General features: G+C 40.5%; 4 protein-coding genes across 6 annotated transcripts in view; 1 reads left to right on the top strand and 3 right to left on the bottom strand.

Moving 5' to 3' along the window:
- The window catches only part of Hdac8 (histone deacetylase 8), a 408,840-nt gene extending 304,075 nt beyond the window's left edge, over window positions 1-104,765 (bottom strand). The window contains exons 1-9 of the mRNA XM_032889857.1: window positions 104,328-104,765; window positions 103,755-103,807; window positions 99,463-99,593; window positions 97,733-97,874; window positions 38,235-38,347; window positions 34,665-34,742; window positions 34,027-34,135; window positions 10,944-11,116; window positions 7,965-8,059 (exon numbers count right to left, since the gene is read on the bottom strand). Of these exons, the coding sequence (XP_032745748.1) occupies window positions 7,965-8,059; window positions 10,944-11,116; window positions 34,027-34,135; window positions 34,665-34,742; window positions 38,235-38,347; window positions 97,733-97,874; window positions 99,463-99,593; window positions 103,755-103,807; window positions 104,328-104,438 (1,005 nt within the window). The 5' untranslated portion in view covers window positions 104,439-104,765. The remainder of the gene's footprint in view (window positions 1-7,964; window positions 8,060-10,943; window positions 11,117-34,026; window positions 34,136-34,664; window positions 34,743-38,234; window positions 38,348-97,732; window positions 97,875-99,462; window positions 99,594-103,754; window positions 103,808-104,327) is intronic.
- A 6,686-nt stretch (window positions 104,766-111,451) lies between these two features.
- On the bottom strand, window positions 111,452-236,709 carry Phka1 (phosphorylase kinase regulatory subunit alpha 1). Of its 3 annotated transcripts, none has more exons than XM_032889572.1 (33): window positions 236,481-236,709; window positions 234,892-235,050; window positions 231,604-231,651; window positions 229,339-229,507; window positions 225,427-225,509; window positions 217,054-217,134; window positions 214,084-214,182; window positions 212,559-212,705; window positions 194,838-194,891; window positions 193,649-193,771; window positions 182,950-183,045; window positions 182,170-182,277; window positions 178,539-178,617; window positions 169,802-169,936; window positions 160,433-160,542; window positions 158,985-159,129; window positions 154,960-155,038; window positions 153,372-153,541; window positions 151,051-151,227; window positions 149,491-149,582; window positions 148,875-149,014; window positions 139,239-139,395; window positions 138,647-138,726; window positions 136,511-136,589; window positions 136,251-136,380; window positions 132,682-132,783; window positions 129,191-129,306; window positions 128,733-128,771; window positions 125,994-126,044; window positions 120,101-120,271; window positions 115,107-115,160; window positions 114,379-114,579; window positions 111,452-113,825 (listed from the first exon to the last, which is right to left on the bottom strand). In XM_032889572.1, the coding sequence occupies exons 1-33, from the start codon at window positions 236,556-236,558 to the stop codon at window positions 113,652-113,654; spliced, it is 3,726 nt and encodes a 1,241-aa protein (XP_032745463.1). In that variant the 5' UTR covers window positions 236,559-236,709; the 3' UTR covers window positions 111,452-113,651. The 3 variants fall into 3 exon arrangements, with proteins under 3 accessions (XP_032745463.1, XP_032745464.1, XP_032745465.1); XM_032889573.1 differs by lacking the exon at window positions 128,733-128,771 and adding an exon at window positions 128,891-128,929; XM_032889574.1 differs by lacking the exons at window positions 125,994-126,044; window positions 128,733-128,771.
- LOC116888298 (kelch domain-containing protein 2-like) lies at window positions 175,893-177,403 on the top strand. The gene is given in 3 exon segments (XM_032889570.1): window positions 175,893-175,912; window positions 175,952-176,282; window positions 176,285-177,403. Coding segments are annotated over 2 exon segments (1,218 nt in total). The 5' UTR covers window positions 175,893-175,912; window positions 175,952-175,990; the 3' UTR covers window positions 177,211-177,403.
- Window positions 183,462-183,997, bottom strand: LOC116888299 (ubiquitin-40S ribosomal protein S27a-like). Its single transcript, XM_032889571.1, has one exon. The coding sequence runs from the start codon at window positions 183,985-183,987 to the stop codon at window positions 183,517-183,519; it is 471 nt and encodes a 156-aa protein (XP_032745462.1). The 5' UTR covers window positions 183,988-183,997; the 3' UTR covers window positions 183,462-183,516.
- Window positions 236,710-263,580: the final 26,871 nt, after the last annotated feature.

Below are 263,580 nucleotides of genomic sequence, written 5' to 3' on the forward strand. Positions count from 1 at the left end.
TGTTGTTTATATAAATCCACTATATACATGAAGAGGTTAATACATTAAAAGTGAACAGAGAGAAAAAGATTTATCACACAAGCAATAATAAAGATCTTAAATAAAAAATATGTAACAGTATTTAAATTGGACAAAGTGGAATTCAAAACAATGAAGATAAAGAGGGATATCTCATAATAATAAAGGAGTCAATTCATCAAGAAGACATAACAACCCTCAGTGTGTATGCATCTAATAAACTTTCAAAAGTATATGAAAAGCCCAGATTGATAGAACTTAAAAATAGCGAAAATCAAAATCATGATTGGAAAGTTCAGCTCTCAGCAACCGACAGAACAAGTAATAAAAAATTCATATGATATTGGAGATACAGACCACACTCGCAGTCAGTCTGACTTAATTGATAATGATGGAAACGTCATTCAAGAACAACTGGCCACATATTCTTTATAGATTACATATTAAACATTTTGTAAGATAAATCATATGTTGCCCATAAAATAGTCAATAAACATAAAAGAGCTGAAACGATGCACAGTATATTCTTTGGTAACAACAAAATTAAATAAAAATAAAAATAGGGGCGTTTAGAGCTATGGCTCAGTGGCGAACAGCACTTGTTGCTCTTGTAGAGGATGTGAGTCAGGTCAGAGCACACACATGGTGGTTCACAACACTGAAACTCCAGATTAGAAGAGCCAGACGATTAGGAGGTTTTCTGTGAGTCTTTTGTCTCCTAGTAATGTCAGAGGCTGTACCAATAAAGTCTTACCAGCATGACTTCCCAAACAGGAGCTAAGCAAGGACAAAAATAATGCTAACACTGGAATGATGGTGGAAAGCCCACAAGGCTTCAACCCTATATGAAGAAATACAGGCAACTAAGGAGTGCTAAAGGTAGGAGAATATTCTTCCCCAGGGAAGAGCACACCAATTGGTTCTCCAATACCAAATAGGCAATGCTGAAAACATATATACAAGTAGTATTATATAGACTGAGAAGATCGCATTTAGGAATATATACTTAAGTACATATACACATGTCACAACAATTATTACAACAGAGACCATGAATTTGAAAGAGGACAAGGTGGGGGTATATAGAAGGACATGGAAGAAAGGAGTAAATGATGTAGTTGTATTATAATCTCAAAAATAATAAAAATAATTTAAAAATATAAAAAGCTCTTAAATATTTGACAGTCCATTAAAAAGAAAGCCTCTACATTTTAAAATGAGCCATATGTCAAAAGAACAATTATTTTCACATGAAAATTAAAAAAAAAAAAACAACTGTATCAAAATTTGTGCGAAGCAGTTAATTTGGTGCTTACATAGAAATCTATAGCTCAAAACGCTCTTATTATAGAAAAAAGAACATTAAAAATCAATGAGCTAAGTTTCGTTTTATTTTGCGACAGGTTCTAACTATGTAGCGTGGCCTGAAACTTGCTGTGTAGATCAGCCTCAAACTCACAGAGATCTACTTGCCCTGCCTCTCAAGTGTTGGGATTAAAGGCACACACCGTCTTACCTGGCCCAGCGAGCTATGTTTCTATAGTAAGAAACTAGAACAAGAACGAAAATCAATAACAAAAGAAGCCAACAAAATCAAAAGCTACAGCTCAGAAAAAGTAAAAGCCCCAAGTCTGATGTCATGACACACACCTTTAATTCCACCATTCTGGAGGTGAGGGAGGAGGACAGCCAGGAATTGATGGTCATCCTTAACTACAAAACAAGTCCTAGGTTACCCGGGCTACGTGTAGCTTTGTCACACATACACAAAAGCAGGGGCTGGTGGACGATTTAGTTGATAAATTGCTTGCCAGGCAAGCATGAAGACCTATGTTTGATCTCCAGTAGCCATGTAAAAGTCATTATGTACTGATGATCCAGTGTTAGGGAGGCAGAGACAGTAGGATCTCTGGGGCACACAAACAAACATACACAAACACAAAAGAAAAAACCACACTTCAGGGAACTTGATAGTTCATAAGTTAAAGTAGTAGTAGTAGTAGTAGTAGTAGTAGTAGTAGTAGTAGTAGTAGTAGTAGTAGTAGTAGTAATAGAAGTCATTACAACCATAAGTGAAAGAAGGGCTATCCCTATAGATCTGTAGACATTTAAAACAATAATGAGTAAAGGAATATATTTCTTGAGAGACAAATTGCTAATATGTAATTAAGAAATGATCATTAATATTAGTAGCCAAAAGCACCTTTGACCAAGTTTCAGCAAACTAAATAAACAAGGTATCACAACATGACCACATAGGCCTCATAGGCCTTATCTGGGGACTGCAGCTACTGCACATGAAAAACGTCTTCATTCTAACTAAATGATGGACAAAGAAAAAGCATTTAACAAACTTCTACATTCACTTGTGAGAAAAATACCTACCTAATAAACAATCTGCCTTGGGACAAAACCACTAGGGCTAACATCACACTGTACAGGGAAAAATTAAGTGCTTTGCCTCTTTGACTAGGAGTGAGCAAAGATAAAGATGTCCACTTAGTTCTTTCCCACAACACTGTCCTGATGGTTTTAACCTACAGTTAAACCAGTGCAGTAAGACAAGAAAAAGAAGTAAAAGATATAACAATTACATATGAAGACTTACAATTCTAATTCATAGATGATTTGTTCATGTACATGGAACATGCTAAGTAATCACAAGAAAAGCAAGCAGCAAGGTTGCATAATTCAAGATCAATAGTCTATGTAAGATCCATACTCTGGCAACAAACTACCAGAAATTACTTAAGGTATTCCATGTCCAAAAAAATTAGCACCATGAAATGCTTAAGAATAAATTGAACAAAATTTGTGTATGGCCTGATTATTTAAATTAAAATTAGAAATTAAGACTATATAAGTAAATGGGTTGAGAGAACAGATTAGGACATTATTATTCATAAATAAAGCCATATAAATTCAGTGGATTATATCTAAAGACTTTTACATTAGTATCAATTTGTATATAAATCAATTTTATTTTAATGGCTATATGAATTTCTTAATATGAATGATGAAGTTTCCTATTTTTTAAAATCAAAAGCAGTCTGGTGAAGTGGAGTATTTGTTTTTGTTAGTAAACTCAACGATTATGTGTGTTCAGCTGGGGCTCAAAAGTTTTATCAGATTTTAGATTTTTAGATTATAAATGTTCAGCCTGTACATAAAACTGCTTTACTCAGATGATGGGATCTAAATAGTAACACTACATTATAGAATATTTTTCCATGTAATAGTGCTACTTAACAATGCACTGGCTTTTTTATGGGTTTCTGTAATGTTTGGGCTTTTTGCTCATTGTAGAGTTTCAGGGCCCAATCATACATGCATGCTCCAATTCTCTGACGCTTCCCCAGTTCTGACGTCTCTTTATTCTATGATTGTCTGTCCACCCTGACTTCCCAATGCATAGGCTGACATCAACTCCCTGATTACTGGCTTTATGTCATCACTGTTTTGTACCTCATGAGGCTGTGCACCAAGCGCCACCCCTAAATGCTTCTAGAATCTCCCTTCCCTGCACGGCAATGGAGAATTTTCCTTGGGTTACACTGATTTCTCATGGCTTGGATATATGGTGCTGCTTGCAAAGGGGAGGAAGTTGGCACTAGGGTTGGCCTGTGTTTCCAGGAGGACGGTATTTCCATTTCTCCCACCTTAAAAAGGGAATCTCTCGACGTAAATTCTGACACATACTTATATGCTTGCTTAGCTGTTTAATCAAGAACGCCAGCTAGGTGGGTGCTTAACGTTCTGCTAAAGAGAGAGCTAAAATAGACAACCAACCACAGGGGACCAGACAAATGGTACAGGTTTGAGGATCTTCAATCTGAAACCCTAAATGTTTCAAAATCTAAATATTTCAGTGTTAATCTTATACCAGAACTGGTAATGACCACGCCTTACATTGTTTTATGCCAAAAATTTAAAATAAGTCTGTAAAGTTATCTTCACACTATGTGTGTAGAAGGTATAGTTACAACAAATGAACTGTGTTTAGATCTGTGTTTTATCACCAAGAAATCTCATTATTTATATGTAATTGTTATAAAAATATCAAAAGAAGCAATGCAAACCACCAAAACAAAAACAAAAGCCAAATCTGTACTACTTCTGTTCACAAACATTTTGACTACATGTTCTAGGACTATACCTGAACCTTTTAACTTGGTTGTATAACTTTTACAAGTTTATCCCCTTAGCAATCTATTTTCTATTTTCTAACAAACAAGCTTTCTCAGTTAAAAATATTAGATTTATCTTACGTGTGTATGTGTGTTTTTGCATACACAAATGTACTGTATGTACACCACATGCATGACTGGTACCTGCAGAGGTTAGAAGAGGGAACTGGAGTTCTAAGCAGTTGTGAGCTACCATGTGGGTGCTGGGAACCAAACCTGTGTCCCCTCTAAGAATAGCACGTTTTTAAAACCACTCAAGTATTTTTCCAGCTTCAAATTAGCTTCCTCAAAACCAAGTTCATATTTTTTCAGGCTCATGAATGCAGCATTTAAGGTTCTTCATATCTGACCACAGTTCGCACTAAAGCCACTAATGTTCCTCTTTTCTTATACATTCCGTATTAAACACATAGCACATTTCTTACTGGTCCTACAGCTTCTGTCTCTTTTGTATACTGTATAGACCTTTCTCTTTATCATTTGGCAATCTCTCAATCAGTCTTTGAATATTCAGTTCAAAATTTCAGGGTTTCATTGGTTTGGTCTGGAACTTGCTGTGTAGGTAGTTTGTGCTTTCCTTGAACTTGTGATCCTCCTGCCTCAGCCTGCTGAGTGTTAGATTACAACTGTGCACCAGTATTCTCAGCTTAGGTCATTGTTCTGCTGAAAGGGTTCCCAACTTTGTTTCCTTCCTGTCCTGGATTAGCATGCACTGCTTTGTTGCCTTAATTAGAGAGCAGTATTTTTGAGGACACTGGGTATACTTGTTTGTATAACTGGATCCAGAACTGAAAATGTCCTGGCACGTAGTAGGAGCCCTATGAATAGTTGTTAGATAAATAAGGGAATCAAGGAATAGCTCCAAATTTAGGCGACAGGGTTTTGAAAAACACGGGATGGTAGCTAGACCCAGGAAGACAGCACAGGACTGGGGAAAGGGCATTTGGAGGAGGAGGAGGATGATGGTGGTGATGATGATGATGATGATGATTACTCTAGGAGATGGAAGAACAAGTCCAAGAATGAGAGCAGAGATAGTAAGTCAGCTGCGCCATAGCTGACTGTCTGCAATAGCTTGATCTTGTGCTGACTGTATTTCTCTAGTCCCCCTTTAGCTCCTGGAGGGCAGGGTATTTTGGGCCCTCCTTTGTATTCCCTTTGCAGTTGATGCACATGTCCATAGCCACCATTCCGACTATCTTCTAATTACGTGAGGAAAACTGTGGAAGGGCATATGATGATGACATGTCTGTCCTACCCCGGAGGCCAGAAAAATGTGTCCGATCTCCTGGAACTGGTGTTACAGATGCCTTTAAGCCACCACGTGGGTGTCTGGGAATTGAACCTGGGTCCTCTCCAAGAGCAGTCAGTGCTCTCAACCACTGAGCCACCTCCCCAGCTCCAATCTTTTTTTTTTTCTTCTTCTGAGACAAGGCCTGGAACTTGCTGTGCAGCCTAAGTTGGCCTCAAACTCACCATCCTCCTTTAGTAGCTAGACTGCTGAGATTACAGGAGTGTGTGTGTGTGTGTGTGTGTGTGTGTGTGTGTGTGTGTGTGTGTGTGTGTGTGTGTGAAAGAGAGAGACAGAGACAGAGACAGAGACAGAGACAGACACACAGAGAGAGAGAGAGAGAAAAAAAGAGAGACAGAGAGAGAGAGAGAGAGAGAGAGAGAGAGAGAGACAGAGAGACAGAGAGACAGAGAGAGAGACAGAGAGAGAGAATGCCTCTCACAGCATGTCTGGTCTTACAGCTTCTCTCTGCCCTTCATTGTCTGCACCAGCACAGCTCCCATGCACACTCTCAAGTCTCCAGCCACATGAGATGGGGATAAGGTCTTACTGACCTCTGCATCTTTTAAGACACTGAGAGTAGTACAGTTCCTAGTAAATAATGGAAACACAGAGAATATTGTTTTTATCTCCATTTGATGATCTGATTGCAGATCGGATATTTGTGTGCAACTGTGTATTGTGACACAAAACTTATATAGGCCTTCATACTGTGTGGCCTATTTTCGGCAATTTTCATTAAAATAATATCTCATTGTACCTGAAGACTGTCATTTCAATTTTCTTCTTTGTTCCTTCTTGGATGACTCATATCTCTTATACCCAAAGAATATGACAGAAGGGATTCACAGAGGGTTTGGACAAATATGTGAATGACAGAGTCATAAACGTCTGGGTATGAGAAGCGTGGAACACGCAAAAGGGAAGGAAGAACTTGCATTTCTGAACTGTCTATTAGGTGCCACAGACTATGTCTCAGGCACTTGACACGCGTTACATCTCATTTAATCTTGTACAACGAGTCCATATAAGGACAGACCATCTCAATCTGTAAGGCCAAACCTATATCTGTTCACATGCATCGCTTCTCCAGGTACCAGAGGCAATATTCGTGTTTATTAAAATTTTATCACTCTTTTAATACAGATGAATCATTAGATTTGCTTTTGCTTCTGAGGAACATAACACTCACTCTCAATTCAGACGACTACAGCTTACGGCTGCTTTCTGACATAACTTGATCAGCTTTTGGCGTCCCAGCGCTCTAAATTACAATGCAATCTGAGATATTCCCACAGCAATAACAGCAATTACATTTGTTCACTGCACTTACCTTTATATTTCATTAAGCTTCCAAATACTGAATAAAGGTAAGTCAAGTCAAGAAAAGAGGTTTCCATTAACCCTGACACTGGCAAATTGTCTCAAATTATAGCATGCCTTCTATTTGTATTTTAGACATATTGAGTGGTTTCTCTTGAGTTACGTATTATATACCTCACCTATGGTTTGAAGAAAATTGGAAGCAAATTAGTTTAAGTTACTTCTAATTTAAAAAAAAATAGGGACTTCAAAAAGCATAATGCTCTCAAGTATACAGCAGCACATTTGGCAGAAATCATAACGTTACAAGCAAAGCACTATCCCTCATCTTTGGGAAATAGCTGGAGAAGGTGGGGCTTCATGGACTGCTTTGTTATTTTAGGTCACACAGTCTAAGGTCTGTGGCTATATCTTCCTTGTGAGACTACTACTCCCTGCCCGGGAAGGGAGTAGGTGGGAAGAGGTGTGGTACCTTTGAATTAATGATTACCAACACACTCCCAGACAGCTTCTATTACTTGTTTTGGGAAAACTAAAACAGACATTTCTGCTTTGTTAAGGCCATCTCATATGACTAGAGGCAATGGCAACGGTTCAAATGACAAATTTCAGTTCTGATGGCCCAGCCCCGATCTCTGTACCACTAATTGCTGGAAACGCAACAGACCTGACTTTCTTAGTGATTATGGTTCCTGAACTTTACATTAACCGAAGACAATTGAAAGAATAGGATGACCACCAAGGACTGTGTGTCTCATCTCACCTATGACACCCTTAAAAACAACCCAAAACCTCACTTATGTATTTAAAAACTAGTCCCTTCCCGTTTGGGACTAGGGGCTGAAAATATGTACATATTCCAAAGAGTTCTTTGTGTGAACAGGTGACCCCTTCCCACAGTCTCTGTAATTAATTGAGAAATTAAAGTTGGTTGGCCTTTGAGAGCTTTTGTAAAAAAAAAAAAAAGGCAGAAGGTCTTGGCTATTTTGGAACAAGAGTCCACTATTCTGCCAAAACAGTGTGTTATTGTTATTGAAGTGTCTCTCAACAAAACGGTATTGAGTGGTGAGGACGTGATTTTGATTAGGTGGAATGACTCAGCTCTTCCCCTTAAAGAAGAGAGGACTTGTCAGAGCCTTACTTACCTCATGATCTGGGATCTCAGAGGATAGTGTTTTCCCTAGGATGACCCCGGTCAAGTATGTCCAGCAACGAGCCGTGTTGGCAAGGTTGTAGCCTCCTGTCTCCACCAAGAATTGTGAAGTTAAGAAAGTATAGTCACAAAACAACAGGAGAGGGAAGAGGGGCGGGTAGGAAGGAGAGAAAAGTGTTTTAATAAAAGGGCTAAAAAGACAAGTCCAACTTACACAATCTTATTTAAGGATCCCTTAATGAGATTTGTAACCACCCAATGGGTAGACTTCACAGGACCAGTCAGATCGTGCACAGAGTGGAACTTGGAATTTCAAGGGCAGCACAGATTAAAGAGGCTCTCGTCTTCCAGCAAATATTCACCAGAGGAAGGCAAGCACCTCCGTTTCAGCACGAGACATTAGCGAGACTGAGAACCCTGGAACCCAGATGTCTGGAGGTGACCCACCCAATGTGATGGTTTTTCAGATGAATTTTGCAACAGTTCTATAAAGTAACTGTTGGCTGCGATTTGTATTTTAAAGCTATTGGCAGATCTAGTCCTAAAGGCATCCAGGAAAAAGAAAAGGAAAGTGCTGACAGAAACAGACTTCCTTCTTTTAATATCAGCATTCCTTTTCACCACAAAACGCAAGCCTAGTGGCAGAGATCAAAGAGAGTGAGCCGAGGAAGGGGCTGATGATTGACACCCTGACCCATCTCGTCAGGTCCTGTCACAGTCACCCAGCAGCCATACTACACTGGTTAATAATCAGCATATTTTTGTGCTGAATGGATGTGCTTTGCCATGCAAGTATTAGAACATTGGCCTTTAGCTAAATTCCAAGAGTATAAGGGTAAAATGGAATAATTTCCTAACCTCGGAGCAGACCAAAGGAAATAAAATCAGCTCTATTTTAGGTAGGGTGACCATGTACATTGTCATCCAAAATGATACACTTTTAAGAGCAATAGATGATACTATTCACTGTTACACTGGGCTAACATATATAAACTGGGACGCACCATTACCCTTTCCTTAAGTGTTCCTTTTATTTGAAAGGTCAGGGAGGCTAGGGTTTTTGGTGTGTGTCTTTCAGGCCTCAGTGGGAAGCTTAAGAATGTAGCAATCTCTACTAATTGTCTACGTGTTAATAAGAGCAGAGGAGATCAGCTATCCACTTTGGATGTTACTTTAAACATCCCTAGCTTGGAAAATTAGTCTGTAAGACAGACTTATTTGGCATAGTTAAGCACTTTAAAAGGAATCACTATAGGTTTTTGATAAAGAAGTATGCAATCTCTTGTATACACATAATATTGTTTGCTTGAAAAAAATTATACTTATGCACAGGCATTTTCAGAAGTGCAATATTGCATAAGAAGAGTTGTACATACACATTCAAGGGCCAAGCTTGAGGTTAAAAAGCAAAGAAAGGGCTTGAGCTAATGCTAATAGGCTCTTTAAGAGAAGGCTATAGCCTCAGACAAAAGCTAACTTCTCACAGATGTCTGTCGTAGAAAGGTCTTCTCCTCTAGCCAGACCTGTATCACAGTCACATTCTTAGTGTTGGTAAGGGAAGTAATATGCCATGCGGTGGCTATCAATTTCATCTTTTTATGGAGATGAAGTTAATAAATTTCATGCCAGCTTTTCATAAGAGAGTGTCTCTTGTAAGCAGTTTTAATTTTGATCCCTCTGGGGTTTGAGGATGTCAAAGGAAGGACTAGGCTGGTGTATTTGTGCTGTATGCTCACTTGTTTACCTAAAGCCCTTCCCAGAATTTACCTGGAACTGGGTTTTACAAGAGGGTGATAAAAACAAACCATTAGCTTGTTCATCATATATGCTTTTACATTTTTTTTTACAAAAAATGTATGTATATAAGTATTCTGCCTCTGTGTATCTATGTATACCACATATATGCCAGGTGATCACAGAGTCCAGAACAGGACATTAGATCCCTGGAACTGGAGCTACAGAGGGTTATAGCTGCCAATTTGGGGCTAGGCACTGAACCTGGATCCTTTGCCATGAGAGGCAAGGGCATAACCACTGAGCCATCTCTCTAGCCTCCATATTTGCACTTTTTTTCATTTTTGAGACAGTGTCTTATGTAGCCTATGCTAGCCCTCCAGATCCTCTTGATTGTATTTCCCATGTACTGGGATTATAGGCATGTGCCACCATGCCTGGTGACATATATGTACATTTTAATCTCAACCCACTTGCCCTTATTTTAATATACCAATTTATTGATCCAGTGAAATAAAGACTGTCGCTGGTAGAGAAACAGAAGATCCTAAGCAAGGCACCTATAGCGGTGGCTGAGGTTTGGTAAGGTTCCAAACATAAATGCTTCTTTCAAACACACCTGGCATTCTGTTAGTTAAATAATGTAAATATCAGTATGAGGGAGGCAAGAATGCACAAGAGACTATGGATCTCTCAAGTTTGCTTCATTATAACGGAATCATGCTTTGGGGGAAACGAGTAACTCTTGAATTCAGCTTACCTATTCAATTAATTCATGCATTTACAATTCTTGTATGAGGAGAGATAGAATTTCATTGCTATGTTTCTCAAACATGATGGTAAGAACTGAATTAATGACTATTCTGACAGAAGAGGCCCCAGTCTTTTGGGGCTGAGATCCTCTATTATAACCTGAGATAATTTCTTCTTTTTTATTCAGTGCTCAGGTTTGAACTCAGGGTCTTGTGTATGCTAAGCAAATGCTTTACTCTGAACCATTATTCCAGAGTTGAAACAAACTTCAGGGTGCCTAGGTGTCAAAGCCATGTCAAGCCAAGTAGGGATAAGCCAGAGCACTTGTCTATGCTCAACTGGGAGGTGATCTATTTATAGACTTAGCTTCTGGGCCACATGCAGGTTGGTACTAGCCAATCCAAGAAGTTCAACTTAGTTTCTATGTCAAGAGAGTATGGAGGAGGACTGACAAGTTCTCTTGGTGACTTTGCTTTGTACTCACCTCCTCCTAAAATCAGAGTTGCCAACTGCCACTGAAGGACATACTTCAGACACTTGCCAATTCCCACTGGTGTCATGTTAAAGGAGCACATTGGATCTCCAGCAATGGTATCTGCTCCCAGCTGTAGAACCACTGCCTTCGGATTGAAGGCCTGGTACACTTCCTTTAGTACACTGTCGGAAAGAGGAAGGGCATGAATCGTCAGAAAAAGATCGGCTTTAGTTAGGGGTTTGCAGTAGGAGTAGGGTGTGTTGGAGGGATAGTTCAATCATCCAGTTAATGGGAATGTAACCTGTCTATCACATCAAACTGTCCACCTTACATGGCGGACCAGGCTGTATGTGCATTATACTTTAGTAAACCTGACTTACAATAATAACTCCCCTACTTTCACCATCACCAATGAAACAATTTCTCCCTTTTCATTTCATAACCTAGACTTCACTGAAAAATTCATATCTGTTTAACTTTCATGGCCATGGGGCATAGTATACATGTTTATTCCATTTTAGAACTAAGAATAAAACATACACACTGAATAGTTATGAAGGTTTCCTTCTGATAATTTTAGATAGCAGTCACAGTTGGAGTGGGGGCAAGAGGCGCAAGCCCCGAAAGCCAAGACGGTATCAGCTTACTTTTCATTATGCAGAGGACTTGAGGGTTCTGAAATAGAGTCCTCCCCAGTGCATATGTAAGCATGGTATTATAAGGAGAACGGTATCAAAACTGGTCAAAAATTACAATTTGAAAGTACCCAAAAGAACAAGTTGCAGTGGGTAATAGTGTAATTTTGAGTAGAATCAATGCTATCATATCAGCCAAACAGCCATTTGCAGAGTGTATGAAGCTTTACAGATGAAAAGGGAAACGTCAATGTGACAGGTAACCTTAGTCAGGCTTCCAGTATTGTCATTAATTGAACACTGACAATGTCCAGAATGCATTCCTAGGAATTATAAGGTCCTTGCTCTCAAGGGGCTTACAATCTACTTTCCAGACAAAACACATCCCAGTCCTCGAGGGCCAGAGTAACTCTTACAGAGACATATAAACAAGTGCAAATTAACAGACTTCAGAGTTGAGAAAATACAGAGTCAAAAAGTGATCAAAAATGTTGAAGTTAATGACCCTCTCATAATCAACATGTCAAATTACACCAGTGCAGAAAAACAGAAAAATCCCAGATCCTTCTGAGATGGCAAAAGGAATTCAGGGATATAAAACACTGCCCTCCCCAAGTCATATGTAACCAAGCTATGAAATGATGGTCCCAGAGACATTCTTTGACTTAAAGAACTATTTTGTTTTGATTTCTCATCACAGATGAATGCTGACTGATTGTAGAGATTATAAGAATATTACAAAATTTATGACATATGATCTTCAATGCAAGGATTCTTAGGTCTATTCTCTCTTTCATGTGCTTATCTCATGGGTGCAGAGGAAAGATAAGCCACCTGAACAGTTTAGGCGACATTTATTGAGCATCTACACAAACAGAGCACCCTATTAACTGCTGCTGGGAGACACAGACAAAGGCGTGATGTCTATTTTAAAAAGCTTTGTCGCAGGAGGGGGGGAGGGAGACTACTTCTTTCCCCTCATTTCGTTCTTTCACTTAGTACACACTTACTGAGCACCCACTATGTGCTCACAATGGAACTGGATCAGATGCTCCAGGAATCAAGAGGAATCTGGCATGGTCTGTGTTATCACGTATCAGAATAGAGGGGAATGCACAAACTCTGACAATCAATAACTAAAACGCAATGAGAAATGAAGTATCAAATATGGCACAAGGGAGAGAGAAGTGAGCTGCTCCAGGTGAGGTTAGAAGTGGCCCTATAGAGGCTATGGAGGCTCTTTGGGTCCTGAAAGATGAGAACACCATGTACGAGCCAATCCTCAAGATGGCAAGAAGCAAACAGTGATAATAATTCCTGGTGAAGATGTGGAGATGGGATCACACATATCCAGTTAGTGGGAATGTAAAATGGTATAGCCACTCTGGAAAACAATATAGCAGTTCTTGTCAAAACTAAAAATAGACTTGCCCTATGAGCTAGCAATTGCAATCTTGGGCAATTGATTCCAGAGTGTTAAGGCTTATTTTCATGTAGAAACCTGTACATGAATGTGTGTAGCATCTTTACATATAATAGCTTCAACTGGAAAAAATCCAAATGTACATTAATAGGTAAATGATTTAAAAAAACAGCAGGCAGAGCAGTGGAATACTGTTTATCAATATGAAGGAATAAACTATTATTATACACAAAGAATTTGAGTGCATTACAAGGAAACTATGCTGGGTACACGAGGCCAATCTCCAAAGAATAATACTGTGTGATTCTATTCATATAACATTGTAAAATCATAACTACAGAGGGAAGACATTAATTAGCTATTGCCAGGAGTTATAGATGGCTGTGACAGTTACAGAGGTAGCACGACACAGCCATGTGATGATAAAGTTCTGTGTTTTGATTATAGTTGTCATGTGAGGCTACAGATACGATAACATTACATAGACACACACATAAGTGAATGTGTGCACAGTTGGTGAGTCTGAATGAAGTATATAGGACTTCTCTTTGCAATTTCCTGTGAGTATGTGATTATTTTGAAATAAAAGTTTTGTTAAAGCCACTGGGATAGCACAATGGGTGAAGATATTTTCAGCCAAGCCTGATGACCCGAGCTTAATCTCCAGGACCCACACGTAGAAGGAAAGAACTAACTCTGTTATACATGTGCCCCACCCAGTAAAATAAATAAATTCAATGAAAATTTAAAGAGTTATTTTAAAGCATAGACAGTAGCAGGCATAAGACCTGAATTTGATCTCTAGAAATGTTCAAACAGAACAAAACAAAAAGCCCAGCAGAAAAAAGAGGAAGCTGGTTGAAGGTTTGTGCAGTCAGGTTAGGGGAGCTAGTCGCAGAGATGCTTATGGAAGTTGCTAAGAGCAGAGGAGGTTTGGAGAAGGAAATACATGTGACATACAGGCTAGAAACAGCAAGTGGGGTTTTATGTAAACCACTATATGCGTGCGCGTACATGTGCAATGTGTTTGCTGTTTGTGTTGGGGACACAATTAAAATTTCATCTTAAGAGATAAGTTGAACTCTAGTGTAGAATACACGACTGAAGGCTGATCAGGGCTTTTACAACCATCTACAGGCCACTGACACAAGGAAGACAGGGACTTGAGAGGAACTTCCATGACAAAATTAATAGAGCAACATGAAGGGATACCCAAGAAAAGAAGATACCTATAATGTTCATGACTGGTAATTAGGAGAGAGGAAGGAAAGGGAAGGAGGTTTTTCTGGAACAGTTGTCTTCATTAGAGCTGTAGGGAAAATGAGTCTTCAGGGAGTTCTGGTGAAACAGGCTCTGGATGGGTAGAAAAAACAGGAATCAGAAGCTTTGAAAAAGGTAAGGCATTTGTACACTGAATAAACCTCGGTTTACAGAAAGTTGGCGGCCACGGAAAAGTACTCAGGTTTGCATTTGTTTTGACAGTCAAATGGGAGCCCCTGGAGACCTGTAAGTACTGATCTTGGTAAAAAATATATGCAAGAGCTCTGATTGTTGATGTTACATGTAAGGACAAAAATCCTAACGGCTGGAAGCACAGGGGACATGGAAGCTCTCAAGGCATGAGGACAACATGGGAATGAGCCAGGGCCAGGGAAATCTGGAAAAACTTGGAGGGGTGGGCAGCTTGTTAGAGGTCGGCGACTATGAATGGTGGTACGTAGAGAAACGACCATTTCTAGGTTCATACCCCCTCTTTCTCTCCTTGTTTGTTTATTATAATTTGCTTTTTTTTTTTTTTGAGATGTGGTCTCTCTATGTAGCCCCGACTAGTCTAGAACTCATGGAGACCTCCTGCTTTAACTTCCTGAGTGCTGAAAGTATAGGCCTGTGCCACTAGGCCTGGCTTCCTATCTCCACTTTGAAGTCAACATCATTTGCTTATATTAAACAAATACTATTAAAATTCTTGTCTTTGGACCTATAAAATATCCTTCTACCTCCCTTGAGGACTTTAGCTTTAGCTTCTGTTTCAATATTTTTTCTTTTCTCTCTTTTCATTGTTATTCTCTGTGGTTCAGGGTTTTTTCACTCACTTAAACCCAGAGTCAAGTACCTATTATTACCTATATCGGGGATGATAACACATTCTTATAAAACTAATCCATAGGAAAATGCAGCAAGAGGATTGCCCAGTATTTCAGAGCAGCCTGGGTTATTAGTGAATTAGCAGATTAGCTACAACTTTGAGACCTGTCTCAAAAAGGGGTGAGGGGAGAATCCAGAGGCCAAGGCCTGATAGCTAGCGTTGATGGTTCAGTAGGGAGTAGAAGATGGGGAAGCACAAAACAGTGTAAAGTGCTATGTTTGTTCATCCATTGATCCACCTATCCACCCACCCACCAACCTACCCACCTTCAATAATGTTAATTGACTGCCTACTGTATGCAAGGTACAAGGTTGGCAATGGGTTTACAGAATTAAATGAACAAACAAACACAAACACAAACAAACACAAAACCACCTCACTTTTCTCCAAGAACCAATTCTCTGACATTACTTGTCTTTCTGGTTTCAACAACAATGTCTGCCTGCATTCCACTTTAGTTATTCCTAAGCATGGCTTGATAAACACTTGGAACTACTTCACGTCTAAGACCCGCAACTCCAAACTCCTTTGTCTGCTCCAGTTTTCTGTCTTCCCATGTCCTTGTTGTACTTGCTCTTTATTCATGTCAGAAGTGATTGCTTGATCACTTCCTGTTTTCAAACCACCAACCACCTGTTTTCTTTCTGAGAATAAGGTTAGTGATTTCAGAAACTCAAACTTGCCAACATAAGGCCTTCGATTAATCCATGCTATCCACATTTTCTGCTCTCTTCTCCTGCAGTCAGCTGATAATGTAAAAGAATCATTTTCACTACGATATATATTTACAACTCTAGACCATCAAATCCATAAACATTTATAGATTGATAAAGACCACTCAGTTTCTGGAATTTGGCAACCTTTTATTTCACTTCTGATTGAAAAACAATTGTTTTTCATCTGTTCAATAAAATCTGTTCAACTCATCTGTTCTAATAAAATCCTCAGCACTCAGGGGGCTGAGGCAGGATAGTGAGTGTGAGGGCAGCCTAGGCTACATGGCAAGAGCCTGCCTCAACAGCAAAATAAAATACTATGAAAGGGCATTTGTGACATATTTCTAAAATGGTAGTATACACTTGTAATCCTAGCACTTGGGAGGCAAAGAGTTATGCCAGTGGGAGAGCCATCCAGGGTACATGGGAGCACCAGATCAGTCAGAACCATATAGGAAGGCTCTGTCTCAAAACAAAACCACCCCCCCAATATCAAATATAAAAGTTTATTGAATGAGGGGCCCCCTTAACTCCACTTCCTCCCCATGGGTAACTAACTGCTGGTAATGAGTTTGAGAGGAATATTTTTCTTTCTTTTTTCTTTTTCTTTTCTTTTTTTTTTTTTCCGGCGCTGGTGACCGAACCCAGGGCCTTGAGCTTGCTAGGCGGGCGCTCTACCACTGAGCTAAATCCCCAACCCCGAGCGGAATATTTTAAGCTCGATCCTTGCCTCACACTTGCGGTAACTAAGTGCTTGAGGTTCTGTGTAGTAAGTACATCCCTGTATTCCTTGAGTCTACCTGGAATGTCCTCCATTGGATTCCTTCTTCATAGTGCTATCCTCTCTGGGGCTCTGATTCTCTTTCCTGTTGCTTTAAGGGCTATGGACCACTTCTGAGCTCTTTTTCTCATCTCCCATCTCTGACCCCTCAAAGGATTTACTTTCTTTGGGTGACAAATGGCCCATGCTTCTTCCTCCTTGCCAATGCTGCCAAGGTTTTATCCATGTTAGGGTCCCTTATACTTCTTGCAGGGAAGAGAGCTGAGACTGAGCCACCTATCCATGTCCTTTTCTCTGTTAGCCTTTGAAACCGCAAAGCAACTGGTAGCTGTGTCTACTCAAAGATCTCCAGTTGGTCAACAGCATGTACTGCTTCAGTTACAGGTTTTTTGGAAGTATATTTAAACCAGGGGCTAAGGAAACAGTAATCAGTGAGGTGCTTGCAGCACAAGGATGAGGACATGACTTAGATCCCCCCAGAACTAATGAAAACACAGGATGTGGGGGCATGTTCTTGTAATCCAGGGCTGGGGAGGCAGAAACAGGAGAATCCCTAGAGCTTGCTGGCCAGCTAGCCTAGCTTAATTGGAAAGCTACAGGTTCATTGAGATCCTGTTGCAAAAACACAAGGCTTATGAGATACCAGAGGGTGACCCGCAAGCCTACACGAACGCATGCATGCACGCGCACAAACACACACACACTTTTTAAAATATTATTTATTTTTATTTATATGAGTTACTGTAGCTGTCGTCAGTCACACCAGAAGAGGGCATCAGATCCCATTACAGATGGTTGTGAGCCACCATGTGGTTGCTGGGAATTGAACTCAGGACCTCTGGGACAGCAGTCAGTGCTCTTAACCACTGAGCCATCTCTCCAGCCACACACACACACACACACACACACACACACACACACACACACACACACACACATTATGTACATATAACATGCACACATACAAAGTATTTAAACAGTTGACATTTATATATCATACAAATTCCTCCATCTGAAGTGTATGATTCTGCTTTTTTTCTTAATGTAGCCACAGAATTATGTAGTCATTAACTACAAAGGATATTAGAACTTTCTCCTCATGCCCTGATGAAGCCTGTGACCACGAATAGTTACTACTCATTGGTGTCTGTATTCTTTCACTTAACATAAGTTTTCAAGGTTCATCTGTGTTATCACATAAACTAGTTTTGTATTTTTCTCTTTTGTGGAGTAATATTGACACAGGGTCTTGTGTAGCTCACGTTCGACTAAAACTTACTATGTAGCCAAGGATGGCCTCAAATACCTCCTGACCCTACCTTTACCTCCCAAATACTGAGATTGCAGGCTACATCACACCTGGCTCTTCATTCCTTTCTATCAACAAATATTTCATTGTGTGCTTGTCTATTAGTTTCTACTCTCTGGTTAATATGCATAGTGCTACTGGGGGGGCATACATGTACAAGTTTTTGTGTAAACACATTTTTAATTAAGTGTGTGTGTGTGTGTGTGTGTGTGTGTGTGTGTGTGTGTGTGTGTGTGTGTCTACTAGGCTATGTGATAACTGTATGTTTGAGGTTTTTCCATTGTGGCTGCACCACTATACATGCCCACCAGCAGTGTCTGAGTGCTCAAATATCTTTACATTCTTGTCAACACTTATTTCCTGTCTCAATTTATTTGAAATTAAATTACCCTAGTTACTCAAATTAAAGAACAAAATATTTCATTTATGTTGTTCTTATGCTTTAATTTACTATAAGAATCTCTGTCAAAATTTATATTTTTTAATGTTTTTATTACTTATTGAGATTATAATTATATCATTTTACCCTTCCCTTTTCTCCCTCTAAACCTTCCTTGGTCTCTTTCAAATTCATGGCTTCTTTTTTTCATTAATTGTTATTATATGCATATATGTATATGCATATGTATTATGAAATATATAAATTCAGCCTTAATGGGTAAGATGTGCTATCTCATGTTATCAAACTCCTGCTAAGCTTTGCCACTAGAGCTGTGTCCCTATCTTTCACTGTGGTCTCCATTTGTAATTAATTCCTTGATGACTAATGAAGCTGAAAGTTTATGTTTTTAGCCATGTGGACATCTTCAAAGCAGTGTCCATTTCAGTCCTTTGCCTACTTTTAAACTGGGTTGACTTTTTACCACTGGGTTATAAGAATTCTTAGTATATACCAGGCACCAGTCCATTATCAGATCCATGACGCCTGAGTAGTCACTCACATTCTGTGCACATTTTTAATAGTGTCACTTCAAGTACAAAATTGCCCTGAAAACATACATTGTAGTAAATTATACAGACTGAGCAGGTTATATCTAGGAATATATGTATACACATGGACATACATGTATGTAATAACAATTACAAAAAGAGGCTGTGAATTTGAAAGAGACCAAGAGGAGGTATAATAGGGGGGTTGCAGAGAAGTTTTAACTTTTGACAAAGTCTATTTTACCTATTTTTGCTGTTGTTGCTTATGTTTTTTTTTGTGGGACATCTAAGAAACAATTGCTTAATCCAATGCCATAATCTATGTTTTATTCTAAGAGTTTGATAATATTTAGCATTTACACTTCTATATTGGATTTCGCCAACTTTTTTTCCATGGCGTGATGCAAAGATCTAATGTCATTGTTTTACATGGTGCTGCCCCATTGTCTGACTCAGCGATCTTGGTCTCCACTATATAAAATCACATGACTGTAAATGTGATTTCTTCCTCATCTCTGAGCTCAGTTCCATTATCTATACATCTGTCCTCAAGCCACAATAGTACTTCTCCATTCCTAGCACTTTGTAGTTAAGTTTGAATATTACAAACTATGAGTTTCCCAAGTTTTGTCCTTTCTTTTCAAAACTGTCTAGGGTACTCCTGGTTGGATTTGCATATAAATGTTGGGACCGGCCTCTCAGTTTGTACAGAGGAGCTGTGGTTTACAGCCTCATTGGGTCATAATGAACCTGTTGTCTTATTTCTTGCAATTCCTTATCTATTAATGATGGCCACACCTTCTGTCCCTCATGTATAAACTGATGAGGCCTCTGTGAGTCCTCCTCTGTGTTCCTCTCCCGTTAGTCATCGTTAACATCTCTCTCCCTCTCAGTCTTAGGAGCCACAGTGGATCCACCAATAGCTTCTTAGTTACTTGTCCTGCCTCAGCTCTCTTTCCTGTCTAATCCTTCACTCAAACTACCAATAAGCTAATTTTCCTTAGGAAAAATTTGGATCAAGTCACTTGCCCTATCCCCAAATTCTTCAGTGTTCCTCTACTTCAGGTTATGATTCAGAGTCCCTCCTGATCTACGTCTGGCATACTTTTAAAATCTTATTACTCAATAACCCCTTGACATATGCTACCCCGCAGGCAAACTGCTTACCTCACTGTGTGTCTCCACAGAAGTAGGCCTTTTGTCACATGCCGCCTCGTGGCTAAGCACCACCTTTCCCCATGTCTATGTTATAGTCATACATAGTCATTCTTTAAATTCTATTTCCTTTGTAAGTAGAAGAAATATAGCAGCTAACATTTTGGAGGACTGTACCCAGGATCCAGTACTGTTTATGAATGTGTTATCACACTCAGCCCTCAGAACAATATAAGGCAGGCATGTCATGAAACTTATTTCTACATGAGGAAACTGCAGCACAGAGTTCAGAAGTCTACACAGTATCGCACATTTATTCAGTGGCTGAACTGCAGCCTGTCACCAGAGTGGGACCTCTAAATTATTAAATCTACCTGTTTCTGTGACTTTCTGAACTATATGGTCTGGCAGGTCAAGCACCATTGTTAACCATAAGCCGGGTCATGACAGATTATTATTTTTAAGTACTAATTTGTTCAATCAAACTCTGATTTTATTATTTCCTCATTTTTAAAACCTGTCCCTGTTTTGCCTAGTGCTGAGAGAATATGGTACAAATCTTTATAGCTAAGAGTTCGAGCTCCGCCATGCTGTAGTCCCCACCTACTTTTCCAGTCTTTGGAACTTCAGCCTCTCGCCTACTTTACAGTGCAGCCAAAGTGAACCACTGCTCTCCAAGCACAGCAGCTCCTTCCAACCCTGGTCTTCCTGCTCCCTTTCCAAACAATATCTTTCCTGGCAATTTCTGTATATTCAAACTTGACCCAGATTTTATAAATGTGCATAGACATTTGCACACTTTCTAAAGATGTAGTAATTAGGTATCCTTTAGAACCCAGATCAAATGTTACCTCCTTAATTAAGCCTTTTCCCGAAGTATTTATCTCCTCTGAATGCCCATAGCATCCTAAATTTTATGGTTCCTGCAACTTTCCATGTTTTGTTTTATTCAAATGTATGAATATAAAAATCAATCTCTATCTAACATTTTAGAAATTTCCCTAACTTCCTTGAACGTCGAATCAATACTTTACACATAGTAGACATTCAATAAATAGTCATTAAATGAGTAAGTGAATGAAATGCCACCTCACATTGCTTTAGGGAAACCTTCCCTGACGGCTTTAACACTGCTACTCCCTACCCTGTAAATCATTAATTTCAGGTTTTTATGAAAGTATAAAATCTCTTCCCCAGAAGGGAGGGGGAAGACAGGCATCTCATTACACTACATTAGTAACTTCCTTATAAACATACAAGACATTCATTTGAAATGCAGTTTTTTGATGAGAAACCTGATCCCCTCAGTCTTCAGTCTGGTTTTCAGAGGGGGCTATGCAAATGAGGAGAAGCAGGCACAGAAACTTCAGCAGGCCTTGATTTGGGGGAGGATGTTAGAGCCCAAGGAGAAGAAAAGCTAGGGGTGATGACAGGCATGATACTTTTGAGGCAAAAAAGCCGCCAAACCTCTGAGGCATTCACCTACAGCTTCTGCTCTGCACCCTTGACATTATTCACTGGCGCCATTTTCCCCCAGCACTGGGTGGGGAAATGGTGGTGGTATCAGGGGAGTGGAAAGCATGTGTTTATTATTGGTTTGTTAGGGAATTATGAGCCTAAATTTCTCACCTCCAGGTAATGGGATGCCAGGCTGACAGTGTTGCAGTCATGAGCATGGCTGCTGACAGGGCATGGGAACCCTAACTTGTCTGCCTAGCCAGGCCTGTGAGAGAGACAGAGGGCCAGCAGGTCCCATTTTCTGACTTTCACTTGTATCTCAGCTCTGCCAGGCAAGCATCTCCCATGCTTTCTAACAAGCACTAGCGGCACTCTGGAGCAGTGTTTCTCAACCTGTGGAGTCAAGGGACCCTTTCATGGGGAGGGGTGTTTGCAAATCCGATACCCTGCATATCAGACATTATAGTTCATAACAATGGCAAAACTACAGTTATAAAGCAGCAATGAAAATATTTTATTATTGGGGTCACAACATGAAGAACTGTATTAAGGGGTGACAGCTTTAGGAAGGTTGAGAACCACTGCTCTAGATACTCCGTCAGTAAAAAAATAGAAACTTAAAAGTTGACAAACCTTTTAGCCAGCCACAGAGGGAGTATTACTAATGCCTTGAGCCCCCACAGTCAGCCTGCAAAAAGTTCTTGTAGGCAGCAAAGCTTGACTCTAAGATATAAATACAAGTCACTGCATTTGATGGGCTTCAGAGGAGGGCTGTGTGAGGGACCCGAAGACTCACTCATCAGTCCCAAATGGGAGCCTGGTCAACTTTTCTCTGTGTGTTTCCTCTACTCTTTCAATCCTATCTCCACTCAGGAACGGCTGACTCATTCTGCAAAGGCTCAAGCTGTCAGGGGACTCAGTGATTTCAGAGCTATTACAAATAGTTGTGGGAGGCAGGAATTGGAGTGGGGCTCCCTGCAGTGAGGATGATGTGTCATTTCTTTGGGGGGCCATGGGTGCCTCTTGGACACATCCAGAAGGCATTTAATTTCCTATGTTGATTTTTCTCTGCTTTTAGCATCAGACAAGTTGTACTGGTTCCACAGACATCTAAAATATCCAAACCTATAAAATCAAGCCCAAATCTTAAACTCCCCCAATCCACAATCTGACATCCTCTTTTTTTCTTTTAATTTTTATAATGTAGCTTTGTGGTACTTTAAAGGGATATTTTTTCTCTCTCATTGCTGAGCTCACTACATGAAAATATAGATTCTAATTGGCATCTCTTTCTATGCTGGCCTTGTAGTATAAGTAATTCTGCTCATTAATTATATTTCACCTTGGCAACAGGAAGGGATGTACACTATTTTTAGTGTATTATTACTTATCTCTGGCTGTACCTCTTAGAAGTAAACCATTCTCATTCACTCACACAAGAGTGAGTGAGTCATACCGAATTAAAGGACCATGCCAGTGGTCCGGAGTGACTGTTAGAGCTAGAATTAGTATACAAAATCCAATGGTGTCATCACTAAGTCCCAAGGCTCTAAGGCTTTTTTCATTCTGAAAGGCCAGACCCCCCAGCAAGCAGGGTAGACATTATCTGGGCAGGTGGTGGGCTGGGCAGAGACGCAGGTCTGGAAGACGATGGAAAGGATGTGATGAATCCTAAGGCTTGCTGTGCTAATAGCCCTTTATGTGTTCTGGGATAGGCCATTTCACTGCTCTGTAACCACCAGGAGTGCCCACGGTGCAAATTACATTCGGCTTTGTGTCATATTGTTTGAGCATATGTCTCCTCGGCTCCGCTTTGCAAACTCCACAGTACCTAGTTCAGGGAGAGCACTGGCAGAGTCAGAAGAGCCTGGATCCAGTGTATGCACAGTGACCAGTGCAGATCACGTTGCTTTGGAGACTTGTTTTCCTTCTCTATAAACCAAGAACAACGTTCTCCTTCTCATAGGTTATTGTGGGGAGTAAATGATACAGCATTTGTGAACGTCCTCTCCCAGCACCAGGCACATAGTAAGCACTGCGTACTGCTGAATGAATAAATGAATGGCCTAAAGTCAGGCCCTTTGAGTGCTATGTTAATTCTTAAAGCCCGCTAGGATTCTGTGGAGTTGAGCACAGCACACCATAGCAGTGACTTCCTGAGTAATACTCTAATGGTCCCCAAAGGCAGAGAGAAATTTCATAGTGTCACTGCCTGGTTATACCTGTTCTGGGAATACAGTAATTCATTTTCCAGTGCTGCCAATCTATTACCTTTCACCAAACACAAAATTCACTTTAAGAGGGGGCAGAAACACAAGTGCCTTTCTGTTATATACAGGCTGGAAGAATATATTATTAAAATTGAAACCAACTTCTCTGATTTCTTAGGCAAAAAAATCAGATTGGAAGCCAAAGAGCTATTTGGCCTTTGCAGACCCTGGCTAGTGATGCCCTTGGGGGGAAGGGAAAAGCTGGAGCTATTCCAACCTGTAGTTGACCCATCGGTGTGTGGACCTCCGGCTCGTGCCTATGCTCTCCACACTTGCTCTACTCTCTAACTAAGCCTCAATGAATTCACAATTTACCCCAGAGCACACTTTATCCATGTAGGGTAAAATATAGGCCAATGTCTCTGCTTCTCATTTCCTAATCATATTTCTTCCTGCCCTTTAAAACCTCTTTTCAGTGCAATCGCACTGCTTTGCAAACTTACGTGGACAATAATGACTCGTTAACAACAAACATGCCCCAGCCCTTCCCTGGCCCTTTTTGACTCAGGAGGGCCTCACTAAGATTCAAAGGCGAAATCCTGCCATATAGTTAGCACCTGGTGCAGCTCATCACAATATAATAGCCTCTCCCAGATGATTGGAAATCGGTGCAATGCTGTCACACAATGAGGTGTGCAAGAAAGAGTTTGGGGATTGATTTCCATCATTAACTTGCTATTGCATGGTTTTTGTGGGACTTAAAAAGAAATGCAGTTTTATTACTTTTAAGTACTGCACATAGAATAACTCCAACTTATCATATTTTGGCAGTTATTTTTTCTGGGGCAGGATGTATTTTAAACATGTCTACGTTGGAGTGTCTGGTGGATCATTTAGGATCAGTGTCCTGTTGCTTGATGAAATCCAGATCACTTCAATGAAATCCAGATGGGGAAACTGGGTCTCTGGCAATGGCTGCCAGATCTTCTCCATATGAAATCTCTCTAGTCTGTATGCAAATTCAAACTCCATATCCTGGAAATCCCAAACCAATCAAATGGCGCTCAGCTTCTTAGTTACTGGACTAAACACAGGGAAGCGATTCATTCTTCCCTAAGGAAATAAGCATTTCTTACATACATCTATCTTGGCACAAAAAGGGCTGGCTAAGCAAATTAATAGTGTAAACAGGATTGCACTGGGGAATGTTTGTCCTACTTAGGAGAATAAACTTTTTATGCACTTTGTGCACATCCACTTACATACAAATAATTGATATGCTAATTACAAATGATTCTTAAAGCCCCTTCCCTGAGGTGCTGTTCTATGCTGTTAGTCTATTTTGAATTACTAGCATGTCCAATGCTTGAAAGTAATAAAAATGCATTTAAAATATTCCATGATTCAGACTGGCTTTCCTCTAATTAGGTTGAGTTAGTGAGGCTTGCCTATATTTAAATAGGATAGATATTTTTCTGCTTCACCCCTCATACATTTAAGATGCCCCCATCCCCTCCCCATTTCCCCAGCTCCTCGGGATTCTCCTACATGGAGCTAGTCCACACACACCCCTTTGCCTCCAGCTCCCACGCATCCACTCTCACAGCATCTCCAGGCAAACACTGTCCTTTCTCTCTGGCACTCCCCCACTCCCCACCCCATTTTACTTGCTACCTTATCTGGTTGGTTGATAGGGCTTTTTGTAAAAAAGAAAAATAAAAACCATCAGCAGCCATGACTCTTTCCTGATAGTACAACGGGCAAGAATGCACGCAGCCTAAAGTCACCGAAACTCAGCACTGGGTTTCTTCCTCAGGTGGTGGATTCTAGCTTTAAGGGAACCTCTGTGGAGTCCAGCTCAACGTAAGCCAGCTTACACATCAAAGCAGCGGCTAGGTGTAGAGCGCAGGTACATTCATTCAAAGCCGTAACATTTCTGTACAGCCTAACAGTTTTCCTAGGCTGGACTGAAGGGGCAGGGCATCAGTTAAAAGACTAAGAGGAGGAGAATTACAGTGGAGGTGGAAGGCACACAGTGGGGAGAGCAGTGGAATGGGAACGCTGTGAATTTCGATGTTAGAACATTCCACTGAACACAGACCTAGTCATCTTCAGGATCCTTTTCAGAGAAGCGCTGCGTTAAAGGTATGATTATCAAGATTTCCATTCAGGACAAGGTCTTCCTGCCTCTGGATAGTTTCAGAATATGTTCTAGCATCAGAGCTTATTAACTGTTGCCAAAGACTCTTTCTCCAGTGGCAGGAATCAGTCATCACTACGAAGAGAACAGAGAAAATGTGCCCCAGAGTGGCACAGTGACCCTCTACAGAATCCCGGAACACTGTCCTCCTTAACTTCCATGGAAAAACAAGTCACCTGTGAAGACTTCTTTGCTTCACAGGATTGGACAGGCTTCTTGGTGAAGTCTGAGGAGAGGAGACAGAGATGAAAACAGCATGGCGCTCTAACCACACTGTGCATTTCAGGCCCTAAGGACTAGGTGAGGGAAATTACCAGCTCTCATTACAGCCTCACACGAGTCCTCCAGACATGCATGGTTAGCTCATTGGCTTAGGACAACTCAGATAATGAGCACAGGATCCCTCCCTTTAAATTATCCTCCATTGTGAAGCTCTTAAAGCCTTTTGAATGTAATATTTTAAAGGACACATCAAACCAGGAAGAATAAATGAACAGCCCACTTTGGCCTCACTTCCACCTGTGGCCAACATTATCAGCGAATCTAATTAGTGTCTGACTCATCTATTTTCCAGAAACAATAGGCAATTTTACATCTGCTATACTACAGAGAGGCGGGATAGAAGTTTATCAAATCGAACAAAAGCATGTAATAAAAATACCTTAGTTACAGAGGGCCAAGTTCCAGAGGCAAGGCTTACAGAATGAATTGGCAGCTTTTGTTACCTTTATTACTGGACCAAAGTGACTAGTGATTATCCAGGCAGTGGAGCTGTGACCCAAATGAAAAGAGAGGTAGGATAATTGTGTGATGAGTTTCTGCCAGTTTTCCGATTGTAATGAAAATGGAGATGGGGACGGAAGTAAGTCTATGTAATTATTTGTACTCAAATACAAATTCTCGAAGAGTCCATCCCTTTTCATCAAACTGAAGGGGATTTGAAAAATCCATCCTGCTTAAAATATTTATGTCTGAATATCTGTGTGATGTACTGCTGTTGCCACATCATGAAACCCAAAGGAGTAAATTATAATTGCTGGGTTCTCTTTCATGGACGCTCTACCTGTTTCTAAATTTCTATGAGACGGAGGGCCAAGTGCCAGATGCAAGTCCAAGTGGAAGGTAATTTCTAGTTGACCTGTCATTCTAATGAAAGAAAAACCTATCCTCATTAAAATATCTCTCCTTTAAATATTAACATTAAAAGTCAACACTGAAAGAAAACACTTCCATTAAATCTTCCTTAGAGATATCTCTTGCTTTTCACTTTATTCAGTGGGTTACTGATTGACTAGTTTGGAGTGTGGATGGAGCATCTCTACCCTGTACGGACATATGGCCTCCTGCCAGGACCAAGAGGTACCAGAAGTTTTGTCATACAAAATGCCTAGAAGTAAACAACTTTTTATAAAACTAGTCTAAAAAATGGCACATGGAAAGGACGGACTTCCCTAGGAAGAACTCTATAAATGACAGGTGACCTCATTCACCTTCTACAGCAGGAAGGGAAAGGAGAACTCAGTTTCCATGCTGAAACCTTAATCAAGAACTCCGTATCTAGGAAGTAAATTCTGGGAACATTTATTCTTGTTTTCTGTCTATAAAATTACAAATTAAGTCTCGAAGATTAGGAGATTATTTTCTGCCCAAATCTCAGCTGTACATTCATACCCACGATAGCCTGTTTATTGGAGAGGTCATGTGATTGAGTTGGATAAAGCTAAAGGGTTTACTTTTTAGATGATTCCTGTAATATCCTACAATCAAGTTTTCCAAGAACTCTCCGGGACGGTACTTTTTCATTGTTGTGTAACAGTTAAATTTCACACTTCTACGAGATGCTTTAGAGGAAACACAGGGGAAGACACAGATTCAAAGTCTGGCGTCCGTGTTTTGTTGAGGTACCTTGGAGGCCTGATCTTTTCTGAAGTGAAGCAGAAGGAGGGGTGGATCTAGGGGAGAGAGGAAGTAGGGAGGAGACTGGGAGAAGGGGAGGAAGGGGAAACTACAGTTGGGGTGTAATATATGAGAATTTAAAAAATGAAAAGCGAAGTCTGGCCCCATCCCTTTCTGGATGTCTGAGCACTTTTATGGCATGTAGGCTGTGACAAGGATGAAATGATGTGACACACACCTTTAGGAGATGCACTGCTACTCCTGTCCCAGAAGTACACTCCAGAAACCAAGCTGCAGCTTGCAGGGTTCTGCTGTTTCCTGTCCCAGTGCAGTGTCTGCTATGTGATACATTTTTGTAGAATAAATGAACACAATAGTTTTTTTCGTATTTAAACATGCGCACATACCCAGAATAGCAATCTAGGTCAGATGTGCAGCACAGCACCTGGGCACACAGGAAGCTTTCCCCTCAAGCTCCTCCTCCTTGCTCACTAATGTTTCATAAACTCTATAAAGTGAGGAGCCACTCAGTTCTTTTGCAGGAAGGTCAGAGTGTCTTTGGAGAGGTAAATTTCGATCTTACACTCACAGGAACTAATGGTGCGTTTAAAATACCAAGGACTTCTAGTTCCAAGTCAAGTCAGACAATAGTTCTTGAGCTATAAACACGCACTTGAAAGACACTATATTAAGAGTCAGTGGTGTGATTTTTTCCTGTTCTTTGTTAGATGGGAGTGACATTGAGTACAGATGCACAACACATTCCACCGAAGAATAAAGGTTTCGGGTTAAACACAGCATTCGTTTAAGTGCCCTGCTGCTACATGTTACATGTTAGCATGAAGGAGAAGTGTGAGGGGGAGAAGCTACGCGTGTATCCAGGTGCTGTGCTAAAGAACAAGTACTCTCTAGGTTGGCTACCTGGTCTAGCCCAGTAACAAACCCCCAAATGTTCTCTAAAAGCAGGTGATAAACTCTAAAAACTTAAATGCTGGGTACCTTTAATCCCAGCACTGGGAGGCAGAGGGAGATAGATCTCTGTGAGTTCAAGGCCAGCCTGGACTACAGAGAGAAGCCTTGACTCAAAAAACCAAACCCAACCAAACCAAAAAAATAACAAAACTACTAACTAACGAACCAACCACCCAACCAAAAACCACATTAATTTCATTCCCCAGTACTGCAAAAAAAAAAAAAAAAAAAAGCCCTTTAAATTTCAATAGCAAAGTATGAATGGAGAGGTAAAAACATTAAGATGGGTGGGATTGGAAAGACTGCTCTTGCTGAGAACTGGAGCTACGTTCCCAGCACCAGCACCCATGGCAGACACAGCGCCATGACCTGTAACTCCAGCCACAGAGGCTTCAAAGTCTTCTGGCCTCCACAAGCAGCTGCAGTCAGATACGCATACCCATACACATGCGTACACACAATTAAGAGATAAAAATAAATTTTAAAAAGAGATTATGAGTTTAATAATAAGTCTCTAAGTGACTGACTTTTTCTTTATGTCAGTGGTCTTTGATTGAGACCAAAGGTTTACTTCAGTTTTGAGCTACATAATATAAGTCACAGGGCACAGGTGATAATAGCCCAAGGACCAACGACAGGTAGATTTTATTTTAATGCATAACATACAAACCATATTTCACTAGAATAAGCATTTCTCAGGGTAGGCTGACATTTCTTCTTAGCAAATCTTCATATATGAACATAGACTGTTACTGAATGCGAGCTCCAGTGTAAGAAGCTTTCCTAAGTCCTCTTAATGGAGGAGCTGTTCAGCAGCATCTCCTTTAGGTAATATATGTATGCAGTGTCTATGTTATCTCAAAGATGCGCAGTTCAATATTCTTAATAAAACACTTTTACTTTGAGACAGGATCTCATGTATTTGTGGATGGCCTCAAACTCCCTGTGTAGTGAAAGATAGCTTGAATTCCTCATTCTCCCTCCTATCCCTACCTCCCAAGTGCTAGGATTACACCTATGTGCAATGTGCGACCATGCCTGTTTTATGCAGTGCTAGGGTGAAATCCTAGGCTTCATGCATGCATGCAGGCAGGCAAACATTGACAACTGACCTTTATGCGCAATCCTAAAATTGTGATTTCCTTTTCAAAATGTTTCACCATCAACTTCAGTACACATACCCACACATATTATAAGCACCTCATATGTGGTTTTTCTATTAGACAAGCAGATACCCAGTAAAGAATAATTGATGGTTGTTAGGGGTGTAAATGATAGTTAGGATACAAACTAAGAAATGCTAGCAGGACTCTGAATTGACTGGTGCATATGTCAGAGATGTTACGGCAGTTCCCACCAGGCAAGCAGCTGGCGTATTCTGCTATTACTATTTATCAAAACCTCCCTTGAACCAACAGCCGAGAAGTACTTGTTTCTGTCCTTCTCTTGCGCAGTTCTTGACTGTGACTGCTCCCAAAATCATTATCATACATAGCATGTTAGGCAAGCGCAAAACAGTATTAAGACAGTTTTACATCATATTCACATATAGCTAGAGAGCAAGCAAGTTAAATACAGGTAAAGCAGTACCTCTCTGTATGTATAGATGTATGAACACACACACACACACACACACACACACACACACACACACACACACACACACACTCCAGAGTTTTATGTACGCTTGGTAAGTGCCCTATCAGGAAGTCCCACCTCCAGCTCTATTTATACTTCTAGATGACAATGCTTAATATTTTTTTTCCTCCAAACTTTGTAAGTGTGATATGGGCATGGTGTTCAGGGTTGGGAGTGATTTGAATGAAATTATTATCATCTTGATTTATATAAAGTCTCTATACCAGAGCCATAAGTTCTACTTGAGGGAAGTGATATGCTCATGATAGTAATGCTACTATTCCTTTCTATTGGTTGATAAATGGCCAACTCACAATGCCAACTCCACTAGCTCCCATAAAACTTACAGGAAGCTTGTATAAAATCATGGACCTCTGTCTTTTAATACCAAAATGACCCAGGGACATCTAATATGAAATTGTCATTTAAACAAAAACCTCCAGCTCTTTTGTTGGTATTAGAAAACATTCACATAACTTTTCCATATCCAGTCTATTAAAAAAAGAAAATTTAAATAAGGAGGGGGCGCTCAGTGTTATGATGAAACTTTTAAGTCCCTGCCTGACAAGCTGGAAAAATATGAAAGTTACAAGCAAGGAAAAGGCAATCTTCCTTTAAAAGAAAGGGAAGACAGAAAGAAATGAAGGGGAAAGAAAAAGAGGGAAGAAAAGAGAGCTTTGAAAGAAGGCAGGGCAATGAGTGTCAATGAATCCTGCAGAGAAAATCAGCTCAGGAACAAATCAGCAATTGAGAGATAACTCCGAAACTGAGCGGGGTCTGCTTGTGCCAGCGATAAGCTTCTTTCTATCTCTGTAGTGAGGGGTGAGCCGGAGAACCAGTGGGCTTCCAGAGCAAACAGGTGAGAAGGACACAGCGGAAGGGCTGCATGACTTTCTCAAAGATCAGCCACTCCTCGTCAAGTGTCTTTGGAGGTAGGCACTGTAACAACGGCCTCTAGTTCCAAACCATGCTAGGTAGAAGTACCCTGAGGATAATTCCTGAGACTGAGAAGCGTGTTTATTGGGACTGCTAAACTATGCAAAGCTTTTTAGATGCCACTACTTTTCTTCTTGTGCTCTACTACCTGATCACCTGAGAGCCAGGGAGCTGGCTCTCCAGCGTTTGCCAAGTCTGCTGTCATCAAATGAAATGCTATTCCTAGAGGCTTTGGGGAGGAGACATTGTGCCAAAAGCTCATCTGGGGGCTTGTTTTTTTTTTTTTTTTTTGAGTTGGGGACTGAACGGGCCTTGGCGCATTTAGGCAAGCGCTCTACCACTGAGCTAAATCCCAACCCCCCCTTTTTTAATAGAAGGATGTTCCCTTCCTGTTACAGGAATGTCAGGCTCAAGTCAACAATGGTGGGGCAGACACTTGGCATGGGAAGCCTTGGAGAGAGAGGCACCTTGACACGGTGCCGTCAACAGACGTGACTTCTGCAGCCTAACAAATGAAGCAACCACTGTGCTTCTTCTTGAGAACCTGGAGTCTGTTATTCTGGGTGAGCAGTGTCTGTCTGCACTGCCTGTGAGGATCAATAGGCAGTCTTTGGATCTATAAACTGATGACTGTCTGTTTCTTTAGTTGGCAAGCTAGAAGACCCTTCAGTGAATGCTAGCCCGACGTTGTCTACCAGGAAGCCTGTGGATGGATTGTGTGAAGGGAAAACATATGTAATCTTGGGGCATATTTACTTTAAAAATGCTTCTAATCATGTTTAATACCTAGGTTATTTTAAACATGCATTGCCATGACATTAACTTTTGAAAAATCATTTATAAGGAATTAGTGTACATAAAACAAAATCAGAAAACATAGGGGAAAACAGACATTTTCATGACTTAAGGATAAATAGTAGCCTTCCTTCAGGAGAGTAGAAGCTGGGAAATCCTCAAGTCTGCACATAATGTTCAGCTTTTGTCACAGGCAGTGAAATGCCAAGCTGATGGGGGATAAAAGAAAATCTCAGGAGGTCTTATGATTGACAGATGATTCAATAGGGACACATGTAAGGTGATCCACTTAGAGAAGGCCAGATATCCCAAACTACACTTGCAGGCTGGTAAATGGTGATCTTTCAATTAAGAATCAGGAAAGAGCTCTAAGAAACCCTGTGGACAGTCCCCTGAAAGAACAACTTAGTGTCCTGCTATGGTAAAAGGAAAAAACAAAGGCCAACAAAATGTTGGGCACTGTCAAGAAGGAGATTAAAAGACAAACAAAATAATTTTCCTTTTACAGAGAACCACAGGACATCTTCATTGGTAAGGTTACATAAGCACTTCTGATCTGCACATCTCAAGGACAGAACAAAGCCTAAGGGAAACAAAGAAGGGCAATTAAACCATCAGTGGCAGGCTCAACAATCTCTTCCAGCCGGACAATCCAGAGTTATCCCAGGGACACGATGAAGAGTATGAAAAGTCTGGTGCTGCTGACTGACTGCAGGATGACTTGCCTCCCCAAGTCTCTTAAGCTAAGAGGTACCTTTGAAGTTTTTATTTCTCATACAGTTCTACTCTGTTTACACAACTGCCTGTGATGGGGGCCAGAGCAGGCAGGCTCCTCTGGGAAGTCCCTGTTTTCTACCAGCAATTGGGAGAAATGTGAGCTGGGTTGGGGTAGGGATTAAACAGGTTTCCATCCTCACTGCTTTCCTTCGGCGAGCTTGACCGGTGGACTTGCCGTTAGGCTTACCTTGTCCATTGCCAATGTCGGCTGTAAAATTGTACCTGATTGACCTTAATTTGGACGAATATGAGCCTCCCTTCATTCTGCAGGACTCTCAACCCCAGTCGTCTACAAACCAAACCATGTCTGCCTGTACATGTGTAGCTTCATAACTGTATTCTTAACTCTAGTGTAAAAAGAAACGTGGACTGGGGAAGAATGTAGCTTAGTGTGTACAGGGCCCGGATGCTGTCTCCAGCACAGTAAACAGATTCCATCCTTTCCAAACTCCCTCCATCACTGTTTCTGCGCTTTCTGAATACACTTTTAATCAGGTGTACAGGGAGGACACGATAATGAATGATCAATCATTACCATCGACTCTAATGATCATGTCAGTGGAGGAAAACAGGTCTCCACGAGAAAGCCCAAAATAGAGCATCAGGCTAATAAAGTAACGCACATGCAAGAAAGTATGGGTGAAGGGACTCCTCAGGACAGCTTAAAAATTTTTATTCTGGGACAGTCTTTATCACATGGTATAGCAGGTTCAGTCAAATGGAAACTCTCGTCTCTGATCCAACTGTTTAGTGCTCTAACAGGGGACAGTTACCAGATCAAACAAGCATAGGAAGTAGTATCTAAAAGTGACATGAGCTGGGCATGGTGGTGCAGACCTTTAGCCCCAGCAGTTGGAAGGCAGAGGCAAGCAGATCTCTGTTAGTTTGAGGGCAGCCTGGTCTACACAGAGGGTTTCAGTACAGGTAGGGTTATATAGAAAGACCCTATTTCAAAAAAAAACAAAAAAAAAAAAAAAACGATAACATATATGTGAGCATATAATGGTTTTCATTTTCAAATTGTTCCTTGAAAACAAGAATTATGAGATTGAGAAACACAGCACCGTTCGGAGAGATCGGATTTACTTGCAACTAGTTCCGCGTCACTGCCATACCTTTCACAGATGTAATAGTACTTCTCATCCTGGACGCCATCCTGAATGGGCACATTGACACTGTAGTACCGTCCTTTCCCCAGGCCAACATCAGACAAGTCACCTGTTCCTGTAAAAGATAGAAATGCCAGGAGCAGTCACTAAGACACAAAGGACTGTCCTAGAGCAATACAGAACAGCAAAGTGGTCAATTAGGAGACTAACTCTAAATTCTTGGTTTTCTCTAAGAAAATGAAATTGAAAAATAATCTGGAGAAACAATACCCATCAATGCTGTTGGGGGAAGTGGAAAAACAATAAGGAAATTGAGAAATATTAATTGACATCTTACTGGATGAAATAAAATAATAAGAGCTCATAGGACATGTCATTTAAATTATCAGAATTACATGTGGTATGTGATAAAATTCGAAGTGGTCTTGTCTGTTGACAGGCCAAAAAAGTCACCTGGAATTAAAAAAGAGCATTCATTGTCATTCCCTTTGTCACTTTAACACAAGTGATATGTGTTAAAATTTTGCAGAGAAGAGCACAAATAAGGTGTTAACAGCATGGGGATATATAAAAACAAGATATAAAACATGTAAAAATGATAGTATCTAGACATGGACTATGTGGGGAGCATGCAGTTGACTTGCCTGGGAAAAATCCTGGAGAGAACTTGTGCAGGGACACAGTCATAACTTTAGATGTAAAACTGAAGGCATCTTCTACACCTACCGGAGAGAAATGTCAAAAGGATCACGTCGATGTGCAATTCCTGTTTTCAACAGGAATCTAACAAGTAGCAATGGAAAGAAGGTGCGAGGAGAAGGTATCTGGAAAAGATAATGAACTGAGAAATGAGAGCACACAAACTCTTGGTTTCTGACTACAGTTATTACAGATGAGAGAGAACACAGCCTCAATTCATGGCAACCAGAGCCTCTCGCTTCCAAGCAATAGGATGTCCAGGTTCTTCATTCTAAGTTCTATTCTAAAAGGTGGGAAGGAACACAAGCCCAGGACTGAGCAGAGAACAATGGCATCAGCCAGGAAGATTCATCATCTGTTTTGTCTGAGTGTTTCTAGTTAAATTCTTGGGACTTTTCCCCAAAGAACTATAATATGGTTATCCTTTAAAAATAACCAATAAAGCAGCGATTAGGCTTCATTTAGTTAAGACTTAATGATGAGGTACCTGTCTGTAATACAGAGTTGGGGATACGGACGGGTAACCCAAAGTCTCCTGAGCACTCTGTGACTTACAACTTTCTCCTGAGCAACCCGGCATGGTCCTGTCCTCAACAGCCCCTTATAGGAAGATGTTTACTCTATTTGTATTTTGGAACTGGCAAAGGAAGTGAGAGAAAATACAATTAAATTTTTGAAACCCAGGACAGTAATAAAACTTTAAAGGAGCTTGCTGTTCCCCAACCTCAAACTGGTTTGGTGTGTGCCCAAAGTAGGGGGCACCTTCAGTTGTTAATAGCAGCTTTAAAACCATTTTAAAGCCTGGAGGAAGATTGGGGGGAGCCTTTGTAGACAGATGTCTCCTTTCCCCTTAAACAGTCAGAAAATGACTAGATGCCTACGAGATAAAAGCTCCGATTTAAAGTCACCCTCCAAACTTAAGTGTTGGCCACGCTGCCCCTTCCTCTGAGGACCTCAGTCACACTCATACCCTGAAATGGAAGGACTCTTAGCAAATCTACGTACTGTGCTCCTTCATATTTCAAACAAAGATATTGTCTCTATGTTGACTTAAATGTATTTAAGTCTTTATTAGAGGCCAACAGAAACCTTAAAAAAATAGGAAGTCTATTTGTATATAACAGGTATGTTTGAATTTCCCAAGCCCTGTGTTTTGCCCTAGGGAGGTAGTTAAAACCAGTTAAAGACTCCAGGCAGAAAGCATTAAATAAACAGAAGAAAATAAATGAAAATACCATTTCAACAGAGGGAGGCGGAAGTGCTAAAGCAGGGCACACGATGGAAATACTAATGATTTATTCATCCAGAAAAGTGGCAATTTACATTTCCACCAATCCTGTATGCAAATTTCTGTTTTCTCCTGTGATGACTAACAGTGGCAGTTTTTATTTCTTTTAAATCTTAGGCAGAAAGAAGGGCTCGAAATTGAATTTCTATTAGTATTAGAGTACTGAGCACCAATTTATGTGTTCGGTGGCCATTTGTATCTTGTTGCACAAAAGAAGGGTTTTTTAAAAAAAAATACTTTCAAAGGACATAGTCAGAGGCAGGGGATGTGGAGTTGGTATGAAAGGGGAGAGAAGTTAGGTAGGGAAAGGTGAGGATGGGTAGGAATAGCCAGTGAAGCCATCACAGGATGCCGGTGGTAGAACTGTGGGAGATTTCAAATAAAGCAAATGTATGGGAGTTGGTGGGTAGGGCAGAGGTCATTGGAAGGGAGGTGCTGAAGAGGGGAAATAAAGTGAAATGAAACACACCATAAAAGTTGGCTGAAACAGGAAACTCTAAATGGTGTAGGAATAACACTGCAAATGGAGAGAAGAGCGATTTGATTCAGGTGACAGGCCTATTTCATTCTTACATGGCTCGGCAGACTTGGGCCTAGTTTTGAACCTGGTACTAATACTCTGAATTTCATAAGCCTGTGCTCACTCATAAGACAAATACTTTACTGAGCTGCTACTGTATATGCAGTACTGACAGAAAGGAGTAAACCACTTGATCCCAGCCCTGGGAGAACTTAAAAGTTTCTGTGGGAAGACAAGATATAGACGATAGTACAAAACAATACTCATAAAACAGAGTCTAGTGATAGAAAACCACACAGGCCTTTGACAGCACAAGAGTACTCTTGGGCAGCAGTGGTCAAGGGGATCCAGTGGTGCTGGGCTTGAATGAGGGAGGAAGTGGCCAAACTGAGGAAAAAGGAAGCAAAGTAAGGAGGTGGGATTAGAGAGACACGTCTGGAAGAGTAAGACATGCAAATTGAGTAGAAAGGGATCCAGAAATGGTTAGAAAGACGAGAGGCCTGTTTGAGGCCTTAAAAGGTAAGGTAAAGAAAGCATATTTTTCCATAAGGGACTCAGAATTCATGGGGTTGTCTGTGACACAACTGAGGTGCTTTTACAGTGTAGACTATATGTCTGACCTACTTAGTCTGAGTATCTGATACCTGTGGCACAGCAATCTGCACTCCCCAGGTCATTTAGCAGCACAGTCATATATGAGAACTATTTCTCTAGGCTATGGGTCATCAAAGTACGTGTGGCTAGACAGTAAACATCCTGGACGCCAAACTACTTATGGCCTCTGCACACGTATGTGTATGTCTTGAACAACATTGTTAAAAAAACAAAAATTCACTGGGTAGCGGTGGCACCAGCCTGTAATCTCAGCACTCGGGAGGCAGAAGCAGGCAGATCTTTGAGTTCGAGGCCAGCCTGGTCTACAGAGTGAGTTCCAGGGAAGCCAGGGCTACACAGAAAAACTGTCTCAAAAAAACAAAACAAAACAAAACAAAACAAAACAAAACAAAACACCAAAAATGAAAATCAATTCTTAAGCTCACTGGTCATATGAGAACAAGCCTCTGGGACATGGTGCCCCTCGTTATGGGCAAGGAAGAGGCTTTGTACCTTTTAAATTAAGGCTGTGTCCCACCCTGGAATATAGTCAGAAATTCAGTGGGCATGGTCCTCAATATGGTCTGATGTTTGTTTGAAGCTTTTCTGTTATCTTTCATGTTTGTTTGGATGTTTTTCTGTTAATTCCTTGTTTCCAGCAATGTGCTGCTATCCTAAGATAATATGTAATTGGTAGCTGGCTATTGGCGAGAACTCCAAAACGCTGGCCCTCCATCTAGTCATTCTCACTGGAGAGAAATTCTGATGAGGAGATGCCTAGAGTTTCCTTAGAATCTATTCAAAGGGCCCTAAAGTGGTTCCTGAACAGTGGAGTAAATGCTAAGCGAGCTTTTTCGGGTCTTCTCATTCTCTATTGTGAAGCTGAGCTTCAGGAGACAGAAGAGAGACAATGACAGGAGCCTGCCTGGCTTAGGCAGCAGGAAAGAACTGTAGTTAGTCAGAGAGATCTAGGCACTACCTACTTCAGAAATGACAATCAGGAACATTTAATCGCATTAGGCGTTTCTCTTTTTCTTAGTTGCCTAGAAGTAGCTTGACTGACCAAAACCTGCTGTCCTAGGAGGGAAGCATCTTTGAAACTGAAGGCCTTACCATCTCCATGGTGTAGATCCAAATCCACATAGAGAATCCGGTCAAATTTCCGTCGCAATCGTAATATTCCTAGGACAGCATCATTGAGATAACAGAAACCAGATGCTTCATCTCTGCAAGAAAACAAGTTGCTACAGCCAACAACTGAAAAGCTGTCCAAGGGAGTCTTTACAGCCAAGCATCTAAACTTCGAGATCCAGTCCCATAAAGCACCCCCTTCTTTTAAGAAGAACAAATATCACCTGTGAGGATTATATAGTAAATAGGCCAGAATGATCAGAGAATGTATTTCAATAAAGTAAATATTCAGAATGATTAGTTATGTTTTCCTACTTGCAATCCCAGAGGTTTCAAAGCATTAGATTTTTATAACTATATTGAATAAGACTTTTCTCTGACAATTTCACACACACACACACACACACACACACACGAAACAACCAAAAAACAAAAAACAAATCTTGTAGTCCTCTGGGGTCATGATAATAAACACTGATTTCCACTTATGCCTCTCTAAGGAAGCTAAGACCTAGGTGGTCCCTTAAAGATAGTTCTACGGAAAATGGATATTGGATTCATTGTAGTAACTCTATAACATAACCCAGGAGTTGGTTGTTTTTTATTTTAATATGCTTTCATACTTGTTATTCATGAAAACTGAGTATAGAACAGACAAACATATAACCTTTTGGGCACATTAATGCAGTTGCCTCTCTATGGATGTAATTTTGAAATGAGGAGTGAAGAAAACCATTGTCCCTGGTGTCACTGAGTCCTGTCACATCACTTTATCCTCTTATCAACATTTGCTTGCTCTTTTATTACACTTTTATTGAGCCTTGCTGATTAGATAGAAAGGAGTATATTAGAACTTAGAACTTATTTTAAAGCCTCATTCCAAGTGCCACAATTTCTTTTGCTCCCCTAGAGATTTCAAACATCCGGCCCACCCCAGTTTTGTTTGCCATGAGATTTTACTTGAAACAAAATTCTAGGCATGGCCATTTGCAACGGCACCATTGCTACTGTGAGAAACCTTTCTAGGGCCTACATAATGGGAAAAAATCATGAAGTCTCTCTCCCATGAGATTTCACACTCTAAACAATGCTCTGCTTCCCAGACTAAATTGATGAGACAGGTCCAGTGGTAAGCAGGAAGTTGGTGACACCATCACTGGACACTGCCACGATCACTAAGAGGAGCACAGCAACTGATCTAGCTAAGTAGCTTGCCCTTAGATATACAACAGGGAAGAAACCAAGGAAAGGAAGGATGAGCTCAACCATGAATTCTTTGAGAATTAAATGTAGTTTTAAGTGTTCGTGCATGCGCATGCTATTTTCTAATTCTGAAAGTTGACATTTTATAAAGCTGCCATCTTAGTAAATAACAAAAGCCAATGTGTTATCTTAAAGAAAATCAAACACTTTTGAAATAAAACACTAAGTGCTAGGCAAAAAGAGGAACAAGAAGATGGCCATGAAAAGTGATGGCCATAATATCAACAATTCTGGCAGTTCTTTACTTTCTGTGCGAGCATGTAACCTTTCCCGCCTTTGGATGGGATTACCAAATTAGATTATCAAAATCTCATAAAGTGGAGGTGTTGTGATATACATGTGTAATCCTAGTACTCTCAAAGCAGACACAGGATCATAAGTGGCAAGTTAGCATGTGTTACACAGCAAAATCCTGTCTCATAAAACCAAGGGCTAGGAGTAAAGCTCAGAGGAAGAGTAATGACTAGCATATGTAAAACTCTGGGTTTTATTCTCTATATTAAAATGACAGTGAAGACAGTGACAACCAAACATGACAACTGACAAACCGACAACGACAGCGAACCACGACAATGAAGATGACTACAAGCAAGTAAGTAAGTTCTGAGATTAAGGGAGTTTTATTCTCACTTGCTTATAGAAATAAATACATGTTTAGATAAGATTACTAAAAGTTTCACAAAATAAGGAAACTGAACTTTCAGGACTTCCAAAGTACTACAAAGTAATCTTTAAAAACCTTTCCAAGGGGTTGGGTATTTAGCTCAGTGGTAGGCTTGCCTAGGGAAGCGCAAGGCCCTGTTGGTCCCCAGCTCCAAAAAAGAACCAAAAAAAAACCTTTCCAAGTGCCAGGTGTGCTGATGGTTATCTTTAATCCCATCACTTGGTAGGCAGAAGCAGACAAATCTTTGTGAGTTCAAGGCTAGCCTGGTCTACATGGCAAGGCTAGCCAGGACTACATAGTGAGACTCTATCTAAAAAAAAAAGCAAATATTTTAATAGTTCAAGATCATATAATTTATGTAAATTTAATAATTAAGACTAATTTAATAGTTACCAAATTATTAAAATCAGTTATATCTTATTTATCAGTGTTAGGTATTATGTACAGGACTATTTTTAGTTTACTTAAACATGTTCTTCCTAATCATTTTACAGGTTCATTAACTGAACAAGCGAATATTACTTCTACCAAGTATGTAAGAGGATGTAAAATGTGTATTTGTTTAACCAAGTTTAGTCATTATTATGGGAAACTATTTCAAATGTAAATGTGTTTTGTATTCTATCAGCTTAAGATAATTTGTTAGATCTTAAGGTAACAGAAAACTCTGGCTGATGTCTAATTCAATTATTTCTAAGGAAATGGTGAAACATCAGCATAGAATCTTGGGTTTATATACACATATGCTTCCTGTTTGTGCACGTACATATGCGTGTATGGTGCCTGCATGCAGTTATGTGTGCTCACATGCATGTGGATGCATATGTGAAGGTCAGAGGTTGATACTGGATGTCTCCTTTAGTGTCTGCCCCTTTTATTTACGCAAGTAGGGTCTCTTGCTGAACTTGCAGCTCATAGGTACAGCGAGTCTAATTAGCCAGCTTGCCCTGCGGCTCCCTGTCACCACCTCCAAAGCATAGGGAATACAGGCAAGGCGACAAGCCTACTTGGCTTTTATATTGGTGTTGGAGATCCACACTCTGGTCCTCATGCTTAGGCAATATGCATTTTATCCACTGACCATCTCCCTAGCTCTGCTTTTATTTTCAGAAGTTACAGAAAGCTATATTTGAGTATGTTAAAGGATGTGTTCTTTTAGGCACTAAGAGAGGGATATGTGTGGATACAGAAAGTTGTAGAGGGTTTACAAAAAGAATTTTATTTGTTTAGGTCAAAGCTGGCTAAATTTTGGTGTGTGACTGGTAAAATTTCTGATAAGAACTTTACATCCAAGCATACTGATGAAAAACTAGCTTTGTTATTTCTGCGTTTGGAGTCTTAGTCTGTTCTTACTACCTGGGAATGGCTTGCTTTACGTTCGGGAAAATCTTCCTAGGTAACAAAGCTTCTGCCTCTTTCCAGAATTATCTTCCACAGTTTCCTACTTTCTACTTCCACTGGCCTCACATATGGTAAGCAAGGCCTCTCCTTTGGGGTATGTTCCTGTATTCCTTGATTCCTTAAGAAAGCAAAGTCTTCTTGCTCAGGAAGGAGCGAAGGGTCTTTTCAGTCACGTTGTTTGTCTGCTTCTATGGGAAATATCTGTTACTGGGTAGAACAAAGACGCCAAGCATTATTCTTTTAATAGCCCATCATCCCATCTTAACCAAGTTTCAGGGGACCCATGGGGGAAAAATCATAAAGGAGGCACCTATGACTGTCAGCTTTGTGTGGTGTCACTATTGCTGTGTGACAGACATAGAGCTGTCAAGTCAGAAGTGGTGATTGGCCTCTCGTAGGTTATAGCAGTAAAATGTTACCAATATAAATAGTTCAGAAACTGTATGCTGCATGAGCTTGTCCATGTCTCTACCAGCCATGATATATTTCTATTTCCCAGGGGTCAGCTTACTGCTTTGTCAAACTTTAGACAACTAGAGGACTATGTCCATTACTCATCATGAGGACTATATGCCAAGACCCCTGTGGATTCCTAAAACTCTGGAAAGTAAAAAACACTTCTTTTCTCTGTATGCATGTAAGTGTACCCACACCATATTTTTCTCTCTGTGTTTGTCTGTGTGTGTGTGTGTGTGTGTGTGTGTGTGTGTGTGTGTGTGTGTGTGTGTGTGTGTGTGAATGAGAGAGAGAGAGAGAGAGAGAGAGAGAGAGAGAGAGAGAGAGAGGGTGGAGATAGCTATGATAAAATTCAAATTACATTATGAGGCATAATAAAAGACCAGTAATGATAACAAAATGGAACAATGGGAAAATGGAACAATGATAAAGATGCACTATAATGAAAGTTATATGAATGTAGTTACATGAATGTTCTCTGTCTCTCCAGATATATTTTAAATGACATGCCTACCACAATCACCACATGTGCAGGCCAGAAGAAGGTGTCAGATCCCCTGGAACTGGAATTACAGATAGTTATGAGCTGCCATGCGGGTAATGGACTTGAACCTAGGTCCTTTGGAAGAACAGTTAACCATTTAACCACCTCTTAACCACTTAACCATCTCTCCAGCCCCTCTCCAAATATATTAATGTGCTGGGATGATGATGATTGATCATGAAGAACTGGAACTGACAAATGTTAAATCCTGGGTGGGGGTTATCGTACTTCTAGTTTCTATTGCTGTGATAAATACCACAGTCAAAGACCTCTTGGGGAGGAAAGGTTATTTCACCTTCCAGCTTGTAGTTCGTCATCTAGGAAAGTCAGGGCAAACTTTGAAGGCAGGGGTGTAAGCAGAGATTACGGAGGCGTGCTGCTTATGTTGCTTCTCCTTGCTTGCTCACCCTGTTTTCTTATGGCAGAACCCAGAACCATTTGCCCAGTGCTGGTACTACCCACCATGGGCTGAGCCCTCCAGAGAGCGATCTGGTGGGGGAAATGTTTTTAGCTGAGGCTTCCTGTAGGTTGTGTCAGGTTGACAAACACTAACCAGCACGGGGGCACACAATGTTTTCACTCAAATTTTCAGGAGTTTTGTTGTTGTTTTTAAATGTTAACTTGGTCTTACCTGTGCTCCTTCTTAATTTTGAATCTTGGATCTTCCTAGTCGGTAGTTTTTAACTGGGAAATTCATATCATTTACCTAATACAAATGTTTAAGATGCAGTCTAGATTACTGAATCCCTTTATTTTCTTTCCCTGGTACATTCTGGGTATAATCTAACTAAATGCTTGATACATTCATTTTACATTGGACCCAGATTTTTATATTCTGTTTGTGAGTCTTTTCCCTCTAAAGATGATATTCATACATTTTTTAGAAATTAGACAAAATACCCTGTCTTCTTTGAAAAGTTTAATCATTATGTTTACAGATCTTTTGTTGACAATTTTTTTTGTATTGGCTTTTATCTTGTTTTGCATGCCACACAAACAACTACATCTCCTTGTCGGCTGCGTTATTATTCTCGTAATGAACTCTCATAGATTTTTCCCTTTTGAAAATGAGCAGTAATAAGGTAACCACAGCCATTGTAAGTCTTTTGTCATCTACAGGCTGCTTTTTATGTTTTCCTTCAATGCTTCCCTGAAAGTACCTACCACTGGCTCTAAGCCAGAGGGCTTCCACCTCAAGAAAAAACCCTCTGAGAGCTCTGACAGCCTCACAGGAAAGAACTGTGGTGGGTACTTTTGTGAACAAGCTTCTGTCAGATGGCTTCCTTTCTTTTATTATGTGGCACTGAGGATTGAACCTAGGGCCTTATACATGCTAGGCAGATGCTATAACCCCAGCCTGTCTTACCCACTCCCACCCTTCTCCTTTGACAGAACCTACACCCTTTCATATTAGGACCAAGAAACACCCCTAGTCCTGACAGAACAAGTTAAAACAAGTTTGAAGCCACACTGGTGAATACTGAACTAAGCTGAGATTTTGAAAACTAGTTGAAAAGCAGGTGAGTTAATTACACTCCTAAGTCAAGCCTGAGTGGCATAACTCATAGACTCCAGACCCCTCAAGGAGCTGAGGGATGATCAGGAGTTCTGTTTGGAGTATTTGGTTTTATTTGAGACATGGTCTCACTATATAGCATAGCTGGCCTAGAACTCACTACATAGACCAGGCTGGCCTTGAATTTGTGGCAGTTCTCCTGCCTCTGTCCCGGGAGTACTGGGGTTTACAGGCATGAGCCACTACACCTTGCTTACCTTGCTTGCTCTTGTTAAATCCCAGCCACATTAGTGTACGCACAGTGGTATCTCATTAAGGATTTGATTTGTGTTTCCTTCATGACTGGTTCTTGGTGTGTGTGTGTGTGTGTGTGTGTGTGTGTGTGTGTGTGTGTGTGTGTGTGTGTGTATTGCCTAGTTAGGACCTTTGTCCAGTCTTACATTTGTGTTTTTGATATTGAATAGTAGGAATTATTCATGTTTTCTGTATAGTAAGTCCTTATCCGATGGATATTTGGCTGACAAAATGTTTCCCCATCATGTAGGTTGTCTTTGATCCACAGAACCTATATAAATATGGAAGAAGAGATCTGACTCCATAGTGATGTTCTTTGACATCCCTACGTATGCACTATGGCGCATATACCCACACACATCATATACACACACACATACCCATTTAAAAAGGCTTTATGTTTGATCAATTCAAGTTTATCTCTTTTTCTTTCACTACTTTTGTCTCCAAATATGTAGGATTACAAGTAATATACCACATCTGGTTTGCTTGTTTGACATGGAATATCATTATATGCCCACATTAGATTTATTATTATCATTATCATCATCATTTTTCTCCATCTTTATTAAATTGGGTATTTCTTATTTAAATTTCAATTGTTACTCCCTTTCCCAGTTTCCAGGCCAACATCCCCCTAATCCCTCTTCCTCCCCTTCTATATGGGTTTTCCCCTCCCCATTTGGATTTTTAAGCTCTAGCTGTCCTGGAACTCAGCTGACCTCAAGCTCTCCAAGATCTGGCTACCTCTGCTTGTGGAGTGCTGGGATTAAAAGTGTGTGTCACTGCATTGACTCCAGCTTGGATTTGAATTTATGATCTTCCTGCCTCAACCTCCAAAGTCCTGGGATTATAGCAAAACATGGTGGCACAAGCCCAGTACTAAGGAGACAGATACAAAGGCCATTTTCTGCCAGCCTGGTCTACATAATGAGCTGGAGGCCAGACAGGGCTACATAGTAAGACCCTGTCTCAAAAACCAACAAACCAAAACCAACCAACCAAAGGAAACAACCCCATTACTAGCACCACCACCAAAAGTCCTGGGATTGTAGGTTTTCATCGTATCTAGTTCTTTAGTTCATTCTATTATCTATCTTTAAAGATGCTTCAGTCACTGAACTCTGTAAACAACTGACCTCTGGTATTACTGCTTAACTTAGTTTACAGTAGTTAGAGTACTGCTGAGACTATGCCATGTGTCTGCTTTGGGACATTCAGGAGGATTATGCTTACTCAAAGTACTTAGGAATGAGTGATATCTGTCTTAAACAAGGGGGAGAGATAACTTTATTGAAGTTTATCTGAGCCCTGTTGATCCTAGAAAACAGAGATGGCTAAGAAATCCCTCACACCTTTTGTTTTCCCAAGAAAAGATTAAGCACAGGGTTCACCCTCTCTTGGCACATTATTCCAGCATAAAATACAACTCCATCCTTCCTTATGGTATCTGTAAGACTTACAGCTTACTCAGTTGTCTGCCACTATAACAGCCCAGACCCCCTTCTTTTCCTTTGAGATGGTTTTCATTTATGAGTGTCCTCCCCATTGCAATAGCTGAATAAGTAATTCCCTTAATTGCCCATTGCATTGTCTTTCACATCACCAACACACAAGTTCAGGGGAGAGACTGGGTTCAACAAACATATTTCTGAATACTTTGGGGAATGAGTCAGTCTCTCTCTCTCTCTCTCTCTCTCTCTCTCTCTCTCTCTCACACACACACACACACACACACACACCCCAAAAGGCAGAGCACCACCTTCTTTCTTAAATGCCTTGATGAGCTGTGACTCACAAATTTGATCCTTAACAAAAAAGCATAACATGCAGATAATTTTATTTGCTGTGTTTTATGCCCATTAAAGGTCAGGGGCATCCAGGTGTGGTAGCTTATGTTTTTAATCCCAGCACTGGGGAATAAGAGGCAGGTAGATCTCTGTGAGTTCAAGTCTAGCCTGGTCTACAGAGTGAGTTCTAGGACAGCCAGGGCTATATAGACTATGTCTCAAAATATAACAAAACAAAAAACCATCAAACTAAAAAGGTCAGGGACACTTGGTCATGACATGAAGACTTTGAGGTAATACAGCAGGTGGCTATCTCATTCAGGCAAAGGAACATACCAGCAATGTCATATCAATTCATTGTTACTGGTAAGAATTCCACAACAATCTTTTATAAAATTTTCAATGCTGGTATCTACTGACGGACATTTAGATTATTCCCAATATATCATGTTTACAAGTATTCTGCAACAGAGAATCTCAAATATGCCATTTTGATTATGTGCAAGTATAGTTCAAAGACATCAGATGAGTAATCCCTGAATCAAAGGATTTCACTTATAATTTAATTAAAATTGCCAAAATTGTCTTGATGCAATCTATCATCGTGAATACTGTGTTAGCAAACTTTTACATAGGTAATAATCCAGCGTTAGCACTATAGACTTCTAGCTATGTTTTCTCACTTGGACTTTTCTTAAAAGGTTATATGTCCGTTTTTTCTTTTAGTGTTAGCATACAGCTTAACATTCTTTGCTTTCATTAGAGCTATTTTGGAATTAGCTGAAAATACAGTTTGGCTCTGATGGTATACAACAAAAATATCAGCCAACATTTATTGAGTGCTAGCCTGTGCCAAGAACTGTACTAAACGCTTTCAATAGTGTTGACTCAATCAATTCTCACAACAGCTATGTGAGGTAGGTACTATTATTACTTCTGCTGCACGAATGAAGAAAGTAAAACACAGAGAAATGAAGTAGCTTGTCCAAGGTCATTAGCTAGGAAGAGACTGAACTCAAACTGGAATTGGATGATGTTTGACGTACAAAGACATGTAATGCATATGTTTCACTGCTAATTTGGTGAATTTGGAAATAAGTATACATTTGAAAAACAGCCAGAATCCATGCTGTAACCCTCTAACATTTCCTATCTTTGTCTTTGTTATTATTTATGATAAGAATACTTAAGATCTATCTTCATAGCAAACTTTCCAAGCGTACAATGGTATTGTTATCTGTAGGTGTTTTGTAGGACACTACATCTGTACGAGGATAAGTGTTTAAAGACAATGCAGTATACATATAAGAACGGTGTTATTTAGGATTTAAGCAGGAAATACTGCCATTTACAACAATGTGGTTGAACTTATAGGACATTATAGTTGGTGAAATAAACTAGAAATCAAAGAACTACCACTATACGATACCACTTATATCAGGAAAAGAAATGGGCAACATTTTAGCAGCAGAACAGAGTGATGGCTGCCAGGAGCTGGGTGAAGAGGCCATGCAGGAACTTTGCACTTCAGTTAGTCTGCATCTTTGTCCTACATGCACAGTCCTAACAATAAACAGTTTGGGTGTCTTTCTTTCTCGGCTCTCACTCCTTTCCTTGCTTGTGATTCTACTACTTTCCCCTTATATCTACTTTCCTTTTACCATTTTAGTCTTGTTAATGTAGGTCAAGTTCATCTGTTTCCTATGATTCCCCAAGATGTTGCTTGTCTTTCCCATTAATACTTTACTAGTTTTTGTGTGGTTCTCTCTGTCCCCTTGGCCATTTTCTGCTGTTTGGAATTAGAGAGTTTTGACTGCTGCAATGGGCAACATCTGATCTTTCAGCAGCAACCTAAACTTGAAGGTTTCTCCTGTTCCTCCCACCATACTTTGATCTCTTTAGCTTTTCATCAGGTTACTTGGATTTGAGATAAATGAGTTGTTGAGATTCTCCCCAAAGGCAGGTAAATGACCCAGGCCAGATTCATATAAACTCCCATGTGATCTTCGCCTCTATAAACTGAATTGAGCTCCTGATCTAGAGTCTTCACATCTAAATTTATACAGGAATATGTGTGACAAATGATTAGGTCAAGAGGGCTCTACTCATGAATACAAACAAATTCATTACATGTATGACAAAACGACTGAAAATGTGACCCAGGAAATAAAAGAAATATGACAGCAGCAGCATTCTCTGCAATTTCCCCCTTTCTATACCATTTGGCATGGCAGGCAGTCACTACTAAAGACAAATGAAGGCTTAGGAGACTAGAGAGGAGGTAATATTTGCCTGAAATATATCAAGAAAAATGTGAATCCATTATGATGAGATGTGCTCTTTTTAAAATTGGTCCATATTTCCCTTTGGGTAATTAGACCATCCAATACAAATGGATGAAAAACATGTAAACAGTCCTAGTTACTACACACAAGCTTAGATACTTCATAAAAATAATTTTAACATTTGTACCACAGAACAGTCACTGTGGTAAGTGGGCCCTTGCAAATTGCCATAAGATTAATTGGGCCAGGGAATAAATTGAGTAGATGGGTCACGATGAACTAAATTCACTGGTTGTTTCCACTGGATACAGAAGGTCTTATTTTTCTGGCTCTAAGCTTCTTTTGGACATTTTCCTCAGATGGCAAATAGAATTTTCCTGCTCTAAAACATGTTTTTATTCATTAAATGTAGACTAGCAAATCCAAAGTCTTTACTTGGCTGGTGAAATTTTCTTTTATGTATTTTGCTTTTTTTTTTTCTTAAAGAGAAAGAAGCAGGGAAGAATTCCCACAGTGTTCCAAAGACATTTCCTAAGATGCACCTCAACATATATCCAAGGTCAGAGTCAACGGTGTCCACCTGTAATGATCTTGGCCCAAAGGAGTCCAGGAGGCTAAAACGCCATATAACTAACTCTCAGTGAGAGAAGCAGGAAGATTGTCACATGATTCTCCCGTGCTTATTACTAAAGCAGAAATGTTCAGCTCCTCAATTTCGTGAGGTAAGTACTTTACTAACTGAGGCTATCTTCCCAGCTCTCAATTTTTACTTTACCTCATCATTTTATTACATGTATTTATTTGCTGTTGGGGGTGCATGTGCGTGGAGTCAGAGGACAACTTGTGGGAGTCAGCTCTCTCCTCCTACGTGGGTCTCAGAGATTGAACTCAGGTCGTCAGGCTTTACAGCAAGGGCTTTAATGCACTGACCATCTCACTAGCCATCAATTTTTATCTTAAACTCATTTAATGAACTGAGAAACTCAGTGGCTTCGCTATGAATGCTGGATGGAGGAATTAAACAACAATTTTGTTGTAATTGATGGAAATTGTGCCTGTTAACCTTTCTAGTTAGAGAAAACACAAAACGCGCTGGCGAAGCAGCAGCTGCCCCAGGCTCAATGCATATGCATTTGTATTTCTGCACCTGGTCCTGGCACACAAGATGAGTGTCTCAAGAGCCAAAGACTTTATGTGCTTGCATCCCCAACCTACGTAAGAGACCGAATTAAATTGGCTGGAGTTTCTATTAGGTGTGGATAGGAGGAAATACCATTGTGTTCCGTTAACTGATCCCAACCTCTTCCGAGTCAAGGGAGAAAGAAAAGCACTTGCTTTAAAAATGCAATGAATGCTGTGGTTGATGCAAATTGAGGGTAATCTCTGACATACAAGAAAAACATATGGAAACTCCTCAAATATCCTTTTGCTCATAGGACTATTCTCTTCCTCAAAGTTTGGTCAAGGATCACTGAAGTTGTTCAAAACTTGGTTTAAAAATATGTAGGGTCTTTTATATCTATGTTGATTACAATACTAGATCTAAATGGAACACAGATCCCTTGTCCAAAATGCTTGGAACAGAAGTGTTTCAGATTTAGGATGCTTTTCAGATTTGAGGATATTTTAAAGACTACCAGTTAAGCATTCCTAATCCTAAAAAAAAAAAATCTCAAATCCAAAAATGTTCTGAAACCTGCACCTTCCCTTTTTGTTATACTGGCTATTGACTAGGTCTTTGTGCATGCGATGTAAATACTCCGCCACTGAACATATATTTCCTAAGACCATCCTAAAACTTAGGAATGCTCTTTCTATAAGTTTTCTGAGAATAAATATGTAAATTCCAGAAGGATACTCATAATATTTGACATAAGTTCTACCTGTCATCTTTCATATACAGATAGTGGCAATTTAGTTCCATTTAATCATTAAAGAATTTCCCTGCATAGCCTCATATTAAAGAAAGGTATCATGCTAAAGACAGAAAGTCAGGGGCTTTGCCTGGTACTCAAACAAGGCTTGAAATCTTTTTGGCTACTTCTAGAGAATGAACCACTGGTCCCCAAAAGTATATCTCAGGATTTCTCAGTCTCAGGCCTAAGAGTGGACAGTGTATGCAATAAACTCGAGGTGGGTGCTGAGGACTCCTTCTATGTCCTGGGGTTGTAAACAACACATGATGGCCTGGATCTTGCCTTGAAATGTTTGCAGTTGAGCTGGATGACAGTGCTTATCTACATATATGCACATACACACATATTTAATAAGTATTCAACTATATGAAATGGTTGGCTTTCTTAGCCTCTTAGCATCCGGTCCTAACCTGGGAACTCCGTTCTAAGGGTCTCTGTGGACTTGTGGTCTCATGTATTCTCATTAGCTCCCAATTGAAGGAAGGAGGAAAGGCTATTCCTTTCTACAATTGAAAACCAAGATGATTTATGCACCTTAGCACTTAAAGAATTGGCCTAAGGCTGCAAAGCCTCAAGCCGCCCTGTACTCTTTCCCCTATGTTCCCTGCTCACACATTTTATACTGTGTGTTAGAACTTCTTACGCATGGGTCTGGCAATGTGACTGTCCTGCTTAAAAGCCCCTCGGTAGGTCCTATAGTACGAGGCCTTTCATAATTTTGCGTAGGTCTACTTCTCAAGGGGGCCTCTGCTCTCACTATTGCAAGCTTTAACCACACCCACTCTTCTCTGCATGGCTCTGAGTTTTTATACGTACATAGTCTCAGACTTGCAGAACAACTGCTATATTGTCTGAGAACCTCCAACTCATTCTTTAAGATCCGGCTATGCTGACATCCTAGAAGTTCCACATTCTTTTCTTAGGTAAAGGAAATTGATCTTCCTCCATTTTTGATACCTGGTTCAAGACCCTACTGGAGTATCTACCACAGTGCCTCTCAAACCTGATTACGAGTGTTACTTCCTGTACCCATCTCTGGTTCAGAGGAAGGACTGTGTCTACCTTCATTACCTAGAACAGTGCTTGGGCACTTGATAGATTCTGAGACAAATGGTTCTTACTTTCAAAAAATCTATCAGAATCTAAATTATTAGAATTTGAAAATGTTTTATTTTGTTTTCTTTGAATAAAGGAGAAAAAAGCCTCCAAATGTACAAATGTGATCAACCAGGAGGATGCTCAAACAGATCATTAAAAAATGGACTGGTCGGTGTCCAAATTAGGAAATTTTAAGGAGCTATGACTCACCGCTCAAATGTCCACCTCCTACAACAAATAAACAGAAACAAAGTAGGGATTTACGTAGAAGCTTGCCCTGGGTCTAAAGCCATGTCATAAGCTCTTAACAGTTGTAGAAGAATAGGACACATTTAATTCAATATGAGTTACAAATAAATTATTCGTACCTGTGCTGTTTGGTAGTCACACTTAAAATTAAAGTGACTTGAATAACCTGGGAAACATGTGGATGCTACTCTGGTGAGTTTTAATGTTGGAGCCGAAAAGGTGATTCATAAATGTTAAACAACTCAGGCGGGTGGGTGTTATGCTGGAAAGCCAGACTGGAGCGGCTTCCCTGCCCTGCAGCACAGCATGAACCTCTGGACACCATCACACAACAGCTTGTTGTGCAGTATCAAGCTAGATCTATGAACTCATCAGTTGCTTCAACTTAGCAGTGCTGCTTGAAACACACAAACAAGCTTTCAACTCAGAAGTACCACTTCCTGGTACATTAGTGCCTGCCGCGACAGGCGTACTAGGTATGTATAAGAGGCGAGTGCTGATAGTGACATCGTCTTCCTGTGTTGATGATGAAGATATAAAAAAATAAGGAGTACAAAGGCAGGTGTGCTGGAATACACCTATCCTTCCAGCACTAGGAAGCAGAAGCAGTAGGAACTAGAGTTAGAGCTCGACCACAGCTACAGTGCAAGTTCAAGGCTAGCCTAAACTACACCGTGAGGTCCGACCTCAAAGTCCATAAGCCTGCGGCTGAAGAGATGGCTCTAATTCCTAGCACCCATGTTGGGTATCTCACAACCACATGTAATTCCAACTCCAGAGATCTGACATCTCTGGCTCCACTGGGCATGTGCACTCACACCCACGCACAGACATAATACATGCACATACACAGTCAAAAATAAAAACAAATCTTTTTTTAAAAAGCAGTGAATAAAAATATACCTATTTCAGAAAAAAATGTTTGATGTGGGATTCCAGCGTGCAAAAGAGCACAGACCAAGGGCTAGGGGTATGGCTTATTGTTCAGTCAGTAAAACCTTTGCTGTAGAAGGAGGAGGGCCTAAGTTTGGATTGCCAGCACCTATGGAAAGAGCTGGTTGCAATACAGCCCGTGACTATAATTCCAGCACTGAAGAGGCAGTGCTTGATAGCTAGCAAGTCTGGCCAATCACTGAGCTCCAGCTTCGGTGAGCGACCCCTCAAGCAATAAGATCTCAGAGTACACTGTAAAAAGATACCAAGATTGACCTCCTGCCACCGCTTCCATGGTAGCATATTTGTACACATGTATGAACAGACATATACACAAAACAGGAAAGGAAACATCATCGGTGTTGTACCTAAAGTAGGAAGGCAGGCGAGAAGTCAGTGGGGGTCCAGAATCCTATTTATTTAACCATCTCTTACTTTCTACAAGTGCTTCGGAGGCACCTTCAACGAATGCTGGTAATGGATGCTGTGGGAAAGGGTTTGATCTATGGGACAGAGTAGAACAGGTGACCTGAAGCTATATTTGACTCTGAAATATGACCATCCTCAATCCTCATGACCAATCTGAAAATCAGGATTTTATTCTACCCATAGAAGGATTAGGAAATACTTTTTGTTTTTTTTTTAAATTATGTACAATTTGATGGCTTGAAACATATATACATTGTGATATAATCACCAAAATTAATTTAAATAACAGACCTATCATTTGAAGTAATTATTTTGTGTGAGAACAATTAAGATGTGCTCTAAGAAAATGTGGATACAATGAATTAATAATTGTAGTCAATGTGCTACCCATTAGATCTCGGCACTTCACCTTGGAGAAACTATAGCTTCTTGTCCCTTAACCAACAGCTCCCTGAGCCCGTAGTAAGCCACATTCTACTTTCCATTTCTGTTAGGTTGACTTGGCGTCTAAGCATCTTTTTGTGCAGTGGGCATTGAGCTCGGGGCCTCAGGAGTAGTAGGCAAGCACACTATCGGTGGGCCTCACTGTAACCTAGATTCTTGCATTTAAATTAGATCATATGGTATTTGCTTTTTGTCTTTCTGTGAATGGCTAATGTTTGTAAACTCCTCTTTGTTCATTATGGATAACAGAATTTCCTTCTTTTATGACTTGCTTGTATTTCATTGTATATATACAATTTGAAGGGTAATTTTGAGGGAAAATTGGGCTTACTTAGCAGTAGGGACTAAGGAGAAAAACAAAAGAAGTCTTCCCCTTGCTTCCTTCCTCAACACACAAATCTGTGTTCTGAGAATAATGATGAACTGGACACATTAATACCCTATTCTCAAGGATCTCATCATATAAGAGAAATGTGGAACAGATGGTAAATAGGTTAGAAAAATAACAAGAAAACAGGACATTGGTTAGAAAAATAATACAGAACCATGATGGAACAAGAGATAAGGGCTTAGGCAGTTTGGTGAGGGAAAGCTCTGTGTAGGTGGCCCCAGAACCAAGACATGAAACAAACCTAAAAACAACTAGCCACTTTCAGATGGGCAAGCCTCTCCGTCAGGGGGACTGAGGCTGCAGGAGCACTGAGGCAGAAAAAGTGAGAACCTTCCTGGGCTGTGGAGGCAGTTAAAGACCACAGCCAGTGTGGCTCAGGAAACACAGGAGAGCACAAGAGGTATGCAGGACCAAATCAATGGTGCTTGGGGGCAGCAAGACGTCTGGACTTCCTGGGGAGACAAAAAGCTCCTGGAGGGATTTGTGTAGAGGAAGGGCAGGCTCAGAAGGAAGCTGGCCTCTGTGTACACAGGGTCACTGTGTATGTTTTCCGTATAGGGTAAAATGGACTCAAGTGCACCACAAAGAACTAGGTGAGGCAGGGAATTGGGAAGACAGAACTGTTGCTGACAACGGAGGAGGAGTTTGACTAAGCAAAGCAAGCAACCAGAAGGGTTTCTTTACCTTACTTGGAGTTGTTAGCTTTGACACTTTACCCTGGTGTCTCAGTCACTGAGAGCTCGCACCAGCCCTCTTGACTAAAGGTCCTTTTTCATTCAATTAAACGCTTCTAATTGTTAACAGGAAGAGATAGCAAAAGGCAGAAAGGAGTTCTCCCATTCTACTATATTTCCTTGCAAGAGCCCACCTGTACGCTCTTGAGCTACTTTGCCTACCTACCATAGCCCATTTTCTCAAACCACAACCTTAAATGCAGCTGCCTACTGTCCCCAAGTTCCAAAGCTAAAATGACCATGTGACACTGGAAAGCAAACAATATTCAACTGTAGACATACAACCATCAAACAGTTAGGGCTCCCTCAGTGAGTACACCTTCAAGGGTGCCCAGGAATTCTCTGGCTTCTCTCAAATTGCCCTGCTCCATACAATGCCTATTATGAACTTACCAAGGTCCGAGGCCCCTGTTCAAAATTTCCATCACATCTAGAGTAAAATCCAAAACACGGCCGTGACCTAAAGTCTTTGCATGCAATGACTCCTGGCGATTTCTCTAGCCTTGTACCACTGTCCTTGCTACTCACTCCAGCCACAATGGCCTTCCTTTTGCTCTTACAAATGTCAAGGGGATGGTGGCATGCATCTGCACTTACACATGTGCCTTTGAGGACTACCACACACTTTCTGAAGTGGCTGCACCATTTTACAGTCCGGCCAGCAGGACACAATCATTCCGACTTCTCCATGTCCTCACCTACACTTGTTATTATGTCTTTGAATCGAACATCCCAGTGGGTGTGAAGAGGGACCTCACTGTGGTTTTAATTTGCATTTGCTTAATGACTAATGATGTTGAACATTTTTCAAGTGTTTATTGGCCATTTATGTCTTTTCCTTGGGAAGAAAAACATCTATTCAAATGCTTGCTCATGTTTTACTATTTTATTTCATTTTATTTTAATTGATTTTGGAGATAGAATCTTGCTCGTAATCCAGACTGCCCTTGAGTTCCTAATCCTCCTGTTTGCCTCTCAAGTGCTGGAATTGCTGGTCTTTACCATGGACTTCACTTGCCTCATACCCATATTTTAGTTGTGTATGACTGTTTTGTTTTTATGTCTTTTTATCAATGTTTTAATATTTTATTGTTAAAAATTAATTATTATAAATGTGTAGGTACATTTCTGAGCCTTTTTTTAGTACTTGGGATTGAACCTAGGGTTTCATACATATTAGGCAAATGTTCTAACTTCTGATTCTTAATTCTAAATTCTATCCACTTAATTCCATGGCCTCCTTTTGCACTTCTGTTCCTAGGCCAGTACCACCACTTCGAACTTGTTCTTTTTCAAGAGCGCTTTGTTGTCATAGGTTTCTGATACTCCATTATGAATTTTAAAATCAGTTTGTCAAGTTGTTCAAAAAGCCAAGTGGCCAGGTATGGTGGCATACACCTGTAATCCTAGCACTTGGAAGATGGTGGCAGAGGATTCCTTAAGGTCAGCTTCAGTTAGGCTGTTACATGGGGCTTGTCAAAAAAAAAAAAAAAAGCTGGAATCATGACAGGGACCATGTGGAATTGGAAAAATACTATTCAGAACCATAAAGTTTAGTAATATGAAGTCACAATGGTTTTTAATACATTTACTAAGCTGTGCAATCATCATTATGAAGTAGTTTACACCATTTTCATCTCTCCCATAAGATCCCTCATGCCTGTCAACAGCTAATCCCTGTTCCTATTCACAGACTCTTCAAAGCCCCACTCTATTTTCTTTCTCTATAGATTTGCTTTTCTGTCCGTTTCCTATAAATACAATTATAGACAATCTGGTCTTTCCTAATTGGCCTCCTTTGCTTGCCATATGTATTTTTAATTATGAGTACTTAAAAAAATAGTCTTAGACTTACAAAATAGAAGAAAAAACACACAAACAAAACCAGCCCCAAACCCCAAGAAGATAGATTGGAGATGACATAGCCACCTCTTTCCCACTGTGAGACTACAATCTTACTAACATCTTTCATTAACATGGTGCCATTTATTGAAATATTGATGCTATTATTAAGTGAAGTCCACAGTTTGCATTAGGGTTCATGCTTGGTACCAGGCTCTTGAAGTTTTCAGAAACACATGATGCCATATGCTTCCTGACACTAAGTCTATAGAATAGTTGCAGTGCTTTAGAAAGCCCTGTGTACCATCTGCTCATCCTCCTCGCCTCCATCACCTCTCCTCTGAGTCCTTGGCAACCGCTAATCTTTTTAACAGTCTTTATACTTTCACCTTTCCTAGAATGTCAAAGAGTAGGCATCATACCAAATATAGCCTTTCAGGTAGTGTTTATTTGTTTAACAGTGTGTATTTAAGGTTTTGCCATGGTTTTTTCATGGTTTAATACTTCATTTTAAGTTGCTGAATGATTTTTTCCATTGGAGATAGAATACGGTGTGTTTACCTACTCAGCTGAGCCTTAAACTCACAGTGATCAAATTGCCTCTGCCCCCTAAGTGCTAGGATTACAGGTATGTGGCATTACACCTGGCTAAGATTCACTTACTTTTAGTTTGGTTTCTTTGGTTTGTTTTTTAATTTTGTTTATTTTAATGTATGTGAGTACACCATCACTCTCTTCAGACACACCAGAAGAGGGCATCAGATCCCATTACAGATGGTTCTGAGCCACCATGTGGTTGCTGGGATTTGAACTCAGGACCTCTGGAAGAGCAGTCAGTGCCCTTAACCATTGAGCCATCTCTCCAGCCCCACTTACTTTTATTTTATGTATATGAATATTTTGTCTGCATGTTTGTATATGCACCATGGGTGTGCCTAGTACCCAAAGAAGCCAAAAGAGGTTGTGGGGTTTCCTGTAACTGGAGCGACAAATGGTTTTGTAAACTGTCATATGGGTGCTGGAACCCAAACCCAGGTCTTCTGCAAGAGCAGCCAGTGCTCTTGACCATGGAGCCATCGCTCCAGTCCCTAGATTCAGATGATTATGATTAAAGATGCAGTAATATTTGGGAGTAGGTTGTGTATAGATACAAGTTTTCAACTCATTTGTAAATACCTAAGAGTGTATCTACTTGTCTTGATGGTGTCGACATTTATCCATGTGCATCAATTTTTTAATCCCTGGGAAATAGTGCGTTGTACAGACAAAGTACCTCTTGTTTAGGTGCTAGTTAACACACACGTGACTTCAACTTTTTGACTGCAATGAAGAGAGCTGCTGAGAACATTCATGAGCAAATCTTTGTACACATGTACTCTTTGTTTCTACTGAGAGAATTTCCTGGGAGAGGAATGCTGGGACAGATGATACATTTGTAAATGCCTTCTTAAAAACACATCAAACTGTTTTCCAAAATGCCTATACCATTCTATATTCCTATGAGCGATCACTGATACCAAAAGATGTTCAGCGTCCTCACCAACTTCTAGGGGGCATTCTTTTTACTACAGCCATTCTGGAGAAGAAGAAGTGCTATGCCATGGTGGGTTTGACCTCTATTCTCCTAAATGTTAATGACAGAGCATCTTCTCATCTATTTAAAATATCTACTCAAATATTGTTGTCATTTGTAAATTAGGTTACTTTAGAACTGCAGCCTTAACAGTTCTTTTGTGTATTCTAGGCAGGAGAGCTTTACTGGTTATATGGTTTGTAGATATTTCCTCAGTCTGTGGCTTATCTTTTCATCTTCACAATGGTGCCTTTTGAAGTGTAATATTTAAATTCTGATGTAGTTCAATTCATCAGTTTTTATAGATCATACTTTTGGCTTTTTAGGCCTTAGGGAAATCTCGGGCTAACTGATGTCTCAATGGTTGCTTCCTGTGCTTTCTATTAGAAGTTTTAGTTTAGATCATACCTTTATGAGAGGAGCAGGGAGGGGCAGGCCAGTCTCTGAGTTTGTGGCCAACCTAGTTTATGTACAGAGTTCCAAACTAGCCAGGGCTACATAGGAAGGCGCTGTCTCAAAAACAAAAACAAAGTTTTAAAGGTTTAGTTCTTACATTTAGGTTTCGCTCATGTTTGTATGTAGTTTGGGGTAAAGGTCTAATTTCATCTTTTTAGCACTTCTCCTAGTACCATTTGTAAGATCCTGCCATACATTTTCCTAGATCTTAACAAGAACCATTAAAAATAGATTTATTTTAAATGATGAAATCTAGAGAAGATTTAAGAGAAAAAAAACCATAGGTTGTCATGCACATTTTCTTACATTCACTAATTAGTACTAATTCCTACCCACACCTCCTGTTTTTGCAGAATTATTAGAACCACAAATATAGTATGCCTTAGTACTTTATTATACACCTCTTAGAAAAAAGGATGATCACACCTAAGAAAATGAACGTTAATTCAACAATACTATCTTTTCTGTTTCTAAATTCCTCCAGTTATTGTAAAGTATCCTTCTTTATTAGTTGTCTCTCTCCAAGTTGACAACTGCATTTGATTAGAACTCCCCGTTTCTATAATCCAGAACACGTGAGCTGAAGAGACAGCTCAGCAGTTAACAGCACCAGTTACTCTTGCAGAGGACCTAGATTTGGTTCCTAGCACCTGCACAGCATACTACAACCACGCAGACTCCAGTTCCAATGGATCTGGCATTCTCTTTAATCTCCAAGAACACCAGTCATGCACAAAACCCTTATGCACATAAAATAAAATCCAGAACCCTTACTCAACCTTCTTTTGCTTTTCATGACGGTAGCTTTGTGTGGTGCAGGCCCAGCTGCATAGGGGATGCCCTTTCTCTACTTCTTTCTTCATAGTTAGATTCAGGGTAAACATTTGGGAAAGGAAAGTGGTGCTGTGTGCTTTTTGTTACATCACACTAGGAGGCATTATATCAGCTGGTCTGCTATTAACAATGCTTTTCCCATTGTAAATGCGCGACCCCCTCTCTAATTAGTATGGAATCTGTAGGGTAATACTTTGAGACTGAAGAACTTTTTCCTCAGTGGTTTTAGCACCCACACAATGATCTTTGGCAGAATCAATTATTATACAAGGAAAGATCTGAAAAATAGCGATTTTCTATTCTATCTTCATCACACATTTATTAGCCAGTGTTTCGCTAGAAAGATCTTTCTTTCTTTCAGAATATCACTACAGACAAAAATAAAACTACTGTAACTGATTTTCTATAAGCACAATCTATGTCTATCTGATTAATTATATGCTTCTTATATACATACATATATCTATACATGCATATACTTTCTAGGTTAGTCTATAGTAATGGCCTAAAAGTAACATGTGAAAGGAGCAGCGACCATCATTAGTGTCCAGACTGTGGTCCTGACACATCATTCTCTACTGAAGGGAACCAGGGCTCTTGAGAGAAACAGCCAGGCCGAGCTGGAGAACCGTGGCAACTTTATTCTCTTGAAGAAGCAAAGATCCAAAAGAAAAACAAAACAAAACAAAAAAAGCAAAAGCAATGAGCAGTATAGAACACAGAGGAGCTGGCTTGACGGGGCTCTCTTCTTCTTGCCTCTCCTGCTCTTCCTCCCCCAGCCCACCTCCATTTCCTCATCATTCACTTGCCCTGCAGTCTGTTCTTTGTATACTCCCAAAACTATGCCAGCAATCTTCTAACTGCCAAATCTGGTAGACCCTTCCCAGTCCTCACTGTCACTCTTCCAGTGGTAAACTTTCTCCCCTTCTCACCTGATCAAGGATGAAGCTACACATCTTGCTTCACAAAAGCCTGAGCCTCCAGTTTCAGATACATCCAAAGAGATTTATAACAATATTCATACAAAAAAGGAAAAGAAAACATCCACACTAAGAATGAATTATCTCAATGAGACTCATGGGGGCTGGCAAAATGGCTCGGCAACTAAAGGTGCTGGCTACCAAGATTGAGGACCTGGGTTCCATTCCAGAATTCACACAGTTGAAGTAGAGAACTGACTTGCATGTGTACACGCCCCCCCTCCAGTAAATGTAAATTTAAGAATAAAAAGAGAATATTCTGGTATACACATCAGGGGCACTAAAGCTTTCTCAAGTATTTTCTTGTTTCTATGTAGATTTGAAACAGTCTCATGTAGGCCAGGCTAGTGTCAGAGGTGCTATACAGCAGTGCATAGCCTGGAATTCTGGTCCTCTTGCCTCTGCCTCTCAGGTTCCTCCATCACAGGCATGGGCCACCACCACAGGCATGGGCCCCCACAACCAGCTTCTGTTGGTACTTCTCCACCCCCACCTCCTACCCCTCCATGCAAATTAAACTTCTCTTGATTCCATATCGCCCACAAGCAACTCCGCATTTCCTTCCTTCAGTTTGCTACATAATATCTTTCATTCTGCTGGCTTGTTTCTGAGGTCTCCTGCCACTGTCCTACTGCGACTCCTGTTCTCTGAGTCCCCAGTGTCAGGTGGTCTCCATCTTTACATCACTTGAGTAACATCTGACACTAGCAAATATCTAGGAGTTCTTTCTCTGGTGTGCCAGGACTGGCTAATGATGGCTGGTCCTTGAATATTAAAGAATCTCTGTATGCCCTTGGGAATATTTAAAACACCCCAATTGGCAACTGTTATATATTGGAGTTTCACCTTTTTCTGGAAGCTGCTTTGACATCATAGCACTTGTTACTGTTTCTGTAAAGTAACAACATGCACAGGAAAAAATACTCAACCGTTTGCACTTGTAACAAGAAATGCATTTCTCTGAAGTCTCACCACTCAGATAACAAATCAACAAAACATGTTTGCTAGGAAACTATTTTACAACCTTTCCACAGTATGTCCATGTCTGAGTTCAGAGCCCTGTCATCCTTTTAATGGCTGTATAGTGCTCTGTTGTAGTTATGAGCCGGAAACAATTCTATGTTGACTACTTTAGATCACTTTTGCCGTCACAGTGCTCAGGGCAATGTCATTACATGTCTCTAAAACACATCTGTATAATTGTCTATATCCTTTAGGATTAGTAATTCTCAAAAGACTGATGTCTCATAGAATCTCTTATTTTTCGTTCTAATACATATTGCTAAACTGTCCTCTGGGAAGGCCATGGAATTTACATTTGCACTGGCACCAATGGCATAACACTGTGGCATGCCAAAAATGCATGGCTTAAATTTCACATCTTTGCTCGACTGTTAGGGAAACTGCACCTCTTTCCCCATTTACAGGCCGTGCATAGGTCTTTGGATAGCTGTCTTTTCTTGGCCTGCTTCATAACTATAAAAGACCTTTGTTTTTTACCCCCTCTGTTAATCAGTTCCTTTCCTTAGATCCCCTACACTGCAACTTCCTGTCCCTCTGAAGTACTGCAGCAAAACTTCCTTCCAAAGCTTTGTCGGCTACTAACCCCTTAGCTGTCGCTTACGCCTTAGCGGTCACTACTCTCTTCTCTTCTGTGAGACTCGCTTTCCTTTGTGAGCTTGTCCACTCTTCTGATCTTAATTCAAATTAAGTCTATAACAACATTAATAATCTCAATAGTAATGGTGCTATTAACACTTCAGCAACATTTCCTGAGCATCCACTGCGGCAGGATTATGTACAGCAGGCCAGTTATTTCTTACAGTTATCCTACAAAATGCGCTATTGTGAAACTCTTTCTCATACATGAAGAAAGGGGGCCAGGAAGGTAAACATGACTTACTCAAGGTCATGAAGTTAGTGCGTAAGAACTGAAATTCCAACTGCAGATCTTGTGACTGACTGTGCCATCTCTCCTGTAGTCGGCAAAACCATGGCTCACGGGCCAAGGCTAGCCTATTATGTGTTTCTGCAGATGACATTTTCAAAAAAAAGTTTTTGAGACAGGGTTTCTCTGTGTAGCCCTGGCTGTCCTGGAACTTACTCTGTAGACTAGGCTGGCCTTGAACTCAGAGATCTGCCTGCCTCTGCCTCTGGAGTGCTAGGAGCGGTGCACCACCATGTACAGTTCTGCAAATAACATTTTATTGAAGATGGACGTCTTACAGTCTCCACAGCTTAAACACGGTAGACATCGCTATGGAAAAGAAATTTGTCTCACGTCTGATGTGCACGTGCAGTATTTCCAAACCGCACGCCTGTAGCACTGGCATGTTATCTAAGCTGTCTACTTAGTGAGGAAGTATCTCCAGTCAGATCAGCTCTGCTGTGCTTGGTTCAGAGGGGAATTTCGCACATGCCAGGCAAACCTCCATTACGGGCTGTATCCCTGGCTCCCTTCTTCATCTTAGTGAAAAGTGGACTTGAAGGCATCAGCTCTTACCCTCCTCTGTGTGCACCCTATGCTCTGACCTCAGGACGCGGCATGGTTCTTTTTCCCACCCATGGCAAATCTCATTACTTTTTCCCAGTAAGCCCAGAGGAGGCCTTGGACTCTTCCACAGCACATCCTTTCTTAAGGCCTGGCCTGGCACGGGCAGGAGAAGACACTAGAGAGCTGGAGTCAAGGACTATTTAGGAGATAGAACCAGCAGGACGTGGAGATAATGGAGGCCTGTGTGTCCACATTTCATCAGGTTAGAGACACCTGCCATCAGCTACCAGTCACGCGCATACGCACATGACACACAATCTAGTTCTCATTCCTGTAGCTGGACCACATTGAACTTTTCACCAAGTCATTTCAAACCCCCACATTCCTGCATGTGAGTCTGCATCCTGGAATATCATATGCACCCTCTTCTGCCTACCGACCCCCCTTCCCATGTCTGACAACAGCTCCGATGTCACTACCATAAAGCCTTTCCCCACACCTCTGTGTGAAGTAGCTGTTTCCTACATGTGCTCGGCCGGCTCTGAGCTCTCACACTTCCTATATTTATCTTTTCATGGGCTCTTCTGTCTGCCCCATTAGGTGCGAGCTGCTTAGGAACAGGCTGTGTGTCTTACTTCTCTTTGTATCCTGGTATCCAGAAGTATCCAGGACACAGCTGGCTGTCATTCTGATAAGTTAAAGCACACATACATTTACTGTACTTATCATCACTGACTGGACAAACGCTTGCTGTATTCTACATTGGAACACCTCCTCCGTACCTTCTACTGCCCATGCCGGGTCAGATGTCCGTCATTTACCTCCTGCATTACTTTACAGCCTTCTAATCTTGGCCGCTCATACTGATCCCTGACTTTAGTTTCCACTTTCAACAAATATCTTGCAAAGGTTCACTGTGTTCTGAGCTTTGCAATTAAATCCCTGTTCGCCCAGAATGTATGTATGTTGTAGGAGGGGGAAACACTCCCATATGCATGAAATACTTCCATATAGCCCTACATTACTCTAAAACTTTCACTCTCCATACTGCTTAGAATCTAAACGACTAGAAGGCAGCATGTTTTTCTTTCTTCCTCCCTTTCTGATGTGGCTCTTGCTGTCTCCTTTGTGTAGAATAGCCTGCCCTCTCCACTTACAGTAAGCTCCTGTTTTCTGAAGCTTCCGCAGAGTTTGCCCTTGCTTTGGGAACCCTCCCTCTTTTCACATGGGTTAGGGGCAAAGCTGTCTCGCCAGTCAGTGTGCCCCTCTTACTGCACTCCAGCATTACCTCTGTGGCCCTTGCTGACCCCAAGTCATGCTCCCAAAGGGCAAACACAGTCCTTTGTCCTTTGCCACTCCGAGGATCTCAGGGACTTCCTCCAGCGGACAGCACATGCTAGGTGTCCAGTGCTATCAGTTGGCTTAAGGGCTGCTGTTCCCACATGCCATCCCTGTCCCTGTTCGATTCCTCTTGCTCTGCCTCTCTGGTGCATTATGGTTTAGATTAGAAGTTCCCCTCCATAGGCTCACTGAATGCTTGGTCCTCACATGGTGTTATTTGGGGAGGTTTTGAAAACTTTAGCATGGTGGGTCTAGCTAGAGGAAGACATGGGGTACCTGTTCAGGGCCCCTCTCCACTTCCTGTCTACCATGAGGGGAGTAACTGCTGCCACATTTCTATTGCCATGACATTTTTGCCTCACCACAGGCACTGAGGACTGTGGGTTGAACCCTCTGAAGTTGTGAGCCAAAATAACTCTTCCTGATAAGTTGTTTGGTCACTTCTTTTTTAATTATAGCAACAAAATGTTTGATCAGCATGGGTAACAGCGGACACCACAAACAACAATGTCCTCTTTATTAGCACTGTGACATGCTTTTCCTCCTGTGTTCTGTCACTTTTCAAACCAGCAACCTTAGTGGCAGTTTTGATTGTACTGCCTGCCTTCCAGAGTCCACTTTCCTTAATGCTCCTTCTAGTCCAACCTTCAGATTTCCTCATTACTGCCCCCTGGCTGACTGTACCAGTCTTCCGCCTCTGGGCTCACCACCCTGGATTTCATCCTCCACACTCCTGCCAGAGTTATTTTTGTCAGAGAAAAATCTGATTGTGTCACTTCCCCACTTAATGATCTTTTCTGGCTTCCCACTGCCTGCAGGATAAGTCCAAACACTTTAATGCAGTACACAAGGTCCTTGAGGATCCAGCCCTCCCCTGAGTTTCCAGCTGTATCTTCTGCCACTGACCCAGACATACTAAACTCTTGATGCAAGTCCTGTTTCCTTGTATCTTCTACCTTTGCGTATCTACTGCCCTTTAAAAAGAAAGGGGAAAAACCCAACCTTTCCTTTTGTTTCTGCCTGTAAAAGGCCTCTTTGCCCCATTTGATAGCATGTTAGTTTATGTGTCAGTTTTTACTAACTATGAACTTCTTCATGTAGAAGAAAGCCTAACCAGTGTATTCTATATGTATTCTGGTATCTGGCATCGCTGTCTAGAATATAACATGAACTCAACAACTTAATTATTTCAGTGTAAGTATATGCCTCTTCAACTTGACGAATGTCTAGCATCCTATGCCTGGTAAAATCCTAGGTCGTTAACATACTGCCTAGCACATTGTAGGTACCCCCCAAAGTACAGAATCTCTGCCTAAAGCCAAGCCCCGGCGTGCCTTTCCTTACCTCTTCGGCTTGGTTAGAGCTGCTTAGCTTTGCTGCTGGCTGCCACTGGACATGTTCTCCTTCTCTATCAACAGTAGACAATGGCTTAGGGTTGGAGGTGGTCATGGTGATACCAGGTAACCTGTGCGATTCCTTCTAAATGGGACACCCATCAATCCATGCCCCTTAGAGGCACTAGCCATCTACCACCGCACTCTTAGCCAGTCCAGGCTCTCTTGGTTGCTCAGTGTATCCCCTCCTCACAGCTGTCTCTTGAATAACAAGATGTGTGGCACACTGGCTGTCTGATAATGTGCATCTAACTATTCAGATATCAAAACCCCTTTCCCCGCACGTTCACTGAAGTTAATTTAAATTCTACCATGTGATAAGTTTGGCTTATACTATTCATTAATGATTTATGTGGTATCTCTCATAAGCAACAGGCAAGGGAACATATAAGGAACACAGAAAGGAAAACCAACATGGGCTTTATGTTCTGGGAATTGACAGTGTAGTAGGGCCGTGAAGCTGAGAATACAAAAAGCATAGCGCGGGTCTAGCACAATGCCTGTAAATACCTGTGGGAGGCTACATAGTGTCCCCACAAAATGTCCTTGTCTCCATATATGCATTGTGTAGGATGCTAGAGATGGTAGCTAGGGTTTGCATGTGCTAAGCAAGTGCTCTACCACTATCCCTCTAGCCTGGGTGTCCGTGTCTTCATCCCTGGGCTCTATTTCAGTGTTATGTATGTGGCAAGAACTCTGTGTGTGTGTGATAAAGTTAATGATCCTGAGATGGGGAAATTAGTCTGCATTATCCAGGTGGGTCCTAAATTCAATCCAAAGGATCCTTAGCAGGAAGGCAGAGGGCTATTCAACACAGCCCGCAAGCAGACTGAGAGAACTCAGCAAAGAGGCTACACTGTTGCTTGGTAATAGAGAGAGAGGCTGCAGAACAGAATATAGCTCTAGGACCTAGCATGGCAGGGAACCAGATTTTCCCCTCTAACCCAAGGAGGAAGGGGGGCCAGCCTGTACCTTTTCAGATACTGCCATCTAACACCGTGTGAGAATAAACTTCTGTGGTTTTAAGACAGTAAACCGGTGGTAATTTGTTATAGTAGCAATAGGAAACTAATATTCAAGAAACATTTTTGAGTATGTGGTATTTTTTTCCATAAAAAGAGATAAAGGCACAGAAATTCCCTGCTGGGTGGAAAAAAGCCTAAAAGCTTGAAAATGCTCCAAGGAACCCTGGCTCATTTTCCCCTTGGTTCACTTTCTCCGACTAGGCCACCTTAGGGGGTGGCAGTGCCATTTACCGCTTGTCCACTGAGTGCTGAAAGCTGTTAAGTCTCCTGTTGCCACACTGGAACTCCACATAGGGGGTACATCCAAGGCTGTCAATTGCTAAAGTACGGTTCCGTGTAGCTTGTGGTGCAGGAGAGAGAGCTTCCTTCCCACAGAAATCTGGCAGCAATTAGAAGCTGCTTTAAAGTGCAGTCCTTTACTACATACTGCTGTGTGTGTGTGTGTGTGTGTGTGTGTGTGTGTGTGTGTGTGTGTGTGTGTGTGTTTATATAGTTATAGTATACATGAGAGTCTTAGCCCTAATCTCTTAAAATCCTTAATGGCAGCAACATTACATCTCTGGGTTTTTCAGGATACTAGACATCCCCAGAGGAGTTCAATAAATCTTTGCTCAAAAATCAAATGGGTTGGGGGAGGCAAGGAGTGTTTTCTTGTGCATCCTCTTCACAGAGAGCTAGTTGAACCAGGCTGGCTGGCTAGCTCTAGCGATCGCTGACTGGGATAGTATCATGGATCATGCTCATATTTGATATAGTCAACGAACACAGAATACTGAGAATATGTGCTTTCTAGCTTCTACTTTCAATGGCCAGAGAATTAAAAAAAACCCGTAAGAAATGATATAATAAAAACACATATACCAAAGATTATATGCATGCATGTATGTGTGTGCGTGCATGTGCGTGCATGTGTGTGCGTGTGTGTGCGTGCATGTGCGTGTGCGTGTGTAAATAAACGTACACTGAAACAGTGTTAAAAGCTTAGGATGTAGCTCAGCGGTAGCACACTTGCCTAGAATGTGGTTCTATCCTCAGCACTGGGGGAGAAGGAAGTAAAGACAATTAATTCTGCCTACAGAGTAGGAAGAACACCAAGAACACCGTGAAGGAGACAGTTAAACTGCCTTGGAGGAGAAGCAGCCTTTCAGGAGAAGAGGTGTGTGGGGTATTCTAGAAAAGTGTGGGAAAGCTCAGTGGAGTTGTAAAAAGATTTGCCAGGGCAGGAAAGGGCAGGTGGCAAGGTGGGGAGGAGAAGGTTGGGCTGGGAGGCTGAGTGCAGGAGTGTCTAGACTTGGACCTTGTGTGCAAAGGGTAACTGATAGGCCTAAATTTATAATGCAATGTGAAGTACACTCAAGACAAAAGCGTGCAATGCAAAGAGGATGTGTTAGTTATGGAATTATTATACAAGGTCTAGACTGTTCGGAGAACTAAAAAGTGATCAAAATTAGTTTGGAGTGAATGGTGTGGTTATATTTTAATTACAGAAATTCAAAGAAAAAAGAGTCAGTTTTATAGCCTCATGTGATGGAACATACCTGCAATCTAGCACTCCGGAGACTAAGGCAGGAAGGGTATTGCAAGTTTGAGGCCACTCTGAGCCACATACTGAGACCCTATGATGACAAGGACAATAACAACGATGACAATGATGAGGATGACAAGCAAAATTAGTTTTATGGAAAAAATGTGAATTTGGAGGTTGGAGAGGTGACTCTGTGGTTAAGAGCACTTGTTGCTCCTGCAGAGGACCTGGATTCTGTCCGAGCACCCACAGGATGGCTCACGACCATCTATAACTACAGTTCTAAGGGAGCCAATGCTCTCTTTCTGACTTCTGAGGGCATCAGGTATGCATACTGAAAACATATAGACATGTAGGCAGAATACGCATACACATATAATAAATCTAAAGGAAGAAAAATGTGAATTCAACAAACTCTGTTTTTCTATTCTTGTCTTCCATTGATTAAAAAAAAGTGTTGATTTTTCAGGAAATAAACCATTATCACTCCTGGTCGCTAAAATACATAATGGGCCTACCACAAGCAGCTAGTTCTGATCCTTCCTTTTAGAAAACAGCTTTCTGCTTCTCCACGTCCTGTCTTAGAGGAATCTTGCACTGGGGAGCGCTCCAGTCCTCAGCAGTCACTACATTCTCTTTCGGTACCCAACCCTGCCCTGGGTGCCAGGACATAAGGACCTCTTGTAGACAGTTCATACAAACAGAACATGCAATTTGGGGTCTTTATGACTAGCTACTTCTCATTATAATGCTTTCTACCACTGACTCCTTGCCCTCCATTCCTTTTATGACCATGAAAACGATCCCACTGTGTGAATACAGCACATGATGCACACATTTGTTAGTTCATATACATTGGAACTGTTGAACTGTTTCCACCTTTTGGCCACAGTGAACACTGTGGTGTATAAACTTCTGCACGTATATATATCTTTCATGCTTTTATAGCAAGCGGGCAGGGAGGAAAGACCCCCTTAGGATAGCATGACTTTTGGGTCATAGGATAAATCTGTATTTAACTTTTACAGAACTACCAAACTGTTTCCAAAGTGCCTAGACTATTTTACATCCACATCAATCATGTACGAGGGTTCCAATTTCTCCATGTCTCTGTAAATGCTTCTTCTACTTATCTTTAAAACCCCCACAGCTGTCCTAGTGGGTATGAAGTGGTCCATCTGGTAGATTTGATTTGGATTTCTCTAATGACTTATGACGTTGGACATCTTATATGCCACTACTAGTGACTTGTTTGTCTTCTTTGGAGACACATCTATTCGAATCCTTTGTATATTCTTCAATTGTTCTTTTTATTGTTAAGTTGTATCAGTTATATAAGAACTTGTAATATTTTTTCATACTACATGGATTATCTTTCTACTTATTTGAAGATATCAATTTTAACTTCTACTCTTGAGCTAGGGTCTCATTCTGTAGTCCAGGCAGGTCTTGAACTGGAAATCCTCCTACCTTAGAATCCCCAGGGCTAGGACTACAGGCCCATAGTATTTTGGCCATCAACGTTTGTTATTTATTTATGATATTGGAGATTGAACCTAAGGCCTTGCATATTCTGCGCAAATGTTTTACCATCGAGCTGTAACTCAATCTTTTATATTTGAGGCAGGCTCTTGCTAAGTTGTAACTTGAATTACAAGTCTGTGCCATTGTGTGTGGCAAGTTTACTTTTTCTTTTGCTAGTTTTAGGGTGGTTTTTGCTGTTTGTTTGTTTGTTTGTTTGTTTTTGGTGTTCTAGCTAAGAAATTACTTTCTATCCCCAAGGTCATGAAGACTTAATCCTAAATTATCTGCAGAAAGTCTCAGAGTCTTAGACTTTTGAGTTAACTTTAATATACGATGTAAACAAAGAATCAATACCATTCTTTTTCATATGATATCTAGTTATTCTAGCACTATATGTTTAAGAGATACTGGTTTTCCTCAGTACCATGATGATTATCAAACAGCCATGGATATCTAACTCTTTTTTTTTTTGGTTTTTCTGGTAGGGATCCCGAACTCAGAGTCTTCTGCATGCTAATCAAGTACTGTACCTCTGAACAGTTTTCCTGGCCCTGTGTATGTTTCCTTTATTGTTTTGAGATAGGGTCTTGGTACATAGCTCAGGCCAGTCTGCAATTTGCTAAATAGCCTAGGTTAGCCTGGAACTCAGTATGTATCCCAGGTAATTCTGAAGGCTAACGTCCCTGCCTCAGCCTCTCGAGCACTGGGATTGTAGGAGGGTACCAACACTCCCAGCTTAGGTTTCTTTAATTCTCAGTTCTCCACTCAGATGCCAGCCGCGGGCTGCTCTTACTATTATTATCCTGATAACACAAAGACATCCACAAGAAAACCACAGACGAATATCCCTTATAAACATAGAAATACTCTACAAAATAACAGCAGACACACTTCAACAAATATAGTGTGATGATTATATGCGATAACCCAGTGGGACTTATCCCAGGAAAGTGTTGAGTTTAACATCTGTAAATCAACACAATGTACCTTGCCACTAGCATCAAAGATTAAAACCAAATTATTATTTCACTAGATCCAGAAAAAGCATTTGACAAAATCCAGTACCTTCTCAATATACAAATGCTCATTAGGACTAGGATACATCCTTAGCCAGATAGAGGGAACCTATAAAACTCACATCTAACACTGCACTTAAACAGCAGGACACTCTCCACTTTCTTCATGAAGTAGGAACAGACCAAAGATGCACAAACACGTGCCACTTCTATTCAAGAATGCTCTGGTGGATCTAGCCAGGAGAATTAGGCAAGAAAAGGAAAACCAGGGCCAGCAAGATGCTTCAGCAGTTGCAGACCTGCATTGATGCTTCCAGGCCTAAGATCTGAGTTCAATCCCTGGATTCCGCTCAGTGGAGGGAGAAGACCAGTTCCCTCAGGTTGTCCTCTGTCCTCTACACTAAAATGGTGGCATGCTCCCCACTCAAATAAAATAAAGTAAATGTAAGACATTAAAAATTGAAAACTCAGAGTCTTATATATAGCAGCAAAAGTTAAATCAGAAAATCCTATTTATAATAGTACTGACAGAATAAAATATATGGGAATGCATTTAAAAGGGGGAAAGGATGTAACATGAAAAGTATAAAATGTTGAAACTATAGTGCAAATAAATGGGGGAACTTGTAATTCTTGAACGCACATTCTCAAAAGGCCTGGTTTTGCAATGGTGCTTCCAGAACTTGGTGTATGTTGATTACGAAGAGATAAAGAAAATAGCGATGCTTTTCTGATGTGGAAGATGCCCTTTAGAAATGTCTTCACTTGGTACATTTTGGGTGTTTAAGTGACACTAGCACAAAGCTCTGCCTTTTTATACCTGTCTACCATTTTCTACAGGACTGCGGTTGTTGAACCTTCTGTAAATTTCCATGGTTGTTGTCAGGTCAGAATAAAGCCACTTGCCTAGCTGTAGCCGTGGCGTTAGCCATGGCGTTGAAGAGCTCCCGCACCCAAGCATGTAACTGTTACTGCCCAAGGCTGTCCTTAATAAGGTGCACTCATATTTTCAAACAAGGTACATTTTTTTCCATTTACTTCCAGTAGCAGCTGATCAAACCTCTTAAGCCGTTCTGGGAATGTGGTATTGGTACTCCTATTGTTGCTTCATTAAATGATGCCATTTGTGCCATTATGGGTAATTTCTGTTTGAGAGCAGAGATGGCTGCGAGGAGTTCAGCAGCGGGGGAGAACTCAACTGATTGGTCAGGGGTGAGGTGCACTAGAGAGGGAAGTAAGATGGCTTTCTCAGAAATTAGCATTGGCCAATTTTCACTGTTATTTTCTCTTAAAAAATCCTTTGCCCTTCTAATTCTAATGTGTAGTACCTTGCTCTCTCCTCTCGAGAAAGCACTCAGAGTCCTGTTTTTATGCTTTGTCCTACGTGCAAATCTGCAAAGCTCATATGGTACCACACAAAACACAGAAAACAAAATTCACTGAAATCCCTGTTGGCTTATGTGAACGTATAGACTAGTTGTTATAAAACACCTACCTTTTACAAGTAGCAATACCAAGGTATGTGTTTCTGAAGAATCATGGAATAACTCAATCAAATTTTAATTCATCTGAGATGTTAATTTAAGGTACTCGGTAGGGGAATCCAGTCATGGAGGAGGGTCCCCTCTATAAAGTGAATGCTTTGACCATAATTTTATATTTATCACTTGGCAAGTAGCATGTCAGTATTTTTTTTTAATTTCCAGACTTTTCTTAAATAGAAATACACCTATATTGATTTTTAAGACAAAATCACTATTGGAACAGGCTTGCTTTTGTTTCCTATTTGCAGGGTATAAAGGAAGGGGACTCAGTGTTGTATATATTGAAATTTTTCTTATTAATTTTCATTCAATATTCTTTCTGTCCCCCAACTGCTTCCTGATCTTCCTCACCTCCTACCCATACAACTTCATGTTCTTAACCTGGTGAATGAGTATATTAACCTTCTCTCTTAAAACATCTATGCCGGATAAGCCTTGTACTCTTACTGTTTTTGTTCTATACACAGACAATGATTACTGCTTTGTGCATAATAAATATTTTTCACAAGGTAAGGCATGTAACAGCCATAAAAACAAAACAAAACAATAATCTGAAAATCAAAATAACCAACCCAGTAAGACAAAAACATACCCCCCCCCCAGGTATACACACAAAAGAACCAGAGTCCATTTTGGGTTGGCCTGGAATGTGGTTGATATGCCTAATGACACTCCATCGGAGAAAACTGGTTTTCAGCTCCCAGAAGATATCAACTGCGCATAGCTTCTTGGCTCACTTTTCCTCTGCAGTGCTGGTTAAAACCTGTGCAGGTCTTGTGCGTGCTGTCACCCCTTTAATCCCAGCACTCAGGAGGCAGAGGCAAGCAACTCCTATGACTTTGAGGCTAGCCTGGTCTACAGAGTAAGTTCCAGGACAGCGAGGACCACAAGGTGAGAGCCTGTCTCCCCTGCTGCCCTCCAAGGATCTAAGAAGAGTGAATGTATCCCTGTAAGGTAGGACTGGTTAACATATCATTTGCTCCCAACATTTCCATGTCTCATATCCGAACCTGCCTATGCTAGATTCTGTGCACTCTTCCCTACCCTCTTCCTTACCCTCCCTCTCTCCTACTCCTTCAGCCCCATTCACAAGGCTGTTAAGTGCACTGTACTTGTGAGAACTGACTCAATGGCTTTTACAGATCAACGTTTAGTATTTACAACTGATTGTTTCCTCTCCCAAAGGCAAACGAAAAACCAGAACTCCTTCTTTAACTTCATTTCACAGTTATGTCCAGCAAGCTTTAGAAATGTACATGTTCTATAAATGTAAGATAGAAACTGGGATAGGAACCAAGAACCTGAGTCTCTTTGCTTTAGTTTCTACCACAACATCCCTAATCTAAGCTACTGCCTTCAACAGGAATGTTAGCACAATATATTTAAAATGCATTTATAAAAGTAAAAAGTATTACCTATTCTAATTATATACTTCAGAGTTTTCTTTCAATGAGACCCAAATTCTGATTTAATATAGCTAAATAAATCAGTTCTATGCACACCTGCTTCTCTCCACACAAAATATGCATGTACACAAAACACAGGCACCTGATTATGGGAAATCAGAAATTAGGCCCACATAATGGATTTTCTTTTAACCACCCACTCGACATTTATAGTCCACTTTAAGGGCTCCATGCCTAGAATTGGCAGCTCTAGGAACAGTGAGATCAGTTTGTCTACAGTTGTTCCCAACCTTTTTTGGCTCTGGTACACCTACACTTGCTTCCAAAAATATACCCCACAGTCTGGTGCTCAATGGAATGAAAATCTTCCCTGAGCTAATAGAATATAAAACAGAGGAGGGAACAGACACGGCTCTGTATTTCCGGGTACTCGTACAACACAGTGAAGCAAAGCAGCGGAAAGGACATGGTTGGCCCAGCACCTGGAGAAAAGGGCCTTTCAGCTGCCCCCCCCCGCCACTGTTTTAGGACACGGTTACATACATGTACTAATCTCCATCTACCAGCCTAGTCTTCATTCAGACCGAGGATATGGTTTTGAAGAGATGGCCAGATTAAAAAAAAAAGTAAATAAATTAAAAAGAAAAAAGAAAGAAAAAGAAAAAAAAGAAAAAAGGTATGGCCAATGGTACCATTTGAGCATATGAAAACCAATGGGTTTACACAAGGTCAAAAATCATGCTTTGGGCCTTACTTGCAATATATTGTAACTGCCTGAGTTAACTAGCTACAGATAATGCCTGGAAGGAAACCAATTTTTAATCAGAAACAAAAATGCAATTGAGGACATAACACAGATAAATCGTTCGGTCTCAGTGACCTGCCTTTAATATTGAGCCAAGTTGTGACCAGTAAGAGGCAAAGACCCTTTACTTCTCTGGGCATTCAGAACTGTCCATAATTTATATCATTGCTCTCAATCATCTTATTTCTTGGGAGTTGAATCCCAACAGTTTATTTCATAATTCATGTAATTAGCATGAATTTCTCAGAATGTTTTTACTAAATTTTGATATTGCTTATCATAAAATTTCTTTGCTTTTGAGGGAAAACAGAAGTCTTTGAAGTTAATTGCTATTACCTTCTTTACGAATATAAACATATCTTGTAGTAAATTACTGCAGGGGAGTCCTGGTCAGGTAATTAATAATAAGCATTTAGCAACCTCCATAAGATTGCTTAGATCAGTAGAGCCTCAGCCTTCCTAATGCTCCAACCCTTTAACAAGTTTCTCAGGGTGTGCTGACCCCCAACCATAACATTATTTTTATTGCCCCTTCATAGCTGTCATTTTGATACTGCTATAAATTATACCGTAAATATTCGGTATACAGGATATCTGATATGTAACCCCTGTGAAAGGGATCGTTTCACTCCAGAAGGGTTGCCACTCAGGTTGAGAACCGCTGCCTTAGATAAAGCCATCACAATCTCGTACCAAGAAGATGATGGAGAAAGCCACGTGTTGTCCCACAGCATCCCTTCCTGTAATATTCTGCTCTAACCTGTCTGTAATACATCCTATATTATTAGTAGATAAAATGTGGTTTTGTGGGGAGCTGGAGAGATGGCTCAGAATTTAAGAGCACTGGCTGCTCTTCCAGAGGACTCAGTTTCAATTTTTAGTGGCTCACAATAGTCTGTAACTCTAGTCCTGGAGGCGGATGGAGAGCAGAGAGGAGATGATCTGTCGCCCTCTTCTGGTCTCGGCAGGTACTGCATGCACATGGTGCATAGATGCATGTGGCCAAAATATGCATACACATAAAAATTAAAACCCTTAATTTTGTAAATTAAAATTTAGATTTTATTATTGCCATGCTACTAAAGTGTATCAGACAAGGCCAGTTTTAAATTCCTCTTAATTTATGCCTTACTTTGATTTTCCTCGAATTTCTTGAACAATTTAAAGAGCCATATCCCTTAATTCTAAGAAGGCACAAAAAATAAAGGTTTTTAAGATTCTAACAAAGGACACTTAGGGAATAAATGTAGCTTACTGGCATCCCAAGTAAGTTAGTAGTATCAATCTTTTAAGAATTTGTGTGCATAATTAGATTAAAATTTGAGGACATGGGGGGGGTGACTTTTACTTGGTGGCAATGACTGAATGACGGAATTACTGAAATATCCAAAGACAGGAGAACTACATGCCGGAACACTGTGGGCCAGTGTTGCTCTGTGAGCCACCACAGAGTTCCAGGTGGTTCTTCTATTTAAACAGAAATTAGAAATGAGAATTCTTACTATTTCAGACATTAGAAAAAGTAGAAAGTCAAAGGTCAATCGGTTACAGATACGGACTTTGAATCTGTATCTACAATCCCCACTTAAGTTTCCTGAGACAAGGCGATGACAGCATGAGTTTGCTGACTGTGGAGAAGTAAAAGGCTTTCTCCAGAGTGAACACTGGAGTTAAGAGATCACAAATGGAAGGCTATTCCCCCCTCTAGCAACGAGCAGCTCCAGGAACTGTTTGAAATTAATGTTAAAATAGATGCTGGAGGAAAAATTAAACTAAAGAAAAAGAGGTGCTAAGAACAAAAAAGATTTGGATGTCTCTGGCTCCTTGAAAAGAATCCATTAAAGAGATTAGAAATAGGGAAAATCAACTGAACCATTTACCATATGAGCAGGGCTTTTGGAAACTGAAAATCATGAAAAACAAAGAAAGGTTGAGAAGCTTCCAAAGCCAAGAGGAGCCTGGGTAGACATAATGACTAAATGTATGGCAGCCTGGTTGGGATCCTAATACCAAAGAAAAAGAAGCCAAAGGAACTTAGCTGATGTCTGAACAGACTGTGGTGTGCACAGAAGAACTTGGCATCAGTCTTGGCTCCTTAGCTGTCCCAAGCACCACGCTCGTGGGAGATACCGAAGGCAGAGGAAACTATGTGGGGTAGAGGAACTGTACAAGCTGCCCCTTTTTAAATACTTTCACATTTTTTCTAGTAAGTAAAGTTTACTAGACCATGCTATTTTTAAGTCATTTTAAATTATTTCATTCATGAGAAATCCCTCAAACTGAGGGTTCAACTCAGAGGCCTAGATTAAGGGCAATAAAAGACTTCAACCATGAGATGACAACAGGTCAAGGAGTCCACATTCCTCAGGAATCCAGCACAGATAGCTCCAAATCCAGAACCGAGATCCCATCAAAGAGTATTAGTCGGGTCAATGATTATGAAGACAATAAAGCCCTCTGCTAAACTTTGCTCATCCCAAACAACTTAAAGTACATTGTAGACGGCAGGCTTCTCCAGTAATGCAATCTCCGCGTGCAGAAGTAAAGCTAATGATTTCCATGGAATCAAACAAGCTCAGGAAGTAGGACCTTTATCAGCTGTCACTGCTCCAGGAAGTGGAGTGTGGGGGGAAGGGGAGAGGTACACAGGTCAGGCCAAGCAACCACCCAATTTACCCTGGGGTCTGAACTATCATTTACAAAAGTAAAGCAACAAACTCCATGACTCTTGCTCTTCTTGCCTAACGATTCTTTAAGAACAAAGTACCATGCATATAATATTTACTAGTAGTTTATGAACTCTGAAGGATGATTTCTCAAGGGAAATCATCTGACCACAGTTCATTAGTAAAACAGATTTCAAGGTGACAGACAATATGTGGATTCTAAACAGTCATCCTTCCATTCAAATCACGGATATTTATTAAAGACACACGAAAGAAATCAGTTCAGGAGAACACTGTGAACTGATGAAAGAGTGTAGATGACAATTGTATTAATAAATAGAAAAGTGAATGACGGTAAGAGAATCTCACTACGAGAACTTTTTCCTTAACCTTGTGCTCCCTCTAGTGGTCTCTTTCTTAAAATGCAGTGCTTATGTAACCGTTCAGTCACTCATGTTTGATAAGTTCAACTACACTGTAAAGGCTTATCTAACTCTGGAATTACACTAATCTCTCTTCCCTCTCCCCTCCATACTCTCTCTATGTTCTGATAATTTCATTCAATCTGTTAAGAGATTACTATTGATTCAACCAACACATATCCAGAGCCTACCTTAATAAGGCATTAAATAATCTTTGCAGCTTAATTACTTTCTATTTTCTAAACACTGACAATAATTCAATCAGTAACATCATAAGGAACACTCACCCCAAGGGCTAGAAATCAGTATTTCCCACTTTTGTCTTTCTGCCATCTCTTCCAACATTCCCACCCATGTGTCCCTCCAAACCTTTTTAGTGAAGATTTGCTATACGCTGGGTGTCGTTCCAGGCAGTGAAGCTACAGATATAAACAAGGAGGCCCCGCTGAAAATGTGGTATGCAAGGACCCAAAGGGAATGAGGTGGCATTCTTTGGGCCAGGAAGAAACAGTAGGGGTGAACACAAGGATCCAGTGAAGGAAGAGATTAATAGTTTGCCAAGGGAGAGGATACACGATTTGCCACAGCATGGACTTTTCTGGGTTTATTCTACATGAAACAGGGAAGCAACCAACGCAGCATGGGAAGCAAAGAGTGACAGGATCTAATTCATGTTGGGAAAGGGTCACTGTGGCTGATGCATACGGAACAGACCAAAGGGACAAGGCTAGAAGCAAGAACACTACCTGGGCAGCTGCTGCAATACACCGAGAGAAATGTTAGTAGCTCGCACAGGGAGGAAGAATAAAGACATGACTGACTTTAGACATCTGAAGACACAATTACTTTCTGTTTAAAAAAATCTAAGAGATCCAATGAATCATGAACAGAAAGAGTCAAGAATGACCCCAACATGTTTGGCTTTTGTTGGTCTCAAGAATGACACACACACACACACACACACACACACACACACACACACACACACACACACTGAGTTTAGGATATCAACCCAATAACCGACAATCAATTCACATTGACCATTCCATCATGAACCTGGATCATGAATCCTCACATCCACATTTCTTTAGCATTCTTGTCTTCCATGGTCCTACCAACAGCTCATTCATTAAACCCTACTTCCATCATTCAGTGGCTTTTCCAAGACCAAAGCACCAAACTTGTCCACATTCCAGCCACAAAACAATTCCAAAGGCCCAAGATCCAAGCAGTCAGATGTACCCCAGCAAAGGGCCATGTCCTGGTACCAATCTTAGGTTCTTTTCCCGATGTTGTCATAAAATACTCTGACGAAAGCAACTGTAAAGGAAAAGGGCTTTATTTTAGCTTCGAATTCTAGGTTACAGTTCAGCACAGTGGGAAAGGAAGCCAAAGCACCAGGAGCTTAAAGCAGCTAGTCCCATTCCATCTGGTCAGAAGAGGAACGAATACACGCTGCCTCTTAGTGCCTGTTCTCTACTCATATAGTCTGGGAATAGTTCTGTTCACAACCAACACGGATGTTCCTAGATCTATGTAATCTATGTAATCATGAGACAATCCCCCCCACACACACAGGCATGCCACAGGCACATCTTCCAGACAATTGGTTTAATAGTAAAGTTGATTTAAAGATCTTAGTCATTACAGTACCTCTATTTTTTATGTGTAAGAATGTGTGTGGATGATGTGCATGGGGCCCAAGGTTGACATTTGATAGCCTCCTCATTGCTCTCCATGCTATTCACTGAGATGGGGTTTCTTAACTGGACCAGAGCTCACTGATACAGGCTGCCCACTCTGGGGACTCCATCTCTACCTTCTGAGCCCCAGAATTACAGGCAGGCCGCCACACCTGCCTGTCACATCCATCCACATGGATTCGACGATCTGAACCTTTGTCCTCATGTTTTTTACGGCAAGTGCTTTATCCACTAAGCTGTCACCTCAGCCTCTATGTGCGTTTTGATTGCTGTTTCGGCTGAAAACAACATTTTCTACCTACTTAGACAAGGAACTGGGTATTTTTGAAGTTTTCCCCCTTTTTTTAACCCTCAGCAGTCAACTAATCACCAAGGGTTATTTATTTATTCAGTGAGACGGGGTCTTGCTACATATCCCAGGATGGTGTCACCTTTATGGCAGTCCTGCCTCTACCCCCAGATACTGTGATGTTAGGCATGTGCCAACACGCCTGGCTGGTTCACTGAGTGCCACTGGCAATGCCTGCAGGATGGCTCCTCAGCACTCTGTCCTTGTCACATCTGCTGTTGCTATCTTTGTTCCTGCTTTTAAGACCTCTTCTCTGACCGCTGAGCAGAACTGTAAGATTGTTCTGCCCTCATCAGTAGGAGTGGGCATTGTAGTCCAGCTGCTCCAGGGTCAGGAAGTGGGGGCAGAGGAAGGACAAGGCCTAGGTAAGAGTATAATTCACTCTCACTCTTGGTACTTGAACCTTAAAGAGCATACCACCCCCACACTTGAGAGAGTGCTAAGGTTGACTAGGCTGAGCATACGTATAATAGTATTACTGGAGCACTGTCCCCTGCACTCTACCAAACTATTTTTTGGTCTCCAACTTTGCCAGTGAATCAGGCAGTAGATCAGGTGTGAACCTGTTAGAAATGTGGCTCTGTTCAATGGTACAAGTGTTCTGTCAATATTCTATTAAAATAAACAAATAAATGAGTAAGACAAATAAAATAATTGCTCTCCCTTTCAGGTTTTAGTTAGTTAGTTGTACTACAGAGGACAACGAACTACACCATGGACTAGTGAGAGGTAAGAGGAGTAATCACAGAGGAGGAAGGGCATGAGCTTAAAGGAATTATTCTGACGTAGGAAGGCAGTGGGTGGATGACTAAAGGTCATGTCAAGTATTTCTGGGGAAAAGACCTCTGAGTTTGGGCCTGGAGGAATGGGTCTCTGCTGAAAGGCAGTCATACAGCTGAAAAATCCAGTTAGCAGAATCTACATACAACTTAGCAGCACACATCGTTTGGTGGTTCTATGTCTCGGGTGCTGCTATTCTTTATATGCTCTGCATGCCGTCCCTTCTGATACAGCTGCGTTATGTGATAGGTTCTATTATCATTACCATTTATGTGTGCGGAAACTGGGCAAAGACGGTCTAAGCTGCTCAATATAGGAGGTGACACGGCTGCGATTTAAACCTACACAGTGGCTTCAGAGTCCTTGTTTTTAAGCCTCATGTTGGGGAAGACCAACTGAATGTGCCCTTGACAGTTACACACACACACACACACACACACACACACACACACACACACACACACACTGTCTAGGAACTTCCAAATCCTGGGTTTTTGATGCTTGTAGGGGCATGAAAGACATACACTAGAGAAGAGCGCTGGTAAGAGTTGAGAGGGATAGATTCTAGAGTCTGACTGGCATGTTAGCTGTACCTGCCGGCTCACAGCCGTGGGGAGGACCTCTGAGGTGAGGGAGGAACAGCAGTTAGGATGGATTAGGCAAACAGTAAGGGGGTTCACCAGTAGTTTAAGGGAGTTGTGGATGGAGGAGATAAAATCTTCAATGAAGTTGATTCTGACAGCATCCCAAAGGCCTGGAGCTACCTGGGTCTGCTTTGTCTCAACTGGAAGAATCATAGAGACACACAAGAGGTTAGGCCAGATGCAAGGCAGATAAAAGATCCTCTGGGCCCAGAGTTCTCAAACAGCGTTGAGCCTCAAAAGAAGGGGGAGAGAAACTGGTTCCAGATGAATCTACTTATGCTACAGCTCCACAAGGTCTAATTGAGGAATCTTCACTTCAGGAATAATGTTCGGGTGGTTTGCTGATACTCCATTAGATCATATGCGAAGCGTGATTGGCTGTGTGGACCTGATAGACAAGGCACCAGTGGGCACAGGCAAGCCCCAAGTCTAATAGAATGGTGCATCTAGGAACATAAATCTTTGGGCTGTACCATGCTAGACTTGAATCTTTGTGTGCTATATCTGCCTGCTGTCTATGCTGTTGCTACAGGTAAAGGGCTACAATATTAGGCTGGAACCATTTCAATTGCCTCCTGATAATCTATAGTCTCAATGTCTGCTCTTGCTGCTTCAGGATGTAATAGTTTGAGTTCTTAAGACCAAGCTGTCTTTCTCCCTTTAAAGGAAGCACTATCTAGCTTCCAAGTAGTCTTGATCACTAAGAACTCGGGTTATCATTTTGGGCAATAAACCTTTGTTGGAACCAGCTTCCTAAAGAATTGGTACCAGGGCAGGGATCAAAGTACCCAGGTCCTTCTGGGAAAGGATAGTACCCCTACCCTGCAAATTGGTATTAGTCAAGATTGCAAGCTATCTTAGCTACTTTTGCATTACTGTGACAAAACATGATTACTAAGGTAACTTATAAAATAAAGCATTTAATTTGGGACTCACAGCTCTAGAGGGTTAGTCTATGACCATCATGGTATGGACCTGGCAGTAAGCAGACATGGTACTGGAACAGTAGCTGAGAGCCTACATCTGATCCACACCATGATGCGGAAAGCCTAGGAGTAGCATGGGCTTTTGAAACCTCAAAGCCTGCACCTGAAGATACTCCTCTTCCAACAAGGCCACACCTCCTAGCCATTCCTAAATAGTTATACCAACTGAGGACCAAGTATTCCAATGTATGGGCCCATGAGGGTCATTATCATCTAAACCATGACAGAGGCCAAAGTAGAAATCAATGAGGGCCGTGAGTTGTTGGAAGGTCTTTTTTGTATGAATGCTTGAGGACTAAATAGGACTAAATCCTCTTTATGTTAAGAGGACAGATACTAGGGTGGTAAAGACACACGGGCATCACAGAGCTGCTGATGCTTTCACTCCCTCAGGAAACTCCATTTCACAAAGGTTAATATCTAGCTCATGCAGCCTCTGCTGCACGCACGCGCGCACACACACAAACATACAGATGTAGCTCAGACTCCTTTCATTCCTGAGTACCAGGCCCTGGGAAAGTGCTACTGTAAGAAAGTGCTACTGTAAGCACTGCGTTAGCAGTGACTTATAAAACCACTGCCCGGAGAAGCACACGTATGTGAAGAGGGAGCCAGCATCTCATTTGCTGGAGGAAGGCACTAGTGAACTCTCTCTTCATTCCCTTTTATCTTTCTGGATCTAGATAAAGTCTGCGAAGGCCACAAACTTACGGATTGATCAGACAGTTCCAGATCAATGGAAAGGATCTTCTGGATAGTGATTACACGTTATATTGATGCAAAGACTCCACTTTTTCTTTTAAAAAAGCAGCTCAAGGCCAGGGTGAAAAGATAGAAGATCTGATGAAACCAGTTCCAAGATACTGTCCAAAACTTCGGTTTTATAGAAGGCTTTGGTGTGAAGCTCAGAGAGCTCCTTTGCTGGTAAATCCTCAATACCAAGGCTGCTAACTGTCACTGCTGTTAACTACGGGGGCTCACAGTATATCAGTAGGGAGTTACCTTTATTTGCTCCAAAAATATGAGTCAGATTCTAGTAGAATGAGGTTGGTTGGAAAGGGAATTCTTTGTAATATTAGGCATGTAGTAGGAGGGTAGAGAGTTGCTGGTAGCCAAACCCTGAAATCAAACTCTGATATGGGTTCTATAAAAGTCTAATTTCAGCCGCAGGTGGCGTATACACAAAGGGGAAATGTAAGTTTACCAGGCCTGATTCAGCTGCACAAGCAGTTACACCCACTGGACCAAGGACCGAGAGGTTGCTAAGATGCCCTGAGTAGAATCTAGTGTGGATATGATAAATGACTTTTATCACTTACATGCCAGGATCTTTGATCTATTCTTTAATGCAATTATCACATTGAATCCTTATAATCCTACGAAGCAGGTAATATTACTACCTACAGTTTATGAGGACATGGAGGCACAATGCAGCTCAGGTGGGCTGAGCATTCTTGGGTGCTGTGGTCGGAATAGATGGGACGTGGATTCACTCTGATGGTGCCTTCCCCAGTTCTGTAAGCACTACAAGAACACACCTTCTCCGTTGGAAGATAGGGGAGAGTACAGTAGGAACAAAGCATGCCTTAGCTGGTTGTTCTGGTGGCCAGCTCAATAGTTTTGTTATGGAGAAGCTGGTCCTTATTGGCTGGATAAATATCAATAGGACTGTCTGTCTGCTCGCTGATTTCCAATGGTAATGCGCTTATTCTGCAGGTGCCAGCATGGGAAAGGACTGAGTGACAAGGGACAAGGACATGCTGTCCATGGATGAAATACGGTGTCTGCCTTTGCTGAGGAGACAACATGGCTGAATTGGCATACCAGTCTCCATTTTACGCTGTTATCTACATGTTGGTAAGGCTAGAACTGAGGAGGGACAGGTGGAGGAGGATGGTTGGCTGCTGGGGTAAAAAGTTCCGCTACGTACAGCTCTTTATAGTACAGTCACTTTCATCCCCTCCCTCTGATGCATAAAATGATGCGGCTACCGGGACTCCCAGGCCTTGCAGCTTGAACTTAACTGGCTAGTAAGTCTGAGCCACAAGTCGCCCTCTACACAGGCCTGCAGAGCTTGCCAGCTTCTGGCTCTGTCATTCACTGCCCCCAAGTGGAACACTCAGGAAACAACATCATCCAGCATAATCAGCTAGACATTGATCCCCTTTTCCAAGAAAGGAGGCACAGAGGCTCAGTGGGCCGGGTGGAAGCCTGCAGTGTCATGCAGTCAGAGGGCAGAAGCAAAGCACAGCTGAGCTGTCCATGTGGGTTTTAAGGGCAAGGTCAGATCAGGACGAAGGAAGGCATTGCAAGCGGAAGTGCAGAACCAGACAGAGGCAAGGCACAGCAGTGAGGTGAAAGGATGAGGATTGGCTGAAGGGACTACCCCAAGGCCAGCGTTAAGAAGTTGAGTTACTGTCTTGTGGCAGGTTCTAGTAATCCTCGACTTGTTTGCAAGAGTAGGGGGAGTTCCATTTCAAGAATATCTGGATGTGACAAAGTGACTTCCTAATGGACTGACTTCATGAGGAAGCAGGCAGCCTGGCAGGCCCCTCCCTTTGCTAGCAGGCAACACTCCCACTCCTGTCACACTCATCTGTGACTGCAGCCCAGAGAAGCCCTGAACTCCTGCCTCAGCCTCCCAAATAGCTGAGACTACTGGTTTGTGCTGCTAGGGGCGACTTTCCCTGGTGAAAGTGACAGGGTCCCACTCAGCAATTCTGGTTACCATAAAGCCCTTCGTGAGTTTCCCACATTTCTGCTCTTTGGAGTGTTGATTTTCACGTCTTATTTTACGCTGCTCTGCCTCTGTAATGTTGCTGTAGCTTTCTGATACACCCTTCCTCTATGTCTTTGGCTGTCTGGCCCAGCCCCTTTCACCCTCTGAAGTGTTCACCTAACCTACTTCCTGACCTTCACAGGACCTCTGAGGTGTCTCTGCAGTCCTGTTTCTCAACCATTTTTCTCATTATTGTGCCTGGCTCCCACTCAAGGATCCCTTTAAGATAGCTTTTCTTAATCACTTTCTTCTGCCATGAAATTTTAATATCCCAGATACACTGTGCATCTGTTTATATACTGAGTCCCTTTGGAGTTAAATTGTTAAATTTAAATGTTAAATTATGATAACATTTAAAGTTATTTCATCTTCAGTAATGAGGTTTTGCTCCTCTGGGCCATCATCACTTACATGGCAAATGTATGCAGAACAGGCTCAAACATGGCTACTCCAGCATGTCTCTTTGAGGCTCATTTCCACCCTTGGTTTCTATGGTAAAAGTCATTCTTGAGACTTTTCCCATCTTTCTGGCTATTCCTTCTCAAAATCCTATCATGGACTTTTCTTCTTCCATCTCTGCGTGTGCGTATGTGTGTGTGTGTATGTGCACACATGTGCATGTGTGCACCTACATGTGTGGGTGTGCATGTGTGTATTGTGCGCATGGAGATGAAATCCCCAGACTTGGTAACCACATGTTTTATATTGACATAAACCTCAGTTTCCACCTTCCCTTTAATAACTGCCATCCCACAAGGCTCGGTATTTGTTGTATCTCCTACTTCCAGGACAGCTGGTCTAGTTCCTTGTTTTTAATAACTACCCATGATGCTATTGAGTCGAAGGCTGTCATTCCATTGAAGATGACTCTCCTTAGCTCCAGCCTCTTGCTGTTGTTATAAGTATGGTCTACAGACTAGAGATGGGCAGCACTGCTGTGAGTTTCTGCCAGTGTAGATTCCCAGGTCCTATCCCAGACCTCTTGAACCAGAGTTTGCATTTTCACACACTCCCAAGATATTCTGTATGCACACGAAAGATAGACAAGCCCAGGGTGGGTTCCTATTACCAGTTCTCTAACAGATGCCATTAATAAGCTATAAACCCATCAATCCTCATGTGCACTTGCTGATTCCCTAACTCAGCAGATGCAGCAGTCACCTACACACAAAGTCCATGCCACCCACCTCTTCTATGTCATTCATGTCTAATTGCTCACCTTTCTATCTGCTCTGTCACTAACTGCCCAACTGTGTTTCCTCTTCTGTGCTGATCACTACTGCTCCCATCTGCTCTTAGGTGCATTAGCATGGCAAGCCCTTCCCCGTGTCCCTGCTCGCAGCCTCTCTTCCCTGGATTCACCTGCCAACTACAGGTAGAATGGGCTTCTGAGATACAAGTCTGATAGAGATACTTTACTTTTGGCTCCATTCCTTTCAATAATTCTTTCAGTGTTTAAGTGGGGGTTCTTAGTCTAAGTGATAGTTCTTAGCCTGGGACCCAGAACAGGTTTTAGGAAACTTAAACTATGAGGAAAATTTTGGGTTGTATATATTTTCTAAGGACAAAGAAACAGCTTTCACAGAATTTTCTGAGATGTTCAAGGACAAAGACAGTTAAGAACCACTGGAAAAAAATGACCAAGCTTGACAGAGTCCAATCTATTTAGTTTGGCATATAAAGACCATTCCAGGCCTTATCCCTGGCCACCTGTCTATAGGAGCCCACGCTTTCAGGTTTACGAATGCTCTCGGCAGCCCCACCACTCTTCCATCCCTGCTTATGCACACATAGTTCCTGCAGTAACTCAGGGCTGGCGCATACCTCCTATGTGGTAGAGCCTGGATTTACATCTAGGTCTTATTTCAGAGGTTTTTGGGCATTCCTTTCTACAGAGGCATGACATTTTGCATTATGACATAGTACTCAAAAGTGTACCCAAGCCCCACACAAAACAAAGTTCATGCAATTCTCATACACAGATCTCATATAGCTGTCCTAGACAGCACACATGACTTTATCTATAAATATATCATTGTTGCAGTCCACTCAGCTGTTAAAATGCTCCGTTAAAGAGTTGCTGTCATCCGTATCAACAACACCGCACTAGTCTGTGGCCAATACAGGGAGTTCTCCTCACCCAGGAGCAGCAGTGGAAAGGTTTGGGATTTCCTAGGATTTCAAAAGCTATGAAATGTGTTTCATAGGGAACTGACCACTTACTATCAGTCTCAACTCAAGCGACCCTCAGAATTATGCACTAACACTCAGCCCATCCATCCATTCATTTTGAGTCTCCTAGATCATCGGATACATCACCTAGCAACTCAATGCTAATTTATCAGAGTAAGGTTACAGGTCATGTATAAAATGTGGGTCGTAAAACGAGCACACAAAGTAAAAGAACACCAATATGGCAAGCTAATTCATAGTTGAAAAGGAAGAAAATAAGCAAGGGCCATGATTTTTAAGTGTAGCTCACAAGAGACTATTGTGAATACTGAGTTGACTGAAGAGAAACTCACAGGAAACAGATACTCCTGAATACACTGGCCAAAACCAGCCCTTAATAACCACTGTGCAAGAATCTTAAGAATTCAACACACCACCTTGAAATACCATGCAATTTTGTTTAAAAAAAAAATAGATCCTAATCAAAATACACCAATCCCTGGCATGTCGTTTGTTGGGGGAACTAATATATAGTTTTACCAAGAACGCAATCTTAAGAAATAAGACAAAAGAAATGTATGATTCTCATCATCCCTACAGCATCCTAATTATCCACCTAGTGAGACTGCTCATTCAGTACATACTCCACAATTCTCCCACCTTTAAATGAAGATTTCTTCCCATTTTATGTGTGTGGGTGTTTTGTCTGCATGTGTCTGGAGCCAGTGGAGGTCAGAAAAGGACATCATATCCCCTGTAACTAGAGTTATGGACAGTTTGGGGCCATCAGGTGGGTGCTGGGAACTGAATCTGGGTCTTCTACAAGAACAGCAAGTACTCTTAATTGTTGAGCCATCTTTCCAGCCCCACCCCCTCCTTTTTCAAGATACAGTCTCAATATGTAGCTTAGGCTGATCTGAAACCTGCATTCCTCTTGCCTCTGCCTCCCAAATTCTGGGACTATAGGAATGTACTGCCATGTTATGTTTCAGTACTAAGTGACTGTCCAATCTCGCTTCCCTTGAATAGTAAGAACTTCCTATATGCCTGTTTCCTTCACCTATGACAGACAGCAAGAGCTTAATGTCTGTAAACTGAATGCTTTCAATAGTATCTATTTTGGTAGAAGAACTACTGAAATCCTTTACCAAGTTCTCACCCCACCAGAGAAAATGTCCTTTTCTTTAGTATGAATCACAAAACTTTGTAATGTTGTCTTGACTTCCCTTCAGACTGACCATTTCACTGCTTCGAGTTCTCCAGATGCACCATACTTTTCTGCTGCTATAGTGGTGTCAACCCTTCTCCTGGGCAATTTCTACCCTACCAGGTGAGAAAGCATGACTCCTCCCTCGTTACATACCACCTTGCACACGATTACAAGCATACACTCACTCACTATACCACATCATCATTGCCTCCCATTTATAGAAATAACATAAATGCATCAGAGAAAATAGAGGAAACAGAAAAGACATGTGTATATGCATACAAATTTTAAGGGACTTAATAACTTATGTTAAGTTTTAAATTTTATCTTATACACAAGCATATAAAATATATAACCATACCACATGTGTAAAGCCAACAATTTTGGCTGTATTTTAAGTTTTTTCAATTGTACAGAAATCTTGCACAAGTGTAATCTAAGTAAGTGAATGTATGTTAAGAGCTAGCCACTGTTTAACAAACCTCTGATGTTATATGAAGGACATTTTTCCTAATTCTGCCATCACCCTAACCACCAATTTTGCTTTTTTGAGACAAGGTCTCCCTATGTAACTCTGGCTGGCCTGAAACTTACTATGTAAACCAGGCTGGCCTCGAAGTCACAGAGATCTGCCTACCCTGTGGGATTAAAGACTTGCACATCACACCTGGCTCTGACCACCATTTTTAATGGTTATATAACATCCCAGGGAGAAGGGATACTATGTAACCATTCTAGCTACTATTGAATGTTGCCAAATAACATCTCAAGTATCATCATCATATATACACTTACCATTTTTGTATTAGTTTCATTAGAATAGATTATCAAGAACCATCTCAAACTTGACAGGAAGGAAAATATATATTTCAGTTTCTCTATGTGATGTTAAATATTTTTTACTGTTTGTTGTGTATTTGTGTCTATTTATGAAACTATCCGTGTTAAACTAATTAGAATACAGAGTTTAACTCCCGGTTATATCCACCCCATTTCTTGCTTCTTTTTAGTTTGTTAAATTTCAGCTATAACAGCAGTTATCGTCTCAGTACAAAACCTTTGTAAACAAGAGCAAAATTATTATTCATTTTTAAATCATGAGCTAGGCGTGGTGGCACATGCCTGCAGTTGGCAGCACTGAAAAGCAGAAGCAGAACAATCACTGCTAGTTTGAAGCCAGCGGTGAGTCCCATGCCAGCCAGGGCCACAAAGTGAGATGTCGTCTCAAAATCAAAGAAACCCCTGCTGCTGTACAGCGACCAGTGGACTGATTCCCACTGTTTTCCTCCTGTGTGTGAGAAAGTAGTTACAATGAGCATATTAGTTTAAATATCACTTTTAAAACATATTTTATTCAGGGCTGAAGAGATAGCTCAGCCATTAAGAACACTGTCTACTCTTCCAAAGGCTCTGGGGTTCAGTTCCCAGGACCCACATGGTAGCTCACAACTGGATCTGACACCTTCACATAGACATGCATGCAGTTAAATCACCAATGTACATAAAATAAAAATAAATACATTATTAAAATACATTTTATTCTTGAAATGTCCTATAATTTTCATAATCACCATTACATGTAATAGCATAAGAGCTCGAGATATATGTAACTCAGTGGTGAAGTGTGTAGGAGGCTTTGGGTCCAGTCCTTAGAAAGGAGTACAGCGAGACAAAGCAAAAATTAGAACATGCATACTATTTCATGGACTAAACTCACCATTCCTTTATTCCCTGACTGCTAGATGTACGATTTTTTTTTACATTCTTTCAAATACAGGCTAAAAAGGGTTTTGTGCGTTAGATCTGTCTACCTGTAGTACTGGGAACAGAAGGCAAGGCTTCGCACTCACACGGTCTACTACTGACCTATATCCCCAGCACCAAGTTGGTGTTTTGTTTGTTTGTTTGTTTTATTTTTTTGGCTGGTTGTTCAAGACAGGGTTTCTCTGTGAAGATCAGGCTAGCCTTAAACTCAAGAGATCCACCTGCCTCTAGGATTAAAGGCTTGTACCCACCGCCTGACCTTGGCTCCAAGTTGTTTTAATTCGAATTTTGATTAGTAATGAACATTTTCTCAAATCTTCTAATTGTACTTATACTCTCTTATAAACTGTCTATTCATATTCTTTTGTCACATTTCTTTTTATACATTATGAAGCCTGTGGCCTTAAATCATACAGGTCTATCACACTTTGTCATATTTATGTTACATGGGCTTTGCCAGTCTGTCATTATCTTTTATTCTTAATGTGGCTTAGAAGCTTGTATGCTATATTAGTCACATTTGATCTTTTTCCTGGAGACTATTTCCTACTACTTCCTAAACTTAGAAATCTAGTCCTTGTTAGGAGCTTGATAGATAGTCACCCATCCCAGTTTTAGAACCTCTTTTCTTTATATTTCACTCTTCCCTCCAACTGCCACTGTTTTAGTTTATGACAGGAGATGAAAATATCAACACTACAAGCTGTCACATGAGTTAATGAACAGCCCTTTCTATTTCCACCACACATTCTTTTGAAAAATCACTTTCTCCAATGCAAATCAGATCTAAGAAATTCTCGCTCCAGGCATGGTGTGTTCACTTGTAAGCTTAGCACTCAGGAGGCTGAGGCAGGAGGACTATAAGCTTTAGGGCAGTTTTGGCTATACCCATCAACAAAACATGTGTTTGTCTTATATAAGCAATATAAATAGGCATTGATCCCCCATTGAAACTCCTGTCCGACATGGAGTCTTAAGTAATAACTGAACACTGTGTCTTAACATTCTTCAGTCTTCCACATATGATTAAGTGTTGATCATGAGTATAAAAACAAAGTAGAAAGGCTGCATCTTGCACAACTTTGATTGCTCTCCACTTTCATTTATTGAGGTAGGGTCTATTAAATCTGGAGCGCACCAATTCTGGGTAGTGTAAGTTATCCAGTTTGCCCTGGGAATCGCCGGTGTCTCTGACTCTTTAGCGCTGGTGTTACTGGAAGCCCCCATACCTGCCCAGCTTCTACCTGGGTTCTGTGGATCTGCTGTGATTCCCATGCACAACAAGCTCTGTACCTGCTAAGCTACCCCTCCAGTCCCCCTTTCCAGCTTTCATTTCCCATCTGGGAACTCCATGCTGCTTCTGAGCTATGAATTCCTATCTGTCCGGGCTTCATTCAAAATAGAACCAATCTCTCTTAAAGTTCTTAAAGCTTTCCTTTCCTCCAAACCATGGAGAAACTATGCCCATGTAAGACTGTGAAGACATGGCAGAGTGAAGAACAGCCCTTAAAAATGATCTTTCCTCAAAATTCATGGAGGCATACTTCACATATTATAAAATTTGAAAGTGATCATTTGGTGAAGGAAAATATCAGTATAGATTTACTAACCAGTAAAGAGATTCCAGTAGAAATACCTCTTTGAAATCAAAGTATATTACCAAATGCATGGATAAAATACTGAACAGTGTACCACTTTAGGGCATGTAAAGATGAAATACCTGTGTTATAACAGTTGACTGCCAGCAGGTGGCACTTGACGCACAGCAAAGTATGGAGGAAAAGCTACTACAGGAAATGCCAGTAAACAGTAAGTCTCCATACAGGAAGCTGTTAAGTGCAGAAACTGGAGGAGGAAGGTAGAATTAGTCTGTATAGCATGACCCCAGTGGCAGTTTGTTCAACTGTCTGTGGTGGGGAAGGAATAATGCTCTCTCCTTTCTAGGTTCTTGGATGAATGAGTTGGCATAAAACATTTAATGGGAGAAAAGTAATTGTACACACACACACACACACACACACACACACACACACACACGAATCTTATTAACAAGACTGAATACAAGACAGCATCCTGAGCTACTGAATTGGGCATTCTGGGGGATGGTGGAGACAAATGACAGGGGCATGAGAGGCGAGAACAATCTGGCAGGGAATAAAAATGCTTTGGAGCCTCTCTCTTCCTCCTAGATACTGTTGCTGTGTGCTCTACCCTCTTGCACAGAGCAACAGTATCTTGTGTACCAACTGACTCACTGGACTTGGCCAGCCTGCCTATATTCACAATGAGAGAAAAGGAAGAAAAGGAAAGAGGAATTTGGTCAAAGCCCAGCCTAGCCAGGAAGACAGCTAACCCGTACTTTCACAATATATCTCCTACGAACTTACACAGAATGGGTCTCTCTGAGGGTCATGCTACGTTAGGCCAGTGTGTTCATTATTCTACTTTGATATCCCAAATATTTAGTAGCATAAGTCCTTTAGCAAAGTTTCCAAAAATCCCTCTTATTTAACTTTCAAATGTAGTGATATACTGTACCATCCCCAAGATTGAGTTATTTCCTCAAAATAGAATTGTAAGAAGACTGTTACCAAGTCAACAAGTATGAACGTATTTCCCACTTTTAATCCTACAAAAGTTTTCGAGAAGCTAATTACAAAAGAACCCTGACAGCACCTGAATGCTTTCAAAATAAGATTTTTTTTTCATTTGTGTGGGGGAAATATACTTGGCTTCAATTTCCTTATGCCATTACTAAAGATAAGAAACTTGTTCTTGACATGCAGTGTTTAATCAATGCTGGATTAAGGAATAAATGGGATCTATGAATCTGTGTATATCTGGGAGGTCTGAATAGAGAGTGAGATTACAGTGAAGAGAACAGGACATAGAAACTTGATGGGCAGCTTAGGGCAGGGATCCCTAAAGCAGCCATTCCAGGAATGTCAAATGCTAAAAGGGAGCTCTGGTTCCTTATCTCTTCCCAAATGAGCACCCTTGCCTGTGTGTGGATGTGAGCAGAACTCCAGGCCAGACACTAAGAGCATCTGGCAGACAGCTTTGGAACTGGATCTCTGCATTCCCATGATGGAAATGGGATTTACGCAGTCCTCACTTGCACCCTATCTCCTAAACAATGCCTGGACAACATCTTTAGAGCAGAGGCTGTTAGGATACCTGGAGGAGATAAGAAATCAGAATCTAAGTTAACAGGCCAAGCTACTCAAAACAGAAGAGTTAATGAAGCAAGTCCAAGAGCCCACCTAAAGGCATGCTAAATAGATGGGGGGACAATTAATTACATCCTTAATGAGAAGACGTACTTTTCCCCCCCGAAGCCACTACACACACACACACACACACACCTGCAATACAACTGCTTTTCGAGCCTTGGCTGGGTTAAGCCTGCTTGCTTTTCTGAATGCTGTAGAAAATTATAAAAAAAAAATTGTAATCAATCAATCAACCAATCTCTCTAAGTATTCTCGGCTTTCTTACCCTTCGTTGTCTCTGATGTTATTTCTACCCGACTTCCAACCAACCCCTCATTTCTGTTATGTGGTGACTTACAAAAGGTATGTTTCCCTCCTCTTTTTCAGCCCCCCTGGCAGCTACCAAAATTTACAGCTTGCCTGCCCTAAGGGTTTCCTTTTAAAGACTATTATAATTGTTATTGTCCTTGAGCTTATTTTATTTAGACAGAATCTCACTACGCAGTGACTAGAACTAAGAGACCTGCCTGCCTCTGTCGCCTGAGTGCTAAGAGTAAAAATGTGTCACTATGCCTAACCTGAATCTATTCTTTTTTCTATTGGATATTTATTTACATTTCAAATGTCATCTCCTTTCCTGGTTGCCCATCCATAAACACCTTATGCTATCCCCTCCTCCTTCTTCTATGAGGGTGTTCCCCGACCCAACCACCCACCCCTCCCACCTCCCTACCCTAACATTCCCCTACACTGGGGGGGGGGTCCAGCCTTGGAAGGACTAAGAGCTTCTTATCCCACTGATGCCCAACAAGGCCATCCTCTGCTACATATGCAGCTGGAGCCATGGGTCAGTCCATGTGTAGTCTTTGGGTAGTGGTTTAGTCCCTGGGAGCTCTGGTTGGTTGGTATTGTTGTTCTTATGGGGTTGTATGCCCCTTCAGTTCCTTCAATCCTTTCTCTAATTCCTCCAACAGGGGTCTCATTCTCAGTTCAGTGGTTGGCTACGAGCATCCACTTCTGTATTTGTCATGCTCTGGCAGAAATCCTGGGAGACAACTATATCAGGCTCCTGTCAGCGTGCACTTCTTAGCATCAGCAATACTGTCTGGGTTTGGTGGCTGCGTATGGGATAGATACCCAGGTGGGGCAGTCTCTGGATGGCCTTTCCTTCAGCCTCTGCTCCAAACTTTCTTTCTGTATTTCCTCCTGTGAATATTTTTGTTCCCCCTTCTAAGAAGGACTGAAGCATACACACTTTGGTTGTCCTTCTTGAGCTTCATGTGGTCTTGTGTAATTCGAGCTTTTGGGCTAATATTCACTTATCAATGAGTGCATACTATGTTTTTTTTTTTTGTGTGTGTGTGTGTGTGACTGGATTACCTCACTCAGGATGATATTTTCCAGTTCCATCCATTTGCCTATGAATTTCATAAAGTCATTGTTTTTAATAGCTGAGTAAATGTACCACATTTTCTGTATCCATTCCTCTGTTGAGAGACATCTGGGTTTTTTCCAGCTTCTGGCTATTATAAATAAGGCTGCGATGAACATAGTGGAGCACGTGTCTTTTTTATATGTTGGGGCATCTTTTGGGTATATGTTCAGAGAGGTATAGCTGGGTCCTCAGGTAGTTCAATGTCCAATTTTCTGAGGAAACTCCAGACTGATTTCCAGAATGGTTGTACCAGTCTGCAATCCCACCAACAATGGAGGAGAGTTCCTCTTTCTCCACATCCTTGCCAGCATCTGCTGTCGCCAGAGTTTTTGATCTTAGCCATTCTGACTGGTGTGAGGTGGAATCTCAGGGTTGTTTTGATTTGCATTTCCTTGATGACTAAGGATGTTGAACATTTCTTTAGGTGTTTCTTAGTTATTTGATATTCCTCAGTTGAGAATTCTTTGTTTAGCTCTGTACCCCATTTTTAATAGGGTTATTTGATTCTCTGGGGTCTAACTTCTTGAGTTCTTTGTATATTTTGTGTATAAGTCCTCTATTGGATGAAGGATTAGTAAAGATCTTTCCCAATCTGTTGTCATTTTTGTCATATTGACAGTATCCTTTGCATTACAGAAGCTTTGCAATTTTATGAGATCCCATTTGTTTCCATTCTTTGATCTTAGAGCATAAGCCATTGGTGTTTTGTTCAGAAATTTTTACCCAGTGCCCATGTGTTTAGAGATTCTTCCCCACTTTTTCTTCTATTAGTTTGAGTGTATCTGGTTTGATGTGGAGGTCCTTGATCCACTTGGACTTGAGCTTTGTACAGGGTGATAAGAATGGATTGATTTGCATTCTTCTACATGATGACCTCCAGTTGAGCCAACATCATTTGTTGAAAATGCTGTCTTTTTTCTATTGGATGGTTTTAGCTCCTTTGTCAAATATCAAGTGACCATAGGTGTGTGGGTTCATTTCTGGGTCTTCAATTCTATTCCATTGGTCTATCTGTCTGTCTCTGTACCAATACCATGCAGTTTTTATCACTATTGCTCTGTAATACTGCTTGAGTTCAGGGATAGTGATTCCCCCTGAAGTCCTTTTATTGTTGAGGATAGTTTTAGCTATCCTGGGTTTTTTGTTATTCCAGATGAATTTGCAAAATGCTTTAACTCTATGAAAAATAGAGTTGGAATTTTGATGGGGATTGCATTGAATCTGTAGATTGCTTTTGGTGAAATGGCCATTTTTACTATATTAATCCTGCCAATCCATGAGCATGGGAGATCTTTCCATCTTCTGAGATCTTCAATTTTTTTCTTCAGAGACTTGAAGTTCTTGCCTGAGTCTATTCTTAAATTCTTTAATTACTTGGATTAAAAATCTAAGAGGAGACCCCAATTTGCCCAGTAACAAGGGACAATCCAGGTTGGGCTTCCCCAAAATTTCTAGCAACAATAGCAGGTCATGCCTAGCTTCATGTAAGCTTATAAGCCTGTAGTCCCACTTCACAGAGGTTCTAGGGGTGTCAAGAACATCTTGGAATTCAGACCAGAGTTAGGTCAATCCCCCCAAAGTCTGTCTTGAAAATTGTACTTGAAAAAGTCTGTCTAAATTGAAAGTTGTACTAAACAGTGAATGATATGTGTGTACCGTTAAAGTTGCATGCAGCCAGCCAGCCATGACTGATACCACTAGAATATAAGGCAGTTAGCTGGGAAAAGGTGGAGAGAAGTAGGAAGGTCTGAAACTGACCCAGGCCCCAGCAGACCTTTTGCAGTGGTCAGAAACTAGGGAAATGGCAGCACACTTGCCACAGCAAAGCTTCCCAGGGACACCATAGGACTTCCTTACTCCATATGCCCAAAGGACAGAAGCACTGGATAGAGAGAAACTTGTTCTTCTCTTCATTCTTCAGCTTTAATAAGAAAAGCTCTTGTTTTAGCTTTAAACTTTCAAAAGTCAAACAAAAACTAACAAAAGCAGGCTAGTCTCTTTGTTTAAGACCATGCACAATCTTTACTAAAATATCAGTTTTCTACTGCCTGATTAGTAGATTCGAGATATTTAGTTTAACAAGGCCTCCTTTGGCTAGGAAACTTGTCCATTTCAAAAAGAATACCATATTCTTATGTAAATGTGTATATGTTAAAATTGTTCAGCCTTCCAGTCTGAAAGAGTCAAATGCTCTTTTGTTTTCACTGAAGATCAAGGCCTTGGTTGGCTGCACACACTGGCGGTTACTAAGACAACTGCTGTCTTTCACCCAGCTGGCGTCCTTCCCTAACAAGTAGTAAGTTCTAACACAGCCACTGAGATTCCAGATGTAGAATAAGACCTTGTAGTTCTTGTTGGACAGAGTAGAAAGGTATACACACACATACACACGAAAACTCCAAAAGGCCTTCTCTAAGCAAAGAGTATGTAAGAAGAGCCACTTTTTTCCTTAGAGAGAGGTCCATGTTATCACTTTCCCTGGATAGAGTAATGTAAGACTCCTTGATTGTTCTGAAGTTTTTCTTCTATGTCTATTCTTACCAATTGCCTACTTGCTAAAAAACTCCTTTCTTGGGCCAGAGAGATGGCTCAGTGGTTAAGAGCACCGACTGTTCTTTCAGAGGTCCTGAGTTCAATTCCCAGCAACTATATGGTGGTTAAATAACCATCTGTAATGGGACTTGGCGCCCTCTTCTGGTGTGTCTGAAGACAGCTACAGTGAACTCATGTATATATACCTCTCCCAAGACTTTTATGATTAACTTCTCCATACTGCAATTCTATTTGTCTTACATATTACACATATCCCTTAATATCATAAGTTATATTGTCCTCTGGTTATTCCGATTCTGTTCCTATTTCTAGAGCCAAGTCCCCAAGATAGGGAATTTCCAAGGAACGTGTAGACTCTTTAGCTATATACTCTTCTCTGTCCCTTTAATGATGAAGAAACTTAGGACACTGGGAGGTTTAGCCAAGCTTTCAGGAAACAACATACAACTCCAATGCCTTGACTTTCAGTTGAGTGCTTTCCACTATAGTAGGCCTTTATCTTCACTCGCATGTTTTCAGAACACTTTGTAAAATGCTAGTCACACTGATGCCTTAAGTGTCAGGATAACAGGTATAGAGCCTTCTATAACTGAGACTGACTGAAGAACGTGTCAGAAAGCAGATAGGTTGTTTTCTTACTTCTTTGCATGATGCCACCCTCCAGACCAGTTAATGGCTACTTTACACTTCCCGTCAATCAGGCACTGGGCAGCTGTGATTGTACCTCCTCCTATAGCTGCTGCATAGTCAAATATCCCTTCTGTGGCTGGGCAGTCATAACCTGGGGACAAAACCAAGGAAGTCTGTTAAAGGTGGTCTGGAGAAGGCACAATAGGTTGAGGTATGACAACAGCACGGCCTACTAAGAATCTTCTGAATTGACCTCCGCTCCAATGGAGACAGACACATCTCCAATGACAGACACATCTCCAGTGTTCAGGAGGGAAGACTTAGAAAGGATTAAGTGTCCAAGAGGAACTTCTCAGATCCCACCAGCAGTCAATCAAGGCCTGAGAGGTGATGTATTTTGCCAATCGTCACATAGACCCAGGCCTTGAACCCGTCTCTTGATTCCCAATCTAGTGTCCTTCTATGAAGCCCCAAGGTTTCTCTGAAACAGGGGGTACTTAACCTTGTTGCTGTCACCATTACAAGCTATCCTGTGAGGAGGTATATGGTCTATGAGCTGCGAGTTGGCCATCCCTGCTCTAGACTATGCTGTTGACAATTCATTGTGGATTTTTTCCTAATACATCTGTTAATGAAAGATAAGGTAGGAAACTTAGCCAGAATATAAATATTTACTTAATGCCATGCATGGTGACATCTTTAATCCCAGAACTTGGAAGACAGAGACAAGTTTCCAGCCAGCCATGGCTACAATAGTGAGTCCCTGTTCCAAAAAATAAAACTAAAAGACCCAAACCAACTAAATATATATTTAAAATACATGATTTCAGGGCAGCTGGCTTTGCATATATATAGCCAGAGTAGACCTAAGTGCTGGCATTAGGATTGCAGCATTGAAAGGATTCTTCTCTTCGAGGCTCATCATTTCAGTTATGGTTGACTTACACAGTGTACAAAACAGGACCAAACCACGGGATTAAAATGAACGTTTGGGGCTAGGAATAGAGCTAGTACCTGGTTAGCATATTTAAAGCCAAGTTCCATCCTCAGTAACATACAGATAAGTGTGTACATACACACACATACACACCAGTTATAGTATTTTTTAATTAAAAGATATTTGGCTGGAGAGATGACTCAGCAGTTAAGAGCACTGGCTGCTCTTCTAGAGGTCCTGGGTTCAATTCTGAGAACACACTTGGAAGCTCTCAACCATCTATAACTTCAGTTCCAAGGGACCTAAGGCCTCTTATGACCTCCACTTGTACTGTATGCACGTGGTGCACATACATACATCCAGGCATACCTGGATACACATAAAATTGAAAATAAAGATTAACAAAAAAAGAAATGAAGTGTTTCCGGTTAGGGAGGTAGCTCAGTCAGCCCAATGCCTGCCATCTAGATAGGAGGCGTGGGGTCTACTAACACAACACTGAAGGAGTGAAGACAGGTAGAGCATTGGAGGTCACTGGCCAGCCAACCTAGTCAAAATGGTAAGGTTCAATGTCATTGAGACACTCTGTCTCAAAAATAAGGTGTAGACTGATTAAAGAAGACACCCAGTGTTGACCTTTAGTTCCATTTATGTACTAGCAGACACATGCACACTGCCACACACAAATATACATACACATCCTATACATACGCATAAAGAGACACACATAAGTAACACAACTACAGGCAGGGCGTGGGAGTGATGACTACTGATCTTCCACTGTTGCCTGAGGAAACCATACCTAGGCCATATTCTATGGAGTCGGGATGGTCCTCATCCCCTTCTTGGCTGACCTTCTGGAGATGTTGCAGATAGGCATCAGTGTGGAAGGTGGCCATCTCCTCCATGGACGCCACTTTGGGCTTCACTATCCTAATAACAATGGAACAACAGATACATGAGTCAGACCCATAGTACACAAGGTGCAGGAAACAGCAGCCAACAGTGTGAAAGGAGAAGACAACTCCCCACTTCTGGTCCCCGTGAGCTGAAGTCATCAAGACACTCTGTCCCCCACTGCACTGGTTAGCCTTCGCTCCTTCCGTCTATGCCACTGACCCCACCAAGGAGAGGCAAGAGGACAGAGCCTCCTTTTGAGATTTTAGGTAAGGGAACACAGCTGAAAACAGTTATATTTACCTCAAACAGATAACCAAGGATCAAGGTCCCTAGTTTAGCCACACAGAACTCACTAACCCAGGGAGACAGTGAGATGGCCCAGTGGGAAAGACCCAGACACTAAGCCTGACGACCTGGGTTGAATCCCTGGAACCCATAGGGTGAAGGAGAGGATTGACTGCCCTCTCACTTCCACATGTGCGCTATGGCCCACACATCCCTCTAAATAAATGAATAGACACATAAATAAATTATAAAAGTTTAAAAATTTGAAAGAATTCCGGGGCTGGGAAGATGGCTCAGGGTTTAAGAAAACTTGCTGCTCTTGCAAAGCACTGGGGTTCATTTCCCAGCACCCACATGGTGACTTACAACCATGCACAATTCCAGTTTCAGATCTGAGTTCCTCATCTGATCTGCGTAAGTACCAGGTACACACAAAGGCAAATATTTATACACATAAATACGCACGCACGCGCGCAAAACACTCATATACATAAAACAAGCAAATATAAAGCTGTATTTTTAAAAGACTGAAATATAAAGTTGACTCTGTGAGTTATATCTCCTGTGGCAAACTGGCAAAGCTATTTCCATTTAAATCTGCTGCTACTTGGTCTGGGTAATCCTTTCAGCGAGATGGTTAGTACTAAACCTTGTGTCCCTAACCCTGTGTATCTTTATTTTAACAGGCAGCTCGGCTATCAAATAGTCAGAATTTGGAGCCAGAGAACTGAATTCCTTTCCTAACTCTATACTTCCTGGTTCTGTAACTTCAGGTAAGCTGACGTTTCTGGATCTCAGCTTTCTCACTTATAAAATGAGTCAACTTAGTGGACCTTATGTAGAAATGGGATGATAACACATAACACACTTCTTGGACAACTATCATCAATATTAGTGTAAGAAGTAGGGAAATTGGACTTTAGACTGGGGGTATAGCTCAGACATACAAAATCTACATGTAAAAGGCCCTATGGTTGATTCCCACCCTCCTCCAAACATATAAAGGTAACGTGTTAGAGAGGGCAGCAAATATCTCTACTCATAGCACTTGAGAGTGTGAGGCCAGCCTGGGTTACATTTCAAGCTCCAGATCAAACTGAGTTCTATAAGACCCTGACTCAAAAAAAGAGAAGTCAAATATAAAAAGGTTTTATTTATTGGGGGTGTATGGTATGATCATGCATGCATGGGGGTTTGCAAGTCTGTACATGTACAGAGGCCAGAGAAGGATGTCACATGTTCCGCTCTATAATTCTCATGCACATACACTTGAGCCAAGAGCCTCTGAATGTGAACATGGATTTAGATTGGTAATCAGCAAGCCCCAGCAAGGATTCTGACTCTTGTCTACCCCTGCCAAGACATAGAGTTTACAGGTATGTATGACAAAACCTTTCCTGTGGATTCTGGGGAACTTGGGTCCTAGTGCTTGCACAACAAGTGTTTTTACTTTCTATGCCATCTCCCCAATGTCCACTAATATAGAAAGTTTCTGTTAGTTGGTCTCTTACATCTATCTCCCAGAGGAAAGATAGATGGAGCAAATGCCTGGGACCTCACAGTAAAGGGCAAAAAGAGTGAGAATAAAGGAAGTGAGTTCCATGGGAGTTTTGGCTTCTAAACTGCCGATTTCCCATCTCCTCTTCTAGACTCTGCTGCAGCTGTGTTCTCTAACCCTTGCTGCTGAACAGGTGGTCAATCCACGCGCACTGTGGCATTTCTTCCTTAGAAAGCCAGAGCCAAAGTCTCACCCTAGGCCTAGTAAACCACGGTTTGTATTCTAACAAGAACAGAGATCTGAACAAGATGACTGCCCATTCAGATGAGAGGAGCACCGCTCTAGCCACAGAAAGGTAGCCATGTATGTTTTTGGAATGTAAGTACAACCATGAGTTTACTGTGAATTAGTCCAGGTAGGGTACTGAGACAACTAGTATGTATAATCAAGGTGTTTGAAATCCCATGGTTCAACCTCAAAAGTCAAATATATAGACAAAATCAAGGATTCTTGTTATTTTTTTTTTTTTCGGAGCTGGGATCGAACCTTGGGGCCTTGCTTGCTAGGCCCAGCGCTCTACCCTGAGCCAAATCCCTAACCCCCAAGGATTCTTGTTATTTTCTTCAAGTACACGTCTATACCACGAGAGGTGAACAGGCTGTCCACTCAAATAAAATTTTAGAACCAGCAAGAGGGCTCTCACTTGTCGCCAATCCTGAAAAACTAAGTTCAATCCCCAGGATCCACATGATAGTTCTTTCCTGACCTCCATGGTGTATTGTGACATGTGACCAGCCCCTCAAGCACCCACACTCCATCAAAATAAATGCAAAGTAATAAACTGCTTAAAATAAAAATGTCAAGGAGCCTAGTACAATGGCTCGTGCCTTTAATTCCAGCACTCGGGAGGCAGAGGAATCTCTGTGAATTCAAAGCCAGCCTGATCTCTTCTAGTGAGTTCTAGGGCAGCCTAAGGCTCTGCAGAGAGACATTTTCTTGATGTTTTATGACGTATTGGATTATGTTTCCCAGCCTTTCTTATTGTTTCCTCATAGCACGTTCCCTTCTAATTCACCACATCCTAAAACAAAAGAACACTGACAGCCAGCCCCTCCTTCACTTCAGGCTAATGCAGTTTTGTTTTGACATCTTGTTTGCAATAAAATAGTTTTAAGTATTAATTTTGTGTGTGGGAGCCTAGGCCTCCTGTATGCTAGACAAGTGTTCTACACGTTAAACAATATCCTAAATCCCTTTAAAAATTTTAATTTTAAGACAGGGTGTGGCTAAGTTACCCAGCTGGCTTGGAAGTTGTGATGTTCCTGTCTCAGCCTTTGAAAGGTCTAGAAGTAAAGGCCTGCACCACCAGACTCAGAAAAAGAAAATGTTAAAATACTTTAAAGAAAGGCAGATAGTTATTTTGATGAACAAAGGAGTTAAGCATAGGTAGAAAAGCCTTCTCAGAAGGGGTATAGTGAGTTACACTTGCTCCCTGCACCTGGGAGGTGAGGAAGGTGGAGATTGGAAAGTTCAAGGCCAGCCTGATTGATGTTAACAGTTCTTGGCTAGCCAGAGCTACACACCGGGAGACCCTATCTCAAAACAACAACAGAACATTCCTAAAGAATGTACACACTAAAAAGGACATAATACTAAGGATAAAATCTGAAAACCTTTTATCTTGCTTTCTGTGAAGAAAATGAAGCACTAGGTGACACAGCCAGTCACCTAGTTGGTTAGTACTGACAAAACCCGATTTGACATGTGCCAGATCCACAATGGTTTCATTTATGACGTTAAATATAGAATTTTCGGGGTTGGGGATTTAGCTCAGTGGTTAGAGCGCTTGCCTAGGAAGCGCAAGGCCCTGGGTTCGGTCCCCAGCTCCGAAAAAAAGAACCAAAAAAATATATATATATAGAATTTTCAGTCAACAGAAAGCTTGTTTGGGGCTTGTTTGGTTTTAAGACGCAGGCAGCTAGCTCTTTCTTGTGTGGTCAAGAGACCAGGTTAAAGGTCGGTGGTGATGGTGGTGGGGTAGCAGGTCTAAAAGTCTCGAATTGAAACCACATGCCCAAATCTTACTTTAGAAAACAAACAAAACAAAATCTAGACCAAATATAAAACAAAATTGAACATTTTTCCTGCGAAACACCTCCCCATCTATCTAGAAGCAAAGTCATTTCTGAAGGATCTTAGCTCCTTTGTGTGCTTTTCCCAAGTGTTCTCAATCGGTCAAAAGCTTTTCCTGAGGTACAGACATCTAACAAAGACTACAAACACTCTTACAAGAGCTTTTCTTTTTCTTTTGAAAGCAGCACTTCACACTGATTAGTCCCACTAGGAGACAAAGTACTAAGGCTATGAACACACCTGCCCTCATAAATGATCGCGTTCAGAAAGGTACTTACCTCATTTGTTTATGCAGGGCATATGCTTCGATCAGAGAGTGAACCATACTGGCCTGAAACAGCGTAAAAGAAAGGCAGAACACAATCTTCTCATGGTTCAATGTATTGAAATGCCATGAACAACATCCTGAGTGCCTCTAACAACATCCTGAGTGGAGAACTAACTACTTTATTTCTTCTCCCTTCTGTCACTTTAACAGAATATACTTAAGACAAGCACAGATTCTCAAAATCGCCAAGATTCGAAGCTACCCAGCCTTCTTAACACAAATGATGGAATTATTCTCGCCTAACAGTTCGTGGTCCAGGACTTCAATGATACCCTCCTACTGGGCTCCACTCATTTCTTCGCCAGTCCTTCCCCTCCCGCCCCACTTCCCTCCAGGCCTTGGATGCCTGCTGCGCTCCCTGAGTGCTTCAGCTACTGCTTCAACAGCGTGTCTGGCACTGCTAGTTAAATTGTTGCTGAAGGTATCCTTCAGTCCAGGTTTCCCTGTTTCCTAGTGTACTCCCTTTCACACCCTCCCACCCCCATCCCTGCAAACCCTGGTCTTTGAACCAGATCTCTCTTACCCGTTTGGGGACCTTCACAAGGGAATCGCAGATTCTGACATACTCGGGACTGTAAATATAAACCGGGGGTAGCGAATGCCCACTATTGGCGGGTTCCTCTGGTATCTCCATCTCCTACTTCCAATCGTCCCCGAGCCAAAGTCTGGAGCCAACAGTTTTCAGACTCAGCCTGAGCTCCGGTTCCTGCTCCTCTGTTCGGCCCCAGCGGTGCTCCCTAGTCAACATTCCCTCCTATTTAGATCGCTGGAGACAGTTTCCCTAGTCCCTCGTCCAACTGCGGGGATGGATGGGCCCATCCACATTAGGAACATTCTATTAATGACAACAGTTCAAAAGGGGGGCCTGACAGATATAAAAGCCAAATAGCTGCCAATTGGATCGATTTTTTTCATGACACAAGTAGCACGGTCAAAAGTAACCAGCCTTGTTGCCCTACGGGGCCATTTGAAATGAGGTCAGACCAGCTTCAAAGCATGCTGGGAGATGTAGTTTTAAAGGAGTGTGGTAGCGGAACAGTCACACAGCTAAACATTAAAACCACTGTTTCAAGTTTTGGCGCTAAGAGTCTGAACACTTTTAAGTTTTCAAACTTCAAATATCACCATTTAAATATTTAAAAGGAGGTACAGTACACATTCAATAGCAGGTAGGACCACCACCACCCAGCTGATTATATTGACTTTGAGGATGGTTTGAAATTTTTACAGAGTAAATTTCATGCTGCAACTTTAGTTCACTACTTTTTATCACTGTCTGTAAGAGATTAACGATCTCAGCAACAATCCACTCTGACAAATTCGATGTCACTTTCCTAAAATTGACTGAGATTGTGGAAATTTCAGGGTAGAATCTAACCAAAGAAGTCCTCCTGGAGCTTTCCCATGATGAAAAGCACCGTTGTCTCCCAAGTTGGAAAACACAGCTCCCCCAGCCCCCAACACACACGGACATTTTTTTCCTTTTGCTTCTGCAGCTAAATACTGTTTAGAGCAAATGTTTTAGGTTTAGCGTACAGGGTGTTAGTGTGTCCCCAGCAGTGTTATTTCCATCAGAAGTTTTGGGTTCTGGATGTCTTCCTGATCTGAGCCTAGTTGGTTAATTCCCAGGTCCCTAACACTCATACAGTCCTCGACTGACCTACAAGGCCTCTGAGACAAGCTCAGATTTGTAACTTCTTTAGAATTCTAGCTTTCTTTAAACATTTGTTTTGTGGTAAGCGCTTTGGGGATTATCTTATTTAATCACTTCAACAGTTCTGTGAAGGAAGCTGTAATATGTCCTCCTTACAAATATACTTCGAAGAGCGAAAATCATTCTCAGTCTCAATCACGCTGAGGTAGGAAAACAATCCAAAACTAAGTCTACCTAACATCAAAACTCAAAATACTCTTTTTACTACATGAATTTAATTCTTCCAGTTTGACTTCCTGCTACACCTATGGTCAATATTCGATTTAGTATCTTAGTGCTTAATATTCTTGCAATCTTGAAGTATGTGTGTGTGATGCATTTGTTCTCCAATTAGAATGGAATGAGTTATGCTTTGTCTATAGAACTAGTTCAAAGTACTGTAATCATTCAGTTACTCAGGCACTTCTATCAACTAAGTGTACAGTTTAGCTATGGAGTCAAAGATCTGGTGTACCCTCAGGGGATCTGCATTACTACAGAAAAAATTAGGCAACTGCATTAGAAGCCATATTCATAAAAGAGCCAGATAATGAATGGAGGGTGCTTAGCTTACTTAATAAGCATTAGGTACTTAATATTGGATATTCAATAAATGGTTAAACAGGGTTCTTACTAGCACTTGAGATATCTCATGGGATGTACAATACTGTGCTAGATGAGGTTGAGAAGACACACCGACTGGAAGGAGCAGCTTAGATAAAAATACAAAGAACTGTGACAGGCAAGATCGCGCACGCAGGAGGTAAAGGTACTTGCTCCTAAGCTTGCTGACCTGAATTCAACCTCCAGATTCCACATGGTGGAGATGGAAAGGAACTCCTGCATGATGTCCTCTGACCTCCATAGGCATACACCACTACATAGGAGCACCCCCCCCCACACACACAAATAATAGCATAGAAACGATTTCAACACAAAGAAGAAAGCTGGACTTGGTAGCATGTGCCAGCAATCCGAGCATTCAAGAAGCAGAGGCAGAAGAATCACGAGTTTGAGAGCAGCCTAGGCCAGCCAGGGCTATTAGTAAAACCCTGTCTCCCACATCAAAATAGATAAATCCATGAAGAATACAAAAATCTCTACTCTATTTTAGTGAAACAGGTGAGATCACGAAAGGCTTCAGTACTGGGCTGATGAAAACACAGTTTATTCTTTTTGAAATGGGGAGGCGTTTTTTGTAGTGCTGGGAATGAAACCTGAGTCTGTGTATCCAAGGTAAGTGAACTAGACCCAAACTCCTTATAATCTTCAGAAAAAATATTCTAGAGCAGCAGTGTGTATGAAAATTAGTGACTTGAAAGACTGGAGGAATGCACGCCACAAAAGTCTAGATAAGGAGTGATCCGTAATTCAAACTAGGCTGCCAGTATGGGAAGAGAAAGAGCAGGGCTCAGGGGACGATCAATAGGACCTCCTTGCTACTTGGATAGTGGGAAGAGCGAAGGAGGGGAAGGAGAACTGTTGGAAACCTTTGGAAGGTTAAAATCTGGGCGAAGAGAAAGCTACCAGTTCCAGCATAAGAAAGTAGGGTCTTAGTTCAGAGACAAAAATCTGTGCTTCGTCTGTGCAGCACCAAAAAGAAAAAAGTCAGTGTCAAGGAAGAACTTAGAGGGTAGTATGGGAAAAATTTTGCTCTTAAAAAAAAAAGCAGTTCGTGAATTTTCTTTTTTTTGGTTTAATTCAGGTGTGTGATATGATGGGATTAAATTGTCCACACCGTTGTTAGGTATTGTAATGTTGTGCTCTACAAAACACACACACACACACACACACACACACACACACACACACACACACACACACAATTTTCCAAAAATTAAAGATGAAGTTATAAGTGGTTAAGATAGCCAGGGTAGTGTAGGCGAAATAGGTAGCTATAGCTTATAACTTCTGGATATAACTTTCATGTTTTCAAAACTAAACTTCTGATTTCCCCATCCATGTCCTTTTTTAGCCTTCTCTCCATTTTTATACCTGTCCCTGTTGGACAAGCCAGAAACTAAGAGCTCTCTGCATCCCCTTCTGTTTTTCACCTGCAGATCCAACTGCATCGGCAATCACCACTCTCAATGCCTTAAGCACCTGCACCTCCCTTCTTTAACTACTACTCCAGACTGACTACCATCAACTCAGGTTTGAACTCTCTTAAATATGTATCTGGCCTTTCCTTCTACTCGGGGTGTGTGTGTGTGTGTGTGTGTGTGTGTGTGTGTACCATTTTCTCTTGTTGGGAGCCACCTAGGATAGGCTAAAGGAATGCAGATGACTTTCCTGGAGATGACCCATGTTTTGCATGGCTGCAATGGAAATTTGGAATTACAGAGCCTTTAGAAATCTCATCTCCGGATTAATTCTTATTGCTGATATGTTTTTCCTGTCATTATTACATATCCTAATGATTCTTGGGCATTAGCCAGCCTATTGGACAGATTTTCTGCAGATCAACAAATGTACTCTCTTGTAGTAATGCTCTGTGAACAAATTGATTTCATAATTCCTATCATGATTTATAGAATTCTAAATTTATACAAACAATTTTGTATTTGCATTTTGTATGAAAGCTGCAATTGGGGTCTATAAACCTTCTGTCATGAGCTAATTGCACTAGGACCCCAAAGCAGGCTTCTTACCGACAAGGACAAGACTTCTTTCATTCAGTAATAAAACAGAAATGGTTTGAGTTTTTTTCTTTTAGCAATAAAGAGGACAAGGTTTTTTTTTTCTTTAGGATTTCCCCCCCCCCTTCCTTTCAGCAATAAAAAGGCAGGTATATTTTTCTTTCTCTGACCAATAAAGGGTTGAAGCTTATTTTTCATCAAAATGGTGATTTTTTCTGTGTTAGTTGGCACTTAATGGAACTTTACTCATTGGGGACTTTGCTCCATCCACCAAAAAAACCACAAACAAAAAGAAACCAATAAAACAGAACAAAAACCAAACGTACGTATATGTGGCACCCACCGCCATCTCTGGTTTCAAGTTTCTTAAATATCTCTCTGGCCTTTCTTTCTACTCTTTGCAGGGGGTGTGTGTGCGGGATTGTTGGGTAGTTGTTTCTTTCAAGATTGAAACACTCCCCTCCTTCAGGGAAGTTCCTTAAGACAGAAAATAAACAACTTAAAATAGCTCAGAATTCCCTAAGAAAGAAAGCAAACAACTTAAAATAGCCCAGGAAGTCCCTGAAACTGACCAGATTCCTTAGGTGCTCTCTCTTTCCTAAGAGTAAACACTGCTGAGTCCCTCTCAGACAAGCAAAGTTTCTTGGAAGAAGCAGAGACCAGCCAAAATGCCTTGAAGAATCAAAGCTAGCTGAGCCACCTGGAAAGGACACGCTCCAACTTGTTGAGCTGCCTAAAAGCTGTGCAGTGTGCTCCAGATTTTCAGACTCGGTGAGCTGTCACCCATGCTGGTGTGGGCTTTGGTGATGCAGCTTTCTTTGAGTCATTGCTGCTCCTATAAATAACCGCAATAAAACTCAGTGGCTCACACAGCTTGACTTTTGTGGTATCTGTACTCTGGTCTATTGTGGGCTCCCTATCTACCATGAGTAGACTGTTTATTGTGTGTTCCCAGGAAAAGTTTGTCACGCAACAAGGGTATATGTGTGTTTTTTGTAAGCATAACTTCTCAGGTGCCATTCACCTATTATTTTTTTGAGACATGGTATCTCTTTGCAGCACCAGAGTGAAATTCTTTTTAAAAAAATTAAATCATAAATTGGGATTGTGGAGGTAGCTCAGTCAGTAAAGTGTTTGCTGGACAATCATGATGACCTGATTTCAGATCCCAAGCACCCACATAAAAGCCAGCTGACTGACATCTCTGTGCTAGGGATAGAGAAATAGGCAGATCTCCTTGAGTGCAGGTTCGACCGGAGAGACCTTGTCTCTCAAAGTAGGTGGAAAGTGATTGAAGCAGACACCTAGTGCCAATCTCTGGCTTCCACACATGCACACACGTGTGCTAATGCCCACCTCAGAGGAGGTTAAGGAAAGGGGAGAAATGGAGAGAGAGAGGAAGAGTTTGTTTTCACAAATTGGATGTAAATTAAGACCTGTTCTATACCATGGTGAAGATCTTTGAGTTGGAAGAAAAATAATTTTTGAGATTCCCCCATGTGGATATTAGGAGGAGGTAGGTAGTTTGTCTCCAGAAAGGAGATGAAAGAGAGACACTGAGTTAGAAAAAGATCAGAGGGCCGGATTTTAATAAGGGTTACTATACACATTATATATATTGCAAAAACAGCCAAAGATCCTTTCCCAGTAAGAAACTTTATACTGGGACAAACAGGCAACAGGAGAGGTGATGTCCCTAAACAATTACTTGAGTGACTTTCTCTCATTGCCAAAGGTAATGTTGGAACTTGCGAAGTCAGAATGGACAGGACACTTTCTTTTGTGTCTTTCCCTTTGCTGGCAGAGGCAGGAAAAGGAAAAATGAATATATATATATATATATATATATATATATATATATATATATGAATGATAGCATTTTGCCATTGGCTGACGTTGCTCAGTTCACAGCCTTTTCATTGATACTTCAGCCTTCTGAGCCTTGTCTTCCCATCATCTCCTAACATATCTTCCTTGAAGAATACAATAGTTATGAATGGGAACTCTAGAGTCAGTACAGGAGCTCAAATCCCAGAACAGCAACTTAGCTAATTTACCTTGGGCAATTTGCTTCAGCCTCACGGCCTATGTTCTTTCACCTATAGTAAGATGGGGATAATAGCACTACTACCTGTCTCAGATGTTGACTGCAAAGGTAAGATGGCCTATTCATTTGGCAAGAACAAACATAGTGTTTATTTTAAAAGACTTATATCAAACATCTTTAATATGTGCACAAAGTTTTACCTGTTATCCCATTCACTGATGTCAAATACTTCTAGTGCTTTGAGAAAAGGTTCTTGGCTTTGAGGTACAGCCTGAAAAGAAATCAGACTCCTACCAGACACAAGGTGATCATATCATCGATCCTAGAATACTTGTGAGAGTGACAGAAAGTGATATTACAAATGATACCAGGAAAAGAAGCATAAATAAGGACTATACTGATCAAACCAAGATTGGAAGATACTTCAATTGGACAAAAAGTAAAGACTAAGGGGCTGGGGAGATGGCTTGATGAGTGAAATCCTTGCTAAGCATGAGGAATCATAGAAAACGCTGGGCATGGTGCTGGGAACCCAGACAGAAGGATCCTTGAGGTTCACTGACCAGTCGGCCTATCTAACTAGCGTGTCCCAGATCCCAGTAAAAGACTCTACTACAAAGTGTGTGGGGGGCAGGGGGGACTTCTGAGGAATATACCGAAGGTTGGCCCTTGGCCTCCACATGCATGTACAACAGCATGACACACAAATACTTGGCATGTGTGAAAACACACACATATGATTCTGTAAACTATGGCTAAGGGTTACAACTTTTGCCATACCAGTTGGGTCAAATTCCCAGATTGTAGTAAAACTAAATTAATTAGGCAGGGCATGTAGAGACACTGTTCACCTTTGCTGGGTAACTACTCTCTTCTTATAGAAATGGCCAGTGAGTTTTTGGGTTTGTTTTGTGTTATGGTTTGTCTTCTAAGATAGGGTTTCTCTATGCAGTCCTGGCTGTCCTGGAACTCACTCTGTAGAACAGGCTAGCCTCTAACTCACAGAGAGCCACCTGCCTCTGACTCCCAAGTGCTAGGATTAAAGGCATGTGCTATGACCACCAGGCTCAAACCCGTGAGTGTTTTAAACACTATGTGAAATATTGAGAATACTTACAACAAACTTATTTTCCAGTAGTTTAGAAACACCACTTATAGAGTTGAACTAGAGTAAACACCCATCATATTTTTAGTGGACAGTCTGTCTAAAGATAGCACTAAACCTATGTTTTTTACATATGGTATATGATATATGATAATGCACAGTATATAAATGTTAGTTTTATTGACCCAGTTAATGAGCTTTGCATATACTGTATACCAAAATATTATGTGAAATAATCATGAATAAGCTTCAGTCACAAACTGGATAAGCTTTTGTGCAGTAACACTAGACACAGTCAATTCTTAGTCTTTATTCTAATTTCAAGACATTATGTGTTTTTTTTTAAAGTCCCAACATGTTTTTTCTTCATGTTAACACTCTTAAATGAACAAAATGGCAGTATTATTTTCTAAAATGTTACTTTAAAAATTAAATACCACTGTCTGAGCATTATATCCACAGGTAAATCAGTGACTCCAGAGAAATGTAGGCATCAGTGTCAATTCAAAAACAGGGTCAGGAAGGCGTGGAGCTCCCACCCACAGTGCTTGGCTGGCTTTCTCTTCATGGCCTATAAAAGACAAACAGGTGCAGAAACAGGTTGTGTGCTCTCCTCAGAAGTCACCAGAAAGCCAGGACTCAGAAAGCTCTTCACTGTGTTTCCATGGTTTGGGAGAGGGTCGAGGTGGCTGGCAGCCCTTTGCTTCCACCGCTTGTCTGCTAGCACGCTGCATTTAGCCGGGGTGCTCAGAAGATCCACCTCGCTCTGACTGTTTTGAGCTCACTGCCCCATTCTACCTGTTACTGTTCTGGGAGAAAACCCTTAAAATTTTGAGGGAAAGGGGAGTTGAGAAGGAAATCCTCTGGCTAGAAACAAGGACAATCAGGAGAAACTTCTGTTAAGCCAGGCTACCTATTCAGCGAAGCAGAAAATAGGACCGAAGGTATATTTCTACTACCCTTCGAGTGTCAGCCTGAGACCAGCACACCACTCGCTCACACATGCACAACATGCTTTCAAATGTTTCTGAGACAGGGTCTCATACCCAGGCTGTCCTGAAACTTGCTATGTATCCCTGACTGGCTTTGAATTCATAATCTTCCTGCCTCAGACTCTCAAGTGCTTGGATTAGCAGTCGGTATGACCAGGCTTGGTTTGCAATATTATTTACATTCTTATTCAGTTCGTCTATGTAGAGACAGACAGACATATCAAAAACAGTTACAAATTATTGAACCACTTACAAGCACATACAGATATGTATAACAATAGATATTTGACCACAGTTATCAAGATTAAAGGATGTAATTTAACTCAAATTAAAAATTAAAAACAAATGTAAATGAAGGAATTGAAGAATAAATGTGGAGGGAGTGAAAGGTAGCTGGATGTGCTGGGGACTGATTGGTGAGATGGGAAACCAAGGGACAGGAAAGTAGTGTTCAGTTAGGCAGCCACAGACTGGATGCTGAGTTTCACTTTGCTTAAGATAGGCTTCAGTTACTCTCCGTGTTGTGTGTGGCTACACTCCAGAGGTAAGGATTTGGGTGTTCAAGGCTGTCCACAAACAACCTACCTACCTCTGACAGTCTCTTGGTTCCCTATGTGTAAAGCGCTACATATACAACTTCTCTCCTTTCCTTTCTTCTGGAATTACGTTCCTGGCTCCATTTCTCTGGGTTATTCCAAGTATTAACACAGACATCCTTAAACTTCCATGGGAGCTTACATTTTTTTAATATTTCGCCACAGAGATGGTAGGCCGATACAGAAAGAACAATGAAAGGCAGTATTTCTACAACAAAACCACCATTTCACCACTCAGAGTGAAGCAACCTTTGAGTGAAGAAGGAAGTCAAGATCTGGTACCGGCTTTTCCTAAGTAAAGGCACTTAGAGTAGACAGTTCCAATTGACAGCAGCATAAAATCCAATTTAGCATCTACTCTCTTGAAATGATGGCCCAGTCAATACCCACCACTCATATGCACACGTAAAAACCAACAAAGAAGAAAACCAACTTACAGGAATAAGTTATGAATACCTTTCCCCAAAAGGAGTTTAAAAACTAAGCTGGTAACAGCTCTACAGAATAAAAACACATGCAGACTTTTATGAACCATAAAAGAGTAGGAATAGTGACTGCAGGCCCGGTTGAATTTTCACTCTGGAGGTGAGTCACCGGGTAAGGGTTCTTTTCTTCAAAAGTAGTGAGATTATCAGCAAAGTTGTCTCTCTTCTTGGGAGGGATGGGGCAGGAAAGGGGCATGGGGGAGTGATCAGGTGTTAACATGTCAGTTCCATGCACAATCAAGCAGACAGGCTAGATACTGAAGTATTCTAGCAGCCAGAACCCACAGCCATCACTGCATGGCACAGAGGCTGTGTGGCAGAAACTCCTGCACGTAGGTGGCAGCGGCCTTGGAGAGGTAGGTCATGGTGCCAAATCTGCCACTGGGTGCACTGTCATACAGAAGAGTACAGATGCCAGATGCAGGATCCTTTGCCAACATGATATCATCTGCGCCGAGGGTTTTCTATTTGGTTTAAAAGGGTAGGAAAACACAGTGAACAGGAAAAGTTTTACTGATCCTACTAAGTCCAACTCTAGTATTCCACCCCATCACCAATCCTTTGGCTGTTTAACCAGAAGGGGACGTGAAGGGTTCTGAAGGATAGATATGAATTGCTATACATAGAACTTGTCACTCGACTCCTTAAATTATTTTAATTACCATTTAGAATTTTCTATTATAAAGCATTTTGAAAATAAAATATCAATTAAAAACTGATTAAATGAGCCACATTTGCTAATAACAGAGGATGTTACTAGCACTTGGAGATAACCCTGGTGAGACCACATTGGGATGCCCACCTTGGCTTGCATTCCTTCATATTTCATTTGGATACCTCGGTCTTCTCTCATAGTAGCTAGAGAAGGAAACATCAGCTGTATGTTTTGGGTCTCCTGTAGCTAAAGCTGGTCTTGAGCTCACTAAATAGCTGAGCCTGGCCTTGATCTTCCAATCCTCTTGCCCCCAAACTCCTAGATGCAGTGACCGCAGGTGTAATCCACATGCGGCAACCTACCTGTTCCTGAAGGAACAAGTCATTGGCAATATGAACTATTTTTTCCACAGCAATGATGCTCCCAATGCTATGGATTTCAATATCGGCCAGCATGGTGAGAACGAGGATGGCTTCAACCAGAAGCTGACGGTACTCTGGCTGAGGCACACGGTTCAGGACGGACTCCACGTGGACAGAGAATTTAATCTCGCCTGGGGTCATCTGTGACAGAAAAAGAAAAAGAAAGTCACTTTCTAGGATCCCATCATCCAAGGACAGGAATCCTGTCCTTTGAGAAGAGGTAAAAAGCCCTGTAACTACAATATGGCTTCAGCCCCTTTGATGAAATGGTGTAAGTGGGTTTAATCAATTTGGAAGGCAATCTGGTAATGCACAAGAGTCATAAAAGTGAGACTGTCCTCTACCCTAAAATCTTCCTTCTGGGACTCTGCTCTAAGAAAACAAGTCGGAGAAGCAAACGCTCATGCTCGCACAGCAAAGCGCTTTACTGAGCGAGCCAGCTCTCTAGCGCCGTCTTATCATTGTCTAATATTCCCATTCCATCTTTACGTCCTCCATGCATCTCAGACTCAGTTGCTTGATAAAATGGTAGGTCTGTTACTCTAAAAACTAATTGATAGATTTAGTTTCGATAATATCGATTCAATCACTATCAATTCAACAGCTGATGATGGAGAAGTTTCAGATGGCAAAGCTTGCTGTCCTGTAAATAGAAAACAGAATCTTACCTCCCTAGTGCTTGAAGAGGGAAGAACAAAACCTTCCACAGAAAGCCCGTGACACTGTGAAATAGAAAAGCGTGTTATTGCCAGAGATCAGCTAACAACTGGGAGGCCAGAAGGAGAGACCTCATGTTTGTTAGTGTGCTTCAAAAGCTGACAAGATGCTTGGCAGTAAAAGGTGCTCGCCAACACCCGTGCAAGCCTAATGAAATGACTTTACTCCCATAATCCCAAGTAAAGGAAATGGAGAACATACTCCACAAAATTGTTCTCTAACCACCACATGTATGCTACGGCATGTGCCCCCCACCATCATGTGTACACAAACACACACACACACACACACACACACACACACACACACACACTATTTTTTAAGAAAGTTAATAGACTTAGGCTGTAAACAATGGCTTGGAGTATACATTAATGTACATGACCCATTCCTACTCATTCTAGTTGAGTCCCTCATTGTCGGGCACTGCTGATTAAGGTCAAAGTCTACCATTGTTCTGATAGCCTTCTGAGCTTGGCAAAAATGGGGAACTCCCTTTACCAGCAGGGTTTCTCCTTCTCTAACCTTGTCTGGGGAGTCCAATACCCGCTTATTGTCACTGCAGCACTGGGGTCCTGTGACCCACCCACTCTGGACTTCGCTTCACCCTTTCTTGTCTGGTGTGTACTGGAGTCTGGTCACACCAGAGGGAGATGTGGACTACAGGACACAGTTCTGCTCCATCCTTCCCCATTTGGTGTGCAACAGTTCCTGAACACCACAGGGGAAGAAGTGGAAGAACACATACCATGCATACCTTATCGATATTCTTCTCCTGTCCTATTTTCCCATCTTTTAACATTGTAAATATATTATTTTCTGTTTATTACTTATTGTGAATAATATAAGTTCCACAAAGACAGAATTGTTGGCTATTTTGTCTTTTGTAATGGGAATAACCAGAAGACAGTCTTGTGCATAGTAGATACTCAAAAAACATTATTATCATTGTCATTATTTGAGACATGGTCTCATGTGACCTAAGCTTATCTCAAATTCACTATGTGGCTGGGGCTGCTCTTGGAAGTTCTGTCTTCATTTCTTCAGTGCTTTCAAGCACAGGTGTGGAACACCAAACCTGGATCAATACATACATGAGGAATTCTTTGTCTTTCTCTAGCATATCAAATCAACGATTAAAAAGCAGTGGGAATTAACCACTTACTTTAGATTCTATAGAAAACAAAACTATATAAAACAACCACATATAACCAACAGGTTTACTGACTCAGTTGGACAATTACATGCTATTTTCCAGATTCTAAGTAATCTCTGTACATTCAATTACCAGCTTTGAAACATGTAGAACTTATTGTTACTTTCCTGTCTGGACAGGTGTGGGTTTAACCTCTCTAAGACACCAAGTCTAGGTTTTGATTCTGCCAAAATCTACCATTCTTCCCAGGCAGACTTAAATAGTCCTTTGTTTTTATCCCTACAGCCTTGTGGTTAAGCATCCTTTAAAAAACATTTATTTGTGTGTGGTGGTGGTGGTGGCAGGCACAAGTCAACAAATGTAGAAGCGTCAGAGGGCAACTTGTGGTGAGTTGTTTTTTCCATCATGGGGTCCCTGAATGGAACTCAGATGATTAGTCACAGTGGCAAGAATCATTTTGCCTTGTGATTAGGTATCTTTATTACAAATCATTTTGACTTTGTGTAACAGTTGCTTTGAAGGAAGGTAGCCACAAGAGTCACCTCCTTGATGACAAAGAACAGATGTCCTTCTGTGGACAGAGCACCTAAGACATGTCTATTAAGTTGAGTTGTGGTAATCCCTCAGTAACTGGAGAGAGAAAATACACACTGGTATCTGTCATGCTGGAATAGTTAGCTGTAACAAAGCAGGCTCCAAGCAACCATAAAATGAGACTCTGAGGAATCGACTTTTGCTATTTCTATTGTGTCCCTGGAAGATCACTGTGCTGACAGGGTCAAAAACCCTACGTCAAGGTTATGATGCCATTAGTGAACTATTTCTCATGTCCTTCTTAAGGGAAATGAAGCAAAAGTAGCACCCAGGAGACTGAAATGAGACCTACGCAATGGATATATAGCTCAGTTGGCACAGTGCTTGCCTCACACGTGGAGACTGGCTCACTTCTCAGAGAGACATAACCCAGTGTGGGAGTACAAACCTGTAATCCTGGCAGCCAGGAGGCAAAGGCAGAAGGATCAGCAAAGCCATCCTTGATTAAAATGAGGCCAGCCTCATATATGAGAGCTATGTCAGGAGAAAGAAAAAAGACTGTATTTGTATACATGAGATCATTCACTGAGCATAATGGTCTTCCTGGTCCTCTAAAAACTAGCATCACCATACTGGTGTGACATGCCCTTACATGTCTTTTATGTAATAAGCCTTAGAAATAAGAAGAAATATTAATCACACCAAGAGTTTCTATCTAGGCCTGGTGTGGTGGTGCATGCCAGCAATCTTAGCACTCCAAGAGTCTCAGGTGGGAGGATCTTGAATTGGAGGCCAGCCGGGACAATAACAAACCCTGTCTCAAAACAAATAATTCAGAGCTGGAAAGAGGGCTCAAAGGTTAAAAGCAGTTACTAGTTGTGATGGTTTCTATATGCTCGGCCCAGGGAGTGGCACTATTAGAAGGTGTGGCCCTACTGAAGTAGGTGTGCCTTTGTTGGAGTAGGTGTGTCACTGTGGGTGTGGGCTATAAAACTCTCATCCTAGCTGCCTGGAAGTCAGTATTCTGCTACCAGCTTCCAGATGAAGATGTAGAACTCTCAGCTCGGCTTTCACCATGCCTAACTAGATGCTGTCATCTTCCTGCCTTGATGATACTTGACTAAATCTCTAAACCTATAAGTGAGCGCCAACTTAATGTTGTCCTTATTATAAGAGTGGCCTTGGTTATGGTATATGTTCACAGCAGTAGAACTCTAAGAGAGAAGTTGGTATCAGGATTAGGATATTGTTGTGATAGGCCTGACCATGCTTTTTATGGGAAGAATGTGGATTTTGGGCTTTGGATTTGGAAAACAGTGGAATGCTTTAAATGGGGCTTTATGGGCTATCCTAGTAGAAATATGGAAGACTGTGTTTGTGAGTGATTTGAATCTGGGGCAAGTGAAGAAGGACTTAAATCCAGGCTTGGTGGACCATATCTTTAAACCCAGCTGGTAATAGAATAAGGGGGGGGGGACCATGTTCCAGCCCCAGAAATCAGCAGAACACAGCAGCTTCAGTTATGTGGCTCTGGCTTTAGAGTGAAAAATAGAAGGGACTGGGACAATTCTGGTTAGCTGGAGCTAAGAAATTAGCGGTGATTAAGAAGATACCAACATCTCTGAGATGAAAACTTCTTGAAAACGTTTTCTGAGAGCACAAAGAAGCTGCAGCACAAGGTAATGTGCAAGAGTCACCTGAGTGGTACTGTTTTTGAAGGTGTGAAGGGGTCATGAAGAACAGCTGAGGCTTGGCACTGTGAGGGGCCATGGAAGACCATTGGTAAAGGAGCGGCCTCAGTCGCAGCTGATAACCCAGAACTGAAGGGGTCATGCAAAGGGTTTGAGGCTTGGCACCATGAAGAGAGCCTATGAGAGGCTTTTGATGAAGCGTAGTTGCAGTAGAAGACCCCAGCATATTGGAGATGCCAGTACCATGGGAAGATCACCGAGAACAGCAGCAGCAGTGGGCTGGATCGTCCTGAGCTTAGAGTGCTACAGAGATCAGAGCTGGAGAAGTGACACCAGCCCCATGGATGAGCCCAGAGGATCATGTGTGGATCCCAGACGATGAAACAAGAAGCCATAACATTGAAGTTGCCTTGGAGACAATGAAATGTTCAAAATGCCAGAGCCACTGGCTATCCTCTCAGAAAAGCTGCTAACAGGGAGTGCAACCAGCCCAGGAGGAAGAAGTTTGTTGCAGTCAACAAAGATGAAAAGGGAGTTGAAGATCTGAAGAGCACTTTAACATCTGCCTTGGCGATGCAGAGTGACTTTGTCCAGCTGGTTTCCTGTCTTGCTTTATAGTTAAGCGATTGGATGGATCTCAGAAGAGACTTTGTACTTTGAACTTCCAACATTGTTAAGACTACTATAGACTATGGGAGCTTTGAAAGTTGGACTAAATATATTTTTATTATGCTATGTTTATGGAGGCCACTGTGGGCCTAGGGCTTAAACCCTCATCCTAGCTGCTTGGAAGTCAGTATTCTGCTAGAAGCCTTCAGATGAAGAGTCACCTAAGTCATGGTGTCTGTTCACAGCAGTATATATAAGCACTAAATAAGACATTAGTCTTGCAGAAAACCCCACCCACATGACCCCACTCACAACTGCCTGCAACTCCAGTTCCAGGAGATCTGATGCCATCCTCTGACTTCTGCTGGAACTTCATGAACATATGTATATTCAGGCCCACATACATATAACATAAACACACACACACACACACACCCAAAACAAAATCAAAACAAAAAACGAAGCCAATTATTAACAACAAGAGCATCACTGCAGCTTTTCATTTGTTTAGTGGTATTCATCTAAGAAAGAATGTAAGTTAGAGCTGCCTGTGCAAACTCCCCACATATGTCATTGTTTTATTGGAGTTACGTATAAATATGAACAGCTCGGAGTTACAAATAACATCTCTACTCTCATAGTACCAACAAAGAAAGTGAGCTACTTATTAGCATATTATTGACTGTCAGCAAATGTGTTGCAATATTCCACAATGTTCGACTATAGCCCTAAGCAGAGAGGTTATGATTATTAAAATCTTATTTAGAAACAATACATCGTAACAATAAGGAAAATAGACTAAATTATTCATGTCACAATAAATCGATTGCTTTGTGTTTTTCTCTATACTTTATCTGTGAATTTCCTCCCTATATAATTACAACCATGTTATGTCCCATTAGCTAGACCAATTCAGAATTTATGAGGGAAATAAAGAATAACTCTGTGTTATACTCACTTTCTGCAAAATTTTCCACACTTTTTGATAAAATCCAATTGGTACTCTATTTAGTGCTCCATCTAGTCTTCTCCGGCGTTGCCATTGGCCTTGACGACTATCTTTAGATGTCTGTGGCTCACATACGGTAGGAAAGGATCCACTGCTCGCAGAAATACAGGCTGCAGGGGACTTGGGAGAAGAACAAGTGTAAATCAAAAGTGACCTCTTATCATAGATAAGAGTATCATAACACTTATATTTTAATTTCAAAACCTAAAAATGATAAACAATGTACAACACAGTGAATTGTAAGTTCTCGATAGAGGGGGGGGGCACACGGTAGATGAAAGAGCCGATGTGGGGTTGGGGATTTAGTTCAGTGGTAGGCGCTTGCCTAGGAAGCTGCAAGGCCCTGGAGTTGGTCCCCAGCTCTGGAAAAAAAAAAAAAAAAGAGAAAGAAAGAGCCGATGTAAGGACATGACAATAAAACTAGTCAACCTCTGTATAGCTTGCAGTGTTGTACCACTGTATAGTCACTGATGTGCCAGGGTCGGGGTATAACCAAGGGGACCTCCATCCTCTCAGGGTGGGGGTTGGGGGAGGGACTGTGTGAGTGGGGAGCGGGAGGGGGATAACGATTGTGATGTAAAGTGAAAAAATAAGTGAATTAATGAAAAATAACGTATTTTATTTTTTGAGATTATAGTCTAATTACTTCATTTCCCCCTTTCTTCTCTCCAAACCTTTCCAAGTATTCTTCCTTGCTTTTTTTCAAATTCATGGCCTCTTTTCCGTCAATAGTTGTCACATCCATATACACAAGAACAACCTGCTTAGTCTGTACAATGATGCTTGTGTGAATGTTTTCAAGGCTGACCATTTGGTATTGGATAACTAACTGGTGTGTTGTTCCCTGGGGAAATTATTGCATAAAGCACTCTGGTGATTCAGAGTAACAACCATAAAAATACCAACAACGCAGGACATTCCAAACTGTCTGCTTATCTAGCTTTATCTCTTTAACTTCTAGCTGCTCTCTGGTGGTGTTTGTTACTTTCACGACTTTTAACACAAGCCTCTGTATGTTACTTTTTCTGTTGCTGAGAGAAAACACCATGACTACACCAACTTCTAAAAGAAACCACTTAATTGGGCTTCTAAATACACTCAGGACTGTCACCTATTTTTTAAAAGATGAGATCTGTTTAAGTATTAGAAGCCAACAGCCTGAAAACAAAACAAAGAAAACAATCAATTCCCCTTTAAAACAGTATTGAAAAAAAATTGGTCCAGGCTTGGTGGTGCACACGTTTAATCACAGTACTCGGGAGGCAGAGACAGGTGGATCTCTGTGAGTTTGAGGCCAACCTGTTCTACATAGTGACTCTTAGGATAGGCAGGGTTACATACAGAGACCCTGTCTTTTTTTTTTAAAGAAACAAAAAGCCAAACTGTATGAATAAATATAACAAAGGTATAAAACATGTCTTCGGACTGTAAAATATACTGAAATAAACTACCTAAATGAATGGAAGGACAACCACAAATCAGAGGACATGAGTAAGATGGTAATTTTGATCTACAGATTGAACACAGCCTATATCAAAGTCCCAGTTAAATTCTTGAGGGACATTAACAAGTTGTTCCTAAAATTCATGTGAAAGTTTAAGGGACCTATGTTATCTAATACAATCTTTAAAAGGAAGAAAAAAGTACGAAGGCTCATATAGTTCAATTTCATAATGCACTGTGCAAAGCTATAGTAATTTCAACTATGTCGTACTGGCATAGGATCGACCCATGCAGATCAATAGCACAAAATTCAGAAATAAATCACATTTTGTCTAATCTTCAATAAAAGTTCCAAGAGAATTAAATGGGAGAAAATAAAGTCTTTTGAACAAATGGTGCTGAACAACTGAATACCCACATGGCAGAGAATAAAGTAGTCCCTGTTTGACACCATGCACAAAAGTGGGTGTCCCAATGGATTGTTTGCAAAAAGAAAGAAAACCAAAAGACAAAGGGCCCCAAACCAAATTAAAAACCACAAAAAGGGAAATCAAAACAAACAAGCAAAAAGACCAATAATATCAAACAAAACAAAATAAAACAAAAAGCCCATATCAAACTAAAAAAACACCCCCCATAAAAAATCAAACAAAAAGTCTTCCAAAATGCCCATGGAGTTGATTTTGTGCTGGCATGGGGCCTGCCCAAGGGATTGGTTAAAAAATAGAATCAACACAGCAGACCAGAGCAGAAGACTAGAGTGCTGGTTTTCAGAAGTCATTTTTACAGGTTTGGCACTTAATCTGGAATCTGGCTGTTGGGATGGATACCACCATTCCCCAAACTAATCACTATTCCTGAATTGCCTATATCAACACTGTGGTTTATTTAGAATGCCTGCTTTCCTCCTGGGAGTCTAGGGTTTGGGGATATGCCAGATTGAGGCTGAAGGCATGACTAGCCCCAAAGACCGGGGCACTGTGCTGGGTGTTTAATTAGCTTTTGGTTAGCAGCACTTCACTTGCTGTAACAAGTCATTGGTTACAGCAATTTTAGTGCATCTGTAGATGGCTCTGCTGGTGGAGTACTCTAGAATCTTGTGTTTCCTATGGGTTTCACCCAGGACACCCTTTCATTTTGCTGATTTTGTTATTTAGCCTTTTGCTGTATGATTATATGATTAATCCTGTGTCCCCTGCTAAACTGCTGAAGTTGCGGATGGCCTTAGGGAGTTTCCCCTCCTGATATAATCATAGACTCAAATGTAAGAGCTTAAACTATTTTACTAAAGTCCTTAGAAGAAAAAAATTGCATTAAATTTTTGTGGTGTTGATTTAGCTAAAGCCTTAGATAGGAACAATATAAGATAAAATAGAAAAACTGACCTCTGTTAAAATGGAAGATTTTGTTCTTCAAAGAACATCAGTAAGAATGAAAGGGAAATCCACAGAAAGAAGAAATATGTGCAAGTCACGTACGTATTCTAGAAGGATGTTGTGTTTAGAATATATAAAGAAGCCTTGTAACCCCCAAATATAAAACACACAATTAAAATGGGTAAAGAATCAGGGAAAGGCAAATTAAAGCTACTTTGAAATTCCAACTCAGCAGCTAATTGGCTGTATGCATGTAAATGTAAGTGTGGGTATAGGTCATGAAACTCTAAAGGAAACCATGAGAGGAAAGGGGGTGCTGAGGAAGGAGGGAAAGGGACAACATGTGACATAAAAGTGGGAAAGAGACCATGGGAGACAAAAGGGTACAAAGGGGGTAGGGAGATAGGCAAGGGTGGTGAAGAGAACGAGGAACAAAATGAGAGGATGTTTGAAAATGTCACAATGAAACATAATCTTTTTATGCTAATTAAAATAATGGGCAGATGATCGAAATTATACATTTCTCCTAACATAAGCAAGTGGCCACATCAATATCATTGGGCACACAGCTATGAAAAAATGAAACCCCACTAGGATGATCAACAAGAAAAGAAAGATTAGTATAAGCTCTGGGGAGGGGGTTGAGGAAATCAGCCTGCTTATCCCAATGCATAGTGCCAGGAATGCAAAGTGCTTCAGCTCTGCAGAAGTCTAATAGTTCCTCAATGCTAAACCTCCGCATTGGTTGAGACTGACTGGAAACTTGATGGGATTTAGAATCGCCATTGAAACAATGATGAGCATGTCTGGGAGGGATCCTCTACATTAACTTCATCAAGGTAGCAAGACTCGTGCCAAATGTGGGTGAAAAGCATTCCACTGGTTAGGGCCCTGGACCATACAAAAAGAGAAAAGCAAAAATGGAGAGGGTGTGAGGAGGAGAGGTGTGTGTATTGGCGGTGGCTGGGAAGAGTGTAAGGGAGTGCTGGGGATAGCTATGGGATAGCCATAATCTAGACAAATTGGCTATATGCATGGAATTATGAAAGATAAACTTTGAAAATTCTAGTTTTTAAAAAGGAGCAGGGGAGCGGAGCCCCAGCGTTCATCCGATCCTAACTGCAGGTTCAAGCTGACTGGATGCTTCATGATCCCGTGGCTATGTTTTCTCACATGCCCTCAGACTGTGCCAAAATAAACCTTTTAATTTTTTCATAAAGTTGCTTTTGTTAGGTATTTTTTTTCACAGCAACAGGAAAAGTAACTAACACATCCTGTAAAAAAATAGATCAAGAGAAATGAAAATACATAATTGTTTTGGCTTGTTTGATGCCAACCTGATGGAAGGTAGAGTCATTTAGGAAGAGGAACTCTCAAGGACAAAAATGTCTCCATAAGATTAGGCTGTAGCAAGGTCTGTCGTGCATTTTCTTAATTAGTGACTGATCTAGGAAGGCATAGGCCTTTGTGTGTGGTGCCTGGGTAGGTGGTCCTGGACTATACAAGAAACCAGGCTGGGCAAAGTCAGGAAGCAGAACTTCTTCCCTGGTCTCTAACTACATCAGCTTCTGCCTCCAGATTCCTGCCCTGTTTGAATTCTTGCCCTGACTTCCCTCGAGGATGGACTGTAATCAGACTGTGACATAAAATAAAATAATCCTCCTCAAGTTGCTCTCGGTGCTTTGATTACAACAAACACCCGAAAACACATACCTGTGTAAATACCTGTACTTAAAGGTTTATAGCGACATTGTGCATAAACTCACTTAGATGTCCATCAACTGATGAGCAGATAGAGAGAACGTGTTATAGCAATACTATGGGCATCACCGTGCAATAAAAAGGAATGGGACAGAAATGTGTATGACAACATAAAAACTCTGAAAGTTAAGCTACATGAAGGAGGAAATTCATTGGTTAAAACGATTATTTGGCAGATCAGATGCAGAAATAAATACAAAATAAAGGATGATAGAAATATTTTGTAAGAAAATAATTTATGTCATTTTAATTTCCTAAATCACTGATATCTCATCATTAACATGGAAATCACCAAGCTGGACAACTCCTCTTAATGTGATACTTAAGGTTAGTCAAAATATTATTTCTAATAGCTCTCTTCTTTAATTTGTGAGAAATGAAAGCATAACTTATTACGATTTAAACTAAAATATATGATTAAAGTATATCTTACATATAAGAAAATGTCATAACCCAACTCATTATTTCACAGCTTACTATATTCTAATAAAGTAGAAAAAATGAAAGAAATTTAATTAGAAAAGAATCGTTCTAAATTGTGAGCTTCATTATGTCATTTCTGTTTTGTTCAGTGTCGTTTCTCCCGGGCCTGACATAAAGTTGGCATTTAGTTCATTTCCTAACTGAATTCTTCTCAGGGGACCGGCTACAACCGAGTACCTTTGAAATTTAGCAGTGCCTCAGAGGTCCCTAAAGAGCCTTTTAGAACGGACTGCTGGGGCCTAACCTAGTCTTTCTGATGCAGCATCACTAGGATACAGAACAGAATTCAGATTTTCAAGTCAATTCCAAACTGATGTTCATGCTGCCTAGTCCACTGTAGGATGCACGGCGATGCACAGTTCAAAGAATAAATATCCATAAGAAGTACTTATTAAACTTTTTTCTTCTTGAAATCAGAAAGTGGTGGAACTCCCTTTCCTAACTTATTAGGAAAGAAACAGACCTGTCCCCTTTATAGGCACTTCTTGTATAGTCATGGTAGTTCTGGATCAATGTATTCATTTAGGTGTTTAGCCTTCAGATTTATTTTATGAATGGATACCCCAGGAGTACCTGAAAGCCACAGATGGTTGTGAATGTGGGGGCTGGGATGGAATGCAGGTCTTCTGCAAGAGCAACAAGTGTTCTTAACCACTGAGCCATCTCTCTAGCCCCCAATTTGTTTTTTTTTTAATATAGTCAAATACTATGTTATGATCTACATAACGGTATATCAAAACACTTGTGAATGAAGCATGAGATAACATAAAGTGAGTTACCGGAAAGGACGGTGACATCAAATCTATACTTGAGGGATGACCACCACTAGTCTATAAAAGAAATTGAGAAAATAAAACTTTTAAAGAGGCGAGATAAGGCAATCATTATTTGTGTTGTAAAAAAGCTATTAGTGGTATTATTGCTATGGAGCAGTTAAAGTAATTAGCTTGACATGTACCATTAAAGCCCGTGAAATAAGTTTACTCTAAATGCCATGCTAAAGGGTGAAATAAATTAAAAACTACCCTGAAATATCTTTGCCTAGAAATTAGAGTACTGGTAAAGTGGCAGAGAAGAATACAAAATATCAAACAGGCATGCAAGGATGGCAAGCAATGTGATAAAATAAAAAGTAATGATGATGTAGTCTCCCTCTCCTCCAAATTATTGTCCTAACCGTCTGGGCTCCTTTGAAGACCTATAGGTACTGAATATGTAGGAGAAAAACCTCAAGTAGCTGGAAAGGCCAATTTTAATCTAGCTGGCAACAAGGACTTCACGCTCCAATAATATAAAAATGTGTAAATAATACTGGATGTCTATAAAAACTATAATGTGAGCTAGGTGTGATGATACACACATTTAATCCCAGAAGTCTACAGGCAGAGGCAGGCAGGTTTCTGTGAGCTTAAGGTCTGCCTAGGCTACATATTGAGTTCCAGGATGGCCAGGTTACATAGAGAGACCTTGTTGCAATAGAAACAAAACAAACCCCCAAACTATAATGCACTTAGCCTGTCGCCCTCAACCAAAACAAGGACTGTTAACCAATCACATCAATGAATAATTATTCAGCACTGAAGTTGTCCTTTCCACTTCCAAATAGGAAATGCTCAGATAAAAAAATTACCTGGCAAGAACTGTAGCATGCGGGGTTTTCAGTTTTAAACTATATTTGGTATTTTATTTAATTTGTATTTTATGTGTATGGGTGTGTTTTGCCTACATGTATATCTGTGGACCACATGTGTGCAGTGGCTGTGGAGGCCAGACAAGGGTGCCAGAGTCCCTGGGTCTGGAACAACAGAGGCTGTGAGCCACCATGTGGGTGCAGGAAACCAAACCCAGCTTCTCTGGATGAGCAGCCAGCGCTCTTAGGCACGAGCCATCTCTCCAGCCCATGCTTATTCCAGTCTTCCCCTGGCATAAATACAAACGCCAAAGGATATTTAAGGAAGGTACGTAAATTTCCTTTCAAATTAGGCTTCAAGCACTGGCTTAATTCTTCTAAATGGTTTCAGAGCCCCCTTTAAAGAAGCAAAATCTTCATTTTGCCTCTTCTCCCCATGATGCTTTAATGCCTTAAGCTATTATGAGTCTACATTGAAAGCATGAGGGGTTTTAAGCCTTTCTTATGAGGTGCTATTAATAACTATACAAATGATCTCTACAAGTCCAGTCTTTAGGTCATGGACCCTAGGTGAGAGCTTAGTACTATCATTCTTCTAAAGGGAATTAGCACACACTAGTAGCACGAAGTGGACTCAATGGCTTCGACAAAATGAGTCCATGAAGTTGTGTAAGGAAAGTGGAAGGGGGCATGGAGAAGGGGGAGGGGAGTGATGGAGGATTAGATTTGATCGACGTGTGTGGAATTCTCAAACAATAAAAAGGAAGTGCTACTAGCGCCTTCTCAATGCAGAGATCCTAAAATCGAATGTTTTCCCACCGTTTTAAAAGATACTAACCATTTCATTGTATAATGCAACAAGCCATTCATTGTTAGCTGCAGAGAAGGGGGCTCTAATACATTGTTTAGCAACGATGATTCCCAGTCTGTTTAGATGCAGTTCTTCATGTACACAGTGCCACCCATATACCTCTCTCAGAGCAGTGATAAAATCTAATTTTGGACGAAAATCTAATAAAACATTATTGTTGTTTATTTTTATGGTGCTTGTGCATATTAAAATCCCCCAAAAGATTTAAAACTAAAATCTTCACCTAACCTGCTATTCTCTCTTGTACCTGTTTTTTTAATTTTTGAAGGACTAATATAATTTGAAAATTTTTATGTATGCGTTCTTTTTGCCTGCACATATGTATGTACACCATGGGGTAGCTGGTGCCCGTGAAGCCGGAAGAGGACATCTGATCCCCTGGAACTACTGTTAAGGACACTTGTGAGCTGTCATGTGTGTGCTGGGACCTCAACCTGGTTCCTTCATAAAGGCAGCGAGTGCTCTTAACTACTAAGACATCTCTCTGGCCCCATGGTTTTTTGTTTGTTTGTTTTGTTTTTTTTTAGATTTATTTATTTTTATTGTATGAGTATTTTGTCTGCATGTACATCTGTGTACCATGTGCATGCAGTACCCATGGAGGTTAGAAGGGATCCGCAGATGTCCTGGAACTGGAGTCAGACTGTTGTGAGCCACCATGTGTGTGCTGGGAACCCAAACCAGGTTCTCTGCGAGAGCAGTCACTGCTCCTAAGTGCTGAGCCATCTCTCCAGCTAGCTATTCTTAAAAGCGGTACGTCTGTCTACTTTTATAAAGAAAGTCTATTCTGCATTGTACATTAGCTATACCAAGGAAACTGAGGGCACCAGTTTCTTGTTACCTGTTGCCAGATACTTTCCTCCTAAAATTAAGTCATTTGATCAACAAAAGGGAATGCTGTCTACAAACGGCTGCTCTGAGGGACATTCCATGGAGTGGCATGGCTTGTGGAAAGCTTGTGAGCTGAAGCATGCTATGGCTGCTTAAAATCTGTTAAAACACTCTTCCTTGTTTCACCTGACTCTCGGGTGAGACAGACAGCCTACGGAATTCCACCTGAAAAACAAATGGTTCCAGTTACACTCGGGACAGGACACTACGGCCATGAGCACAACACAGTCTGCTTCTAAAGGGGTTAGGAAAGCCAGTTCGTGTTAAAAGATAGCTCTGGTCACCTGACTCTCAGTTGAGACAGACAGCCTACGGAATTCCACCTGAAAAACAAATGGTTCAGGTTACACTCGGGACAGGACACTACGGCCATGAGCACAACACAGTCTCATCTAAAATGATGTTTTGGTTTTGATTTTGTTTTTGGACAGTGTCCAGTATTCCTGGCGGGCTTCCATCTTGCTTTGTAGCTGATCCTCGAACTTCTGTCCCCTGTGTGTAAGTTTATAGGCATGCACCATCATGTCCAGCTAAGAATGCTGTTAATTGTGACTATGTCAGTAATTTTCCAGGTTATGTCTTACCTGCTTGATCTCACTTTTTAACTGCATGATTCCAGTTCGTTCTGTTTTTGTTGCTCCGACAGCACCGATCTCATGGATGGAAATAGCAGGACTCACATTTGAATCAGTGGGACGAACTGCATAGAATAAGATATCAAAGAATAATCCATCTCATTTTCTCTACCATTTAAAAAAATACTTACCTGTGCATTCTTCTTTTGTTTTTAACTTAATTAAAAAAACCCACCTAGTATAACCTTGCAGCTTTAAGTGTGGTTCTCGGACCAGTAGCATTGGTACTACAGAAGATACCGACAGCAGAATCTCAGGTCCCATATCAGGCTAATTCAGAATCTGCATTTTACAAATACCTCCAGCTTGAGGAGTACTATTTTCTAACTTCAAAATATATGATGATGATGATGATGATGACGACGACGACGACGACGACGACGACGACATTTTGTGACACAGGGTTTCACTGTATAGCCTTGGCTGTCCTGGGCTCTCCCTCTGAAGACCAGGCTAGCCTCAAACTCAAGAGATCTGCCTATTTCTGCCTCCTGAGTGCTGGGATTAAAGGCCTGTACCCCCACCACCTGGCTATTTTTATTTGTGCACTGTGTGTATGTATGTGCATGTACACATGTGCAGACACAAATGCATGTCATATGTGATAAGGGAGCTGGATTCTATGCAGCTGGAGTTACAGGCAGTTGTGAGCTGAGCTACATAGGTGATGGGAACTGAACTTGAATGAACAGGAAGTTCATTTAACTGCCGTGCTGTCTCTCCAGCTCCTGTTATCTAACTTTTGTGGGGAGTGGAGGGGTCCTAAGGAAATGAAGTCCTGAGTGTGTGCTGTTGACACTGGCATGGCCATGCTAAGGACTCAATGCCTCAGCCCCATGGGGGATAGTGGCAAAGCGTTCCCCAGGTGAGGCTCAGGGAGAAGGCTTTCCTTGGGGATGAGTGTGAATCTTGTTAGTATGTGCAGAAATGTCTACCTTAGCTTTTTCTCCCCTGATGTTGACAGCCTTAAGGTTGCTGCTATGGAGATTGGTGAGCCCAGCCTCCTTGTTCAGACATATACAACAGGCCCTCCATGATTTCAGCTTTTCTGTGTGTCTGTACAGGGTTGTCTTTTCTTCATTCCCTCACTACCCCACTCACATCTCTCCCTGGAGGCCATGCAAGGACACAAGGATACAAAACAAAAATCAAACATGCTAAAGTATGGCCATCCCTCCACTTGAAAAAGTATAACTCAAGATTAGTAGTTGAATATATGAGGTATCACTTTTTCACTTCTTTAGGTTTTGGTTCTGCTTCTTTAGGTATAGAGCATAAATAATGCTGCAAAACCCCAGAATACACACTGGTTTTGATTGACACGGGCTGTATTCATGCACTAAAATAATGCATGCAGTCTCAGTGATCTATAAATTAACACCTGTTAATTAAAGTGTAAAAGTGCACATGAAGATGGGCTTGTTATAGACTCTATAGGTATCATAATTTAAGGCTGAAAGGACATAGTAGATATGTTGCAACTACCAACATACAACCCCCCCATAACATTATCATTTCTACCGAATTACCAAATTTTGAATACTAAAAAGATTCAGACTGTGAGTTTTCGGTTGTCCTCTTGACTTAGGAAAATGAAAGATAATCTACTACAAAGTTAAAAAGGAAACATGAGGGCCAGCAGGTATAAGCCCTTGCGACCAAGTCTGATGACCCGAGTTCAGTTCCTGAGACACGTATGTTGGAAGGAGAGAACCAACTCCTGCAAGTTGCTGACTGGCCTCCACATATGAGTTACATATGTATGTTACCAAGTCTTTTTTAAAACGTGGTGTGTGTGGATGGGTGAGGGGGGACAGAGAGACAGAGAGACGTAGGGAGAGTGCATGTGCAACTGAGCAAACATGTCTGCCATGGAATGCCTATGGAGGCGAGAGAACAGCTTTGAGTGTACGTCCTGGACTTCTGCCTCGTTTGAGACAGGGTCTCTCTAGCGAAATGCTGCACGTACTGGCTAGCTGGCCCACAAGGTTCCTGAGATCCCCCTTGCTCTGCCTTCCATCTCCACGTAGGAGTGTGTTGAGTAGTTATTTGTTCGTTTGTTTTTGTTTTCCTGTCAATTTAAGACCAACTGGAGTCATGTGAGAAGAGGGGGCCTCAGCTGAGTCAATGCCTCCAGCACACTGGCCTGTGGGCAAGTCTGTCAGCGCCTTTTTGTGGTTAATGATTGATGTGGGAAGGCTGAGCCAATGTGAGCCAGTGATCCTACGTTGTAGTAAGAAGAAACTGCAGGAGGCACGAGGAGCAAACCAGTAAGCAGCATTCCTCCATGGCTTCAGTTCCTGGCCTGCTTGAGTTTGTGCATTAGCGTCCCTCAGTGATGGAAGCCAAATAAACCCATTCTATCCCAAGTTGCTTTTGGTCACGGTATTTGCCACAACAATAAAGGCAAACTGGGACATGGGTGAGGGAAGTACAGGCATATGCTTCTGAGCTCAGCATTTATGTGGGTACTAGAGATCCTGACTCAGCTTAAGTATGGGCAGCAAACACTTAAACCATTGAGCCATCTCCCTAGTTCAAAGCCTTTTGTTAAATTGAATTTTTCTTTTACTTTTCAAGTCTTGTTCCAAAGATAGCATTGCTTTTAAATGTTTTATTTATTGGAGTTCTATTTATTTGGGGGGCTAATAGCTCCCATGATAAAGAACAATATTTTATTATTTTTTCCAGTATACAATTCTTACTTTTATTTTTCCTTTTTTCTTTTCTTTTACTGGATATTTTCTTTATTTACATTTCAAATGTTATCACCTTTCCCAAAGTTTCCCTCCAGAAATCCCCATTCCATCCCCCCACCCCTGCTTCCATGGCCCAGCCTCCTATGCCCACCACCCCTCCTCCTGCTTCCCCCTGGCATTCCCCTACACTGGGACATCAAGCCTTCCACAGGACCAAGGGGCCTCTCCACCTATTAATGCCAGATAAGGCCATCCTCTGCTACACATGCAGCTGGAGCCATGGGTCTGTCCATGTGTATTCTTTGGTTGGTGGTTGAGCTCTGGGGGGTCTGGTTGGTTGATATTGTTGTTCTTCCTATGGTGTTGCAAACCCCTTCAGCTCCTTCAGTCCTTTCTCTAACTCCTCCATTGGGAACCCTGTTCTCAGTTCAGTGTTTGGCTGTGATGCCTCTGTATTTATCAAGCTCTGGCAGAGCCTCTCAGGAGACAGCTATATCAGGCTCCTGACAGCATGCACTTCTTGGCATCCACACTACTGTCTGGGTTTGGTGACTGCATGTGGGATGGATCCCCGGGTGTGGCAGTCTGGGCTCCACACTTTGTCTCTGTATTTCCTCCTGTGAGGAAATTTTGTTCCCCCTTCTAAGAAGTACTGAAGCATCCACACTTTTAGAACTACATTTTAAAACTGAGGACTAAAATTCAATTCCCTGAAGTAGAAGTCCAATGCTTGGGTCTTACCACTTCGTTCCACTCCAAACTCTTTGCCGCTGAGGATGTGATGCAGGAGATTCTTCATGGCTGAAGGACTGAGATTCATCAGGCCCTCTGTGGCTTCTTCAGCTAAGGATCAGAAATGCAGGCAGAAGGTCAATTCTAGTTTGCTTCCCACATCCTTGTTTTCTATTTTCTCCTTGAAACAAGCCCTCACTACATAGTCTAGGCTAGTCTTAAACTCATCATCCTCCTGCCTTAGCCTGTTGAGTGACAAAATTGCAGGAACATGGTGATCGCACTTGGTCTCCTCATGTTGATGTGCTCTCTCCTTTTCTCTAAAATGGAGGCTAGACCCTCTATTTCCTTTCATTGGATTTCTAAGTCACTTTAGATGGTATAAGTTACAGAACAAATTTCTAACACTATATAATTGGCTATTCATACAACACTAGGTTTTTAACTATTTAAGAACCAACTACCTAGACTGTAGATTAGCTGTCCCACTAGTTTCTTTCTATTCTATTTCAAAACTGTTGGGCAACTCCCTATAGTCTTTATTTGAAGGTGGAAAGAATTAAGGATAACAAGAGAAGTGGAGGGCATTCAGAGAACAGCAGTGAATGCACATGCTCACAGTTAAACTCAAAAGCTCTCAGTGTAAACGGTTAAAAGAGAACAGTGAGTCTGAATTTATTAAGAATACTGAGAACCGGAATGTGTCAATCAACATTAGTCACTTTTTTTTGAGAGAAATGTATATAGGTCATCATTTTAAGCCATGTTAGTACAAGCAGGTATGGCACATAGCACCTGACTTTGAGGGGTTTACCACTAATTTTGGAGAGATAGAACATGTAAATATGAGAAAGAACAATAAAAACAACAAAATATTGTGTATAACATGGTTTAAGTGAGCAATATATAACCAGTGATTGTTTGGAAATCAGAGGAGATATCAATCTCCAAGAGTAGAGAGAGATAAGATATTTTACAGGAAGCACTACTCAGTAGCTACAGGCCAGACCCAGGAATCTGGGCTTTAATCCTATAAAATGGAGAGCCATGGTTTTGATGATGCTAACAGGAAGGCTCTATTACAGGCAAGAACAGTAAAGAATGACTGAGAGGTTTTATCATTACTGAGGTTTATTGCTGAATACTGTGTTGGTTTTTGTCAACCTGATAAGAGCTAGAAACATCTGGGAAAAGGGAGTGGCTCCATTAGATTGCCTCTGGCAAGTCCTGTGGGGGCACTTTTTGGTTAGTGTTTGATACAGGAGGGCCTAGGTCACTGTGGGTGGTGTCATCCCCAGGGAAGGTGGTCCTGAGTTCTGTAAGAAAGTAAACTGAGCAACCGATAGGGAGCAAGCCAGTAAGCAGCACTCCTCCATAGCCTCTGCTTTAGTTCCTGCCTCCAGGTTCCTGCTTGAGTTCCTGCCCTGCACACCCCCATACCTCTATTATGAACTTTAAGCTGTAAGCTGAAATAAATCTTTTCCTCCACAGAAGTTGCTTTTGGCCACAAACCCTCTGAAAAAAAATTCCTTGATACCACACTTGCAGAATCCTATACAAACGTTTACTTCTAAAAATGTACCAACGGGAAATCATTTGAAATCAAACAGACATGGCTTCAAATTCTATTATATACTGGTGATGTTACATTGGGCAAACTATTTAATATTTTTGTTGGGGGAAAGGTTTGAGACAAGGTTTCTTTGTGTAGCCCTGGGTATCTAGGAACTTGCTTTGTAGACCAGGTTGGCTTCGAACTCAGAGAGACATCCATCTGCCTCTCTGTCCTACCTGATACTTTTCTTTTCCTTCCTTCCTTCCTTTTTTTGTTTTTGATTTTTCAGTTTCTTTATTTGCAGAAACAGAATTACATTGTATTGCCTAGTGGGTTGTAGTAAGGATTAAATAAGATAATACATCCAAATATGAAAGCAATTAACAGCATTTGGTAAATAATAGTCATAAAATAATTATTGTTTCTCTTCTTGAAGTATATATATCTATATATCTATATATATCATTGAATTATATATATATGATAGATATCTATCTATCTATCTATCTATCTATCTATCTATCTATACAGATATAGATAGATAGATCTCAATTAAAAGCCCTTGTGCATCAGGCATTATGATGCCTGTCTATAATCCAGGTACTTTAGAGGTAAAGGCAGAAGGATCACAAATTGCAGGCTCACCTTGGCTACTTGGGAACATCCCAAAAATGTAGACCCTATCTACCTATTTTATGAGTATTGGTATTTTTCCTGCATGTATGTCAATGTTTCCTGTGTATGCAGTGTTTAAGGAACCTAGAAGAGGGCAGTGAATCCCCTGGGACTGGAATTAAGAGAGCTGTTAGTCACCTTGTGCGTGCTAGGATTCCAGCCCAGGTACTCTGGATAGAAGATGAACCATCCCTTCAGACCCTCAGAGAAAACAGTTGAAAGCCATGTGGGAAGTGGAGAGATGGCTAATTGGTTGGTTATAAGCGACACTACTTTTGTTGAGATCCTGAGTTCGGTTCCTAGCATTCATGTCAGTTGGCTCAAAACCTAACTATCTGTAACTCCAGTTCCAGGGAATCTGATATTCTCAGAACTACACAGGAATATGTACTCACATATGTGCACTTACACAGACATGCAAATATACGTATATTTAAAAACAATGTTTAAAATGCCATTTTAGGCTATTTGAATGAAACAAGTTTTTGTTTGAGTTTTGCCACTGTGATTATATTTTCTATGCCATCTCTAGTTCTTTGATTTTGTCATTAATACTTTTGCTCATTTAACTCCCAGCTTGCATGCAGATTATATATAGTCACATATAACTATAAATGTGTCCTGATACAAATTTGTAAACGTATTTAAGCATTTTTGAAATTTTTTGGAGACATGGGATCCGCATGTAGCCCTGTGTGGATCAGACTGGCTTCAAAGTCAGAGATCTGTCTGTCTCTGCCTCCTGAGTGCTAGGATTAAAGGTGCCTGGCTTTTTGTTAAACTCAAGTACATGGTTCTCAAGTATGAACTTCATAGGTGTCGAAGGTTGCAAAGCACTGTGAAAAGGTAGATAAATCTGTGTGACAATTCTGCTGTATAGCTTCCTCGGGCCACAATTATTTTCTCAACTAAAATTTGTTATATTGAGAAATAAACCTATAAATATTTTAGAGTCTTGTTAGATAAATGTTAATAAAATACTTCCTTCCTTGTTTGATCATGATATTAACATACCACTACCACTATGATCTACTTTAGTGGGTGACTCACACTTGGTGTCCAGAAGCTTCCTTCTATGAGTCAGAATCCAACACAACCCTTGAAGTGTTAGGAAGAAGTTAGCTAAAAGGACTTAGTTAAGAAGAATGTGGAATGTGGAGTCTCCAAGAGGTGACATTTGAAAGTTGCTGAACCAGTACACTTTTTCTCCCTTTGTTAGTGACTAATAAATTCTGGAACAAAACAGCCACACACAGCTTCTCTATCTTCCTTTCCATCCCTGTTCCAAACTCCGCATATGCACAAGAAGTGAATTCCACCTAAAATTAGTTACTGAATTTATAAATACCTGAACATCGCAGAGAGTGGGCCAGTTCTGTTGCCATAACTTGTATGATCAAACCAATTCGAAGTCGGAACATTTCTGCAAAAAGGCCAGGCTGAGTTCTCATATACATGGCAAGATAGACCATTATTTCCTGTGTAAAGAATGGAGATAAAAGTTTTAGTGCAGCTTTCACAATGCATTTTACTGTCTTTGTAAATTGTCAAGTCAATTACAAATATTGACTTGTCAATTGCCAGCGTACGTTTTATAACGCTGCCCACCTGTGTCAGGGTGGAGATGTTCATGTCTCCTTCGCTGGCTTCATCTATCAGCTTCGTGAGTGCCTCGTACGGTAGAGGCCTAGAAAAGAAAACACTGACTTACAATAACTTTAAAAATTAAAATCTCACCACTAGTCCAAGCCACTGCCACAGCCCATTCTCAATTCTAATCAATTCTACTTTTTTTTTTTCAAAACGAATGCTCATTCATTGCCTCTGAGGCCCACTTTGACTCCATTAAGTTTTAGTTTTCATGACCACAACTGGTAAAACCTCATGACTTGCTCCCATTGGCATGACATAAGATTTTATTTTTAATTGAGAGAGAGAGAGAGAGAGAGAGGGATAATGTGTATCTGACTCAGTAGGTGCCCTCAGAGGGCAAAGGTGTTAACATCATTCTCCCGACGCCCGGGAGCTGAAGTTGTAATGAGTTGGGAACTGTCTGACTTGGGTGCTAGGAACCAAACTGCTCCTGCAGGAGCAGTATTCAATCTTATCTGCTGAGCCATCTCTCCAGTCTTGACATGGTGTAGTTGGCAAGCATATTCTTTTCAAATGCCCATAGTGACACAACATTGATCTTATTTGTGACACAAGGTTGTGTTTACTAAAAGCAAGGAGTTATAGGTTAAACTGTGTCCTTCAACACACATATGTTGAAATTCAGTCCTTTAGTACCTCAGAGTGTGATTTTAATGGAAAAATATGATCTTTAGAAGTGATTAAAGTGAAGTTACTAAGATAGTTCTGGATCTAATATGACTGATGTCCTTATAAAAAGGGGTCATTTGGACACAGAGACATGGATAGGATGGGAAAATATCAGGAGACATAGAGGAAAACAGCTATATACAAGCCAAGAAGACACCTAGAACAAAGTCCTTGACAGCCTTTAGAAGAAACCAATCCTGCTGACACTGTGAAACTGCCATGGTCAATTGTTGTTTAAACACCCAGTCTATGCTATTTTGTCATGGCAGTAGAAGAAAGTTCGCCAAATTATTTTCCTAAAGTACAACTAAGACTTTACATATAGAATCTGTGGCAACTTGTCCTAGAATATGTCTTTCTAGCCTCCATCTAGAACTGGACCTCGCAGGCAGCAGAAATCCTATATATGAACTGGGAACAGGGTAGTCTGCGGATACTACCAAGCCATCCCTGCTAACCGTTCTCTAGTCTATCCCTGGTTAAGCTCATTAGCTGTGCATGATGGTGCAGACCTATAATAATATAATCAGGAGACTGAGATGTAAGAGAATTGCAAGTTCTGGAGCACACAGTGATACTGTCTCAAAAAACTTAGTCAATTAAAAACACCACCTCTACTACACTGGTTATTGAAGTAGAACTGGCAGGTGGGGGAGGTATGCTGGTTTTTAGGTAATTCTTTCATAGAAAACCAGATTTATTTTTGATCACTTATGAAGTTAGAATACTTCTAAAAATATTTCTTTTAAATACAATCTGCCTGTAGATTTAAGTATTGGCACTATCATAACATGAAACTAGGTAGACTCAGTGCAGATAAGCTTTCCTAGCGTGGCTAGTGGTAAGTGGATACTATGGGTCGGGATTAAACATCCTTTCCTCTCCCTCTAGTCCCAGTCTATCTTAGGGGAATACAGCTAATCAGAAGTTGCAGCAAACTGATGTCAGTGTTCTTGTAGACATGCCACCTCTGAATGCTCTGTAAGTGCCCATTTCCCCTTTCAACTTTGACCTTTATACCTTTGATCCCTTCTTCAGCAGCATAGAGCTGCATCAATAGCAACCCAATGCTCTAACTACATACTTTCCTCTATTTCTCTTTTGGACTATGGCTGATTTGTATGTTGCTAATTCCTGATATTCCTCTGTGTGTGTGTGTGTGTGTGTGTGTGTGTGTGTGTGTGTGTGTGTGTGTGTGTGTTTACAATGAGTAGACTTAAGGGATTTAGGAAAAGTCAATAAGAAATATTTTAAGTATTCTTATAAATTCTCTTTTACTTACTTGTACCCTGTCATTCTCCTATGCTTGCGGCTTTGTGTATAAGATATTATACAGAGTAGGGTGAGAGGACTATGCTAAGTCCATACAATTTCTTAAAGGTGCAGAGAAACTATCAAAACCCAATCCCATGACCCACTCACGCAGAGATGGTCTTCTCTCGAGGTTCTGGAGGAAGCCCTACTGTTAGGTGTTTCTGGTAGGACAGAAGGTCTGTGCAGGCCTAGGAAGAGGTAGCAAAGCTTACTCTTTAAAAAAAACCTTTCAGAGTTCTAGCCACAAAACTTTACCTAACCCCGCCAACTTACACCAGCACACCAAGTTCTCTTTCTCATGAAACATGATCAGAAGACGGATTTTCAGGAAGAAACCTTCTGGAAGGCAGGGACTTTCAGCTTAGTGTAAATTCACTAAGATCTCAAACTCTTCTGCGTGTAACACCTTTAAAGTCTGTAGATCTTACGGTTCAGTAACATATAATCGACACTCACAAATAAAAAGCTAACTGAATACCAGAAACTTTACATATGTGATCAAAACAACTAGAGGTTGTGGCTGCTTTAAAAAAACAACCCATAACAACAACATCATAGAAAAATCAAGCTGTTCTCCCCACGTAGTACAAAGGATGGAAGCTAGGACTCCAGGAATGCTGGCCAAGGCCCTACCTCTGAGCACTTGGTAACTTTAAACCCCCCATTTAGATTATGTGTAAATTCAAGAATTTATTAGTACCTCATCAAGTGCCTCCACCTTCTTCCGTAAGATCCCAGAGATGTATCGGATCAGACCCCAGTGCCGAATTTCACCGACTTTGACATATAGTTCACTAAGAAGCTCTCTCACAGTACTGCCTCCTTCTTCGTACAATTCAGTGTTCCAGTCAGGTCCTCTGGGTTTTTAAAGATTGAAGTACATTAATTATGAGAAAAATATTTTCTATTAGTGTTATAATGAATATGCCTGTTTTAGCCTCCTTTATTTATCCTAAATAGTTTTCTAAATAGTTTTTTACTTTTCTCTTCCTCACTTCTTCCCTGCTTTCAATTAAAGACCTTTCTCGTGCGGAAAAAAACCCTCAAAAAGCCATAATTAAGAGTCGATCTTGAAATTCAAATGTCCTGACAAAAATTTTGTAATTTAGCTTTTGCATACTGTGTTCTTTTATCTCCGTCTCAAGCTTCAACTCAGTTGAAATTATAAACAGTTTTAACTACTCAAAATTCTGCACGCATACTGTATTTTACGGACTAATGGTATTAGAATTGTTTGTGTTGAAAGGATCCAGATACATGATTATTATGCAATTACTGTTACACAAACCAACCTAGAGGGATATAGAAACTTATCTGCAGTCTGGAATTTAGTATATGCCAAATGTAGATAATTTATTAAATGATGTGAGAAGGATCAAGTAGCTGCCTGAAATAAAGTTAGACTTATGCCTGACAGTCTAACTGTGTAATGATATATAAGTATTAAAGTGCTAAAAACATGTGGGAAAATTAGCTCATAATGTTGGAAGGAAAAGGATTTTCTAAGTATGAAACATCACCAGGAGCTATAAAGGATAGTTCAATATGTTTACATAAATAAAACAATAAAGAGGTCTTACTGAAAAGAACTAAGCAAAGTGTAAGACAAATTATAAAATAATAAATATTTTAAATTTCTAGGTCAATTCTGGTAAAAAATGAAGAACTCCAACAAATAAAGACAGAAGAAAATTGAGCAGGATAAATATCAATACCAATTGATGTAGGATAATGCAGTCAAACTCACATGTAACAAGAAAATTTTAAATGAACATTACATCAAGATAACATTTTATTATATCAGGCTGTTAAAAAATTCCCCAGATTGATATCATTGTATTGGATGTTGCTTATCACTTAAACAGTCCCTGGTGGGAGTGACAATTGGCACAATGCCTCTGGTAGGCTATTTGCAGATATTGGAAACACCCAGCAGTTCTGACAGTGGGTAAACAGTTAGCATGAGGCTCAGTATTTCTACTCTTGGTTATGTATCCTAGAGAAATGAAAACATGGCTGTGTTAACTTGTACACGAAAATTTATACCAGGATTAGTCACAAAAGCTGAAAAGTAAAATCCACCCAAGAGCCCGTCAGGTGATGAATAAAGAAACTGGACTCCTGCCATACAAGTTGTATCTGACAGTAATGAACTGAAGTTCTGATGTCTGTTACAACATGGAGAGAAACCTTGAAAATACTACACCAAATGAGAGACAGTTGTCACTCACATAGGACATTGAAGTATTGGATTCAATTTCTAGAAAATGTCTCAAATACCAGAAAGTATGCTTATACTTGACTAGGGCTGGGCAGATGGAGGGACTGGGAGCAGATGGATTAAGGTAGTAGAGTTTGTTTTAGTTTAATAAAATGTAATGAACAGTGGTGAAAGATACGCAATACTTGAGTAAACAAAAAGCCACATATATTGGGCAGATGATGACAGTAGATAAATCTACTTTACATTTCTCCTTTTCTCTTTGAATTTTTATTAGAGTTCATTAATTTTTACTGTGGATTGCATATGACATTTTCACACATGCATATAATGTATTTTGATTATATTCACCCCAACTTCCATGTTTTGCGTAATACATTTTAACATATCAAGAAAATAAAAAGCTGGGTGTGGTGGCACATGCCTTTAATCCCAGCACAGGGAGGCAGAGGCAGGCAGATCTCTGTGAGTTCAAGGCCAACCTGGTCTACAGAACTAGTTATAAGATAGCCAGGACTAAGAAACCCTATCTTGAAAACAAACAACTGGAAAAAAGAAGAAAGAAAGAAAAGAAAAGGCGGGTACCGATGCTCCTACAAGCAACCCTAATATAACTTACTGGTCATCAACAAAAAGACATGGAAGAGCTGAGCATAGTGCGCATGCACGCGCGCGCGCACACACACACACACACACACACACACACACACACACACACACACACACACACACACACACGTTTAATCCCAGCATTCAAGAAGCAGAGGTAGGGAGATATCTCTGAGTTCAAGACCAGTCTAGTTTACATAGAAAGCTCCCAACTAGCCAGAGCTAAATAGTGAGATCCTGTCTCAGGAAAAAAACCCATAAAACATGGACGAGCAAGGGCGACTAGTTGGGGAAAGAGATAGGATTGGCAGGCGTGGGACAAAGGAAGGTAAGTTGGGGTGTATATAATCAAAATACATTATATGCATGTGTGAAAATGTCATATGAAATCCACAGTATAATTAATGTACACTAATAGAAATTCAAAGAGAAAAGGAGAAATGTAAGGGAGATTTATGTACTGTCAGGTAAAAACCATGACCAAAAGCAGCTTGAAAGGGTTTATTTCATTTTAGATGTGTGGGTAACAATTCGTCATTGAGGGAAGCAGAGACCATGGAGGATTGCCATTTACTGGCCTGCTCTCCATGGCTTGCTCTGCCTACTTTCTACTTATTTTTTACAGCTAAGGACTACCTGCCCAGGGGTGACACTGCCCACACTGAGCTGGGCCCTTCTACATCAATCATCATAAATCAATAAAATATCCTACAGACTTGCCTACAGGCAAATCTGATGCAGGTGTTTTCTCAACTGAGGCTCCTTCCTCTTCCCAGCTAACTCTAGCTCAGGTTAAGTGGACACAAAGACCAAACCAACCAACCCCAAACAGCAGGACACCAGGTATGCTTGTGACTAAGGTAAAAAGGGACTGAGTAATTTCTGCAGCTAGATTATTTTTAAAGATACAGTCTTTTATGACGCCATAAGAACCCCATGTTATCATGCTGTGAGGATTTGGCGATATTAGAGATGTAGGTAATGAGATTGTAGTCAACAGCCTGTATCTACTCTTGAGTATATGAGTGAGCACACCCTGGCTGACTTCATTCATGAACCCATGTCTGGCAAAAATAAATGAGAGACCTTGCACAAGAACTGCCTTGTGAAAACCAGGCAATCCAGAACTGTTAAAGTACATTTTTATTATGTTATCATCCTGCTCAAGCCACTGGGTGTTAAGGTGATTTTTTTCTTATGAAGCAATAGGTAATTGGAATATATATGTAGTGATCTTTAAGATATATAGTATTGGTGAAAAAGAGTATAGAACAATCTATTATTACTTTGGGCACACAGGGCTACAAATATCCACATATGTTTAGATTTGCATATATGTGCATAGAGTATACCTAGGAAAAGACACAAAAATAACATTGCCTATGAAAAAGCTGGGTATTTAGAAACAGGTAGGAAAAATATTTGACCTTTTTACTATATATTATTTGAACAATGAGGGTCTGGAGACCAGCCTAGGTAGTTAAGAGCATGTATTGCCCTCACAGAGAACAGAGGTTCAGTTTTCCACAACAACATAATGGCTCACAACCATCCGTAACTCCAGTCCCAGGAGACATGATGCCTTCTTCTGACTTCTGCAAGCACCAGATATGCGCATGGCATACATGCAAGCATTCAGGCAAAAACTCATACAATCATACGCATAAAATAAAATAAATCCAAAAATAAATCTGTACTGTAAGAATGGATTATGTATTCAAATACCAACTAAAAAACCATGAAATAAAAAGTGCATAAAAAGTCAAATGGGTACAAAATGAGCAATTGCAATTTAAAAAAGTCTATTTATATAGGCTCAAAGTGTATCTCCACAGGATGGTTTAATCACAAAGGGTAACACAATTACTTTTTGATGAAGGAAACTGGAAGATACTTCCTTAAATAAAGGATAAACTCAAGTGATTAAAATCAACGCCAGCAGTAAAACTAGCAGGGCTTTCACAGAAGAAACTTGAGTGGCAGGCCTGCAGAAAAATGCATAACCCAAATCAACTTAAGGAGGAATGTCCCAAACCCCAAAGTTAGGGCCCTTTAGAAACAAATGGTCTTTAGTATCTTAATTTTGGAACTGTTCCAGATCAGTGAAGACACAGGACACACAAGAATGGAATAAAACACACAATTTAAGATTTTGTTTTACAGTTCATACAAATAGATGTTAGCACTGTTTTAATTTTCTGATTTTAATCATTATATTATATATACACACACATATATGTGTGTGTGTGTATATATATATATATATATATATATATATATATATATATATATGAGGTTTACAGGTTTTTTGGGAACAGAGCCTGAATGAATATGTGAGAGTTAATGGGGGGTCACATCTATGGAGGGGTTGGGGAGAGGAGGAGAGGGAGAGAAGAAAGGGCGAGGAAGAGAGAGAATAGAGCAGAGTGCTAAAGTGAAGAGAAGAGAGAGGAGGAAGAAATCACGGATGCACAGCGATACAGAGAGAAGCTCAGTGGAAATATCTGTGGGATCTGAGTAAAGGATATCCAAATATTTTTGTCTATCTATATTTACAACTTTCCTCTAACTCTGAAATTGTTAAAATAAGTTTAAAATGTGAAAAACATTTTGTGATGTCTCAGAACCTATTATCTGCTTATTATTAGAAACCAGAGATGGCTCCAGGGGAGTGATGGTGAAGTAGGTTTCGATGGTAGATAGAATTCTAGCAAGTCGTGACTGGGTATGGTCAAAGAGTTTTGGCTCCCAGAAGAGCATAAGGCAAAGTAACTCTCAGAGGGAGCAGGGAGTTGGGGACATTGGCTGATAGCCCCCAGCAACCCTGTAGGAGACCAGGCTGGCTCTTTCTGAGAGAAAAAAATTCATGGTTCTCTGTTTATTGCTAACATGGAAGGTGGGAGGTGGTGATGTCTAAAAACCAGGACAGACCAACATAACTAAGATCTGACTTTTGGGGGTTATTTTATTTTATCTTTTACTGTTGATTTGCCATGGGGTCTGACTATATTGCTCAGGCTGGCTTTTAATTCGAAGTGCTCCTGCCTCAACCTACTATGTGCTATGATTAGAGGTGAATGCCAAAGCACCTGGCTAGTAATTCTTTCCTATTTGCAACTAGCTTAATATGGGACTATTACTGTCTTAAGTACAACTTCACGACTTTAGGATGCGGGACTTTGAAATCATTATCTTGACTTGTCAAACTCAGTTTCTACAACAGTCAGATTTGCTTAACAGTCTGTTGAAGCTCAATGTGAAAATGTAAGACCCAAGGCCTCAGGGTGTAGCCGCATAATGGAAGATTGGCCTTGCACGAACAAGTCCTCAGTTTGATCCTGAGCACTGTAAAAAGAGCATGTGAAGTTTCAGATAATGGGAATGCGTGTTTTTACTTTTTCATTAAATAATGTTAGGTGAAAAAATGGCACAGGCCATTTGTTCACAGAAACAAACATCAATCAAAACAAAACAAAAACAATAATGCTTTTCATCTAATCTATTTCCCTAGCTCTGTGACCTTGACCTTGGTACATCTTTCTGAACTGATTTCTACATCTATAATAAATGTAGGTACTGAATCTCTCATTTAAAATGTCTCCTCTCTCTTTTTCTATTTTTTTGTGATTTGGGGTTACCTTTTGGATTCTTTTCGGTGCTAGGAACTAAACCCAGGGCCTTGTACTTACTAGTAAGCAACCCCCTCATTAAAAAGTATAAGGACCGAATACGGCTGTTCATTCATTTGTCAAAATCCTTACATGTGGCAGGCACTACAGCTTAAATCAATAAAAGAAAGTCCCTGAACCGAGGAGCTTCATGTAGATAAATGCATGAAAATAGCAAGGCAATACAGTAACAGTCATGTGTACTGTGCTAGACCACTGCTTGAGGAGCAGAGGAGAAGAAAGGGGCAGGTTTCAAGCTAGCTTCTCTGAGGCTGTGTCAGAAGCTGACTGTGAATCAGTCTGAAGAAGGAGGACAAGAAGGTCCCCACAGATAGAATAAATTTTAATCATTATGGTGTGCTTATGCAAAAGGTTTACAGGTTTTTGGGAAATAGAGCCTGAGTGAATATTTGAGAGTAAATGGAGATCACATCTATGGAAGGGAAGGGGAGAGGAGAAGGGAGAGAAGAGAAGGGAGAGCAAACATGTAGATGTGAGAAACCGCAAGGTATGGTTACAACCCCAATTACAGGGCACAGGGAGAGGGCTCTAGAAGCAGGTGAGAACTTTATTATAGAGGCTCCTGTGTGCTACCTTAACTCTTGAACTTTTTTGATTTCGATTAAGAGAAACAAATTGGAGAAATTTCAACAGGGAATGAACTTGTTAAAATGAGCGCATTAAAAAGATCTGTGTGTAGATTTGAAAACAAGATTTGGCAACCCCTCATAAAATGACAGATCTGTGGAGTGGCCAGTGTTAGCCACTAAAATCATTAGAAGAAAAGCCAGTATAGGTGAAAAATATCTGACTAATCTTCTTGTTGTTCTTGTTACCATATTGGTGATAGAATCCAGGAGTTTTTGCATATTATGTAAGTGAACAACATCCCTAGCCACTATTTTTTGGAAACATTATGTGTAGCTCAGGCTGGCTTTGAAGTCACTATGTAGCCAAGATTAGCTTTAAGTCCAAATCATAGTATAGCACTTGCCTAACATGTACAAAGCTTGGGGGTGGGGGTTGACGCTCCACATTAGAGAAAAAGTAACAGCCACACATTACATGTTTTTCTGGTATGATATAACCACCTCTGAATTTGTCTTGCTTTAAAAATTGGATCCAAATCTATCAAACCTGTGGCAATAACTATCAATTTATAGGCAATACAAACAAAGGAAAGTGGAAGATGTTTAAATAGCATCATAAGGATGCACTCAGCAATGCTTCACTCCTTCTTTAAAAGGGGAACAAGAATACCCTTGGTGGGGAATAGGGAGGCAAAGTTTAGAACAGAGGCAGAAGGAACACCCATTCAGAGCCTGCCCCACACGTGTCCCATACATATACAGCCACCCAATTAGACAAGATGGATGAAGCAAAGAAGTGCAGGCCGACAGGAACTGGATGTAGATCTCTCCTGAGAGACACAGCCAGAATACAGCAAATACATAGGCGAATGCCAGCAGCAAACCACTGAACTGAGAATAGGACTCCCGTTGAAGGAATCAGAGAAAGGACTGGAAGAGCTTGAAGGGGCTCGAGACCCCATATGAACAACAATACCAACCAACCAGAACTTCCAGGGACTAAGCCACTACCCAAAGACTATACATGGACTGACCCTGGGCTCCAACTGCATAGGTAGCAATGAATATCCTAGTAAGAGCACCAGTGGAAGGGGAAGCCCTTGGTCCTGTCAAGACTGAACCCCCAGTGAACGTGATTGTTGGGGGGAGGGCGTAATGGGGGGAGGATGGGAAGGAACACTCATATAGAAGGGAGGGAGGGGTTAGGGGGATGTTGGCCATGAAACCGGGAAGGGGAATAACAATCGAAATGTAAATAAAAAATACTGAAGTTAATAAAGATAAAAAAATTTTAAAAAAAAGGATGCACTCAGCAAAATGAAGAATGTGAAAGTTATAGGACAAACCAAAAGTAGAAAGAACTAATATAGATATTTAAAAAGCACTTAGAGTCAGGTGGCAGTGACACATGCTTTTAATCACAACACTTGAGAGGCAGACACAGATTGATCTCTGACTTACAGGGTAGTCTGGCTTACAGAACAAGTTCCAGGACAGCCAGGGCTACACAGAGAAACCCTGTTTTGAAAAAACAATAGGTAGACAGACAGATGGACTGACAGACTGACAGACAGACAGCAAGTTTTACATTCCACTGCTTCAGTTTGGTTACTGTATTTTTAATTTTTAAAATTTTTATTTAGGATTCATTTGTGCTTTCTACCTCCCTACTGAGACACTGCATTTTTCATTTGTTTCTGGGGTATTTGTAATCATTCGTTGATGCATTTGACAGTCCCTTTACAAGCTTTCTCGTTTATCCTAGCATCTGCCTTATCTCTGCTGCTTCTAGCAATTCCTTTTGCAAGTTCAAGTTGAGGAATTCTGGGTTTTTGGTGTGACAATCAATTTTCACTGGTATCCTGGACACTTGGGGTAATATGTTAGAATATGTGGAACTTATTAACCCATTCCAGCAGGGTTTTTCTGATAATGTGCCACTAGGGGAAGGGGGTGTTGCCTTATTACTGCTTTCTGGAGATGAAGTATGGCTTCTGATTTCAGCTTGCTTTGATATGCAGCAGGAGGGTCCTATCACTGCTGAAAGAAGGTTAAGCTCCCCGTGAGGCTTTTTCCTATACCACCCTAGAGAGGGAAAGGGTCACCCAGTTCTGATTCCTGATGTGGCCTCTGCTGATCCCGAATTACAACTCAGTGATTAAACCCTTGACCCTCTAGGCAGGAGATACTAGGACACTGTTCTATTACTTTCTCTCTCTTGTAACCCAGTTATTAGCCTATTCTGCTGCCATGATCTGGTACCTCATTACAGACCCCAAAGCATTAGGGCCAATCAATCATAGAGTGAAACCCCCAAAATTATGAGCCAAAATAAAACCTGTTTTTTTTCTCTTTTTCATATGAAAAACCCACTTTTATATAGTTAAAATAATCAACAATATAACTCAGATTACTATTTTTTGGGTGTTGACTATCTTTTATTCAGAACTTAAGATTATCTAGTTTAGTTGCATTTTTTTTCCTTTTTTTTTTTTTTTTTTGGTTCTTTTTTTCGAGCTGGGGACCGAACCCAGGGCCTTGTGCTTGCTAGGCAAGCGCTCTAACCACTGAGCCAAATCCCCAACCCGATTATCTAGTTTAATATCTTGTGTGTTCTATACTTTTGAAGCATTGATTTTTGCATTGTTTCCTATTTTTTAAATTTTTTAAATTTAATTTTTCTTGGAAGATTATTATTTAGAGACTTTTTATACTTCTTACCCTTGAATAATAAATAATTCAGGAGAGCTAGGTGTCTACCATAGTATAAAACTACATTAAACATGAGTAGAGACCTGATCATTTGTTAAAATTCTTTGTTGTATTCTTACCAACAACCAAAGTTTTCTGAACTATGTTAAAAATGAGTTTGAAACAGAAGGAAAAACAGTAAAATGAGGACAAGTTAGGCTAGAGTGTTTGTATGGCAGTTACAGCGTTTGGCTGTTCTTCCAGAGGACCAGGGTTCAATTCTCAGCACCAACATGGTAGCTCACAACCACTATAACTTCAGTTACAGGATTGGCACTGTCTTCTGGCCTCAGAGTGCATAGGCATACATGCGAGCAAAACACTCATATACATAATAAATAACTTAAAAATATAAATACTAAAATAAGCAATTGACTTTAAATAAACATTTCTTTTGTTAAGCTGATTCCCCGGGGTATTTATTATAGTATAGAAAGCTAACGTGTTGTTCCTCTCAATATGTACCTTAAAGTATACCAATAATATCCATCACTTACTTCATTGTATATAGCATGTAGAGTATATCAGCTTGCTCCTGTAAGCTTGAGGTCTCCTTCAACTGCGAAACCAATGACTGGAAGTCCACTTCCCCAGACTGGTCCCTAGGAAGATGGACTTCTATGCGAACAGAAGGAACCTTTGGAGTAAGCAATGATGAAAAGAAACTAAGGTCTTGGAATGAGTTATCTTTCCACCTTGAAATCTTTCCTATAAGAATTTTCTAAATGTTCCCCAGATATGCTAGTGCACATCTGTAACCCTAGCATTTGGGAAGCCAAGGAAATAGGATCAGGAATTCCAGGCCATCCTCATCTACATAAGTAACTTAACAGCCAGTCTGGGTTATCTGTGACTCGGCCTCAATTTGTTTTCCAAACTGTTAATGAAAAGCAAGGCCAAAACAACAAAACCAACAAGCTCTGACAGAGCTATGTAGTTTCTCTCCAAGTCTAACAAGAGAACCTTGCCTGCTTGAAGAGTAACCTTTAAAAGGCATGCATTTCATCTGATAGTGTTTTGTTGAACACCAGCATTCATACTGGCTAGTTTTATTACTTTCATTAAGAGGGACAGACTTTTCCAAAAAGCTCACAGAACCATGTGCACAGTTACCTGGCTATCTTGTGGAGATTCAGGTGAGTCAAGTAAGTTGAGTGAAGGGCGAGAAGGCTGAAATAACTTTGTAGGAAGATACATGTGAACATCTGCAAGAAGTTGACATTTATGGGAAAAGTTAAGATAAGTAAGTAATTAATAAAATACATCATTGACTGTAGCAAGAAGGTAACATATGGCATTTCTTTACAGAAAAAAATGACAAAACTTTTCTTCATTGATTTCAATAAAAAGAAATATAGGATATTAAATAATTTTTAATGTAATCAATGAATATTTCTATGTTTTTGAAAGAATCTTCTGTAATTGTGTCATCAAATAGACACGGGATATGTCTGTTATGTTATGTTTACTAGTGTGATCACTATAAAAAAGATGGCTATCACTGATATTTTCATCTAACAAAACACATAGAGAAAGAACTGTTATATTTTACTTTTTCTTAGCTTTCCTAGGCTAATATTTGATCTGTAGAGGTTGGAAGTGGATGAATCTAGCTAAGGAATCAAAAACATGGAGTGGTTGATCAACTTTGAGATGTTCCTAAAATGTTTTACTTACATAGTTAAAATACTTACCATAACCTCCAAGGAGAGACCTGCATGTCATTTTCACCATTTTATACAGAGAGACTATTCAGAGCTCAAATAACTAGCCAATCAAGTAAATAACAGGTCTGGAAATTAAATTTGGGTTTCCTGATTCACTTAATGATCCTTGTCCTTGCACAAACCCTTTCTATAGGGAACATAACCGAAGTGTATACTAAGCTTTTCCTTATTCTCAATGTTAAACTTGTGCTCACATTTAGTATCTGGTTAGTAATGGTCAATGAAGATTTAGGTAAAAGAGCATGCATCTCAAACATTCTCATCCTGGTATAATGTATCATTCAAGTCATGTAGATGTGGCCAAGGAGCCCTACACTCCCTCCATGTGTAATAACCATAGAAATACTGAACAGTCTTAGGAACTATGGCTACTATTCAAATATATAGAAGGTGTCCTCCTCTGAAAGAACTACTAAAGGAAGGTACTGGTTATGCAGAAGACTGTGGCGACATTATGAAGAATCACTATTCTATCTGAGATCTGCATGCCTAGAACAACTGGGTGCCCAGTTATAGTGGGCATAAAGGGAGAACTAGTTGTAGCTAAAGAGGGTCAGTTTCTGTGTCTGTCTCGCCTGTTTTCTAGTATGCTAATGATGCTTTCTCTTTAAACAAAATTACCTTCAAAGAAGTAACTTACCAAATGAGAAAGCTCTTCTTCCACATCTAACTTCTATACTAATATTGAATATGCTCTTTTGTCCCATGTCTTGCTGTTTTCCTGGTTACACCAGATTATATGACAGTCTCCATATCAACACTATATCTAATTCCATGATTTCACAAGTATTTGAGTGCCTACAAAATTCTAGGTGCTACCCAAGAGGCCAGGAACAAAGCAATGAACAAACCCAACTTCCTGCTTATGATGTAATCAATGTCCTGCCCCCATCTTGGGCTTCATGCCACCTTGTGTCTGACACTAGGGACTAATGGCATTACTCACTCTGTATATGCAGCTCCTTGGCCTTGGCCACCAAGGACATTAAGTCGCAAGTTGTTTGCACAGCAGCTCGGAACCGATCTAGCCCTCCCTTCCGTGAGGTGGGAGTTAGTTTAGGATGGGGACCAGTGTGTGCCAAAAGGTGGTCTAAATAACGGGCAACTTCATCACCACAGCGAGCTGAAAGGTTAGTTGAGAAAGGGGAAGAGACAAAAATGAACATTTTAGTTATTTCAAAATCTGTCCCGCAATCAGAATGACGGGCTCTTGTACCTAAAACACTGTCAGAAGTAGGCTGTTCTTAGCTCATGAAGGAAAAAGGAGCACATTGTGATCATTACACAACCTCATAGATGAAGATTTAGAGGTTATGGCCATTCACCAGGACCCACCTGCTCTTCAATTTTGCTGAGTCACGGGTAAAATTACTGAAAGCATAAAAGTAGTTTGTTCCAGAACAAGCAGAGCAAGTATTTCATTATTTTTGTGTGACAGCAGTGGTGGCAAAAGGGGGACAAACAGTGGAGAAGGAGCAGGACAGGGCCCTTCAAGTCCCACTAGTAAAAGAGACTTTTGGGAAGAAATGTCAGAAAAGGGCAGAAGTCTTCCACCAAATACTGAGTTGGTTGTAAACAGAATGTACAAGCACTAGTTCTAAACAGTAACAAAATAGCTTCTTTATGCCATTGGTGAAGATAGGACTATTGACCACAAACTGCCTTTTAGTCAATATTTATTTATTTATTTATTTATTTATTTATTTATTTATTTATTTATTTATTTACCAAATATGTGTTGTTACCATGGAACAGGAAGTGTCCAAGACACTGAGAATTGTTATAGAAAGTATGTGTGTTCTGCCTTCTTTTGGACTCACTCTCTTATAGGTATACATCTTACAAGGATGTCCAGTCTCATGACTCTTATGCCGCATGAAGCCAAGGAAAGCTATGAATAAGGCCTGGTAGAAAATCATGAGCTTACTCAAAACATGAGACTTTTTTCTGTAACTCTACTGCAAAATTCTTGAGCATGAACTTTGCAGATGATGACATCATGTCACCGTGTCCAAAGGCTGGACAGACCTAGAATCATTTCTGAATACAGATAATGGAAACCTTATACTTTATGAACATTCATAATGTTACAGTTAGAGAAGCACAGTGCTGGGATCAGTACCAAAGTCATGCATCACCTGGTTCTGGACAATGTTCAGTGACCTCTTTAGAAGCCTGTCAGTGATCTGATGTGACTAATGGGAACTAGCAGAGCTGCATGACTGGAACTCATATACAATGACATCCCAGTGACAGGTATCTTAACCTTGAGTATAATCCAAATACTTGAGTAAAGGGATATCAGTTCCATTTAATTTTAAAAATGGTTTATGAAAGAAGAAACACTAAGCAAACCAAGAAGGATATAAGGTAAGTGTTGAGCCCAAATAAAAAAGTACTACTTATTACTTCTAATGTGTTGGCTTTTATTATATATGAGATTATGTTTGTTAGTATCTTAAGATAGATGCTAACAGTCAAATACCAGACAACAAAAACAGGTCCACCAAAATTTAGGTAGTTAGAAGAACCATTCTCTTATTGACCATTCTCTTTTGGGATCCAAACAATGTAATTCTTGTCTTGCATAGGTCAGTACTTTGTCACTGCAGTCAGTGCTTCTCAGTCATTTTAAATCCATGCTATCAGAGTGCTTCGTCATAGCATCATGTTCATATCCTTAGCATTTATTAAATATACATTATTTGCCTAGTTTGTCACATAAAGCAACAGGCATTCTGAGTAGGCTTTTCAAACTATACAGACCTCATAAATATCAATGTATGTCTCTAATGGTACATAAAATATAATACCTTGAATTATGAGAAACTTTAAACATAACTCTAATCAAATTTCATATTTATTTATTCTTAATGCCAAAAGTTATATGTATGTATGTGTATATATATATATATATGGTATTTTCAACTACACAATTGATTTACTATTTTTTACTCACCATTGTTTCTATTTCAAGTCCCCAGCTACTCCCAATGCTCAAGAAAGAAATCCTCCCTAACCTTGGTAAGGTATAGTCTAGCCCCACACTCCAAAATCAGTCACCACAGTGTTACTAGACCAGAAACCAAAGAGAAGCGGAAGGAAGGAAAGTAAGTCAAAGAAAAGTAGAAGTGTAGATGTGTGTCCAAGAGGAGTGAGGATCACAGGATATGAGGCTGCTGGAAGCCTGATTTTTGAGCCAGCTGACACTAAACCATCATTTGTGCCATTGTCTCAGCCATCCAGCACTGGTTAAGGCCTCCTTACCATTACGTGCTGAATCATAGCTAGCCATCCAGTTGCCAGAGTCCAGCTCATCATCATAGTCTTCATCATAATCTTCGCTGTACAGCTTCCCCTCGGGTCCAGGGTCCATGAAGCTTAAGTGTGTGCAGCAGGATGTTGTCAAAAACTCTGACAGTTTACCTGTTTGGATCCTTATAATTAGAGGGTACACAGAAAACAGGAATTTAGGCAATATCTTTTTCAAGGTAACACAATTTTAGGAGTATAGCTCAATTAGTAACGTACATGCCTAGCACGAACAAAACACTTTGCTCAAGTCCAAAAATTAAACAGATGAATAAATAAGCCACGCTTGTGAATAAAGGAATGCTAAGCATATTTTAAACGTGTTGTGGAGACTTTAAAAGAAAGGCCACTAGAGTTTACAATTCTCCAGCAGATTAGTTTTATGCATTTCCATTGCTGTATGCTACATTGAATGTCTGCTAAAAATTGTATTAGCTATTAGAGAAGTAGATGGAGAATGAGAAGAAATCACACAGTTCTAGATAACATCATTTAAAAAATACCGCCAGGGGCTGGAGAGACTGCTAAGTGGTTGAGAGCACTGACTGCTCTTCCAAAGGACCTGGGCCCAATTCCCAGCACCCACATGTTGACTTGGAACTGTCTCTCACTCCAATTTGAAGGGCTCGGTTGCTGCTTGCTAACCTCAGACATACCTGCAGGCAAAACTCCCATACACGTAGAATAAAAATAAAAAGAAATCTCAAAAAAATTTAAAGGTACCATCAAAGGACCATTTTGGAAATAAGAGACCGAATCTGAACATTGTATACATTGTAATAAATTAAGTCGAATCATATCAGTTTCTACTTAAGAAGCTAATTTCACAATTCCAAGTGAAGCTAGTAGTACTAACTTTTTGTCTGTTTTGGAGACAGGGTTTCTGTGTATACCCCTGGCTATCCTGGAGCTCACTCTATTGACCAGGCTGGCTTTGAACTCAGAGATCTGCCAAGTGACATTAATTTTCTAAAGAAGTCAGTTTAAAGGGGTTACCAATGGCCAGACCTTGGATAACTTGAAAAATGAAAGAAATGCCGATAGGAATGGGCCATGATATGTTGAATAAAATAAGAATCCAAAGAATATATATTAATTGTAAACCACAAAGTAAGACTAATTTTTATGTATAAGAATTCCAAATATAGTTGTATACAAAGTGATAGAAACACTGTCAAATGAGCCTTGGTTTATATGTAGTATGCAGACAAATTTCTAGAAGACTATTTTATAACTAAGTAATAATTCCTTCATGCAAGAATCAATGGAAGCTGGTACCATTTGCTCAAAGACTTTTGAGAAAGGGATATGAAGACACTTGGTGAACAGGACTAAAACAGAAATCATATCATTCATAAAGATTAACCCATCTACAGTGCCTTCTGAAATGATGTCTTGGGAAAGACTGCAGTGGAGTCTTCTAAGTCTGTTGCAGTATCTATTCGAATCTAACTTTAACTTTCTCATATTATAAGCAGGGCTCAAGCATTATCGACAGTTTCCCGTGCTCTGTCTCCCCTGGTTCAGGGTATATGTCACTTACCTGGCCCCACCAAAATAACCATCCTGCATTTTCCGGAGTGCTGCCAGGATACTTGAATTCAAGCTGGTTCCATCTTCATCTTTAAAGGGAAATATTTCAAAAATTATTTGTCATTTTATCATAGAACTAGGGGGAAAATTCAATTATTTCAAACATTGTCCAGTTAGTGCCAGTAATGAGGCACTCCTACTGACCACCCTGTGCTTCACTGATTAATGTGAGAATCAACTTCACTGCAGAACGAACAAATGGTAAAGTTCTTCAAAGGCATTATCTTGTTTATCGCAAGTACCCAGCACTATTTATCAAATGTTTATGACACATACTGTTGATGAACCAGCCCACCTCCACCTTAGGATTGAAAGCTATTGTATATTGAAGGGAAGCTAGGTTACTTCCTATTTATGATCAAGTCTTTGTTTCTTAAGGATTGCCCACCGGTAACCATAACTCCAAATGGTTCTGTACTGCCTGTGCCAGGAAACTGCAACCATGTCTTTGTTCCAAAAAAGTTGTTATGACCATCTTGCAACCTTGCCTTTGTTTCAAAAGGCTGTTATGACCATCTTGTTATGCTGTTTCTGTAACCCCACTTATTAGCCTGCCAAAAATCCCATTTGGAAAAACTCTACCTCTGATAAAAACTCTTGCCTTTCCTATGTCCAAGGCTGACCCCTTAAGTCACACTTTAGGGGAGGGGGAGGCAGCATCTGCACATGAAAAAAAGCTTGCTTTAATTAATTTGGCTATGATGATTTGGGTCAATATTCATTCTCCTGGCATCATTGGGACTATCATTATGATACGTATCTTGTAATGAGCCTCGGTGTGTGCAAACATATGTGCACATGCTTAAACTCCTCTAGAAAGGTACTAATTATTTGCTTTATATAAAACTGATGATAGTCTTGTGATTTGCCTTTTCCAATTTGTCCTTTCTAACAGTGCTCAGGAGGCAGAGACAGGAGGATACGAGTTCAAGGCCAGGGTGGTTTATATAATGAGTTCCACAATAGCCTGGATATATCTTGAAACTTTGTTTCAAAACACAAAACAAAATAACAAAGACCAGTAAAAGCCAGGCAGAGTGGTGCACATCTGTAATTTCAGTCCTTGAGAGGCAGATGTAGGAAGATCAGGAGTTCAAAGCCAACCTTAGCTATATATCAAGTTTGAGGACAGTTTGTACTACATAAGATCCAGTCTCAGAAATCAAACTGGGCCATCGAGATGGCGTGATGCTGCCAAGACTAATGACCTGGGTTTGATCCCTGGAACCCACATCATAGAGGGAGAGGACCAACCTCTGCAAAATGTCCTCTGACTTGGACATAAGAGTCACGACATACAATAACTAAGTAAATATTTACAAACATTCATACATAAAACAAAGAAAACCAGAATAAATACATGGAATAAAATATACTGGCAAATGCCTGTAATTTCAGCATTTGGGAAGCTAAAGCAGGAAGACTGCTATGAGTTCAGCTTGGCGAGATTCTAGGCAGCCTGGGCCATGGAGTAAAATTCGGTGTCAAAAGAATTAAAGAGCAAAAGAAAATGGAACAAAATAAAATGGCTTTCTTCAATTTTCAATACCACCAATGTAGACTATTATCTCCTTTCCTCACATGTTCACTAGTTTCCCTGATGTCAGTCTACTACTGTCAACAACAAATATCCCCTAAATATAATTCATGTCACTTTGTGGTCTTCCCTTTTTCTCAGGGGTTGTGGGCCACCAGCCATGAAGACGACCAGCTTCAAAGAGGCAGCCAGAGTTTAGGGTACTGAGGAATGCCTCACTTGCATGGAGAAGCATTCCAAGAATTGCAGGTGCCTGCTGGACAGGTTCTTATGGGGAGAAAGGAAGCTGAACCTGTAGTCTCACCAAGGCCACAAGACATTCTGTAGGAAGATTTCGGGTTCCCCACACAAGGGCAGAGAAGGGGAAGCCCAGTTGGTAAAGGAAATCCTCTGTTTTGCGCAGAGCTCAGAGAAGCATCTGGACACGGAGGCGTGTGACCTTAACTGGAAGGGTTTCCTCACATCACTCCTTACTCAAAAACTTTGGAAAGTTTCAACCTCTTATATAACTTCTACTTGTTTTAAATGTCTCTGCTGATTTTCAAAGTCTAAGTCTTCACAATCTGATCCTACCTCGCTTTGCTGGTTTTGCTAATCATGGTACTCTCTCTAGTATGTTCCAGTATGTTCACCAGCCTCACGTACAGGCTCATTCCTCTCTCCAGGCCTCACTCGAGGCAGCCCCCAAACCTGTTTAGATCTCATTCTTCTTTCCTCCTCCAATGTGAAGATTAACAATCCCATGGTGGGGGTGGTTTATGCCTTTAATCCCAGATCTTGGGAGGCAGAGACAGGCAGATCTTAAGACAGGCAGAGTTTGAGGCCAGCCTGGTCTACAGAGTTCCAAGACAGTCAGGGCTATGCAGGGAAACCCTGTCTAGTAATTAAGGGCATTTGTTGCTGTTCTGGAGGACCCAGGCTGTGTTCCCAACAGCCACATCAAGTGTGTCACAAAACTAGGGGATCTGACGCCAGCTGGCTTTCAGATTCAGGACAAGAGGCTGAGGTGCATATTTAATATACCTAAGCTGACCTGGCCTTCAGGTCCTCACAGAATCCTTTAGTCCCTACCAGTTACAAGGCCTGGCTGGCATAGCCTGCCCTCTATGCCAGGGGCTTTCCAGCCCAGGGGCTCAGGCCTTCACTACATACTTCAGACATTTTGGCCTCTATCTGCATTTCTCCTTTCTCTGTGTCAGTGCACTTTCTCTGCACCTCACCCCCTTTTCTGTTACCCTGTCTGCCTGACAACTTCCCTGACCTTCTCCTGTGAGATCAGCTGCTCCCAATAAACCTGTCTTTATACTTTAATTTGGCTTGAATTGGCTTATTATCAATGCCCTCTTTTGATCTCTGTGGACACATGCTCCTGTCTGTATACTCACATACATTATAATAAAATCTTGTTAACAAGAAAAACCAAAAGCGATTCCAAAAGCTTAAGTGTCACACCAGGTGAAAATTTTTCTTTAGCACCCTGGTAAGTTTCCGTGCCTCCATACTTCCGAATTTACTGCCTTGGATTTGCTTCTATCACTGTTGCTACTATTACCTATTCACTCTGCCTTCTAAATTAAGACTGTACACTATTTAAAGACAATTGTGAGAATACATTAGTTATTAAATGGACACTTGTTAATTGTCTCAAGTAAAGAAAGAAAGACAAAAAGAACAAAGACTACCCTACTTTCTCAGCTCTTGTTATTTTGAAGCCCTTTTCAGATGCGACCAAAAGTCTTCCCAGTCTGTCTGGATTATGAATGATTCATGATAAAGGGTTCTTTTTAATGAAAAGGAATTTTATGCATTTTGGCAGTACACACAGATCTTTGGAAGCAACAGCAGAGACACAGAAAGAAAGAAGCAGCCTCAGTATTTTAATCCTGCAGGAACTCACAAGACAAAGACTTTCCTTGTAAGGAAGCACCTCTCCCTGCCCCCAATACAACCCAAAAGCCTTTGCACTTTCCCCAGCCTAGATCTTCCTGTTTAGGGACAAGCTTAGGGAGGAGAACTTGGGAGCTTCCCTGTAAATCTTGATGATCCACTGGAATGAAATAGATGGAGATGTACTAGCACTGTCTTTAAAAACAACTGTTGAATACAGTTTTTGGAAAAGTGCCTCAGAAATCATTATCGGAAACTATTCTCTGCTCCATTTTTCAATTATGGCTCTCAAACCACTTGAAATATTCTTAGGTATCCATTTGTTTCATACTCACTGTCTTCACTTCCTAAAACATAAGCTTAAATAGAGCAGAAACTGTCCCTGCCTATCCCACTGTGTCCAGAGCTTAGCAAACTGTCTGGCACAAAAGATAAGCTGGTGTGTACTGCTGTACGGTTGGTAAGGAGCAGCTCTACTGTGGGATGCTGAAGAACTACACACGGGACTTAATTCAAACGTGCACTCAGTCCCTGCTTCCCTGAGCCCTTACCCAGCATGGTGTGTGAGATGGGGAAAGTGATGGTGGGCTGGCCTGTCATCCTCCACCGGCTGCACAGGTAGGAGAGATCTGTCCGGAGCATTTCGACTATCATCTGGTTGTCAAGAGCCAAGTAGAACTGCTGCTGGTCTATAAACTGAGAAAAGGAAAAACGATCATGCAGAAAAGTCTGCTCTCACAAATAGCACATACTATATCAATTTCAATGTTCATTTATTGAGAAGGCATGCATGTCACAGAAAAAAACAGTACTCTCAAATTTAATGGCTACTAATTTCCGAAGTGTGGAGATGGCCAATAGTAGGCACAATAGTGCCTCATAATTTTAAATGGTTGGTGCCTACAAATCTTTTCAAGTGTATAATTTCATTTAGTCCTATAATCGACTAGTGTAGGCAGCTCCTCCTTTCCCTCTTCCCTTTCTTCCTAAGTGGTTGGACTCGTCATCTCCCTACTCTAGGAATTCCTGAGGCCTGGGTTACAGACGTGCACCACTAGTCCCAACTTGCCCGTTTTCTTTTACTATGAAGAATAAGACTCAAAGACAGTACGTGGACTAGCACACCCATCTCATCAATGAATGGAAAAGTCAGAAATAGAGTGGAGAATCACTTCATCTTTTGTCTATGTCTGTCTCAGCAGCACTGGTTTAGATATGACAGATAGGGAATTTAAATTTTCCTTCCAGAAAATATTTACTGTGGTGCTGGAGTTAAAACCCTGGTCCTAGTGCATGTTTAGTGAATACTTTAGAGGAACTGAGCTCTAGCTTCAGCTCTTGGCTGAGACAGAATACTCCTGTGGAACCTTGCTAACCACGTTGCCCAGGTTGGCACTGAACATATGAGGCTTTTGCCTCACCCCCTGAGGTGCTGGAATTACAAGCATGTGACACCATGCATGGCTTACTTCCCCAAAATAATTTCTACTACCATACCCATGTGCAATTGAACTTAGATCTATTATTATGTAATTAACAAATGTCAGGCCACCAATATGTATAATTACAGCTTAATAGTCCTGATACTTTTCTTTAAAGGACACTGAAGTTTTCCATGCAAATGAAAGCACTCCTTCACCACAGGAAACACTTAGTTTATCACTTAAATAAAATAGGCTGCGTTTCACTCATAAAGGATAAATACGGTCTTTGTTTAACTTCTGAAAATAAGAAAAACCATGTAAGGACCTGAACATTTAGAAAATCACAATCACAATTTACCACCCAGGACTACTGTTGGTACTAACAGTCACTTGGCAAAGGTCTATGCTGCAAATTCAATTTGGTTCAATTCAACAAACACTTGTTGAGCCATTTGAGATATGCAAGGCCCTGTGGGAGTCTGACTAATCCAATTCCAGCAAATGCTTTTCTTCTGCAGTCTCTCTCCCTTTTATTTCCACTCATCTCAATGAATTTTGCAAATCATCCCACTCACCTGTGGAGTGAAAGTAAAGATAGTTTTGCGAATGTCATAAAGTTTTGACGTTCCAAGCACACCCATGAGCCTGTAGGGTCGTCCACTGAGTTTCATTCTACTGTTGCATCCTGACACAGAATTGAGAAATGATCAGGAAATGCGTAGTGTAAAAATTAAAGTAGTATTTGTTTATACAGATAACACAATGTAATATATATATATACAAATATATATGTATATGTATACAAATATATATATTATATAGTTTAGCTTTCTAAAATTTGAATCTATCTTGCAATCCATATCTGTGTTAAATATATTATATTAATATATAACTATATATTAAATATAAATATAAAACCACATTAATATTGTTTAAGGTACAATAAGGAAATTGTTATAAGGTACAATAAGGAAATTGTTCATTCACTGACACGAATTTTTCCTATCATCAGAGGGGTAAATACTTCACATACTGTTCTAAAAATGTTTTCCTCTGAGATACATTGAATACCAATTCTTGTCAGTACTGAGAGAACCCCTACTACATGTTTTTGGCTACAACATATTTTTATGAGTACTTGATTTGTTATCTTCAGCAACATGAACCTTTTCATGAACATGCACATAAGGATATATGTAGGTCGGTGGAACCCCTCAGGTGTCACCCTCAGGAATGCCCCCCGCCAAACGTTGTAAAGGAACAGACCAGAGAATGTTTGATGCCTTGGCTAGATTCCAAGTTCCACTGAATAGTACATATTTGTTCTAGAATTAACATCAAAACTAGCTTTATCCATGAATTCTTGTTAGTAAGATCTTAACTATTATTGTATACGGTGTGTGTATATATGTGCACGCACACTCATGACATGATACACGTGGAGGTCACAGGGCAACCTTTGCGAGCTGTTGCTCATTCCTTTGTGTCTGAGATTGAACTCACTTTGAGTTTCTAGGATCAAACTGAAATACTAGCAAAGGACCTCATGATGGTAAAAGCACTTGCCAGTTGAGCCTTTGCTAGTATTTTTTGATTACACCAAAGTATGCATAACGTAAAATCTATCATTTTAATATTTTAAGAGTGTGGTTTAGTAACTTCTTTTAAAGACATCATTGTGTAAACACCACTGCTAGTCACCTTTCCAGAACTACTTCCTCTTTCCAAACTGAAACTCTACAGCCATTAAACACTTCTCCTCCCAGTCTCTGACAACAAATTTCTACTTTGCATCTATGAACTTGACTACTCAAAATACCTCATATTGACTAGAATCACTATCTTTTCTTTTATACCTAGCTGGTTTGTTTCACTCAGCATAGTATCTTCGAAGTTCATACATATCATAGCACATATTAGAGTTTCCCTCCCAGGTCTAATATTCCATCCCTGTATATGCCACCTTTGCTTCTCTAGTCAATCACTGATGGACATTGGGAGTGTTCCCATGTTTTGGCGATTGTAAACAATATTGGACAGTAATGTAGAAAATATGCATTCAGCTTTCTCCTGCCATTTCCCTTTCTGCATATACTTAGAATTCCCGAATCATATACCAGTTCTATGTTTAACTTAAAAAAAGATTTATTATGAGTCCAGTATCAGAACAGACCAGAAGAGGGAATCGGCTTTCCTGAAACTTGAGTTACTGCTGGTTGTAAGCTACCATCCCAGTGCTGGAAATTGAACCTGGTCTTCTGCAAGTACACAAGTGCCCTTAACCACTGAGCTATCTCTCTAGCTCACATGTTTAATGTTTTAAGGAACCATCACCCTTATATACAGCCAATTTGCCATTTTAAAATTCCTCCACCAGTTCCCAAGTGTTTGTTTCTACAAATCTTCACCAACAGTCATTATAATACCTGTAAAGAGGTATCTCATTGTACTTTTGGTTTATATATCCCTACTGATCTGTTTTTGACATGTTTTTAGTTTTACTTTTTAGAGTTTCATATAAGTACTGTATTTGCATAATTTTCACCCCCTTGAACACCTATATCCCTCACAAATACCTTTCAAACTCATAGCCTCTTTATTAATATTTTATAATGCACACACATGTATATACATGCATATGCATATATAAAACACATCTTATTGAGTCCATTTAGTGTTGCCTATATGTATGTGTTCAAGGCTGACCATATGGGATTGGAAAATCTATCAATGGGTTGTTTCCTGGAGAAGCCTGGTTCTCATTCACTTACCAGCCATTAGTTGCCTGTAGCTCTTCATCCAGGGGTGGGGCACTGTAAGATTTCTCCCCTCCACAATGGAATGTCAACTGGCATTGCCATTATATACATCTTACTTAGGCAACACCAACTGCTGGTGAAGATGTGGGGAAAGGGAAGTCTCATTCACTCTCGGTGTAATTGCAAACTAGTGCAGTTGCTCTGGAAATCAGTGTAGAGAATTCCCAAAAAGATAAAAAAGATGTTGATATGACCCTGCTAGACTCCTTGGCATGTGCTACTATGATAGTTATGATAGATAGTTGAGCAGCCATGCTCACTGAGCAGCTTTTTAAAAATCTAATTATTGGCCCTCTGAATTTCTTCTTTGAAGAAGTCTTTTTTACTTTTTAAATACTCTCTCCCTCTCTCCTGGTATGCCCGTGTGCCTTGTGTGCCTCTTTGTGTGTGTGTGTGTGTGTGTGTGTGTGTGTGTGTGTGTGTATGCACGTTCACGCATAAAGGTCGGAGAACAACTTTGTGTTGATGGATCTATCCTTCCACATTTACATGGGTTGTGAGGACCAAACTTAGAGGGTCAGCCTTATGCAATGAATTCCTTTATCGTTTGATCCATTTCACCAGACTTAAAGACATTTAAATCTTTGCTCGATTTTGATCAATTGTTAATCGTTGGTGTTGAATTGTAGTTCTTAATGCTTGTTGAAAATCAATTCATTATCATATATAATATGTAAATATTTTGTCCTGTTGTATAAAATTGCCTTTTCATTTTGCTGATGGCTCTCTTTAAGCACCTAGGTTTTATTTTGATGGAGTTCCATTTCTCTATTTTATCCTTTAGTTGTCTCTATGTTTTTGGAATCATATCCACTCAAGAAATCACTGTCAAATCCAATGGCAAAAAACATTTCATGTTTTCTTTTCAGAATTTTAGTTTTACATTTTATATTTTGATTATTTGTTTGTGTATACAGTTAGGTAAGGAATAAATCTCACTTTTCTGCATGTAGACATGTTTTTGCAGAATTATGCACTGAAAAGACTGTCCTTTCCCTACTGAGTGGCATCCTTAATGAATATCATCTGGCTACAAATAAAAAGCTTTATTTCTGGTTTCTTCATTCTAGTTTACTGTTCTCTATGTCCAACTTTATACCAGCACCATACATTTTGATTACTGAGGACTTGTAGTATGTGCTAACTTTAGTATGAGTCTTCCAGTATTGTTTTTCATTTTCAATATTATTTCTGCCACTTGAGTGCAATTCCCTTAATTTTCCATCTAAATTTCATTATTTTATTTTTAATTTTTTTGAGAAGGGTCTCAAGACCTTTTACCCTTTCTGCCAGTATACTAAATACTAGGACTATATATGTTCCATCCTATCATTTTTTCTGAAGGATTTTAATTAATATACTGTTCAAGTGGCAGGAAACCCACTAAGAATACCCATTATTTACTTAGCCTATTATTTATAGCAACAAAGGTACAAAACTTTGTAAATATAATAACGTTACTCAAATAGAGAAACAGACTTTAATAAAAATAGTCAAATACATTTAATCTATCATACTCAAACTTTATGCCACATACCACAATGATTGAACAAATTTAAATAATCTTTCAAAGTTAGGAGGTGGTGGTACACACATTTAATCCCAGCACTAAGGAGCCAGACGCATTTGGATGGATCTCTATTGAGTTTGAGGACAGCCTGGTTTACAGAGTGAGTTCCAAGACACCCAGAACTGCACAGAGAAACCGTGTCATGAAAAAAACAACAATAAAAAAACCTAACCAAAACAAACAAACAAACAACAATAACAACAGCAGAACAAGCAACCAATCAACCACCAAATAAATAGTATTTCAAAGTTGGGTGCTTTTTGGTAACCATGACATGTTAAGAGATTTGAGATATAACTCATATGTTTTAGATCTCATCAATGCCTTATAATTTCTTGGAAAATATTGATGAAATTATTAGTTGCAGAATATACAGACATCAAAGAATTTCTTTTCATCCTTGGCTTTACTTTGGGAATGCTAAAACTAATCCTCACATTGGGTTTCTAGTAGGTAAGTTTGATTTTTTTCACTGAAAGGAGGTAACAAATGCTCATAATTTACTAATAAATATAGTCTAGGATTTAGGACTACCTCTCTTAGCAGGTATTTCCATAAGGCTAATTCTGAACTCTGTAATTTTAATTTTTAAAAAATCTTGGCTCCAGACACCCCTGGACCTGAAGGAACCGTCAACAGTTCTCTGCACCCAAATCCTGTGGGAGGAAGAGCTAAACCTTCAGAGGGGCAGACACGCCTGGGAAGCGAGAAGAGACTACACTCTGCCCACATTTCTGACTCCAGAGGAAAACACCTAACACCATCTGGGACCCTGGTGCACGGGGGCTCCCGGAAAAGGCAGCACAGGCTGTAGTTTTCAGTTACCAGAAGTCAATATGTACATGTCAGTGGTAATCAGCTAATGTATGACTTCTAAAATTTGAGAGAACCAGAACAGCATATGTATTCAGATAAAACTAAAGATGTTTCCCCAATTCCCAAGAAAGTGAAAAATATGTCATGCAATGAATTTTATATTTAAAAAGTTATACAAAGAGAGTTAGCTCAGTGATTAAGAGCACTGACTGTTCTTCCAGAGGTCCTGAGTTCAAATCCCAGCGACCACATGGTCACTCATGACCATCTGTAATGGGATCCCTTGTTTCTGAAGTCAGCAACAGTATGTACTCATATAATTAAAATAAATATTTTTAAAAAGTCATACAAAGGATATATATCATATATATACACATATATATGATATATGTCATATTCAAATACTAAAAGTTTGCCCCAACCTAAATTTAAAGACTAAGGGGAGTTGACTGTGATGGTGCACATCTGTAATCTGGTGTCTGGGAGGCTTAGGCAAGAGGGTCATGAGTCTGACTTTGGGTTATATGTTATGACCTTGACTCAAAAACAAAACCAAACAACAACAACAAAAAAAAAACCAGATTCGGGAGTTTAGAGATATGACATTATAACAAGTGTGTGATCCCTTAGATTTATCCAGGAGCACAATATACATACATGTATTATGTGCACATATATAAAAGGAACTTTTTGAGACAGGGTCTCACACTATAGGCTGGCATGAAACTTATCCTGTAACCCAGGCTGGCTTAGAACTTACCATAATCCTCTTGCCATGGCCACCATGCTGCCTGAAACATTCTCTGTCTGTCTGTCTGTCTGTCTGTCTGTCTGTCTGTCTGTCTCTTTCTCTCTCTGTCTCTCTCTCTGTCTCTGTCTCTGTCTCTCTGTGTGTGTGTGTGTTTGTACCACAGGTATGTATGTATGTATATATATATATATATACACACACACACATATATACATATATGTGTATATATACATACAAATATATAGATATACACACATACATATATACACATCACATATACATATACATGTTTATTCATCAATTAAAAGTTCATATATATGTTATATATAAACTTTTTGTTGATGCTTTGTGAATTTCACATTATGCATTCCAATCCCACTCATCTCCCCATCCCTCCATATCTGCCCTCCACCCTTGCAACCTTCCCTTGGAAAGAACAACAGAAACCATCTTGCCATGGAAGATATGGTATGTCAGGGTGTGTCACACAGTATACCCTTTTGTCCACACTCCTTTTCTTGCAAATGTTGATTGCAATGAGTCACTGGTCTGGATCAAGGCCTCTGACTTCTGCTATGCTATCAATACAGGATCCTCACTGGGACTCCTCTCAGATATTCTGTTATTGCCCTGTGTCATGGAGATCCTGCAGCTTTGGGTCAACAGGACCAGCCCCTTCATGTGCTCTAGCAGTTGACAGATTGGGTAGATGTTGGAATGGGCCCATTCAAAGCCATGGATCTGGGCTTGGATGTTAGCTGAGTTGGTCAGCCCATCAGCTCTCCTGTGCCTATGCCACCAGGACCAGCTCTCCCACTTTGCACAGGCAAGGCAGGGCCAGCTCTCCTCCATGTGGCACTTTTAAAAAAGTGATATACATAAAAGCATTTACTTGCCACTATATAACTATACACCAGTAGACAAAAAAATTTTAAACAAATCAAAATGGAAAAAATGTGCTATTGCTAGGAATTAAGGGAAATTAAAATAATTTTGCATATGAAAATTATTAATCTAACAAAATAAATAATAAAACCTAACAGTTGGTGGGGTAGTTAAAAACATAAAGGTATATCTTATTGATATAAAAATCAATGCTGTTAATTATTTGTTTTTTCTGAGGTATAGTCAGGCAGCATGTTGTAAATGCTAAGAAGACAATCTTATACTTACCCAGAATACCTGTTCTGAAAATATACTCCAAGGAAACAATGATCTACATATAGGCACTTATAGAAGGACAAGACCTTTGGAAACAACTCAGACATTCAAAAATAAGGGAGTAATTATTATAATTTTATGGAATGACATTTATTTTAATATAAGATGCATATAAAAAGTTAGGCAAACACAAACACAATATGTGTACACTCAATCTAACTATAAAAAGCAAGCTATGTGCACTTATATATATTAGAAAGGAATTCATATTGTATTAAGATTTGTATTTAGTAGTTACTAAGTTCAATAAATTCATAAAGATTATCAGTCTCATAACTTAAAATAACAGCATGGTAGGTGGACACCTATGCTCAGCACTTGAGAAACTGAGGCAGAAGTGTCACTTGAGCCTAGAAATTTGAGGCCAGCATGGGCAACATGAGGCCCTGTCTATAAATAGATAAACAAACAAGATTAAAAAGTATCTAGAATGAGGCTTAAAACTATTTAGCTGTCAAGTTAGTGAGGAAGTAGTTCTTTATTCTTGGTAGGACAGTAACTGTTGTTTGATGTGTATTTCAAGCAATTTTGTTATTTTGAAACTGTCACAGTTGTATTTTGAAGACACAGGGTCTGCCTATGCAGCACCACACCCAGGCTGAGACACACAATTCTCTTTTCCTAGCCTCCTGGGGACTAATATAATTGTAGGCTTGGTCATGAGATAGTTTAAAGAAGCACTCTTTTAAGATTTTAAACTGGCAATGTATATAATTTTGATAAGATAATTATTGAATAGGGCCCTTTTTAACATGGCAGATAAGCACTCTAGTGAGCTATATACTTAATCAAAAATCAAATCTACAATTAGATTATAATATAATTTACAAATTATCTTTTTGTATAATATACAAGTTATATTATAATCCAATTTACAAATACAACCTTTTGTGGCTTGATTTAAGATTGTGTTATTTTCCTGTTGATACTATAATGAACAACCATAAATATAATAGCTTAAAACAGTACAAGTTTGGGCCAGTGAGATGGTTTTGGGGGTAAAGGTACCTGGTGCTAAGTATAATGACCTGAGTTCAATCCATGGGTAGCACATGGTAGGAGAAAATCAACTCTTGCAAGTTGTCCTCTGGTCTTCATACATACACCTTGGCACGCACGTGCACACACACACACACACACACACACACACACACACACTTACCAAAATGAATTAAAAAAATGAAATTTAAAAGTTTAGAAAAAATCATGAATGTATACCCTTATTAGTGCTAGAAATTTGTAGTCCAAAAGTAGCACTACAGAGCTAAAACTCAAAACCTAAGTATCCAGAGAGAAATTCATTTATCTTCTAGTTCCTAAATTTCAGAATCTAGATATTTGCATTCCTTTGCTTGTATTATCACTCCCATCTCCTGCTTCTGACATTATAACTCCTATTTCTACAGTCTGATCTTTCTCTTGATCCCCTGTTACAGAGATACATGTAATTTACACTTAGGGCCTGTGGAGCAGTGGGCTATATCAGGAAACTTGGTAAGGCTGGGCAGGTTGGAAGTCCTGCGACCCAGAGAGGCTGGTAGGAGGTTCAACTGCTTCCTACCCGGGCCCTGTCACATGACCACACTCCCTACATAGGAACCTATGGTCATATACATGAAAACAGAGTTCTCCATGCTACGGAGGTATCTAGAGACCTAGAAGCTCTGAGGGGTTTAGTCAATAAGCTTCCCTTCCCAGACATTCCTTCCTACAAAAGGTATTTAATCTCTGGGTGGTATGCACCCATTTTCCACAATGAATAGTCAATAAACAGTATGGATGAACACGGACTATCTCTTTCATTAAGAACCACCGTGGAGATCATGGAGGAAAACTTCATCTACAGAGTCTCCTGCAGAAGGCCCCCCCATGTTCCTAGACTCGCCACTGCTAAATTAAGCCAGAGTTCCCCATTCTTCCACTGGCCCTGGGCTCCTCTTCAGCCCATTGGCCTCCACTATTCTTAGCTCCTCCAAGATTTCCAGCGTCTGGCTGTCCAGAAGTCTGAGAACCGAACCTGGCCTCATCACAGGCCTGAAACCACTTCATTCAGACTCCATGTGGTTTTCAGCAGCTATTGAATTATTTTTGCCATATAAGGTAACGTTCCTAAGTACTAGGGATCAGAACCTGGATGTTTGAAGGAAGCATGTTTATTCAGTCTCTTGCAAAGATAGTTTAGAAATTTTGCATATCCTTTTCTTTTTTGTTAAAAAGGCTGGAACTCAGGCTTAGTATAGTCTAGGCAAGGGTTCTGACCCTGAGCTACAGACTACCAGCACCCATATCTTTTGTTTGGTAACAGTATATTTGCTTAATATGAAAGTTCTATCATCAAATTTAATAAAAAGAATAAAAATAATTATTTAGAAAAAGGTATTAAATTAAGGAATTTGTTAATAATTAGCTCATTACACAACAAAGTAAAAAAGACCTTAAATAAGTTCCTTGATCACTAATCTACATAAAATTAGCATGTATTCAAAACAGAAATATAGTTTCTAAGAAAGGGGAAAGCATGCTAGTTAAGTATGCATACTGTCTGGAATCAAGACTGTTCTACATACCAAAGTATGCATAAACACACCTAAAATTATTAAGCCTGTTCATAAAAGATTAGTTCAGAAACTCGGATTCCAGAGTCTAAATTCCTTCTTGGATCCAATGTAATAAAACAATACAAGTTAAAGATCGGGGTGGGGAATGGAAAGAAACCAGCCCGCATCACATAATAGCTTGATTTTAGCAGGCTGGCCAATCTCCTTACCTAGACTGGAATAAATGTGGCTGAGAATACGAGCTGGCTGTACTCTTATGGGGTACACTTCAGCAATGGTCTCCACATCAATTCCTTTGTCCTTCAAAATGGCCTTGATTTCTTCTGTTTCAGCCAGAATGGAGACTATAGGAAAGAAAGATGAGATCAACAGAAGGTTTTTCGTCCAACAGAAACTTAAAACTTCATTTATTTGGTGTGTATGAGTGTTTTGACTACATGTATGTCCATGGACCACATAAACGTCTGGTGCCCATGGAGGTCTGAGGAGTGCATTAGATCCCCTGAAATTGGAGTTATAGACAGTTATAAGCCACCATGTGACTTCTGGAAAGTGAACCTGGGTCTTCTGTATGAACAAGTACTCTCAATTGCTGAGCTGAGCCATCTCTCCAGACCCCTAGAAATATTTTCAAGTGTATAATTTCTTTAGGAGGGCAAGAGAGGAAAGTATTATTGAGGAAGTCTACTGAATCAGGGATTATTCTAGATTTTAAAAACTACATAACTAGGAAAGGAAAAACATAACTAGAATATGAGAAGAAGCTTTTTGGCTAGGTACCCGTGTGTGCCTACTGAATGGCTTTCAGTATTTATCAGATTCCATGTTGTAATGGGAAATTTTTAATCCTGAGTCTTTTTCTGATACTGCTGGTGAAAGCTGACTGCCCAGGCTCTTCAATATAGGCACACCTAATGTCAGTGCTAGGAGTGTCAGGGCAATATAGAATATATGAAACACTAGAGTTGCCCTATAGCTAGAGAATGGAAGAAGGAGAGTAAACTGAGGCTGAAAATCTGAGTCAGTAATATACAGGTCTGACAACTGTGGGTTTACAGGGAGTGTGGTGAAGGTGCTGGGGATATAGAGATGAATATAGTAGCTTTTCCTGTAAGAAGCTCTGGGTGTTATGGTAAAAGGAAATATTAATTCAATAGAAAAATGACATATGTGTGTGTGTGTGTGTGTGTGTGTGTGTGTGTGTGTGTGTGTGTGTGTGTGTGAGAGAGACCCCCCAGAAGTTGCATTTACCTAGTCTTGAGTTAGAAAGGTTGGTTTCAAGAAAGGCAGACTAGAGAGATGGCTCAGTAGTTAAGAGCACTGGCTGCTTTTCTAGAGTACCCAGATTCAGTTATCAATATCTATGTGTACATATGGCTTATAACTATCTGTAACTCCAGTTCCGGGGGATCCAATGCCATTTGAGGGTACCATGCTCAAATGTACATTCAGATAAAACATCCATATGCGTTAAATTAAAAAATTAAGTAAATGAAGGAAGGGGGAAAGAGCTGGTAGCTAACTGGATTTGAAATAATAAGTAAATTTGTCAGAAGGACAAAACTGAATGGAGTGCTGAGAGACAACTCATCTTCAATTAAGAGCACTGGCTTCTCATCTAGAGGACCCAGGTTCAGTTCTCAGTACCTACACGGTGGCCTCCAAACTTCAAATCTAGTTTCAGAAGAAATGTGGTGGTTGGAATATGCTTGGCCCAGGGAGGTGTGGTCTTGTTGGAGGAAGTGTGCCATTGTTGGGGTGGGCTCTGAGACCATCCTCCTATGTGTCTGGATGTTAATCTTTTCCTGTTTGTCTTTTGGTGAAGATACAGAATTCTCAGCTCCTCCAGTCCCACTTTGATGATAATGGACTGAACCTCTGAAAGTGTAAGCCAACTCCAAAGTAAATGCTGGCCTTCATAAGAATTGCCTTGGTCATGGTGTCTGTTCACAGCAGTAAAACTCTAAGTAAGACAGAAAGGATCCAATGCCTCCTTCTGGCCTCCCCAGGCACCAGACAGTCACTTGCCACACAAAGACACATGCAAACAAAATGCCCATATACTTTTTTTAAAAAGTAAACTGCAAGGGGATAGTTATCCTAGTCTAAAGTTGGGGAGGCAGCAGCAAACTATATAGGCTTCAATGTTATGGCATGAAAGATTTTACTAAGCAATAAAAGGAGTGAAAATGGAAAGGTAGACAAGGTTAGCTCATCATGGAAGGATACGTGCTAAGGTTTTGTATATTATTGTTGGGCACTGTTTCCCAAGCTGCATTCTATAGAACTTCAGGGTTCTACATGGGGCCATAGAACTAGTTATAGGAGTAAAAGGGACTAAAGGAGAATCAAGGTAAATAACACTTTGAGGTCCCAGGAGTACATTCAACAAAGCAAATAAATTCTTGTTTATATTTATAAAATATAAATGAGAGTATGATGTCAGATACAAGGGGTATATACATGGACATAATGACTCCTGATGGAGGGCAGAAAGAAGTTAATCTGATAGAGGCGATGGTGAAAGTAAGGGAAAAGCTGTTTCAGATAAAAGACACAGCATGGACAAAGTTATAAAGTTAGCTTTTACTGCTTTGCTTCCAGTTGTGCTGGAGAATGAAGACAGGCCTTCACAGAACAGCCAATCACTTGTACCACTGAGCTACACCCTCAGCCTGTGAACCAAGTCCTTTGTAGTAGGTATAATGATTGTGGAGGAGCAGTGAAGAGAAATAGAGTAAACTACAAAGAGTCTTTGTAAGTTATGTCAAAAGAACTGAAATACAAAATGCCTGCAGAGTTATAATCAGAGCAATAATATATACCCAGGTTGTACCTTAAAAGAGTACACTCAGGTTAATAATTAAAGAATGAATGGACATTTCTTTATATGGGTTATAATAAGCTGATAAGCCAACAGACTGTATTGGGCTTGGACTGAAGACAGAAATATCAGTTCAAAATTAATGCAGTAATGTAAGGGGGCGTGTGTGTTGATAACTTACATTAGAAGCATGCTATTGGCACCATCAAAAACAGGATGGATTTTAGAGTGACTTGAGAAGTAAAAGAGCCAGAACTTGTTTTATAAACACAGGAAATCTGAGAGGAATAAATAGGAATTGAAAAGTGTTCTTTGAGTGTTCATTTCTGTATGCTGGGAGTATTTAATGACACAGACACAGAAGGCATAGTAGGATTAGCTGATAAAGTAGGAGGATCCAGCTGAGTTATATTGAGTCTACAGTGCATAGACACATTCAAGTAAGAACTCATTAGAAACAGATGAGATGGGAAGAGAATACATATAGTCAAGAAAAGAGGAACTGGAATATTACTTTGAGGAAACTCAGGAACAGATTGATAAGGATAAGCCTTGGACAAGGGGAAGTTCTTGTATCATGTCTTATATTTTCTCTATAGCATAGGACGTGAGGTCATCATGTGAGATGGGGGAAAAGGGAAAGATTTTGGAATGAAGCTGAGAAACATGACCAATTATTCAGAACAAGACAAATGGTAGGCTATGGACAGAGCTCTCAGTAATACCAATAGCTCAAGGGAAATAAAAGAAGAGAAAGACAAGAATAAGGTAGAAAAGTACTTCAAACAGGTTGAAGGAGATCTACAAATACATATGTTCATGGACACTGTGGAAATTAAGTTTCTAGAAAAATATATGACAAGTCTATCTAAAAAATCTGCTATTATACTGATTATAAAATATCTACTAAGACTGACAATGCCAAGGCCTCTGGAAACTAAGCAAGAATATTTCAGAGTATTCAACCACACTATAAAGAACTAGAGAATTAATGGACTACAAAGAGGCAGAAATATCAGTGTGAAAAGAAGCCACATCTGAAAGCCAGATGGAGATTAATATAACAATAGATAAAGAAACTGGAGTGGGGAAATCTGACTATTTCAAAGGACTATTTGTAAAGAAGATTATAGGATCAAGTGGCAAAAGGGGAATTTATCTTGAGTAGGAGAATAAACACATTTTTCCGAGACTAAAGAAAAGGGAGCAAGTATGGGTAAGATTATTGGGGTGGAAGAGTTGGGAAACTAATGAACATGAGAATATGAAAATGAGCTGGCATGAAGTAGCAGTCCAAATATTAGGTTGGAAACAAGGCATAGCTGAAAAAATATGAAAATGCTGTCTAATAATAAGAACAAAAACCAACAAACAGGAAGCGGAGTTGGAGACTATGGACATCCAATACCACCACTCTGCTTATCATGGACTTTCCCCATGATACCTTCGAGTAGGTTTAGGATCAGAAAGTGTAGCCTATACAATTGATCTTGAACTACAATAGTTCGGTAGATATAGCAACAATATGATGCATTGGTGAATGGGATATTTAGGTGATCAAACATGAGGTAGAGAGGAACAGACTAGGAGAAATTAGAGACAAATAGGAAGGAGGGAAAAACCGAGACACATTGTTGTGGTTTGCTGTTTATATGCTGGTGAGGGCAGGCACAAGGTAAGGCAAGAGCCTGTGATTGGGCAGTGGAAAAGGAAGGCAGGCAGAGAACTTTAGAGATGGGACAGAGAGACAGAGGAGGAAAGAAGATGAAGGAAGAGATAGACATCCAGATTCTGCATGGCTTTAAATAGCCACAGGTAGCTACGAATATCTTACAGGGATGGATAATTACAGGACAATTTGTCTTATCTAGGTGGGCAGTTCATATCAATATCAATTAGCTCTGAGTTCACTGTGTGGACGTTTTGTGGGGTGAGAATTTACTGATATAAATCTGACTGATAAATTACAAGCCTCTAGAGTATTGTGGGTTGGGTTATGGGGATTTGTGAGAGCTAAGCACAGGGTGTGGGTGGCTGGAAATGTGAGCAGGATCTGCCACAAGAGAACCTGCAGATAGGCGATCACTGCATGGGGCTAGCCATGGAGTCTGCTGGCGCCAGAGAGTAAGTGGTGCTAGCATGGGATGGTGTATTTTTTATTTTTGCATGTAACATTGTTAGCAGAACAAAAGAATGACACACCTATAAGGTCCAAAAGTTTGACCCATGGTGTGTGTGTGGTGGTCTGAATGAGAAGGGCCCCTATAGCCTTTAAGTGCTTAGCCCTCAGCTAGAGGGAAGGATTAAGGGACATAGCCTCCTTAGAGGAAATGTGTCAGTGGAGGTAGCAAAGCCCATATTATTCCTGATTAGTTCCTATTCTCTCTCCTCTCTGTCTTTCTCACACTCCATTTCCTCTTTCTCTGTCTCTGTGTCTTCTAACTGCAGATAAGGATATAAGCTCTCAGCTACTTCTTCAGCATTACACCTGCTTGCCTATTGCCATGCTCCTTGCCATGGTGGTCATGGACTCTACCCTCTGGAACTGCAAGCCTCAAATTAAATGTTTTCTTGTATAAGCTGCCTTGGTCATAGTGTTTTGTCACAGCAATAGAAAAGTAACAAAAACATGGTATGTAATCTAGAGATACAGAGAAAGGGTACTAGTGCCATGGATATCTAAAAATGTTAAGGATAAAAATAGAAGATAGCATCTATATCAATGCTGAAATCTAGTTTTATGACAGGATTTTGGGAGGAGGAAGAAGACTGTGAGTTGGGCTTCAAAGTCATAAATATATGAATTAGAACAAACAGAAGGTCAACATAGCAAGAAGGTTTAAACCTCAGAGGAAAAGATGCCTCTTTATGGGGGATGAAGAATAATAGTTTCTATAAAACATTTGCTAGCAACAATGAGGTGCAACGGCCACCTAAATAAATCACACAGAGTATCAAGTATAAGAAGCTTTAGAACATAGGCTGATTTTTCGTACAGAATCAACCTGAAATCCAAGGGACATTTAAAAGAATCTTTATAGTAGGACTGAACACCATATTGAAGAGTGATGTTGAATGAAAATTCACATCAAGAAGTCTACTCTCAAAAACAATGATAATGGAAATATTGAAAAAAATAGGTAAATAGAAGGTAAAAAAAAATCAACATTTGCCCGGCGGCCGGAGGCGGGGCGGGCTGCGAGTGCGAGCCGCCTCGGCCGCTCTCCCGCCCCGAGCTAGGTCCAGGCTGCAACGCGGTTCCCGCGAGATCCTCAGCCGCTGTCTGCGCGTGCTCCAGCGCTCGGCCGGGAGGCGGAGGCGCAGCACAGCAGAGGCGGGTCGTCAGCGCAGGCTGCGCGCCGCGGTCCACAGCACAGAAGAGGCGGGTCGTCAGCGCTGGCCGCGCGCTGCGGTCCACAGCACAGTAGAGGCGGGTCGTCAGCGTTGGCTGCGCGCCGCGGTCCATCGCTCGCTTTCCTTTGTCTCCCGCCTGCGGGGCCGGAGCGGTCTCGGTGCCCAGCGGTGCAGCTTGCAGGGCCGGAGCGGTCTCGGTGCCCAGCGGTGCAGCCTCAAGATGGCTGATGGCAACGAGGATGCTCGAGCGGAGGACATGCCAGGCCCGGCCTTCGAAGGCCCAGAGGCCATGGAGCTGGCCTGCCCGGCCGAGCGCAGCGGCCACGTCGCCGTCAGCGATGGGCGCCACATGTTCGTCTGGGGCGGCTACAAGAGTAATCAAGTGAGAGGACTCTATGACTTCTATCTGCCCAGAGAAGAACTGTGGATCTACAACATGGAGACCGGAAGATGGAAGAAGATCAACACTGAAGGTGATGTGCCCCCGTCCATGTCTGGGAGCTGTGCTGTGCGTAGACAGGGGTGCTGTACTTGTTTGGAGGCCACCATTCCAGAGGCAACACAAACAAGTTCTACATGCTGGATTCAAGGTCTGCAGACAGAGTGTTACAGTGGGAAAGGATTGATTGCCAAGGAATTCCTCCATCATCAAAGGACAAACTTGGTGTCTGGGTATATAAAAACAAGTTAATATTTTTTGGAGGCTATGGATATTTACCTGAAGAGAACGTTTTGGGGACGTTTGAATTTGATGAAACATCTTTTTGGAATTCAAGTCATCCAAGAGGATGGAATGATCATGTCCATATTTTAGACACTGAAACATTTGCCTGGAGCCAGCCCATCACCACTGGCAAGGCACCTTCACCTCGTGCTGCCCATGCCTGTGCAACTGTTGGAAACAAGGGTTTTGTGTTTGGTGGCAGATACCGAGATGCTAGAATGAATGATCTGCACTATCTTAATCTGGACACATGGGAGTGGAATGAACTAATTCCACAAGGTATATGCCCTGTTGGCCGCTCCTGGCACTCACTGACACCAATCTCTTCAGACCATCTTTTTCTCTTCGGAGGATTTACCACTGAAAAGCAGCCACTAAGTGATGCCTGGACTTACTGCATCAGTAAAAATGAATGGATTCAGTTTAATCATTCTTATGTTGAAAAACCAAGATTATGGCATACAGCTTGTGCGAGCAATGAGGGAGAAGTAATTGTTTTTGGTGGTTGTGCCAACAATCTGCTGGTCCATCATAGAGCTGCACACAGTAACGAAGTACTTATATTTTCAGTCCAACCAAAATCTCTTGTACGGCTAAGCTTAGAAGCAGTCGTTTGCTTTAAAGAAATGCTAGCCAACTCGTGGAGCTGCCTTCCAAAACACTTACTTCACAGTGTTAATCAGAGGTTTGGTAGTAACAACACTTCTGAATCATAAGGCTTTGTAGATAATACTTCTGGTCTACTTGCATGGAAAACAGCCGTGTATTTGTCAGTGTTATCCTTTGCATAATTATATCATTGTTGTAGTTTGCAGCTTTCTGGGTTTTATGTGCATGTGAATGGCCCAGAGAACCTATGTTTGTGTCTAAAGTTTACAATAAATGTATTTAACACCAAAAAAAAAAAAAAACAAAATTTTTTGGGAGAAGTAAGAAGGATAGGAAAGAATCAAGCTTTGTGTTTTTTGTGTTTAGCACAAACTTCATTCATTGAAATTTTGACTAGGATTTTTTGAGACAGGATCTCTGTGATAGTTTGAATGAAAAATGGCTCCTATAGGCTCATAAGGTATGGCATTATTTGATAGGATTTGGATGTGCAGCCTTGTTAGAGTAGGTGTAGCCTTTTTGGAAGAAGTGTGTTACTGGAGGTGGGCTTGGCGGTTTCGGAAGCTTAAGGCAGATCCAGTGTCTCTCTTCCTGCTGCCTGATGGTTCGGATGTAGAACTCTCGGCTACCTCTCTAGCATCCTGTCTGACTGCATGCTGCCAAGCTTTCCATCATGACAATAGTGGACAAAATCTCTGAAATGTAAGCCAGCCCTAATTAAATGTTTTCCTTCATGAGAGTTGCCTTGGTCATGGTGTCTCTTCACAGGAATAGAAACCCTAAGACAGTCTCACTATGTATCCTTGGCTAGCCTGGAACTCCTGATATAGAAGAAGCTAGAATTGAATTCAGTGATCTGCCTGCCTTTGGCTCCCCACTGCTGGGATTAAACACATGTACCACTACACACAGCCCAAGACTCAGATTCTTAATGTTTAGAGAACTCAGTTCAGTGTTTTGCATACTGTAGATACTCTCACATTTAAGTTGTTTCTCAACGGAAAATTTTTAGACATACTGTCTAGTAAGATAATGATTAGAAGCAAATGTACTATGAGGGATACAGGCCTAATACCAAAATGCAGGAGGATGTTAATGCGTAGGGGGTTATGAAAAGAAAAGAATACTAGCAGAAACAGCACAGAAATTGTGGTTTAAAAGAATATAACAGTGACCAGTGGAATAAAATACCATAAAATTTTAAAGAAAAGAATTCTCAGAAATGAGGTATATCAAATAGTATTTTATAACCTCTGAGATCATCTTTCATTGACTTATTAACAGTAATTTTGAAACCAAACTAATTCAAATTTGTTACAGACTTGAAGCCTAAGATAGAGCCCCCAAATCTCTTTGCCTAATCAGACTTATAATATTATATAACATAACATAATATAATATAATATTTCTATTGCTAAGAGTAAGTAATACATACCTTGAACCACTACGTCTGGCTTTGGCACAGTGGAAAACCTACGATTCAGGGGATCAATTTCTCCAGGAGCTAAAAATCCCTAAAGAAAACCCATAAAAACAAAATTAATAAGCCTCAAAAAATAAAGCTAGGGTACTGGACAGATGGCTCTATAGTTAAGAGCGCTGGCTGCTCTTCCAATGTGAGGCAGTGGACTGTGCTACCAGACAGAAAACCTGGTAAGGTAGAGCAGATTCAGAAACCCAGAAACCCTGGCAATTCTTATACTTGAGAACAGTAGATGTTTAGTAGGCATTTAAATAAACTCCTGACCAGGTTCCTGTCTTGGCACACATGACCACAGCAGCCCATTGAGAGGGCTGTGACAATCAGTCACATAGGGACAGCACTTGAAGTACTTCTACATGCAGATGAGGCGTCCCTAACATCCCAGACCAAGCCATTGGAAAGCATCTGCCTCTAGACTCCAACCCGCCCCCAAATGTTTATAAGGCCCTGTCCACAAGGAATAACGGGCACGAGTTATTTCACCATAGATCTTCTGAAAATGCCTGTCTTATCAAGCTCTAACACTCCAGGGAAGAGTTTTCTCTCCAGAAGCTGGACCTCAACCTGGCCCAAACAGCCAGTGTGAGAGCCTGACCACAGCTAGTTCCTGCTTGGTCACCCCAACCTTGACCCCTAGCTGTCTGCTGTATCCTACTGTCTGCCACCAACTCCAAGGGAAACTGTGACCTTAGAAGTGGCCCAGCAGCCCACCTTGTTCTGGCTTCTTCTTGAAGAGCTATAAACCTCTGGCAGTTCCGGCTGGGCCAGGGCCCCTCCTCCCCCAGATCTTCTCAAATAGTGCCCTGTATGCAGACTGACATTACAGAAGACCTGAGTCTTCCATTCCCAGCACCCACAACTGTCTAATACCAGTTTTAGACAAGCTGATGCCTCTTCTCCCTCCAGTGGCACTATCCACATATGGTATGTAGTATTCAAAGCGTCCATACACATAAAATAAGTAAATAAAATGATAATAAAACAAAATTTAAAAATAGTAAAAAAATGTAAAAAAAAGGAAAGTTAGTATTTTAGGGGAAAATGACAGAAAGAAGACAATAGTAGGTGCCACAAATCCTTATTTTTTGAAGAATAGTAGGTTATAAATTATAAATAAATAGAAAGTTTCTGGTTATTCCATTATCTTCTTTGGATATATTTATATGTTATGACAGACAAATGAGCAAAAATTAATGTCTTAAAAATAGGAAAATGGTGTGGGAAGATTTAACTGAAAAGGGTGAAGGATAGCAAAGGGATAAATAATACCATGGGGGGGGGGCAGGGCAGACAGACAGACAGACAGAGAGACCAGAGTATTAATGTAGGCTACTTCCATCTTCTTTGGTTGCCTCACGGAACTTGAAGGTAGATCTAATAGCTGAAGACACCATATCTTTAGATACAGAATTTGAAGGCATTAAGCCAGAACTGACCAGAAAGCTTCCCACCTGATGATTAGACTTCTAATGACCAAAAGTGGTAAGCGGGGTGCCAAGAGAGAAAAGCAATCAATAGTCTTGGCCAGTTGTGAAACCTATGAACCATAATATGGCAAGATATCCCCAAGGCCTCAGCAGTTGTACTTATAGAGGCATCCAGCAGTTGTCTGATTGGACTACTCAATAGGAGGCAACTCGTACCTGATACTGGAAACCTGGCCAATTACCCTTGGCTGTTAGGGTCATAAAACTTAGAAGAGAACCTACTATTGCCACTTTCCTAACCAGTATTAATTCCTAACTGAATTCTAAGTAACCATCCTCATACACACAGGTACATATAACTCTCACCTCTCATCAAAGAAGCTTCTTTTTACAGCAGACAGAAAACCACAAGTGGTTAAAATGCAGAGAACAAATGACTTTGGGGTATCAACCCTTATCAACACATCTACAATACCCCTATACCTAAGACTCAGGGAATATAATGGTGGAGCAAGTGGAAAGATTTTTAATAACTAGGGGACCAGGACATCTGCTGAAATGTATTGTACTTTCTATATATGATAGGGAAGCTGCATTCATGAAATATAAAAAAAAAGCATGGTCACCTAAATAAGACCTCCACAATGACACAACCAATAGACATGGCAACATGAATGTGGAAAATCTCAGGGGACTCTGGACAAAGATCTATAGGCAATTAATGGCTGATGAGACAGGGAGAACCAGTATTCTCCAGGAATGAGCCCTCTAACAGGTTATCCAATCCCAAGTGGTGAATCCTAAATATACATATAAGCAACACGAGAGGCACTTGGCAGCCTCTGTATGTGAAATGGAGTAAGACGTGAAAATAACAAATGCAGCACACATGCATGGAATTCTCAAAATATATTAAATTTAAAAATTGATAATAAGCATTGCTTGCTTGTCTGTCCATGTGCCTGCTGTGATTTTTGACTAGTAGAAATCTTTTTACTTATTTTCCATATGTTGTGAAATAAGATGAACTAAGCCCACTGTTTTCCTTAATAATACTGAATCCTTCCTTTTTATCCTATTTCATTTCTTGTTGGACAGGAAAGGTACTGGACAAAGATTACTTTGAAGCATTATGCCCATTATTGCTAGATCCAAGCTCATGTCAGTTAACAACTATCAAACAGCCATGGCCACAGAAAACAAAACAAAAAAATAGAGCTGTAGAAAATAAATGGCCATATAAACAGGTAAGAATCTTCATCAGAAATGCCAACTAAGTTCCAAACTAGATTCTCCAAGAATGTGGGGCTCTCATATCAAAACAACCATACTAGGTGTGAAGGAACACATTTGCAATCCCAGAGCTCAGGAAACAGACACAGAAGGATCACTGCAAGTTCAAGGCCAGCTTGGTCTATGTGGCAAGTTCAAGACCAGCTACTGCTATATAGCAAGACCTTGTCTTTAAAAACTAACATAGAGTGTTGAAAATAGGGTTTTAACAAAGGACTAGGAAATATCCTTCTATGTAGGCTCAAAATGCTTCCTCCCAGGAAACTGGATATAAAATTGTACCTCATTAAGAGCTATCTTATAAGATTTTGATCTAAAGAACATTTAGGAAGCTCCTTACTAAAAAGTAAAAAACAATAACAACAACAACAACAAAAAAAAAAACCCACTACAACAACAAAAACCCGTTAACTAACGAAACAAAAAAACCATGGTCAAAGTACCCCAAATGATCACTTAATTCAATTAAGGAATGAAATGTTATGATGCTTAGGAAGGTTGGCATTTAATCCATCACCAGTAATCACTACGCCTAACTGCATTGTTTAGTCACCAGGCAAGACACCAATGACAGGAGTTTTGAAAGGGAAAGACGCACAATTTGATTCCTGAACAGCACCAAGTGCAATGCCCAAGTAGGGAGCTATGGGCAGCAGAATAGATAGTTGCCGGGGAGCAAGAGATTTTTGTCAAGTAATGGCCATACCCCTATGCCAAGGAGCTAGAGGAAAAGCTGTAATATCAAAGTATAAAAGGATGAAGAAATTATTTGAATTTAGTGAGTTCATTGCCAATCTGATTATAATGGTGACTATGGTAAACAAATAAACAAAAGGTGGGATAGCTTTCAAGTGTTCCCTTACCTCCGCCATCAAGTTTCCTAAAATATATAGGGACTGACCCCACATGTGAGGCAATTTTCCCATAGGGACTCGATCCACAGTGTGAGGATTTTGATATTCTTCATCAACCTAAACGACGAGATAGAGAGATCAAATAAGAGGCAATGCTAGAAAGTGTAAGACACCAGATAACAAAATACTGCAGTCTAGATTGTGATTTATAGTTTATAGGCAATGGATTGAAAAGCTAAGTAGGACAGTGCTCAAGCTATAATATGTGAGTGAATCACCGAAGAATCTTATGAAAATGCAGACGGAATAGGGGTGGATGAAACCTATTCATAATAAATCCTCAGGGGACACTTGATGGCGATAGCAGCTCATTCTCCAAATCCCACCAGAATGTAAAGCTGCATCTCTACTGTGTCTAATTCTCCTTCACAAACAATGACAGCACCTGTTTCACTTTCCTAAGTCTGATTTACACCGGCCATCTCAGATCCCTGGCTTCAGAGGATAACAAGCTGACAGGACTGGGTCACCTACTGAGCTCCTCATTCTCAGAACTGACACCTGCTTTCATTTCCATCTCGTTGTATAAGAGCACCATAATTGAGACTGCTTTAACAATTTATTACTGACGGAATAAAATCGTATTTCTGTTATCCTACTGAGAACCCAAACTTTAGAATATTAAAGTCATAAGGTATAAAGTCATAAACACTGAGACTCAGATAAGTCAGTATCGTAGAAACACATAGAAATCCTTTCCTGTCAATGGTCCAGCACTATCCAACTCACCCTGTCAGGAGGAACACTGTACAGCTCTGGAAGTAGTGGGACTCCATTTTTGCCCTTGATGAGGACCGCATCAAGAGCCTCTCTATATTCTTGAACCTACAGAAAAAAGAAAAGAAGAAAACCAAAATTTTAGAAGTGTTATGTGGGAATCATAGCAGAAGGATACAGCCAAAGAAAAGGCTCTATCACAACAGAGCTTGTTTAACCAGGTAAAACGGAGAGGAAAGAGGGAACAGTACTGTGTCAACCTGACACACACTAGAATCATCTGAGAGGGCGAGCCTCAGTGGAAAAGTGCCTCCCTAAGATTAGGCTTACAGGCAAGCCCGTCTGTAAAGCATTTTCTTAGTGAGTGATTGACAGGGGAAAGCCCAGTCCATTGCACGCAGTGTGATCCCTAGGCTGTTGGTCCTGGGTAAAGGGCTTTTTAAGGAGCTCAAGCATGGCAACCATGACACTGGCAGGTCTTGCCTTCCTCTTTCCCTCTTGCTAAACTGTTAGATTACTTTTCTTTCTGTTTTGTTTTGTTTTGTTTTCAGTTCCTTCTTCTTATTAACTCATACACAACTACATGTCTTCTGGTTTGTTGAAGCAGTAAGTCCGATAACGCTTGCCACAGTAATGCCTGTCAAAGTGGCTACCCATGAAAACACCAGCACCACATTCCTCAGAAGGGCATTCCTGACGAAGTCGGCTGATTTTGCCATTTTCATCCACCTTATAGTATTTCAGCACAGCCAACTTGACCTTCTTCCTCTTATGCTTGTTTTTCTCTGGGGTGGTGTAAGACTTCTTCTTCCTTTTCTTAGCGCCACCATGAAGTCTCAGCACGAGATGGAGCATGGACTCCTTTTGAATGTTGTAGTCAGACAAAGTACGGCCATCTTCCAGCTGCTTACCAGCAAAGATCAACCTCTGCTCATCAGGAAGAGTTCCTTCCTTATCCTGGATCTTGGCCTTTACATTTTCTATAGTGTCCGAGGGTTCAGCCTCGAGCGTGAGGGTCTTCCCTGTAAGGGTCTTCACAAAAATCTGCATCGTGGCGGCTGCTCCACCCACAATGGCAGATCAGAAAGCTAGATTACTTTTCTAAAGCTAGCCCCCAACAAACATTCCCTTACTTAGCCACTGACTCATTCTTGTGACTGATCACCAAAGTACAAGTATCAAAATGACAAGTCCAGCAATCAAATTTTATTATTTGGCTATACTGGCTAACATGACCAATCAGGGTACACCAACTCAGCCTAACACAGACTTCCCCTATTCTCTCTTTATAAACCACTCCTGCAGAAACACTGCTCCTTTTTGCCAAAAATGTGGTGTCTAGGTGTGTTTTGTCCTGAATCCAAGACCCCTTCCACTGGTTCTATAAGAAAACAGGCTGAGCAAGCCATGACGAGCAAGCCAGTAAGCAGTACTCCTCTATGGCCTCTGCATCAAATCCTGCCTCCTCCAATTTATACACTGTGATTCAGGATATGGAAACAAATCAACCCTTTCCTCCCCAAGTTGCATTTGATCATGGTCCTTTGTCATAGCAATATCACCCTAACATATAGTGTTTTAAAGAAGCTATCAACTTGAGAGTAGGTGGATGAGGCTTGAGAGACAAGCTGGGAGGAGATTGAGGAAGGGAAGGATGAGGGAAAGTGGTGTAATTCTATTTCAATTAAAAATACTTTTAAATGATGCTTTTTGTTTTTTGTTTATTTTTGTTTTGTTTTCAAAACAGGGCCACACTATGTATCTCTGATTGTCCTGGAACTCAGGCTTTAGACCAGGCTGGCCTCAGACTCACAGAGATCCATTTGCTTCTGCCTCCCATGTGCTAGAATTAAAGGCATGTGCCACTATGCATGGCAAAAATTATTTTTAAAACACCTATGTGTTTTTGTGTGAATATATGAACATGTATGTTGGTACCCTGGGAGGCCAGAGATGTCAGATCCCTGAAGCTTGAATTGTAACTCCTATAAGTATTGTGAACTGAATGACAAAGAGTGCTCAGAATCAAACTTGAGTCATCTGGAAAAGCATTATGTGCTCTTAATCATTGAGCTATCTCACCAGTCCTTAACTTGGCTCTTATTTTCTTTCTTTCTAAGCTTTATTTTTATTTATGCATGTACACAACTGTGTGTGTGCATGTATGTGCACACATGCAGGTGTTTGCATGCACGTGTGTGTCAGAAGAAGACCTAGCATCCCCTGGAACTGGAGATGCCACTGGTTATGAGCTCTTTGATGTGGGTGCTGGGACCTGAACGTTGATCTTCTGCAAGAGCAACAAATGTTTATAACTACTGAGAAATCCTCCAGATCATTGACTAAGATTTTACAACTACATTTTTATGAATTGCTTTTGTTAATTAGTATATAAAATGAAGGATTTTATTATGACATTTAACATGTGTATTTCATTATACTTTTCTTATACACATTTTCCCATTACCCTTGTCATCTCTCCTCTCTAGATTTGGCTGCTGTTATGGTCAGGTTTGTGTTATTTACTTAACATTTTGCTGAAACATAATAATAATTAAATTATAAAAAGGGGAAGGGTCAGGATACAGCTCAGTGTGTCTAGCATATACATATATAAGGCCTTGGTCTCATAGGAAATAAAACAAAAACAAATACATACACAAAAACAAAACCCTATAATTTATGGCAGAAAACATAGTACATACTTCTTTAACACAATAGCTTCATCCCAGCTGCTTCATGGTATAAATAGGGTGTTGATGAAGTCACAAACTTGTTCAAATGTGTTTAATAGATTGGGGTACAGTTTGAGTATTGTGGAGGGGTTCCTGGAGGCTTTAAGACAGGCAGAAAAAAAGATCAGGGTGAGGTAAGAATGAAACTAGGATCAGCCCAATTTTGGTAACCAGGATTTGGGCCAGGATTTCTTGAGTCTGACCCAGATAATTTACTTTAGCTGTACTTAAATACTGCCCAATTTTGGAAGAAAAATCAAGTAACAATTATCTCAGCCCCTTGAGTACAACAAGGCTTAAGAAATGTTCACACTGAAGTTCTTTGCAAAGGCCATATGGCTTTATCTGTAAGACAGCTTCTTCTTGACTTCAGAAACAATGCTTAGTATAAGGGTCTAAGGAGAGTAATGGAAAGAAACATAATACAACATAGAAGTCACTGAGGTTGTTATAAATTACAAGTGACACTCTCACAACAACAAGTTTTATGGCCTAGAAGTAATGCTCAAGGTTTTAGGAGTCTGGGATAAACAAACATAATATTCTGGGTGATATGGGAGGAGCCTGGCTCAACAGGTAGCAAAGGATTACCAGGTTGTAAACTACATTTTCCCCCAGCACTCCGGGAGAACAGCCAAATATCTTCTCCATTAGGAGACACCAGCTGCGTGCTTAACTTTTCCAGGCTTCTCCTGTGTGCTTATCTTTTGAACCAACTGCATCAGAGGGGCAGCCTGAGGTTACAAGATTACTACTATTACCTTTCCCAGTAGCCACACAAGGTCTTTGATATCAAAATGCCCAGTACTTCAATTGCAGTAAATTTAGTCATTTGAAAAGAAATTGTAATCAAGTCCTTGAAAGTCTCAGAGCTCAAAATGGCCTGTGTGTTAACTCCAAAAAATAGAGTACTTTGTCCCAGAGACACTAATGAGCCCTTTCTGGGAGCAATGGTTTCTCAGTAAGAAAGCTGAGGCTTCCCAGGGTTTGTAGATGCTGTGGTAAGGGGTGCCACTGAACAAATGACTGCAGGGAAAGGAAGAATATACTGTATAATGTTTTGCTATCAGGAATCGACTTTGAAGCCCTATCTCAAGGCTCAGCAGCAGGTAAAGTATGGTAGGGTAAAAGGTAGATTATTGAACCTACTATTCTCAAGTATTTTAATTGGCATGGATTATTCTATTATTGGTAGAAATTTGAGCTTATTTTGTTCAGTTCTTGCTTAATGTACTGTACATATGCAATTCATTTTAAAATGTAACAAAGTTCTGGTCTTATAAAAGCTACTATTGAAAACTATTTAGGATAATTAGAAATGCAAGTTAGGAAGTAGTTAGTCACTTATAAATAATCTTACTTTGTTGTTTTGTTAGGTACTATTTTTAGCTAACTACAGAAATAAGCTTTATTTAGTTTTGTATATGTTTTCAAAAGTTAAATAGTTAATAAATAGCTGGAAACAAAAGATGTTTGGCTATTAAGATATACTGGAACAGATAGGTGGTCTGCAAACACATTAGAGAACATCGAATTTAAGTTGGTTTACTAATAAAAGGCTTTTCTCACATCTGTTCCTGGCAGCACCCCCAACATACTTCAAAGAAGAGGTTGGGCACCAAAGAACCTCTACAGTTTTGGAAACTGCTTGCTCAAGTAAACTTTTATCTTTCTCAGGGCTCTGATGGGGTTGAAGACTATATAGTTATATTCTTCCAGCCTTTCTTATTAAAAGATTAAAGACATAAATGCTTAAGTTGTTTAGAATCTAAGGAAATTCTTTAGGGTTTAAAAAGTGTTTATAGTTTTATAAAAGAAAATTGTGAAAGTGATTTAGATACAAAAGTTTGGACTTACCAGGATAGGATAGATAGTGGAGTACTTTCTCCAAGACTGACAAATATATATGGACTGGACATTGTAAACACAATTCTTACTTGATAGTTCTTATAACTGAAAAATAGTTTTTTGATGTTAAAAAAAAAACAAAGGCCATTTTTGGACTACAAGGGGAAAATGTAGTAAGAGTTTGGGTTTCTTTAAAAATCTGGTTATACTATGTGAACATGTTTTTATTGTAATCCCAGGTGTGGGAGAAGCATCTGCTTTACAGGTGGTTATGATTTGCCTCATGCACTAGCAGCCGCATGGTTTTGCCAGCTGCAGATAGTTTACATTTGGAATTCTGGGAACTCTTCAGAGGATATAAATGCCAGTGCTCTGAGATGAACTGGGACACGCTGAAGTAGCTGCTGCTTATCAAATGTTTGTGACCAAGGAGACCAGAACAAGTTGGAGATATCCTGACTACAAAGATTAGATTTGCCCTAATGAATTTAATGCCCCTAATCAGCAGGAAGTAGTCTAAAGAGATAAATGTTTCCTTTCTCCTCTAGCCTTTTTCTCCTGTCAGGAGCCATCTAAGATAGGATAAGGCTAGCAGGTGCATTTCCTGAAGGTAGCCCACATTTTTGCATGGACTATGATGGGAGCTGTAAGAATGGGTCAGCAGAATCTTTGGAAACTTCATCCCAGGATTGCTTCTTGCTACTGATATGCTTTTCCTGTCACTGTTACATATCCTAAGGATTCTTGGGCATCAGTCCACCCTATTGAGCAGATTTCCTGCAGATCAACATAAAAATAAACTTTCATGAATTAATGCTGTTTAGATGAATTAGTGCTTTTATAGAATTCCTGATTTGATTCAAATAATTTTAGGAGGAAAGGTCTAAGAGATGATTTTAATTGCTTTGCCAAAAAGATAATAAAGTTAGAATCGAGAATAGAATATGCCCACTCATAAAATAGTAAGTAAAGGCTGCATAATAAAGGATACAATGAGCTTTCACAACTACACTAAAAAGAGAAAAAGGCTTGGGACAGATTTGTAATCAAGGAAACACATTCATTCTAGTCAAATCCAAAGATGAAGTCACAGGTGTGCACTATGATAAAGTGAGACTATGTGAAACTGTTGCTTTGAACTTATAATGAGCTTATAGAATGAAACACTGCTTTGTACTGACTACCAACATCTTTCTGTAACTCCCCTTTTGCGTAACATTTTATCTATGTGGTAATTTTCTACAGAACTTTTGTCTAAGAAGGTATAACAAGTCCAGAGTGAAGAACTAAGATGGTAGCTTGGCGGGCTCTGCCCCATCCATTCAAATGTATATGTATATGTCTGTTCACCTACATGTGTGTATTTACATATATGTGTAGGTATATGTGTATGTATGTAAGTATGCATGAACACTTTTGAAGCTGATGAGATATGTGGTTGGGGCCTGACCAGAATGGGTATGTCTATGAGTTCATGTGTGTCTGTGCAAATTGCCTATGTAAAAGATTTTTTTCTTCTATTTTCTTCCTGGTTCATGAAGAATTAAATGAGTCCAAGCCTCTTGCCTGGACAGAGAAAGGTCCTTAAGCAATAGAGATAGAGTAAGAAACCAGCACTTAGCACAAAACAGTGAGAAAGAGCTAAGTTTCCAGAGGCCAACAGGTTCTGCCCTTCCCCACTAGAACAGTAAGAGAGACTTACAAGGCCACATAGATCATTGTTCTTTGGCCTTTGTCCAACTGTGTTCATCTCAGCTCGTTCCCCAGCTGGAGCAGGCCTCTGACATTCTACTACTTAGATTGGGGGTTTGGAAGGGTGCTTATATGCAACTTTTTTCCTGAAACATATTCTGTTGAACTCTACTGTCTAAAATTACACAGACATGCACACACCTAAGAAGGCCAATAAACTACAGGAGTCCACATATGTTGTTGCAGTGTTCCATCCAACTGTATAAGACCTTTCTTTAAATACATCCTAACTTATAAGCTAGGAGCCTCTGATAGATGCCCTGGTTGCAAGCTGTGTACCTTGCTCTCTAACTGACCCCTTTCCTCTTGACCCATTCTAATGTTTTTCTCTCTACTTTTGGTTTTCCCCATCTGATTTCTATGTTTTATTTTATTTTATTTTATTTTATTTTATTTTATTTCTCTTTTGTTTTCTTCCTCTTACATACAGGCAGAGGTGCCAGGCAGGTAGTAGGAAGAAGGTCAAACATTTCTACAAGCAAAATTCAAGTCTTCTTCATAGTAAATCTATCAGGCTTATTGTTATACTTACGTATTTGAATAAACAATTTAATTATTGAGACAAGATCCTACTGTATAGTCTCAGTTCTCCTAAAACTGGCTATAGCAGGCTGGCCTTAAACTCAAAGAGACCCATACACTTCTTTCTAGTTCTGGGATTAAAGGTGTGTACCACTACACACAGCATGCAAACATTTTTTAAACAATTTTTGTTTACATTTTTTCTGCCTTGATTTTTTATTGGATATTTTTCTATTTACAATTAAAATGTTATTCCCTTTCCCAGTTTTCTAGACATAAGCCCCCATCCAATCCCCTTCCCCTTCTTCTATAAGGGTGTTCCCCTCCCCATCCATCCCCCTTACCACACCCCCCCCCAACATTCCCCTACACTGGGGGTCCAACCTTGGCAGGACCAAAGGCTTCCCCTACCAGCAGTGCCCCCAACAAGGTTGTTCTCTGCTACCTATGCAGATGGGAGTCATGGGTCAGTCCATGTATAGTCTTTGGGTAGTGGTTTAGTCCCTAGAAGCTCTGGTTGGTTGGCATTGTTGTTCTTATGGGGTTGCAAGCCCCTTCAGCTCTTTCAATCGTTTCTCTAATTCCTCCAACGGGGTCCTGTAATCAGTTCAGTGGTTTGCTGCTAGCATTCGCCTCTGTATTTGACATGCTCTGGCTGTGCCTCTCAGGAGACAGCTATATCAGGCTCTTGTCAGCATGCACTTCTTACCTTCATCCATCTTAGCTAGTTTTGGTGGCTGCATATATATGGGCCACATGTGGGACAGGCTCTGAATGGCCATTCCTTCAGTCTCTGCTCCAAATGTTGCTTCCATATCACCTCCTATGAATATTTTAGTCCCCCCTTTTAAGGAGTGAAGCATCTGCATTTCAGTCATCCTTTTTCTTGAGCTTCATGTGGTCTGTGAGTTGTATCTTGAGTAATTCAAGCTTTTGGGCTAATATCCACTTAGTGATATTAAGATGCAGTGAATGCATACCATGTGTGTTTTTCTGTGATTGGGTTACCTGACTCAGGATGATATTTTCCAGTTCCATCCATTTGTCTATGAATTTCATGAAGTCATTGTTTTTGATAGCTGAGTAATATTCCATTGTGTAGATGTACCACATTTTCTGTATCCATTCCTCTGTTGAAGGGCATCTGGGTTCTTTCCAGCTTCTGGCTATTATAAATAAGGCTGCGATGAACATAGTGGAGCACGTGTCTTTTTTATATGTTGGGGCATCTTTTAGGTATATGCCCAAGAGCAGTATAGCTGGGTCCTCAGGTAGTTCAATGTCCAATTTTCTGAGGAACCTCCAGACTGATTTCCAGAATGGTTTTACCAGTCTGCAATCCCACCAACAATGGAGGAGTGTTCCTTTTCTCCACATCCTCGCCAGCATCTGCTGTCACCTGAGTTTTGATCTTAGCCATTCTCACTGGTGTGAGGTGAAATCTCAGGGTTGTTTTTGATTTGCATTTCCCTGATGACTAAGGATGCTAAACATTTCTTTAGGTGTTTGTCAGCCATTCGGCATTCCTCAGCTGTGAATTCTTTGTTTAGCTCTGAACCCCATTTTTAATAGGGTTATTTGGCTTTCTGGAGTCTAACTTCTTGAGTTTTTTTGTATATTTTAGATATTAGCCTTCTATCAGATGTAGGACTGGTAAAGATCTTTTCCCAATCTGTTGGTTGCCCTTGTGTCCCAATGACAGTGTCCTTTGCCTTACAGAAGCTTTGCAGTTTTATGAGATCCCATTTGTTCATTCTTGATCTTAAAGCATAAATCATTGATGTTTTGTTCAGGAAATTTTTTCCAGTGCCCATGTGTTCCAGATGCTTCCCTAGTTTTTCTTCTATTAGTTTGAGTGTATCTGGTTTGACGTGGAGGTCCTTGATCCACTTGGACTTAAGCTTTGTACAGGGTGATAAGCATGGATCAATTTGCATTCTTCTACATGCTGACCTCCAGTTGAACCAGCACCATTTGCTGAAAATGCTATCTTTTTTCCATTGGATGGTTTTAACCCCTTTGTTAAAGATCAAGTGACCATAGGTGTGTGGGTTCATTTCCGGGTCTTAAATTCTGTTCCACTGATCTACCTGCCTGTCTCTGTACCAATACCATACAGGTTTGTTTTTTTTATCACTATTGCTCCATAATACTGCTTGAGGTCAGGCATGGTGATTCCCCCAGAAGTTCTTTTATTATTGAGTATAGTTTTCGATATCCTGGATGTTTTTTGTTATTCCAAATGGATTTGCTCTTTGAAGAATTGAGTTGGAATTTTGATGGGGATTGTATTGAATCTGCAGATTGCTTTTGGCAAAATGGCCATCTTTACTATATTAATCCTGCCAATCCATGAGCACAGGAGGTCTTTCCATCTTCTGAGATCTTCTTTAATTTCTTTCTTCAGAGACTTGAAGTTCTTGTCATACAGATCTTTCACTTGCTTGATTACAGTCACACCAAGATATATTATTTTGGGACTATTGTGAAGGGTGTCACTTCCCTAATTTCTTTCACAGCCTGTTTATCTTTTGAGTAGAGGAAGGCTACTGATTTGTTTGAGTAAATTTTATACCCAGCCACTTTGCTGAAGGTGTTTATCAGGCTTAGTAGTTCTCTGGTGGAACTCTTGGGGTCACTTAAGTATACTATCATATCATCTGCAAATAGTGATATTTTGACTTCTTCCTTTCCAGTTTGTATCCCTTTGATCTCCTTTTGTTGTCTGATTGCTCTGGCTAGGACTTCGAGCACTATATTGAATAAGTAGGGAGAGAGTGGGCAGCCTTGTCTAGTCCCTGATTTTAGTGGGATTGCTTCAAGTTTCTCTCCATTTAGTTTAATGTTGGCTACTAGTTTGCTGCATATGGCTTTTACTATGTTTAGGTATTGGCCTTGCATTCCTGATCTTTCCAGGTCTTTGTATGCAAACATTTTAGTACTGTGCTCCTTATCCCATTTTCCCATTTTTGTAGTTTTGTAATTTCTTGGATATGCATTGCATGGTGATTTTTTAAAAGGGATGATATCTCATATTAGGACTGACTGTAATTTCGACTTACAACATATCTTTATTTGTGAATGCATAAGAATTTTGGAAATATCTTTTTAAAAGGCTTACTTATTTTTATTTTATATGTATTATTATTTTGCCTGCATATATGCATATGACCAACAGGGGTGCCTGCTAGGTTAGAAGAAGGCTTTGGAGCTCCTGGAACTGGAATTAACAGTTTATGAGGTGCCATGTAGGTGCTAAGAATTGAACCCAGGTCCTCTGGAAAAGCAACAAGCACTGTTAACCATCACGGTATCACCAAGGGATATCTTTTATAGAAATATTATTTGAGATGATCTTGCTATCTAACCTACACTGGCCTCAAGTTTATGAACTGCCTGCCCTAGCCTCTAAGTTTTAGGATTACAAACATGTGACGCTATACTAAAGAATCTTTTTAGTATATAAATTTGTGGCATATTGTGTAATATATATAAGTACACACACATACACACACACACATACACCATGCAAGGATGAAATTGGTGTTATCTATTTTAACATCTTTACTTGATAATTTCTAATGAAAAGATTTTCCCTCACCTACAGAGGCACTGAATCTGAAAAACTTAATGACAACATTTGGATTACTCAATGGTAAGGATTGGAGGGGGAAAAAAAACAATCCGAGTCTTCCAACTCTTAATTCATTGCTATCAGCTATAAATCTGTAGGAGACAACTCCATCTCTTCCTTAGTAGGAAGACTCCTATTTAGCCAGTAAAAACAGATACAGCCATCAATCAAAAGAAAATACAAGAGCAGCTTGTTAAGAGCTCTTCTCCCAGCTCATTACCTGTTCTGTGTTGCCACTGAAGATCCCATCAAGGATAAAGTATGTCCAGAACAGTGGCCATTCACACTCTATGTTTTCAAATAGCTTCAGCTCAGCTGGTTCATAGTATAGGCGATTTGGATCCTAAACAAAAATATAATAGACAAAGTTTGTCCTGTCATTCGGAGATTAGATGTATATCCTTAGTTTAGATGTATTTATAATAGGAGTTTTACTGCAGACCATTTGTTTCAAAGACAGCATCAGGAAAGGCAGTAAGCACATACTCATACTCCCTCCCCTAGAAAGTGCTCTATGAAGAAACTTGCAACTACTGGTTTGGAGATAAGAGCCATTGCCCTGATAAAGTAGTTTATAATTAAGCAGAACTACATCCTCAGACATCTACATCTATCCATCTCTCACCAACACATAGTACTCAAAAACACTTCAGCAGCAGCAGCAGCAGCAGCAGCAGCAGCAGCAGCAGCAGCAGCAGCAGCAGCAGCAGCAGCAGCAGCAATATCCTTTCAAGCAATAATTGTGTTATAGGGTTTTCCCCAAAGTAGCATTCAGGATTCAATGAGGCCATTAGAGTGGAGACTGAATCTCTGCCTATAACAGAAGGAGAGAGAACAGAAGAGGCACACTAGTGCTTCCTGTCTCTTGCCATGAGGTACTTGAATCACACTTGAGACTCTGTCAGTAAGAAGGTATTCCTCAGATGTGGATCCCTTCTGTAGGATCCCCTTGTCTGTAGGACAGTTTTGTACCTACAGAATTTGTGACCCCCAAGTACACCATTTTACAACTCAGTCTGTGGTACTTTGCCATTAACAACAGAAAATGAACTGTAACAGGTAGTCAAAAATGTAGTAATGGAAAGATGACTTTCCCTTTGTATTGATTAAGCATTGAAGTGGGGGTTGGAGAGTATGCAAATACTGTTTGTGTTTAAACCTTGTGTCCACACTAACCAACTGAAAGAAAAGACTGCCTTTCCTTCTTATATTTATTTTTTTGACATTTTACTGTTATTTACTATCAGTGGCAGAGCTTGGCAGCAAAGCCCAACAAATACAGCAAACATCACTTATTTCTTTTAATGATCTTTAAAAATTCCAACAGTGAGGTAACCGTTATCTCTGAATAAGGCTACAAAGAGTAAGAGCAATTCTGCCCTACTTCCCTGTGGCGAAAAGAAACATACCTCTTTAGGAGTTTTATATCCATCACGCAGAAAACGACAGCAACCATAACGACCCTGGGGACACAGAGAAAAGGGCACTGAAGCTTGTACATCTGTATGACTCTATAATTAAGAAGGAACATCCTCAAACATCTATATGTATCTATCTCTCACCAACACAGACATAGTATTCAAAGACAGCTTAGCAGCACCAGCAATGTCCTTTCAAGCAAGAAGTGTGTAATAGGTTCTTCCCCAAAGCAACATTCCTGGCAGTATCTTTTCCATGGCTATCGACCTTAGGCCAAACCTGCAACTAGCTAGTCCATCCCACAGTAATGCAGCTCCTAAGAGACCATATCTTATTTTTAACATATATTTTTAAAAATTTGAGATTATTTTCAATTTATAAAAGTTATAAAGACTAGTTTCACTATACGTATCAAATCTCATCTCCTTATATTAATTTAAATACCTTCAGAACATACATTGGAATAAAAAATAACCTTGATATACTGTAGTGAGAACTTTGGATTCTCAAAAAATCCAGTTATGTTATAGGAGTATGTTTTTATTTTATCCACGTGTAGGATATGAGACTGCATCAAGTGCCCACAGCAGCTGACTATGATTTGTCTCGCGCTCTGGTAGGGGCATGACTCTACCAGCTGAAGATAGTTTACATTTGGAATTCTGGGGACTCTTCAGAGGATATAAAAAATGCCAGAGCCCTGAGAGGCTGCCTCTCCTGCTGCTATTGCCTCTTTTGCTCTTTTTTGCCAGGTTGCTGGTTGAGGATATCCTCATGATAAAGATTGGACTTGCCCCTTGGGACTCAAAGCTCCTAATCAGCAGGAAGTAGTCTAAAAAGATCTACGTGCCCTTTCCCCTCTAACCATCTTTCTCACCTACCTAGTGTTGGGGGTTGGAAGGGATTGAGATGGAAAGAGGGAAAGGAATAAGAACCCAATAATGTATCCAAAAGGTACAGTTACAATATTCTAATATTAATTAAATTATAAAGCCTATTTTGATTTCTCTGGGTTTTCCATCACCATCCTTTATTATTCTATTCCAGGATACAAATTAAAATCTCACACTACAGGACTCAGGTGATGTCTCAGTGGGTAATGTGTTTGCTGTGCAAGCATAAGAACCTAAGGTCAGCACCAGGTGAAGAGCCAGCTGTGGTGGCAGTTCCTGCAATCCCAGTGCTGCAGAGACAGGAATGGGAGGATTCCCCGGGTTATAGGCAGGTCTAGCTGAATCAGTGAGTTCCAGGTTCAGAAGTCCAAGGACTTCTCCTGCTGTCCCTTCTGGTCCCTCCTGCTGACTTGTACCTAGGCTGAGGCCTAGGTGTCTCTGCTAGGTCATGCCACCGCCGCTGACTCGTGTTTGCTACCCTGACACAATGGAACCAGACCATTGATACATTTGTGAAATGTTTGCTAGTGGTTCAAGCTGCCGCTGCTAATTCCTGTGAACTGAGCTGTTGATATCCTGACCACGCAGACTAGATTTGTTCCAGAGAACAATTTCTAAACAGGTCCACTTCCCCTGTATCCTTTCTTTCCCATTACCTCTGGTGGGAGGTAGGCTACAAGGGAGGTTAAAACACTTAAGAATCATCATTAAAAATAAGGTTTGAAAAACTTAAAGTTACAAATCTATTATATATTCTACTTTTCATTTTATCTTTCAACCAAATATTCCAGAGGGGTAAAGATTGTTCTTTATTTGATTTAATGATGTGTTTTAATGCTTTGATGTTGGGTCCAACCTCGACACAGGATCAGAGTTCTCAACTGGAAGTAGGGATATCTGGAAGGCACATAATAAATATACACAGACTACTTTTTGCGTACAAACTGGCAGGCAATTTTTCAAGGCTAACGTTTCTCTCTTCTCTTTCACTCTCTGCTCTTTTTCTCTCTTGCTCACTTGCTTGCAGCTCATGGCTGCAGACACTCTGCATTCCATTCCCTTGAGCACTCTGCTTTTCCCCTGTGCCCTCTTCTTTTCTTGAACTCCCACTCTTCTATATACCGTTGTTTGTTCCCCTTTCACTCTCACATACACTCTTCATACACACCTCACACACATCTCACACACTCTTCTTTCACTCGCACATACCCTGTTTTGTTCAATATGTTCTGAATGTTCTGTATGAGGTTTGCTAATCTTAAGAAATTCCACAAAGCTTTATGTAGGGCCCATCAAAGGTCAATATGAACTACTATCTCTAAAATCCCTTAAGTAAGGGCTGATCACCAGTCAGCACTTTCTACACCTACGAATGAGCTCACTGTGTGTTTTTTGTGGCTGACACTAAAGAATGCTACTAATAAGCCAAAAACTTATAATACTCATGCTGTGTTATCTCAATGTTCTGAAATTCCCTTGTTCACCACCCATCCACCACCCCCTTACCTTACTCAGGACCAATCGGCTTAAAGGTTAGCTGTTAATACTTTGCCTAGTGAGCCAACTGCTCCTCTTCTTGCCCTTTAAATGTTTGAACCTGGTTTTTTCTATAAAAAGGTCTACTCTAGCAGCAGACTAATACTACAATTAGGCTCCTGAATCATTTCTGTGGTCCTGAATGTCCAATATTATGGTGTGCATTCAAAAAACTAATCTTACTTAACTGAGATCAATGTTTATTTAGTTTAAGTGGCAATTTCTAAAGCCCAACACTGGGTATGAGACCTGCCTTGGGGTGTGATTATGATACCCACTGTTACTCCATTGGAGAAAACTGTTCCTTTCCTAGCGGTTATCAACTGCAAATAGCTTCTTGTTTAAGGACAGTGTACTGGCTGGGTTTGTGTGTCAACCTGACACAAGCTAGAGTCATAAGAGAGGAAGAAGCCTCAGTCTCCATGAGAAAATGTCTCCATGAGATCATGAGATCATAAGAGCTGTAAGGCATTTTCTTAATTAGTGTTCAATAAGAGAGGGACCAGCCTATGTGGGTGATGCCATCCCTGGGATGGTGATCCTGGTTCTATAAAGGAGCAGACTGAGCAAGTCATGATGAGCAAGCCAGTGCAGCAGTACTCCTCCATGGCCTCTGCATCAGCTCCTGCCTCCAGATTCCTGCCCTGCTTGAGTTCCTGTCCTGACTTCCTTCAGTGATGAACAGCAGTGTGGAAGTGTAAGCTGAATAAACTCTTTCCTCCACAACTTACTTTTTGGGCATTGTATTTGTCACAGCAATAGAAACTCTAACTGTGAAAGATGGGATTTTGTGTCTACTTTCCCTTCTTCATGCTAGGATTTAGTCTGGTTTGAACCTGTGCAGGTCTTGTGTTATGCTGTCAGTTTCTGTGAGTTCATGTGTGTATCAGTCTGATCATGTCTGGATGGTACTGTTTCCTTTGAGTCATTCATCATCTCTGGCTCCTAAACTCTTTCTGTGTCCTCTTCCACATCGATACCTGAGCCATGAGGTGAGGGCTTTCACAAAGACATGTCATTTAGGGCTGAGTGTTACAAAGGCTCTCATCACTCTGCACATTGTCCAGTTATGGGTCTCTGTGGTAATTAACATCTACTGCAAGAAGAAACTTCACATTTAAGCATCTTCTTTTGGGGTGGTCTGACTCTATATAGCCATGACTGTCCAGGAACTCACTCTGCAGACCAGACTGCTATTTAATTCACAGAGATCTGCTTGCCTCTACTTCTCAGGTACTGGGATTAAAGGCTTGTACCACTATGCTCAGTCACTCCCACAACCTTTTGAAGTTTTTACTTTCTAAAATTTTAAGATGCTTTAGGATCCTTTGTATAGTCCCTAGTTTGATCCTTAAATCAGCTATTTATCAAGGATTCTGATCCACTTTTTCAAGACTGTTATTTAAAAACCAAGATTTGGACAACCTCAACATACAGATAAGCACACATCCCTATGTTAAATTCCCTATCTCTGTGACTCTGTCTCTCATTCTCCCCTTCCCCCACCACACTTTTACAATAATAGCATCTACTTTCATTCAGCATAGGAGTTCATTGTAGCTTTCCCCATGTTGTATTTCGAACTTCTTCAACAGTTATAAAACCTAATGTACATATCATACAATTACTGTTCAACCTCCTTGAGAAACAATTTTAACAACTAGAGCAGAAATTTGCCAACGTCATATTAAAGTGACAAAGAACAAATAATTCAGGTTTTTCAGGCCGCATAGCCTCCATTAAAACTACTCAGCTTTGCAGTAATATAGAAACATGGCTGGATTAATAAAAGCATACTTGTAGTTTTATGACACATGAACAAGAGTATCGTGTTTGTATATGGTTAATTTTCTCTTGGGTTTACAGTATCCTTTCAAAATAACAGTTTTCCAATATTTAAGCCATTTTTTCTTTATATTCTTCAGTGTGGTTATTCTAATCATTTGTAATATACTTAAGAGTCACTTTCTAAGAAATTGAAGAAGATCTCAGAAAATGGAGAGATCTCCCATGCTCATGGATTGGCAGGATTAACATAGTAAAAATGGCCATCCTAACGAAAGTAACCTACAGATTCAATGCAATCCCCATCAAAATCCCAACTCAATTCTTCAAAGACATGGAAAGAGTAATTCACAAATTCAGATAAGAAAAAAAAAACAGAGTAGGGAAAACAATTCTTAACAATACAAGAACTGCTGGGGGAATCACCATCCCTGACCTCAAGCAGAATTACAGAGCAATAGTGATTTAAAAATGTATGATATTGGTACAGAGACAGGCAGGTAGAACAGTGGAATAGAATTGAAGACACAGAAATAAAACTACATACTTACAGACACTTGATCTTTGACAAAGCTTCTTAAAAAATACAGTGGATAAAAGAGAAAACAAAAACAAAACTTCTTGGAACAAATGGTGCTGGCTTAACTGCAAAAAGTGAAAATAGATCCATGACCCAAATACCGTGGAGAAGAGAGCTGAACACCCAGAAGTGCAGACATCCTGAGACCAAAGGACAGACTGCCACTTCTGCCCACCTCGGCCCACATCCCTGGTCTAAGAGGAAACTGCACAGTGCCTCTGGACACAGAAATATAGGAACAGTCAGGCACCGGTACCTGCAGTTCTGGTCTATGCCCAGAACTGAACTGAACCAGTCAAACAGCTCTCTGCACCCAAATCCTGTGGGGGAGGGAGCTGGGCCCCCAAAAATGTGGACACCCCTGAGAAATCAGAGGAGACTAGCCTCTGCCCACATTTCTGACCCAAGAGGGAATTGCCTAGTGCCAACTGTGTGTGCCCTCTGGGTGCAAGGACCTAGGAACAATCAGAGGCAGGATCCTTCTGATTCCTGCCCATGCCAAGAGCTGAAAGACAGTCTCCAGGAGAGCCTACACACCTGAAATCAGAGCACCTGTTCTTAGACAAGGCTGAAAGAAAACAGGAAAACAGTTCTACAGGAGTGCTGACACAGAGGCCTACAGAAGGGTCAAGTCACTCTCAGAAACAGCAAGACAAGCAAACACCAGAGACAACCCAATGGCTAGAGGCAAGTGCAGGAACCTAAGCAACAGAGACCAAGACTACTTGGGCATCATCAGAGCCCAGTTCCCCCATCAAAGAAAATACTGGATATCCAAGCACACTGGAAAAGCATGATTTAGATTGAAAATCACATTTTATGATAATGGTGGAGGACTTTAAGAAGGATATAAATAACTCCCTTAAAGAAATGCATGACAACACAAGGAAACAAGTAGAAGCCCTTAAAGAGGAAACACAAAAATCCCTGAAAGAATTACAGAAAAACACAACCAAACAGGTGAAAGAAGTGAACAAAACGGTCTAGGATTTAAAATTGGAAATAGAAACAATAAAGAAAGCACAAAGGGAGACAACCCTGGAGATAGAAAACCTAAGGAAGAGACCAGAAGTCATAGATACAAGCCAAGCATCACAAACAGAATACAAGAGATAGAAGAGAGAATCTTGGAGCAGAAGATACCATAGAAAACACTGACGCAACTGTCAAAGATAATGTAAAACGGGAAAAGCTCCTAGCCCAAAATATCCAGGAAATCCAGGACAAAGTGAGAAGGTCAAACCTAAGGATAATAAATATAGAAGAGAGTGAAGACTCCTAACTTAAAGGGCCAGTAAATATATTCAACAAAATTATAGAAGTAAACGTCCCTAACCTAAAGAAAGAGATGCCCATAAACATACAAGAAGCCTACAGAACTCCAAATAGATTGGACCAGAAGAGAAATTCCTCCTGTCACATAATAGTTAAAACACTGAACATGCAAAACAAAGAAAGAATATTAAAAGCACTAAGGGGAAAAGGTCAAGTAACATATAAAGGCAAACCTATCAGAATTATACCAGACTTCTCACCAGAGACTATGAAAGCCAGAAGATCCTGGACAGATGTCATACAGACCCTAAGAGAACAAAAATGCCAGACCAGGTTACTGTATCCAGCAAAACTCTCAATTAACATAGATGAAGAAACCAAGATATTCCACGACAAAACCAAATTTACACAATATTTTTCTACAAATCCAGTCCTACAAAGGATGATAGATGGAAAACTCGAACGCTAGAAGAGAAACTACACCATACAAAAAGCAAGACTATAATCTCCATGCAATGAAACCAAAAGACAGACACACAAACATAATTCCACCTTTACCAATGAAAATAACAGGAAGTGACAATCACTATTCCTTAATATCTCTCTACATTAATGGACTCAATTCTCCAATAAAAAGAAATAGACTAATAGACTGGATACATAAAGAGGACTCAGCATTTTGCTGCTGGGGAACACACCTCAGGACAAAGACAGACACTACCCTCAGAGGTAAAGGCTGAAAACAACTTTCCAAACCAAATGGCTCAAGAAATAAAATTGGAGTTGCCATTCTAATCAAATAAAATTGACTTTTCAGTCAAAAGTCAACAAAAAAAGATAAGGAAGGACAAGTCATATTCATCAAGGAAAAAAACCCTAAGACAGAACTCTCAGTCCCAAATATCTATGCTTTCAAATGCAAAAGGCACCCATTTCATAAAGAAACCTTAGCTAAAGCTCCACACATTGCACATCATCACATTAATTTAATTGGAGATTTCAACACCTCCACCCCATCCATGGGCAGATCATGAAACAGAAAATAAACAGAGACATAGAGAAACTAACAGAAGTTGTGAATCAAATGGATTAACGAATATTTATAGATCATTTCATCCAAAAACAAAAGATATGCCTTCTTCTCAGCACCTTAGTACCTTCTCCAAAAATTGACCATATAATTGGTGCAAAGAGGACTCAAGATACAGGAAGATGAAAAATAATCCCATGTATCCTATCAGATCTACCACGGACTAAGCCTGGTCTTCAATAATAACAATAATGACAGAGGGCCGACATATACATGGAAGTTGAACAACGCTCTACTTAATGACAACTTGGTCAAGGAAGAAATAAAGAAATAAATTAAAGACTTTGTAGAAATGAAAATGAAGATACAATATACCCAAACTTATGGGACACTAATTAAAAGCATTAACTGAGAGAAAACTCATAGCTTTGAGTGCCTACCAAAAGAAACAGAAGGCGCATATCCTTCAGCTTGACAAAACACGCCTAAAGTCTAGAGCAAAAAGAAATAAATAAACAAGAGGAGTAGAAGGCAGGAAATAATCAAACCAGGGCTGAAATCAATAAATGCAAAACAAAAGGACTATGTAAAAGTCAGCAGCAAAAAGCAGAGCTGGTTCTTTGAGAAAAATCGCTTCAAAGATAGATGAAGCCCTTAGCCAGACTAACGAGAGGGACACAGGAGAGTGTCTCCCGATTAACAAAATCCAAATGAAAGGAGACAAAACAACAGAATCTGAAATGAAAAAAAATCATCAGATCCTAGTACGAAAGCCTATATTCAACAAAACTGTAAGGAGGAAATGAACAATTTTCTAGACAGATTCCAGGTACCAAAGTTAAATCAGGAACAAATAAACCATCTAAACAACCCCATAACTTCTAAAGAAATAGAAGCAGTTGTTCAGAGTCTTCCAACCAAAAAGAGCCCAGGACCAGATGGATTCAGTGCAGAATTCTATCAGACCTTCATAAAACACCTCATACCAATGTTGTCCAAACTATTCCACAAAATAGAAACAGACAGATCACTACTAAATTCCTTCTATGAAGCCACAATTACCTTTATACCTAAACCACACAAAGACCCAACAAAGTAACAGAACTTCAAACAAATTTCCCTTATGAATATTGATTAAAATAATCATAGAATTCTTGCAAACTGAATATAGAACACATCAAAACTGCTGGGGCTGATGCCCTTAGAAGCCTTCATTGCTGATGTTATTATTATGGTTAGAATTAAGCATGACTGGGTTCATGGAAAATCCCCAGCCAGCTGCAGAAGACTAATACAAATATGATGCATCAAGATACCCAATGTGGGGTGCTGGAGAGATGGCTCAGCGGTTAAGAGCACTGACTGTTCTTTCTGAGGTCCTGAGTTCAAATCCCAGCAACCGCATGGTGGCTCACAACCATCTGTAATGAGTCTGATGCCCTCTTCTGGTGCGTCTGAAGACAGTGTACTCATATATAAATAAATAAATAAAAAATCTTTAAAAAAAAAAAGATACCCAATGTGATGACCTGTAACCTTTCTGAAAAACCAACATCCAGCTGACTAATAGATATGACAAACCTGTGACTTTTCTGACCTGACAACATCAGCCTACTCACTGACCACACAAATATTGTGTACTTGGCCTGCGTAAATGTTTCTTATTTCCCCCCTCCCTCTGGTACCCCTGTTATGGTATAAATTCAGCCTTAGAGAAAAATAAAATTGTTGCCTTGATCAGACTCTTGTCTTGGCGTCCTTCTTCAGTATCTCCTGTCCCCATTCTCTCTTCCAGGTACTCTGGACCCTTAAACACAAATGGCGTAGCATGGGACTGTTAGAGGGTCTCCTGGAAATCATCCCCCGATGAAAACAGGCCTGTCTTCCCTTCATTTGTAGGAACCTTGCTCCCCCTCGGACTTTGCTCCCCCAGACCTTTGCTCCCCCTCGGAGACTTTGCTCCCCGGCTTCTAGCAACCATGGACATGACTTGTTCAAGGCAGTGTGTGTTCTCTCCTCAGGACAAAACAGATCTCAGTAGTAGAGTGATGGGACAAGCATTCTACAGTCAGCTTTTGTGACAAGACTCAGGGAGTCACTCAAGATGTGAAGAATAGGGTTAAAAAAAAAGAAAAAAAGAAAAAAGAAAAAAAAGAAAAGAAAAAATATTTAAAGAAATTCTTAGATTTTGTAGGAAATATTTGTCCGTAGTTCCCCCAAGAGTGAACACTTGACACAAAAGATAGTGCAGAATTAGTGATTGTTTTATGAGCCAGCTAACCTTGTTGCTGTCTGCACACTTTATAATGAATAAAATTGTGTGTGGGGGTTGGGGTTTAGCTCAGTGGTAGAGTGCTTGCCCTAGCAAAGGCGCAAGGCCTAATTCGGTCCCCAGCTCGAAAAAAGAAAAAAAAAAAAAAAAAAAGTTGTGTGACCTTTTTTGGGTTTTGAGTTGCCCTCCCTGCGTGGATGAACAACCCCACATACGTGCATTAAAAACCTTATACCCTCATGCTATTGCAGTGGTCACTTTGTCAATCTGTGCTCTGTGGGTGGCACTCCTGAGGAAAGGCCACTATGGGGTCTTACAACATTTTGGTGCACCTGCCAGGAACTGTCCTTCCCCCAGACTACAATTGGCAAGGAGATTGGACAGCTTGAGAAAATCTGTGTTTTGTATTCTGTGTTACTTTCTGTTTTGTCTCTGTGTCATGTCTTGTCTTTGTTTCTTGTTGTCTTGTGTAGTCTGTGTCTGCTGTCTGAAGGGTTTGAGTCCCCCCTGGAGAGGGGTTAAAGTCCCCTTGGTGGTTGTTGTGGATCCTGTGAGGGGCTTATGGCTGTGACAGGCAGACATGCTAGTTGTCACAGGCCACAGGGATGCTCTAGGAGGAGAAAGGAATCTAGAGGACACTCTAGAATCCCGTTGGGAGGTGGGATCAGAGATGGTCCACCTCATCCGGAAAGCAACTAGGTTAAGCTTCAGTTTTGGCCAAGTACAAAAGGTATCAGGCATCTGTTAGTCCCCAACTTCTTGGTCTTGTTTGTCTGGTTTGTTTCTATGGTATTGTCATATCTTTTTTGACTTTTGTTTCATTTTGGACTTGGACTGTGACTATGTTTTAGAAATCATGGACTGGCGACTGTGTTTAAAATCCTTAGAACTATTTGTTTTGTTTGTCAGAGAATTTTACTTAGTCCTCTTGAACGCTTAACTTGGAAATAATTTGCTTAAAAAATTGTTTTTCTGCCAGGGAGCCTGCCTTATCTGCTGGCCCTATTCCAAGAAGAGTCAGTCTCAACATTAGTCACCTTCCTGTTGGTCATCATTGACATGAGAGTGCCTCTGATCCTATCCCCAGCAGTCAGTTCCTGCCCCTGTGGTGAAAATACCCCCAGGTTGGGACAGAAGAGCCCCTAAAAAAGTAGTTTCAGAAAGAGTCTGCAGCAGACAATGAAAGAACTTTGTTTTGTCAAACAGAACAGGCTTTCTCTGGGTGATAGAGGAAAGTCTTGCTTCCGGCTCTTGCTCTCAACTGGAAGCTGTGCCAAAGTCAGGATCATCTTTTCCTTTTCCATGGACCTCTGGTCCAGTGAGACAGGTTGGTGAAAGGACTGCTACTAAAGTCCTGGAATTCAAGAGGCACAGGAGAGCTATACTTCTATTAAAATCAGAATTCCAGTGTTAGCAATCTCTTTATTGGATGTAAGAGGCAGGAATCCCAGTTCAACTGTGATTCCTGCCTCAGGAATGGCAGCAGAAAGAGTCCTTATAGCCAGTTATCTCTAACTATAGCTTACTTTCTGATACTGGAGACTTCAATTGGATCACACACCCCTGGGCGAGCCTCCTTCAATAATCAGATGCTATTTTCTCCTGGTCTTTTGGCTCAAGGTCGCCAGGCATGTCTGACAGCCTAGAAAACTCCCCCGCTAAACAAGGCGAACCATACAACTCTTTTGTCAGCTGCTTGACATCTAGCACCCAGGTCCTAACCATCTCTCCATCCTTTTGTTATTAATTCATACTGGAAGCCTAGTGTCCTTCAGAGGCTGGGTCTCTTGAGAGGCAGAGCCACTGAGCTGACACTGAAGGAGGTACTCCTTAAGCAAAATCTAAGTCCAGAGAGACAGCCAGTAACAGACCAGCTGCCCCTCTGCTCACCTTTCTGTTTCACAGGCACAAAGCTTGTGCTCATTTTTGCACTGGCCTTTTCATCCCAAGAAAGCTTCCTCGTTTAGCTCTGTGACTGAATGCTATTTGTCACCTGATCTGGTTGTTCCACCAGCTGTCAACAGGCCATCCCCTAGCTTTCTTGCTTGGCCCCTTTCCTCTGTTCTTAAGAATTCTATCACCTAATACCCTGAGCTGTTTGACTTATACTACCCCACATCCTACTAATATACATGTCCCAGATTCCCATTGTGAAGGTTCTAATTCTAAAACAAGGGGATGGTGTATCCCCCTAAATATTAAATTTACCTCCGTGGGTTGAAACCAGGATTGGACACATGAATATACTTGGGGTCTTAGAATGTTACAATCAGGTGCTGATACAGGGATTATATTTACCATAAAATTGTTAAAAGAGCCTGGACATTCCTACTCCTCGGCTTCTGGGCGCTCACCCTAAGAAGGAGCCCAGGAAGGCACTAAACATGGCACAGGGCACACACAACTTCATTTACAGCCTGCACTCCACTGACAGGAGCTGCTTTCTCAAAGAACTACACCACTTCAAGTCCATTGCCATCGCACAGGAAGAATTGAAAGCTCTACCAACCACTCCAGGACAGCTGAGATATGTATTCTTCCACAATGCGATACCTTTTGTAGGATTTGGCCTTTTGGATAATGCAATTATGATTGTTTCAGGAACCCAAATTGAACTATTTGATTTATTTTGAGAATTTAAAAAATGACAATCAACATGTTATTTTTCCTTCTATGTATCAACATATTATTTAACTTTCAGTTATTGATACTTTACTGTACTGAGTTGGGGTTTGCTTATTTCTGACGTAACATGCATGGGATAGCTATTAATGTCTTTATTTTGTTTCTGATGGTTAAAATTCAATGCTGAGGTTTCTCCAAATTATTTAAGATATTTAATAATAGTTAAAATTGTAATTCCCTGCCTGGTGGCATCCCTTCTGTGACATTTCATGGTAAACATTTATAATCATATAAATTCATTCAATTTTTAAGCTTCCACATCTATCCAAAACAGAACAGTGTTTTAAGTATATCTGAATATTTTAATTTTGAACCACACTGTTTTAAGAGTCAGGGGTTAATCAAAAGAACGATTGTCTGGCCTCCTTTTATGTAGGCTTCTGTATGCTCTGAGAACAAAATTAATACTTATTTCTAGTTTGGCTTTTTACTTAATTTCCCAACTTTGAACAATCACAGTGAATTCTGGTTTGTGAAAACTTGCAGTGCTTGGATATTCCTGTGTCTTAGAACATGGAGTTAGAATGTAAACAACTTACCGTGCATGCGCAGGCTTGTCCCCTCGTCAGGGCAGCTGTATGATAATGAGGTGATCCGGTGCCCTCCTATGGTGAACAACAGTACTGCGGATGAGTGGGGTTTTGCACCTGGCGTCAGTCTGGCTGGGGCGGTACTATGCTAATGGGGTGGTTTGTGCTGGGCCAATCTCTGGAGGACAAGTAGCTGGGATGACAGTGGGGTGATAGTGGGGTGACTCGTGCCCCGCCAATCCCTGAAAGAATATTAGCATACTGTTGTGTATAAGGCGAGCGACTTTGCCGCTTGTCGTCCCCATATCAGCAATGAAGGTGTCCTGCAATAAAGGCTGTTGACCACTACATCTCCTCCCAGCCCAGGAAAGGACATTTTGTCCTTCAGCCAAATAGCTAACATTCTTTTCTGCCTGCTGTCCTGATGCCTTTTAAAACATCAATGAATCATCACCCTTTAAAATTGAGGCTGGACAGTCAATGAAGGGTAAGAGAGCGATATATTCACAAATAAAGAAAGGGCCTAAGACAGGAGGGCTGCCATTAGCTGCTGCCTTATCCCATGACGGACCCTGGCCACAAGATTCTCTTGGCCATGTGACAAATATCGCTCCAACCTAAGACTGACACAGTTCCCGAGGGGCTCATTCCAGGACAGCACGGTCATTTGGCCACCTCTTCATTTGACTATAAGGAAGAGGGAGATGTTGGGAGCGATGCCCTTGAAGCTCTCCATTGTTGATAGTATTATTATGGTTAGAATTAAGCATGATTGGGTTCATGGAAAATCCCCAGCCAGCTGCAGAAGACTAATACAAATCTGGTGGTCAAAATGAATTATAATATGATACGTCAAGATACCCAATGTGATGACCTGTAACCTTTCTGAAAAACCAACATCCTGCTGACTAATAGATATGACAAACCTGTGTCCTTTCTGACATCCTGTCAACATCAGCCTACTCCCTGACCACACGAATATTGTGTCCTTGCCCTGCGTAAATGTTTCTTACTTTCCCCCTCCCTCTGTTACCCCTGTTATGGTATAAATTCAGCCTTGAAGAAAAATAAAACTGTCGCCTTGATCAGACTCTTGTCTTGGTGTCCTTCTTCGTGTCTCTTGTCCCCCATTCTCTTCCAGGTATCCCCAGACCCTTCCCATACAAAAACAACCATCCCTCATGATCAACAGGCTTCATCCAGGGATGCAGGGATGGTTTAATATATGGAAATCCATCAACACAATCCACTATGTAAACAAACTCAAAGATAAAAACCACATGTCATTTCATTAGATGCTGAGAAAACATTTGTCAAAATTCAACACCCCATTCATGATAAAAAGGCCTGGAAAGATCAGGAATTAAATGCCCATAACTAAACATAGTAAAAGCAATAAACAGCAAACCAGTAGATAACATCAAATTAAATGAAGAGAAACTTGAAGCAATCAAGTATAAAATTAACTCAAACATATCAGTAGCCTTCCTCTACACAAAAGAGAAACAGGCTGAGAAAGAAATTAGGGAAATGACAGCCTTTGCAATTAGTCCCAAATTATATAAAATATCTTGGTGTGATTTTAACCAAGCAAGTGAAAGATCCGTATGACAAGAATTTCAAGTCTCTGAAGAAAGAAACTGAAGCTCTCAGAAGATGGAAAAATTCCCATGCTCATGGATTGTAAGGATTAATATAGTAAAAAATAATGCATTTTGCCAAAAACAATCTGGATCCAATGTAATCCCCATCAAAATTCCAAACTCAATTCTTCATAGAGTTATAAATTTGCAAATCCATTTGAAAAAAAAAAACCGGATATGGCAAAACTATATCAACAATAAAAGAATTCTTGGGGAATCACTATCCCTGACCTCAAGCAGTATTACAGAGCAATAGTGATTAAAAAATTGTATGGTATTGGTACAGAGACAGGCAGACAGACCAGTGGAATAGAATTGAAGACCCAGAAATGAACCCACACACTTATGGTCACTTGATCTTTGACAAAGGAGCTAAAACCATCCAATGGAATAAAGATAGCATTTTCAGCAAATGGTGCTGGGTTCAACTGGCAGTCCAGCATGTAAGAAGAATGCCCAGATGGACCATTTTTTATCATACTAAAGCTTAAAATCCAAATTAGATCAGGCCTCCACATCCAAACCACAGAAACACTCAAACTAATAGAAAAAAAGTGGGGAAGAGTCTTGAACACATGGGCACTGGAGAAAATTTCCTGAACAAAACACCAATGGCTTATGCTCTAAGATCAAGAATCGACAAATGGGACCTCATAAAACTGCAAAGCTTCTGTAAGGCAAAGGACACTGTGGCTAGGACACAAGGACAACCAATAAATTTGAAAAGATCTTTACTAATTCTACATCTGATAGAGGATTAATATCCAAAATATACAAAGAACTGAAGAAGTTAGACAGCAGGGAGGCAAATAACCCTATTAAAAAAATGGAGTACAGAGCTAAACAAAAAATTCTCAGCTGAGGCATACTGAATGCAAAGAAACACCTAAAGAAATGTTCAAATATCTTTAGTCATAAGGGAAATGTAAATCAAACAACCTTGAGATTTCACCTCACACCAGTGAGAATGGCTAAGATCAAAACTCAGGTGACAAAATGCTGGAGGATGTGGAGAAAGGAACACCCTCCATTGTTGGTGGGATTTACGACTGGTACAACCATTCTGGGAAATCAGTCTGGAGGTTCCTCAGAAAATTGGACATTGAACTGCCTGAGGACCAGCTATACCTCTCTTTGGGCATATACCAAAAGATGCCCCAACATATAAAAAGACACGTGTCCACTATGTTCATACGCAGCCTTATTTATAATAGCCAGAAGCTGGAAAGAACCTAGATGCCCCTTCAACAGAGGAATGGATACAGAAAAATGTGGTACATCTACACAATGGAATATTACTCAGCTATCAAAAAAATGACTTTTATGAAATTCAGGGGCAAATGGATGAACTGGAAAAAATATCATCCTGGAGTGAGCTAACCCAATCACAGAAAGACATACATGGGTATGCACTCATTGATAAGTGGCTATTAGCCCAAATGCTTGAATTACCCCAGATGCCAGAACAAATGAAACTCAAGATGGATGACAAATGTGAATGCTTCACCTTCTTTTTAAAAAGGGAACAAGAATACCCTTGGGAGGGAAGAGAGAGCAAAGATTAAAACAGAGACTGAAGGAACACCATTCAGAGCCTGCCCCACATGTGGCCCATATACAGCCACCCAATTAGACAAGATGGATGAAGCAAAAGAAGGCAGACAGAAGATGCAGATCTCTCCTAGAGACACAGCCAGAATACAGCAAACACAGAGGAATGCAGCAGCAGCAAACTACTGAACTGAGAATAGGACCCTGTTGAAGGAATCAGAGAAAGAACTGAAGAGCTGAAGGGGCTGAGACCCCATATGTACAACAATGCCAAAGCAACCAGACTCTAGGACTAAGCCACTACCTAAAAAGACTATCCCATGGACTGACCCTGGACTCTGACCTCATAAAGCAATGAATATCCTAGTAAAGACCAGTGGAAGGGAAGCCCCTGGGGTCCTGCTAAATTGAACCCCCAGTGAACGTGATTGTTGGGGAGGAAGACAATGGGAGCATGAGGAAACACCACATAGAAGTGGAGGGGAAAACAGAAGGATGTTGGAACCCGGGAAGGGGATGCAATTGAAATGTAAATAAGAAATACTCCAAGTTAGAAAGATGAAAAATATTTAAAAAACAAAAAGAATGGGATTTACCATCCCACAGTCAAAACTCTGACCAGAACTGTTCCTGTCTGAAAAGAACTGAAGGGACAAAAAGTGGAAAGAGCATGAGGTATGGAGTCCAGTGACCAGGCCCCAAAGTGGGATCCAGCTAAAATCGAGGTCCCAAGACCTGAAACGCAAATTCAGGACATAAGGTCACAGAAGCTGCTGACCCTCTGGTTGAGTGGGAAAAGTTCAAGAAGCTGAGGAGGGTGACCCCTGTAGAGACCAGCAGTCTCAATTCCTGGACTCCTGAGGATCTCTCAGACACTGTGTCACCAACCAGGCAGCATACACCAGCTGAGATGAGTCCCCCAATAGATATATAGCAGAGGACAACTGAGTCTGGCCTCCGTGAGAGAAGATGCACCTAACCATCAAGAAACTTGAGGCCCCAAAGAGTGGGGAGGCCTGGTGGGTGGTGATGTCCTCTTGGAAACAGGGTGGGGAGGGTGGTGGGGGGAGGAGGAATGGGATGAGAATCAGCTGGGTGGAGGACTGGGAGGAGGATAATGACTGGAGTATAAAAAAGATATTATAATAATAATAATAATAATAATAATAATAATAATAATAATAATAAAAGAGTCACTTTCTAGTCTGTATTTCAGTTTTACTACCATATCATTTTTGACAGTTTAAATTTACTTTTTTGTTCCACATATTCATGAGATTGGGCAACAGTCGTTGTCTCACGCAGGGTGTTGCCTCATGCCCAAGGTCTCCAGAACTACATCTTATTGATAATTTTCCTCTAATTCTTTTAATCAATTATTTTCTTCACCTGTTTTTCTTTTTCAGACTGTCGCTATTGCATGGGTGTACAGTATGTATAACCTCTGTGAACTGTTCTTAGCTCTTAGCAAAATATACTTGATCATTCATACTCAGACCTTACTAGCTTGTTCTCTTTCACTGCTGAGTAATAAATATTCAAGGGGATATAGTAAAAATAATGTTTCTTAGTTGAAAGTTGTTTCCAGACTTTTGCAATTATGGCTGAAGCTGCTATAAACAGTTGTGAACTTATACAGTGTGAGTATATACTATCATTTTTCGGAAGATACTGAGGAATAAGGATGCTTGTTGAATCACACATTACAAATATGTTTAAATTCCTAGGAAAATACCAACTGTTTTCCTAAGTGGATGTACCATTTCCAACAGTCGTAACCGCAGAAGCTTTTGAGAGTTTTATAAAATACTTCTTACAAGAGTATAACCTGGGAAAGGACCCTGGCATATGTAATACTCAAGGGTCCTAAAGGCACTAATCTCCCTTTAAAGTCACAGCTCTGAAGGGAAGGAAGCCACATGTGGACATACCTGAAGTTTGGTGATGATCTCCTGTTTGGTGATCTCCACCAAATGACTGTCCTCTACAGCAAAGGCTGGGAAAGAGACCACTGACAGCAGACTGGCATCAACTTCTTTGGATGTTGAAGCCCTGGGCAGTAGTGAATTCAGGATCGACTAAGAGAAAGGCAATAAATAAAGGTAAGAAATAGCTTTGTTACTAAATGCACCTACAAGTGAAGACTTTGGTTCCCAAATGATGTATATGGAAATAAAATCGAAGAATAGCCTCCAACCTTTATTAAATAGGAGACCTTAAAGAAACATGGCATAACATATCTTCTTAATCTTGATTCAGTATTCCCCATGCTGATTGGAGAATGCTTATAATAAAACCCTAACATCTGTGGGATGCATGTTCTGTTGGTTCTAAGGCCAAGACATATATATATATATATATATATATATATATATATATATAACCTCTAGCTAGAAAAAGATTAAGCATTGGCTGTTCTTCTAGAGGATTGAGTAGTTCACAACTATCCATAATGCCAACATCTCTTTATGACTTCATGGGCATCAGGAATGAATGTGGTACAGGTATGCATTCAGGGAAAAAAATCCACGTGAATATACGTGAATAATATATGTGAAAAATATACGTGAATAATAAAAAATTTTAAATAATAAAACTAAGACAAAATACAGCAGTTAGGCAGAGTAGGGAAGGAGAGATATGCCTCTGAGATATTTTCAGAATAATTTTCAGCAAGTGTGGAAGATAATGGGCTTCATTATATTTTCCGACTTTGCACTTGGTTCCTATTCACTGTCCATCCTCTCCCTGCCCCCGCATTCGTCCACTAGTCTTCTCCCTAGCCACAACAGCTCGCCCTTCTTCTCCCATGACATACTTTATCCACAGAAAACGTTTTCAAAACTAGAAGTTTAATTTATATTCACTAGGATATCAGAGGACATAATCAGGGTCTGAAGAAGGGGAGAAATTTCATATGCCAGGGAAAAGAAACTTTCAATATAGGCAGCAATTATAAACAACACTAAGAATGGAATTTTACCAGATGTAGAACTCTCATGGACCTGTCCAGCACCACGTCTGCCTGCAGAGTACTATGCTTCCTACCATGATGATTATGGATTGAACCTCTGAACTGTAAGCGAGTCCCAATTAAATGGTGTCCTTTACAAGACTTGCCTTGTTCATGTGTCTCTTCACAGCATGGAAACCCTAACTAAGATACCCATAATCTATCTCATAGCTAATGCTATTCCAGATTTATCTGACTATAGAATTCTTGATAAAGATTTCTGATCACATGGGAATAATCACAAGATGGGCTGCTCTCTTTAAGCTAAAGCCTATGCTAAGTCTGACTCTGAGCAAGAATAAAATTTGCGGGCGTTGGGGATTTAGCTCAGTGGTAGAGCGCTTGCCTAGCATGCGCAAGGCCCTGGGTTCGGTCCCCAGTTCTGAAAAAAAGGAAAAAAAAAAGAATAAAATTTGCTATGACATGGTCCAGTCCTTCTTTACCTGGCAGTGTTGTACTTCGTCAGCCAGGACATGGATAACTGATTGCGGCCCACCTTTCACACCAAACAAGTCTAATTCATCTAGTGCTTCCAGGGCTGCCTATAAGAAGCAATGGAAGAAAGGATTTCAGTGGCTTAGTATATGCGAGGCACTGGATTCAAATCCCAGAACTGAAAAAAAAAAGAGAAAGAAAATCAAGAATGAGATATATTATATATATTTTTCTTCCTAGTAAATAAATGTTGCATGATGTTGCTTTTGAATGTATTTGATGAAACAGAAAATAAAATAACATTCTTTGTTCCTAGGAGCTTGTGATTTGTACTTTGACTCCCATACTGCCCAGGGAAAATTAGAACAGAGTTTGTATCACTATCCAGTCAAGCAGCTCTCCTACTCTCATACCCTCAGGGTAGACCTCAGGCAACCCCAACAACCAGGGCCAGTTCTACTCTGCTGCTCAGGCAAAGTGCAGGTCCCCTCTCCTGAGTGTTGTACCTGCTGAGGGAAATGGCCAGTTTCTCCCAAGCATTAATTTCTTGATGTAGAATCAGTGGCTTAAAGTATGTGAACAATTTTTGAGACATAATACTAAACTGCTTTTTATGCACATTATTCCAATGTAACTCATCACTTGCGGTATATGACAATATTCTTAATATAAGGAATGTAAATTTTCTCCATATATCTATCCATATACCTATCTAAGACATGGTTTCTCTGTGTAGCCCTGGCCATCCTGGAACTTGATCTGTAGTCCAAGCTGGCCTAGAACCCAGAGATCCACTTGCCTCTGCTTCATGATGATGGGATTAAAGGCTTGAGCCACCACCTCCCCATATCTACATTGATTTTAGAAGGTGTTGGTTTTTATTCACTTGCATTAAACTGCCAAGAAGGTTAAATATTATCTTAAGTATATAATGATTATCTATAATTCCTTAATTATGAGGCCAACCTGACCTTGTCTTGAGAGAGTACGAAGCAGTTGTGGATGCTTCCCTGGAGAAATAACACCTAAACTGAGAAACCTAAAGGACAAGTAGAAGTTGACAGAGCACAAAATACACATTAACAGCAATAGGAAATTTAAGGCAGATAAAACTAGTAGACAGCACCTTAATGAACTGATCAGAGATAGGATCAATGGTAATGGGACCAAATTTATACCATGCATTTCCTGATGTTAGATGAGGGATACGGTAATGTTTTTGTGGTGGTCTCCCTAAAAACACATGTCAATCATGAAAAGATACTACACAAAATAAAAGTAGTTGTCTGTAGTACATGGAATAACCAGTCTAAGGTTGTGTAGGAAAAGTAAAGGGGACATGGAGTGGTGTGGGAAGCTCGGAGTAGGGTGGCACACAGGTAATCCTCGGGAGGCAAAGGCATGAGGATCAGTTCAAGGTGACCTCCAGAGGTAAGTACAGTGAGTTCAAGGCCACCATGGTCTATGAGAGACCTTACCACAAACAAACAAGAAATGTGTAGTAAGTATTAAAGGTACTCTACACCAGTAGTAGAGTATGTAGGCATAAGACTCCAGCCTAAAGACCAAACCAAACTAATCAATAAAACAAAAGTTACTCTGTATTTTTCAAAAATGCCAATGTCATAAAGGTCAAGAATTATAAACTATTGCTCTAGATTGGCTGAGCCAAAAAAGATGTTATGACAAAATGTAACTTGTTACCCTGCTCTGGATACTGTGTCACAAGGCTTTTTATTTTATCATAAATGACATTATTGGGAAAAATTTTTAAAACTGAATAAATCCTGTGGTATGTATAATCACTTAGTTCCTGGTTTTGATGAACATACCATGGTCACAAGAGTCTTTGAGGAACTACACAATGAAGTGTTGAGTAGTAGTAGTTCATCATGTCTGTAGTTTGTGTACTTTCAACTAGCTTGAATTGTTCTTTTCTTTCTGATTTTTATATTTTACTTCTCCTAACTTGGTTTTAAACTTTCAGTATTAATATGATAAGTATATATTGTATTTACTTCTTATAAAACATTCTGCATCTTTCCTGTTAAATACAAGTGGCTGAGCCAGGCACACTTAACATAGTAATGTTTGAATTTACTCCTGCTGTCCTGCTTTATTTATTCTTACTTTTTCTAGAGAACATAAGAGCCAGTAGGCTGAAAAGACATGGCCAAGTGGAAAGGGGTGTTGGGAGCGATGCCCTTGAAGCTCTCCATTGTTGATGTTAGAATTAAGTATGACTGGGTTCATGGAAAATCCCCAGCCAGCTGCAGAAGACTAATACAAATCTGGTGGTCAGGATAAATAATAATATGATAAAATTCTCCTGCTGACTAATAGATATGACAAACCTGTGACATTTCTAACATCCTGTCAATATCAGCCGATTCCCTGACCACACGAATACTGTGTCCTTGGCCTGTGTAAATGTTTCTTATTTCCCCCTTCCCTCTGTTACCCATGTTATGGTATAAATTCAGCCTTGGGGAAAAATAAAATTGTTGCCTTGATCAGACTCTTGTCTTGGCGTCCTTCTTCACGTCTCTTGTCCCCTATTCTCTTCCAGGTACCCCTGGACCCTTCACTTACAAAGGGGATGATGACATGGGAGACAGAGAAGAGTTCATGGGGTGGAGGACTGTGAGGTAGCTACCTGATACCGAGCTTGGGGAACTGGACTATTGGCAGGAAAAGAACTTCCTTAGCTTATGCAATGGCAAAAATGGTGACTACTGTTTAAAATTTGTTTTTCTTGTAAGATACATAGAGACATGCCACAAAAGTCATATGATATCAAATTTGAAACTCATAAAAAGTTTTTAATATATATTCATAGTTTCATGGAAGAATCTGAATTTTGTCTGTGGTTTAAAGAACAATTTGATGGGTCAACATGTATATTAAGATTTTTATCTCTGACAAAGGTAATTAAACTCCATTGACCAGACTTGATAAAAATAAGAAAGAAAATGTACCTTGGCCATTCCAACTGAACTTGCATTCAATTCCGAGATGCCTTGGTTTGTCTTATCTCCACGTTCCCATATCCCAAAGTCCTGGCAAATAATAATCAAGTATAACTATAATCAAACAATAACTACTGAACATTCAAAAGATGTATAATTCTTGAATAAAAATATTAATAGCACCACATTTTCTACATACACATTCACACATGCATGCCTCTGCATTGGCTATTAAGGAGCAGATGATGACCTAAGTTAAATTGGGGCCTCTAAGAAGTTGGTCATCTCTTTAACACTTAATGAGGAAGTCTAAGAAATTGAACTCACATCATCTAGAAACACTTCTAAAGTTTTTCCCAAAGGAGATTCCCATAAAGTCTAGCACATGGAGGCCAAATAGCAATAGGTATTTTTATGTCATACATACATTCTAATCTTAATCTCTTGGTGCTTACAGAAATGGAGGAAATTCAAAAAATCATCAGATCCTACTACAAAAGCCTATACACAACAAAACTGGAAAATCTAGATAAAATGGATGGTTTTCTAGACAGATACCAGGTACCAAAGTTAAATCAGGATCAGATAACCATCTAAACAGTTCCATAACTCCTAAAGAAATAGAAGCAGTTATTAAGTCTCCCAAGCAAAAAAAGCCCAGGACCAGGTGGGTTTAGTGGAGAACTCTATCAAACCTTCATAGAAGACCTAATATCAATACTCTTCAAACTATTCCACAAAATAGAAACAGAAGGAACACTACCCAATTCCTTCTATGAAGCCACAATTACTCTTATACCTAAACCACACAAGGAATCAACAAAGAGAACTTCAGACCAATTTCCTTTATGAATATCGATGTGAAAATAATCATTAAAATTCTCACAAACTGAATCCAAGAACACATCAAAATGATCATCCATCATGATCAAGTAGGCTTCATCCCAGGGATGCAGGGATGGTTCAATATATGGAAATCCATCAATGTAATCCACTATATAAACAAACTCAAAGAAAAAAAAACACATGATCGTCTCATTAGATATTGAGAAAGCATTTGACAAAATTGAACACCCCCCTCATGTTAAAAGCCTTGGAAAGATCAGGAATTCCAGGCCCATACCTAAAAGCAACATACAGCAAACAAGTAGCCAAGATCAAAGTAAATGGAGAAAAACTTGACAATCCCACTAAAATCGGACTACACAAAGACATCCTACTCTCTCCCTACTTATTCAATATAGTACAAGTCCCAGATCAGGACAACAAAAGAAGGTGAAAGGGATACAAATTGGAAAGGGAGAAGTCAAAATATCATTATTTGCAGATTATATGATAGCATACTTAAGTGATCCCAAAAGTTCCGACAGAGAACTACTAAGCCTGATAAACAACTTCAGCAAAGTGCCTGGATATAAAATTAACTCAAACAAATCATTGCCTTCCTCTACTCAAAGGATAAACAGTCTGAGAAAGAAATTAGGAAAACAACTCCCTTCACAATAACCACAGATAATATAAAATATCTTGGGGTAACTCTAACCAAGCAAGTGAGAGATCTGTATGATAAGAACTTAAAGTCTCTCAAGAAAGTAATTGAAGAAGATCTCAGAAAATGAAGAGATCTCTCATGCTCATAGATTGGCAGAATTAACATAGTAAAAATGGCCATCTACCAAACACAATCTACATATTTAATGCAATCCCCATCAAAATCCCAACACAATTCTTCAAAGACATGAAAAGAGCAATTCTCAAATTCATCTGGAAATGCAAAAACAAAAAACAAAAAACAAAACCAAACCCAAAAACCAAAAACAAACAAACAAACAAAAAACAGAATAGTGAAAACAATTCATAACAGTAAAAGAATTGCTGGGGGAATCACAATTCCTGACCTCAAGCTCTCCTACAGAGAAACAGTGATTAAAAACTGCATGGTATTGGTATAGAGACAGACAGGTTGATCAATGGACTAGAACTGAGGACCCAGAAATAAAACCACCCACTTACGCACACTTAATCTTTGACAAAGAAGCCAAAAAAAATATACAGTGGAAAAAAAGAAAGCATCTTCAATAAATGGTGCTGGTCTAACTGGCTGTCTGTATGTAGAAAATGAAAATAGATCCATATTTGTCACCTTGCACAAAGCTCAAGTCCAAGTGGATCAAGGACCTCAACATAAAACCAGATACACTGAATCTAATAGAAGAGAAAGTAAGAAAGAGTCTTGAACTCATTAGCACAGGGGGATATTTCCTAAACAGAACTGCAATGGCTCATGCTATAAGATCAAGAATTGATAAATGGGACCTTATGAAACTGGAAAGCTTCTGTAAGGCAAAGGACATAGTCAATAAGACAAATTGGCAACCTATAGATTGAGATAAAAATCTCCACTAACCCCACATCCAGTAGAGGGCTAATATTCAAAATATATAAAGAACTCAAGAAGCTAACCACTAAAAATAACCCAAACAACCCAATCAAAAAATGGGGTATAGAACGAAACAGAGAATTCACAACAGAGGAATCTCGAATGGCTGAGAAGCACCTAAAGCAATGTTCAAAGTCCTTAGTGATCAGAGGAATGCAAATCAAAACAACCCTGAGACTCCACCTCACACCAGTCAGAATGGCTAAGATCAAAGCCTCAGGTTGGCAAGGATGTGGTAAAAGAGGAACACTCCTCCATTGTTGGTAGATTGCAAAGTTGTACAACCATTCTGGTGATCAATTTGGGGGTTCCTCAGAAAATTGGAAATAGACCTACTTAAAGACCCAGAAATACCACTTTTGGGAATATACCCAAAAGATACCCCACCATGCCACAGAGGCACATGTTCCACTATGCTCATAGCTGCTTTATTTGTGATAGTGAGAAGCTGGAAACAACCCAGAGGTCCCACAACAGAAGAATGGAAACAGAAAATGTGGTTCATTTACACAATAGAATGCTACTCAGCTATTAAGAACCAGGGCATCCTGAGCTTTGCAGGCAAATGGATGGAAGTAGGAAATAACATCCTGAGTGAGGTAACTCAGACCCAAAGGGACATGCACAATATGTCATTACTAATAAGTGAATATTAGCCCCAAAAAGGTACAGAATACCCAGGATACAATCCACAGAACTCAAAAAGTTCAACAAGCTGAGGGGACACCTCAGTCCCACTTGGGAGGGAGAAGAAAGCAACCACAAGGGGGGAGGGAGAGAGGGACAGGGGAGGAAAGAGGGATGGGGGTAGGAGGAGAGGGGAACATAATCTGGTATTGGGTGGGGGGGAGAGGTTGAAGCCCTGAGCACCAGCAGAAAGAATGGAAACAGGCAACCTCAGGAGGAAGGAGGTTGGGAGGATCCCCCAGAATGAATCAGAGACCTGGTAAATGAAAGACTTTCAGGACTCAAAGGTGGTGACCCTAGATGAAATGCCCTACAATGGGGAGAGGGAACTTGTTGAGCCCTACCTCCAGCAGAAAGACAGGGCATCAAGTGAGGGATGGGGTTGCTATACCACAGTCAAAACTCTGACCATAATTCTTCTTATCTTAAAGAAATGCAGGGATGGAGAAGAGCCTGAGGAAAAGAAGGTCCAGCAAAGTGGAATCCAGATCAAGGGGAGGCCCTAAGACCTGACACCATTACTGAGGCTATGGGGCACTCACAAAAAGGGACCTACCATGAATGCTCTTTAAAAGACCCAACAAGCAGCTGAAAGAGTCAGATGCAGATATGTGCTCCCAACCAATGAACAGAAGCTGCTGACCCCTGTGGTTGAATTAGGGAGAAGCTGGAGGAAGCTGAGGAGGAGGACAACCCTTAGGAGGACCAGCAGTCTCAACTAACCTGGACCCCCGAGGTCTCTCAGACACTGGACCACCAACCAGGCAGCATACACCAGCTGAGATGAGACCTCCAACATGTATACAGCAGAGGACTCCTGGGCCTGGGTTCAGTCAGAGAAGATGGACCTGACCCTCAAGAGACTGGAGACGCCAGGAAGTTTAGAGATCTGGTGGGGTAGAGAGGGTGGGAACATCTTCATGGAGATGGAGGTGGGGTGGGGTGGGAGGAGGTATGGGATGTGGAACAGTTGGAGGGTGAACAAAGAGGGGAATAAAATCTGGAGTCTAAAAATAAATAAATAAAAAATGTACAATACATGCATTATCTTCCTCAGTGCTTACTTTTAAAAAAAATGCTTTTTATTTTTATTTTACATACATTGGTGCTTTGCTTGCATGTATGTCTGTGTGAGGGATCAGATTCCCCGGAACCGGAGTTTCAAACAGTCAAACAGTTGTGAGCTGCTGTGTGGGTGCTGGGAATTCAACCTGGGTTCTCTGGAAGTGCTCTTAACTATCAAGCCATCTCGCTACCCTTAGTCTTTACATTTAACAGACGATGAAACTAAGTTACAAGAACAACAGCAAGTAACTCACCCAGTAGTTGATAAGTGTCAGAATCCAGAGTACGTTCTAAGGAGTTCCACTCCAAAACCTACTCTTAGTCATAGCTATAAACATCCCCTTGGCAATATAAAAATAATTAAAATTAAACTAATAACTTTTTATTTTTTTAAAAAACTTCAGGATTACAAAATTGCAAAAATAGTACAATGCATCCCCTAATGCTTTTGATCTTGTTTTGCCTAATGTTAATGTTGAATATAACCACAGTATAACTGTTAAAGCTAAGGACTCAAGTCAACTAAGCAACTGAGTTAACTATGGACTTCATGCCTGTACCTCCTGAGAGCTGGAATTGTAAGCATATACAACCATGCCTGACTAGTGCTTTTTCTACATTCCAAGATTCAACTGCATTCCTGCCATGTCTCCTTAGTGACTTCCATCAATAGTGCTTTCTCAAATCTTGTCCTTTGTGACCTTGACACTAAGTAAAAACTACTCAAAGTCAAATAGTTTGGTTAGCACTAGCATTTCCCATTTTACTTTTCTCTTTTTAATTAATACATACTTTGACAGCGTTCAGTACAATACAAATATCACCAGGTAGGGTTGCTCCTGGTTGCAAACCTGAGATGAGACTCTATCTCAGAAAAACAACAGGATGATCGTGCAAATACCGTGCTTCTCCTTAGACAACCAGCCACCGATCTAGCATTCTACCTTAACTGCTTACAGCAAGTGCAGTTTGGATGATAATTCTCATCTATTTTCCTGGCTACTTCTATGGTCATTAATTATAATACTTCTCCAAGGAAGGCAGCTCATTATTCCCTGTTTTTTCTTGTTTAGTTGTTTATTTATTGGTGTGTATACATGCCTGCGTGCGTGTGTGCATTTACATGTGTGTGTGTGCGCCCGTGCGCATGTGTGCACATGTTCATTCTTTAGTGCATATGTGGCACTCAGAAGACGACTCTCTGGATTCGGTTTTCCCCTTCTACCTTTACATAGGTTCCAGGGATTGAATACAGGCTGTCAGGCTTATATGTCAAAAACTTTGCCACTCTACCGATCTTTTATTCAATTATTTAATGTTAGTATAACTTTATGGATATTTAGACTTCTGCTGGTTTATTATGGAATGCTATCATTATTTTGCTGCCTGCATTGTTAATTGTTCCAAGTTTAGCCACTGGAAGGCTCCTGTATATATATATATATCTGGCTCTGAGTTCAAGTATTGTATTGAATAGGTAGGGAGAGAGTGGGCAGCCTTGTTTAGTCCCTGATTTTAGTGGGATTGCTTCAGGTTTTATATTTTTCTAGTGTACTTTTGAGATTCCCTTTTCCTCACTGAACACTTCTGCAAGTGTTTGGTGCTACAAGATCTTCAATCTCAGACTAGAATATGTATTGAGGTGGGTGTAACGGCACACACTTTTAATCCCAGCACTCAGGGGAAAGAGGTAAGCACACTTCTGAGCCCACATTCAGGTGGTAGTGCAGTAAGCCTATATAATCCCAGTACTCGGGAGGCAGAGACAGATGGACCTTTAAGTTTCAGGTCAGCCTGGTATGCAGAGCAAATTCTAGGACAGCCAGGGCTATACAGAGAAATGTCTCAAAAAACAAAACCAAATCAGACCAAACCAAACCTATATTGAGATTTCATCTTACCCCATTCAGAATATCTGTCATCAGAAAAATACTAGCAACAAGTGTAGGAAAACGTTACACACCGTTGGTAGGCATGTAAATTAGTCCAGCATTATGAAAATCAGTATGGGTGTTCCTTTAAATTAAAAATAGACCTGCCATATGATCCAGCTCTACCCCTTCTAGAAATATACCCATTGGGGTCTAAAGCAGCATTCTACAGAGGCCTGCAGACCCATGGTTACTACAGCGCCATCTATAAAAGCCAAGATACTGAAACACACTGTATGTCCTGGGAAATGACACCCTTCACAATAGTCACAAATAATATAAAATACCTTGGGGTGAGTCTAACCAAGCAAATATTGAGGGGAAACCGGGAAAGGGGAGAACATTTGAAATGTAAAATTAAGAAAATATCCAATAAAAATGGGCAAAGTTTTATATATATGTATATGCATTGAGAAACGAACATTAGCAAAAATGATAAATGCATTTTAAAAGTAGTATCTTTTAAACTAATACAACAGTTAAAAGTGAAAAAGAATGCTGCCCGGAGATCCAGTTCAGCGATCAAGTTCCTGCCAACCATGTGTAAAGTCCTGTGTTTAATCCTAGCACCACAAAAATTAAAGAAAAGAGGTATGTTCAATACAAGGGGGTTAGTCAGGAACAAATGAAAACACAGTAAAAGGACAGTCAGAGATGATTGGAGTATTTGTCCTGTGTTTCAGTGATTGCATTCATCCATTCCACAGTAGTAAGAAGTTTTATATCTTTATTGATGTGCAATGGTGTATATAAATGGAATATATTTAAACTACATAATATGATTCCTACTTTAAAATGTTTAATAGACGTGTGTGTGAGGGAGGGAGGAGGGGAGGGAGGGAGGGGGGAGAGAGGGAGGGAGGGAGAGAGGGGAGGAGGGAGAGAGGGAGGGGAGGGAGTGATGGGGGAGGGAGAGAGATCTGATCTCGCTTTGGATATCAGTCTTGGCAGAGGACCTTTAACAATAAAATGTAATTTTAAAAACTTTCAAAGTCTCCTCCTGGCTTCCAAACTCCATTTCTTGCTCTTCGCCCCTGTTTAATGTAATGATAGCAATAACAAATCTACTGTCAGTACAGATGTCTAGAGTTTTATATTAGTGTAATCATCTTGTATGTATGTGTATGCATATATGCATGTATGTGTGTATACACAAGCATGTGTGTGCACATGCTTGTGCATGCACATGTGCACACACACATACAAACACACATACACATGCACATACACACACACACACACACACACACATATTTAGAGAAATGCTTTTACTATGTTGTTCTGGCTGACTTGGACCTTGCTATATAGAGCAGGTTGTCCTCCAAACATCCATCTGTCTCTGTGCCTCCCACGTGCTGAGATTAAAGGCTTAACCACCGTGCCCAGGCTTGTGGACATTTCCTATGAGACTTCTTCTACTAACCATTATGCATTTTAGATTTATTCATGTTTTTTCATGGCTTAATATTTCATTTTTTAAATTCTTGAACAATTATTATCTTTTTATGAACACACAGAAATTCATTTATCCATTTACTTGTTCAAGGGCATTTGGATTATTTGAAGTTTGAACAAGAGCAACAAAAACTTCATAATAGATCAAAGGAAAAAACATTTCTGTAGTGTTTAACACATTTTATACAGAGAAACATTATAGATGACAATTTAATATAAACATACTTCATATGGTATTCATAAGGGGAAGCCTTTATTATAGAAGATTCTAAATCAATAAATCAACAATAAACACATGAATAAATTTTGTGTAGAGCCAAGTGGCCCATACATCACTCAGTTATCATGCTTCTTTTTAAAAGTTTCAATTAAAATGAGACTGTAAGGAGCTGGGGAAATATCTCAGTTGGTTGAGTGCTTGCTAGGGCTCAAACCCAAACACCACATAAAACTGGTCATGGGAGCTCATGCCTCTAACTCCAACACACTTGAAGAATCAGAAGTTTAAGATCACCCTCATGTAGTGAGTTTAGGACCAGCCTGGGCTAGAAATAGTCTAATAAAATATATTAAATGAAAATAGCAATATAATAAAATGAGTAGAATTTAGTCTCCAGTTGCCAAGCACACACCATGAAGTATAGACTTTGAAAGAAATGAAAGTGCTGATGACAGGGCAAGCAGGGAATGAAGATCTTAGTAAAGAATTGAACGTGGTTTTGTCATGAGCCTTTTTGATTCATTCGTTATAAGAAGAAATGAGTTGTTCTGTGTTTAAAAGTCCATTATAAAGCAAGTACTTACAGCAGTTTTATATGCGGCTTCAATGTAAAACACAAGGTTCTGTATAAAATTCACTTCGTCTAGGCTGTGGATGATATGGAGTCCTGAGAGAAAAGGACACTTGGTTATCACTGCAGGGCGCACAAATGGAAATGACTCAATGAATTCTGCTTCAATCGACTTCACTTCAATCGCCTTTACTTACCTGCCCGGCACAACTTGTTTTTACCAGTCTCCCACGTGTGTTCACAAGCATTTTTACGGAGATAAACTCATCATGTAATTCACTGATTCCAAGTATATAACATAATGGTTTTATTGTATTACAGTGTATATCCATTACCATAATCAATTTTGGGACATATTCATCACCACAAAATGGAATTCTTTACTCACTGTGCATTCATATAATAGGAGAAGTGTATCACATGCAGCTTTTGTGTCAGTGTTCATTCACTGAACACAGTATTTTGAAGCTCCCTTTGTATTGAGAAATGCATCACTACTCCCTTTATTGCCAAAAATATTGAATTGTGTGAATATACCATATTTTAATTATCTAATCATCAGGTGATAGAGATTAGATTGTTTTTACTTTGTAGCCATCATAAATAATGCTGCTATAAATATTTATGTATACCTTTGTGTGTGTGTGGACATATTTCCATTTTTCATGAGTATCTATATACTTAGAGAAACTGCTGGATCATATGGTAACTCTATATTCAAGCCTCTGAGACATTGCTCAACTGCTCTCCAAAGTGGTTGTATGTAAACATTAAATTTTATTTATTTTTTTAATTTATGTGTGTGCATGCGTGCCATGGTACACAAGGAAGTCAGAGGGCAACTGAAGGCAGTTGATTCTCTCCCTCTAACATATGAGTCCAGGTATTGCATTCAGCTTGTCAGACTTAGTAGCAAACACTTTTACCTGCTGAGACATCTCCCTTGCTCTCATTTTACATTTCTCAGAGCAGTGGACAAAGGTTCCAATTTCTCTCTATCTTCAGCAACATTTTTTAAATCTGCCTTCTTGATTCCTGCCATTCTGGTGTGGTTGAAGTGGTTTTTAATAATGGACAACATTTTTAATGGTTATTTATACAAACTCCATAGAGGAAAATCAATTGATATCCTCTAGCCACTTTTTATTTTAAAAATTGAGCTTTTTCGGTGTATGAGTCTTTTTGCCTACATATATGTTTGTGTGATACATGTATGCTCTGTCTGTTGAGTCCAGAAGAAGGCATCATATTGCCTGGAACTGGAGTTACAGACAGTTGCGAGCTGTCATGTGGGTGCTATGAATTAAACCCAGGTCCTCTGGAAGAGTAGCCAGTGTTATTAAACACTGAGTCATCTGTCTAGCCTACTCTAGCCATTTTAAAGGAGGCTAATATTTTTCTTTTGTTTTCCTTTTCTCTTTTGTTTTGCGACAGGGTCTCCCTATGGCCTTAAATTTGAGATCCTCATGCCTTTGCCTTCTAACTATTAGGTTTATAAGCATGTACCACTCCACCATATCTGACAATTATTCTGTTAATCTTTTAAATAATGAGTTGTGAGAGTTCTTTTGACTAGGTATAAATAGCTTATATATGATTTGCAAATATTTCCTTCTATATCTATAGTTTGATTTTACATATATACACATTACACACATGATACATACACACACACTGAAAGAGGATGGGTGTTTCATTTTTTTTTAGGTGGGGTCTCATAGGTTAGCATCAAATTTGCTATTTAGTTGAAGGTGACCTTCAACTTTGGATCTTCCTATCCCCACCTCCCAAGAGTTGGGATCGGGGGTTATGCTGAGACCAGATACCTCAGTCTTCTCATTCTCAATAATTAATTTTTGTAGTGCTTCTCTACTTACTACATATCCTTTTGAACAATATCCAATGAACAATTTCAAAGCATTGGTTCCTTCTTAAAATTTTAGCAGTTTTGGCTGTTTTGCTAGAGCTTTTCATGCTACTATTCTGTACACTGCAATCAATTTCTAACTCTATCTTCCCTAAGTATTCAAAAAACATTCAAGGTATTGCTAGTTCTCTATGAAGATCTTTTATAGTCTTTCTCCAGTTATATATAAAAAAGTTGCTTTTCAACTTCAATCCATTATAAGAAATTTGTATTATTTATTACTAAAGTATTTCCCTAACTCCCTTACTAGTCTTCTATCTTAATTTTGTTCTTCATCTCCTCTACCTCATCCAGTCTATCTTCCTGCTACTAGAGTGAACCATCCCTTGATTATCTACGTCAAACATCTCTCTCCTGGTTGCAGAATATAATTCTAAAATATTTAGCATGCTATACAAGTCCTTATGAAACGTTTTAATCTATCTTTGCTTCCATTTTGAGGAATCATATTTAAAGACCATCAGGGATATTGGTTCCTTCTTTGAAGAAAAAAGCAGCTAGGAGGTGGCATATGCTTTAATTCCCAGTACTCAGGAGGCAGAGGCAGGCAGATCTCTGAGGTCAAGGCCAGCCTGGTCTACAGAGTGAGTTCAAGACAACCAGAGCTACACAGAGAAACCCTATCTCAAAAAAGTCCTAATTTTTTTAATTTAAAAATGAAAAACAGCTTTCAGAGTTGGAATAAAAATATTATTTAAAATGAAATTATAACTACTATTTTACTCAAAGAAATAAAACAAAATTATATTTATTCTGGAAGCAATTTCTCCTCCAAAAGGAGATTAATTGGATGGTCAACTCATAATTTTGTACAAAGTTTACTCAAACTGTGGCTGTGTTCTAAAAGAAAACTGTTAAGGAGTTTATCACCAAACATTTGTTTGCAGACACACACACACACACACACACACACACACACACACACACACACACACACACACACACACAGAGAGACAGAGAGACAGTGAGACAGAGACAGACAGAGAGACAGAGACAGACAGAGAGACAGAGACAGACAGAGACAGACAGAGACAGAGACAGAGACAGAGACAGAGACAGACAGAGAGAGAAAAGAGTATTCTGAAGGGATTCCCCATCTTGGGTTCCTTTAACATTAAGGGACTCTGGCCATAAATGGTTAAGATTTTAGTTTAGTGGTAGAGTGCTTGTCTTAGCATGCATGATACTCTGCTTTGAAACCCCAGCACCACAGAAAAAATAGCATTATAAATTACATTAACTTACCCTGAATGATCTGGAACTGTTCTTATTAAGTTTGGGAACTCCATATAATAGAATTGTTTCCATCTCCAATTTTACATCTATAACGGATCCCACTATGTAGCTTTCACTGACTTAGAAGTTATTATGTAAACTATGGCTGGCCTGCATCTGCCTCCCAAGTGTAGGATATAGATAGATATAAGCTACTATATTTCTTATAATTTTCTTTTACATATCATGCATCTAAAGATCATCACAAAACTACTTATATAGAATATTATTTAATAATGAAAAAAACACATTTAGATTCAGATCATACTAATAAAAGTATATAAAGTGTGTGGTTTTTATAGCCACAGTAACCACAGGTACATTGATGTACAGTATGGAAATAAGAAAAAAACCTTGATAACATTTGAAATGTAAATAAAAAATAGCCAAGAAAAAAAGTAAAAAAACCTTCACCCTTCCTTCCCATCTCTTGGCTTCTGAGAATTAATAAATAATAAAAACACCTGACTAAAGATCTAGCTCACATTTCTGAGTTTCCATTTCAAAAGAGTATTAATTAGTACTGTAAATTTTCTTCTCAATACAATAAGATATTGCCTAGACCTCAAAAAAGTTCTCTAGCTGTAGTAAACTTATAAACTGGTGTTATTTCTAATTTGCTTCACTGAGCACTGTAAATAGATAATTCATTTTCTAGTCAATACCTACAGAGAAACCAGGCGAACCAGAGTAGATGATCCAAACTTTTCTCCTTGTACTGACCTGAGGCAGTCATTTGTGCTAGGAAGAGCAGGTACACAGAAGTAGCATCCAACTGCAGGTGTCCCCACTGGTCATCACCCACTACCGTGGCACAAGTTTTGGTGTTGTACTTGGCGTGAAGGCTATCTTTAGTACTCTGACTGTACTTGAAAGACTCTACTTTATCCACCTGAAAACAGTATAAAAAGGCCAGTCAGAAAATTCAACCCGTTTGCCAAGCATCTGCAGGGCTCTGACATACACACATCACTGCACTCTGCCTTCAGGGAATTGTGAATATTTGAAATAAACTGTTACCTGCTTTTATCCTACACCGGGGAAATCTGTCATTTTTAAATAAAAATTAAGAAACTTTTTTTAAAAAAAAAAACCCACCTATTTCCTGTTCACTGCCTCTTTTCTATGCTTTTCAAATGGTTACTTGGCCATGTTGTAGAGAAACTGGAAGCTCAAATGTAAAAGAACAGTTTAGTGACAAAACTCAGTGCTGTACAGTTGTTCTTGAATTGAAATTAGGAATATGTAGATAAATTGAGAGATGAGGATTTTTTATTAATGTGCCTGTGCATAGTTGTTTGTATGTGGGGGTACCCCCAGAGGCCAGAAGACGGCTTTAGATTCCTTGGAGCTGAAGTTACAAGCAGTTGTAAGCCATCCAATATGAGTGGATATGGGGAACCAAACTCAGGTCCTCTGCAAGAGCAATATGTACTCTTAACCATCTCTCTAACCCCAAGAGGATATATTTTTGCCATAAAAAAGTTAATGAGAACCATAAAGAGTCACAAAAATGGTATTACAGAAAGCTAAAATTACAAACTAGAAGAGAATCTTTGGGAGCTGGGAGTATAGCTCAGTGGTAATGTATTCTGAGGATGCATAAGGCCTTGGGTCCAATTCTAATGCTTGTGCCTTGTGTATACAACAGCTTGCACCACACACACACACACACACACACACACACACACACACACACACACACACACACACCAGAAATCTAGACAGAAAACCTTAGATAAAAGGCAACTAGTAGTTCCTGACCTAGTTCGTGACAGGTAGATGTGATTATTTATGTCTCTGATGTATGGTAATCTCAAATATAGTTCATGAAATTTGTGACTATACATATTTAATAGGACAAAGCATAACTATCTAAAATATAAATGAAGTGTAAAGACACAGAGAAAACTTATGTATGTGAGACTAGTAAAGAGATATATACAATAAATAACTACATATTCATTTTAAAATCACGTGTAGACATGGAAGTTTATACGTTGAAAGCCATTTATTTCTACCTTGCTCTAATTAAGTCTGGTTCAATATGTCCATGTTTTAAGACCTAAGATTATAGGTTCCTTAGTAAAATACTTCGTGTGGAAAAATGCCATAAAGTCAAAATGTAAGTGGTAGACTATAAAAATATTTGCAGTGTACACATGATTAATATCCATAATACACAAGAAATCAGTAGGCAAGAGACAGACAACCCATGAAGAGGCAAAGCTCTAGCAGGTACAGAACCAATAAGGGACTGCGAATTGTCAAGTCACATATAAAAGGATGTTCAGCTACACACAAGGCCCAGCAAGACCAATTATTTGAAGTTCGAGATTCCTTTGCCCCAATGCTAAAACTGAAAATACTTTGAAAGACTTTTTTTCCATGTAAATTTTGTATCAAAACTCAATTGGTGTAAACACTAAATTCAAATCAACATCTGGTTATTTATAGGCCTTACTGCATTTAGCATATAAGGAATGTTTCCCTACAAAGAGATGTGGTTTTTGTTTCAGAGTATTTTCTCTATCCACTGAAAACATGAGAAATTATAAGATAAAGTGCAATGTGCTAATTTTTTTAAAAAAAAATCTTAAAATGTATTAGTTCTAGAATGGATCTGAACCTAAAAGTTTCAGATAAGTTTTTTTTTAATCTTTATTACCTTGAGTATTTCTTATTTACATTTCAATTATTATTCCCCTTCCCGGTTTCAGGGCCAAAGATCTGTATCATGCTTTATCTAGTACACATAATTGCCAATAGATGATTCTTCTTGGGAAAAAAAAATTCCTAAAGGGAGGAAAAAGACTGGAAGGAAATAATTCTAGTTGTAGCAGGGTGGTGAGTCTCTCTGTGACATCCCCATCCCAGAGTTCTGAGACTTCTAGAATTAGAGAGTATCATTTGGGAATCTGAATAAAAGGCCCTAAGTATCATTAAGATGCTGTTATGTTTGATCGGAAGTTCTTTCCAGTGCCGTACCTGTCTGATCATGCAGTGCAGCAGTCCCCTCATTAACTTCACTACACTCTGCAGAAATAAATGGAAACGAGACCGTTATAAACATACTGAGACACGAGAACACTTACTCAGCAGCTCAGGCAGTCCATGACCTTTTGAGAACAAGTAACCCTATCCTGGGCTGTTACTTACATGGCATTTACTTTATAGGATCACAAAACACATGGCAGCTAAAAGTCCATGGCTTATGATTCCTTGAGTTTAAATACTAATATAAAAAGTTAAGGCAGTGTTACCTAAAAAACAAGCCAACCATCTAATAGAGGAGAATCCACCCAGAGAAAAGAAGCAAGTCAGCTGGTTCCCAAGGCTCTAAGGATTCTCTAGTATATGCCCTACTGCCTTGACAGCATCTTTTTATTTAAAATTTCACATTATTTTTAAAGACTCATTTTCATTTTATATGCATGGGTGTTTTGACTATATGTTTATGTGCACATCTCATGCATACTTGGCATGAGAAGGGAGTATGTTTTAGAACATCATAGCATAGAACAGCTTCTTCAATTCTCTATAACCACTTTCTGTTTTAGTCTAGATCTTAAGTCAGCTTTGTGGTCCACAGACTATACTATGAGACATTTTCCAAGTAATACTGTGAAGGTGACTGTAAATTAAGAATACCATTGGGGTTGGGGATTTAGCTCAGTGGTAGAGCATTTACCTAGCAAGTGCAAGGCCCTGGGTTCAGTCCTCAGCTCCAAAAAAAAAAAAAAAAAAAACCCACCATTAAGAGAAACAGTGGCAAGTTACTAGTGTTTGATAGTGTTGTGTTTTGTTTTACTTGGAAAGGCTGTTTTCAGGCACACAAAGTTTGAAGAACCACAGGATACACAGGGAAAACTAGTAAGAAGACAAATAAAAACTGGAATTGAGATCTCAACTGAGGCCAGAGCTAAGGGAAGAGAGTTACCCAAAAAGGTAATAGAAAACCCATGAAAAACAAATGAGAGATGATACAAAGAGAATAAACTGAGAAAGAACCAGAAGTGGTGGGGGCAGCCAAAGACAGGTCAGGATCTGCCTGAGTGTTTACTTTTTTTTTTATAGCTATGAGACTTTTTAAAACGGACATTTGTGAATGTATACTATAGACTAAGGAAGTTAGCTAAGCCCATTTCTTATTTCCATCCGCTATTCTCATTGATTCTCTGATTTTATGAGAGAGAAGCAAAAATGAGAGTTGGAAGAAAGGGTCTAAATGATTAACAGTGCTTTGGAGAATCCACACAGTAATGCAAGTAGGCAGCAAGCAGGTAGAAATTTAATCTGTGAATGTATTAGAGTTAATCTATGTTCATTTACTAGTCTTATATGGGTTATTATCTAGGCATACTATTAGATCTGCTGTATTAGAATCACCTAGGGAATTTGAAAAAGACCAGTGCTCATGGATATAATTTCTAGATTCTTACTTAAATTGTTTTAAAGTGAGGTCCATCCCATTAGGATATCTCTGGGAAGCTTTCCAAGTAATTCCAATGTACAGCCAGAGTTGAGAATCATTCATCTAGGTCGGGACAAATCCAGCCCATCACTGTTTTTGTAAATAAAGTATTTTTGGAACATATCGCTATACTAAATCTTTACATATTTTCTCTAGCTCTTTTTTGCTACACCTGGCAGAGTTGAGTAATTAGACACGAGTGACCCATACACCAAAAATATTTATTATCTGATGCTTTAGAAAAATGGATGGGTGTCTAATCTCTGGTCTAGATTACTGCTGAACTAGGTTTTGTCAAAACATAGAATATAATGATCAAATTAGTTTTGATTCATTAAACAAGTACATATAAATTAGAATCCCCAAAGGAGCTTTTCTTTTTTGAAGCTGATTCCTGCTTCCATAATGTTCTAAAACATTCCCAAGTTAGTAATATGACATAAAAATATGTGAAAGGTTATATAATAGAACACAAAAATTTTAGAACTGGCAATTCACCCTATTTCTCATTTTTCCACTTGGAACAAATAAGGAAAGACACCAATTCTGCAGAATTGGGACAACAGACTTATTCTAACAATATTGAAAATTTTGGGCAAATTATATCAGGCACATAATCAAAGTTCTTCTGATATTAATTTATAGAAAATCAAAATAAGGAACAAACTACTGAGATCAAAATAGCAAATATTTTGATAGAATATAGAACGAGAGAGTTTTTAAAATATACCCTATGTTTTCCAGATTTCTATGATGGCATTATTTCTATGATGGCATTATTTCTATGATGGCATTATTTCTATAAAAGTCTGTGCTTGCTCTGCTAGAGTAAAACATCCAACAATGCTTTGTACCTCTCAGTAACGCCTTGAAAGAATTCCAAATGGTTATTGATGCTACAGATAACCCAGTGAGGCTTGTCCCATTCCCAAGAACAACTTCAGAATATATTGCTGCTTTAAAGAAAACAAATCCCAATAGCCTGATTTATAAATCATAATTGGATTTATACTCGGATTTCCTAAGTTCAAGGGAGACAACAGGAGAAATAGTTGCTGTGGTAAGGCTCCTTGTCACCAATGGAAAAGGATCTAGGTATACCTACAACTAACAGAGTATTTTATTATTAAAGGTCTTGTATAATACAAAGGATGCCAAATTGTTGCTTTTTTAGACATGTAAAAGGATGTAGTTCCTTTGTGTTCAGAAGTTCTATAAAGGATATTAAGGAATTATTGAGGGGAAGGTGCCTTAAAAGTTGGGTTAAAGTCATCTGCTGACTCTGACCTCAATTTGTCCCCAGTCAGCCAACAGGCTCTCTAAAATAGCCACCAGAGTTATGAAGATCTACCAAGTTATTACTTTTGTCTAATGAGGAAAACCTGTTGATCTGCGTCAGGTGCACTCATACAGACACCACAAGTATTTTCAAAAAAGAAAACGAATAAAATAGTTGATATCTGGCTCTCAAATATTCTTCTCAATGAAAATAAAATGGTAGAACCTGAAAATACACTTAAGAGGCTTATTAATTTTAGGAAATATATCTGGGTAGGATTTTCAAAAGTATTGAACACTCTGAGCCCTCTTCCCTGAATCTGTAGTTTTCAAGTTCCCACTGCAATAAACAAACCAACTAGACCAGACCAGACCAAACCAAACACACTTCAGGCACAGTATAAGAAAACTTTATAAAATGCAATTTCAGCAAGGTGGTGCAGGGGCAATTTTCCCTTCAATTCCTGCTCCCCCACTACACCCATGCATAGCTCCACATCTCTGTCTAGTTTTGTTTTGATTACCTGCTCCAGTTCATAGGCCTTTGCCTTGTCCTCATCACGGTCTGCATTTTTGCGATATGCCAGGCCTAAACCCCACACAGCCAGGATGCTATACACATTATCTCGGACCCAGGCATCTTTCTCATCATAGCTGGCTGGAAGCAAGCCTGTCACTGGATTCTGCAAGATCAATCAAGAGAGGACAGGCAACTAACCTCAGAGTGTTAAAAGGAACACAACCTAGGGAATATTTTACTTAGAAAGTTGACCTCCCATTCTCCAATTTTAGAACTTTCTTTTTTTCTTTTAGCCAATTGCAGGCAGATATTATCTCCCAGCTTTCTGAGTTGTAATCGACAATAAAAAGTTGTACATATTTACAGTATGCAACATGACAATTTGACACATACACCACTGTGAACTGACAATCAAGTTAATGCATCCATTACCTCACTTTTCTATATAGGGAGGGATCTACTCTTTCGGCAAGTTTCAAGTATATAATAAAAGTGTGTGGACTAGTCAGTGTGCTGCTACTGCTGCTAGTCAGCATTGCAGAATATACTCCTACGGGAACACAGTTTGTTTTCTTTGCATGTGCTATCTTAAGAATAAGGAAAGAGCTGGCTGAAAGCTTACAAGTCCAAAATGTGGGTATTATTAAACTAAAGGCATTAGTAACGCAATTAACAAATGTAGTACAAAGGATGCTGTCACATGCATTTTAAAAGAAAAATATAATTTTTAAGTTAAAGTCAACTAGCATCGAAAAATCTGAAGTAAAGGAGTAGAAAAATATATTTAGAAATATATACAGCCAGGTGTGGTGTCTTATGCCTATAATTTTCCAGATTGATGCTACTTCAAGGCCAGCCTCATAGTGAGTTTCAGGCCATCATGGGCTACAAAGAAAGACTTGGTTTCAAAAACCAGTTCACAACTCCGAAAAGCATATATAAACCAGGTGCAGTGGTGCACCCTGTAATCCCAGCACAGGAGGGATGACCCACGAGGATGGTGAGTTTGAAGTCAGCATGGGCTACATGGTAAAATCCTGTCTCTAACAAAGAAAGAAACATAAAGAAACGACTTAGGAAGCAAACAAATAACCCTACTGGCTTGTGGTCTGTTGTCCAAACTGTGATGGCTATGGTAGGAGGATCCCAAGTTCAAGGCCAGCCTGAGGCACTGAGCAAAACTGTTTAAACAGGAGTATGCACAAAGTGCCTTGACCTTCACAGTAGTCTAAGGTCTCTTAGGATGGCTAAACGTTCTCATACATCTTTGGGAGGGGTGGAAGTAGATGGCCCAAACCTGGGGTGAGGGCAATAAACAAGTGTTATCATTTTTTGCAACTCTGCTTCTGGAACCCAGCTGTAGCTGGGGGAGGGGGTAGCGTTACTTCTGAGCTCAGAAACTTCCATTCTGAAATCACTGCAGAGGGATGGATGGGGGATTGTGGATCTTCATGCCACACTTTGATTCTACTCCAGGTTCACCATGCAACTCTCCTTCAGGATCTTTTAGGGCCTCCCCAGAGACAAATGTGTTCAGGGTTCATCCAGGGTCAGTGTCCTGGCAGTTCACATTTCACCCTTACCTACACTTACCTGATGGCACAGGATGGTCTGATGCACCAGCCGAGCATAGCCGTCCAGGCGGACCCCCGAGTTACTCCGGCTCCTCATCGTGCCCCGTCCCTAATCCCCCACTGCACACTCGGGACACTTGGACTCCAGGCCTGCGGAAACCTAAGTGCTCACTTGCTCGTGTGGCCAATGGTTTCCGCGCAGCACCACGCTCCGGCGGCCTTGGAGTTCACTTCAGGCCGCTGCTCAGCCTCCCTAGGCTGACTAGGCTTCAGTCTGCGAAGACCCCGTCTCCATTCAGTCTCCCGTGGTCCCCGGGTGCCGCGCCCGCATCCTCCGCTTGACCGAAGGAGACCGCGGCGGCTGGGAGACTCGGGCGACAAGGGCCGGTCTGCGCCTTGGACACCACCTCCCTTGGCGAGCACGCGGGGGCGGGGCGTGGGTCCCGCAGCTGCGCGCTGCACCCACCGGCCAGTCGCCGTCACCCTCCGCCCAGAATGTGTCGCGTAGGCGATGTGTCCTCCCCGCCCCCCCTGGGGGGTTATTTTCGAAACACTACAAGTGACTATTTTAATTTTGCACGCCTGTTGTGCGCACAGGCTGTTGCTCTTACTTCTGAAGGACTAGTTTTAGGAACCCATGGGAACTCTTCAAAACTGAAAGGAGAGACCAGTCAGCGCTCCAGATCTTTGGGAGCAAAAAGTTCGATTAAGCGCCGCACTCTGAAACCAACCAACCAAATAAAAAACCAGCTCCCTACGGAGCTCTTTAGTCTCTCCTTAGAGACGTGCAAATCTGCGGTGGTGGTTATGGAGCATTGAGGAACCAAGTGTCCTAGGCTGGGAGCAGGACAGGTAGCCGAGCGGCTGAGGGTCGTCTTGGTGGCAGCTGAAAGTGGATTATCTGCTTTGGAAGGCTTCCTCCTAGAGTGTAAGTGACTGGGCCAAAGAAAAAAACGTTCAACTGAAATTTATGTGACAGAGGAGGGCTGGGGCAGAAGGCTACAGAGGATATTGTGGTGAGTTTTAGGAATCTGCCTCTGGGTCTTTGCTTCACCCTCTACTGTCCCCACCCCCACCCTTTACTCTCTGCTCTCCCAAACCCCTTCTGGGCTCAGCAGGAGTACCACCTGCTTTCTGAAGTGCGGGGTAAGAGAATTAAGAGCGACACTTGACCTTTCTGAGTTCTAAATGTAAGCCTTCCTTGGCCACTTCACTCTGGCCACAGTGATTTTGCATTTTCGTTCCTTTTTTTTTTTCCTCTTAAGTTTCTTCTCCCCTTACAAGCTGCCTCTGGGCCACTGTTGCCTCTGCTGCAGCTTCTTCCTCACACAGTATAGCATATAGTCAGGCACATTGGAAGGTGACCAGTGACTATCTGATAATGATAATGAAAGGTGAGTACTCAAGAACGCGAGCTGGGATTTTTCAGCCATGTGCGGTTCAACACAGTGACACCGAATTCTCCAGCAAATAGTTTCCATTGCAGTCATTACCTACGCAAATGCAATGGCTGGCCAGGACACCACTTCAAGTCCTTAGTACACTGGGAAAGAGTTCAATTTGGAGAGAATAGTCCCCTGCTCATGCCCCTAACTCCCTGATATCTTGCCCTCACACAGACTAGCCTTAGAAACCTTTTACTCTACCCTTGTCCCCTTCAAGTGTCTGTCCTCTAGTTTTCCTTTATCTTGACATTTAAGCACATTTTCAAACATTAAAGTAATATATGATCACTAAAGAAAAGTTGCAAAATACAAAAAAGTTGAAATAAAATATTGAACTCATAATTCCGCACACCACTACCTTCTACTCTTTATATTCCTTTTGCATAGACCTCCCTTCGCCTCATGATAGATGACTGGATTAGGAATGGCAGAGGTAAGGTATCACTAACTGGCTATCAACAGACCCTGTTGGCTGGCGATGCCCTGATGATTTCAACCTTGGTCCAATTTAGACTTTCAGTCTTGTAGTCTTAGAAACTTGATCTGCTCAGTGTCCCAGAACTGGTGAGACACAGGAGGCTGACTCATGGTGACTACCTCACAAGAGCTTGGTGCATGAAAACCAGGATGCTGTTTGATATTGAGAAATAAAACTATAACAGTTTACATTAACCTGAACACTACAATTTCTCCTTTTAATAAGTTGTAATTATTATATATCTTATATAATGGCCCTGTTAAGTAGATACTCCTCTGATTATAATATATTAATTGTACAAAATAGAGGATTTCATCACAATGTATTAATAATTAAACCTATCTTAGAGGTGGAAAAATGAAAACACATGAAAACTAACTAGTTTCAAGTGTTATCTCCCATTCTGGTTTCATTTACTCCCTTTATATGTTTCCAGGGCTCTCAAATTTTTGTCAGTCTGAAGTCATTACTTCTTTCTAAAGTCATCAACATGTAAAAGTTTTACATATTTATGGGGTAATGTGTGATGTTTTTGATGCATGTCCATGTTGTATAGTGTTCGAAGTAATATGTAAGTAAACTCTTCCTAAGGGTTGCAATATTACAAATAAAGTTAAATTAAATCCAGTTCCCCCTGTTTAATATCTTCTACCATGGTCATCTTCATTCCCCTTCTGAAAGTAGCCACCATTAATGGATTGACTTTTGTCCTTTCAAGTTGATTCTGAATATATTTATTTGGAAATATGCATATGAAAATGTACTATTGCTTTGTTTGTATTTTTAATTTTTTGCAATTTCTTTATTTTGTGTGTATCTATTTGTATACATGCATCTGTGCATGTGCCTTCGTTTGTGTGTTCATGTGTAAGCTTGATGTGGTTGTGTTCAACAGTAACCCTAGCACTAGGGGGGAAGGAAACAGGTAGATACTTGCTAGACACCTGAAATATTGAGTTCTAGCTTCACTGAAGCTTATACGTGGGTACAGGGAGTCTGAATATCTGAGCCATCTTCCCAGAACTCCCTTTTTCTTTTAATTAGTTGTGGGTTTTTTTTTTGTTGTTCTTTTTTTTTTTTTTTTTTTTGGTTTGGTTGGTTTGGTTGGTTTTGAGTCAGAGTCTCTTTACATTCTTGGATAGCCTGGAACCCACTATGTAGACCAGGCTGGTCTGGACAACTCACAAAGTAGACCAGGACAGCCTCAAACTTGCACAGAGATCTGCTTGTACCAGTACTTAAAGATTTAGCTAGAGAATTAGGACAACTACAGGAGATCTTGGGCATATACCCACAAGATGCCCCAACATATAAAAAAGACACGTGGACATTGAACTGCCTGAGGATCCAGCTATACCTCTCTTGGGCATATACCCAAAAGATGCCCCAACATATAAAAAAGACACATGCTCCACTATGTTCATAGCAGCCTTATTTATAATAGCCAGAAGCTGGAAAAACCCAGATGCCCTTCAACAGAGGAATGGATACAGAAAATGGTACATCTACACAATGGAATATTACTCAGCTATCAAAAACAATGCCTTTTATGAAATTCGTGAGGCAAATGGATGGAACTGGAAAATATCATCCCTGAGTGAGGTAACCCAATCACAGAAACACACACATGGTATGCACTCATTGATAAGTGGCTATTAGCCCAAATGCTTGAATTACCCTAGATGCCTAGAACATATGAAACTCAAGATGGATGATCAAAATGTGAAGGCTTTACTCCTTCTTTAAAAGGGGAACAAGAATACCCTTGGCAGGGAAGAGAGAGGCAAAGATTAAAACAGAGACTGAAGGAACACCCATTCAGAGCCTGCCCCACATGTGGCCCACACATATACAGCCACCCAATTAGACAAGATGGATGAAGCAAAGAAGTGCAAGCTGACAGGAGCCGGACGTAGATCGCTCCTGAGAGACACAGACAGAATACAGCAAATACAGAGGCGAATGCCAGCAGCAAACCACTGAACTGAGAACGGGACCCCGTTGAAGGAATCAGAGAAAAAACTGGAAGAGCTTGAAGGAGCTCGAGACCCCATATGTACAACAATGCCAACCAAACAGAGCTTCCAGGGACTAAGCCACTACCCAAAGACTATACATGGACTGACCCTGAACTCTGACCTCATAGGTAGCATTGAATATCCTAGTAAGTTCCCCGGGGGAGGGGGAAGCCTTTGTTCGGGCAAAGCCGGACCCCCCAGGGAACGGGATGGGTGGGGGGGGGGGGGGAAGGGGGGGGGGGGGGGGGGGGGAAACCCCAAAAAAGGGGGGGGGGGGGGCTAGGGGGATGTTGGCCCGTAAACCGGGAAAGGGAATAACACTCGAAATGTAAATAATAAATACTCAAGTTAATAAAAATAAATAAATAAATAAATATATTATTTGAAAGAGAAAAAAAAAACATCTGACACAAGGTGGAAGCATTTAGATGGTGTAGAGCATGAGCCTGATTCGCCTGATCTATGGGGTTTATAAGGGCAGGGAATGTAATACAGGTGGCCTCGTCAGCCAGGGCGTTCCCTTTGGACAGAGGGCTGCCCAGACCAGAGTGGGCCCTCAAGTGTCTCATGAAAAATGGCTCTGTCCTCTTAATAATAAGGCATTGGATTTCTCCAAACAACTAGGAAGCAGTAGGTGATATATGGCACCGTTTCTAATACTGGAATGGAATGGGCCACATAGGCACTCTCAGTATATAAATTAAATGGGGTTGTTGCTAATATTTATCTTTTTTTTCGACTGAGGACCAAACCCAGGGCCTTGTGCTTGCTAGGCAAAGCGCTCTACCACTGAGCTAAATCCCCAACCCTGTTGCTAATATTTTAAAAACCTGGAGTACTGCAAACAACTCTACAAGCTGGGCAGAGGAATATGGGGACTGTATCGTGGTAACTTGTTCCTGTATAACACAGGCAGCATTGCCAGTTGAGGAACCATCTGTAAATACCAAGGTACCTTCACATAACGGGGTTTTAGAGGTAGCTTTAGGAAAGGTCAAGGAGTGTATTTTATGGATTGTATAAGGGGGTCATTTGAATAGTGATTATCTATGGTTCCTGCAAAAGAGGCGCAAGCTATGGCCCAATCGTCGTTGGACTGAAGTAGCCAGTCAACTTGTTCTGAAATATATGGGGACAATGATAGTGTCAGGGTCTGATAGTATCCAAAATACTGTCTGTACATTTTTCTTCCTTTTATAATCAAGGCAGCAGATATGGAGTAATAGATGTAGGTGGCCAAAACCTTGTTTGGACTGGAGGACAGACATTCCCATAATAGAGGGTGTTCTTTTTCTTTGGGAGCCCAGGGTTGTTGCCAAAAGACTCCCTCTTGGGTATGTGTGGTAGCGCAAACAATAAAATATAGGGGAGCAGCATAATAAATCTGAAATGAGACATGAGAGGAAATAGCTTGACCTATCTGTTGTAGTGCTGAGATGGCCTGGGGGGGTGAGAGCTCAGGAGGACAAGGGATGAGAATCTCCTGAAAGAAGTTCATTGAGAGGGACTAAAGCCTCGGGGGGAATCTTTAAATAGGGGTGAATGAATTGAAGCTTTCCAAGTAATTGTTGAAAGTCGTGTGAAGTTTTAAGGGATGAGAGCCGCAGCTCAACTTTGGGGATATGGATCTGTTCTAGCTCAAGGTCATACCCCAGATAGGAATAGAGTCTTGTATTTGAATCTTTTCAGGGGAGATTTTAAGCCCCTGGGAGCTGAGTCCTCCTGAAGATGTCGAAAGCATGAAAGGGCTTGCTGCTAGTCAGGAGCAGCCAGCAAAATATCATCCATGTAACGAAGGAGGTATATCTGTGGCCAGGCTCTTCTGACAGGCTGAATTACATGGGCTACTATTTTTGAGCCAAGGTAAGACTGTTGGCCATGCCCTGAGGAAGGACCCACCAATGAAAGCTGTCCTTGGGTCCCCGGAAATTAACTTGGGGAATGCTAAATGCAAAATGGTGACAATCTTCTGGATGAAGATATAGTAAAGAAACAATCTTTTAAATCAATAATAATTTTAAAGAATTCTGTAGGTATGGCAGTAGGAGATGGAAGACCAGGTTATAGTGCTCCCATAGGTATCATAACTTTATTTACCACACGGAGATCTTGTAAGAGTCTCCATTTTCCAGACTTTTTCCTAATAACAAAGATTGGGGTATATCAGGGGAAAGAGGATGGCTCAATGTGGCCAGATGCTAATTGTTCCTGCACTAATTGTCTTGTAGCAACCAATTCTTCCTGAGTTGTTGGCCACTGATCAACCCAGATGGGGACAGTATCTCTCCAAGAGACCTTTTCTGCATCAACCTGGGGATCAGGCATGACTGAGGCCACTAGGGAAAATGTGAAGGAGAGGATCCCAAACCTCTTCTATCTAGCCTCTGTGTCACGACTATTGTTTTGTTTTGTTTTTGTTTTTGTTTTTTAATATCCTGTGCTTGTTTCCCCAATCCTTGTCCTGGTAGGAATTCCTGGGTGAGCATCTGTTTTATAACCACCTCATTAGGTCTACATATAAAAACATTCATCTGGGAAAGGATGTCTCTCCCAGAGGTTTATTGGCAAATCAGGTAGTACATAGGGGATCACAGTTCTGGAATTTCCTTCTGAATCTGTCCACCTAATGGTCTGAGTGCTGACCTGAGGATTTCTAGAGTGTCCAATTCCCTGTAGTTGGGAGGCTGAGTCAGTTAACGGCCAGGCGTCTGGTCAGAACCTGCCAGAAATAACTGTGGCATCAGCCCCTGAGTCTAAGAGTCCTTGGAAGGTTTTTCCATTCAGACTCAAGGTAAGCATAGGCTGAGAGAAGGTTAACTTCTGGGCCCAAAAAACCTCTGATATCCCTCACTCTCCTTGGGCTCTGGCATCTTTATAATGTGGATTTGTGACTGGCATCTTGGGGATTAACAACAGCTGTGCACCCGCAGCTCACTGCTCCCAAACCCCTTGGGAGAGAGAGCTCACCCCCCAGACAGGTGGGCACTCCTGAGACTGCAAAGTGGGAGAGACCACCAATACTGCCCGCCCCTGCCCACTTCCCTGGCCCAAGAGGAAACTGTATACGGCCTCTGGGAACCTGTAGATAGGGGCACTGGAGCTGCAGGTCCCCTGGTCTCCAGACACAGCCGGACCTGAAGGGACTGGATCAACAGTTCTCTGCACCCAATCCTGTGGGAGGGAGAGCTAAACCTTCAGAGAGGCAGACATGCCTGGGAAGCCAGAAGAGACTACACTCTGCCCACATTTCTGACTCCAGAGGAAAACACCTAACACCATCTGGGACCCCGGTGCAGGGGTCTCCCAAAAAAGGTGGCTTAGGCCCTCCTGGTTGCCGCCCTCACAGAGAGCTCAAAAGCAACACTGCACGAGCACATTTGAGCCACGGGACCACAGGTAAGACCAACTTTTGTGCTCCAAGCGACCTGCCTGGTGGACTCAGGACACAGTCCCACAGGAACAGCTGAAGACCAGTAGACAGGAAAGACTACACGCCCAAAAGCAGAATACTCTGTTCCCATAACTGGCTGAAAGAAAACAGGAAAACAGGTCTACAGCACTCCTGACACACAGGCCTATAGGACGGTCTAGCCACTGTCAGAAATAGGAGAACAAGGTAACACCAGAGACAACCTGATGGCGAGAGGCAAGCACAGGAACCCAAGCAACAGAAACCAAAACTACATGGCATCATCGGAGCCCAATTCTCCCACCAAAGCAAACACTGAATATCTAAACACACCAGAAAAGCAAGATCTAGATTTAAAATCATATTTGATCATGATGCTGGAGGACTTCAAGAAAGACATGAAGAAGTCCCTTAGATAAATGCAGGAAAACATAAATAAACAAGTAGAAGCCTATAGAGAGGAATCACAAAAATCCCTGAAAGAATTCCAGGAAAACACAATCAAACAGTTGAAGGAATTAAAAATGGGAATAGAAGCAATAAAGAAAGCACTAAGGGAAACAACCCTGGATATAGAAAACCAAAGGAAGAGACAAAGAGCTGTAGATACAAGCATCACCACCTGAATACAAGAGGTAGAAGAGAGAATCTCAGGAGCAGAAGATTCCATAGAAATCATTGACACAATGGTCAAAGATAATGTAAAACGGAAAAAACTATTGGTCCAAAACATACAGGAAATCCAGGACACAATGAGAAGATCAAACCTAAGGATAATAGGTATAAAAGAGAGTGAAGACTCCCAGCTCAAAGGACAGTAAATATCTTCAACAAAATCATAGAAGAAAACTTCCCTAACCTAAAAAAAGAGATACCCATAGGCATACAAGAAGCCTACAGACCTCCAAATAGATTGGACCAGAAAAGAAACACCTCCCGTCACAAAATAGTCAAAACACCAAACGCACAAAATAAAGAAAGAATATTAAAAGCAGTAAGGGAAAAAGGTCAAGTAACATATAAAGGCAGACCTATCAGAATTACACCAGAGTTTTCGCCAAAAACTATGAAGGCCAGAAGATCCTGGACAGATGTCATACAGACCTAAGAGAAACACAAATGCCAGCCCAGGTTTACTGTATCCTAAAACTCTCAATTAACATAGATGGAGAAACCAAGATACTCCATGACAAACCAAATTTACACAATATCTTTCTACAAATCCAGCACTACAAAGGATAATAAATGGTAAGCCCAACATAAGGAGGCAAGCTATACCCTAGAAGAAGCAAGAAACTAATCGTCTTGGCAACAAAACAAGAGAAGAAAAGCACACAAACATAACCTCTATCCTGTGCTCTTCCTGGAAGCTTGTACAAAGATACACATGAAGACATTTTGCTTTTTGGCTTAAGATCTCCTTTGCCCATGTTTATTTGATTTTTTTTCCTCTTTGAGAGACAGTTAGTCAGTGGCCATCTGGTCAAGTGCTGTCTCTGTGGAACTTGTATTCCTAATCTTTTTTTTAAAGACAGCATCTCACTGTATAACTTACTGACCTGAAAATCACTTGTAGATTAGGCTGGCTCCCATTGTACAGAGATCCACCTGCCTCTGCCCTACCTCTGTCTCTAACACCAGGCCCTGTTTGTAATCTCTTTATCTTACATATTTTTGAGGTGTCTCCAAAATTTTCTTAACAGATGAGAGTCTGGAGCCAATATTATTGCCATGTCAGTCTTCTTGCTACAGTGGAGTATTCTCCCCAAAGGAAAAAAAAAAAAAGAAACCTTGTCCAAGCCAGGCATGATGATGCAGGCTTTAATCCCAGCACTTGGGAGTCAGAGGCAGAGTTGAGGCCAATCAAATTCCAGAATAGCCAGGCCTACACGGAAAAACCTAACTTGAAAATAAATAGTAACAATAAGAAAAAAAAAACTCTCAGAATTTTAGATGGTTTTGTATGGGGGCAGTCATGATTACTCTTACTGGAAACCCTAAAATGTTTCACTTTTAAATGGTAATATGTCCCAGAAAATATGCTCATACTCTGTTTCCCCATCTGCACATCAATTTCCTCTCGGAAGTCTGCTGTCTGCTGTGTTGTATTTTCTCATAAGTGTTCTATTTCCTGTCCCTACCAAAAGAGTAAGCTTCTATAATCTTTGGAAGATTACAACATCCCAACTCTCTGAATGGGATGACAAATTGGCTCTTAGCAGCATTGACTGCAGAACTATAACAAATGCTAAGACTTTTGCTTCAGAGACTCCATATACTAACGATATGTGTGTACTATGCTCCTAAGACAACAGCAACACTATGACAAGGGACACAGGCCAAAATCTGTATCCTCATGACCTTACTGCTCTTTCACAGATAACAGAATCATAGTTTTTCACTGAAGTTTACTTTTGAACCCTGGGCAGTGACCTCTGTTATAGCCACCTACTTATAATCTCTAGGCTGCCAGAATCTTCCAGAACATTGCTGCACCAGCACAGGCCAATTTTAACCGGAGTTTCTTCTGCTTGGTAACTTGAGACTAGCAGATACTACCAAGCTTCGGGTCTTCCTTCCTCTCAGATATAGGCTAAATGTAGGACTATCTGGTTATTTTTCTTCTAGACTGCTTCTTGAGTGCTAGCTGTTGCTTAATTTGATGCTTTAAAAGATCTTCCGATGACCTCTGCTATGTTTCTAGGGCTTGCTCTAGATCTTACTGAATAAAAAATTAGTTAGATCTCATTTTTAATTTTGGTTAAGTTCACCCAGAGACACCATACTTCTACAGTGTTTTCCAGTAAATAGTTCTCTTGTGGTCCAGCCCCCATGGATACCTGACAGAGAGAAGCCATTATCTCAACTTTTCTAGATGACATAGTTACAATATTGAAGCTAAGAGCTAATGCTACAGTAATACTGTTTCAACTATTTGTGTGACATTGGCCATTAAATTAATCTTGGTAAATTTGTGTCCTTTTTATAAGTAAGGATAATAAACTTATCTCCCATAAAAGAGAGGACCAACTTTAAATGAGGTAACACAAAACATTTGTCCTTTTGTTGCTCTCAGCTAGGAGCCCTCCACAATCATGCTACTACTATGGTTGTGGTTGCTTTCTGCCAATCCTCCCTCCACCCGCTGCTCCTCTGAGGAACACAACTCATGACAACAGGTGTCACAAGTCTCATTGGAATACAACCAAGGAGCTGTGCACTGGGAGCAAATGACAGAAGTCAGAATGTGGCCAGACCTTCTGAGGTAAGAAAAACCACGTCCTCATTTCTCTCTGCTTCAGTGCCACGATGTGGTTTAAAGAGGCATACATGACTGTGCCTGTGGAAGAGACTCCTTCCAGGGAGAGACTTGGAAGCCATCTAGGGAAACACAGAAAGAAAATTGGGTTGTTTTCTTGATGTCCAGTGTTCTGTTTGTGTTTTTTGTTTAGTTTTTATTCTTTATATATTTTAGATATTAATGCTCTATCAGATGTGTAGTTGGTAAAAATCTTTTCCCATTGTGAAGGCATACACTTTGTCCAAGTGATGGTGTTCTTTGCTTATAGAAACCTTTCAGTTTCCTAAGGTACCATTTATTTATTGTTAGTCTTAATGCCTGTGCCATGGTGCTCTGTTTAGAAAGTCTTCTCCTTTGCCAATGAGTTCAACACTACTTCCCACTTTCTCTTCTAGTAGGGTCAGTGTATCTGGCCAAATGTTGGGGGCCTTGACCCAAAAAATGGCATGAATGTCAGGGAGGAGCAAGGGAGGAGGAAGAAAAAGTGTGAGGATAGAATATTGGGTAATAGAAGTCAAGACTTCCTTCAAAATAAAATGTTACCTTAAGAGGCATACAGCCATGATAGAACCCTTGGGAAATGATGTAATGTACAACAGTGTCAACAATTACTTGACCCAAGGAACAGAGAAGGAACACCTGAGTTATTGCTGCTTCCTCCCCCTTCTCCTACTCATCTTCTCCTTTTCTTATTCTTCCTTATCCCCTTTCTCATTTATACTTTTCATTTGTTCCTTCCCTCCATCCCTCCTTTCCTCCCTTCCTTCCTTCCTTCCTTCCTTCCTTCCTTCCTTCCTTCCCTCCCTCCTTCCTTCCCTCCCTCCTTCCTTCCTTCCTTCCTTCTGTACAGTTAATCCTCCATCAGATACTCACTCAGCACTGGTACCAGGGGTGTGCGTGTCTTAGTTAGGGTATCTATTGCTGTGAAGAGACACCATGACCAAGGCAACTCTTATAAAGGAAAATATTTCATTGGGGCTGGCTTACAGTTCAGAGATTTAGTCCATTATCATGACAGGAAGCATGGCGTCATGCAGTCAGATGTGGTGCTGGAGAAGGAGCTGAGTGTTCTACAACTGGATCTGCAGGCTGCAGAAAGAGGACATGAACTGCTGACCTGGCTTAGGATCTGAGAACTTAAAGCCCCACCCCAATGACACACTTCCTTCAACAAAGCCACACCTACTCCAACAAGGCCACCTACTAATAATGTCAGCCCCCCGTGAGTCTATGGGGAACCTTTTTTTCCTTTTTTCTGCTTTATATTTTTATCATTCATTATTACCTCCCAGGTCCACCCTTAGACAGTTGCTCATCCCATTCCTCCTCCACCATCTCCAAAAGGATGTCCCCATCCCCCTTACCCTACCATGCCTTCCCACTCCCTGGAGTCTCAAGTCTCTTTAGGGTTAGCTTCATCTTCTCTCAGATCAGACCAGGCAGTCCTCTGCTGTATTTGTGGTCATTCTCCCCTTATCTATTCATTATAGTACTCAAAGTTCTATCTAGAACAATAAGACAGCAAAAGGAGATCAAGGATGATGCAAATTGGAAAGGAAGAAATCAAGATATCAATATTTGTAGAAGATATGATAGTATACATAAGTCACCCCCAAAATTCTACCAGAGAACTCCTAAAGCTGATAAATAAATTCAGCAAAGTAGCTAGATATAAAATTAACTCAAATAAATAAGGTTGAGAAAGAAAATAGGGAAACAACACTCTTCACAATAGTCACAAATAATATAAAATATCTTGGGATGATTCTAAACAAGCAAGTGAAAGATCTGTATGACAAGAACTGCAAGTTTCTTATGAAAGAAATCAAAGAAGACCTCAGAAAAATGGAGAGATCTCTCATGCTCATGGGTTGGTAGGATTAACATAGTAAAAAATGACCATCCTACTAAAAGCAATCTACAAATTCAATGCAATCCCCATCAAAACCCCAACTCAATTCTGCAAACACATTGAAAGCCATTCTCAATTTCGAATGGAAAAACAAAAAACCTAGGATAGTGAAAATAATTCTTTTTTAGCTTTTTAATTGCATTTTTAATTTACATCTTAAATGTTATCCCATTTCCTGGTTTCCCCTTCAGAAACTGGATACCCCACCCTCCTGCTTCTATGACAGTGCTCCCTCACCCACCCACCCACCCCCTCCTGCCTCCCCCCTTTGATATTCCCCTACAGTGGTGCATCAAGCCTTGGCAGGACCAAGGGCCTCTCCTCCCACTGATGCTCGAAAAGGCCATCCTCTCCTACATATGCAGCTGGAGCCATAGGTCCATCCCTGTGTACTCTTTGATAGTTTAGTCCCTGGAGCTCTGGGGGGATCTGGTTTGTTGATATTGTGTTCTTCTTATGGGGGTGAAAACCCCTTCAGCTACTTCAGTCCTTTCTCTAACTCCTCCATTGAGGACCCTGCTCTCAGTTTGATGGTTGGCTGTGAGCATCAGCCTCTATATTTGTCAGACTCTGACAGAGCTTCTTAGCAGACATCTATGTAAGGTTCATATCAGCATGCACTTCTTGGCATCTACAATTGTGACTTGGTTTAGTGACTGTATATGGGATGGATCCCCAGGTGAGGGCAGTCTCTGGGTAGCCTTTCAGTCTCTTCTCCACACTTTGTCTCTGTATTTCCTCCTGTGAGCATGTTTTGTTCTACTAGGCCAGATTCATTCACATAAAAACAACATTCCTCCCCCACTACAACCTAAGTCCCTTCCTGTTTAGCTGTCAGCAGGTTAAGAACTCTCCTGTTTGTAAGGTCATGGTGTGGTCAAGCTTCTCCTGGAAGTCATCATCCAGGTATTGTGTCTGTGCCAGGGCTACCCCGGCAGCCCCTGTTGTACCTGCCAAGATGGCCAGGACAAGCATGGGAATGACTATCTCTTTCTCCAGTCCTGTCCTCACTGCCAGGCAATGTCTTCAAACTTGTAGAGGTAGACCTGTGGGGTAATCATTGCTGGGGTGCAAATACCTTGGAGTGAAGAGTTAGCACAGTGACTTATGGTGTTATTGCAGTAAGAAAATTAGGGGTGGGGCTAACACATACAGGCTTTGTATCAGTGATATTACGGGAACATGAAGAATGGGACCTGGAAGGGCCCTATGAGGCAAAAGGAGAAGGCTAGATTAAAAGGCTCTGAAATGCTTTGTAACTTTTGTGTCTGTGAAGATCTATGGGGATCATGAAGTGAGATGTTAATGGGAACAGCTAGCAACAATAACTGGGAAACAGAGTCACTGAAAAAGCACTGGGAGGAATTGGGATGAGTCATTAGGTGTAGGAAATCATCCATGTACTGGAGGATGTATTGTAACTTGGAAAGGTTGGCGTGGAGCGCCTTGATGACTTTGACTTTTTGGTCTACAATGCATTGGTAGACGAGGACTGGTTGTGGAGCTGGAACACTTGTTGAGAAATGTGTAAATCAGCCACAGGGTAAATGGGTGGGAATAAAATTTGCCAAATACTCCTGCACTCCAATGTTAGTTCTAGAGAACTGGGATATACAGCTTCTTGGGGTTTGGTTGTTGGTTTGAATATATTTCTACTTTGCAATTCCAATACTTACAGCTCCCATAGGTGTTAACATCTTGAAGACAGGATTTTTCCCTTTTTGATTGCGAGTAATGGAACCAGCCAAAGGGGTGATAAAGACCAAGTGAGTCTGGATATATTGGGATTCTTAAAGGCTCCTGGCACCCTTTTGGAGAGCTATCCTCTGTTTTTATAACTTTGTTGTATCTGTAATATGTTTTTCTAACAATAAATCTCCAGTGTTGGGTATTGGGAGGATTAGGGAGTGGCTGAGCAATAGTACCAGAGTTAGTAATGGGGAATAACAAAAACAGCCATAAGAATGGAGGACAGAGAGGCCTGTGGGACACACATGGCCTGGGCTTAGGCCACCAGGTCATAGACGTCCTTTCCAGAAGATCTCATTGTCCTGCTGTGGGTGGGGTCTTTGTCACCTCATAAGTCCTTGACTTGTTGGTGATAGAGTGTCTACTTTCTTGATTGATATCAGACATTCCTATCTGGGACCCTCAGCATGTCCTGTGGAAAGACACAAGCAAAATCCCCTCCTGTCATGATGAGAGGGAGGGTTGGGTCCCTCTCATAGTCTGTCTGAGGGATCAGGCCATCATTCCAGGATGGGAGGAGTTACTCCTGGTGTGTGCTGGTGGGGATAGATAAGAAGTGTAGAGTCTTTGGAAATATTTCTCAGACCATTCTGATTTATTTTTATTTATATGAGTATACTCTAGCTGCCTTCAGATACACCAGAAGAAGGCATTGGATCCCATTACAGATGGTTGCGAGCCACTACGTGGTTGCTGGGAATTGAACTCAGGACCTCTGGAAGAGCAGTCGAGTCTTTGGAAATATTAAATGTATTTAGAGTTGCTAGGTCCATTGCCAATTGTATGCTAGCAGATAGGTGATTGTTCTTTGTTTTGTAAGTTAAGCATTTAGAGTTGGCTCTGTGGACTGTAAGAATCCCCGCCTGATGGCCAATCTCCTATTGTGAACAGAAGGTCTTGGATTGGGAACTAGTACGAGCAAGACCATTATCAGTTTCTATCTGTTGAGCAACGCCCATGACAGTGAAGGTGAAGACTGTGTTAATCTTTTTGAGCTTTCTCCCATTTGAGCTGCTGTCCATGTGAAATGGGAGTATGTGTCAACAGTGATAAAGACGTTTTTTGGAGGCTGAGTTTGGGGATGTGGGCGACATTAATTAGCCAACGGGCATTGAATTTGAGACCTCAGGTGTTAGTGGCCATAGTTTGTAAAGTTGAGGAAGTAACAAGGAATGCACAAAAGGAGCATATTTTTATTATCCTATGAAATTGATCAAGAGGGACATGGGGGAAACTGGTATCAAGCCCTTTTACATTTGTGTGTGTGTGTGTGTGTGTGTGTGTGTGTGTGTGTACATGAAAATGATCTGATTACTTAACAGAGGCTGTGAATATTCATGTAGAAGCAGTCTGATCAGCAAGAGTATTGGACCAGGCAGAAGACTGTGAGATCTGACATGATGGATGTAGAGGGGAATGACCCTTCCCTGTAAGAAGGTGGAGACACAGATGAACAGAGGGGAGAGTGGGTTGGTGTCTAAATTCACAAAGATCTTGAAAACCAAAAAAGCAAAGCAACAGCATATAAACTGTTTTCAGAAAGGGCTAAAGGGCCCATTGGCTTCCTTGAGGGTTAAATAAATAGCATATACTTCCTTGTATTAGGGAGAGAAATGGGTAACTCTCTGAATTGAATAATGGGGGGTTCATTCCTAGGGGAGTCACATATTTTTGCCATGGCTCCCCTGTTTTCTCCATCAGAAAACACTGAGGGGGCCTCAGGGATGAGCCTCTTTGCCAAGAACTGGAGGTGGTGTAGCCATCCCAACAGAGGTTGGGCAGAAACCCCTCTTTTGTTAGAGTAATGATTACCAAATTGTCCCTGGAATCTTATTAGGCTAATAGCAAAGAAGGCATGATTTCTGAGTAGTGATTGGATATGAGAGAGAGAGAGAGAGAGAGAGAGCGAGAGAGAGAGAGAGAGAGAGAGAGAGAGAAAGAATGAGGTGACAAGAATATCAGGTTCCTAGTCTAAGGTTTGTAGGTAGGGCTATATCTCTGCCATTTCTAAGCATAATAGCAAGTTTATTAACCTCAGAATTCTAGGTGCACTAACCACCAGGGTGTGGAGCCATTTCAGCACTCCCTGGGGCTGACACAGTGCTCCCACAAGAGTAGAGGAGGAGTTAAAAATAAGAAGCTTTTCAAGGCATTGTTGGATCACAACTTGTGAGTTTCATATCTTTAGGGCACATTAATGGTACCTAAAGTCCCAATTGTCTCAGAGGAGAGAGCTCTTGCAGAGGGAGGAGGCTTATTTATCCCCTTTTAGAGAATCAAAGAGAGGCTGTAGGGTACTGTTGGGGAGGGAGAGCCATATGCAAAGCCAATTAAGGTTTCCCTAAAAGCTTTGGATGGAGTTGAGAGTTAAAAGTTGAGGGAAGGAATCCTGGGTTTAAGAGATTGTATTGACAGGTGAGATGAACATTTTTGAAACAAAGAGGAGCCTGCCAGGAGACCACAGGACTCAGGAATCTCGGAGAACTGAAGCCTTACAGTCTCCATCTGTGCCCCAGAGTTAAACCTGTGGCACAGTTTCCCAGACCCAAATCTTGCCGCCCTGAGAGAGGTGGTCTCCAAGGAGTGCTGTCACGCCTAAGATCACAGGTTCATGGCTTCACAGGAGGGATAGGCTCCAGTCAGAAACAAGAAGACCAAGTAACACCAGAAATAAGAAGCTGTAAAGAGGCACATGCAAAAACCTAAAAACAGAAACCAAGGCTACTTGGCATCATCAGAACAGTTCTCTCACTGCAGCAATTCCTAAATACCCCAACATGCCAGAAAAGCAAGATTCTTATTTAAAAATCACATCTCAACCCAAATCAGGGGAAGAGGCTGCCATCCCGGTGCAGACATCCTGAGACTGCGGGACAGACTGCCACCTCTGCCCATCCCTGGTCCAGGAGAAACTACACAGTGCCTCTGGACACAGGGATATGTAGGAACAGACAGCCGCCAGTACCCTTGATTCTGGTCTGTGCCCAGGACTGAACTAACCAGCCAAAACTCCCCTGCACACAAATCCATGGGGAGAGGCTGGACCCTCAGGAATGTGGGTACTCCTGAGACGTCAGAGGAGACTACCCTCTGCCAACAGTTCATACCCAATGGGGAATTGCATGGTGCCAACTGTGCCCGCTGGGTGCAAGGACATACGAACAATTAGGGGCAGGACAGTTTGATTCCTGCCCATGCCTAGAGCTGGAAGATGGTCTCCAGGAGCGCCAACACAGCTGAGAGCAGAGGTAAGACCCACTTTTCTGCTACCAAGTGACCTGCCTGGTGGATTCAGAATACACAGAGGCAGAAGTCCTCTGGGTCAGGGCACTTCCTGTTTCTGGCTCTGCCCGGAAGTGAACTGATACTATCCCACAGTTCCCTGCATCCAAATCCCTTTGGGAAGAGAGCTGACCACCCAGGAGTGCAGACATTCTGAGACCACAGGGCAGACTGCCACCTCTGCACACCTCTGCCCATCCCTGATCAAGGGAAACTACAGAGTGCCTATGGACACAGGAATATAGGAACAGAAAGCCCTGGTACCTGTACTTTTGTTTTGAGCCCAGGACTGAACTGAACGGGCCAAACAGCTCTCTGAACTGAAATCCCATGGGGGAGAGAGCTGGACTCTCAGAAGTGTGTATACACCTGAGAAGTCAGAAGAGAATACCCTCTGCCCACAGTCCAGACCCAAGAGAGAATCACATAATGCCAACTGTGCCCGCTGGGTGCAAGGACCTACATGAGCAATCAGGGACAGGACCCTTTGATTCCTGCCCACGCCTAGAGCTGAAAGACGTGTCATCTCCAAGAGCACTGACATACCTAAAATCAGAGCACCTGTTCTCAGGAAAGGCTGAAAGAAAACAGGAAAACAGGTATACAGGAGTGCTGACACAGAGGCCTACAGGAGGGTCAAGTCACTCTCAGAAACAACAAGACAAGCAAACACCAGAGACAACCTAATGGTTAAAGGCAAGCAAAAGAACCCAATCAACAGAAACTAAGACTACTTGGCATCATCAGAGCCCAGTTCCCCCATCAAAGAAAATACTGGATATCCAAACACACCAGGAAAGCAATATTTAGATTTAAAATCACATTTTTGATAATGATGGAGGACTTTAAGAAAGACATAAAGAACTCCCTTAAAGAAATGCAGGAAAACACAAGTAAACAAGTAGAAGCCCTTACAGAGGAAACACAAAAGTCCTTGAAAGAATTCCAGGAAAGCACAATCAAACAGGTCAAGGAACTAAAAATGGAAGTAGAAGCAATAAAGAAAGCAGAAAAGGAAACAACCCTGGATATAGACAACCAAAGGAAGAGACAAGGAGCCGCAGATATAAGCATCACCAACAGAATTTAAGAGATGGAAGAGAGAATCTTAGGAGCAGAAGATTCCATAGAAATCATCGACACATCGGTGAAAGATAATGTAAAATGGAAAAAGCTACTGGTTCAAAACATACAGGAAATCCAGGACTCAATGGGAAGAGCAAACATAAAGGATAACAGGTATAGAAGAGAGTGAAGACTCCCAGCTCAAAGGACCAGTAAATATCTTCAACAAATCATAGAAGAAAACTTCCCTAACCTAAAGAAAGAAATGCCCATAAACATACAAGAATCCAACAGAACTCCAAATAGTTTGGACCAGAAGAGAAATTCCTCCCATCACATAATAGTTAAAACACCAAATGCACAAAACAAAGAAAGAATATTAAAAGCAGTAAGGGAAAAAGTCAGGTGACATATAAATGCAGACATATAAGAATTACACCAGACACTCACCAGATACTATGAAAGTCAGAAGATCCTGGACAGATGTCATGTATCTAAGAGAACAAAATGCCAGCCAAGCAACTGTATCAACAAAACTCTCAATTAACATAGATGGAGAGACCAAGGTAGTCCATGACAAAAACCAAATTTACACATTATCTTTCTACAACTCCAGGATAATAGATGGAAAACTCCAACACAAGAAGAGAAACTACACCATACAGAAAGCAATAATATAATTTCCTTGCAATGAAACCAAAAGAGACACAAACATAATTCCACCTCTAACAACGAAAATAACAGGAGGCAACAATCATATTTCTTTAATATCACTCAACATCAACAGAGTCAATTCCCCCCAAACAGACATAGACTAAAAGACTGGATATGGAAAGAGGACCCAGCATTTTGCTTCATGCAGACACTACAAAGACAGACACTACCTCAGAACAAATGTCTGGAAAACAACTTTCCAAGCAAATAGCCCAAAGAAACAAGCTGGAGTTGCCATTCTAATATCATATAAAATTTACTTTCAACCAAAAATTATTGAAAAAGATAAGGAAGGACACTTCATATTCATCAAAGGAAAAATCCACCAAGATGAACTCTCAATCCTAAATATCTATGGTCCAAACGCAAGGGCACCTACATTCATAAAAGAAACCTTACTAAAGCTCAAAGTACACATTGCATCTCACACGATAATAGTAGATTTCAACACCCCACTCTCATCAAAGGACAGATCATAGAAACAGAAATTAAACAGAGACATAGAAAACTAACAGAGTTATAACCAAATGGATTTAACAGATATTTATAGAACATTCCATCCTAAAAGCAAAAGGATATGCCTTCTTCTCAGGACCTCATGGAACCTTCTCCAAAATTGGCCATTTAATCGGTCACAAAACAGGCCTCAACACATACAGGAAGATAGAATCTCATGCATCCTATCAGATCACCACTTACTAAGACTGGTCTTCAATAACAACAATAATGACACAAAGCGCACATATACATGGTAATTGAACAATGCTCTACTCAATGACAACTTGATCAAGGAAGAAATAAAGAAAGAAATTAAAGACTTCTTAGAGTTTAATGAAAACGAAGATACAACATACCCAAACTTATGGAACACAATGAAAGTGGTACTAAGAGGAAAACTCATAGCTCTGAGTGCCTGCAAAAAGAAACAGGAGAGAGCATATGTCAGCAGCTTGACAACACACCTAAAATCTCTAAAACAAAAAGAAATAAACAAACACAAGAGGAGTAGAAGGCAGGAAATAATCAAACTCAGGGCTGAATTCAACCAAGTAGAAAGGAAACAGTCTATACAAAGAATCGACAAAACCAGGAGCTGGTTCTTTGAGAAAATCAACAAGATAGAAAAACCCGTAGCTAGACTAACCAGAGGACACCAAGAGTGTATCCAAATTAGCAAAAGCAGAAATGAAAAGGGAGACATAACAACAGAATCAGATGAAATTAAAAAAATCTTTGGAATGTACTGCACACGCCTATAATCAACAAAACGTGAAAATCTGGAAGAAATGGACAATTTTCTAGACAGATACTAGGTAACAAAGTTAAAACAGGAACAAATAAACCATCTAAACAACCCCATAACTTCTAAAGAAATAGAAGCAGTTAATAACAAGTCTCTCAAACAAAAAGAGCCCAGGACCAGATGGGTTTAGTGCAGAATTCTATCAGACCGTCACAGAAGACCTCATACCAATACTTTCCAAACTATTCCACAAAATAGAAACAGATGGAGCACTACCAACTTCCTTCTACGAAGCCACAATTACTCTTATACCTAAACCACAGAAAGACCCAACAAAGAAAGAGAACTTCAGACCAATTCCCCTTATGAATAGTGACACAAAAATACTCAATAAAATTCTGGCAAACCGAATCCAAGTACACATCAAAACTACCATCCATCATGATCAAGTAGGCTTTATCGCAGGGCTGAAGGGATAGTTTAATATACAAAAATACAACAATGTAATCCACTATATAAACAAACTCAAAGATAGGAACCACATGATTTCATTAGATGCTGAGAAAGCATTTGACAAAATTCAACACCACTTCCTTATAAAAGGCCTAGAAAGATCAGAAATTCAAGGCCCATACCTAAACATAGTAAAAGCCATATACAGTAAACCAGTAGCTAACATCAAATTAAATGGAGAGAAACTTGAAGCAATCCCTCTAAAATCAGGGACTAGTCAAGGCTGCTCACTCTCTCCCTACTTATTCAATATAGTACTTGAAGTCCTAGCCAGAGCAATCAGACAACAAAAGGAGATCAAAGGGATACAAATTGGAAGGGAAGCAATAAAAACAGCACTATTTGCAGATGATATGATAGCATATTTAAGTGACCACAAAAGTTCCACCAGAGAACTACTTAACCTGATAAACAACTTCAGCAATCTGTCAGGGTATAAAATTAACTCAAACAAACCAGTAGCCTTCCTCTACTTAAAGGATAAAGAGGCTGAGAAAGAAACTAGGGAAATTGTCCCACGCACGACTTTCCGCCGGCAAGGAGCACGCGAGACATAGAAATTCTTACTATGAGTGACTTTTATTTCTTCCTGTCTATTCCTCTCTCATGGTGGAAGCCCCGCTTGCGCCGCCAGGCGCACTCTATTTATCCCCCGTGTACGCACCCACACCTGATTGGTTGCTTACTCATGACCTCATCAGGTACGCCTGAAATGGCAAAGACCTGGCAAGAAGGCACTCTTGCACATGCTTTGACACAGTTAACCTCCCCCATAGGGAGCCGGCTTGCATGAAATGGCTAGCCATCTTGACTGACCTGGCCTTCCACGTGGGGCGCAGTGGAAGCCAGCGCCATCTTGTGGTGGCGAATGTTATTGCGACCCTCTACATCTCACCCTTTTATTTATAAATATTATAGCAGTCATGATCACCCATATCGCGTGCAATGAGGAAACCTCAGCGATGTGCAGGGGCTGATCAAAGGAAATCACTGAGTCTCTCTCAATCCCAGTGCAATGATCCACAGATCTATGGGGTGCAAGAGCAGAGAACTCAGAATACAGAAGAGACCCTCTCCTCCCAGTGCAAATGGACCCACAGGTCCTTGGGGTGCAGGAGCAGGAACTCAGATACAGAGTAAGTCCTGAGCAAGATAACCAAATTCAGTGGAGGCCCTTTGTACAATGGCCATAAGTGCTTGAGTGAATAAATTGGCCTTGTCACATTATTGTTGAGGTCTGAGTTTGCAAACAAACCAATGGTATGAATACTGACCCACAGCATGGGGCTGTATCAAACAGAGCCACCCCCGATAAATAGTGGGCACCTCATTTGGTCCTCCTCAGCTGTTGCCACCAAGGGCCATGGTCAAGCCACTCCTATAATGAAATTTAGAATTCCCAATTGTTAGTAACTACTCCAGAAAGTTCACCCATTGTACTTGTCTAACAATAGATTGGTGGAGGATAACTCCAGACACTGCAGACACAATGTCTGCAGCTGTAATGGCTGCTACAATAGCAGCGAAAGTGTCAAGGTCTTTTCCAGGACAGTTCAGGATCAGTCATTTTTCTCTGGAACAACCAGCAAACAATGGAACCAAATTCTGAGATCTGTATGACCAGGACAGAGTTCTCCAGTCACTGTAGCTTTACACAGGTGGCTTTCTGTGAAGCTACAGTCTGTAAAATGGCAACACCAGTTACCAGTTAAGGCAGCAAGAGTCACCAAGGAAACGAAGGGACAGGGGTAACAGCTGGAGTCAGCAAGCAGCAGTGTACAGAGTCTGAGCGTGGAGGCCACAGTGGGGCCAGGGAACACACATGGCCAGTAACACTGACTGCAACAACGGCAAAATTTCTGTGATGACAAAAAGGTGAAGGGGGATCTTCCGCCTTCCTTTCAGGGCAGAGGAATGACTCTAGGGACCCGAACCACGAGAGCTGAATCTTCATGTAACCAGGATCAGCAAGTCTCAGCAACCACCCAGGCAGCTGGCACACTCTTGTAGCATCCTGTAGAAAAAACACAAACATTCCCTCTTCCCCATATAAAATATCTGGACAGGATCATGTCAATATGTGGATCTCTCTCACCTAGGCCGAAGTATGCCTAGTTGTAGGGTGCCATAAACTTTGGCATCCAAATTTTAAAATTGAAATAAAAGGAGCATATATTAGCATACAGGGAATAACTCCCCCTATTTATTTATAAAGATATAGTAAAGATATTATTTATTAAGGTAAGTCCTCGAGGATTAAATTGAGGATACTGAGCACTTGTATTTATAATTTGACTTGTATACCAAATTATTGTTTTTAGCATTATTGTTTTGGATATATAAAGAATGAGATTTTTTCACTAATTTTTCTTTTATGTAAGGCCTAATCTGTCTGGTATCTGTCCTCCCTAGTTAAGGAGTCTAGGCAATCCAGTTTGAGTTCTTAAATGTCCTATAAAGGAACAGTATTTAGTGCTCTTAACCACTAAGCCATCTCTCCAGCACCTCACAAACTTTATTTACCTAAACATAAGCATTAATTAGAAATGTCAAATCCTGTAAACAAGGTCCAGATTTAGCCTTATTTAGAAATCTGAGTTGGCAGGGTGAGGCTGGGCGTTGAAAGTAAGCAAATGGAGTCTTCCTCTTTTCGTGAGGGTGTGTTATCAACTCCATTATCATTTTCAAAGAGCTGGGTCTATGGTTTTGTTTAGTTGTCTGAGCCAGAGCACTGAAAGGACAGTGAGTTGTCAGACAATTTACACTGGAATCACTCACTGATTTCAAGTAGAAAACCTGTCTCCAATAAAGCGTTAAGTAATTGTAAAATTTGAGGGCTAGTAGTATCTAAAAAGATAAAACCTTTTAATCAATTGTAAACCACAAGTCACACATTGGCTATCAGTATATGAAGTGAAAGCTTGATTTTTACATTTTAAAAACAGCGGCTAAAGCATGGAATTTAATAATCTGTGCTGAAGCAGCAGAAACTCAAGAGAATAAGCAAGTGATCTAATCATACCTGTAGCCTTTTCATTAGATGAAAAAAATACTTAAGCATTTTTCTATGGGTAGTACGACAAATATGTAGGAAGTACAAAAAAGCATGTAAAGAGTAAAATTATCAATTTTGTCTGAAAAATTTGTATATAAGGATAGGCCAAATATCAGTATTTTGTAATAACCAATTAACTGTTGTTTGGAAACAAGATATGTTTTACTAGGTTTCTTATTAAAATACTTCCATGACTCAGTCCACAACTCTGTACTAAAACAGCTGAAGCTTTATCTCCAATGTGCATAACAAAGACCTAAGTCCTCTGGTAAGGTGAGGCACTTAGCCAATTAACATATCTTTAGAAGCAACATTAGCTTCAAATATTCTTTTCTGGAGTAGTGCAACAGCTACTCCCCAAATATTAAAGCTCATTTTGCGAGCAAGAGTTTGTAGTAAAAATTTCCATATATATTGAAAGATTTAATGTTCTAACTTTTTACATTGAAGTAACAAAATTATATAATATAAGGCTGTTAGCCACTTTTAATGATATCACTCTATGGGCTCTCTAAAATTATAACCAAGCTCACAAAATGAAAACTCACAATTGCTGTGACTAAACAAATTGTACAAAAACAATCCTCTAAATCTTGAAATGGCAGTTGAGCAAACAAACAGGCTATATAATGTTCTCTGAAGTTCCAAACCCTCATCAATCCTCCGTAAATCCTGTAAATAATCTCTATCCAATACAATCTCTACCTGTTTGATTTTTCCTTAATTATAAATAAATTTGAGTTAGTGTAATGTTAGCAATCCTTAATCACAACCTTTAATTTCTCCTTGTAACAGCAGACCACCACCACAAGGTCACCTGAGTTTTGAATACGTGACTAGGCAGCTGTTCTCCAGGCAGGGAAATTAGCATTAGAATATAGATAACTACAGGGCAAGCCACACCTTTGGAAAGCAAAACTCCCAACAATCTAGTCACCAAGGCACCCCAAGTCTATTATTATGTTGTAAAGTTTGACTATCAATTCTACATTCGAATGCACAACTGGCGCGTCTCCAATACCTCTCGAGACAATGTCCTAAATTCTTTTAGAAGCCTGGTTTCTAGCATAAGAATTCATAAAAATATTACCCAAATTTAGACCTGTCTCTAGGGTGGCCCAATGTCACATGTTATCTAGAATTACTTCATCTAAATTACAGTTTTAAGCCAACTTTCTGTTACCAATATTATACCTTTTTTAACCATATCCAATAACTTGAAAGCCAATAGTCCACAACCAAGGCAAGCAGAGCATATTTATACATTTAAAACCAATGAGAAACAAAATTGAAGTGGCTACACATATCTTAATATATATACCACAACACCATATTTACCTTTTTAGGCTATGATTTTAAGAGAAGTACCCTGTCACCTATTGAATCAAGTAATAAGTCAGGGATTTTCAGTTTTATTACCATAGAAGCTGTGGAAGCTTCCTGGGGCCTTTAGGATCAGCTAGTACAAACATTTAGTCAGCCTCCGGGGAGCTTTTTATTACAGATATAGGCTCCAAAAGCCAATTGAAACTGTTTTTATTCATTGTTCTCTTGAAACGAGTTAAAACCAAGTCAAGGTGTGCACGACCAGCAGATAAAGTTTTTTTTACCATTTTTTCTTTGAACATGAAACGTAAACATTTAAACAACGAGAAACAAAAAATCACAGACATAAACTGACAGACACGGGACATCCTAAAACCAGAGACAAACAATAGACAAAGAGGAAAAACCAGATGGTGTCCACGGTGACTATCCACTCGGGTGGAGTTGATATGGGATGGATTGTCTCAATTCCTGGACTAGTCCACCAACGTGTTGAAACCCAATTCCTGTAAGATACTAAGATATATTATCTGAGCGGCACGAATCGACGGGTTTGCCAATGGTATGGAAGTGAAAACAGGCCTGAATATTTTTACTCACAACCCAATTACATAAACTCCATCAGGCTGCACGGGCACTTGAGATGTCCTTTTATTTGATTCTCCTGAATAAATTTTCAGGCGGTCTGCCTCGATCAAATCTGATCAGGCATGACTCTGTAAAGCTGTCGAGTCAGCGACGGACGCCGTGCTTCCCGAGAGCCGGGCGCGGAGCTTAAAATACACCTTTTATAAGCACCAAGACAAAGTTTTTCTGCCAAATATACTGTGTTCCTTTTACCTCCTCCCTTCTCTACGCGGGCATTCTTTCCCAATATTTCACCTCCTAATTGAGGGGACTGCCACTTTGAGATCGATCAGCTTCCTTTTTCTGTAACTTTTCACTACCCCTGTTCTGACCATCTTTTTCTTAGTTCCAACACTCTCCGCTTTGTTGTTTTAACTGAGCAGTTCCCACGCGACCTCTGGAAGCCGCTTTGGTAGCTAGAAACTCAAAGGTCAATAGAAAAAAGCCAGGGGTTATGCCAGAGTAACCTCGGTTTCGCACCTGCCGCGGGTCTGCAGTGGTAAGAGTTACAGAATCCGATGCTAGCCATGGTCTCTCAGGGTCTTACCCTCACATAGCTTCTGAATTTTCCCACGAATGGAGAGGCTTCCCCTGGCAACCATGTTTTTTATCCAGGGTTTTGGCACCAGATGTCCCATTTCCGCGGCAAGGAGCACGCGAGACATAGAAATTCTTTTTTTTTTTTTTTTATGAGGACTTTTTATTTCTTCCTGTCTATTCTCTCATGGTGGAAGCCCTTGCGCTTACGGCCAAGCGACTCTATTTATCCCCGCGGTACGCACCCACCTGATTGGTTGCTTACTCATGACCTCATCAAGTACGCCCGAAAATGGGCAAAAGACCTGGCAAGAAGGGGCACTCTTGCACATACAAGACACAGTTAACCTCCCCATAGGGAGCCGTTTGCGCGGTAAAGGCTAGCGCCTATCTTGATCGACCTGGTTTTCCACGTAATAGTGAAGCCAGCGCCATCTAGGTGGCG

This window comes from Rattus rattus, chromosome X, assembly GCF_011064425.1.
Source record: "Rattus rattus isolate New Zealand chromosome X, Rrattus_CSIRO_v1, whole genome shotgun sequence".
Classification (NCBI taxonomy): domain Eukaryota; kingdom Metazoa; phylum Chordata; class Mammalia; order Rodentia; family Muridae; genus Rattus; species Rattus rattus.

Coding starts and splice junctions, on each gene's coding strand:
- LOC116888299 (XM_032889571.1), bottom strand. CDS start 183,987: ATGCAGATTTTTGTGAAGACCCTTACAGGGAAGACCCTCACGCTCGAG.
- Phka1 (XM_032889572.1), bottom strand. CDS start 236,558: ATGAGGAGCCGGAGTAACTCGGGGGTCCGCCTGGACGGCTATGCTCGG. Junction 231,652..234,891: donor AGGCCTATGAACTGGAGCAG/GTAATCAAAACA, acceptor TTATTTCTGCAG/AGTGTAGTGAAGTTAATGAG. Junction 160,543..169,801: donor CCACATTTATTCCAGTCTAG/GTAAGGAGATTG, acceptor ATTCTGTGTCAG/GATGCAACAGTAGAATGAAA.